Raw genomic sequence first — 243,793 nt, forward strand, 5'->3', positions numbered from 1 at the left:
AGGAAATATCAAAGAAATATCGGATATTTTAAACCTTGTATATATATATATATATGTAATTTGACCCTTAGGGAATTCAGCCATTGATGCCCATTTAGCCAATTTATCCCAAGCTTGTTTCTAAGAGAGCATCCGGACCGCAGTAAGTGCGGATTTCTTTGAGAGCTGTGTCATCCTTGCTCTTCCAATTAGTCTCGTCCTCTGCTTCACCAGGCATCGACTCCACAACATCCCAAACTTTAAGGTCTCTCAAGTAGGTTTGAAGCCGAGAGCTCCATTCTTTATATTTTTCTTTGCCATTAAAAAATTCAGGAACAAGTCCACCATTGCTTGGGACGACACCGTTTTCTATCATACTCATATATGTGGACCAAAGCTTTCCGTCTATATACATGGTGGAGACTTTTAAATGTTTATTTTTTTATTTTTTTATTTTTTGGATTGGATTAGATAAATAATGACCTGTTTGTTTTTAAATGTAAGCAGAGCTTCTTTAAAAGCTGCATCTCTATTTTGGATAATCTTAGCTGCGGTGTAGATAATTGAGTAGTGTAAATAATTGATGAATTTTAAGAATTAGTGGTTAACTATGGGATTGATGGTAGGATTATTTGATTTAGAGTTATTGCTAGAATATGGTAAAATATCTATGAATCAATATCCATAAAATTATGAAATTTTTTTATTATTTAAAATAGTTATTAATTTTATTGATAAATAAATATTTATTTATTTTAAAAGATTTTTATATTAGTTTTGTGCAATAATTTTACTAAATGCATAATATTCATATATATATATATATGTGTGTGTGTGTGTGTGTGTGTGTGTGTGTGTGTGTGTGTGTGTGTGTATTGATCAAGAAAAAGATCAATCAAGCTTGATTAAATTTATAATTATTGGATTGATCATCATTCAATCAATAAATAAAAAAATAATCAATATAGAAATTTCACCATACAGAGAAATCTACAAATGAAAGTAATTCTACAGATAAATATAAATAAAACCATAGTTTAGTTGACTAATTATTTGATTCTCTAGGTATGGAAAAATTGTAAATCTATTGATCAATTATTATTCCAATTTTTATATCCTTTTCTTATATATCTTGAAAAAAGCAAAAAAAATTTAAATGCATATTTTGGAGGGAAAAAGAAAAACTATTCAGTAAAATTTCATTATTATGTATAGTAAATGTTGATATATATTATTTATTTATTACAAATTTAGTTAATTTTTATTTTATATATTCAATAGGTCATAAAGGTTTTTTTAAAAATTATTATCTTATGCATTTAATGAATTTATTTATTTAATATACAGGCATAAATTGAAATCAAATAATTTTATTTATTTAATGAAATTATTTTTTATTAAACATTCATTTATTGGAGTTTTACTGTATTTGATTCTAATTTTATTTTTCTCATGTTGTATGGGTTTGTATCTCTAGATCTTCTTGATGAAAAAATAATAATATTAGAAAATACTATTTGAAATCTTTTCTTTCTATGGCATTAAAGCATTCGATGCTAACGAACAGTCTTGTGCGAATGGAAGGTTGAATTCCCAAGTCCTCATCATGAGTCGAGCTTCTATTCCGAAGTTTTTCTTTGTTAAATCAAAGATTCAAATTTTTTTATTTTTTTTATTTTTTACTTTATCAATGCCTTTTCTGTTTCAATGATGGATAGATATGCAAGAATAATAAAATACTTCAACAAGCATTCAACACATAAGATAAATTCCAATGAAAAAACTAACAAATTAAGAAAGACAATTTCCAATGTCATAATTTTTCACTAATTTTCAAGAATAACTAGAGAAAAATAAATACAAACAAACCAATGGCCAAAACGAATAAGAAACATAATTTATCTCCAATTTATGGAAAAAAAAGTTCAAGGACAAGTCCAATAAAAAAATAGTGATAAATATCCTGTGAAGATCAAGATCAAATTTAAAACGAAATCACGATTAATTGGGATTTATTTTCGTTAAGAACAATGATCTTTTCCGGTTAATGATTAAAATTTTAAGAATTTTAGAAAGAGGGTTTGGAATATTTTTTTATATTTTTTTTTAAGAAACGGAATTATTTGTCAACCACGCATTTTGATTAAATTGATATTCAATTGTAATGTCGTAAAAGGCGTGCTCTAAAATATGCGGACTGACTTTGTTACCTTTTTCTGTAACAGTTCTCTATTATTTATATATATATATATATATATATATATATGTATATATGTATATGTATATGTGCGCCGCTGCACATGGGGCAGCCACAGATGTGATATCTTCTCAAGATTTCACATTGTCACGATCTGTAATATTGATACTGAAATCTGACACTGACACTATTATTTGCGTGGGACAGATGAATTATTAATTGAAAATGTACAATATGTCAAATATACTGCCTACCATTCGTACTGATAACTTATTTTACGGTTCTTTTTTATTTAAAATCAGTGAAAAAAATATCGATGTCGATGAAAATATCGAAAATATAAATTTATAGAAATATCAATGGAAATATCCATAACATTACAGAAACTATAAATTTTTAATTTAAAATATAAATTTTAAAATATAAAATAATTAATATAATAAAATAATATAAAAATTCAATAATTAGAATATCATAATAATAAAATATAATAAAATACTCATCTAATTAAACATATACACTAAAATCTTATATATTATATAAAAAAACTAATAATATTATTTATTTATTTTTAAATAGATAAAATCAAATTTATTAAAAATAAATAAATTAAATTAAATTAAACACTAAGATAAAAAAAATAAAAAAAATAAAAAAATATGTATTAAAATACTACATATAAAAAAATCATGTATTATCTTTTATATAATATAATATTATTATATTATTATTTTATTATAAAATATTATCATATTTTATTTATTTTTTCCTTTTTTTTCCTTCTCTTTTCTTCCCCCCATGTGGAAGAAAGAATTCTATCTTTCCCTTCGTCTTCTTCCTCCCTCTCTTCTCTGCGCCAGATCAGTTAACAACCAAATAAAAAAAAAAAAAAAACAAAATTTTTAATTTCGGCCCTCTCCCTTCTCTTCTCTTCTCTTCTCTTCAAACTTCTTCATTCACGATCGATCTCTTCTCTCTTCTCTTCTCTCTGTGTATCCCCCATCTCTTCCCCCTTTCTTCTCCTGGCCGATTACTACAAACCAAACACAAATCAACACAAATATACCCAACCAGTCCGGCCGACATATCCCAGAAATTTCCACCTTCTTCCGTCAACAACAGGCCGATCTTTCCACCTTATCCACCTAAAATCCGAAATCTTCACCGACAACAGACGATTCCGTCGACTTCCATCGATTTCGGCGACAAGTCGACGACACGCGTGCAAGAAACTTCTTCCCCCCCCCTGTCGGTGTCGGACAGGGTCGACAACGGAAACTGTCGTCGACATTTCCACCGTCTCGACGATTTTTGCTTCCCTGCTTGGAGGCCCTTTTATTTGTTTCATTTTTCTAGTCATACTCCTATTTCCTATGAGACACATGAAATTAGGTGCGTGGCTATTCAAGTGTTCCCCAAGTCGTCAGGTAAAAATTAAAAATAAATAAATAAAAACAAATTAAAATTAATCAAAACATACAAAGTCTTCCCCAAGTCTCAAGTCTCGTACGTTACCAAATAAAAAGTCTCTAGCCTCGAAGCCCTATTTGGAGATTTTTTTTTTTTTTAATGAATCCATTTTTGGAGTCTGAGATATGTTTGATAGAGTTTTTAAAATGTTAGTTTTAATTTTGAAAACAAACCTTTTTAGGATATTTAGATGCGTTACTATAGAAAAAAACGCTTTAAATCATAAAATTAGCTTCTAATCAACCAAAGTGAATTAGCATGGTTCTAAAATGTTGCATCAAGCTTTTAAAGTTCAAAAAGCAGCCTTTGAAATTGTTCCCCCCAAAAAAAAAAAAAAAAAAAAAAAAACACTAATCGTAGCTGCAAATTTAATAATTAAAACCAACTTCTCAAACCGTTTTAAAGAAACCTCATATATTCAAATAATCATCAGTTTCACATGGTTATGATCTGTATCACTAAAATTGATACTGAAATATGATACTGCATGAATTATTACGTGTGGCAAATGAAATTAATTGTAAATGTACAATATGCCAATACTCGTACTGAGAACTTTTTGTCTTCTAGTCGAACTACTATTTCTTCGAGACACATCTGGTGAATGGCTATTCAAGTCTTCCCGGACAGTCCGGTAAAAGAAATAATATTAAAAAAAGAACGAAAATTAATAAAAGCATTGAAAGTCTTCACCAAGTCTCAAGTCTGTTACGCCATGTTTGGATATATATATATATATATATATGCATACACCTTTTATGATAAGGAAATTTTATGTTTTTATCTTCCAACTTTGATTTAAAAAGTATTGTAATTGATCAAAATCATTTATTTCAAATTTAGTAGTCAAGTACTTTTGCAATGCTTTCATTTCATTGGAGAACCACCTATTAAAATCAAATCATCTACAAACACAATTAAACCTGCTACATTTCCTACTTTGTACTTTATAAATAGAATATGATCTAATTATCAGCTTATACCCAAATATCCAAATGTTTTCATTGTCTTCAAGAATATTCTTAATCAAGTTTTTGATGACCATTTTAGCACATATGAAAATTTTTTCAACCTACAAAATTTATCATTATTTGAGGGTTCATATTCACTTTCTGGTGACAAATCCATACAAAATTTTTTTTTTAATATATATATATATATATGCATACACTTTTTATGATAAGGAAATTTTATATTTTCATCTTCCAACCTTGATTCTAAAAAGTATTGTAATTGACCAAAATCATTTATTTCAAATTCAGTAGTCAAATACTTTTGCAATGCTTTCATTTCATTGGAGAATCACCTATTAAAACCAAATCATCTACAAACACAATTAAACCTGCTACATTTCCTACTTTGTACTTTGTAAATAGAATATGATCTAATTACTCAGCTTATACCCAAATACCCAAATGTTTTCATTGTCTTCAAGAATATTCTAAATCAAGTTTTTGATGACCGTTCTAGCTCATATGAAAATTTTTTCAGCCTACAAAATTTATCATTATTTAAGGGTCCATATTCACTTTCTGGTGACAAATTCAAACATATTTTTTTTTAATCCCCATTGAACAAGAAATTTTTAACATCAAACTGTTACAAGGGTCGATCTCAATTAGCTGTTGTAGATATAAGAATTCATATTATATTGATCTTGGCCAACCTCAGTTAACAGTAATTTCAATAAAATCTTCATTATCCAAAATCAATGTAAATACATATATATGTATATATATATATATATATTTTTGGTAGATATGTAAATACATATATTATTATTTATATAAAAATATGTATGCAATATTTCGAAGGTCCTAAATAGCCTGTTTATAGACTGAACTATCTTTCTAAAGGCTGAAATATCTATCAAAAGACTGTAATACATATTCAAAATCTGAAATACTTATTCGAAGATTGAAATATCTGCTTAAAGGTTGAAATACCTGCTCATAGGCTTATCCAGATCTCTATCACTGATATTGTACAAACTTTTTCACTACTAACGAAGTTATACATGCACTTTCAAATCCAGACAAACATTAATTTGAATAAACACAAAACTCATGCAAATAATAATAATAATGATGATAATATAGTAAAATGGTAAATAAAATAACTAAATCCTGATGTTTATGATTACTTAAAAAGAAATATTAATTAAGACAATGAGTAAATCTATAAATATAAGACATTGAAATCATTTACAATGCGTATAAAATATATCAATTAAAATTAAAAATCATCTTATGTACTATATGATAAACAAATACACAGTCTCATAATATCAACTCTCATAATATCAACTGCTTGAAGTTATACTAGTCTCATAATATCAACTCTCATAATATCAACTGCTTGAAGTTATACTGCTACTAATACGGTTAGGGATGATTGCCTATAATGACCATCCTACCTTCTCATAAGCAGTGGAAATATGATAATAAACTACCCTTCTACATAGTTCATATCCAAATACCTATTGATATAATTGGGTCATTTCCATGGTACTGTCAAGTACACTTAATACATAATATATCAAAAATATATTTGATGCATCGTATGATATATCAATGCTACCAAGTAATGCTCTTTTGAACGGCAGAAAGTCTTATATGAAATTGTCCAAACAGCTCGTTTGAGCCAACCACAATATTTCAGAAATCGTGCTAAACAAGGTCTAAAACTCTAAAGAGAGCCCACGACTTGAAACTGATTTTGTTTGTTTTTTACTTGTCTTTTACTGGAAGACTTGAATGATCACTAGCCTAATTCCATGTGTCTCGTAGAAAATTAAAAAAAAGTAGGATGGACTAGAAAACAAGAGACGAATTAAAAGAGCCAAAATAGAGTAGGACCACGACATATAAGTTTTCAATATGAATATTCGGCAGTGTCTTTGACATATTGACATTTACAATTAATTTGATTTGCCCCACCCAAATAGTGCATATGCAATGTCATATTTCATTACCAATTTTGCAGATAAGCATGTGAAACATATGATTTCTTTGAGAATGATTAAGAAGTTGGTTTCATAACTACCCCACCAACAAAAAAAAAAAAAAAAAAAAAAGGAAGAAGAAAAAAAGAAAAAGAAAAAAAGAGAGAGAGAATGAGTAAACTAATGTGATTCTTCAAAAGTTTTGGAGTCAAAACAAAAAAAGGTTGCTTTTAATGACCCGCATATTCAGTTGTTGTAAAGATTATTAAATATTTATTTAAATTTTATATTTAAGCTAGGGACGAAATTTATTGATATGGAGAGCAGTAGCATTCTTCTTCCTCCAAGCTCTGTTTTCAGCTTCTCCTCTGTCACCATCTTCATAATCTTCTGCTTTTGGAGGTTCATCACCACTGGGCTCCACAATAATGTCCCAGTGATCTTCAGCCAACAAATAGGTTTGAATCCTAATACTCCAATCCACATAGTTTTCTTTGTTCAGAACTTCTGGAACAATTCCTCCTATTTTGCTGCTGCTCATGGTATCTGCCTCAAAATACTTCAAATTTTTGCATACACAAAACATATATATATATATATATATATATAAACTTTTAGGCAAACATTTATATTTGTGGAATGAGGCTGTTCTCAATCAGAAAATTTTGTTATAAGTAGTTAAACACATTTGCAGCAAAAATATTTAATAATAATAATAATAATAATAATAATAATAGCTCTCTCAAGCAAGTAAAGTATAGAATATATATTACCAAAAAAAAAAAAAAGAAGAAGCAAGTATAGAAGTAATTTTGCAAAGGGAAAATGACATTTCATGAAAATTCATCATCATCCCTAAAAATCATCACCTATCTCTGAAAATTTGGATAGTTATTGATAAAACTAATTTATAAAAAACCTATTTCACACTTACGAGTTAAAATAAATATTACATTATTACTTTATCATTTACTTTATAATAATGCACATTAAAAAATAGAAACTTATATAATGATAACCAACATAATTAAAAAATAATAAATAAATTATAATTTTTAATTTATATAATTATTTAAAAGATCATAAAAATAAAAGTTTTGATATTTATTTTGAAATTAAACAGTAAAATAGAATTTTCATAAATGAATTCATTTAAAAATTAATTTTAAAGGTTGTAAATGATGATCTTTGATTTTGGAGGTTCATCATGGGACTCCACAATAATGTCCCAAAGATCTTTAGCCAACAAATGGATTTTGAACCCTAACACTCCAATCCACATAGTTTTCTTTGTCAAGACTTCTGGAACAATTCCTCCTTTTTTGCTGCTACCTATGGGATTTGCCTCAAAATTAATACTTTAATTTTTGCATACCAAAACAATTAAAGAAAAATAAAATAAAAACTTTTAGACAAACATCTTTATTTGTGGAATGAGGCTGTTCCCAAACAGAATTTTTTTTTTTTATAAGCGTGAAACATATTTGCAGCAAAATATTTTCCAAATAATAATAATAATAATAATAATAATAATAATAATAATAATAATAATAATAATAGTGCTCAAGCTACTAAAGAATCGAATATGAACACCCCCCCAAAAAAAAAAAAAAAAACAAAAAAAAAAAAAAAAAAAAAAACAGAAGAAGCAAGTATAGGAGTCATTTTTGCAAAGGGAAAACAACGCTTCATGAAAAGTAAGAAGTAATTTTGCAAAGGGAAAATGACGTTTCATGAAAAATCATTAAGAAAATGAGAAGTAAAGTATAGAAGTAATTTTGCAAAGCAAGTAAAGTATAGAATTTTTTTATTTTTTATTTTATTTTATTCTTTTTATGGTTTTTGAATTGGGCTTGGCTGGTCAGTGAAAACCACAATATGATGACAGCTAATAATAATAATAATAATGGAGCGAAAAGAAAAAGGTTAAAAAGTAGAAAAGCTTTTTGTTTTTTTGTTTTTTCTTTTGAAAAAAAAAAAAAAAAAAAGGGTAAAGTTTGGGGTGTAGGATGTGGAACCCTTTTGGATGCCACCAAATAAATTGTACGTGTTTACTGAGACAGATCATTAACCATTTTTAATTCAATGATAACAATTTAAATGTTGTACTAGAAAATTTTTAGTAGTTTTTTTTTTAGTTTACTGTACTAGAAAAATCTTTGACAATGAAAGTGAAATCTATTTTTATATAAATGGTCTTAAGTTTGGTTTTACGCGGCTTAACAAAGTGCATCGATGAGTCTCAAATGTCAAAGAAATTTTTTTTTATTAAATTGTTATTTCACATCTCCATTATTAAGGTGTCTTTTTATTTTTTTTTTCTTTGACTATGGTGTTTTGTTTTGTTTTTTTTTTTTTAATAATTAAAAACTCCGGCTTCTTGATGATCTAAAATCAAATTGATTTTTCCTACCGCTTCTAGATTAACAATTGAATCAATTGTATCTACTAATTCAATTATAGATATTAGTGTTTTGCCTTCTCTAACGATAGGAACTACCCAAAGATAAGCTACTGAAGCCATTGCTCGTGCTAGTTAATCCATGATAAAAGTACGAGTGCTAAAGAATTTGCCGCTAACGCGTTAATGATGCTATCGGTTGCAGACTTATAAATTTTATTGTTTTATAAAACAGATTTTTTGTTTTTATTTTTTTAATTAAAAATTTATTCCTCAAAAGTTTGGGGTCCACCAAAATTTTTACTTTTAGGCAGGAAAAAGTCTAGTCCTTGAAGCCCAACAGGCCTTTAGAGCAGCCCAAGTGATAAAATGAGACAAGAACCATTACGGGTCCATTAGGGGCATTTATGGTACTTGGCATTTATGGTAAGTACTTTCTTTTTTTAACCAAAAAATAAAAATAAAAAGAAAAAGAAAGAAGAGAGAAGAAAAACGATTTAATATTTCTTTCAAAATCACCAAATAGAATCTTACCAATCCAAAAAAAAAAAAAAAAAAAACAAATAAAAGAGGAATCTTATCAAGTGTATGATAGAATCTTACATCATCTTTAAAAAATTGTTATTTCACTTAGTTTATTTTCATCCATTATAAATGTTTTTAAATGAAGCATTATCATATTAATATTAAATAACAAATAACAAATGAGACATAAGAAATAGAATAGAAAATCCAAATCCAGATCCGTAAGTAAGAATCATTTACATCAAGAGGCATTTAACATTACATATATTTGAAGATATTTTAAATTTATAAACCAAATGTTTAGCATCCAATGTCTTGGCATTATTTTAGTTTTCATCGTTTAAGGCTTTATCATTTATAAAGTATTCATAAACGGGTATATCATTTGATAATAAAAATTTGTTTAATAAATTTAATATATATAGCATCACGCTTGTATGATCATATAAGGTGGGCTTAAGAATCTGAATAGTCAACTCATATACATCCATTCTACATGCAGAATTTTGTGAACTTGTGAAACATAAGCATGAAATTGAAATGAATAAATAATCATCGGTTGTTTAGATAAGATTCTGCATTTGGATCAGCTAAGTATGAACTCTTTTTCTTATTTAACAAACGTCAAAAATATAATAAAAAAAATACAAGCACCATATATCTATCTATATAAATATATATATATATATATATAGATACAGTTGGAGCTCAATGAAATGCTTATTTTGGTTCGTAAATTTGTCTTGCTATTCAAATAAGGTCATACACTAATAAGAATAATGCGTTTCAAATAAACTAATTAATATATAGACGTACCCAGTCTTAATATAATTAATAGCCCTCCACCTCATCTACATTATTCGAAACAAAAATTACTTATACGTGAGATACATATGCTTTAAGAAACTTGACATAAAATTCCAAACCAATTTTACTACAGGGAAATTTAAAAAAAAATAAAAAGAAAAGTACATATTTTTATATACATATACCCTATTTTCAAATCCTAGCTTTCTTATCAAAGATTCCTCCTCCATAAGTATACCGCCCAATCTCAACCGGAAGACGAAGTTGAATAATTGCAAATATAGCGCCTGGAAAGAAAGCAAAAACAATGACAGGAAAGAAAATCCATGAACATCTGTCTATAACCACAATATAAAATGTAGCAGAAAGGGCTACCATCATGGAGACAATGGAGACGAAAAGGGTGAAAAGGCCAAACATCAACTTCCTAGGCAAAGATTGAGGGAAATCTTCTTCTGGATATCTAGAGGTATTCCCAAAAACATCAAAACTGAGGTTGTGGAGGTAAAGAGTGATGTGGAATCTGATATTATGAAAGTCAAAAACCATTTGTTGGCTAAGAAAACGGGCGATCCAGAATCCTCATTGCCTCCAGGAACTGTAAAAGCTGCAGCAAACATGACAGTAAATATGAGAGCACCTACTACTGTGCATGAAGTTGCTGTATCTTTCATCCATTTTTCTCCCTCCACCAATTCTTTGTGATTTTGAGTAAATATTTCACTTGGTGTCCTATCTTGATTGTTTTTGTGGTCTAGAGCCCAAAGGGGAACAACTGACTTCACCTCCTATAAAAAAGACAAAAAAAATATGTGGTAAATGCTATCAAATATCAACTAATTAAAGTGATTTTTTTTCTTTTCTTTTCTAATAATAGTAATTATTATTATTAATGTAATGGATTCAAAGAATTGTTTTGGTATTATAGCATGGGATGCAAAGAGCTGCATGCTAATAACTATTACTAATTAATAGGATCATAAAGCAAAAGCAACCCCTGTTTCTTCAGGGAGATATATTTATATATATAAGAAAAATGACATAAAATTCCATATTATACTAAAATAAATGTAATAAAAGATATACAAAAGCTAGGGGAAGAATATTACGTAAAACCATTGTAGTTCTCTTTCCATTTGTAAAGCTGCACCTGGAATTTTATTCAGTTGTGAGCTAGGAGCCAAAGATGCCGCTAAATGTAGCATGTTGTTTTTTTGAATATCTAAAGCAGATGTTGCTGACAATTTTGAATTGGAATTCTAAATAAGTCTAAATATCTTTGGTTGACGAAATTGAATTGCAAGCATGAATATGTTCCTGCATGATTTGTCCAGTATCTCCACCAGCTCTGGATTTGCTTTTAGTATACTTTTAACAAATTCTACATTCCCTCGTTCAACAGCTTGAAACAGAGCGTCATTTATACAAAGTTTCACCATTTGGTCTAAATTCAAATTTTTTGTGACGTCGTACATGCAGTGTACAAGTTCTGAGGTTTGGATACGAACATTTTTCATATCATATACATCCTGGATTCTTGTGTTAATAGTGAAAAACAACTTCACTTATTAATTTTGGAACAATAATTCCTGAGTTTGAATAATTTAATCTTCATTTAATTTCAAAAGAATAGAAAAAGAGAGTTGCATTTTAAATGATTTTTGGCTATTTTGTTTAGGAGTAAAGTCCAAACATCTATATCCTTTGTGAATTTACACTTTGTACAAGTCAAGAGTAGCAAGTCAAGAGTAGAACAGAGACATTAATTATATATATATATATATATATATATATATATATATATATATATATATATATAATTAGCTCAGAAAACAAAATTGGACAAAATTAATGCAACAAATTGTAAATCTTAGACCCAAATTGCAAAATATATTTTTTTGAAAAGGTAGAAAGTGCAAACTCCAAACTAAAAGTGCTCTACTATGAAATGCAATTATATCCCCAGATGTATATAAAGTAGCAAGGAGGAAATAGGCAAACAAAAATAAACTGATTGTTACGTACCCAAGATTTCAAGAAGATATAATGTTTTTCCTCCCAACTTTGGTCAAAGTTTGTGAGGTAAATCCTTCCCAATTGAATAATATATATATATATATATATCAGCAATTCTAATCTTGTGATTTTTATTAGTTTTCATTAATTAAAAACAACTAATTAAAAATATGTAACTTGGTTAAACATAAGTCGATAGGACCCGTCCCGGGAACTCTTTCAGGATTTTCCGGATGGTCCAGTCTAGTGAAGTTCCACTGGACAATCCCTAGAGAATATCTAATGAAACCTCACCTTAAGACATGGACAACCGAACACCAGCATTAACAATAATACCTCAAAATATAAATATAAAAATAAATCCACAACAGCATAAAGTTCACAACCGGCCTATTGTATCATAGGCCATAACTACACCCATAAGTAATATGGTCTCTACTAAGTCCAATATTTAAATCAGAGCATTCCAAGAGTATTAACAAAGTTTAGAAGTATAAATAATAAATAAACGATGTCCGGAAAGATAAAGGTAAGCTAAAGAAAAGATAATACTGCTATTGTCGTGGAAGGAACAAAGTGACAGGCTATGCGCGAGGTAGACTGCTACTAGTCGTCGGAGCCGAGGGGAATGAATTTAAAACGAATAAAATGTGAAATAAAGAAATCCTAGTGAGTGGCAAAGTATAATAGAAAAATAATAATTTACTTCCGCAAAAATCTTTCTCTCAAGACCTCTCGTTCCACTCGTTTGAAAAGTTCCCCGTTTAAAATCGTTTGACAAAACCCAAACTTTTACCCTAAATTAATATCATAAAACCGATGCTCAAAAGTATCAAGTGCACGATCATTGTAATATTATAAAATGTCTTAATCAAGATATAAATATTGAGCATAATATATAATTAATGCAGTTCTACAAAATATTTATCAAAATACAGTAATAATCACAATATTTGAAAATCAACAATGTACTCAGAAAGTATACAATGTACCATTTGATGTACCAAACTGTAAATCGTGAGATACCCCCATCTCATTGTCCGTGGCAATAATATACTGTGGACCGAGCCCAACCTCACGATACCGTGGCAATAATAACCTGTGGGATAAACCCAACCTCATGGTACCGTGGCAATAATAATAAACCATTAGATAAATCCGACCTCACGGTCCGTGGTAATAATATCCTATGGGCTGAACCTAACCTCATGATACCGTGGCAAAAACCCAGCGCGCTGTAATATAATATAATAAAATACTGATCCAAGATATTGGTATTATATGGTACATCAATTTAAAAATAACCGTTACAGTATCCTTAAAATAATCTTGCAAGATCATTTATACTTTTCCTAATCGATACTATATCCTAAATCATAATTTAATATTTAAATTCCACTGCTTATTCAAATATTTCAAAAATCTCAACTCATCATTTTATACAAAAACCAGAAATACCACAGTAGAATATATTCACCATAAACCGATTTTAAGCACCTAAAAATTTATAAAATATTTGAACATGCTTAAAATCATATAATTTTCAATATGCTTTCTCAAATCAATTATTTTCCAAAGTGATTTAAGATCTCAATTCAAATACCAAAATATTTAAATACCACAAGTTCATTCATGAACTCATTAGAATTGCCAAACATTTAAAATATTGACAAAAGTCATATAAAATTATAACACATATATGTAAAAGCATATCCTCATGTATCCATAAAATGAGCATTCAAATCAAACGATAGGTATAATTAAAATACTTAAACCACATATATATTATACTATATACCCAAAATATTTTTAAAATTATAACCACTCACAGTACTGCAGATGCTCACTCCTGCTCCTTTGCAGGATCACCTCCATGCTCAAGTCAAGTGCCTGTTAATATAATAAAATATTCATCAGGCTCCAAAAAACTAAACCAAAGATACTTGTATGACCTAAATATCTTAAAATAATTTATGGTACTATAAAATTCCATAAATTGGATACCGAATAGTCTAATTATATCGCGTACCCTTAGGACCCGATACTTAAAATTGGAAATTTTCACCCGAAGCCTAATATTTCAAAATTAAACCACTTAATGAGTCCTAATAATATCCAATTTCACTAATCCAACTCCAGTTTTAACCAAATTGACCAATTTTGTCCAAACATAGTCCCAACTTATCTGAAAATTAACTAATTGACCCAAAAATGGAAAAATTATCAAACAACCTCTAAAATTCACAAACTTTATATTGACAAAAATGTCATAATTGATAAAAACATGAATAATTAAATTTTAGAGAATATTAGTTTTGAAATAAACAATAAAACAAAATTGAATAAGTTTAATTTTAAATACGATTTTAAAGTGTTTTGGTTTGAAATTCGTATCAAGAAAATAATTTGACACACCACACTATATACCAGTGATGCCGTACGATATCCACCATCCCGAGCACTGTCCAACGGGAGGTTAAAGAGAGAAACTTGTATACGGTCGCTTCGGCGTCCCGATAGCGCCGCTGCTTAAACCGTCATCCCAGCCATGGAGGGGGACGGCTTATGTGCACTATATAAAACTTGTCTTCCCTCGGTCCGATGGCAACTCACGGAAGATATTATAACTTGCGGGCTCATCCACATATACAGTACAGAACATCAGTATTGTATGAGTGCGTCTAAAAACAATTAGTAAATTAATTATTAAAATACCCAGTTTTCCAAAATTCACCATGGGAATTATATCACTTTTCAAATTCACATTCCCACATTTTTCTTTAATATCACCAGCATAAATCCATCGATAATATATAATTTTTCCCATATCATAAAATCCACCAGATAATATTTCAAGTGCATAAATATATATTTTGAAAGCACCATAACTTAGACCAATATTTTTCTTGAAATCTTTAAAATCAAATCATGCCAAAAATAATATTAAAATCACATGAAATTCATATATTCTTAAAATAATGTAAACGCATTTGTTATGCATTATAAAATCAACATCAAACTTAACAATAATTAATTAAAAACCTTAAACCATAATTCCTTTAAAATCCCAAATACATTTTTGGCAACAAAACTATATTAAAACCATCATAAATTGGCATTGTAAAATTAAATGGAAAATCCTTCAAATATCACATGAAAGCATTTCTAGTTACACCATATTCCAACAATAAAATTTAACAATTATTAACAAAATCCCATATCCATGAATAAATAAATATCTAAAGACATAAATATATTTACAGCCATATAAATATACATTTTTTATCGAATCTATAAAATTTCATATTTTCTTTCAAACAATCGTATAATTGAATATAACAAAATTTTCAATAATATATATATATATATATATGTATATTTATATGTACGCTTACACTTATTCATATACGCATACACCTTATTTTAACAATTAAGTAAATATATACACATGCTCAAAAATTCCCAATATATATATATATATATATATACGTGCATACATATCAATCTAATGCACATCAACATTATATACCCACACTTATGCACATGCACATATATATACATGAAACACATTTGATTTTACAAATATACACATACATATGTGTACATAAACAGGTATATACACAATACAACTATATTTTCAACTTTTCATATTTATTATACTAACTTATTCAAAAATGACATCTTTTAAAATACTACACTATAATTTGCAATTAACATATCAATTGAAAGCTAAAGAGGTAAGGAATCCATTACTAACCTTCATTAGCCGCAATGTCGTCGGTGGTGGCCAAATTTTCTGTTGAAAGCCGCTGCCAATCTCACCTTCTTCGTACGCCACAAGCTCGAATCTAGGCAAACGGAGCCCACCATCAGCTTCAGGATGCTCGAATTTGGGGAAAAGGACAGAAAATTTGGCCAAAAATGGCCAAAATCCTGCAAATTGAAATGGAGCTCACCGTCGGCTTTTATGGAGTTTCCAGCGTGTCTCCAGCCGTTCCACTGACGGTGAGCACCACAGCGTTGCCAATGTCATGGGTCGTCGGTTAAACATGGCGGTGAGGCTCAGGCCGGCCGAATTATGGCAATTTCCCAAGACGAGCAACGACAACGCAAGGAGAGAAAGGGAGAGTAACCACGGGGAGGAAGAGAGGGAGAGGAAGAAGAAGCTTTGTGAGAGAGAGGGGGTATTTTCCCACGTGAGGGAGAAGAAAAGAAAAAGAAAAAGAAAAAGAAAAGGAAAGTAAATAAGCAAATATATAAAATAATATTAAAATAATGATATGATATAAAATGATAAAATGATAGTAAGAAAATAATGTAATATTTAATTATTGCTGATATGTGGCATTTTCTTGTCGTGACACATGGCACCCTTTATAATATTACACGTGGTGTTGTTGTTCACGCACACTAATAGATTGATGAATAGTAACAACTGTCTCGGAAAAACTTCACAGGTCCGTAACTTTCAAACCACATGTCCAAATCAGGCGTGCTGCTAGTATACGAACTCGTATCAATGAGTACTTCACAACCATATATGAGTCAAAAATCAATTTTTTTCAAGGATAAAAAGTTAACTCCGACACTCTCGGACAATTCGAACCTCAACTTGTTTTGCTCGTAACTTTCAAACCATAGCTCCATTCTCGAAGTGCTACTAGTCTACGGACTCGGATTGATGTGTAATTTATAATGGTACCTTGGTCAGTGCAAAATTCCCTTTGAAACAAAAAGTCAACATTTTGACCCACTTGGTCAACGATCAAACTTGGTCAACCCACGGTTATTCCAACGTATTTCGGGACGGGGTGTTACAATCTTCCCCCCTTATAAAAATTTTATCCTTGAAATTTCGCACGTTGCTAGAATAGATTGGGTACTGCTCATGCATCTATGCCTCAGGTTCCCATGCTACCTCCTTGATTTGGTAATTTTTGCCACAAGACTTTGACTAGAAGAATTGTCTTATTACATAGTACTCACTCCTCACAATCTAGGATCTGCACTAGTTGTTCCACGTATAATAGGTCCTCTTGCAATTCGATGTTGGGAGTCTCGGGCACTGTTATGGGCTTACTTTGTACTCTCGCAACATCAAAACATGAAACACATTGTGTACTCGAGCTAACTCCTCCAGTAGTGCTAGTCTGTATGCCATCGATCCAATCTTCTCAATCATTTCATAAGGACCTATATAATGAGGGCTTAGCTTCCTTCGTCGACCTAAGAACATGATTCCTTTCCATGGAGACAACTCCCAGAATACTCAGTCTCCGACTTCAATTTCTAGGTCCTTCCTATGCACATCGACGTAGCTTTTTTGTCGACCTGGGCAGCTTTCAACCTCTCTCGGATGACCTTCACCTTATCCGTAGTCATTCGTAGGTATTCACCCCTAATGACATTGTCTACTGCAAAGAGTCTCTCTTCTCCCGCTTCTGCACGGTAAATAAGCAAGGGTTGGAATAGCCTTGAAGGTTTCTGCATTCTTACCTTCACTTGTTGGCAGAATAGGCATTTCGGTATAAAATCCACTACTTCCTTCTTCATATCAATTCACCCATAGTACTTAATGGGTGTTGGTACATCTTCGTACTCCCAGGGTGTGTAACATACTTCGAATATGCACCTCCATTTCTTTAGGGCATACACAATTGCAGCAAGCTTTAAGTCATGCATGGGGTAATTCTGCTCATCTTGATTCAATTCTTTCAAAACATTTGTTGCCACCCCTTGATTTTATATTAATATACATCCCAACCTTTGATGGGATACATCACAATAGACCTCAAACCCTTCATTCCCATCGGATAAAATTAAAATTAAAACACATGCAATTGTCAACCTCTCATTTAAATTCTTGGAAACCTTACTCACACCTCTTCGTCCAACTGAACAAAACTCCTTCCAAGTTAGGTGATGGAGTGATCCTGCTATCTTTGAAAACCCTCTATGAATCGGCGGTAGTATCCAGCTAAGCTAAGGAAATTATGCATTTCTGTTACAATAGTAGGACACTCCCAATTCAATACAACCTTCACCTTCTCAGAATCTATATAATATGTGTTCAATCGACACATTATACCCAAGACACCCTACTTAGTTCAACTAAAACTCACACTTGTCGAATTTGACAGAAAGTTGAAGATGTCTTAAAGCCTGGGGTACTCTCCTTAAATGCTTCACATTCTCTCTTAGGCTCTTAGAATAGACCAACCTATCATCTATGAATATGATGCCGAAGCAATCTTAATACAGACGAAACACCCGAAACAACCGATTCATCAAATCCATATATAAGGGTTTATGTAGTCTACATATATGATGAGGGTTGGCTTAACCAATTTAGCCATCTGTTAAGCTATATGTCATGGTAGTAAGGAAATGGGTTGGTGCCTAAAGCCAATCCAATGGTGAAGTATATCTCTTTTTTTGTTCATTGCCCGGTAACTTGTCGAGGAACATATATTCGAACAGTCTTGCACTACGAGTACGTCTTACAACCCTTCATCATCTACTCAGAGTACTCGATTACAATATCCCATGACTAACTACAACCACATGGTGGTGACTAACCATCTAAGGTACACTACCAAACACTTCCCCAGAGTTCCCAAGCGTATCATTGTGGAAATGTTATGTAAATTAGAATGTTATATGTGAATTCAAATATGTGCACGTATTTTATAATGCGATTTAAATGAGGTTGTGTGCAAGTAAATTTCAAGAAGATTTATGAAAATTTCCAACGTATTTCGAGATGGGGTGTTACAAAAATCCCAAGAGACAAGGAACCCACCAGTATGCTCACCTTGGTTAAAAGTTTCCTTTGATGACCGAAAGACTCGGTTGAAGCTTCGGCTGAAATTCAAGTTGTCGTATCTCTTAAACGGTGAGGCATCTGGGAAAAATAACAATGGGAATGAGTTCAAAGGGGTAAACAATAGTGGAAAAGGTGTATAGGTTGGCCTGAAATGGTCAAAAATCGAGAAAATCTAGCGACCTAAATCGCCGGCCACTGTGGATTTCTTCGACTTGATCTGGGCGTGTCCGGCCGCCTCTCACCGTGAAATTTCACGGATGAGCTTGCCTTCAAGTGACCTTTCTATTTGGCTGGCGCATGTAAGTGGTAGTTGGCAGGAAATGGGCAAAACGGCGGTGACCTAGTTTGACGGTAAATAGGTCGAAATGATCCAATTCAAACCCACTGGTTTGGGGGGAGAATATCTCAGGTTTTGGAGATGAAATGGGTAGTTTAGGCTTTACTTCCTTTTTGGCATGCTTATTGAGGCTTATATAGAGCCTAAGGTCACTAACAGACAAAAACTGGGGACTGGTTTGGACACTGATATAAAACTTATGCTTAAAACTTCTCAAAACCATAACTTTTTATCCATAACTTGAAATTTGACTTGCTTCCAGTCTATGAACTTGTATTGATGAGTTCACAATGGTACCTCAGTCAAACAAAAAATATTGGCTATTGAAAAAGTCAACATGGACCCACATATTATTCACTTGGTCAAACTTAGTCAACTTGGTTAAACTTGTTTACTCATGTGTATTTTTGGTACAGGGTGTTACAACCTACCCCCCTAAAGAAATTTCGTCCATGAAATTCGTACTTTAGTTTTGGAAGAGGTGAGGATACTATCTCCGCATTTGATCATCTCGCTCCCAAGTCGCCTCCTCGACAAGGTGATTTCTCCAAAGAACCTTCACCAAAGATATAGTCTTGTTGTGAAGCCTTTTCTCTTCCCTTCCTAAAATTTGCACTGACTGCTCCTCATAAGACAAGTCATCCCTCAACTCAATCTCTGATGTCTCTAACACATGTGATGGATCTGAGATATACTTACTGAGCATGGAGATGTGAGAAACATCATGAACTCAAGAAAGCTCCTCCGGCAAGTCGATCATGTATGCCATTGAACCTATCCTCTCTACTATCTCATATGGTCCAATGTAGTGAGGACTTAGCTTCCCTCATTTTCTAAAATGTACTACACCTTTCCAAGGAGAGAGCTTTAAGAATACTCAATCACCAATCTCAAAATCGAGATCCTTTCTACGCATGTCCGCATAGCTCTTTTGCCTATCTTGTGCTGCTTTCAACCTAGCCCGTATAATATTGACCTTGTCCACTGTCGCTTGTACCATTTCAGGGCCTAGAAGTTTTCTTTCACCCATTTCATTCCAACATAATGGAGTCCAACATTGTTTCCCATACAATGCCTCATAAGATGACATATCAATACTCGAGTGATAACTATTGTTGTAGGTGAACTCTGCCAAAGGTAGATACTCATTTCAATTTCCTTTGAATTGCAGCATGCATGACCTCAACGTCCTCCAATGTCTGAATAGTCCTCTCAGATTGCCCATCGGTCTGAGGGTGAAAAGCGATACTCAAATTCAACTTGACTCTAAGTTCATTCATTAATCTCTGCCAAAACCTCGAAGTGAACCATGGATTTCTGTCAGATATAATCGATATTGGCACCCCATGCAAGCTCACTATATGATTCATAAAGAGTTCCGCTAACTTCTGAGGAGAAGACCTCTCACGAATGGATAGGAAATGTGGGGACTTGGTGAGTCGATCCATTATCACCCAAATACCATCATGTCTTTGAACTGTAGAGGGAAGCTTGAATACAAAATCCATTGTGATGCGCTCCCATTTCCATTCTGGGATGGGTAAGGGCTGTAGAAGTTTAGAAGCACTTGGATACATACTTAGCAACTTCCCTTTTCATTCTAGCCCACCAATAATACACTTTTAGGGTACGATACATCTTGGTGCTACCAGGGTACATGGCATAAGCAGAACTATGCGCTTCATCTAGTATTTGCCTTTCCAGCTCTTTATTTGCGGGAACACAGAGCCTAGAACTAATCACCAAGGCTCCATCACCTCTAATAGCGAAGTCTGATTGTCCCCCTTCTTCAACTTTCTTTCTCATGCTCATCAAGTAAGGGTCTTCGAGCTGGGCCTCAAGAACATGATCCACAAGTATCGATCATAGTTAGAAGCTAGCAAAAAGTGCTCCAGAATTGCCATCTGCAAATCGACACCTAACTCTCTCAACTCAACCATCAAAGGGAGCTGTATTGTCTCCATATAAGCTAATGAGCCTGTAGACTTCCTACTTAATGCATTGGCTACTACATTTTCCTTGCCTGGATGGTAGTTAATAATGCAATCATAATCCTTGAGGAACTCCATCCATCTCTTTTGCCTTAAGTTTAACTCCTTCTGAGTAAACATATACTTAACACTCTTATGGTCGGTAAAGATCTGACAAGTAGCTCCATACAAGTAATGCCTTAAAGTCTTCAATGCAAAGATCACCGCAGCAAGTTCTAAATTATGAGTCTGATAATTCAACTCGTGCTTCTTCAACTGTCTAGAAGCATAAGTAACAACTCAAAACTTTCCCAAAAATCCATCCCACAAATCAAAAAGAAAGTTTAGAATTAATATCAAATTTTCTCAAACCAAATACCAGTTTCACAAAGTTAAAATTGAGATTGTTCTTGTTGCCTCCAATTACACTCCTATTACTTGTAATTATAAGATCTATTTCCCTTATTAGTTTTCCAAATTTCTTAACCTTGATAGACATATTTCTTTTAACCAAATTCATCAAAGTCATAAAATAAAATTCCTCATACTTATTCCAATAGAGAGCTTTAGATTGCTTATAAAGCCTAAAAGAAATCCTCAAGAATGTCAACACTAAAGAATATGAAACCAAAAGATCAAGTCCAAGTCATCTCGTCATCTCAAATAGCATTCTTAAAGAAACCTCATATTCTTCCAATTTCAAACAAACTCCAAGAATACATACCTCAAGCAATAAAGAAATTTAAATCTTAATTCTAATATCACAACCAAGTACTAAGAACTAGTTACTAGATCCTCAATGTAACACCCCGTCCTGAACCATGTCGGAAATTTTTGCACGTTGACCGATGTTGACCGTTGACCGTTGACCGAAGGGGTCAAAAGTTGACTTTTTGATCCGATTGGAATTCTAGGTTGACTGAGATACCGTTACGAAGTACACATTGGCACGAGTTCGTAGACTGGTAGCACGTTGAAAACGGAGCTACGGTTTGAAAGTTATGAGCAAAACAAGTTGAGGTCCAAACTGTCCAAGGGGTGCCGGAGTTGACTTTTTATTCATGCAAGGTTGAGCTTTGACTCATGCATGGTTGTGAAGTGCTCATCGATACGAGTCCGTAGACTAGCGGCACGTCCGATTTGGACATGTGGTTTGAAAGTTATGGACCTGTAGAGTTTTTCAAATGCTGTATTATTTTAATATTATTTTTAAACGCGTAACGATGTGCCACGTGTGACTTACTGAAGGTGACCATGTGTCACCATGGTGAAATGCCACATGTCAACCATGTGTAAAATCAAATTATTTTTATTATTATTTTAAATAATAATATTTTTATTTAATTAATTTGAATTTATTTGTTTTATTTTCCCTTTTCTTTTTCTTTTTCTTTTTCTTTTTCTCTTTTTCCCACGTGGGAAAACACCATTTCTTTTTTTCTTTTTCTTTTCTTTTTTCCTTTTTTTTCCTTCTTCTTCCCCGAGCACAAAACACGCACAGTTGTTTTTTTTTTCTCCCACCGGCCGTCCCTCTCTCTCTCCTTGCTGCACTTTTTCCGGCCACCCATACAGTACACGCGCCGGCCACTGTCCAAGCCCACCACCTCGCGACCTCAGCCACCAAATTTCCTGGCCTGTCGCCGCCGGACGCGCCCAGATCGGGCCGGTGAAGCCGGCGGCGGCCGGTTATGTTTTTCCGGCAATTCTCGCTGTTTCCGACCAACCCAGCCCGTCCCATATCTCTATCCCATTAGTTTCGACCCCTCTGAGTCCATTTCCGGGGTTAGATTGCCCGAAATCCCCACCGTTTGAAAGATCTCTCAAGATCAAAACCGGCCGAAGCTTCCCGACCAAATTCCGGCCACCTCCGGCGGAATTGGGGTCGATGGAGACCGGATTTGTGATCCTCGTCCCACGAGCTTCGATTCGGTATATTATTCGACCATTTTGGTTAAAGTTTGTGTTTGACCCCCCGGGTACCGGGTATTATTTACCCGAATAAAATATTAATTTATTTGACTGTCTGTGAATTTTGTTCTAGGAGCACTGGTGAGTACATAGAATTGATCCCGTAGTGGATCATGGGTTAATTGCGTGCTCCAGGTGAGTGACCCACATTCAAATTAATTTTGGAAATTTAATTGGTGAATATATTGTGTGTGATTTAAATATTTGGAATTTAATTTCTATGTGCCAAATATTTATTTGATTTATTATGGAATTATTTGTGAATTTATTGGATTTAAGAAAATGGGCATTTTACAAAATTATGCCATGTGAAATTATTTCATGGTTTTGAGGATTTTGAAATTGGTGTGGTTTTAATGGTAAATTGGGCACGATTTGATTTTCAAATATTTCGAGGAAAATATTTGGTTATGTTGGTGATTTCAATTTTTATAAAATATGCCCATGAAATATTATGAGATTTGATTATGATATTTCGAGAAATTATTTATGAAATTGGGAAAATGTGGATATTTGAATTGGTGGATTCGGGAGTTGGTGGATTTGAAAATCATGGAATTTATGGTATTGATTATAAAGAAATTGTGGAGAATTTCCGGGTTCAAGTGGATGGACTATACCCGCTATGATTATGCAAAATGTGAAATTTATTATATAATTTAAATTTGTGAATTTTATGATTTTTAGATGCACCGTGCACGTACTGGTGTTCTGTTTATATGTGATATGGTTAGTGTGCACACGGTTGTGATTAGCGCGCAGGTGGGTGTGAGTAGCGCGCGGTTGTGATTAGCGCGCAGGTGGGTGTGAGTAGCGCGCGGTTGATATTATGAGGTTGTCCTGTGGTTGCCATCGGATGAGGTAGGCCACCTCCCTTGGCCGGGACACCAGGTTAGCAGCGGCGCAGTGGGACGCCACGCGACCGTATGCCGGTTTCTTTCTATAACCTCCTGTCTGGCGATACCTCGGGACGCTGGGTACTGTTGGCGCCACTGGTATATAGTGGGTGCATCAACGATTTTCAGAACTATGTTTTAAAAATAAAATGTTTGGAAACTGTATTGGAATTAAAAATATAATTATTACTGTTCTGGTATTTATTTGATGTCTTGGTTTTCGGGGAATACGAACAAAGGGTTTTGTGAAAATGTTTTAAAAGGGGAACTTTTCCAACTGAGAGAATTGTAAGGGTTTTGAGAGAAATTATTATTTCCAAATAATTATTATCTATCTACTTATTACCGTGGTATTATATTATATAGTAGATAGGGTCACTCATTGAGATGATTAGCATCTCACACTCTTAAATTTCGTTCCTCTAGGTACCAGGTTGTCGGTGTTTACTCGGAACGGACTTGATCTTCCTCGCTGTTTTAGTTCGTGCAGTACCCCATTTCTTCTTTTATTGCAGTTGTAATATTTCTTTCACTCTTGTTGTATTTATTTTGCACTGGATTACTGTATTTATTTTTGAAGTGCTGAAATTTGTGGGACCAATTTGTAGTATTGTGGGAGGAATAAGGGGATGTTTTTAGAAGTGTGTTTTCAGTGCAAGTAATTTTTTGTTAGTCCTACCCTTAGGGGAGGTGCTGCCGGATTTTCCGTTGGAAGGTTCGGTGGTATTTCCCTGGGATCAGGGCTTGTCTAGGGTTCCGGGGAAGGAATTCTGGACGGGACACTCAAACCATAAGGAAACATTCATTACTTTCTTATATTCTAGCTATGCCCCAAAAATCATATTCGTTAGGAGATTAAGTTATCATCAAGAATATCAGCCACCTAAGATCCATAAAACATTGTTGACATAAAACCCTCAATATCCAAGAAAACAAAATTTCAAGACCAAGATCTAAAATCATCACCCAAAAGTAAATGCCACAAAACCAACTTATGAAATTTACCGCTTAGTTATCAGCAAGTTGTCCCACACAAGATCACCAAAATGCATCAACTAAACTTGGTCTATACCAGATTCTAATATTAAGATCTTAATTTCCATGAAACGAAAACAACTACTCTCGAGCATCTGACTAGGTCAAATGAACCCGCTTGTGGAGGTGGAAATTTTCAAGTGACATCCCAAAGGAACTGGAGTCATCCCGACTTGTGCAACATATTCACATAAGACAAAAGCGCATGTGGTCCTTAAGCCAATAAAATATTTTCGTCACTACCAAGCATAGATAATGTATCTGTCATAATATTAGGGTGATTTGTGTCTCTTAACTGATCATAGCATATACTTTGCCTTTGGTAAGTAGTAGTCCTCTCTGACCTCTGCCGCTATTTGTGGTTAACGACCGCTGTCTAGTGTTAGTAAAACCTCATGAAGTCTGGCCTGTTTATCTATCATATACTTTGTATCCTTCAATCAGCTGAAATTGTACACCTACCCTTAAAGCTCTAGCCTAACCATGTTCTCGATAGGGACAATCCCTTTTAAAGAGTTCTGACTGCCTATAATGAAAGCATGATCCATTCCGCTGGCATGGTCTATTATGAAACTTACCACATAAGATATCTCGAACTGCTGATCTCTAAAAATGATCGTTACTGTTATTCACTATCCATTGTCATGAACGCTGAGTGGGTGTCTTAACTTTAACCTCTTAATCCTAACAAAGGTCAGAGGATAAAACTCGGTGTTAAATGTAGTCTTGAACTATGTCCAATTATGACATCTCCTAGTTCTTTCAAATTGTCCACCACTTCTTTATGTTTCCTTCTAGCATAAAACTAGCTAATGAGATCTTGTCCACGTCCAAACATTGCATAGGATCCGTGGAGCCATTACAGTCCACTGCTCCAAGTCTACGAGCCTAATTAATAGAATACCTAGTAAACCCACTCCTCTCGAATGATCGAGCCAGGCGCTCAACAAGATGCTCCTTATAAGTGGACACATTTGCACTTCCAGCTGTAGTATATTGGCAACCACGTCTACCTCCTCGCAACATCAAGAAAAAGTTCTATATGGTAGAATCAGTCAAAATATAATTAACACCAACAAAAGGTAGGTATGGAAGGCAAAATATAGGATGAGTCATATAGCAATACACAACCCCAAGGAATTTAGAACCTAAAGCCATGATACCAAGCTAACAGGATCTGCCCTGATACGAATCTAGGACGACCTGTGCCTAAACCCGTATTATATTAGCCCGGATCTAATTATGTGCAAGTTCTAATGGTTATCTTGACCCCCTAACTAACTTGTGATTAGAAACCTTGGTATATAATGAAGATGCCACAATAGGTGATAGAAGGTCTATTGATAAGTCAAACTAAAACACTCGTTCACTAATGGTGTTTTATGTGTTCAAAGAGAACAAAGAGAATTCAATTTCACAAATAATTTTCTGTAAAATTGGCCACTAAAAGAAAAGAAAACAAATTGATCGAATTTTACACGAATTTCCTAAATTAATTTGTATTAATTAATTCCTTTATTTTGAATAAGGAATTAATTAATTTACAATAAAAAATAATAAAATATTAACTTTCCTTAGTTGATTTGTCCAGCCAATAAATAAATAAAAATAGAACAAAAAGTCAAACGCAAATTAGGTAACGAGTTGACTAGTTTGACAACTAAGCTGACTTATGTTTGATGTCCGAGCTAACTTACCTTATGTGAGCTAATTTATGTCTGATGTCCGAGCTAACTTATGTCTGATGTTCGAGCTAACTTATTTCTGCCTGATGTCCGAACTAAGTTATGTCTGATGTCCGAAGTTCGAAGTCCAATGTTCGATGTATAGGTGTCCAATGTAAAATATTCAATGTATGATGTCTGATGATAGATGTCTGATGTATGGGTGTCCAATGTAAAATGTTCGATGTATGATGTCTGGTGACAACTACTAGGGTCCATATCAACCTTCACCACTTGGATGCTTAAAACAGACCTTGTATCTTTGGGTATGGACAAGCCTTTTTTAGAATGAATTACTCCCTGGATAAAGGCAACAAAGTTGTTCTTAAACCTCTTAGCTTGATCCCTAATGATCGGCCAAGTCTTCATCCGTATCAGGTCAGCAGCCCAGTGGGTTGTCTGTTGTGGGAACACGGATGGATTTCCATCATTCCCCTCCTCTTGAAAAGGATTTATCCTCAAATCAAGATCATCACCTGCAGTAAAATGAGATAATTCAGCAACATTAAATGTGGCACTAACATTGTACTTACCTAGTAAGTAAAGTTTGTCGGCATTTTCATTGATTCACTCTAAAATTTGAAAAAGTCCATCCCCTCGAGGCATAAACTTTGAATTTTGTTGCTCCGGAAACTTTTCCTTTCTTAAGTGCAACCAAATCCGATCTCGTGGGTCAAACACTAACACAACAAAATCTAAAAATAAATGCTCATTATGACAAAAAATTACACTTTTTAAAGTTAGCACATAATCTCTTCCAAATTTTCAAATTGCCACAAAGTAAAGCTCTCAACAATGCAGTTAAAGTTGTAAACAACAAAACATCTTTAAATAAGCATCTTTATAAATTATAACCAGCAATGATTTCTTACACAAGATAGCCTTATTAACATCCCCAAAACTCAAATAAAATTTTTTACTTTTCCTTTCTTTTCTTTCTTTTCCTTTCTTACTCACAGTTTCATTGAATTTTGCATCACTCTCAGCTTTGTTTAAATTTTTCCACTTAACCTGGGTTTTAGAGGATTTACATTCGATAGCAAGCTCACCTTTTCCCTCTTGAATGGATGGTGGAACCGTTGGTGCCATACTAGCCTTCTTTTTTAACCTCGGCTTCTCTACTTTGTTGCATTGGTAGTTGGTCTCTAAAAACCTCCTTTAGGGCCAATGGCTCTAGCTTGACCTTCTTACCTTTAAATCTAAAAATAATACAATTCTCTCAACCATAATGAGTAGCATCTTTATCAAATTGCCATGGTTTACCTAATAGAATATGTCTGGCATGCATAGGCACAACATCACACAACATAACATCCATATATTTATCAATGCTGAATTTTACTTTGGCTTGCTTATTTACTCTCATCTCTCCATTATCATTAAGCCATTGTAATCTATATGGTTCTAGATGTTTAATAGTTTGTAAGCCTAATTTATCAACTACCATACTACTAATTACATTTGTACAACTTCCACAATCAATAATCATACTACAAATCTTACCTTGGATTTTACATCGGGTGTGGAAGATGTTTTCTCTTTGAATTTGATCCTCATCTTTCTATATAGTAAGGACTCTCCTTGAAACTAAGCTCATGTTAGCCCTTGAAGGTTGGAGTGTTTCGGGTTCCTCATGCTCATCCCTTCCAAGTTCTTCATCATCCAATTCGGCCTCTCTCCCACTTTCTTCGCTTTCGGATTCTAGTTCACCATTACCTTTTACCACCATGATCCTCCTATTCGGGCATTGATTGGCAATGTGTCCTTATCCCTGGTACTTAAAACACACAATCTCATGAGTTTTAGAAGGTTTAGAATTAGATTTACCTTCATTTTTGTTTGCTTGGACATATTTGATTCTAGTATCTCTCCTGGTCGATTTGAACTTTCTTCTCCAACTTTCAGCTTTGGGTTGTTTTCAAAGGTAAGATTGTTTCTCTAGCCACTTAGATTTGATTTTCCGCTGTTGGAAACACCTCCAAACCATGAGCTTGTACTCCTGCTCTTGAATTGATGCTCAAGTTTAATAGCCACATACAACATCTCCTCCAATTCCACATATTGTTGCAATTCTAGTTGATTGGCTATCTTATGATTCAACCCACCAAGGAATCTTGCCATGGTTGCTTCTTTATCCTCATTCATGTTTAACCTCATCATAAGCAACTCCATCTGCTTGTAATAATCCTCCACGGACCTACTTCCTTGAGGTAAAGATTGAAGCCTTTGATGCAGCAACCTATGATAGTGTGACGGTACGAATCGCTTCTTCATGGCTCCTTTCATTTGTCGCCATGTAGTGATCAAGTCATCACCAACTCTCCTTCGAGTGTTTTGCTCATTGGTTCACCATTGGAGTGCATAATGAGCAAACTCCATTGCTGCCAACTTCACCTTCTTGGCCTTCGAATAATTATGACAATAAAAAATCATCTCCATTCTCTCCTCCTATTCCAAATATGTCTCCGGATCATTTTTTCCCATGAAAGGTGGAATGTTTACATTGATGTTCCCTAGATCATCATCTTCATTCTTCGTTGGTCTCCCATTGATTGGCCTTTCTTGAGGTTCAAAAATTTCATTAAACCCCTCATCCAAGTCACCTCCAAAGTTACTTCCCCCAAATTCCTCTCTTGGTCGCCCTCGGCCTCCTTAATCTCGACCTCGACCTCTATGAGCATCCAACCTTACATTCGGCCCTCTTTGTGATGTTTCTATCATGTCTATCCTTTGATATATGTTATCAAATTGGGCATTCATCCGCTGCAATTGCTCCAATATAGCCCTCATGTTCGTTTGCTCCCCACTCCCAGTAGTTCGAGAACCACCATGGAATCCTACAGACTCTTTTTCATTAATTCTTAAAGATGGATCTTCTCTTCTCACCCTTGAATCTGCCATGTTAGTATAAATAATGCAAAATAAAATAAATTCTCACCAAATATCACTCCCTCACATGTTTCGCTCAATCAAGGTCTCGACACTCGTATTTTCACACAAGTTTCGGCTTTTCCCTCTTTTAAGCTCACACACTCTTGTATTTTTCCACTCAATAAATTATCTCAAAGTTATAATTAAAACACCCAAAAAACAGCAATTAGATCACAAGTATGTTTTAATTAAACTTATCAACAAAAGAGTAGCAAAAAGTAAGTAATACCAAATGAATTAACAAATCCTAGATTTCGGCTTTTCTAGGTAAAAATAGGGCAAATCAATGAGAAAATTTTGGAATTTTTAAGAACTGGACCAGATGGCAAGAGTTTAAGGATTCAAGAATAAAATTTAGGAAAAAGAATTTCAAACATGAACAAGAATCAAATCGAACAAAATATAGAATAATGTTGGTTGTTATTCTGGTAATTCAAGTTTTGTATCAATTCCTTTATCTAATTTTAATCCAAATAATTTAAGCACCCAAAATCCAAATATCCAACAGCAAAAATAATTCTCCAAAAACTCCAAATATGTAACAAATAGTCAACAATGCAGCAGCTCAAAGAAATTTCCAGCAACACCAAATTCAACAAATCGAATTGTTTTTTTTTTTATTCGGCTTTTCTTCATTTTTTTTTCTTCAACTCACAGAACATTAAACAACTGCAGTAGCAAGAATCAACACCTAAATTGAAATTCCAACACCAAATAATCACCAAACCCGTGACCTCCAACAAAATACAAAAGTGTAGTTTTTTTTTTTTTTAATATCTGTTCAACTTTTTTTTTTTTAGAATATATGAATGCAAATATTGAAGATTAAAACAGCAAAGAAAAATTTACAAAAAAATAAAATTAACAAGAACAATGATAAAAGACAACCAACAAACTAGGAAACAAAAATACGATAAAACTAGGAAATCCTAATTCAACTAGGAATGAATTTTTTTTTTTTTTAATATGCAGAACGTGTATGATGATAGAAGCAACCTTAACCAAATGCTAAAATTGCATAATAACACAAAAACAAATAAAGCAAATAAAAATAAATCAAACCTGAACAAAATTTGGCTCTGATACCAGATGACACGAACCTAGGATGACCTGCGTCTAAACCTGTATTATATTAGTCCGGATCTAATTATATTCAAGTTCTAATAGTCACCTTAACCCCTAACCAACTTGTGATTAGAAACCTTTGTATATAATGAAGACGCCATAATAGGTGATGGAAGGCCTATTGATAAGTCAAACTAAAACACCCATTCACTAATAATGTTTTAGGTTTTCAAAGAGAACAAAGAGAATTCAATCCCACAAATAATTTTCTGTATGAATAAAGTACTGAATGTTATTGATAAAACAAGCCCTTAAATAGGCTAAAAAAGTTACAAAATAAAACCCTAATTAACTAGGTAAAATCGGCCACCAAAAGAAAAGAAAACAAATTGGCTGAATTTTGCACTAATTTCCTAAACTAATTTATATTAGTTAATTCCTTTATTTTGAATAAGGAATTAATTAATTTACAATGAAAAATAATAAAATATTAACTTTTCTTAGTTGATTTGTCCAGCCAATAAATAAATAAAAACAAAATAAAAAGTCAAATGCAAATTAGGTAACAATTTGACTAGTTTGACAACTAAGCTGACTTATGTCTGATGTCTGAGCTAACTTATGTCTGCTTGATGTTTGAGCTAACTTATGTCTGATGTCCGAGCTAACTTATGTTTGCCTGATGTCTGAGCTAACATATGTCTGCTGATGTCCGAAGTAAGTTATGTCTGATGTTCGAAGTTCGAAGTCCGATGTCCGATGTATGGGTGTCCGATGTATGATGTCTAATGATAGATGTCCGATGTATGGGTGTCCATGTAAAATGTCCGATGTATGATATATGGTGACAACTACTAGGGTCCATATCAACTTCCACCACTTGGATGCTTAAAACAGGCCTTGTATCTTTGGGTATGGACAAACCATTTTGAGAATGAATTACTCCCTAGATAAAGGCAGCAAAGTTGTTCTTAAACCTCTTAGCTTGAGCCCTAATGATCAGTCCGGTCTTCATCCGTATCAGGTCAGCAATCTAGTGGGTTATCGGTTGTGCGGGCACATACGGATTCACATCACGCTCTGAAAACCCTCCCAGGATCTCTCGGGTGGCTCCGCCTAGTGAAGTCCCACTGGATAATCCCTAGAGAATATCCAATGGAATGTTACCTTAAAACGTGGACAACTGAACACCAGCATTAACAATAATATCTCAAAATATAAATATAAAAATAAATCCACAACAGCATAAAGTCCACAACCGGGCTATTGTACCACAGGCCATAACTACACCCATAAGTAATATTGTCTCTACTGAGTCCAATATTTAAATCAGAGTATTCTAAGAGTGTTAACAAAGTTTAGAAGTACAAATAATAAATAAACAATGTCCGGAAAGATAAAGGTAAGCTAAAGAAAAGATAATACTACTACTGTTGTGGAAGGAACAAAGTGACAGGCTGTGAGCAAGGTAGACTGCTACTAGCTACCTGAGCCAAGGGGAACAAATTTAAAACAAATAAAATGTGAGATAAAGAAATTTTAGTGAGTGACATTGTATAATAGAAAAATAATAATTTACTTCCGCAAAAATCTTTCTCTCAAGACCTCTCGTTCCACTTGTTTGAAAAATTCCCTGTTTAAAATTGTTTTACAAAATCCAAACTTGTACCCTAAATTAATATCATAAAACCGATGCTCAAAAGTATCAAGTGCACGATCATTGTAATATTATAAAATGTCTTAATCAAGATATAAATATTGAGCATAATACATAATTAATGCAGTTCCACAAAATATTTATGAAAATATAGTAATAATCACAATATTTGAAAATTAACAATGTATCATTTGATGTACCAAATTGTAAACCGTGGGATACCTTCACCTCATGAACCTCAATATCCGAAAGGTATCATGGAAATAGTAAACCGTCGGGACGTACCCAACTTCACGGTCCGTGCCAGTAATATCTTGTGGGCCGAGCCTAACCTCACGGTACCATGGTGATAATAACTAGTGGGATAACCCAACCTCATGGTACCGTAGCAATAATAATAAACTGTCAGATAAATCCGACTTCACGGTCCGTGGCAATAATATCTTGTGAGCTGAGCCCAACCTCACGATACCGTGGCAAAAACCCAGCGCACTGTAATATAATATAATATAATACTGATCCAAGATATTGGCATTACATGGTACATTAATTTAAAAATAACCGATACAGTATCTTTAAAACAATCTTGTCAGATTATTTATATTTTTTCCAATCGATACTGTATCCTAAATCATAATTTAATATTTAAATTCCTCCGCTTATTCAAATATTTCAAAATTTTCAAATCATCATTTCATACGAAAACCAGAAATACCACAGTAGAATATATTCACCATAAACCGATTTTAAGCACCTAAAAATTTATAAAATATTTGAATATGTTTAAAATCATATAATTTTCAATATGCTTTCTCAAATCAATTATTTTCCAAAGTGATTTAAAAACTCAATTCAAATAGCAAAATATTTAAATACCACAAATTCATTCATGAACTCATTAGAATTGCCAACATTTAAAATATTGACAAAAGTCATATAAAATTATAACATATATATGTAAAAGCATATCCTCATACATCCATAAAATGAACATTCAAATCAAATGATAGGTATTATTAAAATACTCAAACCACATATATATTATACTATATACCCAAAACATTTTTAAAATTATAACCATTCACAGTACTGCAGATGCTCACTCCTGCTCCTCTGCAGGATCACCTCCAGGCTCAAGTCGAGTGCCTATAATATAATAAAATATTCCTCAGGCTCCAAATAACTAAACCAAAGATAATTGTATGACTCAAATATCTTAAAATAATTTATGGTACTATAAAATTATATAAATTGGACACCGAATAGTCCAATTATATCGCGTACCCTTAGGATCTGGTACCCAAAATTGGGGATTTTCATCCCGAAGCCTAATCTTTCAAAATTGAACCACTTAATGGGTCCTAATAATATCCAATTTCACTAATCCAACTCTAATTTTATTTAATTTGACCAATTTTGTCCAAACACAATCCCAACTTATTTGAAAATTAACTAATTGACTCAAAAATGGAAAAATTATCAAACGACCTCCAAAATTCACAAACTTTATATTAACGGAAAGCCCAAGAGACAAAGAACCCACCACGATGGCCAAAAGACTCGGTTGAAGCTTCGGTTGAATTTCAAGTCGTTGTATCTCCCAAACGATAAGGAATCTGGGAAAAATAACCACGGGAATGAGTTCAGAGGGGTCAAAAATAGTGGAAAAGATGTATGGGTTGGCCTGAAACGGCCAAAAGTAGAGAAAATCTAGCAACCCACCTCGTCGACCGCCGCGCACTTCGCCTGCCCGATCTTGGTGTGTCCGGCCATCGCTCACCGTGAAATTTCACGGCTAAGCTCACCTTCAAGTGACCTTTCTACTTGGATGGCCCAAGTAGGTGGTGGTTGGCCGGATATGGGCAAAACAACGGTGATCCGGTTCGACAGTAAACGGGTCGAAACGATCCAATTCGAACCCACAGGTCTGGTGGGAGAATATCTCTGGTTTTGGAGATAAAATGGGTATTTTGGGCTTTGCTTCCTATTTGGCATGCTTATTGAGGCTTATATAGAGCCTAAGGTCACTAACAGACAAAAACTGGAGACTGGTTTGGACATTGATATAAAATTTATGCTTAAAACTTATCAGGAACTATAACTTTTTATCCATAATTCGAAATTTGCCGTACCACCAGTCTACGAGCTCGTATCGATGAGATCTACATAATGGTACCTCATTCAAACCAAAAATATTGACTATCAAAAAAGTTAACTTGAACCTATATATTGTTCACTTGGTAAAACTTGGTCAAACTTGTTTAATCATGTGTATTTTTGGTACGGGGTGTTACATAAGAATACCTGACTTGATGGCCAAAGAGGAATCTATACATATGCCTACACAAAAGATATCATAAAGACTCTTAGTCATAATATATATATATATATACAGCTACTTAAATGTTATAATTAAGATTAAAAAAATACAAATTAAGTCAAAAATAAATTCAATCGAGAAGGTAATTAGAAGTATATACTAACAGCGATATGTGCATTTTTGCCAAAATCTGAGCCGACGTCCACTTTCAAAAGCAGAAGGTTGATTTGCCAGTGCATACACCGGAGGAAAGCCATCCTTGTTACGTGTAACGACCAGTTCTTTGCATTTCGACAGGAGATCCAATGCAACATCTAATATGACATACATTATAATATATTCAATCAAATGAAGTTCTGCAGGTCTGTTTTTTTTTTTTTTTTTTAATTTGTTTTTTAATTTTTGGATAACAATTATGAATTCGAATCCTTACATTCCTGATATTAAAAATTAATTAAAAAAATACAAAAATCTCTTAAAACTTAACAAATTATGTTAGTTATTAATTTATTTCCTCAGATAATGAATTAAAACAGCTTCTTTAATGATTTGGATGATTTTCAAAAAAAAAAAAAAAAAAAATCTTTATCAAATAACCATATAACAAAATACCAAACTCCTTATTAAATTCTAAGCAGAAAAAATTTATTTCATATATAAAAATAAAAAAGTTGATACCCAAACTGTGCTCATATATAGCATTGCAAATGATTGTAGCACTAGCTTGGGGATGTTGTTTAGATAATCTGGCGGGGTAATAGTATAAAGGTATCGACCCATTTTCTCATGACCATAGCGGAAGGCGAATGCAGCTGGAAGCATGCCGTAAGTAACTCGTTGTTCTTGTCGACCATGCATTTCGCTACGCTTGGTTTTGCATTACAAGTGATAGTTGCAGCCAAAGCTGTAAAACCATCTTCGTCAGTTAATTGTACTAAATCTTCTTTTCTCATCTTCTGCACCAACAACGTCACAATGCTTAGATGCCCAGCCATGGCTGCAACATGAAGAGTTGTCCTCTCTGTACATGTAATTTTTGCCCCCACTCCATCGGGGTTTGTCTTATTCAAATCGCCTTTCCTTACAGCTTTATATAATTCCTTGTATTGTTCCGTGTCTGTCATTGCGAGAGAGTACTGTTTCTAATTAAAGAGAAATAAATTAATCACGAAATAACCCAAAGTAAAGTTTATTTTTTTAAAAATGCAAAAAATAATAATTTTACTTTTTTCTTTTCATTATTATTATTATTTACATTTTTGCTCCTTTTTCATTTTTTTTATATTTAAACATATATATTATTTATCTTTATATATATATATATATATATAAGTTTTGTCTGTTAAATTATATTTCAGTATACGAAATAACTTAAAAATAAATGAGTAAATTAAGAGGTAAAAAAATAATAATAATAATTTTGCTTTTTTGTTTTCATTAATTTTATTTATATTTCACTGAGAGACAGAGAGAGCAGCGTATATATTGACATTCAGGTTCAGGTTCAGGTTCAGCCAATTTATCCCAAGCTTCTTTGGCGTTGGTGATGCCTTCGATAAGCAAGAAAGCAACAGGACCGCAGGAAATGTGCATTGCATGGAGAGCTGTGGCATTCTTTTTCTGCCAAACCTTGTCGTCCACGGCTTCATTCGACGTCGATTCTATAATATCCCAAACATCTTGTGCCTCCAAGTAGGTTCGAAGCCGAAAGCTCCACTCCTTATAGTTCTTTTTCTTAATAAGAACTTCAGGAACAATTTCAGTACTTAGGACAGCACCGTTTTTGGTACTCATTGATCTCTGATGATCAGGCAATATAATATAAAGGTAATTATAAAATGTTTTAGTGAGACAAAATAATTAATTAAGTTTTCACAGGAAAAATATTAACCCAAAATAATCTAAACAAAAAAATAAAATAAACATACATATAGTGAAAGAGAAAAAAATAATATAGAAGTTCTTACATACAAGGTTGTTGTGGAAATGGAATGATATAAATTGTACCCACTGGATTTAGTGTGTTTTTTATTGACTCTATAACATCCCAAAGATCTTGAGCCATCAAGTAGGTTCGAAGCCGAATGCTCCATTCCTTATAGTTTTCTAAGTTGTTCATAAGAACTTGAGGAACAATTCCACTACTTGGGATTGGGATGACACCCATGTTGGTACTCATAGATCTGATGGATCAACATATAAAGGTGATTATAAACGTTTAGTGAAGACAAATAATTAAGTGTGCACAGAAAATAATAATAATAATAATAACAACTGACCAAAAAAATGGAAACGAAAAAGCAGTGAATAAAGAAAAATTGATATGGAAGTTCTTGTGTGCAAGGTGGTGGCTGCCGGAAAAAGTACCCATTGGATTTAAAATTATGAAAATTGTGTTGATGTGTATTATATATAGAGGGAGGGACCAAAACTTTCACTTTATACATCTAGTTAAGACCTTTTTTTTTCTTTTTTTTTGGGTTAATATATATATATATATATTATTTTCGGATTAGATTGGATAATTAATGACCCTGTTTTTGTTTTAGTTATTTTTTTATGAGGAGTTTTTCAGAAAGCTACAATATCCCTGTTTGGGATAGCTTTTTGTTTTACTTTTACAAAGCTTCCTTAAAGCCTATGTCATACTGGTTTTAGTTAGAAGCTTTTTTTCAGGTGATTTTTTTTTTTTTTTTTTTTGAATGGCTTTAGTCATGGAGCCTTACAATTAAAAACATTTCAGAAAATATGTCAAACATGTTTAAAACTCCAAACAGGGCCTAAGACTTGAAGAAGGCTTTGTCGTTTTTATTAATTTTTCTGTTATGCTTTTTTGGGGACGACTCAGGGAAGACTTGAATGGCCACTGGCCAAATTCCTTGTGTCCCACGGACAAATGTAAGACGACTAGAAAACGAAACGAATTAATTAAATTACAGAACTTAAGTATGAAGTGGGGCCACCAAATAAGCTTTCAGCATGCATGAATATTAGGCAGTGTACTTTTTTTTTATTTTTTTAATGAAATGGGGGCGTGGCGGCAGAATTGCACTTGTTTCTGCGTGGGTTTTGTCTGTAAAAAGCAAAATATGATGACCAAAAATAATAATAATGGTAAAAGAAAAAGAAAAAAAAAGATAAAAACGAGGATTTTTTTTTTTTTTTTTGAAAAAAACATAGAAAGAAAATTTGGAGTGTGGGATGTGGAACCCTTTTAGATGCCACGAATAAATTTTATGCAAGGACTGGAACATATCATTGGACATTTTTCAATGATGACAATTCAAATATAGTACTAGAAATGTTTGGCAATGAAAATGAAATCTAGTTTATAGAGAGAGTTCTATGAATTATTATTTATATAGTATAGAAATTGATATTGTTTAAAATTTAAATGATAGAAATGTATAGTTAATTTTAAAATTATTTTTCAATTTTAATATATAAAATATTATTTTATGATTATTAATTAATTATATATATATTAGTAAGTTTTTTTTTTGAAAAAATTAAATTTTTAATAAAATTTTACTTTTAAAAAATTTTAACAATATTTTGACAAATCTTTCACAAATAGAAGATCATTTAAACAATTTTTTTATTATATCAATTTAATAAGATATTTAGACAAATCTATTGAAAATTTTTAAATATTTATCTATTTTTCTGGTTTGATAAAACAAATTTAACGATATAGACAGCCGTGCTCTAAGATCCCTTTGATGCGTCTTAATAATGTCCATTATTGAGTCTCAATTGTCAGTGTAACTTTCATTTACTAAATTATTTTTTGACATGTCTCACAAAATAAATAAATCATATCTCCATTATTGAAGTGTTTTTTTTTTTTTTTCCTTCTACTAAAATGCTGAATTGTTTTTGTTTTCTTTTAATTATTAAAACTCCGGCTTCTTGATGATCTAAAATCAAATTGATTTTTAAAACATTTTTCAATTTTATTATTTTATGAAGCAGACATTTTTGTTTTTTAATTTCTTTTTACATAAAAAATTATTCTTCCAAAGTTTAGGGCCCAGCCATTGAGAAGCGGAAAAGGCCTATAAGTTGGCCCAAATGATAAAGAGAGACTAGAACTATTACGGGTCCATCTTGGGGGCATTCACATTCTTTCAAATTAGTGATTTATGAGGAATAATTGCCTTCACACATGTTTGAGAATTACCAAGTAGAATTCTACTAGTATTACCAAAAAATGGAATCCTTCTATATGTCCATTCATTGTGCATCTAAACGATAGAATCTCATTTCATATTAAAAAAATTATTTTTTCATTCAATTTATTTTACTTCATTATTAATGTTTTTACAAGATATATTATTATATCAATTATATGGAGATGGAATGAGATATAAAAAAGGGAAAAATAATCCGGATCCAAATCTTAATTTGTTTTTTACATTTAGAGACTTTCATCATTACAATTGATATTATTTTTGGATTTGTTTTACCAAATAAATTACTTAGAATAGTAACGTAAGCTAAAATTTAGCAAGAGTCCAACCAATTACTCATAAGATCATACAAGTCGGACTTAAAAGTCCTAAATACTAAACTCCTATACATCCATTAGACATGCAGTTATGTTATGTGAACTTTTGAAGCATAAACATGAAATTGAAAAGAATAAATAATCCTTGGATGTTTTATAATTAAAATTTTGAAATTAGATCGGCTAAGTAGAAAATCTTTTTTCTAATTTAACAAACATCAAAAATAAAATAAAAATACAAGCATCACACACACACACACACACAGAGTGGGAGCTCTATGAAATGATTACTTTTGTTCTTTGGACATGTTATTCATATACAAGGTTTTTTTTTTTTTTTTTTTGGCTTAAAAAAAAAAAACTAATATATAGTACCACAATCTTAAGCCAAAAAAAAAAAAAAAAAAAAAAAAAAAACTAATATATAGTACCACAATCTTAATATAATAACACTCAATGTCATCTCCATTATTCGAAACAAAAATTACACATGCATGAAATATGCCTTAGGAATTAAACGCAACAAAAACATCCACATACCAATTTTTATTATTACAAAAAAATTGAAAAAGAAAACAAAAAAATAAAAAAAGTATCTTACTTCAAATCCTAACTTTCTTATCGAACATTCCTCGTCCACAAGTAGAACTGAAAATATCAGCCAGAAGAGGAAACTGCAGAAACACAAACAAGGTGACTGGAATGCTAGCAAGGCAAGTGACAGGAATGGAAATCCATGGATAGTTGTCTCCAAACACAATCAGAAGTGTAGCAGAAAAGGCAACCATCATGGAGACAATGGAGAAGAAAAGAGCGAAAAGACCAATCATCAACCTCCTTGGCAAAGATACAAGGAAATCTTCTTGTAAATATCTAGATGTAAGGATTCCCAAAAACATCAAAACTGAAGTAGTGGAGGAAAAGAGTGATAGGGAATCTGATATCATGAAAATCATAAATAATTTTTGTTTCAAAAAAATGGGAAACCCGGAATCCAAGTTTCCTCCAGGAACTGTCGAAGCTGCAGCAAACGTGATGGTAACAATGAGAGCACCTACTGCTGTGTATGATTTTGCTGTATCTTTCATCCATTTTTCTCCCTGAGGCACCAATTCCTTGTGCTCTTGATTAAATATTTCACCTGGTGTCATACCTTGATTGTTTCTGTGGTGTAGAGCCCAAGGGGGAACAATTGACATCACCTCCTATAAAAAACAAATATAAAATGTGGTGATGCTTTTTACCCTAGGAATGAAAGACAATAAAAGATAAGGTATGAAAATTATTTCAGGGTATGAAACATAGCACGTTAATCAAGTAAAATTTACCTTATAATTAATAATTACCTCCTTTTTTGATAATAGTTAATAGTTAATACTTATGTTGGTAGCTAATTAATAAGAAGAGAAAAACAACATAAAATTCCCTATTACTAAAATAAAAGTAAGTAAATATGCATGAAGTATGGGAGAGAGAATATGACCTGAAACCATTGTAATTCATTTTGCAGTTGTAAAGCTGCACCTGGAATACTATTCAATACGTCTGGCGGAGCCAAATATGCCGCCGAATGTAGCATGTTGTTTTTTTGAATATCTAAAGCAGATGTTGCTGATAATTTTGAATTCGAATTGTAAATAAGGCTAAATATTTTTGGTTGACGAAATTGAATTGCAAGCATGAATATGTTCCTGTATGATTGGTCCAGTGTCTCCACCAGATCTGGATTTGCTTTTAGCATACTTTTAACAAATTCTACATTCCCTCGTTCAACGGCTTGAAACAGAGCCTCATTTATACAATGTTCCTCCATCTGGTCTAGATTTAAATCCAAATCTTGTATCATGTTCGCCATGCAGCATATAAATTTTAAGTTTTGGATATGAACCTTTTTCATGTCATATACATCCTTGATTCCTGTGTTAATAGTGAAAAACAACTTTACTTATTAATTCTCGAACAATAATTTCTGAGTTTGAATAATCTATTCTTCACTTAATTTCAAAGGAATAGGAAAAGAAAGATAATTGCATTTTAACAAAAGCTATATATTGATTTAAAATTTGTTGAGCACAAGATTCCAATTTTTTTTAGATGATTTTGGCTATTCTGTTTAGAAGTAAAGTCCAAACATCTATATCCTTCATGAATTTACAATTTGTATAAGTAAAAAATGGAACAGAGACTTTAATTATATATATATATATATATAGTTATCTCATAAAAAATAAAAAAATTTGGACAAAACTAATGCATATATATATGTACCTAAAAAAGGTAGAAAGTGCAAACTCCAAATTAAAAGTGTACTACTATGAAATGCAATTACATCCCTAGGTGTATATAAAGCAGCAAAGAGGAAATGGGCAAACAAAAAATAAACTGAATGTTACATACCTAAGATTTTAAGAAGATATAATATTTTGCATCTCAACTTTGACCAAACTTTGTGTGGTAAATCTTTCCCTGTTGAATATATATATATACATATTAGTAATTATAATCTTGTGATTTTTATCAGTTTTTATTGATTAAAAACAACTAATTAAAGCTGGGTAACTTTACGTATACCTGATTTGATGGGAAAAGTGGAATCTATACGTATACCTACATAAAAGATGTCACAGCAGAGACGTACTCATCATATATATATATATATATAGCTTCTTGATTGTTATAATTAAGAATAAAAAATACAAAGTCGAAAGTAAATTCAATCGAGAAGGAAATTAGAAGTTATATACTAACAGCGATGGAGGCATTCTTGCCAAAATTTGAGCCGACGTCCACTTTTAAAAGCAGAAGGATGATTTGCAAGTGCATACACCAGACGAACGCCATCCTTGTCAGGTGTGACGGCCAGTTCTTTGCATTTCGACAGCAGATCCGATGCAACATCTAGTATGACATACATTATAATATATTCAATCAAATCAAGTTCTGCAGGTCTGGTTATTATTTTTATTTTATATTTTTATAGTAATTGTAAATTTGAATCCTCATATTTCCAATGCTAAAAATTGCTAAAAATTAATAAATAAAAAAATACAAAAATCTCTTAAAACATATTAATTTATTTCCTCATTATTAAAACAGCTTATTTAATGGTTAGGATGATTTATCAAAAAAAAAAAAGAAAAAAAAAAGAAAAAAAAAAAAGCTTTATCAAATAACCATAAAACAAAACAACAAATTCCTTATTAAATTCTAAGCAGAAAAAACTTATTTCATATATAAATATAAAAAAGTTGATACCGAAACTGTGCGCGTATATAGCATTGCAAATGATTGTAGCACTCTCTGGGCGATGTTGCAGTAGATAATCTGGCGGGGTAATAGTGTAAAGGTATCGACCCATTTTCTTATGACAATAGCGGAAGGCTAGTGCAGCCGGAAGCATGCCATAAGCCTTAGTTTTAAGTAATTCCTTGTTCTTGTGGACCATGCATTCCGCTATGCTTTGTTTTGCATTACATGTGATAGCTGCAGCAAGAGCTGTGAAACCATCTTCGTCAGTTAATAGTACTAAATCTTCTTTTGGCATCTTCTGCACCAACATCTTCACAATGCTCAGATGTCCAACCATGGCTGCAACATGAAGAGCTGTCCTCTTTGTACATGTAATGTTTGCGCTTACTGCGTCGGGGTTTTCAGTAATGAACTGGTTTATCTTGCTCAAATCGCCTTTCCTTACAGCTTTATATAATTCCTTGTATTGTTCCGTGCCGTCATTGCGAGAAAGTATTCTTTCTAATTAAAAATAAATAAATTCATTAAGAGATAGCCCAAAGTAAAGTTAATTTTTTTAAAATAAAAAAAAAAATTGCTTTTTCTTTTTATTATTATTAATATTATTATTATTTACATTTTTTCTCCTTTTTTGAATTTTTTTAATCTAAACATATATATATATATATATATAAGTTTTGTCTATTTAATTATATTTTAGTTTAAGAAATAACTTAAAAATAAATGAATAAATTACGAGGTAACTTAAAGTAAAAATAGTTTTTCTTTTTTTTCTTTTTTTATTTATTTATTATTTATTATTATTATTATTATTATTATTATTTTGGTCACTGAGAGAGAGAGAGAGAGAGAGAGTAGCAATCGATTGACCTGCAATTTCAAGTTTTGGTTGAGGTTCAAGTTCAGCCAATTTATCCCAACCACCTTTGGCTTCAGGGATGTATTGGATAGCCGAGAAAGCACGAGGACCGCAGGAAATGTAGATTGCATGGAGAGCTGTGGCATTCTTTCTCTTCCAAGCCATTTCCACCGCAACGTCCCTGACATCAACGAACGTCGGCGTTGGCTCCATAACATCCCAAACATCTTGAGTCATCAAATAAGTTCGAAGCCGAATGCTCCATTCCTTAAGGTTTTCTAAGTTGTTCTTAAGGACTTGAGGAACAATTCCACTACTTGGGATTGGGATGACACCCATGTTGGTACTCATAGATCTGATCGGTCAATAAAGGTAATTATAAACCTTTAGTGAAGACAAATTATTAAGCGTGCACAGAAAAAAATAATAATAACTCACCCAAAAAAATGGAAACAAACAAGCAATGAATAAAGAAAAAATGATATGGAAGTTCTTGTGTGCAAGGTGGCGGCTGCCGTAAAAAGTACCCACTGGATTTAAAGTGTTCTTTTTATGATCGTTGTGTTGATGGTTATTACATATAGAGGGAGAACCAAAACGTTCACTTTACATATCTAGTTAAGATCTTCTTTTTTTTTTTGGTTAATATATATGTGTATATATATATATATATATTATTTTCGGATAAGATTGGATAATTAGTGACCCGGTTTTTGTTTTATTTTGTTTCAGTAATTTTTTTATGAGGAGAGTTATTGTTTAAAGAATAAATTAACTTTATTAGGCTAGGTCTTAATTAGTTAATTTATTAATCTAAAATTACTAAAACATAATATCTAATCAGATTTTATTTGGTTTTTTTCCCTGGAAAAATGTTACATTGGAGCCAGGAACACTGTGCTGACCGAAATCGGGATCTATGATTAGATACTAGAGGTCATGTTAATTAAATTGGTGTTTTTTATTAGAAATCTGAAAAAAATTACTAAACCATATATACATATGTAACACTGAAATAGGCAGCTTATATCTCAGCCAAAAAAAAAAAAAAAAAATGAAAAATGAAAAAATTAGGCAGCTTGTATCGAATAGATAAGTATATATATGTTTAAATGGAAACAAAAATTAATGAAGAATAATGCTGTACATGATTAATTTAAAAATTAAGTTAACAAGCTAATCCTATTAATTAAAAATAAACTTTAATCTGTTATTTATCCCTATGCAGATCTAGAGAATATCGTTTCAGCTGATGAGGTCCTTAAACACGAGCTCTTAAATAAAGCTGTATGGAAGGGTGATTGTCGTGAACAAACTGGATGGTTACTAGGGACCCTGATGTAGTTAGAGTAAGAATTACTTTTTCAAGGAGGACTGCTCTTCATATGGCAGCCATGGCTGGGCATATAAGCATTGTGAAGATATTGGTGCAGAAAATGTCAGAACAAGACTTCGAAATAACAGAAAAAGATGCCATGACAGCTCTTGCTGTAGTTGCTACATGTAACGCAGAACTACGCATAGCGGAATGCATACAAAAGATAAATAAATACCCAAAAAATCGAAACAGAAAATTAGTGCCGAAGAAAAAAAATATAATATGGAAGTTCTTACTTGCCACTTAAGTGATTAAAACGGCACTGTTTTCGGTACTCACAGATCTCTGATCAAAGATAATTATCAACGTTTAGTAGTGTGACAAATTATGCTTGTACACAAGAATGGAAACAAAAAGTAGTGAAAGGAAAATAAAAATAATATGGAAGTTTCCTTACCTAAAAGGTGTTGGAAATGGAATGCTATGCTGCCAGAAAAATCGACCGGTTACATTGAGTGTCTTTTGGGATGAAAGAGTTGTGTTGATGGACATATATGGACCAAAGCTTTCCGTCTATATACATGGTGAAGACTTTTAAATTTTTATTTTTTTATTTTTTGGATTGGATTGGATAAATAATAATTTGTTCGTTTTTGAATGTAAGCAGAGCTTCTTTAACAGCTGCATCTTTGTTTGGGATGACGTTAGCATGAACTAAAAAGCTACATCTCTGTTTGGGATAATCTTAGCTGCGGTGTCAATAATTGAGTAGTGTAAATAATTGATGAATTTAGAGAATTAGTGGTTAACTATGGAGATGGTAGGATTATTTGATTTAGAGTTATTGCTAGAATATGGTAAAATATCTATGAATCAATATCCATAAAATTATGAAAAATTATTTGTTTAAAATAGTTATTAATTTTATTGATAAATTAATATTTATTTATTTAAAAATTAAGATTTTTATATTAGTTTTGTGCAATAATTTTACTAAATAAATAATATATATATATATACATATATATTGATAAAGAAAAAGATCAATCAAGCTTGGTCAAATCTATAATTATTGGATTATCATCATTCCATTAATAAATAAAAAAATAATCAATGTAGAAATTTTACCATATAGAGAAATCTACAAATGAAAGTAATTCTACCGATAAATGTAAATAAAACTGTTGTTTAGTTGGCTAATTACTTGATTCTCTAGGTATGAAAAATTGTAAATCTATTGATCAATTGATATTCCAATTTTCATTTCCTTTTCTTATATATCTTGAAAAATACAAAAAAGTTTAGATGCATATTTTGAAGGAAAAAAAAAAAAAGGCTATTAAGTAAAATTTCATTCTTATGTATAGTAAATGTTTATATATATATATATATTATTTATTTATTACAAGTTTAATTAATTATTAATTTTTTAATAGGTTCTAAATAATATTTTAAAAATTATTATATTATGTGTTTAGCAAATTTATTCATTTAACATGCGGACATAAATTAAAATCGAATAATTTTATTTATTTAACAAGATTATTCTTTATTAAGCATTCACTTATTGAAGTTTTACTGTATTTGATTGTAATTTTATTTTCCTCATGTTGTATAGGTTTGTATCTTTACATCTCGTTGATGAAAAAATAATAATGTTATAAAATACTATTTGAAATCTTTCGTTTCTATATGGTATTCAAGCATTCGATGCTAAAGTACAGTCTTGCACGAATGGAAGTTTGAATTCCAAAGTTCTCATCATGAATCAAGCTTCTATTATGAAGTTTTTTTTTTTTTTAAATCAAAGTTTTAATTTTTTTTATTTTTTTTTTTTATTTTTACTTCATCAATGCCTTCCCTATTTCAATAATGGATATATATGTAAGAGTGGTAAAATACTTCAACAAGCATTCAAACATAAGATGAATTGGAAACGTTGACTACCAATGAAACAAATAACAAACTAAAAAAGATAATTTTCAATGTCATAATTTTTCACTATCATAGATTAAAAAAAAAAAAAACTGTCATAATTTTCAAGAATAACTAGAGAAAAATAAATACAAACAAAACCAATTACCAAAAGAAATAGAAAACATATTTTATCTCAAAACGAAATCACGATTAGTTGGGATGTATTTTTGTTAAAAACTATGACCATTTCACAGTTAATGATTAAAATTTTAAAATTTTAGGAAAAAGGATTTGGGAAAAAAAGTTTTTTTTTTTTTTTTTTTTTGAAGAAACGGAATTATTTGTCAACCGAACTTCTGGATAGTAGACCATATATCTATATATATATATATATATATACACATATGCGGATATGTATATGTCACGGGGCAGCCGCCTGTGATATCTTTTCAAGGTTTCACGTTGTCACGATCTGTAAAATTGATACCGAAGTCTGACACTGACACGCATTATTGATAACTTATTTTACGGCTCTTTTTGACTTGGAAGTCCTTTCATTTGTTTTGTTTTTCTAGTCATACTCCTATTTAAATTAGGTGAGTGGCCATTCAAGTCTTCCCCAAGTCGTCCGGTAAAAATTAAAAATAAATAAATAAATAAAAAGAAATTAAAATTAATAAAAACATACAAAGTCTTCCCCAAGTCTCGTACATTACCAAAAAAATGTCTCTAGCCTCGTAGGCCATGTTTGGAGTTTTTTTTTTTTTTTTTTTTTAATGAATCCATTTCTGGAGTCTTAGACATACATAGCTTTTAAAATGTTAGTTTTAATTTTGAAAACAAACCTTTTTAGGATATTTAGATGTGTTTCTATAGAAAAAAAATGCTTAAAATCTTAAAATTAGCTTCTAATTAACCAAAGTGAATTAGCATGGTTCTAAAATGTCGCATCAAGCTCTTAAAGTTCAAAAAGCAGCCTTTGAAATTGTTCCAAAAGGAAAAAAAAAAAAAAAAAAAAAAACTAATCTTAGCTGCAAATTTAATAATTAAAACCAACTTCCTAAACCTTTTCAATGAAACCTCATGTATTCATATAATCATCTGTTTCATGGTTATGATCTATATATATATATATATATAAATATATTATTTTATTAAATGTCATGATTGGTAAAATTGATACGGAAATATGATACTGCATGCATTAGTAGGGTGTGGCAGATGAAATTAATTGTAAATGTACAATATGTCAAGTACGTATTGGTACGAAGAACTTTTTGTCTTCTAGTCATACTACTATTTCTACGAGCCACATGTAATTAGGTGAATGGCTATTCAAGTCTTCCCGCGTCGTCCGGTAGAAAAAAATAATATTAAAAAAAAGAGGAATGAAAATTAACAAAAGCATGCAAAGTCTTCACCAAGTCTCTAGTCTCATATGCTTACGCCATATTTAGATACGCACTCTCGCGTCATGTAACGTGGTATGTATGATAGAGGTGGTGTGATGCACCGTACAATCCGATTCCTGCGGTGCACCGTCTTTAACATAACTGAACTTTTTTTTGTTTTTGGTTTTTTATTATTATTGTTTTTTTAAGATATAGATAACAGGTGAAACATAGATTTCATTATGAGTCGTCTATTTTTTTTTTTTTAATGATTAATATAATTTTTTTTCAACTTCAAATAACCAATAAAAATATTTAAGCAATATAATTAAGGTGATTTTTTATTTTTTATTTTTTTAGAATAAAGGGAGCAGGCGACACAACACCTTCATTCCGCCCTTTTTTTTTTTTTTTGGGTAATCAATATAATTTTCTTTTAACTTCAAATAACTAATGAAAATATTTAAGCAATATAACTGAGGTATTTTTTTCTTTTTCTTTTTTTAGATAAAGGGAAAAGGCGATGCAACTGCTTTATTACGGGTTGCCTGTTCCTTTTTTTTTTTTTTTTTTTTAATTCATGTATTTTTTTTTTAACTTCAAATAACCAGTGAAAATATTTAAGCAATATAACTGAAGTGATTGTACAATTATCATTTTTTTTCATGTACAGTTTATTCTCTGTTAATTAAACTAATAAATCTCTTAATTTAAATTTTTTTTTTTTAAATAAAGAGAACAGACAACGTATTGTTTTTAAGATAGATCCACCAAATAAAGGAAAAGGTGACACATATTCAACAACTGCGTTCCCTTTTTCTTTACCCATAAAAAAAATAAAATCAGATAGGATCATATTAAGAATTGAACCCAAAACTTCTTATACTTTCAAGGAATCATCACACCAAATAATTTGGATGTATTAATACAATAAGAACTAGTTAATATAATTTTAGACGACGTATTATTTTAATAAAGAGTCGCCAAATAAAGAAAAAGACAATGCATTTTTCACCAACTATGTCACCTTTTTTTTTAATTTTTTAATTATACAAACTCATAAAAAAAAATTAGACAGACTTCTTACACTTTCAAAGAATCACTATACCATGATTAAATGATTTATATGTAGCAATACAATAAAAACTAGTTAATACAATTTTAAACTATGCATTATTTTAACAAAGAATCATCAAATAAAGACAAATGCAACGTTGTTTTTTTTTTTTTTTTTTTTGTTTTGAAGAAACAGAATTATTTGTCAACCGAACTTCTGGATAGGAGACCATATATATATATATATATATATATACGGATATGTATATGTCATGGGGCAGCCGCCTGTGATATCTTTTCAAGGTTTCACCTTGTCACGATCTGTAAAAGTGATACTGAAGTCTGACGCTGACACGCATTATTGATAACTTATTTTACGGCTCTTTTTTACTTGGAAGTCCTTTCATTTGTTTTTTTTTTGGTCATACTCCTATTTAAATTAGGTGAGTGCCTATTCAAGTCTTCCCCAAGTCGTCCTGTAAAAATAAAAAATAAATAAATAAATAAAAAGAAATTAAAATTAATAAAAACATACAAAGTCTTTCCCAAGTCTCGTATATTACCCAAAAAAATGTCTCTAGCCTCGTAGGCCATGTTTGGAGATTCTTTTTTCTTTTTTTTTTTAATGAATCCATTTTCGGAGTCTTAGACATACATAGCTTTTAAAATGTTAGTTTTAATTTTGAAAACAAACCTTTTTAGGATATTTAGATGTGTTTCTATAAAAAAAAATGCTTAAAATCTTAAAATTAGCTTCTAATTAACCAAAGTGAATTAGCATGGTTCTAAAATGTTGCATCAAGCCCCTAAAGTTCAAAAAGCAGCCTTTGAAATTGTTCCAAAAGAAAAAAAAAAAAATAAATAACTAATCTTAATTGCAAATTTAATAATTAAAACCAACTTCTTAAACCTTTTCAAAGAAACCTCATGTATTCATATAATCATCTGTTTCATGGTTATGATCCATATATAGATATATATTTTTATTAAATGTCAGGATCGGTAAAATTGATACAAATTGATATGGAAATATGATACTGCATGCATTAGTACGGTGTGGCAGATGAAATTAATTGTAAATGTACAATATGTCAAGTACGTATTCGTACGGAGAACTTTTTGTCTTCTAGTTTACTACTATTTCTCCGAGACACATGTAATTAGGTGAATGGCTATTCAAGTCTTCCCGGGTCATCCAGCAGAAAAAAATAATATTAAAAACAGGAAATAATATTAAAAAGAGGAATGAAAATTAATAAAAGCATTCAAAGTCTTCGCCAAGTCTCAAGTCTAAAAGCATGCAAAGTCTTCGCCATGCAAAGTCTTCGCCAAGTCTCAAGTCTCTTACGCTTACGCCATGTTTAGATATATATATATATATATATATGTATGTATGTATGTATACACTTTTTATGATGATAAGGAAATTTTATATTTTCATTTTACAACTTTGATTCTAAAAAGTATTTTACGTAAAAATTGAGATCTAACTATACTAATTTAGCGATGCTACAAAACAAAAATGTTTGAAAAAATAAAACTGCGACTATAAAGTTTACGCATCAATAAAAATTCAATAAATATACTACGCGTTCAAAAACTGTCGACGTCAAACGATCACTAAAAACAGCAACATACGACCTTGCCATTCAAAATCGCTGAATATGCAACTGAACAGAATCGCTTTTAATATTTTGCATATATTTTATCCAAAATATATTGTTTAAGTGCTAGATTCATGCAAAATCATTAACCAACCACTTATCTATATTTACATAATAACATAATTTAATTATACGATGTTGTTCAATTATATAATTTTTCATATACAGTTTATTTTCTATTAATTAAACTTGCAAAGCTCTTGTATTTTTTTTTTCCCATTTAGACAAAGATAACTGGCGAAGCAACGGATTCATTCTATGTCACTTGTTCACTTAAATTTCATTTTTTTTTTCAATTTGATTTTTTTTCAACTTTAAATAACGAATTCAAATATTTAAGTAATATAATTGAGATGTTTTTTTGTTTTTTATTTTTAAGATAAGCAAACAAGCGAAGCAACATCTTCATTATGCGTCACCTGTTACCATATATATTTTTTTAATCAATGTGATTTTTTTCAAGTTCAAATAACCAATGAAAATATTTAAGTAAGGATTTTTTTTTTCTTTTAGATAAAGCAAATAGGCTTCTTTATACGTCGCCTGTTAACTTCTTTTTTTTTTTTTTAATCAATGTGATTTTTTTTCAACTTCAAATAACCAGTGAAAATATTTAAGCAAAATAACTGAGGCGGTTGTATAATTATTTTTACAAATCTCTTAAATAGTATTTTTTTTTTTAAAAAAAAAAGATAAAAGGAATAGATGATGCAACTTCTTTATTATACGTCGCCTGTTAATTTTTTTTTTCACAAATCAACCTGATTTTTTTTCAACTTTAAATATCCAGTGAAAATTTTCAAGTAATATAATCGAGATATTTTATTTTTTTTTTAAGATATAGGTAACAGGAGATGCACAGATTTCATTACGCGTCGCCTGTTCCCTTTTTTTTTTTTTTTAAATAATCAATCTGATTTTCTTTCAATCTCAAATAATCAGTGAAAATATTTAAGCAATATAACTGAGGTGTTTTTTTAATTTTATTTTTCTTTAGGATAAAGGGAATTGGTTATTTAAGCAATATAACTTATGTGGTTTTTTTTTTTTTTTTTTTTAGATAAAGGGAACAGGCGATGCAACTGCTTTATTATGGGTCGCCTGTTCCCCCCCCCCCCCCCCCTTTTTTTTTCTCTTTTAATCAATACGATTTTTTTTCAACTTCAAATAACCAGTGAAAATATTTAAACAATATAACTGAGGTGATTGTACAATTTTTTTTTTCATGTACAGTTTATTGTAGTAAATTAAACTTGCAAATCTCTTAAATTGTTTTTTTTTTTTTTAAAGATAAAAGGAACAGGTGACGAATTTTTTTAAGAAAGAGTCGCCTTTTTTCATATACAGTTTATTCTAGTTAATTAAACTTACAAATCTCTTAAATTGTATTTTTTTTTTAACATAAAGGGAATAGGAGACGCATTTTTTTAAGAAAGAGTTACCAAATAGAGGAAAAGACGACATATTTTCAACAAGTGCATCGCCTTTTCCTTTACCCATAAAAAAAATAAAATCAAATAGGACCATGCTAAGAATTGAACCCAGAATCTCTTACACTCTCAAGGAATCACCACACCACCAGACCAAATGATTTGGATGTAATAATACAACAAGAACTAATATATATAGTTTTAGGCGACGCATTATTTTAATAAAGAGCAACAAATAGAGGAAAAAGGCAATGCATTTTTCACCAACTAAGTCGTCTTTTCTTTTTTTTTTTTTCAATTTTTTTATTTACACATGTACAAACCCATAAAATCAAATAAAATCAAATAGACATCTTACACACTCAAGGAATCACCACACCACCAGACTAAATGACATGGATGTAATAATACAATAAGAACTAGTTAATACAGTTTTAGGTGACGCATTGTTTTAACAAAGAGTCGCCAAATAAAGGAAAATGCAATGTATTTTTCACCAACTATGTCGCCTTTTTTTTTTCAATTTTTTTTATTTATACATGGACAAACCCATAAAAAAAAATAAAATCAGATAGAACCATGCCAAAAATTGAACCTTGGACCTCTTATACTCTAAAGGAATCACCACACCATCAGACCAAATGACTTGGATGTAATAATACAATAAGAATTAGTTAATATAGTTTTAGGCGATGCATTTTGCACCAACTGCGTCGCCTTTTCTTTCAGATAAGGTCATGCCAAGAATTGAACCTAGGACCTCTTACACTCTCAATGAATCACCATACCACCAAAGCAAATGATTTAAATGTAATAATACAACAAGAACTAGTTAATATAGTTTTAGGCGACGCATTGTTTTAACAAAGAGTCACCAAATAGAGGAAAAGACGATGCATTTTTCACCAACTGTGTCTCCTTTTTTTTTTTTATGTTTTTATTTACACATGTACAAATCCATAAAAAAAAATAAAATCAGATAGGGCCATGCCAAAAATTGAACCAAGACCTCTTACATTCTCAAGGAATCACCGCACTATCAGACTAAATGATTTGGATGTAATAATACAACAAGAACTAATTAATATAGTTTTAGGCGATGCATCGTTTTAACAAAGAGTCGCTAAATAGAGGAAAAGACGATGCATTTTTCACCAACTGTGTTGCTTTTTTTTTTTTTTTTTAAATTCTTTTATTTACACCAACGCATTTTTTAGATAGGGCCATGCCAAAAATTGAACCTAAGATCTTTTACATTCTTAAGGAATCACCACACCACCAGACCAAATGACTTGGATGTAATAATACAATAAAAGCTAGTTAATATAGTTTTAGACAATGCATTGTTTTAACAAAGAGTCGTCAAATAGAGGAAAAGGTGACGCATTTTCCAACAAATGCATCGCCTTTTCACCTAACCAATTTTTACCTTTTCTTTAATTTGAAAGTTGTTTTTAGTAATTTTTTTAATTTTGAAAATATGCTTTTTTTTTTTAAATTTGTAGATGAGCAATCAAAAAACTAATTAAAGATAAAAAAAAATAAATAAATAAAACATGGAATAGGCGATGCATTTTAATGGAATTGCATCACCTGTTCCTTCAATTTTTTTATTTTATTTAAAAAAAAACAATTTAATAGACTTTCAATTTTTAAAAACAAATAAGCTATCATTGAACACAAACACATGAAAGTTAAGCTCATTTAACATATTTATGTCAGGACCCATCCAAGATCCTTCACCGGAACCCTAGACAAATCCTGATCTCAGGGAAACCCTACCGGACCTTCCAATAGAAAATCCGGCAGAACCTCTCCTAAGGGTTGGACTTACCACAAATTTCCTGCACTGAAACACACTTCTATATATATATATATATATATACCGCCTTATTCCTCCACTTTACTACAATTTAATTCCACAATAAACAGCACTTCCATAAATTAAACAGGGGACTAATGCAGTAATTGATAAAATATGTCCAATACAGTATATAGAGCATCATAAAGTACAATTAAGTATGGAAATTGTACAACAAGGATGAAAGAAATATTACAAAAGAAATAAATGAAAATAAAGAGAACTGTCAGGACCCGTCCAGAATTCCTTCCCCGGAACCCTAGACAAGCCCTGATCCTAGGGAAACCCTACCGAACCCTCCAACGGAAAATCCGGCAGAGCCACCCCTAAGGGATTGACTTACCAAAAATTACCTGCACTGAAAACACACTTCTAAAAACATCCCCTTATTCCTCCCACAATACTACAAATTGTTCCACAAATTTCAGCACTTCCCAAAAACAACAACAGTCCAGTGCATAAAGAACAACTACACGTCCAATACAGTATACAGAGCATTATACAACAAATGTGGAATTTATAAAATGATAGATAAGGAAGCAATACAAGACAGAGAGGAAAAAAGGGAAGAAAAACTTCTTGAACCTTCGGCAACGAACTGAGATGTTGGGCTTGCCCCGGACAATCAACGTCTCCAACCTGGACCTAGGGGAACGGAATTTAAGAGTGTGAGATGCTAATCATCTGAGTGAGTGACCCTATCTACTGTACACCTTTAATATTAATAATATAAAAATAAAAAAATTTAATTAACCAATACCGAACAAATAAATAAATAAATAAATAAATATTTGAAGTAATAATTTCTCTCAAAACCCTCACTATTCACTCCGTTGGAAATGTTCCCATTTTAAAACATTTTCACAAAACCCGATATTCGAACTTCCCAAAAATCAAGGGACCAAATAATTTAACAACAACGAATAAATAAATAAATACCCCAATTATAAATAAACTGCAATAAATTATAATAAATAAATTTAGAACACCTTTGGGGTTTAAAACATTATTTGCAATTTACACCGACCCACCACACCATATACCGGTGATGCCCTCCGATACCCAGCGTCCCGAGCACCGACTGGCGGGGGGTTAAAGAGAGAAACCTGCAACGGCACTTCGGCGTCCCGACAGTACCGCTGCTAAAACCATCAACTCGGCCAAGGAGGGGGGCGGCTGTGCGCAATAACAAACTTGCCTGCCCACTGTCCAATGGCAACTCACGGGTGAAGTAATAACCGCGCGCTAAACCACATAATACCTGCGCGCTACCATGTGTCCATACATCATACACCAGAACACCAATACTGTATGAGTGCGTCTAAAAATAAACATTATTAACCAACCGTACCGTTTTCCAAAATTACCGTGGGAAATACATTAAATTCTCACACTTACCATCCCACATATTTTTATTAAATAAACCGGTACGAAACATTGATAACAACAAACCACAATTTTCTCGAAATACGAGATGCAACCATAAAAATACCGCGGGCATAATTTATAAAATTTAAACAAATATTTTCGTAAAATATTTAACCCAATTATGCCCAAAAAATTAATACTGAAACCACGTACAAATACTACCGAAATACACTTCGCTCATGCACAATAAATTAAACCACAATAAAACCATAATTAAATCACACCACATGAGCATAATTTAAATACCAATTTAAATACCAATTAAACATAATTAATTGCCCAAAATAATTTTTGAAGGTGGGTCACTCACCTGGAGCACGCAATTAACCCATGATCCACTATGGGATCAATTCCACGACTCACCGGTGCTCCTAGAACAAAATTCACAGACAGTCAAATAAATTAATATTTTAATCGGATAAATAATACCCGGTACCCGGGGGGTCAAACACAAATTTTAACCAAAATAGGCGAATGATATACCGAATCGAAGCTTGAGCGACGAGGATTACGAATCCGGTCTCCATCGACCCTAATTCCGCCGGAGGTGGCCGAAATTTGGCGGGAAAGCTTCGGCTGGTTTTCAATTCCTCGTATCCCGCAAACCGCTTCGAATTTTTGAGATTGGAGGCCATTTTTGGACTCAGAGGACCCAAAATAGGGGGAGAGGAGGTTTAATTCGGACTGGGCTGGCCGGAAAACACAAGAAAAGAGGAGAGAGAAATTTTGCCGGCCGGCGGCTTCTCCGGCCCGATCGGCGCGCGTCCGGCGGCCGGTGACCGTGAAAATTGGCGGCTGAGCTCGCCTCCTCCCTCCGCTCGTCACTGGCCGGTGCGTGAGGACTATGGGTGGCCGAAAAAAGTGCAGCAAGGAGAGAGAGAGAGAGACGGTCGATGGGAGAAAAAGCTGTGTGTGTTTTTTGGTGGCTCGGGAAAGAAGAAGGGAGAAAAAAGAAAAAAAAGGAAAAAAAAAAAAGAAAAAGAGAAGAGAAGGAGGTGTTTTCCCACGTGGGGAAAAGAAAAGAAAAAGAAAAAGAAAACAAAAAGGAAAAGAAAAAGAAAAAGAAAAAGGAAAATAAAAAGAATAATTTAAAAATAATCAATTAATATTAATAATAATATTATTATTTAAAATAATAATAAAAATAATTTGATATTTCACATGGTTGACATTTGGCTTCTCAACATGGTGACACATGGTCACCTTCATTAAGTCACACGTGGCACATCGTTATACGTTCAAAAATAATATTAAAATAATACGGTGTTTGAAAAACTCTACAGGTCCATAACTTTCAAACCACATGTCCAAATCGGACGTGCCGCTAGTCTACGGACTCGTATCGATGAGCACTTCACAACCATGCATGAGTCAAAGCTCAACCTTGCATGAATAAAAAGTCAACTCCGGCACCCCTTGGACAGTTTGGACCTCAACTTATTTTGCTCATAACTTTCAAACCGTAGCTCCGTTTTCAACGTGGTACCAGTCTACGAACTCGTGCCAACGTGTACTCCGTAACGGTACCTCAGTCAACCTAGAATTCCAACCAGAACAAAAAGTCAACTTTTGACCCCTTCGGTCAACAGTCAACAGTCAACCTCGGTCAATGTGCAAAAATTTCCGACATGGTTCGGGACGGGATGTTACAGAACTCCTCGAAATACGACGGCAATGTAGATTAAGCTCGCTTCGGACGAATGTCTACCAATCCTTGTACATAGGGGAACAAAATTTAAAAATATAAAATGCTAATCATCTCAGTGAGTGACCCTATCTACTGTACAATTATAATAGTAACGATAATTATAGTACACTTAATTAATTAAGAATAAATAAGTAAATAAATAATAATTAATTGAAAATAATATTTTCTCTCAAAACTCTCACCATTCACTCCGTTGAAAAAGTTCTCCTTTTTAAAACATTTTACAAAACCCACTATTTGTATGCCCCGAAAACCAAGAAAAAAAATTAGTCAATAGTTTTCTAATAAAATACGTTAATTCAAGAATCCAAATTATAATGAAATAAATTGAAATAAAAATAACTTATAACAATTACTAAATAATTACTGCATGTCATAACAATTAATACCGAAATATTAATAAAAATCACATTAAAACAATTCATGAATTAATTAAATAATTTAAATAAATCAATTTATTGAATAATTAAGCAAAGGAAAAATTAAATCAAATTAAAACCTCCATTTGATATAAATAATAAAAACAACATTAAATATATTCTTAATTTAAATACAATTTCAAAATATTTATTTTTGAAATCCATGATCTGAAAACCATTTGATGCACCCACTATATACCAGTAGCGCCAACGGTACCTAGTGTCCCCGAGGCGGAGCCGATACCTCAACCAGTACCTCAACCGGTACCTCAACCACTTTTTAAGCAATTTTGGGATTTTCTCTCCTTAGGATAATTTTAGAATCCATATTTTTCATGTTTTTGCATTCAACACACATTAGGGGACTTGTGGGGCCCAAAAAATTGGTAAAATGTGATTGCCATAGGGTTTTGGTAATTACCGACGAAACCTTCGGTAATTTTTGAATCAAAAACAAATTGAACATTGTCATTTTTTAATGCCGTTTGATCACTTACTTTGTCAGAATTTATGATTAATAATGCTACATTTAGTATGTTATTGGTTGGAACACACATGATTGAAGTTGCCGGATGGAATTGTGGTGAGTCTTTTATGATGCATTGGTTATTACCATTGGGCAGTAATATCATCCATGCAATAGTAAGAAACATACAAACAACTTAACCAAAAACTGAAGATGGAAAGATATGTTATCAAAACAATACGACAGATGAATTTGACAATAAAAGAACACATAAAGCCAACGTCTATTACGCCAAAACACATGTTACGCGGTTGAGCAACTAATTGCATTCCTGACTACATTTCATACACACGCATACCACATAACATGGCCCCATTGTTTGAATATAGCATCATGCGATTGATGGGCCTTCGTTTCAGTGGTGCTGTTGGTTGTTAGTGCTATCAAGAGGTACGGTGGCGAAGCATGATCGGCTACTGTGACCAACCTGTTTGCACCTACCACATCTATATTGATGATGCTCCTTTCCTTGAGATTGAATCCTCTTCTTTCTTGGTCTTCTTGATTGTTTGCCAATTTGAGGTGGAAGTACAACCTGGTTTATGACATCATCTGGAGCATGCCACTGACATTTATCTCCAAGTGGATATATAGTTTCCGAATATGCATCACGGAGTGAGTCAACTGAGTAATGCGCCGAGCAAAGGAAATATGGAGAAATATGTCGATGCTTACATACTGCAATTGCATGGACACAAGGAAATCCATCAATGTCAAATTCCTTGCATGAGCACTTCTTATTTTCTAAGTTAACAACTCCAATGAACATGCCATGGCCAACAACTAGAAACTCATATAAGTTCATTGGCATAACACGTAAGCCTCTGCCATTATTTGAGTGGTCCTGCATGATTTTTTCCAACCAATTAGTAATAGGAGTTTGCATTGCAGCAGCGTTAGTTTGACGTTCATACCACCACCTTTGCAAGACATCACGAATGTGATCTAGTAATGGCAAAACAGGTTTATCCCTAGCATCAATAAGCACAAAGTTCATGCTCTTTGCAATGTTAGTTGTCATTATGTTGTATCTATTGCCCGGACAATGTGATCTAGCCCATTTTGAAGGACATGCATCCTTGAGATATTGTATAGCTTCAATACTAACCCCTTCTAAAAGCTGCATGGCCTTATCAAAATCCTCAACAATATATGCTCTAGCTGCATCATTAAAAGTTGATATAATCGCGTTGACATTACTTTTAAACTTCTTAGCACATAAATTTTTACCAAGATGATATGTGCAGTGGCCATGGTGATTATTAGGGAAAACTGTACGTATTGCTTTTGCAATGCTCTTGTGTCTATCCGATATAAAAGCTATATTCGGATCATCCCCAAACGCTTCTTTAAAGCTCTCAAAAAACCACGTGTAAGCCGCATCCGTCTCCCCAGGGCCTATTCCATAAGCAAGTGGATAAATTTGATTGTTCCCATCCAAACATAATGCAATATATAACAAACCTCTATATCTATTCTTCAGTGTAGTTCCATCGACAGCTACGACTCTCCGCATATGCTGGAACCCTCTAATGCTAGCTCCAAGTGCCATGAAAAAATATAAAAATCTGTTTTGATCATTAGTTTCAATTCGAGTAAATGTGCCCGGATTTTTTCTCTTCAAAACGTGACTCCATAAAGGAAGTTTTGCATATGAATCTTCTAGTGTGCCCCACAAACCTGATAGTGCAACTTCCTTAGCGGCCCATGCTTTGTTGTAGCTTATATTTACTCCATAATTAGAGCGAATGTCATGCACGATATCTCAAGGTTTGTATTGCCTTGAAATCCCATCAAACATTGGCTGGATGATGTCTCCGATAACTGAAATTGTTGCTTGACGATGATCCCTTTTCATGATATTTAAAGAGCAAATATGCTCATCCTTGAAGGCCCTAATCATGAAGGCCTCTGTATTATCACCATGTAGTTTGGTAGCACGCATTCGCCACATGCAATTGTCGTTTGCACATACAACCTCATATCGGACTCTATCCGACTTCTTGACCTTGAATTCAAAATTTATCCCTAGTGCATAAAGACTAATCTTCTTCTGTAGCGCATTCTCACTCGCAAAGATTTGGTTGATTCGAATGATTTCATGGGCATTGACGGATGAGAAGCGATGGTTAACCCTAAGTTCAGCCATGGTTGCGGTAGAATCCTGTCGAATGTCCAAATGGTTTTCGGTACAAGGAGAGGCAAGCACATCATCATTCACATTATCAATTGGACTACTACCATAAGGAGACTCACCATGTCGACTATCACCAGCTGAAAGTCCCAAATGTTGGGTCCAACAAATGTCTCGTAACCCATCTTCACCACGATCAGTGTTGACCTCAACCTCAAATTATTCATCTTGATCATAATCATGTCCATGATATCCATTCATATCATTAATGTCGAAGCACTCATTATCATGATCATGTTCCACAGATTGCACATTGTTTTCACAAATTTGATTTTCGGAGAATCCAGGTTGAGTTTCCGGCACATGAAGTTCGGTCGCTGGGGACTGCATGTCGGCATCAGAGGTACAAGTAGCTGTCTCGGGAACTGCAGATAGTGGGGCAGTAGTCATAAATCCTGAACTTGTAGGTATCCTATTCACAACACATCTAGCAGTATTAATACTCTTTGGAACCTTGGATAACACATCAACAATAAGTGGAGATCTGTCTTGAGGTCTGTGTGAACTATACTCTTCCATAAAACTTTGTAGGTCTTCATCATTTTCCACAACGTACAGCTTACATGACAAACACACATGGTATATGAACTTGAAGATTAATTGATGTTGTGTAGAATCTAAGTTGAGAGCGTTGTAGACAACATCTTCAAGTTCGGCCAACGTACAATTCCTTTTGATACGTATAATCTGCGTTCTTTGACGTTGGTATCTCCAGGTACCTTCAGAACATACACTCCATGTTCCATCGTAGAACAGTAAAACTGAAATTTGTGATGTTGAGCACAAAGAGTTTACCAATTCAAAACATACTAAGTATCTACTTCTACAATCGTAGAATCTTTGCTAGAAGGTTTAACTATAATCCTGAAGCAAAAGTAATGAAAAAATACAAATACATTTTTAGTAAATGAGTACAGAAAATAAGCCAAACAATTATGTTATTAACGCCTAGTAGAATAGCATTTTAAATACAAATACAAATGCATTTTCAGTAAATTAGTAAAGATAAAATACAAATGCATTTTATGTAAATGAGTACAAATGCTGTTTAAATGTTGCATATTAACACCTAGTAGAATAGCTACTCTTGACAGACATAGTGGATCAAGTAGATTAAGATGTCAAATCTGTGGCACATATGCTAAATCATAATATAGTTACATTTAGCATGTCATTCGTTTACAATAACATTAGAGAAGTGGACAAATTCGATTGTCCACTCGGTTTGCTTTTAGAAAATGGAAAAATTAACTATTCCAATGGAACCGCCGTTAAATTTTCCAACAAGCAAGTGTTTCATAATTTTCAAATAGAAATTTCCAAACCATTTATGGATTATTTTACATAAAATAGCACCAACATAGAACTTGCACTTATATATCATGTTAAAGCGTGACAAACAATGAATCCAATGTAAGGAAAAAATGTATACATATATGTACACATATTTATATTTATAACACACCCTGTGAAAGCTGATAGAAGGTACTAGCTGCTGGATAGAGAAGACAAACAAGTTTTCATATTTGGTCAATGTTTTCTCTTTCTGACCATGTAAATGTTATTTTTTTAATACAATATTGACTAATTAAATTCTTATTCTTAGGCTAATATGTATATATTTATTAATTAAATCGATCCATTGAAATATCTAATGCTCTAAATTTGACCTCGATATCATCTTTCTGTGAATTCAAACAAAACATTTTTGATTCATTTTTATAATATTATATTTAATTTTTTTATAGTTTATAATGCGTCCTTTGTTCGTACCAATTCATACTTTTTCCTCACTGCTAGTATTGTGCTAAGGCTAAGTCATTATTTGATTTTGACTTTATCTATCAGCTATACGTAAAGTATATTTTAGGAAATTTTTTTCGTAAAATCAATTAACAAAATTAATATGAAGTATATTGTATTTAATTTTTGGCTTAGTTATTAAGCCATTTATGTTTACTATTGGGAGTTCATGATTTCAAAACATTAAGATGGAAAAAAATTATTATAAATGATAAAAAAAATTATGTAAAGAAGTAGCATAAAGCCAAATTATGTATATATATATATATATATGTATATATATCCACATACCAGGTAATCGTTAACTCTGATCTACAGAAACGTACAATTTAATTACATCCTTTTGAAGTGTATGAGCTCCACAATGAAGATTTTCAGATGATGCAGGAAGAGTGAACTGAACTGAAGAGATTTTGGAATTTTCTGCAATGTTCGTCAATGCAAAGAAAGGCTGAAAGGTACCTAACCAACAAAAGAGAAAGAGAGAGGAAGACACAGTATTCATTTAATGTGGTAGCAGGGACAGTAAGAGAGAGGGATAGAAGTTAATGAGGGTAGATGAGAAATGAGAGATGGTCAAAAAAATTGTTTTAATATTTTCACCTGTATTCGAGACAGTCAATGAGAAATGAGGGTAGAGGAGAAATGGAAAACTGTTATTTTTATTTTACACTTTCATATCCATGTATTTAAACAGTTTACAAAAGCCAGACAATTAATTCCCTCCTAGCAAGTCTCATTTGGACATACTACCATGGAGCCGTTCATGTAAAAGTGATTGATACCATCCATTTAAATTATCATCCTTCTTATTTATTGCTTCTCCACATATCAAATAATATGGAGAATTTAATAATGAAATTGGATCCTTACACATCATTTTGACACGAGAATCATGTACAAAAACTAAAAACAAAATCTGAATTAGCAAGAGGAAATTGTACAAGTGTTTTATGAATAAAAACAAGAGAATATTACAGCTCCTAGAGAATATTACAGCTCCTACAAAAGCCTCTGTTGGTATCAATCCCGAATTGACCCAATGTTTCCCATCAATGTCAAAATCTTGAACACCAACTTTAGTGACACCATTAAAAGCATATGGGGCACCTCCACTAAAACGGAGACAGATTTGATACCTGGATGAAATCAAACGAAATATCTGCAGTTAGTTACAATATTTAGCATACAAGTTTCAAAGAAAATAATTATTGTAAATAATTAAGGAAAATTACTAAAGCATTTTGTTTTAAATCTCAACCTAAAAAAATGACTAACTTTTTTTAATACTTGACAAAAAAGCATCTCTGATTTAATAAAATAAGGGATTCCCTCAAAAAAAATTTAAATAAATATAATGAGAACTGAAGACCTTAGCTGTCCTCATATGCGATAAATGCTATATGCAAACTGTGAAGAGTAGAATTATTGGTCTAGACATCAATAAAGGAAGAAAAATATCATAAAGCGAGTCATTATCAATCTGTCCTGTAAGTAGTAAGTATGCAAGTGGATATGTTGTCCCGAAGATTGAATTGGATAATCAAAATAATTAAGTCTTCCATCTAAATATCCTATTTCCATTCACTGACTTCATATCAGAAATTCTAAGGATATTTCAGAAATCATGAAAGCAACAAAGTATATAAAATGTCTATAAAACAGATGAAATCAGAAATGGAAAGGCTTGAAATTGTCACAGCAATTAAACATCAGCCATGGTAGTCAAGGATCACCTGCTGACAACACGATTAACTGTTGGTTGAACAAATATATGAACCCTGCAGAAAGCAAGTAGCTGTCAATAAGCAAAAAATAATATCTAGTTTACATGAAAAGAATCATGAAAAGGAAACTCCATATGAATGATAAACTTTCTAAGTACCATTTTCCAGGGAATCATGAAAAGGAAACTTCATATGAATGATAAACTTTCTATGTACTTTCATGATTTTCTTCATTTGGAAAATTCTCCTTCCCTGTATCAGACTTCTTATCTGCAGAAACCTATATGAACAACATAAAATAAAAGTGAAAAATATAATGAGCACTGGGAAATAAAAACCACCATAGCTGAATATATTACCCTCGGTAGAAATGGAGGTTTCTGTTAACGTATATAATGTGCAACCATGGAGTTTAAACAGTAAATTTCCCTTATGATTCTCATGTTGATAATGAAGTAAATGCAATAACTGACAGTTTGCATTAAACATTAAGGAAAATAAGAATTATACATGACAACAATAACTGATAACAACGAAAGCAGTTATATTTAATCACCAACAGCAATTATAGTAATAAAATAACTATAACTACAATTATATTAAAACACAAATAAGCGTGCAGACAATTAAATTTAATAAATAAGCAGCATTTAATAATGGAAAACACACAAGACCCAAAAAAATAATAATAATATAAAACACACAATTACCATCTTTAGAATAACCTCCACAGCACCTTTGCCATCACCAAGAGCTCCATCTATTTCATCAATCACCTAGAGAAAAAGTAGTAACTTGTTTCTTCTGCATACATTCTAGAATAAGAAGGGTAACCATAAAAAATAATGCCAACCAAGCACTTTGGCCTCGAGTCAACAGTGACAGAGTTCATCTGCACTACATCAAGAAACTAAACTGTTGTATAAAGTAACCTATAACACAAAGCAATACATTGTAATAGCTAGGGAAAAAAAAAAGAAAAAAAAAACACAAAGTAACTTTATACAAAATTTCCAATCTTGAAAGAATCTAATAGTCAGCAGATAAGAATTAATGCAGATCCATGTAAAAAAAAAAAAAAAAAAAAAAAAAAAGAAGAAGCATATATATACAAATACATACATCAGGGACCAAACCCATGGATTTCATTTGGTCAGAAAAGTAGAAAGCGTCCTGCAAGCAAGAGCTTTTCATGGTTCCAACGATGACAGAATGGAATGTATCCCTAGTTGGCTGTACTCCATCCAGCATCATATCATCATACATATCTCTTAGCAAGAAATGCCTACCACCACCGTTATTAAAAAAAAAAAAAAAGAAAAAAAAAAGAACACAACTTTCACAATTTCTCCCAAAAAAAAAAATTCCAAAACCACAAAAAGAAAATCAAAATTAGAATCTACCTTCTCTGCCAGTGAGAGAACCGATAACAGTGTTATACTTAGAGACACTGCTAGCGTAGTTCCTCCGTCCCACCTCTCGCAGCAATGAATTATGCTGCCCTGAATTATAACAATCTAAAATATATTATTTATTTTAAACAAAAACTATTTCATTATTAGCAAAACGAGTAAGAAAATGTCTGGGGAAAAGCTTAAGAATTTGAAAATGGAGAGGAGAAGATTACCAGTGATTGATCGAATGAGCCTCATGCTTTCCTACTTCACTGTTACCTACCTGTTGCTTCTGCTTCTGCTCTTAGGGCTCTCTAAAACCTGCAGTTTTCTCTCTGAGTCGCCTCTTCACCATCTCCTTCAAAACTCACAGTCTCCAAGCTTACAATCCGGCCGATGCGAAAGGAAACAGAGGGCTCCTAATGGTCTGGATATTGATTATAAGGAGGAGAAAAGTCGGATGAAGAAAGGAAAGAAAAAAACATATAAAAAAAAAAAACATAACGGCATTTTGGAATTATAACAGATTGAAGGGGTAGAACAAAAAAGATATCAAGTGAGGGGGCAAAAATCATTAACCTCGTCCTTATGAGGGTATTGGGCCAAATTCCCCTAAAGCAAAACCTTGAGTTTGGAGTCCAAAATTTGATTTTTTTTTTCTTTTGGTGATCCCAGAACATTGTTCAAATGTGTGTGTGTGTATATGTATATCTATATATATATATATATATATATATATTGCTTAGAATGTCTTATATAATAAAATAAAAATAATAACTTAACTTATAATATTTACAAAACATGAAATATAATAAATGTTTTACAATAAATGGAATAAAATAAAAATAAAAAATTTATAAAATCATATCGAACTACTTAATTGAGTTGGGCTTAAGAACGGAATGATGGGTAATTCAATGGCCAAATTTTAGGCGGCATTTATGATATAAATTTAAAACTCGACCTTAACTCAAAAAGAAATTAGGCTGACTTGGGCTTGAACTGAATTTAGAGGGGGCTTTTTTGGGTAGATTAGTTTGCCCTTTGGACTTTTGAGATTTTTTTTTTTTTAACAAGGATTTTTTGAGTTTTTACTTTTAGATTTTTATTAGCAAGAATACCTATTTAACATTTGATAATATATATATATATATATAGTCTATTTATCATCACTGTGATCTAATAATATGAAACCAAGATCCTTTGTTTATTTGGTTGTTCTTTTTTTATTTTTTAATGTTAGTGTATGCTTAACTTTTAATATTCAACGTAATCTTTCATCTAAGTGTTTTAAAAAAAAAAATACATATACAAATATACACAAAAACAAACAAAGGATTCAAATCCAATAAAACTATACTATGGTCTTTAATCTCAATTATTAAATTTGATAAGTTTAGTTAGTTAAGTCTATACTATGGTCTTTAATCTCTATCCGATATAAAAGCTATATTTGGATCATCCCCAAACGCTTCTTTAAAGCTCTCAAAAAACCACGTGTAAGCCGCATCCGTCTCCCCAAGGCCTATTCCATAAGCAAGTGGATAAATTTGATTGTTCCCATCCAAACATGATGCAATATATAACAAACCTCTATATCTATTCTTCAGTGTAGTTCCATCGATAGCTACGACTCTCTGCATATGCTGAAACCGTCTAATGCTAGCTCCAAGTGCCATGAAAAAATATAAAAATCTATTTTGATCGTCAATTTCAATTCGATAAATGTGCCTGGATTTTTGCTCTTCAAAACATGACTCCATAAAGGAAGTTTTGCATATGAATCTTCTGGCATGCCCCATAAACCTAATAGTGCAACTTCCTTAGCGGCCCATGCTTTGTTGTAACTTATGTTTACTTCGTAATTAGAGCGAATGTCATGCACGATATCTCGAGGTTTGTATTGCCTTCAAATCCCATCAAACGTAGGCTGGATGATGTCTCCGATAACTGAACTTGTTGCTTGACGATGATCCCTTTTCATGATATTTAAAGAGCAAATATGCTCATCCTTGAAGGCCCTAATCATGAAGGCCTCTGTATTATCACCATGTAGTTTGGTAGCACACATTCGCCACATGCAATTGTCGTTTGCACATACAATCTCATATCGGACTCTATCTGACTTTTTGACCTTGAATTCAAAATTTCTCCTTAGTGCATAAAGACTAATCTTCTTTTGTAGCGCATTTTTACTTGCAAAGAGTTGGTTGATTCAAATGATTTCATGGGCATTGACAGATGAGAAGTGATGGTTAACCTAAGTTCAGCCATGGTTGTGGTAGAATCCTGTCAAATGTCCAAATGGTTTTCGGTACAAGGAGAGGCAAGCACATCATCATTCACATTATCAATTGGACTATTACTATAAGGAGACTCACCATGTCGACTATCACCAACTGAAAGTCCCAAATGTTGGGTCCAACAAATGTCACGTAACCCATCTTCACTACGATCAGTGTTGACCTCAACCTTAAATTGTTCATCTTGATCATAATCATGTCCACGATATTCATTCATATCATTATTGTCGAAGCACTCATTATCATGATCATGTTCCATAGATTGCACATTGTTTTCACAAATTTGATTTTCGGAGAATCAAGGTTGAGTTTCCGGCACATGAAGTTCATTCGCTGGGGACTGCATGTCAGCATCAGAGGTACAAGTAGCTGTCTCGGGAACTGCAGATAGAGGGGCAATAGTCATAAATCCTAAACTTATAGGTATCCTATTCACAACATATCCAGCAGTATTAATACTCTGTAGAACCCTGGATAACATATCAACAATAAGTGGAGATATGTCTTAAGGTCTGTGTGAACTATACTCTTCTATAAAACTTTGTACGTTTTCATCATTTTCCACAACGTATGGCTCACATGACAAACACACATGGTATATGAACTTGAAGATTAATTGATGTTGTGTAGAATCTAAGTTGAGAGCGTTGTAGACAACATCTTCAAGTTCTGCCAACGTACAATTCCTTTTGATACGTATAATCTTTGTTCTTTGACGTTGATATCCCCAAGTAACTTCAGAACATACACTCCATGTTCCATCATAGAACAGTAAAACTGAAATTTGTGACATTGAGCACAAAGGGTTTACCAATTCAAAACATAATAAGTATCTACGCGTCACAAGCTTGTGGTAATTCGTGAGGTCGTATGACTAAAAATAATTGCAATCGTAGAATCTTTGCTAGAAGGTTTAACTATAATCCTGAAACAAAAGTAATGAAAAAATACAAATGCATTTTCAGTAAATGAGTACAGAAAATAAGCCAAACAATTATGTTATTAATGCCTAGTGGAATAGCATTTTAAATGCAAATGAGTAGAATACCATTTTAAATACAAATACAAATGCATTTTCAATAGATGAGTAAAGATAAAATACAAATGCATTTTATGTAAATGAGTACAAATGCATTTTAAATGTTGCATATTAACACCTAGTAGAATAGCTACTCTTGACAGACATAGTGGATCAAGTAGATTAAGATGTCAAATTTGTGGCTCATGTGCTAAATCATAACATAACGTTAGCTCGAATGGATGCAATGTTGACAATGTGGTGTTCTGTGGATTATTTTGTTAAACATCATAAATATAGTTATATTTAGCATGTCATTCGTTTACAATAACATTAGAGAAGTGGACAAATTCGATTGTCCAATCGGTTTGCTTTTAGAAAATGGAAAAATTAAATATTCCGATGGAACCGCCGTTAAATTTTCCAACAAGCAAGTGTTTCATAATTACTGATGGACCGTATGTAACAAACAAAGGTTGTAATTTTCAAATGGAAATTTCCGAACCATTTATGGATTGTTTTACATAAAATAACACCAACATAGAACTTGCACTTATATATCATGTCAAAACGTGACAAACAATGAATCCAATATAAGGGAAAAATGTATACATATCTGCGCATATATATATATATATATATGTATATATATACACATACCAAAAAATCTTTAACTCTGATCCGCAGAAACGTACAATTTAATTACACCCTTTTGATGTGTATGGGCTCCACAATGAAGATTTTCAGTCTTGTTGTTATCACAAAAGGTTGGGGGTATGCAGGGAGAGTGAACTAAACTGAAGGTGGTATTGTGTTTTCTGCAATGGTTCGTCAATGCGAAGAAAGGCTGAAAGGTACGTAACCAACAAAAGAGAAAGAGAGAGGAAGACACACAGGATTCATTTAATGTGGTAGTAGGAAGAGTAAGAGAGGGGGATAGAAGTTAATGAGGGTAGATGAGAAATGAGAGATGGTAAAAAAATTTGTTTTAATATTTTCCACTTTATTCAACAATTAATGAGAAATGAGGGTAGATGAGAAATGGGAAACTGTTACATTTATTTTACACTTTCATATCCATTTATTTAAATACTTTCCACAAGTGCACAATTAATTCCCTCTTAACAACTCTCGTTTGGACATACTACCATGGAGCTACATTTTAAAAGTGATTGGAAGAAGCTTGCAAGCTGGGAATAGTCTATAATCTAAAACTAACTACATTTCAATGCATACCATTCAAACAAGTTCTAATGGTCAGAAACTAGAGAGCCAATATTTGAAAACTCAATTACCATCCATTTAAATTATCATCCTTCTTATTTATTGCTTTTCCACATATCAAATAATATGGAGAATTTAATAATGAAATTGGATCCTTACACATCATATTGACACGAGAATCATGTACAAAAACTAAAAACAAAATCTGAATTAGCAAGAGGAAATTGTACAAGTGTTTTATGAATAAAAACTAGAGAATATTACAGCTCCTACAAAAGCCTCTGTTGGTATCAATCCTGAATTGACCCAATCTTCCCCATCAATGTCAAAATCTCGAACACCAACTGGCACCACAATTGGTATAATGCCAAACTTTAGTGACAGCATTAAAAGCATACGGGGCACCTCCACTAAAACAGAGACCGATTTGATACCTGGATGAAATCAAACGAAATATCTGTAGTTAGTTACAATATTTAGCATACAAGTTTCAAAGAAAATAATTAAACACCTAAAGTATCCATAAAGAAGTATAAAGGTTCAAATCTAACAATTGAGGCAATAGCTCATATCCAGTAATATCCCTTGCTCTCTATGAATTGTATAGAACCAAAATCCAATCTCATAGACTGATTTGCTAAAGGATGCCCAAATCTCCAAAACAGCAAAAAAAGGAAGAATGTGAAAATGTTTTCCATCAAATTCTTTGGCTACTTCCTTGTTAACCTCTGCCAACCTTCCAAAGTGCAGCATCAAATTCATCCACTAGTAATCTAACAAGTACAAAACATGTAGCAGAGAATAAACTACACATCACAGATGCAACAAATCAAACAAAACATCAACATGATCAACATTCAACAATGCTTTGGAATGCCAATAACCAAAAATTAATAAAAATAAATAAATAACAAATAGTAGAAGAATAAGAAAAAGCATACCATTACACAACACAACTACAGTAATAAAAAGATAAGCAATGGCACCAAGCAACTAAGTATAGCAAAGACATACATTAAATAAGTATCACATGCAACTACGTAAAGCAATAAATTAAATAACTATCACATGCAAAACCGTGACTAATGAACAGTCGAAGTTTTACCCTTATTTTGCAAGAGCTCATTTGTTCTATCTATGGAGAAACCATAAACATTACTTAAATTTAATAGCATCTAGCTACCATTTTTAGAGCCGTCAAGGAAAAGATTCATACAAATCTAAAAGACCCAAGTATCCATGCAAAACAACGTACACCTAAATGCAGATAAAAAAAATTGCCACTACAGTATGCATCATATTTACAATACCAAATGCAAATTATCAAACACGCAGGAACCTTAAAGGCAACAGATTTTGCATCATAATTAGATGCATAACCATAGGCAACTAACCATCATTACTTAATCAATTTTTCATACCAACCACAAATTTCCAATAAATGGACAAAATTATTCTAAATTTCATAAAATGTTTTAGAGCCTTTAGCATATATGTTGAAACATTCCTTACATAATTGCCAATGAAAAGTTCACGTTAATATTCAATTTCATTTCTGCCTTGTCATTTTCTAAATAGACCTTTCAACAAAATAACTAACAAATCTTGGGTTCTTATTCAACACATATTCCGCTCGTTAGCCTAAAGACATTTAAAAAAAATGATTACATAACCTCCTGCACCTTGATGTCAATGGAATAGGGTAAGGCGTAAGTCTCAATGGCTCCAAAATTGTCCATGACCCTCCAAATAGAAGTTTGAAACATCCATCTTTCAGACTAACTATTCAAAGGGCAACCTTTTCTTTTATGGAGTTGAGGAACCGTATTACAAACCCCCAACTTTAACCAGTTCAGCCATCAAGCTCAATAGGAAAAAAGGAACTCTTGTCCTAATAAAGTTAAAATTACTTTTACATATATATATATATAGATATACATAATGAACAACAGACAACAAACAACAAAAACCAAATGCAACCCCTAAATCATCATAGGAGACGCTTTTGATGAGTGAGAAATAAGAGATACGAGAATCTAAACCTTTTGCTCGTTGGCTTTTCTCCTGAGATAGAAGAAGAACTCCATGTAAAGTAAACAGCAGACCCAATTCCAAAAACTCCAACAGTTTCATTCACATACAATCACGATTTTCTGTTTCCTTCGACATAAAAACAGAGGGAAAACCTTGCAAGACTCTGACTGACAGGCAAACCAATCCAAAGCTTTCGCAATGGAAGGCACAACGACCTTTAGAAATCCTCACAGAATCACATATGAAATGAAAACCAAACAAAACGACATAGCATCAAAACAGCAAAGTGAAACGACATAGTATGTGAAATGAAAATCACATACGGAATTTTCCAGTACCTGAAACCGAAAGAACCCATTGGAGGTAGGAGGATTCAGCTTCAACTTCCCCACAGCATCTTTGATACTCTCTAATCCCTTCTCAAGCGTAAAAGCCGAGGGTAGAGTATGTGTAATGCAAGTCTCCACCACAAAATCCCCGTCCTCCATTCCCGAATCCTTGCCGATTTACATTATCAGACCGTCAAATCACACACCAAACACTACCTAAAACAAAAATTACAAAAGCATAAGGAAAAAAATTACAGAAATAGCAAAAACAAAAAAACATAACCCTAATTTCGATTCCAACTTATCCTAAAAGCAATCAGGAAAAAAAAAAAAAAAAAAAACACCCCACAAATGTTTTAAATAAACCCTTGAAACCACTCAAATCGAAAAGTCAAAGGAAAAATGAAGCAAACAGACCAGGCATTTTATCAGAGAGGCCAAGTGAAACAGCAAGCTTAAGCATCTGCTTCCGCCATGCAGTACCACCCTTGAGCTTCGTATACAAATCCACGTCCTCCTTCTTCACAATACCCTAATTTCGAATTCCAAACCATCAATTTCTTTCTTTGTATGGAATTTTGGTGACCGGAGAGACGAAACGGGGCTGTTTGGCAAAAGGGCAACTAGGTGAAGAAAGCTTGATGGATGAATGAGAAGAGATGAGTCAGCTTTAGGGAAGCATGATGAAGGAGAAGAGAATAGTCGGGTGAAGAAAAGAAAGAAATAACATAAAATAAAAAAAAGTAAAAATATTTAATTTGGATATAAGGGTATTTTGGGATTATTAAAAATTGAAAGGGTAGAAAAAAAAAGATAGCAAATGAAGGAGTAAAAATCGTGAAGCTCATCCCTATGGGGGCATTGGGCCAAATTCCCCTTCATATTATTATCTTTCACTTTCCTTCCTTGTTAGGACATGAGAGAGAGAGAGAGATTATTTTGAAGCCAAAAAAAAAAAAAAAAAGAAGATTATTATGGTATGCCGCTAACCTTCATTGGTTGGCGATTCAGAGCCCACCATAGTTTTGGCTCTGACAAGCTGTGGCTTAAACTTGGAAGCCAAAGTGTCCCAAGAAATTGTGGCAGAAGTGAGATTCTAATCTGGCCAACAACAAATTTGGATGACATGGAGAGCAGCAGCGTTCTTCTTCCTCCAAGCTGCGTAAATTCGGCTTCTCCTCTGTCACCTTTTTTATGATCACCACCATCTTCATGATCTTCTGCTTTTGGAGGTTGATCACTACTCGGCTCCACAATAATGTCCCAAATATGCAAGAAAAAAAAAATGAAAGAGGGACAAAGCATGAGAAAGGAATGTAATTGGAAAGTATTATGGAATCTCATAAATTTTTATGGAGCTCACTCTGTCTCTTTCTCTGTTTACCTCAGAGTTCGACCGCAAACCTTTAACGAAAAGTGATTTGTTCGAGAAACCTCTGGTATCGGAGAGAATGATGAAGAAAAATATAAAATAAAAAATAAAAAGGATATTTTGGTCATCTAAATTTTTATAAGATTATATACAGTTTATTTTTACAGGCTAAAAATAACTTCTTTAATTTTTATGACTTGCAATATTATTCATTTATATATATATATATATATTTTCCCCTTCTTAACTATTAGTACTTATTAAAAATTTAAAAATGGAGAGTTTATCAATAAGTGAATTTTATTAAATAAAAAATGATGTTAATTTTTTTAAATAAAAATGGTTTTTACGGCAAAAATGAAAGGTAATTGTCAGTTATTGTGAGCTATTGGAAACGCGGTGCTTCTTCCCACCAGAAAATTCGATCCCGAACCAAACCAAAACACTTCTAAATCTCTCGCCAACTCTCACAAAAACTAGTAGCAAACTAGAACGTCTCAAGCTTCATCACCATCACTCCTCCACTGCATATGGATACCAAAAAAGTTGATAAGCGAGCTCTTGCAAAGAATCTTGAGATTGAAGAGGTTGAAAATACCCAAGGAAATCCAAGAATGAAAAAATATATGAAAACTCTGTCACTTAAAAAAATAATAAACAGAGCGGAAATTTCTATCAATTTTAATCAAATCAAACACTTACGTCAATTCACCCAAAAAAAAAAAAAAAAAAAAATCCTAATGTTGGATTCATTTCTTTCTCCAAAAATTCTCACCAAACGGCGACTAGAAATAAATAAGTAGATTGAATTCAGGCTCATCAACAAATCACCACACCCCAAGCTTGCCTGCACTGTTTCAATTAAGCATTAGCAGCCCCAGCCCACTCTCTTTATGACCTTTGGAGATCCACCATCACTCGCTGCTATCTTCATCAATGCAACAAATAATTTATTATATCAAATGCTTCCACATATCCTCTCCCTCAAATCTCAAAGTCGTCGCGTTCATCTTCACTGCTAACTTTTTTTTTTTTTTTTTTCCTTCAGCTATCAGAATCTTAACTATCTGATTTTAATTTTTTGGTTTGCTGAAGCTTCAGTTTGCAATTCATGGCGAGCTTGTCGAATTGTCCGTCCCTGAAGCACGGCGTTTATCTATGGTGTCGTCCCTAATTTGCGATTTCTAAATTAAATCTTAATTTGAGATAATTATGAGAGTACTTGAAAACAAATAAAAAGAGACAAATTTCCCCTAAAAATATTGTTTTTAATTGTGCCCCTCTGACCAAGTTTTGTGGATCCGACACTGATTCCACAATTTGGCACCAAAATTTTTCAATTTTAGACTTGCCACCAAGTGCAGAGCAAAGATATATATATTTGATATTGAGGGTGAGGGATTAACCCAACTGCTTTTTATATATATATAATATTGACGATAGAGGATTTCTAATCGAATCATTACTAAAGAAAGCTATCCCCGCAGGGACACCAAAGATGCATTGATAAAAAGCGTCTCATGCATGGAACAATTTAAGATGATAATTATATATTGGTGGTTGATCTTCAGCATTTGAATCTGATCAGGCCTGTAAATAAATAAATCCCCCTTTCTAATTTGCCATTCGTAGAGAAAAAAAAAAAAGAAAAAAAAAAAAAAGCGAATGAAAAGCGTTCATATGTATGTATATTAATATAATCTTAAAAATGTCTTTAGACATTAATTCCACATGAACTTTCAAATAGGCTCGATGTTATGCCCCTTGATCTCCATTATTCGAAAGAACAATTGCATACACATGAGATATTTATTCTTTACGAAACTTAACATGAAAATCCCAAACCAATTTTAATACAGGGACATTGAAAAAAAAAAAAAAAAAAGTAACCTATTTCGAAATCTTAGCTTTCTTATCAAAGATTCCTCCTCCATAAGTAGAACGGAAAATATCAACCAGAAGAGGAGATTGCATAAATACAAATAAAGTGGCTGGAATGCTAGCAAGACAAATAAGAGGAATGAAAATCCATGAATATCTATCCCTCAGCGCAAGGAGAAGCGTAGCACAAAAGGCTACCATCATGGAGACAATGGAGAAAGAGAGAGCGAAAAGACCAAACATCAACTTTCTAGGCAAAGATTTAAGGAAATCTTGTTCTGCATATCTAGAGGTAAGGATTCCCAAAAACATCAACACTGAAGTAGTGGAGGAAAATAGTGATAGGGCATCTGATATTATGAAAATCTCAAATGTTTGTTTATTCAAGAAAATTGGAAACCCGGAATCCTGGTTGTTTCCTCCGGGGACTGTAAAAGCTGCAGCAAACATGATAGTAACAATGAGAGCACCTACCACTGTACATGAAGTTGCTGTATCTTTCATCCATCTTTCTGCCTCAATCAACAAGTTTTTGTGTTCTTCAGTAAATAATTCATCTGGGGTCATATTATTGAACATGTTTTTTTGGTTTAGAGCAAAAGGAGGCAGAATTGACTTCACCTCCTACAGAACACAAATACAAAAATGTGCCAGTGTTATCTATTATGTATAATGTTTTTGGTATGATAATGGATTCAAGGAGATACGATTTGTTAAAACCCTGTTTCGGTATTATGTTTAGATGCACAAAAAGCTTATCGGGAGAGAGTAGACAGTTGACATCAGACTATATCTTGCCAACCCTAGCCGTACTATATAAGTATATGATTTCATTTCTAAAACAAAGCTGTAAAAAGGGCTTTGAATTTTTTTTTTTATTTTCTGATTGTATAGGGCCTTTTTTTAGATTTCTTTTTTTTTTTTTTATAAGGTAGGGTATGCAAATCGTTTTATTAAATAATTTTTTTATGAGTCATTTTTTTTATTAAATAATTAATAATTATTTTGGAATCTGATTAATTAGAAGAGTTATAGTTCAGCATTAATGCTTGATTTTTCGATGTAGTACAAAACTTGAAATTAAAGGGAGACATTACCAAAAAGAAAAATAACGTATAATTTCATGCATACTATACTAAAATGAAAGAAAAAGACATATATAAAAAGCTTTGGGACAGAGAATATATGACCTGAAACCATTGTAATTCACTCTGCATTTGTAAAGCTGCTCCTGGAATACGATTCAGTTGTGGTTTAGGAGCCAACGTTGCTGCAATATGTAGCATGTTATAATGTTGGCGAGTACGAGTAGATATTACTGACGATTTAAATTTAAATTTATAAATAAGGCCAAAAATTTTTGGTTGACGAAATTTAATTGCATGCATAAATATGTTCGCGTCGAAGTCGTCCTGTCCCATCCCCAGCTCTGGTTTTGCGTTTAGCATACTTTTAACAAATTCTACATTCCCTCGTTCGACAGCTACAAACAGAGCTTCAATTACATGAAGTTCTTGCACTTTATTTTTATCCAAATTTTTTATCATTTCGCACATTTGGCTCAGAAGTTCTGAGGTTTGATCATGAACCAATTTCATATCATATAGGCCCTGGATTCCTGTGTTCATAGTGAAAAACAACTTCAGTTATTAAATTCTTAAAGAACATATAAAAGGGATATTTGCATTTTAACACATATATGCCTTTTAATATGGAGTGATTGCATACATTAATTTTCTGTCTTTATTGCTAAAACACATTTAAATTTTCACCATCGATTTACAATTTTGTTATATGATTTTTTTTTTTTTTCATTATTTTGTTTTGGATTTTTTGCTAGAAGTCAAGTCCAAAACGATCATATATAAGCTTTATGAATTTAAAATTTGTGCAAGTCACGTTGATCACTGTTAATTAGCATAAAAAAAAAATCAAATTACATATATAAGAACTTAAATAAATTGTAAATCAAAGGTTCTAGATTCTAATCTTTTAAAAACGAGACAAAAAGTGCAACCATTGCAAATTAAACTACAGAATATTTTTCTTCAAAAAAAAAAAAAGAAAACTAAAGAATATTAAAGTGCAGTTATTCTTTAATAAATAATTGGGAGGAAATAGATAAACAAAATATAAGCTAAATGTGACATACCCAAAATCTTGCGAACATATAATACCAGTCCCTGGATTAATTTTGACCATACTTTGGGAGATGAATCATTTCCTGTTGAATAATTAAAGATTAATTATAATATATATATATACATATATTTATTTTTTTCATAATTTTTTACACATTGATCTGTTTCCTAATTAATGCGATCCTCTTAAAAGAACACACATAACAATGACTACTTAATAACCAGCTATCCAATTCTTACACAACCATTTCAATTTTCATTTGTTTCTCCATTCATTGCCTACACCTTCAGAAATTATTTTTCTTATTTAAATAAAAATATAGTCACCAAGCTCCGTGGTTATGAAACTTGAAAAACTAGCCCAATTAATATATGCAATAAATTATAACTTGAGGGACCTCCATTGTAATGTTTTAAAAATAAAAATTTAAACTGTAACCATGTGACAATTCTACCATGGAGGTGGAACATTACAAATGATATCAAAGTGTACCCGTCCAAAAATGTACCAACGAGAATGTTGAACCCTTAAAGGTGTGGATTGTAACAAACCAGTATAGATGGGTGCGGGCCACAAGCAAGCTATGTGATATCCAATCCTACATTATATAAATATAAATCAGAGGATGGTTCAAATATAATAATAATCACTTTCATATTGCAGCAAGGACAATGGGCCTCAAGACGGGGATTGTGACAACCTGTGTGAATGGATGCGGGACACTGGCAAGCTATCTGGTATCTAATCCCACATCGTCTATGTATAAATCAAGAGATGATTCAAATATAATAATAATCACTGTTATAATAAAAAAATCTTTTTCAAAGCAGTTAGAAACAAGGTTCGAAAGAGCTTTAAAATTAAACACTCTTACGCGAAGGTAATTCTAGGATGGGTATCCCAAAGCGTGATTGTAACAGCCCAGGCCAGCTGCATATGGATATTGTCCGCTTTGGGTCCAGCCCGCACGGTTTTGTCAAAACGCATCCACAAAGAAAAGGTATCCACACATTTATAAGTTATACTTCGTTTCCCTTTCTAACCGATGTTGGACTTCACAGTGATAGATAACCCAAAAAAAAAAAAAATTCATACTGAATATAGTGGTTAAATTAAGGATAATATCGTCAAAAAATGTCAGGTAACAGTAAATGGGTAATAAAAAAACACATAAAAACTAGATACCTAGTACGATGGTTGTACAAAAAAAACCATACAAAAACTACATACTAAACTGAGGACATATCGTATGTTGGGCTAACTAATGTCCAATCCCCATATCAATTACGGTGGTCAAATTGGGAATAATACTGGACAGAGGCAAGTTGTTACAAACTACTTTAAACTATAGACAATATCATCATTATTAGGCAAAATTTTATTTTAGAACTCTTTAATTTTGTCTTAGATTTCTTTTTTTTAGAAAAATTACAATTATCTCTTTTTACTTTTCTATATTTATTAAAACATATGCATTTGTTAGCTTTCACAATTTAATTTTATAATTATAAGTGAAAATTATATTTTTATAGTATTAATTAATCATAAAATATTAATTTTTTACTTCTTTTTGCCCTAACTATTGAAAATGATATATAAAAACTAATAAGTAAATCTATTTTGACGATGATATAAAAAACTAAATAGAAGTAATAATGTTTTCTGAAAATATAGAATTTAAATGTAATTATAGCAAAACTGAAAATTTTTATATGAAATTCCATCTTTATTATTTTTTATGATTATTTTGAAAGGCAGTTTTCATTATTATAATATAAGTCGGTTAAACATTAGACGTATACACGTGTACCTGTGGTCGTGCTCCCTTCACAAGTGACATGGATAGGTAGAGTATTGAATTCCGTACGGATGTTGCGACAGGAAGTAGAACCTATACATATACCTACACAAAAGAAAGTGAGATCCATCATATATAGCTACTTGATATAATTTAGATTATTGCATTAGTGGTCTTGAAACCTCTATTTATACAGTCCTATGACGAAGATGCAATTTCTTTAAAAAACAATAATTAATTTCAAGTTCGAAACCTTTTATATATTTTCCAGATCCAGAAAAAAAAAAACAAAAAAAAAAAAAGAGGCACATCAACTTTTATCTATGTACTTTCACCGATGTATAATAACATTAAAAAAGACAAAGAGAAACAGACAAACAAAAGAAACTTTCACAATTAAAGATTATTCACTTCGCTAGCTCGCCAATATCGTGAACAGTTGTAAACCGAAATATTGTATTTCTTTGAGCAAATTAAAGCGATAAGAATTGAAAAATGACATTTAAAAAAAAAAAAAAAAAAAAAAAAGTGGTGTATGTACTAACAGTTATATAGCCATTGTTGCCAAAATCTGAGCCGACATCCCCGTAGAAAAGCAGAAGGAAGATTTGCCAATGCATGCACGGCCGTTCTGGTACAGCTGTCTGGAGTAGACTCTACAGTAATCGCCAGTTCTTGGTGGCTCGACAGCAGATCCAATGCAACTTCTAATATACATAGCTCAATCAATTCAACAGCATTAATTATTAAATACTCCATTCTGTTGCAAGTTTTTTTTTTTTTTTCTTTTCAAATTCTTTTCTCAAATTTTTTTACTTGGACTTTCCCCACCATCTAGTTATTATTATTTTTTCCCTTAAAAATTGTACCTAGGCAGGCAAGCATCCTCAATGAGCTTTTTATCCATTATAAATTTTTAATTTTAACAAGTTTCAATTCATTTTGTATATTGAGTTTTTAAAATAAAAAATGAATTTAGCTCTTCAAATTTGAAGAGCTAGAAATACTATTTATATTTAATATCATATTAATATTATTTAATATTTATCAAATTTCAAAATCATTATATTATATTAATATATTTTAATTACTATTTATTGTTAAAAAAACAAAAAAAAAATAAACATAACAATAAATATTTATTAAAAAAATAAAAATAAAATAATAATAAAGAATATTATTGGAAGAAATTTTAAAATTATATTATTTAGATTTAAAAATGCTCTCAATTATAAAAGATATTTATATTTTAAGAATTCTTTGGAAATACGGAGTGCAATTTTGGGTTGTACAGGCTGGTCCAAGTTGAAAAGTTTGGACTCGAACGGGTTCAGGCTGGAAAATTTCGGGCTGCAAGGGAATTCGGGCCAGACTACGCCAATGTTTAAATTTAAAGGTCTTCTGTCTGGAACTATAGGTACCTAGTTGGGTTTGAGGTTCAGGTATTGGATTTGGGCTTTGTATATAACGCATAGGTCTGAATGTAGAGTCCAAAATTTGAATTTTTTTTTTTTTTCTCTCTTTTGATAATCCCAAAATTTTGTTCAAATATATATATATATATATATATATATATTGCTTAGAATATCTTTCATAATGAAATAAAAATAATAATTTAACTTATCATATTTTCAATGTAAACAATATGACAAACAATAAATAATACAACATGAAATATAATAAATATTTTACAATAAACGTAATAAAAATAGAAAAAAATTATAAAATTAAATCAAGCTACTTAATTAAGTTGGGCTTCGGATAGCCTGATGAGTAATTCAATGGACAAAATTTGGGCCTCATCTATATTAAAATTTAAAACTCCAGCTTAACCCAAAAACAAATTGAGCTGACTTGGGCTTGAGCTAAATTGAGACAGGGCTTGTTTGTGTAGGTTAGGTTGCCCTTTGCACTTTTGAGTGTTTTTCTTTTTTCTTTTTTTTAGCTTTTAATAGGCAAGAATACCTATTTATCATTTGAAACAATACATATATATATATATATATATATACACACACATACTCTATTTATTATCGTGGTGACCTAATAATATAAAATCAGGATCCTTCGTTTGTTTGTTTGTTTTTTTTTTTTTTTCTTTTTTTTTTTCATGCTAGTGTATGCTTGACTTTCAATTTTTACTATTCATTATCAATTTAATGGATAACATATAATCATTTATTTTTATGGGATTACAATATAATCAATCACCATCGTGTTCGTCTAAGGGTCAAAAAAATAATAATAAAAAGCATACACAAGTATACACAGAAACAAACAAAGGATCCAAGTCCAATAATACTATACTATGGTCCTTAATTTTAATTATTAAATTTGATAAGTTTATTTAGTTGGGGTGGATCTAATAAAATATTATTAATTCGACCAAATAAGAGGTTTATTGTATATATCAATTCCACTCAACCAATAAGTAAAAGCCATTTTTTTTTTTTTTCCAGCAAAAGAAAAGCTTCTAAACAGAGAAAAAAAAGAAAAAAAAAATTTCGGTTATAAAGCTCATACCGATACTTTGCGTACGTATAGCACCGCAAATAATTGTAGGACCGTCTTGGGGATTGGGTAGTAGATAATCTGCACATTTTCGAGCGAAACCCAATAGAGGTATCGACCCAATTCCTTATGATTGTAGCGGAAGGCCATTGGTAAGTATTCGGGCGTTCTTTGTGACCATGCATTCCGCTATGCTTCGTGTTGCATTAGATATAATAGCTACAGCAAGAGCTGTAAAACCATCATCATCAGTTATTTCTAAGTCTTTTGGGAACATAGCCTGCACTAGTAGCTTCACAATGCTCATATGCCCAGCCATGGCTGCCACATGAAGAGCAGTCCTCCGTGAAAATGTAATTCTTGCTCTAGCTACTCCAGGGTTCGTTTCAATTATCTGCTTTGTTGCGTTGTAATCACCATCCTGTACAGCATTATATAAAGGCTCGAGTTGACGTACCCAATCAGTCGAAATTGCATTCTCTGCTCAGAGAATAAAACAAGGTTTACTTTTTTAATTAATGGGAGGTGAGACAATAATTAATTAGCTTGTTAACCAAATTCTAAAATCAGTTATGCACGATTGAAATTTGGAATTCTTTTTTTCTTCTTTTTTTGATATTAAAGATAGAGGATTCAATCTCGAATCATCTTCCAAGAAAATAATGCAGCCACTACTATTCCCCATAGGTTATCTAATAAAATCTGGACCTTAGATGTGCCCTAACTACTTAACAGAAATTGAGCACCAAGATTCATGAACAAGTGGTCATAAATGCATATTACCTTATCTTGTGCTAAGTAAAATTACAGACCATAATAAATGTTTACATAAGTAAGCTCACCATAATCAGGTAAATGTACAATTCCTTATCATTTCACAAAATATATTTACCAATTGATACATATTAAAATGTTATTAATTGGTATATTCATATAATTTAAATATAAAAAAATAAATTTTTAAATAGATAAATAATTTTTTTAAAATAATCAATTAAATACTAAAATATCATTTGTTAAATTAATTTGATAAATGTTTTGGTAAATTTAACAATATTAATTCCATATTACCAAACCTATAGTACCAAATAACACACACACACACACACACACATATATATATATATATATAAATATCATAGTTTTATTAATAAACAGTACAAGTACCATTTGATTGTTATAATTTTATTATTTTAAAAATTAATATAACTTAAATGTACATAAATAAAATTTTAAAAAAATAAATAAAATTAAATATAAACCAATTAAATAATAATATATCATTTTATCACTTACCTTGTAAAATAGTATATTTGGCTCCGTAGCCTTAATGTTCATTAATTTTGTTTCCATTTAAACATATATTTATCTATATATGTTGTCTATTTCGGTGTATAATTTACTAATTTTTACCAAATTTCAAATAAAACAAAAACCAATTTAACATAACCTCTGGTATTTAACCATAGGTCCCGAGTTTGGTTTCGTCTCCCTAATTTAGATATGGCAATGGGCCAGGGTAACCTTCATCTTTGTGGCGATTGAATGCCTCATTCCCATCCCAATTGTTGTGGTTCTCTGACCACTTTAGAGAAGAAATATGAGAAAAAAAATAAAAAGAATTCTATTACTCTCTTGGAAATAAAATACAAAAATACAAAAACTTCTCTCTTGGATTCTCACGTGGAATCTCTCTCTACACTCTCCAATTCTCTCTGGAATTGCTCACTCTTCTCTCAAGCTCTCTCTGGAACTTATTGAGCTTGCTCTCTTGGCTTGTATTTTGCATGGAACGGGAAGGAGCCTATTTATAGGCTTACAAGGCCACAATCTTCAACGGCTTAGCCCACAATTGTTGATTGGTGCAGCAATGGTGTCAACAATGGTGGCTGTCAAAGATGGTGGCTGTGGTTGGTGTGGCTGTGGTTGGTGCGGCTGGACTTCACAATTCTCCCCCTCCAGCCGCATTTAAAAACTGATGGTCATCTGCCATCTATTCCAGCTATGTCTCTGCATAGCTTCAGCTTCTCTTGAGCAACAACTTTTGTTAGCATATCTGCTGGATTCTCTTTTGTGTGGATCTTCATCAGTTTCAGCAACTGTTGATCTATTACTTCGCGTATCCAATGATAGCGGATGTCAATGTGCTTTGTACGGGAATGATACATTGAGTTTTTGCTCAAATCCATGGCACTTTGGTTATCACAATGTATCTTGTAGTCTTCTTGTTTGATGCCCAATTCTGTGAGAAAACGCTTTAACCACAACATTTCCTTACCCGCTTCCGCTGCGGCAATGTACTCTGCTTCAGTAGTGGATAAAGCAACACACTTCTGCAATCTTGACTGCCATGACACAGCTCCCCCTGCAAAAGTGTAGAGATAACCTGATGTAGACTTTCTATTATCAGGGTCTCCGGCCATATCTGCATCTGTATAGCCTTCTAAGATTGGATCACCTCCCCCGTAGCTCAAGCACAGCTTCGATGTACCTTTAAGATACCTGAGAATCCATTTGACTGCTTCCCAGTGTTTCTTTCCAGGATTTGAAAGAAATCTGCTCACAACACCTACTGCGTGAGCAATGTCTGGTCTGGTACACACCATTGCATACATCAGACTTCCTACCGCTGAAGAATATGGTACTGACGCCATCTCCTCTATCTCTTCTTTGGATGAGGGGCACAATCTCTTACTCAACTTGAAATGATTTGCAAGTGGAATGCTGACCGGTTTGGCTTTATCCATGTTGAATCTCTTTATCACCCGTTCAACATACTTCTCTTGAGATAGCCATAACCTTCTATTCTTCCTGTCTCGGATTATTTGCATTCCCAAAATTTGTTGAGCTGATCCTAAGTCTTTCATATCAAAGGACTTAGACAATTCTTTCTTCAGCTGACTAATCTTCATTGCATCTTGTCCAACGATCAACATGTCGTCCACATATAGCAAAAGTGCAATGAAGTTTCCACCTGAAAATTTTTGAATATAAACACACTGGTCTGCTGCAGTCCTTTTATAACCTTGACTCACCATAAACGAGTCAAACTTCTTGTACCATTGTCTTGGTGCTTGCTTGAGGCCATACAAGCTTTTCTTTAGCTTGCATACGAGGTTTTCTTTCCCTGAAACCTCAAATCCTTCTAGCTGCTCCATGTAGATTTCTTCATGTAAATCACCGTGAAGAAATGCTGTCTTCACATCCATCTGTTCAAGCTCTAGGTTTAGACTTGCTACTAAACCAAAAATGACTCGAATTGAAGTCATTTTTACCACTGGTGAAAAAATCTCATCAAAGTCAATTCATTTCTTCTGAAGAAATCATTTGACCACCAATCGGGCTTTGTGTTTCACCACCCTTCCGCTGCCATCTTTCTTGAGCTTGAACACCCATTTATTCTTTAGTGCCTTCTTTCCTGTTGGAAGCTCAACCAACTCATAAGTATGATTTTTCTGCAAGGATTCCATCTCATCTTGCATTGCTTGCAGCCACTTTTCCTTCTCTTGATGAGAAACAGCTTCCTGGAAACTCTCTGGCTCTCCCTCTTCAGTAAGCAGAATATACTCAGATTCTGGAAATCTCTTTGATGGAATTCGGCCTCGCTCAGATCTCTGAACTTGTAAACCACTGGTTTCAGGAGGTGTACCATCATCTGACCGCTGTGATGGCCCTGCAGCTGCTTGAGAGGATTGAGTCTCTCCCTGCTCAATATCCCCTTCTTCCTCCTGGTCTGCTTCTGGTATATCTTCATGCACCTCATTATCCTTCGTGGCTATTTGTGCTGGTGCTGGATTAGGACAAAAATTCTCGGCACTAGAACTACAATTAGGAGACATTCTGGGCTTTTCAATGTCTTCCATTTTCTGGTTTTCATGGAATACTACATCCCTGCTTCTAATAACCTTCTTTGTTTTCGGGTCCCATAACCTGTATCCGAATTCTTCATCTCCATATCCTATAAAGATGCATGGAGTAGATCTTGCATCGAGCTTCTATCTGACCTCCTTGGATACATGTACATAAGCTAAACAACCAAACACTCTTAAATGAGAGTAGGAGGGAATCTTACCCGACCACATTTTCTCCGGAATTTCAAAATTCAACGGTACTGATGGTGATCTGTTGATTAAATAGCAGGCGGCACGAACAGCTTCTCCCCAGAATGGCTTTGGCAGCTTAGCCATACTGATCATACTTCTGACCTTTTCCATAATGGTTCGGTTCATTCTTTCGGCTATTCCATTATGTTGTGGGGTGCGAGGGACCGTCTTCTCATGTCGAATGTCGTGTCTTCTGCAGCAGGCATCGAACTCCTTGGAAGTATACTCGCCTCCATTATCTGAGCGGAGGCATTTCAGCTTCTTTCCTATTTCACGCTCTACCATGGTATGAAACAGTTTGAAGTAATCCAATACCTGGTCCTTTGTTTTCAAGAAATATACCCACACCTTCCGAGAAGCATCATCAATGAAGGTCAGGAAATACTTGTTGCCACCTAATGATTCCACCTCCATGGGACCACAAACATCAGAGTGCACCAGACTAAGCAACTCTGATCTTCTCGATGCAGAGGAACTGAAAGAGACTCTATGTTGCTTACCAAACAAGCAGTGATTACAAGGATCTAGCGCAGCATCCTTGCAAACAGTGATAAGCTTCTTTCTTGCCAAAGTGGACAATCCTTTTTCACTCATGTGACCGAGTCTCTGGTGCCACAGATTTTGAGACGCCTCTCCTTCTGCAATATTGAGGCTGTCTGCACATATCTTCACATGAGTCTTGTACAACGTTCCACAAATATGTCCTCGGGCGACAACTATGGCACCTTTCGTCATTTTCCATGTGCCTTTGCTGAAGTAGTTGTCATAGCCTTGCTTGTCTAAGGCTGCTCCCGAAAGTAGATTAAGCCGAAGGTCTGGAACATGACGGACATCCTTCAAAGTGATTGTACAACCAATATTCGTTTTTATCTGAATATCACCAGTTCCCATAATCTTTGCGAAACTGGAATTTCCCATCTTTACCGTACCAAAGTCTCCTGCTTTGTACGTTTTGAAGAAATCTCTATGTGGAGTGACATGTTAGGATGCTGCAGTATCGACTACCCACTCAACATCTTGGGTTGATATATGAAGGCATGTCTCTTCTTCGGTGGAGCAGAGCGCCACTTCTCCTGTACAAGTGACTAGTGTCTCTCCATCCTTCTTCGGATGATTACCTTGGAGTCTCTGCTCTCTCAACAACTTTCTGCAGTTCTTCTTCATGTGACCCTCCAGGCCACAATGATAGCACTTATACGATGATTTTCTGCCGTCTGTAGATCTGCCTCTACTCTTGCTCCTGCCTCTCCCCCTATCTCGACCACCTCTTTGCTGTCTTCCTCTCTCTGTGACGAGGGCATGTGACTGATCCATGCCAATGTCCTTTCTCCTGGCCTCTTCATTAAATAGGGCATCCTTAACCATAGACAGAGTAAGTTTGCCATTCGGGGCCGAATTGCTGAGAGAGACTACCAATGTCTCCCAACTGTCTGGAAGAGAGCTTAGAAGTAGGAGGACCTGATCCTCATCCCTTAGTTGGTAATCCACAGCAGATAGTTGATTTACCAAGCTCTGGAACTCACTGGTATGCTCGGCTACAGAAGTTCCACTCTGTAATGTTAGATGTACCAATCGCTTAAGCAACAGGGCTTTGTTCCGAGCAGTCTTGGCCTGGTACATGTCCTCCAATTTTGTCCAGAGGGCATATGCATCCGTTTCCTTCGCTACATGATGGAAGACACTGTGGTCGATCCATTGCCTGATCTGACCAATCGTTTTCTTGTTTAATTTCTTCCATTCTGCTACTTTGCTGGGATCGGGGTTTTCTCCTTTAGCTTCTATAGGATCAAACAGATCCTTACAATTGAGGAGATCTTCCATCCGAGGTCTCCAAAGTGTATAATTTGTGGCAGTGAGCTTAACCATAGCTCCCGAAGATGATTCTTCCATTGACATTATGGCTTGACCAAAAATGGAGCTGAATTTGGCAAAACGGAGTTAACCATTGCGTCCGGAACGGCCGAAAATGGTGGACTTGACTCTTCCGGGGTCAAAATATAATTACCAGAAATTTTGGGGCAAAACTGTAATTTCACAAAATATCTGGGTCAACCTGCAACTACAGAAACTATAGGGGTCAATCTGTAATTTCCAATAGTTCAGAGGCTGCACCGTAATTTCAGAAAACTACAGGGGTCAATCTGTAATTTCCAATAATTCAGGGGCTGTTCTGCAAGTTCAGTAAATATAGGGGTCAATCTGTAATTTCCAATACTTCAGGGGCTGTTCCGTAATTTCAGAAAATAGTGATGACGTGGCAGATGGTGCTGACGTGTCAACACGTGGCAGATGACGTGGCTGACGACGTATCGGCTGGCGTGGCAGATGACGTGGCAGGGGTGCGCTGACGTGGCTGCTGACGTGTCTGCTGACGTGGTCGTCTTCAACCTCCAGACGGCGCGTGCGGCGCGTGAACAGTTGCAGAAAAACTTCAGTCGGCGCGTGGAAGGCTCGTTTTCTCTCCGGCGAACTTGTGTTTTCTCCTCTCGTCGGGTACTTTCACCTGGTATTGTCAAATTAATTATTTGAGCAACTTTTCAAAACACCAACTTGAAGAACAGTGGCTCTGTTTCTTCAAATTTTGAACCCAAGCTCTCGACCTGGAGCTCTGATACCACTTGTTGTGGTTCTCTGACCACTTTAGAGAAGAAATATGAGAAGAAAAATAAAAAGAATTCTATTACTCTCTTGGAAATAAAATACAAAAATACAAAAACTTCTCTCTTAGATTCTCACGTGGAATCTCTCTCTACCCTCTCCAATTCTCTCTGGAATTGCTCACTCTTCTCTCAAGCTCTCTCTGGAACTTATTGAGCTTGCTCTCTTGGCTTGTATTTTGCATGGAACGGGAAGGAGCCTATTTATACGCTTACAAGGCCACAATCTTCAACGGCTTAGCCCACAATTGTTGATTAGTGCAGCAATGGTGTCAACAATGGTGGCTGTCAAAGATGGTGGCTGTGGTTGGTGTGGCTGTGGTTGGTGCGGCTGGACTTCACACCAATCCCCTTTAGGAGGAGCAGGATATCCTCGTTCCCATTTTTTTTCCCTTTTAAAATTTTTTATTTTTAATAATAATATTTTTTTAATTATTTTTCTTAAATGTAATTTGAAATTAAAATACCATAAATACATAAATTGCAAATGTAAGAAATAAAATATCAAAATAAAACTATATAAAAAATTTATATATTTAAATAATTGTATAAAATATATAATAAAATAGGATGGGTTGGGACCAGGGACCTTGTTCTTCGGCCCCGTTCCAGGCAATATATTTTGCCTTGTTTTTGCTTTAAGGGACAAATCGCCCTATTAGAGGCAGGGCATTGCGATTGGATTGGACGGACAATTTTTAAACACATATTAAATGTATTATCATATTATACAAGTTAAAAAAAAAAAACAAAAAAACAAAAAAACAAAAAATGTTATTTTGTAAGAAAAAATATTTCCAATTTTTTTTTCCACTTTTGGAACAACATAAAAAAAAATGAGTATAAAAATGACAATTTTACTTTTCTCTTATACTCTTTTAATTATTTATTATTTTGAATATATTAAGTTATTATTATTTTACTAATAATTGTATTTTTATCATGCATATTAAAAATAACTAATATTAATCTATATTTTATATCCATATTTAATAAATTTATGATGTATTTTGAATTTTTTCCATGTTTTTAAATAAATCAAATTATTTAAACACAAACGTATAATATAAATTTTTTTCCTGTTCCTTATTTCATTAATTATGATCTCCAGTTTAAATATATGTGTATATATATATATATATATATATCAAAACATAGTGTTATATGGTTTATATTAATTTGGTCAAATTTCTAATAAACAAAAGACCAATTTAACCTCCTGGGTTCAATCATGCTTACACAATTTTCGTATCTCCAGCTTACCATATGTTGTAAAAGATAATAATAAAATAAAATTTGACAGTATACAAGTTTTTATTAAAAAAGAAAAGAAAAAAAAACCAGTATATACGTTCATATTGATGAAACAACTTAAAAATAAATTAATTAGTTAAGAGATAGCCCAAAGGTAAAGTTTATTTTTTTTAAAAGAATAAGAATAATAATAATAATTTTTCTTTTTTTCTTTTTATTATCAATAATAATTATTATTATTTGGTCATAAGATGAGAGAGTAATGTATATACTGACCTTGAATGGCAGCCTGGATCAGAGGTTCAGGTCCAGCCATAACCATTGATTCTGCCAATTTATCCCAAGCTTCTTTGGCGTTGGTGATGTGCTCGATAAGCGAGACAGCATCAGGACCGCAGGAAATGTGGATTGCATGGAGAGCTGTGGCGTTCTTTCTCTTCCAAGCCATTTCCACCGCAACATCCCAAACATCAACGAAGGTCGGCGTTGGCTCCAAAACATCCCAAACATCTTGAGCCATCAAGTAGGTTCGAAGCCGAATGCTCCATTCCTCATAGTTTTCTTTGTTTATAAGAACTTCAGGAACAATTTGAGTACTTAGGACAGCACCGTTTTTGGTACTCATTGATCTCTGATCATCAGTCAACATATAAACGATTAGTGTGACAAATAATTAAGCTTTTCACTCTAAAAAAGTTAACCCAACAAATCTAAACAAAATGAATAGACAAAAAAAAAAAAAAAAGAAAAAAAAAGAAAAGAAAATGGAAGTTCTTATTTACTTACAAGGTTGTGGCAAATGGAATGATATGCTGCCGAGTAAAGTTCTCACTGGATTTAAGGCGTTCCTTCTTTGGATGTAGAGAGTTTTGGATTTGTCAGTTTGTATATGGAGTTGAGACCTTTTATTCCTTGTTTTTTGTTTTTTGTATTTTTTTATTTTTTTTTAAATTTTTTTTCGCTTGGATTGGATAATTAAAAATTTCTACGTTTGGGTTTATTTCTGCTTTTGCTTTTTCGTTTCCACATATATGATATATAAGAGCTTTTCCAGAAGCTAATAGATATGTTGTTCACTAGTCTTTTTATTATTATTATTATTATTTTAAACCAAAAGCATTTATAAAGGGGAAAATACAATATTTGACTACATTGAACACACACACACACACACACAAAAAAAAAAAAAAAAAAAGAATTAAAATAACAAAAACTTAGGTGTTTTCAAATAAGCGTTTTTAAAGATTGAAAAATACTTTCATATTTTAATTAAAATATTAAATGTAAACAATTTTCCTAATTTAATTTTAAAAATATTGATTACTATTTTTAGTTAGTAATGTTATATATATATTAGAATAACATATATAACATTAAAATATGTTAAATTCTCACCAACTTTATCAATATACAAACACCTCATAATAGATATATTGTTCACTATTATGCATTTATAAAGGGTAAAATAAAATATTCGACAACACTGAACACACACAAAAAAAAAATGAAATTAAAATAACAAAAACTTAGCTGCTTTTAAATAAGTGGTTTTAAAAATGAAAAATATTCCATATTTTAATTAAAATATTAAATGTAAACAATTTTTCTATTTTAATTTTTAAAATATGGATTACTTAGTGATGTTAAATATATTAAAATATATATATTAAATTTATTTATTTAATAATATATATTAAAATATTATTAATTGATATATTTATATAATTTAAATATATATATATATATATATAAATAAATAAATTGTTAAATAAATTAATTAATTAAATATTATTAAATAAATTAATTAAAATTTATTACATTATCTACCAAATAAATATTTTAATAATTTTAATATTATTTAATTTCAGCCCACGCTTAACTACTTACGAAGAAACTACCGGATGGATGCGCTTCCACGTGGCTGATCATAATTTATAAAGAAAAGATTGCTAAAAAACAAAACAAATAAAAATAAAAAAATAGGCCCACAAAAATAACTTTTCCGTGCGAATATTAGATAGTGTATGACATATTGTGCAGAAAAACAATTAATTCCCTCCTCTTTAGGGCTTTTTGTGCTTGTTGCAATGAACTACTACTTGTCCAAAAGAATAAAAAAAAATAATAATAATAATAATTTAATTTGATCTGCCCCACCCAATTAATAATGCATGCAGTTTCGTACATCAGTATGATATATGAATGCGATATATTTGTTTGAGATGGATTAATTGGGTAGTTGGTTTTAATTATTGCAGTTGCAACTAATTAATTTTCTACATCTGTATTGTACATCTGCAATTGCTTTAATCAATGAAAGCGCACTTTTGAAAATACTATTGTATGTATAACTTCTACGTACATACAACTGTAGCAAAAATATTTTGCAGAGAAATATTTTCCAAAATTTATTAGTGTTCAAACAGGTAAGTTAAGAAGTTATTTTGCAGAGAAAAACTTTTCCAAATAATAATAATAATAATTACGAAGTTTCACACATTTTGTAAGAATTGGGCTAGGATTTGAATTGAGAAGCAGACAAATAAATGTAAAGAGAAATTTTATTATTTATTATTATTGATAATGATCATTAATTTAAGTAATAAATTTCAATTAAAATATTTATTTTTATTATTTTTATAATAAATTTTTCAAAATAACTTTTTTAATAATAATCATTTAAATTATTATTTAATATGTAAATTTAGCTAATGAATAGTATTTTTATGTAAAGAGAGTAAGAAGTCTTCTAGAAAGTGAAATATATGGAAAAGGACATGACATGGAGCTTAGCATAATTATATCTGCCTTCGTTGGCTTTTTTTTAGGTAATATCTGCCCTATTTTGAAGAGATGCTTGGATTAGTAATAAAATTCTACATGACAGAATAATATAATACGAATCTATCAAAATTGTTAGGTTTTGCTTTACTTTAATAACGTTGATGGATTTATAATAGCGTCAATATGATAAAGATATATTAATTAATAGGTTGTTAACAACTTGTTAACACATTGCCAAAAATATTTTAATAATATATATAATATTTATTATTTGTTTATATTACATAATATTATTTTCTTATATATGATATTTTAATTCATGTATTTAATATTTAATTATGTAAATATAACTACTTTTATACTACTAGTAATTAAATATAATTTTGATAGTGATTATGTTAATTTTAATATTTTTATTTTATTATAATTAAATAACATATTAATCAAATCATTAACGAATTACATGTTAATTTAATAAAGAAGTTTGTATTTACATGTTCCAACAGGAAAATATATTGCCTGGACATGATTTCTTACTCCTTTTTTTTTTTTTTTTTTTCTTTTCTTTTTTCTCTAATCAAGAATCTTGGACCTACGAGGTTTCTGCTCCAAGAACAGCCAACTGATTCATTGACTTTAAACTATTTTAAATTAATATCCGTTTTAGTTTATACATAAATATTATATTAATGGTTCTTTACTCCGTTTTGCTTTTAATATTAACCAAGAAAGATAAATAATCCATTCTTTGAAGATTTTATTTATTACACAATGAGACCGAAGTGGACATGATGCTAAAGAATTGATAATCTGGGTGTGTAGCAGAGTTTCTTACCCATCCGTGGCAGAAAACTACAAAAGCTTTTTTCTCTTCTTCTTGATGTGGACTCTGTTTTTCTAAGTTGTTTGTTTCTGGGCTCTGTTTTTAAGAGAGGAAGTGTTAAGAAAGAGAGACAAAATACTCATAGAGATATACGAAAGTGATGGCCAATAATTTTTTAAACTCTCAAATTGCTACATTACATAGGTTTGCTTTTTATTTGGTTGTCTTTTTTTTTTTTTTTCCCCATTGAAAAAAAAAATAAAAAAGAAGCAAGGTTTTGTTTTTACTAATAAGAGTATATGAGTCATACATGCTATATATCATAAGCATAGTAAAATTGCAGTTTGAGCCAAAAAAGAAAAAAGAGAAAAAAAAGAAAAAAGGAAAACAGAGTACTAGAAATAGCTATTTAAGGTTCAAACGTTGATAATGAAGTTAAAGATTCCTTATTTCTAAATGGTTGGAACTTAGAGCCATTGAATGTGGTCTGAATCAAAATCAATGTAGCTCAAAATGGCCAAGTGACAGAAAATTAATTTTGTTTGCCATCTTGGTATACTATCTAGATGTAAAAAGCTTTTAACAAATTTCAAGTTTATATCCTCTTCTTGCTGGAATAATTTTTCCATAATATATCTTGAATCTCTCTCTTCCAGCATTTGCAGGTACCTCTTTGTAATCTTCAACTTTGGAAAGACAGATCAAAGGAGTTTGGTTGTTCTAAATCCCCTTCTGCACAGCACAAGCGAATTATAAAGCAAATTAGAAGAATCTACTGGCTCTATTCAAGTATGTAACGCTTCCTTGTCTGGCTTTCACATTACCAAATTTATGAGGTGCTATTAGCAAAAACTGAAGCGAGGTTCAGAAAACTATTTAGTTTAATAATCTATATATTTTCATAATATATATATATATATATATATATCTATATAATTTTGCAATAAAAAAACACCATACTGTGTGCGTCTAATGTCCCACAACATGTTCTAATGTCCCATAACATGTTGCAAGATGTTAGATGTGCATAGGTGCCCTCTATAGCAGAACTGATTAATTTTACTATAGAAAGCACCATATTATGTGCATGGAACATTAGACGCACACAGGTGCTCCCAATATATCTCTTTTTTTTTTTTTCTTTTTTTCTTTTTTTTTTTCTTTTTTTGTTGGCACATTCGTGGAGATTTTCCTACTTAAAAATCAATGAATATAGAATCCAATATGCAATAGTATTAAAAGCATGCAAGTTCATACCTGGAACTATTATAAATCATAACTGGTACTAATAGCCCTTTGATACTTGAATTCAGCACCGTTTGGAGCCTGGAGAGATTTAACACTTGGATTTAAGGAAGCAAATTCAAGAAGCTCAGGATCAGATTCAAAATATTTCATTTCTTTGTCACTCAAAGACACCCAAGCTTCTACTCCATTTTAGTTTATACATAAATAAATAAATACATTTTTAAAAAAATAAATATAAATAAATATAAATTAATAAAATAATAGCATCTTATTTTACTGCCTCACCTCATAAAACAGTATAGTGGATGCTTACTAATTTTAATCAAATTTCAAATAAAACAAAAACAAAATTAATATGACCTCTATTATCTAACCATGGATCCCAAGTTTGGTTCCGTGCCTTTAATTTAGGTATGGCAATGGGCCAAGGTAACCTTCATTTCTGTGGCGATTTGAAGGCCTCATTCCTATCCCAATCCCCTTTAGAAGGATCGGAACTTTTGTCTTATTTTTCCAATCCCGACTTCCGTTTTCCAATGGTATAATATAACATCATCCAGAAAAAAATAATAATAAAAATTATCCAAAAATATATATAAATTAAGTAAAAAAATATTATTTTTTAAAATAAAATAAAATTCTACCACTAAGAAAATAAAATCAGAAAAACCCCATCCATATTTGGCAAAAATTTTCAAAATAAATTAATTAACTAAAAGTAGCCAAATAAAGTTTACTTTAAAAAAAAAAAGATAATTAATACTTTATTCATTTATTTATTTATTTTTTATCATATACTGACCTTGAATGGGAGCCACGGGTTCCACGACCTGAGGTTCAGGTTCAGCCATGGAAGCAAAAAGTAGCGAAGCACAAAATAATATGGAAGCTCTTACGCACAAGGCGGTTGGAAAAAGAATGATGGTGCCGGCCAAAAGAGCCCTCTGGATTTAGAGAGTACCAGTGCTTTTTTGGGATATGCAAGAGTTGCGTTGATACATACATACATGCATACATACATACATATATACATACATACAGTCCGTCTATGGTACGGACGGTACTCATACGAATTATAATATTGATGACGGTTTTTCATAATATTGGTAACTATTTGTTCTTACTTTTGTTTTACATTTTGTTAGGTGTCGGATTGGATAATTAATGATCTTTTTGTCTTATAAGAAGAGTTTTTTAAAAACCATATAGCATTTATAATATCTTTATAGATTGTTAAAGCTGTTTTGTTATATTAGAAAATTAAAAAGTAGTTTGAAAAAAATACTCTATTGGATCTGTCCAAAAACTATATGAAACTAATGTGTCAAAAATTAAAAAAGATAATGTAAAAGTGACTATTTACTTTCTGCTAACTAGAATGACCTAGTAAAAAATTGAAAAAAATCCTTATAATGGATATAATATTTTTTAAATGAAAAAATTATAGATATACATATTAATATTAAATCGAACAATTAAAGATGATTTTTAAATTTTCTATCCACTGATTAAACATATTTTATGCCACATAAATAGTAAATATTGTTAATTTTTATGCTACGTAAAGTACAATTCATAGAATTATTGAATATGCTTTAGTGGACCTGAATTCACTTCCCTAATTTAATTTGTTTTATAAAAAAAAAAATCTGTAAAAATGATCTCATACATGGAAACGAATCTTCCTCCCTAATTTAACAATTGTGCAAAAAAAATAATAATAATAAAAAGCATATATATATATATATAAATATATATCAGTCAAACAGTATAAGAAAACAATTTTATTTTTGCATCCATGATCGCAGCCAAGAGGCCCAAGATCGCAATAGTCATTCTTATTAAGTATTCTCGTTCGATCCTAAATGAGGTGGCAGCCTCAAAAAATAAAAAAAATAAACAATTTTATTTTTCTCGAAAATGGTTTTTAGACATACTCTCATAATTAGTGCGGATGCCATGGATGTTTTTTATGACATAAGTGGAATCCACACAGACACTTCGACAAAGGAAGGACATGTATCGCAGAGTCGCGTCTGGCTCATCATGTGTATATATATATATATATATATATATAATTGTAATTTATATATGATAATATTAATTTAAAATATTTTTTATTTATATTTTTAATATTAAAAATTTAAAAAGAAAAAACAAATTCTTTACCGAAAGTCAATTCAATAGTCTATATAATATTTAAATCACAATAGATTTATTCCAAAAAAATTAAAAATTTAATTCATTTTCTTCTTTAATTTCATTTAGTTTTATATCTTATTAATACTTAGCAATATGATAAGCTATAACCCACTAAATAAAAATTCTACATATGTATATATATTTATATAAGTCAAAAATAAATTCAATTCATAAGGTAATTAGAAGATACTAACAGAGATATAGGCATCGTTGCCAAATTTTGAGCCGACATCCACTTTTAAAAGCACTAGTTCATATACACTGGAGGTCGGTCAAAGATGTCAGGTTTAACGGCCAGTTTTAAGCCAAAAAAAAAAAAAAAAAAAGGGTTTAACGGCCAGTTTCTTGCATTTCGACAGCAGATATCCAAGGAAACATCTAATACACTAAATAATATTTTAGTAAAAATTCAATCAAATCAAGTATGCAGGTCTTTTGTATTTATTAATAATATTATATTACTATAATTTCAAGAATCCTCAAATTTTTTATATTGAAGTATTTTGAAGATGTTAATATATATATATATATATATATATATTAATATTGTTTAAATTTAATTGATATAAATATATTGTAAAATTTTAAATTATTTTATAATGATAATATGCATAAAAACTATATATATGTTTATTTTTTTGAAAGAATTAAAATTTTAAAGAAACTTTTATATTTTAAAATGTTTGACAAATCCTGTAGAAATAGAAGATCACTTTGATTGTGTTTTTTTATTTTTTCATGACTTTTTTTTTTAAAAAATCTAATAATAAACAGAATTATTGAAAATGCTTTTAAAACTTGAAATAAAAATGTTTCATATAACAAATCATATTAGTTATTAATTCATTGATTTTTCTCCAATAATGAATTAAAACAGCTTATTTAATAGTTAGGATAATTTGCCAGAAATCTTTATTAGATAACTTAAAACCCTAAAAAACAAACTTATATATATATATATATATATATATGCGCGTACATATGAAAACTCATGCCGAAACTTTGCATATATATAGCATTGCAAATAATTGTAGTGCCATCTTTGATATTTTCTTGTAGATAATATTCTTGTGGCGTAATAGAATAGAGGTATCGGCTCATTGCTTATTGCCGTACCGGAAGGCCATTGCAGCCGGAAGCATGTGGTTAAGCCTGAATGGTAGATAATCCGATGTTCTTTCCGATCATGCATTCCACTATGCTTAGTTTTGTTTTAATTATTATTGTTATAACGGATTCAAAGAATTGTTGTTGATTGGATTCAACGATATAGTAATTCGTTACACCATTGTTTTGGGTATTTTAACATGGGATGCAAAGAGCTTATTGGCAGAGTATGGAAAATTGGCATCAAACATATGTTTACAGAGAATGCGAACAAATTGAGTAGCATACTCTTGCCAATATTAGTCATATTCTTAGTTTAGGATTTCATTTTTTATATTTTTCCAATTGTACAGGGGTTTGTTCCCCTTATGGAGTTCTTTTGTAGGGTTTTTTTCCTCTTCCATTTGTTTGGAGACTGAGCTTCCGATTAATATCACCCAAAAAAAAAACAAAAAAAAAATTTTCGTAAATCACTTGACTAAATAATTAATGATTATTTTTGGCGGCTAGCTAGTTATAAAAGTTATGGTTTAGCTTGGCTATGTTTTTGTACTGCTAATAAGTGAACTTATTACTAATAGGTCCATAAAGCAGAGGCAACCCCTGTTTCTTTAGGGAGATACATTTATATATATATATATATATAAGAAAAATAACATAAAATTCCAAATTATACTAAAATAAAAGTAATAAAAGATATATGAAAGCTTGGGAGAGAATATTACGTGAAACCATTGTAGTTCTTTTTGCATTTGTAAACCTGCACATGGAATACCATTCAGTTGTGGGTTAGGATCCAAATTTGCTGCCAAATGTAGCATGTTATTTCCTTGAATATCTTAAAGCAGATGTTGCTGATGATTTTGAATTCATATTATAAAATAAGGCTAAATATTTCAGGTTGACGAAATTGAATTGCACGCATAAATATGTTCCTCAATGATCCGTCCAGTGTCTGCACCAGCTCTGATTTGCTTTTAGTATTCTTTTAACAAAAATTCAACATTCCCTATTCAACGGCTTGAAACAGAGCGTCGTTTGCATAAAGTTCCTCCATTTGCTCTGAATTCAAATCTTTTATCTTTTACATGTCGTATACAGCCTTGATTCCTGTGTTAATAGTGAAGAACAACTTCACTTCTTAATTCTTGAACAATAATTCCTGAGTTTGAATAATCTAATCTTCATTTAATTTCAAGAGAATAGAAAAAGAGAGATAATTGCATTTTAAAATAGGCTATATATTGATTTAAAATCTGTTGAGCACAAGATTCCTCTTCTGTGTTGAGATTTTCTCATGTGGGGACATGTTCTGCACCAATATCTTCACATGCTCAGATACCCAGCCATGGCTGCCACATGAAGAGCTGTCCTCTCTAAATATCTAATTCTTGCTCTTACTGCATTGGGATTTCTAGTAATGATCCAGTTTGTTGCACACCAATCACCATTCCTTACAGCTTTATATAAGGCCTCGTTTTGATGGACTTCGCCATCGGTTGAAATATTAATATTCACCGCACAGGAACAAATTAAACAAGTTTTTTTTTTTTTTTTGTTTTTTGATATGAGGGTGAGACAAATAAGCTAATAATATTAATATTAGCTTATATAAAATTCACCAAAAGTTAAAATTAGATATGTATGACTGTAGTCAGGATTTTTCTTGTGCTGATGATTTATAATTATTATTTTTCAGAAATATATAGGGATACCAAGATTCAAACATAAGACCACATTATGATACTTTGTTTAAGTTACTAAAATTGCTGTTTTTACACGATTATAGTCAGTTTACACAAAACTCACACTTGGTCAAACAATTCCAAATTGTTCAGACTCATATTACCAAACAACTTTGAAATGTTCAGCGCACAGAAATCAAATATGACTTTGTGATAATATATGGAAGGAATATGTATGAAATGTTTGGAAAGAAGCAAATATTTTTATTAAAAAGTATAAAAGTGCACATTCCAATAGCTTCTTTTAGAAGAAATGGTAAATTAACATGGTATTGGTGGTATGTTAGGAAAAATGGTGCTTTAGCATTATCTAAATAAAAAATTTGATCTCGTGAAGGAAAAATTTTAATTGCGTAATTAGAAGTTATTACTAATTCTAGAAGATTAAAGTACGTAATAATATAATTCTAGAAGATTAAAGAAGGTCAACTGCGTATCTATGTAAAACTAATGCATATGGTACGTAAAAGTTTATTCCAATTGCTATGTTGGACAAGAATTTAATTTAAAGTTTTTTGCCACGATCATTACTCACAACTTCGTTACCAAATTATAAGAACAAGCATTTCTGATATGATTCTCTCTTGATATTTCAAATAGCTTACGGCAGTCTTGGGTTGGTTTTACGAATCGGATAACTTCTTTTGGGAAAAATAAAAATTAGACCAAAAAGATAAAAGGGAGGCCATTTTTCCACTTTTGAAAAAGTTTCCATTTTTGCGTTTTGGTCTATTCTGATTAATTTTTCCATTTTTCCATTTTTGGCGTCCATTTTTGTTTATAAAATGGTCTAATTTTTTTAAATATATGTTTAAAAAGTTTTATTTTTATTTTTATTTTTTCATTTTTGTTCTAATTTTTATTTTGCTATTTTAGTCTAATTATTTTTTAATTTCGGGTCTAATAAAATTATTTTTATTGGACCAAAAATTCCAATTTTATTTTAATTTTTGTTTTTCATCTCGTTTTAGATTCAAAAATATTTAATTATAATGGTGGATATTTTACTTTAAATAAATTTTCCAAATGAAAAACAGTAAATATAGAACAGAAAAATAACACATTTATTTTTTTTCAAATTTTTTTAAAAAATTTATTTTAAAAAAAAATTATTTTTACCGTTTACTTTCTCATCTAATTTTTATTTTGGTATTTTGGTTATTTTATTTTTATTTGGGCATGAAAAAATATTTTTAAATTTTGGTCTATTAAAATTATTTTTTTTAGATCAAAATTTTCAATTTTATTTTAATTTTTATTTTTTTATCTAATTTTAGATCTAAAAATATTTAATTACGATTGTATATTTTAATTTGAATAAAAAAAATGGACACAATTTTTCAAATAAATAATTATAAATATAAAATGGAAAAATAATGAAAGTATTTTTTTCAATATTTTTTATTCAAAAAAATATTTTTTATTTCTGAAAAATAATTAAAACATAATGTTGACATCAACAACTTTAATTTTTACACCATCATTAAAAATCGGAACAATTCACCTCGATTTTAAAATTTTAAAGCTTAATTCACCAAAATCAAAAGTTCAGAACCAATATTGCATAATATGTAAATTTCAAAATATCAAAATGTAATCTAACTAAAATAATATTATATATAATTTTCATTGCAACAGTTTTAGTTGGTATATGAGGGTAAAAAATTTCTTGATCATTCGGAAAATGATGAAATATTTAAAAGTGTCCTTCCCTAATATGTTTGCCATCAAATAACTACTTAGATCTTTTAACTTGATATGGAACAATCCGATAATTAATAGAAAGTTATCACAACTTAATTTTATGACAAAGTTAATAATTAATTAAATATATATAATTTTGGGAACACCATATTTTCACCCCACTGTTAGGACAACACATAATAGAGACGAGCTTGTTGGTAAGCTAATTAATTAGAACAAAATAGAAGAGGCCAGAAATATAATAATACCGAAATGTGTAAATAATATCTTTAAAATCAAAAAAGAAAAAAAAAATATTTTTTTAAAAAAAAGGAGAAAAATCTTTGGCGGAGGGAAAAAAATAAAATAAAACAGAGATACAAGCATTTTTGTTTTTTTGTTTTTTTTTTTCCATTACGTTACAATGCTAGATACATATTTGAATTTCATATTCTAATAATTCTACTACTATACTATTTCAAAAAGTGTTTTATTGTTTGTTATCAATGATACTTATCACTGGTAGAATCCATACTAATATCATAATAAGTACTAACATCCATACTAATATCATAATAAGTACTAACTAGTTGAATTTAACTTTCTTTTTTAACTTTTTAAACTAAAACCTATTATGAGTTAGTAAATAAACTTTTTCAAATAGCCAATTAAAATACCACATGGGCATATATATATATATATATATATAGAGATTCTATTGATGTTTGGTAACTGTCATTTAATGATAACAAATAATAATTTTTTTAAAAAACTATAAAATAAAAAACATATCAAAAACCAACACACAATTACATGAACTCTACCAAAATCAATATATATATATATATATATAGACTTTTACTTTTCTGACAGACTCAAATGGGCAATAAATATGCAATAATTATTTTCCATAATATTTTGAAATCCCCTCATGAAGAGTAAAAAGGGAACTGAATTCCTTGTTATCCATCGAAGTGTAAGCTACAATATAAAATTCTCTATTCCAATATTTAGTGAGAGGGGGAATATTGATACATCATCCACCGATTTGCTTGTGTACAAAACATTGGCGGTGGATTCTTGCCATGACTTTAACCAATAATGATTGAAATGCATGCATGTATAGATGCTTTCACTTGCAACAATTTGGAAGGCAACCTCATTTTAATTTATTCCATTTTACCACTCTTAGTACTAACCAATTAAAAAGCTAATAAGCATCAAGAACCACAACCTTCCAATGTGAACAAGTTGAGCAATTAGTATCCTCCAGGGAATAATTAGTTTGGTATTTTATATCCTTTCCTTGTACATATAAATGGCCTCGCATAATGAAACAAATAGGAAAAGGTCCTTGGACAAAGGAATATATGACTCTATGGATTTCATTCAAGATAAAATAATAGATATATTTGAAGATTCTAGGCATGGTGCATAGTTAATGGAATAACATTAATCCACTAATTAATGCAACGTTGCGTTTGTATTTTTTAATTTTAAATTTAACTAGCTAGTTACTAATTTTATCTGAAGTATTCTAAATAGATATAAATACATAAAATAAAAGTTATAATTTATATTTCAGCTAAAAAAAAACTATAATATATATATATAATTGGCTTTTGTAAATTGTAATAGCACATTTAATTAATTATAAACTTGTTGATAGTTTAGTGAAAATATTTGAAGGTAAATTTGAGAGGAAAAATGTATACATAGCAATTAGCAAGGTTGTATTAAGAAAAAGTCTGAAAAATTTTGACATTTCAGATTAAAGTTAAAAAATTTATTCATTAAATTATTTGAAAAAAAAAAAGAAAAAAAAAAAAGAAAAGAGAGAAAGAAAGAAAAACAGAAACAAAATATCCTATCACTCACCATAATAAGATGCATCAATTAAAATTCAGAAAACAAAAAGAGAATCAAATAGACTTCAAGTGGGGTAAACTCCTCATATCCTTCCTTATATATAGTGCATGAGCTTGGTACAAACCTACATAGCATAACAATTAAGCTCATAGCTTTGCATATAAGAATTAGGAATTAAGGAGATTGATCGATCAGAAACATGTCGAGGACGTCATCGAGTGCGTCTGGAACCGCGACTTTGCAGGTGACAGATGAAACAGCACCGCCCCGTCTGATTCGTTTAGAAAGGAGGCCAAGTTTTGGAAGGCTGGAAACCATTGAAGAAGAGATCATCAGCTGCGAGGGAAATCGTGGCCTAAATAATCAGTCTGCAGGGTTTGCTGTTTCCAGATCATGCAAAGCTGGTATCAATCCCAAACAAAGTTCTTCACTGCATGTTGCAAGGTAGTCCAATTGCGCAGCCGGATATCCAACAAGATGAAAACCTTGTGTACTTAATTACCTGATTTAAGCACTTTGGAAAAATAAAATGTAGGAATAAATTTTATATATATATCTATATATATATATATATATGTAAAATTTAATTCTGCTGGATCATGTATATTAATTTTATATTGCTTAATTATTACCTTATTACATATAATTCTGAATAAAATATTTTATAAATTATATATAATTAGATGCCAATCAAGCAATATGGAAGTTTCATATGGTTTAATAAAATATAACTGTACATATAGAGAAAGTGAATGTTCGGCAACCAAATGAACTTCAATTATGAATATAATATATGTATGTAGATATTGATAATGCTTTTTTTTTTTCTTTTTCAAATCAATTTGAACATTATTGAAGTTTTGAACTTCAAATTAAATACGTCACCTTTAAAATCATTCTTATGGTAGTGTTTATTCTAATATGGAAATAATACTTAAAAAGAAAAAAGAAGTATATAATAATATATACTTTCAAAGGAATAATTAAAATTAAATGCTATAAAACTAGGAAATCAAAAATTTGCCACGACATGTTTCAAAAAGAGGAAAAGAAAGAAAGAAAGAAAATGATTCGCCACAATAGCCAATAGGTTGACCCAAAATGAAAAAGACCAAATAGTTTGGACTTTGATTTAGGCCACTTTTTAGACCAATACGGATGAGCCTCTTCGTTGTGCATGGGCTTTTAAATTTTTGTGAAGGCTTGGGTTTTAAATTGGTTACAGACAATTTTTTGGACTTCGCTTATTATTTTTTTTTTTCCCTTTTTTTTTTCTATTTTTTTGGGATCACTTGTCTGAATTTAAAAGCACATATTCAATTAAAAATTTAATGGATTTTAAAAAAATTAAAATATTTAATGGAATTTATAAATTTATTTAGAATTCAATAAACTTCATATGAATTTTATCATAACTCTATATGGAGTTTATGAGATTTATATTGTAAACTTTAATAGATTTTGATAGAATTTTAATGATTTTAAATATTTTTATATAATTTATTTTATTATTTTTGTGAATAATATCATTTATTCAATACTATAAGCATAGTTTTTTTTTATTATTTTTATTATACCGTTAGCATTGTTGAACATTTATGATATCGAACAAATTAACAAATAGATAAACAACATATACATAAATATTAAACTTTAATAATATTATCCTTAAAATATTTTTAAAAAAATGAAAAAAAAAACATTTTCAAGATAAATTAAAATAAAATTAAATAAATATATCAAATAGTCTTATATCATCTCTATTATTATTATTATTATTATTATATGCAAAATTTTATTTTTATTTTTTTTAAAAAAAAACCCATTGTTCATTACTTTGATTTCTTGCATTTTGGGCATCCATCCACATATTTGAAGTCATTGTAGTTCTCCATTCATTAGCATTCTCTCGTTGTTGCTTTTGACTTTCAAATAGCTCTTCAAAATTATTTTTTTCAGTTTTTTGTATTAATAACGATGATAGAGATTTATCATTTGGCTTTGTAGGAAACTCATCAAAGTGACATTCCTTGCAAAGAAAATTGTGCAATCCTGCACAAGTTAAAACTAGCTCTGCTTGTGTCTTAAATGGAAATGCAGGTGCAGACTTAAAAATTGTTAATCTAGATTTGAATATACCAAATATCCTCTCAATTACGTTTCTTAAAGAATAGTGATGGAGATTGAACAATTCAGCTACAGTTTCGGACGAACGACCTGGACCAAAAAAATCTTGCAAATGGTATCAAACCCCTAGAAATGGAGTTAAAAATTGTTGACGATTTGGAAATCCACAATCCACCAGAAAATATTTACCTAAAAATATAAGATGTTAATTACTAATTCATAAATATTATTTTTGTAAAAATTAGTACATATTGAAAAATATATATAATAAAAAAATATATACCTTGTGGCACTTTAAGTCCATTTCTCCTTGATAAAACATCATGCAGTAATTTTGAGTCATGAGCCGAACCCTTCCATCCATTAAGCATGTATATGAACTCCAAATCAAAGTTACAAGCTGCTAATACATTTTGTGAAATTTTTTCATGATGATTACGATAGCTACTTACATCACGACCCTTTACTGTTGTTGGTATATGTATGCCATCAATAGCTCCAATACAATACTAAAAAAAATAATAAATTTTATAACTAACATAAAACATAAGATGCTTTGAATAATAATTACAACACTAATAATAACAAAACTATAACAATAATAATAATCATAATAATTATTATTAAAAATATAAATAGGTAAAATATTCATTACTTACCTTGAAGTAAGGGTAAAATCTTCTATGTTCTCTTATTTTACTTAGCACTGTAGATTTTAGAATACCAACAGATTTTTATAAACTTTTAAAAAATCATAATTGAATAACATCATATTTATATAGATTATATAGAATTTTGAATTTAATATCATAATATTTTAATAGATTTCATAGAAATCTTAATTGAATACTAGTGGACTTTTAAAATTCATTAAATTTCTAATTGAATACATATCCTTTACCTATTTAAGCAAACAAGACAATAAGAACTAATTTGACAAAAAAGAAAATTTTGAAAATTTCATCCGTATTTAATAAAATGGTTAATTTTAACCAAAGTTTGAATAAAAACTAATTCGAGAAAAATACAATGAAAATTTGACAAAGTGTGCCCATATTAACGGAAATATTGACAAATTAATTAACCATAGTGTCAAATGAAGAAGTACATTAACTAAGTGTGTTAAATGTTTTGCACCGAGTTATATTTTCTTTTACTTTTTAAGTTATCATCATTCTTTTTTTATTTTGTTTTATATTATTTTTGCTAAACTAAGTATTTTATTTATTTTTTAAACAGAATCAAACAGAGTACTTCTCCTCCTAGTACTTATGGTACTGCAGCTCCCTTCTTGTGTTCTGTACCAAAAACTATACGAGCTTGTACTACATTTTGTTCCCCCAGTTTTAGCAATACATCTGATGAAAAGTCTCGCAACCAAAAACACTTTTTAGTTGACACACGCATTTCACAAACATATACTATTGGTCATATTCGACCGCCCATTATCCAATTATCCAATTATGCTATTCCTCAATCACCCAAAAAAAAAAAAAAACAACTTTTTTTTTTTTTTTGGGTAACCACAAAAATATTTTTTCTATTATCTTCTTTTTTCTTTTTCTGCTTCCAAAATATTTTTGTATTATATAATTACATGAAATATCAGTAAATTTTATGCTGAAATTACCACCTTATCATTTAGTTTAGTCTTTAATATTTTCTAACCACTCGCCAACTACCATATAAACTACCACGCATCATTGAAAATACAGGTAATGATGAGAATAACAATGCTCTATAACATTATTACCAAAAAACATTTCTCTGAAACATCACAAAATAAATTTCACACGCATATATTAGAGGACAACGTCCATATATAGTTTTTGAGGCAAAAATATTATGAGTTTGAGTCTTCCACTCCTAAAATATAATAATAATAATTAGAGGTCAATGCCACTCAATTTATTATTATTATTATTATTTTTATTATTTACTAGAAACACTTTAACTTATATGTGGTAGGGATGCATATATATATATATATATATTGGGGAATAAACTTATCTGTAATATATATTCACAGTGGTTTTGTTAAACTATGTATTGGTTGTACCAAACAAATCTAACCCCATTTAATAATCATATCATATTGGTACCTCCATTTGAAGTTTGGACTATCTCAAATTAAGGTACCAATGAAAAAAGGACAAGACCCTTCTTGCTTTTTTTTTTTTTAAAAAAAAAAAAAAACTAAATTACTATATGATTTGACCATTCGTTTTTCTATTAATTTGTTTTCTTTGACAATGGTCTGTGAAAACCATACCTAATTTTTGTTATTATTATTATTATTATATTATTTTTGTTCATCTTTCTGTAGCTAATTAGACAAGCACTTAAAATCAAATCTAATTGAGCAACAGTTGACGAGGAAATTTTATTTTATTGTTTTATTGATGAAAGAAAGAATTGACATGGAATTAAAGGCCGTAAATGTAAGACAAAATGTAAATTTTAAGATGAATTAAATACAGTTGGCCGGTGGGTCATCTAAATGCAAAATCCAAATAGGTCTGATTCTCAATCTATAGTTTTGTGCTCATATTGTATAATTTAAATTATTTAACCTTTTATTTTGGAAAAAATATAATATAAATATTAATTTTTAAACCATTACACATGTTGCAACTCATCCCTTTTATGTTTTTTTTTTTTTCCAAAACTATTCTATTTTCAATGAGTTTAGTTTCAATTACAAATTAATTATAATAATAATAAAACTTTAAAAAATTGATTTTTTAATGGTCTAATCATTAAAAAAAATCAATTATCACCTGAAGAACAGTGATTGTTCTACATTTCATTCTAAAAAATATATATATATATATATATATATGTTCGGACGAAGAAAAAAGCCAACTGACAGTGATAAGGAGGATAAAATTACAAAAATAGGGCTTGCCACGATTGCTTATACGCAACGTAAATGGGCGTCAAAAATGAATACCTGACTATGACTCCACTAACCCGACCCACCCAAATTCCCTTTTTTTATTTGTTTATTTTTTTATTTATTTATTTTGTTTCTATAAGATGGGCCATCTGGGTTTTCCACTTTCATTTGCAAAATTGCATTTGCGTCCTTGAAACTTGCACCAAAATATTCCAGAGCTTTTTTCTTTCATACCCAAACCCCAAAGCCATGTCTCAGGTCTCTCTCTCTCTCTCTCTCTCTCTCTCTCTCTATAATGATGCAATAATTGCTTTTTCAGTTTTGGGTTTTCTGCTTTTAATTTTTAAACTTGATTTTGGTGTACAATTTTTTGATTTCATATATGAAACTTTGAATCCTTGCTGGTTTCGTTTTCAATTGAATTTTGATCCTTTTTTTTTTTTTTTTTTTTTTTTTTTTTTTTTTTTCCTTCTCATACAATTGGAACCTTTTCCAGGTTAATTTCATCATTTTTAGTGTTTTCATATTTTGGGTTTTTTTTTTTTTAAATTATTATTGTTAATAAAGTCAGGAGGATTTTTTTTTTTTTTTTTTTGGGGGGGGGGAAGGAGGAGCTTTTGGTGAAAACATCTTTGTTTCTATGAAAAGCTGAATTTTGCGTGGTGGGGCTGGTGGCAATTGTTTGGTCGAATATTCTCTTTGTATGCACATGAATTTTGTTTGACCTTTTAGTATCTGAAACAATTTTTCTTCGTTTTGAATTTTAACAATTTCCAGAGTTTTTTAGGAGTTTGTATTTGTTTGGATTTTTAATTTCTATACAACATTCCAAAACAGAGAAAAGAGAAATTTTTTAGTGAATTTTCATGGTTAATTTTTAGCCAAAGAAAACTAAAAGATATGGTGTCAGTTAATTTTTTTAATGTAACTTGTTGGTATTGAAGGCTCTGCATAAAAAATTTGCCGCCTGAGCTTCTAGGATTTGACTTTCTCAAAACTCAACTAAACTGGGTTTCTGGTCTAAAGGTCATGTAATACTTAATGAAAATATGGACAGATTGAAATTGAAATTGTAATTCTTGGAATTCACACCTTAAAGTGTGTGAGAATATTCTTCCTTCTTTTATTTTTTATTTTTTATTTTTTATTTTTTTGAGTTGTTTGATTGTTGCCACTGAATGTAGTAGCTTAAGCTTTAGTCATGTAATTTTGTTATAATTTGGTATATTATCTTTTTCTTGAATATTCTTAATTTGAAATTCGATTTGGTTTGGCTGCAGACTGTTGTCCTCAAGGTTGGTATGTCCTGCCAAGGTTGTGTTGGCGCTGTGAAAAGGGTTCTAGGCAAATTGGAAGGTTGGTTATTGCTGTTGTATTTAGTGCATATCAATTGCATTGCTTGTTTAAACCATAGATAGTACTTGTTTAAAAAAAAAAAAAAAAAAAAATGTTGTGCATATATTTGATGGACTATATCAGTAGCATGTGTGTGGTGCCCTAATGCTTGGGAGTTGCTCTGCTGGTTTCTTATATAGATCTTGTTTCTGTGAATGTCCGTCCATCCGTCCTCTAGGTATATTATCCAAGATTATTTTCCTTGCAATGGCTACATTCATATAAGCTTTTACTCTATTTGAAACCAAATGACATGTTGATTGCAGGCAACACCTTCCATTGACCTGAGAAAGTTTAAAGTTTTGCACCATTTAAAAACTGCTTGTCCCCAATCCTTTGTTTTTTTTTTTCCCACTTGTGGTAAAGCTTGAAATACTTATTTTGCATTGCTTCAATGGTTGGATCATGTTCTTTTGTGATGTATAGTCCTAACCTTGCTTCTGTTGGTTCTTGTTCTTGCGAAATCTCCGTTCTGGTTTGCCAAGTTTGTCTCAATATTTATTTAGAAATTTAAGGTAGACATTCGTTTCTTTCAGTAGCTTACTACAATTTTCAGGTGGAGGAAGGTGGGGGCTGGGTACTGTAAGGGATAGGGACAGGAACTAGCCAACATTTTCTACCACAGCCTTTAGTTATATTATACTGCCCAGATTTTAGATGGTAAAAGGCAACTGTGAATTACATGTCTCATGTTGTGACCAATTGATAGATGGTGGGAATCTTGTTATAACTTGATTTGACAATCAACTTGGGAGGAAGGCAGAACATACAATTAGTTCTCGCGGAATTATGTTAAGATGATAGTTAATGATGTCTTTTGCTCTTGCCATCTTTAGGGGTGGAATCATATGACATTGATTTGAAGGAGCAGAAGGTGACGGTGAAGGGCAACGTGCAGCCTGATACAGTTCTGCAGACAGTTTCAAAAACTGGGAAGAAAACTGCCTTCTGGGAAGCAGAAGCACCTGCTGAACATGAAGCAGCAGCAAAGCCTGCAGAAGCACCTTCCGAACCCGAAGCAGCTGCAAAGACTGCAGAAGCCGTGGCTGCTGCTTAAGGTTTATCCCGTTTGCTATGAGAAGCTGGTCTGTTAATCTATTTTAGATTGGTGAACTAAATACATATATGATTCTGAATGTCTAGTGCCACTGGTTGGTTGTAAACTTGTAACCTACAATAACTCCTCTGGGTTTTGGCATGAGTTTTCTGTATAACAATTTAAATACAAACTGTTTTATTGTGTAATATGTGAACAAAAACACTTCTCCCTTTATTTGAAGGGCAAAAAGAGGGGGACAAAAAAAAAATTGTATGAATAAAATTTATGTTGTTTGGAACTTTTAAATCTGTTGTAGATGAATTTTGGTCTATTCTAGTAATGTCAGGTAATAATATGATTTGGTCAGTAGAAACAGTTCGCAATTTCTAGAGTAATATGATTATTCAAGCGTGGATATTTTCCAAAATGGCTCCAAAATGTGGTCAAGTCCACCACACCTTTAAATATGGCACGATTGCTTTTGAATTAAAATCCCACAAACCATGTTTGGGTTAGAAGACTTTTAAGTAGCAAAGCAAAAATCGTTCTTAAAAATCAAAGCAAACAAACATAATCCAAATGTACCATTAAAGAAAAGAAAATAAGTCTTTAAAAGATATATATTCAAAACTGTAATTAAGAAAAAAAAAAAAAAGATTTGATTTAGAGAGGATAAAAAAAAGTTCTGATTAAGAATGCACATCAAAGACAAAGACGAAACGGGAAGTTTCAGGAGGTAAACATCCATATCTGTATGTATGAGGATCCATATCTGTATGTATGAGGATATGGATTCGAATCATATAGAAGAATTTTTGAATAATTTGTAGATTAGATGATTTGCTTAAAAAAAAAAAAACCACATCAACACTAGTCATAAACAAACCTCAAAACAAAATTTCAAAACAAAAAAAAAAAAAAGAAGATGATTTTATTCTTATAAAGAGACTATGTTGACTAATTTCCCGCCGTTGAAATGGTCTAATAATAATTCAAAGGTGGATTAAAGGTGTGGACTAATGAGAAATTCAAATCAACTACGGAGATAAAATTTGTGTAGATTCTTTTTTTTTTCTTTTTTTTCTTTTTTCCAAAGAAAAAAAATCTGTGTCATTTCAATGGCCAATCCATTGTAAAGATCCTGACTTCGATATGTAAATTTTCTGCTAATAATATATTTTATTCCTATATTTTCTGTAATTGTTTTTTTTTTTTTAAATAATTTTCCTTTTAAATATTTCTTTTCTTCTTAAGCCTGTCCAAAACCTCGTTGAAATATTTGTTCTCTATTATTTACCCTCTCTTAAGAAAAAAAAATAATAAGAATAAGAATAACCGCCGGAAGTCTCAATGAAAAAAGCTGATAAGAAAATCAAAATCTGAGAAAGTGTGTCATTTTAAAACGACAATGTTTTAAAATCAGGGAGTTCATGAAAATGCATAGTGTCACGGTTGAAGCATTTCATCAAACACTTGGTGAGCATTCTCTCCATTTTGGGCCTTCCAATCCATTTTGGGCCTTATAATCCACTTTGGGCCTATTTTGGGCCTTACAATGGGCCAAGCCATGTACATATCCATTCTAGATGTTTCTTTAGATATTTTATGTAAAGTAGGTGGGAGTAGGTGGGAACCATTCTCCACCGTAGGATTAAAGCAATTATAGCCGTAGGATTAAGCTTTGTATGCCTATAAATAGGTGGAGGCCTCATTTGGCCAAACCATCCAAGAAATCTCATCTATACTTGTAAAGCTCTCTTTCAAGTAATATACTTTCATTCTCCCAATCTCTCTTTGTGCTCTAGCTTTCTTTGCTTAGCTTTCTCTTTTAGTGGGCAAAAGGCTTACTTAGTTGCAACAAAGGGTCGGAATAGCAACTAAGGCCGCACGGCTTGAAGGGTAAACAAACAAGTCCGTGACAAGTGGTATCAGAGCCAGGTTAAAGCTAGCATCTAGAGCAACATGTCTTCCTCAGAGGTTGTGATTGAAGAAGCAAGGGGAAGGGAGGTCATCCCCGAAGCTGCAAGGAAGGGACGTGGGCGTTCAAAGTCGAAGGACGTTCTCACCGCCATGGAGACCAAGGTGGTCAAGATGGAGTTGGCCGTTGCCGACATGTTGGAGCGGCTTGATTGTGTGGAGCAAGGCATGGGGGAGCTCGATGGCCGAGTGGAAGGCCAAGTGGGGGAGCTTAGAGGTACCATGCAAGACACCAACGAGGCCAACACCGAGGCATGGCGTCATGAAAGCCAAGCTTTCCAAACAAAGGTAATTGAAACCTTGTCCCTTATGCAAACTAAATTAGATGAGTTTAAGAAGAGTTTAGAGGAGACTCGTGAGGATTGGGCATTATGCAAGAGAGCTGCAACTAGTGGCACGGCCACCACCCAACAAATAGTCTCTACTCCAAGGGTAGATGTTCCCAAGCCCAAGGAGTTTAGTGGGAGAAGGGATGCAAAGGAGTTGGACAACTACATGTGGCACATGGAGCGATACTTCGAGGCCTTGGATTTCCAAGACGAGAAGCAAAAGGTAAACACCGCTACCCTATATCTTACTAATCTTGCTGCGGTGTGGTGGCGTAGAAAGCATGAAGAAATGAAGAGAGGCATATGCGCTATCAATTCTTGGGAAGATTTAAAGAGTGAATTGAAGAAACAATTCTATCCCGAGAATGTGGCGAATGAAGCTAGGAAACGCATGAAGGAGTTGAAGCACCAACGTTCCATCCGTGAATATGTGGAGCAATTCTCCGGGTTAATGCTCCAAATTCCCAACATGAGTGAGGAGGATCTCCTTTTCAACTTCATGGATGGGTTGCAACCGTGGGCATGCCAAGAGCTTCAACGAAGGGGAGTACAAGATATTTCCACTGCCCTCACTACGGCTGAAACGCTTGTCGAATTTAGGCAAGGTGAGTCTTCCAACTCTAAGCCTAAGATTAATTATATTAAAGGTGGGGGAGCCAAATTCCATAAAACTCCCCAAAGTAACGAGTTTCCAAGAAGGCCACCACTACCAACCAAAGATTGGAAGAAAGGAGGTAAGCCCGAATTCAAGCCGAAAGAAAATTGCTTCTTATGTGATGGTCCCCATTGGGCTAGAGATTGTCCAAAGAGGAAGTCCTTAAGTGCCATGCTCGAGGAGAGGGAAACTCACGAGCACACGCAAATGGGTTGTATACAACTCCTCAACTCACTGAAGGCTAGTCCAATCCCAACCAACAATACGAAGAACTCCCTAATGTACGTGGCGGCACGTATCAACGGGAAAGATGCCCAAGTCATGGTAGACACCGGCGCATCTCACAACTTCGTAAGGAAGGAGGAGGCCATGAGGCTTGGCCTCAAACTCGACAAAGGTCAAGGGTGGTTGAAAACGGTGAACGCGGAGGCTAAACCGCTAGATGGCATGGCCCGTAACGTGGAGTTGCACCTTGGCACTTGGCAAGGTAACGTAAACTTCTCCATTGCTCCTATGGATGACTTTGATATTGTACTTGGCATGGAATTTCTTAGGCAATTCAATGTGGTACCACTCCCTCGCTACAACACGGTGTGTATAATGGAGGGAGGCCCTTGCATGATTCCAACCATGCACAAGCCAAGTACTTCCAACCGCCTCTCCACCATGCAATTCAAGAGAGGAGTAAAGAAAGGGGAGCCTACATTCCTTGCTACTCTACGCGAGGAAGAAGAAGTTACTTCCAAGGAGCCACCGAAGGAGGTTAGCCAAGTCCTTGAAGAGTTCAAGGATGTCATGCCACCACAACTACCCAAGAAACTTCCACCAAGGAGGGAGGTGGATCATTGCATCGAGTTGGAGCCCGGTGCAAAACCACCCGCAAAAGCACCATATCGCATGTCTCCACCGGAGCTAGAGGAGCTAAGGAGACAACTTAAGGAGCTTTTGGATGCCGGTTACATTCAACCGTCGAAAGCACCTTATGGAGCACCCGTCTTGTTCCAAAAGAAGCACGATGGTTCGTTAAGGCTATGCATCGACTATAGGGCACTTAACAAGGTTACCATCAAGAACAAGTACCCTATACCGTTGATAGCCGATTTGTTTGATCAACTTGGAGGAGCAAGGTACTTTACCAAACTTGACTTGAGGTCGGGGTACTACCAAGTTAGAATTACGGAGGGGGATGAGCCAAAGACTACGTGTGTTACTCGATATGGAGCATACGAATTCCTCGTCATGCCTTTTGGTCTCACCAACGCACCCGCCACTTTCTGCACTCTCATGAACAAGATCTTCCATCCTTACTTGGACAAATTCGTGGTGGTCTATTTGGATGACATTGTCATCTATAGCAAGACGCTAGAGGAACACATCCACCACCTACGAATTGTGTTCAAGGTTCTAAAGGATAATGAGCTTTACGTGAAGAGAGAGAAGTGCTCGTTTGCAACCAATGAGGTGTACTTCCTCGGCCATAAGATCAAGGATGGCAAGCTGCACATGGATGAAGCCAAAGTGAAAGCCATCCAAGAGTGGGATCCTCCAACCAAGGTGAGTGAGCTGCGATCTTTTCTTGGTCTTGTTAACTATTACAGGAGGTTTATCAAAGGGTATTCTGCCCTAGCCGCACCACTCACCGATCTGCTAAAGAAGAACAAGACATGGAGTTGGTCCACCCAATGCCAACAAGCCTTTGAGAATTTGAAGGAGGCTATTATGAAGGAACCCGTGTTGGCATTGCCCGATTGCTCCAAACCATTCGAGGTGCACACTGATGCTTCCGACTTTGCCATAGGGGGCGTGTTGATGCAAGAAAGGCATCCAATCGCATTTGAAAGCCGCAAGCTCAACGACACGGAGAGGAGGTATACGGTCCAAGAGAAGGAGATGACCGCCATCATCCACTGCTTGCGCACTTGGAGACATTACTTGCTGGGGTCCAAATTCGTGGTAAAGACTGACAACGTGGCCACAAGCTATTTCCAAACTCAAAAGAAGTTAAGCCCCAAGCAAGCTCGTTGGCAAGACTTTCTTGCCGAGTTCGACTACAAGCTCGAATACAAGCCCGGTACAGCCAATGTAGTTGCCGATGCATTAAGTAGGAAAGCCGAACTAGCATCGATAACCAAGTTCCAAGGGGAACTACCCAACCTACTAAAGGAGGGCATGGACCATGATGTTGTGGCCAAGCAACTCCTACAACTTGCCATGGAGGGCAAGACTAAGAGGTTTTGGGTTGAGGACGGCCTTCTCTACACTAAGGGGCATCGCATCTACGTACCAAGGTGGGGCAACCTAAGGAAGAATTTGATCAAGGAATGCCATGACACCAAATGGGCCGGCCACCCAGGGCAAAAGCGTACGAGAGCTTTGTTGGAGACCAACTATTATTGGCCACAAATGCGGGACGATGTCGAAATGTATGTAAAGACCTGCCTTGTTTGTCAACAAGACAAGGTGGAACAGCGACAACCCGCAGGTTTATTGGAGCCACTACCAACTCCGGAGAGACCATGGGAGAGCATCTCCATGGACTTCATCATTAGCTTACCCAAGTCCGAGGGATGTAGCACGATAATCGTCGTAGTTGATCGATTCTCCAAGTATGCTACATTCATTGCCGCGACAAAGGAGTGTCCAGCTGAGGAGACGGCACGGCTATTCTTCAAGCACGTGGTGAAGTATTGGGGACTCCCAAGATCAATTATAAGTGATCGAGACTCAAGGTTCACCGGAAGGTTTTGGACGGAGTTATTCAAGCTCATGGGCTCGGAGTTGCATTTCTCTACAAGCTTCCATCCACAAACAGATGGGCAAACCGAGCGAGCTAATGCGCTATTAGAGCTATATCTACGGCACTTTGTGAGTGCCAATCAACATGATTGGGCAAAGCTGCTAGATGTTGCCCAATTCTCCTACAACTTGCAACGGAGCGAGTCCACCAATCGAAGTCCATTCGAGTTAGCCACGGGGCAACAACCACTCACTCCACAAACACTTGTTACCAAGTATGGAGGAAGGAGTCCTGCCGCATTCAAGATTGCCAAAGGTTGGCATGAACAAGTGGACTTAGCAAGGTCGTATCTTCATAAGGCCACCAAGAAGATGAAGAAGTGGGCGGACGCCAAAAGAAGGCACGTGGAGTATCAAGTGGGAGACTTGGTGTTCATCAAAATCCTTTCATCCCAACACAAGTCTACCCGAGGACTACACAAAGGCCTTGTTCGTCGATACGAGGGACCATTTCCAATCGTCAAGAAGGTGGGCAAGGTATCTTATAAGGTGGAGTTACCTCCTACACTCAAACTTCACCCGGTCTTCCATGTGAGTTGTCTAAAACCATACTACAAGGATGAGGAAGACCAAACAAGAGGGGAGTCCAAGCGAGCACCGATAGGGGTCTACAACACTTATGACAAGGATGTGGAGAGCATCTTAGCTGATCGAGTAGTTCGTGGAAGGGACAACCATCCGAGTCATGAGTACTTGGTGAAATGGAAGGGACTTCCCGATAGCGAAGCAAGTTGGGAACCTGCTATCGCACTTTGGCAATTTGACGATCATATCAAGAGGTTCCATGAAGCAAGCTCGACGAGGACGTCGACGGCATAGGTGGGGGAGAATGTCACGGTTGAAGCATTTCATCAAACACTTGGTGAGCATTCTCTCCATTTTGGGCCTTCCAATCCATTTTGGGCCTTATAATCCACTTTGGGCCTATTTTGGGCCTTACAATGGGCCAAGCCATGTACATATCCATTCTAGATGTTTCTTTAGATATTTTATGTAAAGTAGGTGGGAGTAGGTGGGAACCATTCTCCACCGTAGGATTAAAGCAATTATAGCCGTAGGATTAAGCTTTGTATGCCTATAAATAGGTGGAGGCCTCATTTGGCCAAACCATCCAAGAAATCTCATCTATACTTGTAAAGCTCTCTTTCAAGTAATATACTTTCATTCTCCCAATCTCTCTTTGTGCTCTAGCTTTCTTTGCTTAGCTTTCTCTTTTAGTGGGCAAAAGGCTTACTTAGTTGCAACAAAGGGTCGGAATAGCAACTAAGGCCGCACGGCTTGAAGGGTAAACAAACAAGTCCGTGACAATAGGAACCCTTTTGCCCCCCTGTTCTCCCATTGCTTTCCACCAACTTCAACATGTCTTTCTCTGCACTTCTGCGGGTTCTTGGGGACTCCCGATGCATTCCTAGAGGTAGAGTTGTCCATGGGAAAATTATCACATCTGGGTTCTGTCCAGATGTGTATACAAACAACCATTTACTCTCTATGTACACTAAATTCAAACGTATGGTTGACGCGCGCAACTTGTTTGAGATAATGCCTGAAAGGAATTTCGTTTCCTGGACTGCTTTGATCTCTGGGTATTCTCAGATGGGTATGGCCGAAGAAGCTCTGGAGTGCTTCAGATTGATGGTTAATGATGGTTTTAGTCCTAATGATTATACGTATGTTGGTGCTATTTCTGCTTGTGCTCGCACTGGCAATGCAAGATATGGTAAGGCAATTCATGGAAGGATTTATAGGATGGAGAAAGAGTTGGGCAGCCTTGTTAATAACAGCTTGGTTAATATGTATGGGAAATGTGGTTTATTGAGCTCGGCTGGACTAGTATTTGATGCAAATTTGGAGCCTGATTCAGTCTCTTGGACTTCACTTCTTTCCTGTTATTGTCATTGTGGGAAAACTGAGGAAGCTCTAAAGATTTTCTTGCGGTCACTGAAAGCTGGAGTGGCCGTTAATGAGTTTTCTTGTGCAACTGTGTTGTCTGCTTGTGCTGCACTTGAAAATTTGTTGGTTGGGATGCAAACACATCCTCTCATCATCAAGTGTGGACTTGCACTAGACAAGTTCGTTCGTACTGGGCTGGTCGACTTTTATGCAAAATGTGGAGAATTGGAGTTAGCTCATCAGGCATTTTTGGAGGTAGACCAGCCAGAATTGCCGATATGGACTGCATTAGTAGGAGGGTTTGTTCAACAAGGAAAGGGAAGAGATGCCATCGATCTATTCCACAGGTTGTATTATTCAGGTCTCAAACCTAATGAAAGGACATTCTCATCAGTGCTCGGAGCATTTGCTGATGAAAAGGATATAGCCGTTGGAAAAAGACTTCATTCTTTAATCATTAAAATGGGATTTAGTTCTTTTATATTTGTTGTAAATGCAATTCTGGATTTTTACTCAAAATGTGGGCTTCTTGAAGACACCCTAGAAATATTTAAGCAAATGGATGAACATAACGTCATCTCATGGAATTCTCTGATTTCTGGGTTTGTAAGTTCAGGTCAATATGGAGAAGCCATTGATCTTCTGAAGGATATGTTATGTAAAGGGTTTGATCCCAATCTTTTCACTTATTCCATAATTTTGAGTATTTGCAGTAATGTCCCAGCCATTGGGTGGGGTAAGGAGGTTCACTGCCGCATCATAAAACCTGGTTTTGGTTCCAATTTCGTTGTTGGGGCCTCTCTTGTTGATATGTATGCTAAATGTGGAAAACTGGGTGAAGCTAAAAAGGTTTTTGATGATCTAACTTCAAAGAACTTGGTTTGTTGGAACACTATACTTGTGGGATATGCTCAACATGGTTTTGGAAAAGAAGCTTTAGAGATCTATAGCATAATGCAGAGAAATGGGCTTAAACCTAATGATGTTACATTACTTGGTGTATTGTCTGCCTGTGGACATGTGGGACTTGTAGAGGAGGGATGGAGCTACTTTAATTCCATGACCAAAGAGCATGGTATTACCCCTAAGACAGAGCATGTAGCTTCAATGGTCAGCCTTTTTGCTCGTAAAGGACAAACCAACAGAGCTTATGAGTTTATAAGGAGTTCAACTATAAAGCCTGATAAGGTAGTTTGGCGATGTCTGTTGTCAGGGTGCCAAGCGCACAAGGATATAGCTTTGGCAAGATATGCTGCTGGAAAAATTCTGAGCATTGACCCAGAAGATATTTCTGCTCATATCATATTGTCCAATATATATGCAGGGGCCAAAATGTGGAATGAACTAGCACAGATTAGGAAAATAACAAAGGAGAAGGCATTGAAGAAAGACACGGGATGTAGCTGGACTGAATTAAAGAACAAGATACATTACTTTTCTGCAAGCCATTACAATCAATTTGAACAAAATAATTTATACAAGATTTTAGATAGGTTGACATCCCATTTGTTTGATGCAGGATATATTCCTAATTTTATTTTCTTGCTCGACTCTGAGGAACAAGCGAGCAAGGGATGTTAGAAAGAATAAATAGTTGAACATAAAGTAATGGTTTTCCCTGATGAATGAAATTCACATTACATGATTAGTACTGGTCATTTTACATCTAAGCAGATTAATCACATGATTGATCTGTGGCTGAGAACATTAGCAATTGGTCAAGATAATGTAGAAAGGAAGACGTCTCAATGTCTACATGTATAAATGAAATAAAAATGTAACAAGTTTTGCTGGCTTTGTACAGAAGATAATCCAGTTATCTCACATGATCATGCAAAAAAATGTAAGTGATGCAGGATGTGAGGGAATTTCAGAGTCTGGTCCTCCAAGGGATGCTATTGGTGAGAGGTTAACAAACTCAGTGCTTGTACCCTCAACTTCGCAGGGTAGTCAGCAACACACCCAATTCTTGGGCCTGCTCCTGTTGACCATTTCAAAGATATTTGATGCCCTAATTGGTAGGAAGTTGCTTTGTTCTTCAAATTGATCCTCTGTAATATCTCTCTTTTGGGAAGATTTGTTCTTGGGCTCTGGAGACCGTGCGATAAGGTTCTTCTAAAACTAGGATCATGAAGTGCAGTTGGTTCAAAAGCTGTTGTTTGTTCAAATGTACTTTCTTCTTGAGCAGTAGTGCTAATATCATTGTTCTCACAATCTTCCATGGTTGAAATTATCTGGATAAAATAGTCAAATCTCAGAGGAAGTTAAGAAATGAGCACAGATGGAAAATGGTCACAGACATCATGTTTTGACCCTTCTTTCCTAATATTTTTGTCTTTCTACTAAGCTAGTTCTTCCAATATTCTTTCAACTGGATGTATTATTGTAATTATGGTGCTGTAGTAGGCTGCTAGTTCATTTTAGAAAAGTGAAATTCAGATATAAGATGTCTACCTGAACTTCATCAAGACTGACTCCATTCTCCCCAAGGAAGGTGAGGAAGCTGCCAAGGTTCTCATCAGTTGGGCGGTAATGTCCACTGAATGCTGATACAGACTGGAAGTCAAATACATAAGATTCAGATGTAATAGATCTAGGCTTTTCAGTTTGACACTCGATTTATCTTGGCACCCTTTCTTTTTTTTCTTTTTTTTTTTTGTTAAAAAAAGAAATTTCCCACAACTTATTTTATTTTACTTGCAACCAGAGTTACTTTGCTATCCTGTTTTAAACGGTTTAAAATTCACATACAATGTGTATTACCTTTTCACAAGATGCATTTTTCTCTTTGCACAAATATACTTGCTACTGCTTATAGGTGCATGTTAATTTATGCCTTGCCAACACAGTTGGGTCAACTACTTAATGCCAGATATACTACAGATCTTATATGCCAATAGTTTTGAGGATAGAACACAAAATTACCTTGGCTTCTGAGCATGTGATCTTTTATATTTTGGTTTGGGTCAACCTAGAAGCATTTACAGACCGTGAACTATCTAATCTCTATCAAAAAGCGCTTGTAAATTTTATATAACAGCTTGTAAGCTGAACTTCAACCTTCCTAATTCCAAGTAATTTGAAACAGTGAACAAGCTCTTGCATTAAGAAACATGCATCATCATAAATGACACATTAACCCTTCATTATACTAATAGTTGATATAAATCTGCTCATTTTCTCTATGATTTAGCTTGATGGAATTAAATTTTAGAGGGTTCAAAAGTGCGCTTACTAGTTTTAGCCACTATGAGAGAGAGAGAAAGAAAGAGATGTTTAGATTTTTGTTTATAGTTATCAAAAAGAGAACCAATGCACTCTAGAGGTGGATGGCAGCTTTGCGACTTTCAGGTATCAGAAATTCTTACTCAACTTTAAATTCCTTGTTTATATGGGATAAGGTTTTATAGTTTTTCTTATATAGCAATTTTTTTTTTACTTTGGAATTTAGGTTTAGCTAAAATCTTAGTTTCTTATCTCTGTGTCAGAAATGCGTATTGTGTAAAGATTCTAGTAAACTGCCATCTAGATGCACTATACCTTGAGCCTTCCGCATTGTGCCTCAAGTCTTCCAGCAGCCAAGGTAGCTCCTCCTGCAAGGAAGCTGGAATGATGAAATGATCCCTTCTTTTTCTGGTAAAAAGAATGCAGATAAAGCATGAGTCTTCTGGAATAGAAAAAAAAAATGCCAAATAAATTACATGACTTCTCAGTTCTTACCTCACCAATGTAAATTTTTCTAGAGGTACTCATTATGAAAATCCATTTCGAGCTTTGCACTCCTTGCTTGGTATCAAGGAGATTGCCTGTTTTTTTGTGCATCAGCGTTCCTTCAGCAATGTTATATTCATAGCATTCTCTCTCTTGCTTATTTCATGAAACATGATCATGAAGGGCATAACATAAATTAGGATATCTGAGTACGAGCTGAAAGGGCTGTCAGTCATGATGCAAAATGATCTAGTAGAATAGTGCAAATATAGGTGTACTAGGTTGTATTTAAAATGCATATGCATCACGAGGACATGTGGTCCAATGGTTGTGTTGCCTACGTGTTAAAAATACAGTGAGCCTTGTGTCTCTACTCTTAACCAATGCTGTCAGTACACTGATTAACAATTTAACTATTCAAACTGGATTACTCGATGCCACTAGATTGTTTCTGGTTGTTCCAACCTCTTACAGTTGGATTGATTATGATGTGGAATTTCAATCTTAAATTTGATGAGGGGGAGTTTGGTACCGGTCCGAGATATTTAATGCATTCTTGTTGCAGCCTTGATCTTGGGCAATCTGTGAGATTAATGTCTTTTCCATCTCCAATATCTAGCCTGCATAAGGCAAATACATCAACTTTAGCAACAAATTATATTGATTACTGTGGTTCAAAATTAACATGCCAAGGTAATTTTTTGGTGAAAAACTTGCTAAGGTAATTGTAAATTCTATATGTAGAATCTTGTAACCTTTTGCCGGAAGTCTTTGGATAGACACATTGTTTTAATGTACGCTGAAGTCAGTTAATGTTGTACATTATTCCTCCTCATTAAGTTTCTTTCAATATGAATAGGGTTCTTTAATCTACCTAAAAGGAAGAATACATGGAAATAAAAGATGCACTGGACGAGGCATAATTGTTTGGCAGGTACGTAATAAAACATGTATCGAACAAAGATCATAGTAGGGCAGATTTGTTTACAAGCTTTTTCCATTTTGGTTATGCTTCTTTTGACATAATAGTACTCTATTTTCTTATGTCAATATGATAGGAGGTGAATCAGATGCGACGGATTGCTCTCATTCTAAACAGACTTGCAGAATTTAATGCTGGACTTGGTTTTCTACTCCCAAGGACTTTCCAAGTAAGGAGATTTTCGATTGCATGCAATAACTCAAATCAGAGATGTACCTGGATGATTGTGGTGACGGGTGAGCTCTACTGAAGACCAACTCTAGTAAAATTCCCTATCTGCTATAGGTAGGGCATATTTAATTTTTTCTGAAGAGATAATCAAGGCATATTTGCTTGTGTAATTAGTCATAGCAGTTGCTAAATCCAGACTGTATGTATGATATTCACATGGTCTGTGTTTTTATTCACTCAAAGGCCAGAATTTCAAAATAGCAAAACATTTTTTTAGCATCAGCTTAAACCATATCAAATATAATGTTCATAAGCCAAAGCATAAACCTGTCTTTCTCAGTACATAAACTGAAATTTCTATAGAGGAACTGTATAGGCGCTAAATGAACTTATGTTTCATGGAAAATTGAGCAAGTCAAATCAAAACTTAACATAATAAATATTGAAAAGGAAGGCAATGAACATGGAAGACACAAAAGGGCCCATTGTTGAAAGTGAAAGAGGAAAGAAAAACATAACATGTAGAAAAACTTGAGCATATACCAGTAGAAAAATGGCTGCTCTGCATCCCCGCTACGCCACTCTTCATAGTAAAAGTTGAGATTATGACCATAGCGATGTCTTGGATCAATCTGCAACACATCGTTATTATCAAAATAGGTAAATCAATAATGGTATTAGAAGAAGAAGGGAAAAAAAAAAAAAAAAACAAAAACACAGTTTGTTGCTCAAATTGACAAAACCTACAGCTTCAATCCAATATTGGAAAGCCAATTTTTTTGCCTTGGAATCCTTGCATAAACCCTTCCCAACCTGCCCAAAAACAAAAAAAGAAAACAACATATAAAAAACTCTTGCAGCATACTAAATTTCTACCTGAGGTTTTTGTGTTAAGTGGATACATAAGAAACAACATGCCTTTGAAGCAATCAGGCTGATCCGGCTCCACCTTGAAGCAACTGTTTCAGATTTATGATAATCAAAGAATGAAATAGTGCTGTGATTCAGTCTTGCATAATCTATAGCTTGCCACCTGATCCATACATCAAATCAATCCCAACATTTTTCAGACAACTTACAAATATGTATATATGTATGTTATATGGAAGATATGATGATGATGGGGGCAGTAACCATAGCTCTTCAGCAACCACAGCTGAATCCGCTAGCCTACGTCTGGTACGATAACTCCTGTAAACTTTCTGCAACTTCACAGCAGCCGTTATTTCATCTCTGTCAATTCTACAATGAGAATCCATCACCATTGATCCAAATCATGTAGAAAATCTCAGGGTTCATTAGAGGAAATGACTTCAAAGAGTTTAATATGCAGTGAAAGATCTGAATTTGAATCCCTTATTTTCAGAAAAATAAATAAATAAAACAATTCATAATACATTTTTCATTGAATTTTGAATTTGCACCCTATTCTTTTTATTATTATTATTATTATTTCTCTAATTGATCTCCTCAAGATCCTTGCCAGGACATCCTAATAGCAAAAACCATTGTTTTCTCTCTTAATAATCCCAAGTTCAAATCCGATAGCCCCGATATAGTTTAAAAAGAAAAAATAAAATAAAATATATATATATATATATATATGTATATATCCTAAAAAATTTACCATAAACTTAAGCAACAAAGAGCTTAAAATTGGCACTGCCTTAATCCTTCCGATCAGCATAACTTCCGTACATGCTTATGGGGTCATTTTGTTGTTGCTGAAGAAACTTCTACAACTTGGGAATGATCTTTTGACTGAAAATAGAATTAGCAGATTAATATTTTGTTTATCTATTTCAACTTGAACTTGAAAGTATTGGATTTTGGTTGCTTCTTTGCTTCTCATAACTTGTAAGATTTCTATCATTAAACGTTCCTTTTCCTGAACAAATTACATTCCATGGTCATTCAAAATCTGAATCAAACAAAAAGTATTTTGATCCATGAAAGCAAAATAACAATTAGTGTCCAGGTAATGAAATCAACCTCAGCTCTTAATGGCTCTTATAACCTAATTATATGAACACTTGGTTCTTAGTTTGATTTAGTTCTCTAATTTAATTATGCTTCCAAAATGCAGCATCCTTTCTAGGAAATTTGTTCACAAAGCACAACACTTTCCAACACGAGTTGAAGTCATTTTTTCAAATATATATATATATTTATATATATAAAATACAAACTTCATCAATGTCCTTTTGGAAACAACCCAGATAACAATGATCTCTAGTGTTTAACCGATCAGGCATGTGGCTAAAGAATCCTTCTCGAACCTGATTTAATATGTGTCCAAAAAATGAGAACTTCATCAACCAGAAGAAAAGTCCAAAATAACATCCGGACCTGCCTCATCCTTACTTGCCGAGTCCCAGAAGAAAGAAGGTGGTAAAACAGGATGCATTTCTGCAAACATGCAATTCCTTTATAACCAAAAAAAAAAAAAAACAAGGTTTCATAATTATTTAAGTCCCTAAACACCATAAAGAAGAAGATTAGTTCTGAACTCCAAACAGAAATTGACTAAGACAAGCTTCTATAAGCTATTATTAGGTCAGCCAATCTTCCTCACATTGCACTATTCCATAGCAAGCTGCTCTTAATGTATCACAGTCCTTCCAGTTCGAGAGTGATGATTCTCCTCTCCAGCTGCCCCATGAAAAAACCCAACAGAAAAGAGTTTAGGAAGATCAAGCACACTCAAATTAGGGAATGGCACTAGCTGAAACTCCAAATCACCTGTCAACAATTATTTAACAAAATGCACACAACCATATGGACACTCATTTGTTCTAACTCCTACTTCTTTTTTTATTTTATTTCTATCATTAGGTTTACAAGAACCTAGGACCTCACATGTGGAGGAGTGTGACCAGGACACTGCCACTAGGCTATCCCTACAGGGATGTTCTAACTTCCACTTGTTTAAGAACAATATATGAAATTTGCAGAAAACTCTTTTTATTTAATTGTTAGGAATATAAATTACTATTATGGTTTATGGGTGTTTGTGCCTTTCAACTAACAGACATGAGCCAACAAGGTGATAAACCGTTTCAAACATACTGCATATAAATATACATTTATACACACACTCACAGATACACATATACCTACGACTATACAAGATGAGTTTCTAGTTAAACTAATGCAGTATAAGAAAGAGGTGGGCAAACATGACAAGATCAATCATAATAAAAGACTGATCAAATTTCTCTCTAACACCACAATAACCTAATTCTATACAAGACTATGTTGTTCTAGGCTCCATGCAATCACATATGAACCATGGAGTTTCCATTAAACTTTGACTTGAACTATCTGCATGGTTTACATGCTAGTTTGATTCCGTACAGTACCTCGCATGCAGCCAAAGATGTTATAAGTTTGTTAAGAAAGGAGTAAGCTTATCTATATACCTTAACTCATAAGCAATAGGAGGATAAAGAAAAGTTCCTGGAGGACTGAATTCGTAATTTTACCTGACAAATTGTATCAAATTTATCTTGCAGAATGAAGAATTCATGTTTTACTCGGTTCAATGCCAAGAAGCACCTAAGAGGGGAAACCATAAAAGATTGTTAAAATTCATAGACAATTGCAGAAGAAAATATTAATCTGATACATAAACCAAATTGACTACACTAAAGCAACAATATATTAGAACTTCCATAGCATAAAACTAAATTATAGCAAGATGGATTTTATTTGTCTGGTCAAAGTCAAACAGGGGAATAGCAGAGGAGTCCTTCCACAAATAAGAAGAATAAAAAGGACCTGACATAGAATTGCAGGATTATTTACTTCTGCTAGTCAAATTCAAACCCAAATATTCCTAGATCTCGAAAATAATATGCTAGTCAGAGAATAGATATTATAAATATTATAAGTTTCTTAGAAAATTATGGAAACAAATTGTGAATTGGAAACATATGGAAACAAATTGTGAATTGGAAACATAGTTTAGCGGAAGCAATCCAATAGATTATACAAAGTACATCAAAATGCAAGTGAACTTTCCAATAAATTCTCTTTTTATCCCAAATTATTTGGTTATCTCCTTGTTTCACTTCATCATCCTCGTTCATAATACATGATCACCGTAGTGATGGATGTTAATTTACACGGCATCCAAACCAAATTCATTAAGGCAAGTGTATGCAATTTTGACTAATAAAATAATATACTTACGCTTCTTTGGATTGGTCATAGATAGCTCGCTGAAGATCACAACATGCAAGCGCCATGCGATGTATGCCAATGCTGGAATACCAAATTCAGCAAAACAAGTGATCTCAAAGTTCACTCTCGTGTTGCAATAAATAATAAGCATAAAATTATTTACAAGCTAAGTAAAATAATTAAGCAATCTTGATAACATGTGATAATTTTAAAACACACTAGCTAGTTGAAATGAAAGGTTTAGTCATGATTTGACAATGCATACATCAATGACTAGATGAAAAGTTTCATCTTCCTGTAACTGCTCAATGTCTGGTGTGCATACATTGAATAAAAGAGACAAATAATCAAATGACTACCCCCTTAACTTGATGCCTGTACATGACACGTGTGTACAAAATGCAATGATCACATAGAAGCTACAAATTCCTCAACAAGCAAAGTTTGATACACATATGACTTGAGTAAATGCAGTTATAGTTTTTAGAATTTATGTCGGTATGTAACACATGGGTGCATAATGCATTGATCACATAGAAACTTTAAAACCATCAACAAGCAAATTTGATACACATATGACTTAAGTAAATGCAGTTATGGTTAAAATTATGTCGGTATATGGCACATGAGTACAAAATGCCATAATCACATAGCATCTTAAAACTTCCTTAACAAGAAAATTTGAAACACATATGACCTAGAGTAAATGCAGTTATAGTTCAAATTTGTCGGTACGTGACACATGAGCACAAAACGCGATGATAACATAGAATCTTTAAAATTCATGAACAAGAAAATTTGATACATGTATGACTCGAGTAAATGCAGTTATAGCTCTTAAAATTAGTGCTTGGCAAAACAAAAAACGGTTCAACTACCATGACGAACTCCCTTTAATTTTGATACAACTTTCTTCCATCTCATCATAATTCACAACAGGTCGGTCCCTGCAAAAAGGAGGTTAAAATAATCAGCCAAACATTTCTAAAATGGAAACCAGAAATATCAACAAGCCACATTGAAAAATTCATAAAGAAAAAAATATTTAGACTTGGAAACTGTACATTTCTTGAGTCAAAGTTCTTAAGGTAGATTGGGTCTCAGTACGGAAGGTGGAAATGAGCTCCACAAAAGAGTAAGGACCATTCACATCCTTCAGTGAACGAGCCGTGATGAAAAATTTGTTCAACAAGCCCTGCATCAACAATTTGAACGACCAACATCTATATCACAATGAAACCTTTTATATGATCTAGTCTGAACATAAATATTTAATTACAAGCCTAGTTTTCTAATACTAAAAGAATGAATCAAGATTTTTTTCATCCCATATCAAAATGTGGACTTGCTTTATACATAGATAAAGTCATAAAAAAGGAAAATTTTATGAAATTGAAAAAGGAAAAATCCTGTAAATAAGAGAAACCCAAGATTATAAATGTTTACATTGTTAAGAAAGAACTACATACAAACCCATGTAAGAAAATACTCCAAAATTTCTTACCTTCATTTATAACCATCAGCAATAAAATTCAATCGAGCATAAAAAATTTTCTAAACAGACACACAAGTTTTTCCATATTAATAGGAAAAACCAAACAACAATGTTGTAAATAAATTTTATAAACGACCAAAAAAAAATAAAAATGAAATGGGTATAAAGAGGGTGTACTTCCTGTTCGAAGGAATGGATAGTTTGAAGAAGCTGCCGGTTCAAAGCCTCCTTATCAGCCATTGATCACAGAAAGAAAGCCCCAGAAAATGTGAGAGAGATTTTGCGATGGGAATACAAAGTATTTGCAAATGGGGTTGAGTGGAGGGGCCTATACATACATATATATATATATATATATATACATAACTACATATTTACATATAAAAATTCTATGTTTGGATTTGCATGAGGAGTAGATAAACATGAATTCAAACCCAGAAAAACCATTTTTGGTGTGTAGACGAAAAGCCGAATGCAAACCAACCTTAAGCAAGCAAAACGGTTGGTTTCTTGTCTCAGTCACTAACGGCGAAGTGCCACACTGCCAGTGCAATCCAGCACTCTCTGTTTCTGTGCTTGGCTGTTACACTTACTTTTTTTTTTTTTTTTGGGGGGAACAAATTTGTTTTTTCTAATTTTCTGTTTCAATGCCCTAAATTTTTTATTTTTTATTTTTTTGCAAAAATAATAGAGTTTAAGAACTAAATTTAGCATAACAAAAGTTATACATTAATATTTTATTGATTTATTTGTTATTATGATTTATAATTTAAATATACGTAAATATAAATAAATTAAATATTAACATGTAGTTTTTAATATATATTTTATTTTATTTATTTAATATTTCTAGCATTATTTTAAATAATAATTTTTTTTCCTTAAAAATATTCTTCTTTTCTTTTTATATATATTTTTAACTGCGTATTTGGATTTTTTTTTTTGTTTTTTTTTTTTTTTGGCAAATACTACTGCTTATATGGAGTTGGAGCGAGATTTATAAGGCTTGCGTTAGTCTTACCCTATATGGTATGTAAAAATGAATATGCTACCTTCTTTAAATGGCCCCTACTTGGAAATTAGGGCTTTAACATGATTAAAGCATTTGTGAGATTTCACTGGTACATGATTTTTATTATTGACTTCAAAAATAAAAATAAAAAATAAAAAAAACACTTGGTTTTGATTTATCAGTGGCAGCAGGGCAACACGGAGTTGAGATGGTCTTCTCGTACTCTCTCACTTTTTTCTTTCGCATTCTTTTGGAGCCAGATTGGGTGAGAATCATAATTTTTTTTATATTAAAGTTTTGTTACTTGTATCATTGATGATGATATTTTATTATTTATTATATTAATAATAAACATTAATATTTTATCATCAGCAATTATAAATAGCATTTTTCATTTTTATCATACAAATATATTTTTAAAATAAATTATATTTTTAGCGTATTGTATTAATTTATAAAATAAAATAAATCCTTTTTTATCAACAATTTTAAGTAAATTTTTACTAAATACTACTTTGTCTTTCTAAATTATCACACACACACACACACACATATATATATATATATATATATATATATATATATATATATACACAGAGCCAGATCAAATAATATCCTTAATATGAAGATTAATATAAGATTCTTTATACACACATATATATAGCAAGATTGAATAACATCCTTAATATGAAGATTAATATAATATTCTATTTTTTGATGTTTAGATCATATCAAAGATTGAGATTTAAAATTTTATTTGTTAATCATCAAGATCTGAAAGAGTTTATTTTTTTCTAAATAAAATTTTAATATATTACTAAATGCATATTTAATTATTTTTAAATTTTAAATATTAATTTTTAATATGATTCAATGGCCATTAAAGATAGATCTTAATTTAATAAAATAAAATGAACCATTTTTTAAAATGACTTTATATATATATATATATATATTTCAACATATAAATTTGATGAAAGTAACCCTATAAAATTTGTATGAGCTTTCTTATAAACCTTTTTATATTATTTCTATTTCAGTTTTCCAAATTTATTCAAGAAAAAAAGTTATATGATTGAACTAAACTTATGCCAATGAAAGAACACTATTTTCTTTCTTTTTTTTGTTTTTTTTTTCTTCTTTTTCGTTTGTTAAATGCCAATGTAAGAACACTTGAGTCTTTACTTTGATTTTCTTTTATAAGCTAGCATGCAACTACTAATCATTTCCACTCTCACATATTTTTTTGGCTCATTGCATAATGCCAATTTACTTTAATCCTTCCTTTTTAAGGCTTAATGTTCAAGTACGAGCAAGCCTAAAAACCAATAGGTACTTGAGTTCAAGTGACTCAGACTCAATCAATACCATTTTGACTCACAACAAGACAGAATTTAAACCCACCCCCCCAAACAAAAAAAAGAAGGGATCGAGAGTTAAAGACTAAATAAATAAATAATAATAATAAAAAGTTAATGAAATAATATCCAATCCAAGCTCCAATGTAATTAATGTTTAAGTAAACATTAATGACCATCATTTTATGTGTGAATGAATTAAACCTATACGTGGCATTTTCTCATAACTCAATAACATAGCTAACTTTTCCAGACAATAATTCTAAACTTCAATCATCTCTCATACATTGAAAAAAAAAATGAAAATGAAAAAAAAAAAAAAAAAAAAAAACTATACATCACAATTAAAAATAATTATTTTTACACACTTGATAACTTAAGTTGAAAAATCGTATATAAGAGGTATGTTTGGTCGTGAATTTAACCAAAAAAATAAAAATAAAAAACAATGCCCAATCAAGCACCATCCATTTTTTTTAAATTCATGACCAAACATAACTAAACCTTTTTTTTTTTTTTTTTTTTAAACTAGTAATACTCTACTGAATTGTCCATTCCTTTATCTGGTCGAACAAAGTCCTTATAAGTGACTGGCCGAGGAATATAGGGTGGTTTGGTGCATCTTAACAATGCCCAATTAACCCCATCAAAAAATGGATGGTGCTTGATTGCGCTTGCACCTATAGTGGACCCCAATCTCCTTGATGGTTCCTTGATTAACAGCTGTGCGATCAAATCCTTGGCGGGCCCAGGCACCGTTGGATCCTTTGGGAATTCAAGTGCTCTAGCCACAATATTTGCCAAGGTCAATTCATGGTCAATTCCTTTAAAGGGCGTTACTCCATAGAACAATTCAAATATAAATATTCCTAATGTCCACCAGTCCACCGCATTACCGTGCCCTTCACCTGATACGATCTCAGGTGCCAAATACTCGTGGGTCCCTACGAATGACATTGATCGAACGTTGATCGGTTCGGCTACAATATCAACGGTTCCAGTTCGGTTTGGTTTTCTCTTGCGTTTTCGTTTAGGATGGAAACAAGATACTGCAGGGACTATACAGTTCGGTATAATGCATGATGATGTGGCGAATGATGATTGGTCAATAGGATAATCATTTGATGTATCTGCATTCGATGAGTCCTGATCGGAAATTAGCTGAGCCGTTGATGTTGAATTGTCATCTTTTAGAGAGAGATCAAAATCGGTTAGCATGATATGACCGTCCGATCTTACTAAAACGTTTTCAGGCTTGAGATCACGGTATACGATTCCCATCATGTGTAGGTACTCCAGAGCAACTACCACTTCTGATGCAAAGAATCTTCAAAATAATCAAAAACCAACCAAACTTGGTCAAATAATATTAATAATAATTAACCAAATTGAAATTTTTCTTTCAAATCTAAAAAGAAAAAATAATATCAAAAAATAATTTAAAAGAAATATAAAAAGCAATATCAAATCCTATATGCAAAAGACTTGTACTGCTACTAATATGACAATAATAAATTGATCCTATTTAAATTATTTTTTCTTTTCAAAATTAAAAATCTGTATGAAAATATAAATTCATAGAGATAACCAATTTAAACAACATAAATACGTAGGATCCATCAGTAGTTAAAAATAGAATTTTTGAATGCAATGATGTTAAAGAATGTTGAGGTACAACACAACAAAAGGTGGACCATCTACATGAGAAAAAAAGATGTGGAACCCACATTTTATTTTTTTGGTAATAGGCATGGAAAGAAGTATAATTGGAGAGGGGGAAAAAAAAAAAAAAAAGAAAAAAAAAGAACAGAATGACTAAGATTTTGCACGAGAGGGTCCACCGAGTTAAAGTGCACAAAAATCAAGTTGACCAGTTGATCTTCTGAAAATATGCTAGCTTCATCAATTTTGAAAGCAATATATATATATATATATATATATTTGTGTGTTTGTTTCATCAGTTTGACAGCTGACAATTGTTTCAATTACATGGAAAAATTAAGGAAAAAAAATCTAAAAATCCATAGAGGGAAATATTTGAATCATTTTATACTAGAAAGGAACGCAAAATATTTTCCTTCTCTGCCAAACAAATTGTCTGTATGTAGCTGATTTTTCTGTCCTAATTAAGCAATCAACATTTTGAAGATTCAGTATATTAGGTAGTTTAATCAATTAATTAGTTATCATTGATAGTATTTCACAAAATATTTTTCAAAATATTTGGAAAGAAAACAATGAGAGAGCAACTAAAAAGGCATACATTATGCAAAAGGGCAAAAAACAAATAATAATAATAATAATAATGAATAAGAAGAATCCATATGAATAATGATCCAATGCACGAGAGACCCACCAAAAGCATTGTTGGCTCACTATCAAATACATATGCAGACACAAATTTAAGCCAAGGAGCCCACATGCCAAAAATAACAAATCACAATCAAAATAAAGTATGGACCCAGATTATCATTATTCATCATGGAAAATTTTAAAAATAAATAAATAAATAACATTGAAGGTTTTTTTATTTTTAATTTTTTAATTTTTATGAATAAGTAATAATATTGAAGTTGGAAAAAAAAAAAAAAACATGCATGTGATAAAACAGTACGCACCGGACGGCAGCTTCATTGAACCGTTTATCCGGTTGCCGTTGACGGAGAACATGGAGGTCACCGCCGGGACAGAACTCGGTCAACAAACAAGACCACCGTGTGGACTCCAACGAGGCATAGAGGGTGGGCAAAAAGGGGTGGTCCAACATTTCCAATATTTCCTTCTCTATCCTGGCCCTACTCACTTTATTCCTACTCTCCAACTCCTTTTTGTCCATCACTTTGGCAGCGAACATGCAACCGATTTCTCCCTTCAACTCCACAAGGAACACGCTCCCGATGTCGCCCGCCCCAAGGCGATGCATAAACCGGAGGTCGCCGAGCCCCAACGCCGCCTCCTTGCCGGACTTCTTCACGCGTTGGATTGCGCTCCAACACGGATCGCTTGTCGGTGCATGGTGCTTGCTTGACGACGAGATGAGGTTAGAAGAAGCTTCTGACCCCGAACTCGTCGTCCTATCCGTTGCGACGGTAGTGGTGGCGGTGGCGGTGGCGGTGGTAGTGGTGGTTGAGTTGCAATTCACATTGTCGAAATCGTCGGCGAGCTCGTCGACGGAAGATTTCATGGTGGTTTAGATCCTCGTGGATGAAAAAACAACCATGAAAAAAAAAAAAAAAATAGTGGAAGGAGGAATGGAGGTGAGAAAACAATTGGCAGTGAAGGTGGAGGTTTAAAAAAGGTGAGACTTTTGCGAGATGGAAGGGTATGGGCCGGCTATATGAGAATGGGCCATTTGGATGGCTTTTCTTTAACATGGGCCCACTTGTGGACCCAATAGCTTTATTACAACATTTCCAGCTTTAAATCCCATTTATTGTATTTTTATAAACCTTTATATATTTATTTATTTATTATTTTTCCTTCTTATATATATTTGCTTTGTATTACATTCTTTTCTAAGAGAGAAAGTAAGTTGGGATTAAAAAAAGGAAACAAGATAATATGATTGAGATATATTATCACTTTTGTGTTTAAATGGGATCCAGCCAAAATAATGCCTTATTTAGTTAGGTTTTAATCGCTCTTTATTACCAAGTCTTATTGGCTTTAAGGACATGGCTAGTCAACATAATAGTACTGTTTCTGCATATGAGAGAAAAGGGACAATAATTATGGAATAATAGCAAGTTTAGGCTTTAGACATTTGTTTGATCCTATATATATATACATATATTTATATATTTATGTCAGCTATATTGTGAACAAAGCTAATCTTTCAACAGCAAGAGTGTGGTTTATATCGATCTTTTACCATCAAAGAAAGGCTACGCCTACCCCATATATATATATATATATAATATGTACAAATTCACTGTAACAAAATTATTTAAATGTATATGAAGTAATTATCTCCTATGTAATTTTATTTTTTTTTGGGTAAAACATCTTCTAAGCAAGTTGCTAGATTTATGTTGAGCAGTAATGATCTGGCATCCTTTTTTAAAGTTATTTTTATCTTTTTTTACCTTATTTGCTGAGCCAAAAGGTAGCTATAAACATATTCTTGAATATGGATTAAAAGGCCAACAAATAGAGGTTAAAAATAGAGTGCTTGGAGATCATTTATCTATGTATATTTGTGTCATATATGAATAACCTTAGAAATATAGATACAATTTTCTGTTTGTATATGTCAATTTGACATATTTGTTTTATTCTTGATTGTTTTTCCTTGACTTATAATTTTTGTACTAATTCATCTATTTTTTCCACTTATCCTAATGAATAAGGATAATGACACATTATTATATACATAATTAAAGCTTATTAATATACTAACGAAATGGAATTTAAAAAGAAAAGGAATATACTTAACTTATTAATAATTTATCATTAACCTTTTAAAGAAACAATGAAAGCACTTACTGTATTTCTTTTCGGTGAAAAAAAAAATTTGAATGCACTTATATTATATCATAGTAAATCTTGTATACTATTGCATAAATCTTTTATCATTAACTAATTTTAACAAATATTTATATGTAAATAAAATTGCATATATTTGCGTTTATTACAATTTACGTGGTGTATAAATAACACTTTTTTTTTTTTTGAGTAAAATAAAAAAGATTAAAAGGTAGAAGTTGGCATACTTTTGCAACCTTGAATGATATATATTTACGTGGTAATGCACACATTCATTAAACAATTTGTGTACATCTATGTTTAGTGTTCCACAGATAATGGCTAGGTTCTGGCTGAAAATAGGTACAATAAACAAATACACTAATCAATTAATTTTCAAATATAATTATAACAAATGATGTAAACTAAATTTGTATTTAATACATCACAGCATGCATTAGCTAGCTAACACATCACTATCAATAGTATTTACCCAACCCAAAAAAAAAAACAAAAAAAAAAAATACAATCACTATCACCTGTGTGATGAATAAAATTTCGGTTTAGTGAACGAGTTTTAGAACCGTAATTTATTTAATTATAAGTTTCGTCAATAATAATTTTTGAAAAGCGGATCGGAACCAGACATGCATACCAATATGCAATCTATATTTCTTACTGTATATGTACGTAACTTTTGTTGGAAAAGAGTGAAACTAAAAAAGAGAAAAAATAAAATTCAATTGTACCATAAAAGCCACGCCTAATTATACTTCTAAGCTAAAAAAAAAAAAAAAAAGGTAAATTATTTAGTCAATAAACTGTCGGATTCTGGCAATAATATTATGTACTAGTTGGAAGTATAATACTGTCTCTATATAATTATATTACACTTTTGAGTCAGTATAAACTTTTCAATCTTATTTGTCCCCTCTCTTGTCATGATCATATAAACTTAATTTTCAACAAGCAACAATGAATATATAGTACTCTGTTAAGTCTGTGTTGATTAATATCGTTGGTCAAAATTACCATATAAAGTGATAATTAAGAGTGATTTTAACATGTGTAATAATAAAAAAAACCAATACTCGAGTAATTTTAACATGTGAAAGATTTTAATTGATCATACAAATACTCCAGTAATAATAAGATAACCACAGTTTTTGTTGGTTTTTTTTTTTTTTTTTTGACATAAAGAAAATGAAAATCATTGTTTGATCACGTACTAATTAATGAAAGGATTTATCCCAAATTTGTGCTACAAAATGAATGAAATGCAAAGTGCATCATTAAGGTTATGTCAAAATGCCCAGGAAAAGTTACATCTTCATAAATTTATATTATGATTTTACTATTTTCATTGTAGTAGAATAGTTTAACAATATATTGTTAAAAGAAAGTTATATAATACTAAAATATAAAACTCATATTTTTTTGTATTCATTTTACGAAATATATGGTTTGATAAAATTGTTTTACAAAAACTGAACTGACACTAATGCATCTTTTGCTATTAGTAACTTAGTTACTAATGGACCTCTTAAAATCCTGATTTTAAAGCTTAGCTACTAATGGACCTCTTAAAATCCTGATTTTAAAGCTTTGTTTAGGGTAGTTATTACTTATACTTCTTCAAAAGAGTGTTCTAAAAAGTTATAATTTAATCATTTTAGTTAGAAACCATTTCAATGATTTGAAATACAGAAAACTGTTCAAAGCTCAAAATTTAAATATTCTTTGAACAGTCTTCGAAAAAAAACAAAAGAACTTTTAAAAACTCATACAAGACAAGATCTAAGTTCTCAATTAATGGAAGCTTCACCATGAAAAAAGCATTGCCAAAAGCCAATATCAATAATTTTACATTCACATCTATACTAATCATGACCGTCCATCAATTTTTTTTATAGTTTTATTTTTTATCTTTTTCACTTGTCAGGCGCAATATCAATATCAATATCTTGATTGTCCGTCAAACATAGAGAATCAATTCCAATTCCAAGGATGAAACCTTGAAGAAGACAAGAAGAGGTTCCTTATGTTTCGGAGAGCTTTTTACCCCTGGTGTTTTACTGCGCTGCTTGTTCCATATATCTATAAATATTTTCCTCTATTACACAACTTCCATGACTTTTTCAATTAATACTTTTTCGTTTAATTTCCATGTTTATTTGGAAGTTTTTTCTCCATAAAATATAATATAATTAGTATAATTTTTTTTTTTTTGGGGAAAACATATATATAATTTGCTGCAAAGTATTTTTGATAAACAAAATTTTCGATCATTCCAGATATATATATATATATATATATATATGGTTTTAACTTCTTTTATGTTTCTATTTTTTCGGGTACAACTTTTTGCAAAAATATACGTGTGCTTTTCTCTCTCTCTCTATATATATAGTTGATCTTTTTTGTGTATGTGATTTTTTTTTTTTTTTTTTTGGGGATATTTTGTGTCTGTGATTAAATATATTAATAAATTTGGAGTAAGTTACATGACAATGAGTGGCATAAAAAGGTTCTTAATATAGAAAACTATATGGATTGGAGTTTTCGATCTCAAATCTATTTGATGGCTAAAGATCTTTGGGACATTGTGGAGGAGGAGCCCATTGACATTGAAGAAGAATGCCATTGCTGTCCATGCCATCCATATTTCTTGTGGATCAGATTCTTTCTCTGCGATTAAAGTTATCGGTTCGGCCAAAATTGCTTGGGAGACTTTGGCTTCAAAGTTCAGGCAACAGCCGCCCACGGTTGGTGAAGGTTAGCGTAAGCTAATTGCAAATGAATGAAGGAAAATTTCCCTCAGATTTGCTATAATTACACCTTTTTTTGTTAATGTTTTTAAAAATTTATCACTAACTTTTCTGAATGTTTTGAAAATTTATCACAGTTAGTTAGGGTTATTAAATTTGATAGCCGGCAAAATTAATGTACAATAGTTTTTACACATGCTACTTAGGATTCATCACCACTTCCTCTCGCTTTGAAAGAAGAGTACTATCATATGTAAATTATAATTAATATGAACTAGAGAGGAAAACTCAAATCATGTACAGTTATTGGTAAACCGTGATTTTGCATATATGTGTGTGTGTATATATATATGTATATCATTGAAATATTGTTGCTGGCTTCTTTTTTTTTTTTTTTTTTCATTGTTTACCTGTTTTATATTTATTAAAATGATTCCTTTATTTAAAAAAAAAAAAAAAAAGTAGTTTGCGCTTGGTCTTAGGCCCATGTAGACAATTCTTTCTCCCGAAAATATTAAAACTTTCACTTATCCTTTGAATTATTTTTTTTCTTATCATTTCAATTCTATCCAAGAAAATATAGTTCTATTGAGAAAATTGTTTTTTTTTTTATTATTCTATTTTCGTATATATAAGACTAGTTTAATTTCCAAAATTTTATAGGAACTTTTTTCGCCTTAAACTGTTTTATTGGATTTTTGTAAATCATATATATATGGCTAGTTTTCCAAAATTTTATAGGATTTTATTTAAATTCTTTTGTAGTGAATATTTCAAGGGATTACTTTCATCTAAATGAGGCATTTTACAATATTGTATGGAATGGTGATTGGCATGCAGCAAATGAGTTCATTAGAACCAAAACTTACATGTACAGGGAGGACAACTCTTCATGTTGCAGCCATTGCAGGGCATATAAGAATTGTGGGGACATTGCTGAATAAAATGTCAGCAAAAAGACTTAGAAATGCAAGACACTGAAGGGTTTTACAGCTCTTGCAATAGCTGTTGCTTACAACGCAAGCAACCGAATAATTGAACGCATGGTTTGAAAAAACACCAATATACTTTGGCATCCATGTTCATAGGTACAGATGCTTCCTGCTACATTGGCTTTTCAATATGGTCGTTACGATATTGGCTGATATATTTATGTAGTTACGCGGCTCGAATGTCTAGTATTGCGGCAGAATGGCTGTGACAGTGCTGCCCTCATTTCCAATGCTATATATGCACGAAGTTCCGGTAAGAGTTTTTGTTAATATTGATTTACACTTTAGGTAGTATCGAATTAATTTTCTAAGTTTTATATACCAATAAGTTACCAACTAGTGCCATATTAACGAAGTAATTAGTATCTATATATTAGTTAATAGACTTTAATTTTGGTCCAGATTATTTTTGTTCTTGATAGATGTATATATATATCCAGCTCGTGCCATCGACAAACCATCGGGTACGTTGAGACTTTATTCACCAAAATAATAATAATAATAAGATTATAAAAAAATAATTAAAAAGTTTCGGTGGTTTATATTATATTTTAGTTTATATTAATTACTCAACCAATAAAATATAATCACATTATTTATCATATTAGTTGTTAAACAAATTACTCCTATAATATATTTCTAATCTCCTCACCTCCAATATATTTATATATATATATATATATATAAATTAATAAATAAAAAAGGAATAGATTACTAATTAATTTTTAATACTATTCGACAGAGAAGGATTTGCATCACAAAGTGTGGTCGCTTTAAGGACTTGCATAAAATTTTCTTAAAATGTCAGATGTGTTATATATTCTATCTTTATTTTTATTTTTACCTACTTTCTTTTGACTCATTTTTGTTTTCTTTTGAAACCAATAGCTTAAAAAAAATTTCTTTGTTACCAAACACAGGGACTACGTTATACACGATATGAAATTGATCCATCTTCAAACCTTGCAACTTCTACAAACCATGTGTGAAATGACAAAAACTTTGGATGCATACCAAATGAAAGCTTGTTCTATATGCTATTCACTCTGTCGAGTTATTGATCAAGGGAATGTCGAATTCATCAAATTTTTATCGAAAGCAAATCCAGAGCTGCTGGAAACAAGTGATCAACTAAATAGGAACGTTTTTATGCGAGCAATCCAGCATCGCCGAGCAAATGTTTTTAACTACATACACAGAATTGAATTGAAATTACCAGCGGCAACTCTGATCGATAAGCATGGAAACAATATGTTGCATTTGGCAGCAATGTTGGCACCTTACCCACAAATTTCAGGAGCAACTTTACAAATGCAGAGGGACTTAAGAGTGGTTTAAGGTCATTTTTCTCTAATCAGCATACTCTCTTATTCTTCTCATTAAGTTTATTTTAGTAGTATGAAACACTTGTATGGTTTATTTCTGTAAAAAGTATATTCAAACTTCTTCTTGCTCCAATTGCTCTTCTTCATCTGGCTAAATCTGCACATATTTTCGGAAACTATAATGGTCAAATTTTATGAAAATTATTCACCAAAAATCGCCTCATTTATTTATTTATTTATTCTTTTGGTACGAATAAAAATATAGGTGGTGAAGTCGATTGCAACTCCTTGGATTCTAGACCACACAAACTCCGAAACTATGACAGACGCCCAAGTAAATACCAAAGACCACCATAAATTGTTGAAAGAAGGAGAAAAAAGTATGAAAGAGACAGCAACTTCATGTACGGTAGTAGGTGCTCTCATTGTTACAATCATATTTGCATCATTTACAGTTCCTGGAGTTTCAATGAAAATTCTGGTCTTACTATTTTTTGAATAAAAAGTCGTTCCTGCTTTTCATAGTATCTGATGCCATTTCGCTCTTTTCATCCTGAACTTCAGTTTTGATGTTTTTAGAGATCCTTACCTCAAGATATGCAGAAGAGGACTTCCTAAAATCTTTGCCTAAGAAGATGATAGATGGTCGTTCCACATCTTTTTCTCCATTGTAACCATGATGATTGCTTTTTCTGCTACACTTCTGATTGTGCTTCAAGACAAATATTCATGGATTTTCATTCCTGTCATTTTGCTTGCTACCATTCCAATCAGTTTATTTGTACAGAAGCAATTTCCTCTTCTAGTTGAGATTTTCATTTCTACATATGGAAAAGGCATCTTTGATAGGAATGTTGAGATTTGGAAACAGGAAAATGTACATATCATATATGTGTACTTTTGTTCCAGTAATTTCCATACTGTAACCAAAATATTGGTATATAGACATCTTTTTATTTTGTTTCCTGGAGCATATAACATTTTCTATAAAAACAAAGATAATGAATTTCTGAAACCATATCATACTGTAATTTTATTTATCTAATATAGAATTTTACAGAGTTCATGTCAAGGACACCTGAAAAAAAGTGCTCTCTAGGCTACAAATTTAGATTGAGAAGTATAGTTACAATATAATTTATAATACATGAGCAAGCCTGTTAACATATCAGCCTACCCATCCACAATAATGTAAAAAAGAATATTTATATATAAAATATGGTACAGTTGGTAAATTTTCTAAGTATGACCATTTATACATATAAAGTGGTATAATAAATCAGGGAAACTCACCGGATCATATATGCATGTTTCCCATATAAAGAGTTCCACAGCCAGCTAAAAGAGTGGTTGCAGAAAACTCAAACAATGTAGGTTTGCTTCGAATTCTTCCGACCATGTTTTCTTCTTGGGTTGGCACTGATCATGCAAGAGAAAGCATTGACAAGGTCAGAGTCCTCTTCAGTAACCAATATCTTGGCTTTACTAGGGTCAGAAAGCAAGAGCTTAGCCACAAGGTATCCTGCAATTGACCAGGTTTGGAACAAGCGTGATTGTTTTCCGATGAACCTTGCCCTCTTGGTATCGTAATATTCAGGCCACTTATCTTGTGCTATCCGTTTCTCAGCAACTTCAACAGCTTTTACAGCAATTTCAGGTCTATTCATCTTTATGCATGCTACTGTCAGCTGTATAAGGCATCTTAAATGTGTCATAACATAGTTGCCATTGGTATATCCACTTGCTAATACTTAAACCACTAAATTCAGGATCCAGGTTAATCATGCATGAGTTTTTCGGACTTTTAAAACAGATACGAGAGGTATATTAACATGACAAAATAGCACGATAACTAACCTGCCATAGCAGAGTCGGCCAGGAACCTGCATTGTGATAGGACCAAGGGCTGCATGAGAAACAATAAAATGTTACATAAACAAAATGGTAAAACAGAAGAAGATCAAGAATATTATTACTAAGTTCAAACATATTACGTGTTCTTAGGATCACTGCCTGTTATAATCTGCCACTCCTGACCTTCTAGAGCAGGATAACAAATCTTAAATGGCATGTCTGCAACCAAATCAGCCCATTTGGCTTCAACAAGATCCAAAATAGCATGTGATTGATCTTGCGTAGCAAGACTACTAACTACTGACCACAAGTTTCCTAAAGAAAAGAATCGGAAATCCATATGAGCTGGTTGCAAATTTCCAATCAGATAGCCTCCTTTATGTGGCATCCATTCTACCAACCAAGGAGATATTTGGTCAGGGTAAATGTTGAACTTGTTAACTGCATCATATGAATATTCTTCAGTTTTATACCGGTAGATCTCATTCAATTTTCTCATGTCAACCCAATAATACTCTCTGATATGAAATGACAGAGCTACCAGACGATTGTTCAGCGCTCGGATAAGGTCAGCTGATCCATCCTCTGGAGCAAGCATCTCACGTGCACAAAGCAATGCTGAATAAAAAAGTGCCTGCAAGAACCAAATAGATATGATACCTGCTTCTAGCAATTTAACCAAAAGTGAGGGCAATTAAACAGAGAAAACCACATGCATATAAATGTTTAAATTACCAGCCAACCTAAATTTTTGCTTTTCCTGTCTGATAAATGTTGAGACTGCAAGACTAGGTACATGAACTACTACCAAACTAGAATCTGATGAGCCATAATGGCCAGGCTTATTCTTGTCATCCCTCACATAGACAAAAACTATTTCAAGCATCCCCAAATAGTTTATTCACCATACTTTAACCATTGCAATTGGTTATCTACTCAAATTCATAATAATTCGTACTATTTCCTTTCTAATAATTTTTACTCTTTGATGATTAGGAACCAGATTCATTTTTTTACCTGGATTTCCAGAGGGTGTCCATGAATACCCATACGGCGATCAATCATGCAAGAACCATCAGTTACCAGCAATGTGGGGAACATATCAAAACCATCAGCAAGACATAACCTTAAAATCATCTTAATTCCTGTTTGCACATCAACTCTCTCTTGAACTGAGAGATCCCCAGTGCATTTTCCATATGCACGCAACAAGATAATCCACCATAATCCTAAGAATTTCACAAGAAGATGAATAAATATTCAGCAACACTAGGAGTGGCATTGCAAAAATAACTTCAACTTCAAAAAATGCTTGAAGGACCTGTTAATGTTTTTACCAGAATCAACTGGAGCAACACGGCCAATTGCTGCCTCCCCAAAGTCTGGATCTAATGCCTCTTCTGTTGCAGAATCATCACCATCTAAAGGAACTGTGCGGACCTTAAAGCTAGCAGGCATCAATCCTTGACCAGGACTGTGACAGTCCATTGTTTTCTCCCAGCTCTGCAGTGAGAAAGTCAATTATGCTAAGTAAAGCAATGTCAAATGAGCAGATATATGGAGATATATGAACACATTAAAACAGGCACTGCATGCAAACATTTTAAATATACAGTTTAACAAAAGGAAATAAGGATAGAGAATTTAACAGTAAATTTCATAAACGTCCACTTGATGAACTTACAATAAAAAATTCAGCAGTATAAAACAGACAGAATATGTCCATACAATCACATAAAACTTCACCAATAAAGTAAAGTATGATAAAAATGAATGCATCATATTGTCGTGTGGAAATAAGGTAAAAACAAATAAGTAGAGAACTTTAAACAGGACAAGAAAAGAAATGCAAATGATAGATCTAAAAAATCAAAAGCTCAGTATTGATCAGACTAGTAACATACCTGCAATTGTAGTGTATGCAGGATAAAATTCCGAACAATGTCATACTCCCCCTTCAACAGGAAAGCTATACCGGAAGGTATGAAGTCACGAATAAAAACCTGATCATAATTCAACACATTGGAACTGGTTGGATCCTTTGCCGCAATGGTTCCAATAGGACTTCCACAATAATAAACTACAGACTCCCGTAGTAAATCCCATGCTTCATCCTCAATGGAGTTGAGGCTAATCTTGTGAAACGCATCTCTAAGTGCCCCATTTTCCCCGCTAGATGTCGAACCCTCCTTTTCTTGTTGTAATTGTTGAACATCCTGAAACTCAAGAACATCTGGTCCATTCACCACACCATTGATCGGATTAAATTTTTGTGCAGTATCTACAAACCATGTTCCGTTTACACCTTCTGTAGTTATCCCACTTGCACTTTCAGACTGTTGACACCTGCAACTCTGAAGCCATGAACTCTTCGTATTGTGAAATAAACCACTCCCTATCCCTTGAAATGGATAGGTTGCATTACAGGTTTGCCGCATACTTGAACAACCCAATAGTTGCATGTATCTTGAGACCCTTTTCTTTAGACATTTTGCATGGTATGGGGAAGAGTATATAGTATCAGACTTGCCTGAACATGAGTAACTTATAAAATGGCCGGGTACAGTCCCGGAGAAAACTTGCAGAAGCGCTTCAGAAGGACCCATTAACAAGAATTGAAGCTAAACAAATGCAATTTAATCTTCCAATCAATCAATGGAACATATCTAATAGCCACCAAAAACCTATAGAAAACAGCTTAAGTCAGAGATTTCCAAAAACAATGCATAAGAGTCCCTTTGGCAAGGAGAGAGCAAGACAGAGAACAAAACTAAACCAAGAAGTATGCAAGTCTATCTCTATATTGCCTTATCATCGAATTGGTTTACATGAAAATGAAATAAAAATGAAAATTATAAACCCAAAAGATTTTAAAAAATGGTAAAAATGTTTCCTTTCCTTTACTCTTTATTTTTCTAAGGAATCAAAAGGGGGTTATTCATTCAATCTGTCAGAATTGAGCATGATAAAGGGTATTTTAATCAAGTGAAAAACAAAAATACCAGCAATAAGTTACTGGACAAAACACCACAAATTAGAAAATAAGGAAACTATTCAGGAACATGAATACAAAAATCCACATTGCACAGCAAAAACAAACTAATCCGTGTGAAACCCATGAAAAAATAAATTAAAAAAATAAAAACAAAGAAATAAAGAAATTAAGCATGGCAGTATTAACTATTAAGCAATTGACAAATAACAAACCCAGAAATAATCCACGATAAAGAAAGAAAAGCAGACGATAATAATTATACCCAAAAAAAAAAAAAATCGAAAGCCAAAATTATCAAACATAGCCCCAAAAAAATAAATAAATAAATTGAACTTTAAACGAGAAATGACTTACCAAAGTGCGAAAATAATTGGTAATTTTTCAGGGTACCAAGAAAAAAGAAAAAATGAAAAATCAGAGAGAGAAGGCAGCAGCATAAGCGAGAGGACTTTGTCGTAAGCAAGACGAAACGAGAAAAGTCACGAAATCAATATAACGTCCACAAAATTGGAAAATTTTAAAAAGATCCACAGAGCCCCCTTTCTTTTTCTTTTTTCTTTTTGATTTTGTAGATAGCTGCATCGAAACGTATCCCACTTTGTCATCACAATCAACATTCTTGCTTAGCTTTTTCGCTTTTTCCATGTCCGTTTGTGGTTCAAAATTTTTTTCTTTTTTTTTTTATTATTTGTTTTTGGATTTTGTTTATTTTATTTTATGAGGTATGTGTTTTTTTTTTTTTCTTTTTTTATTTAATTTTTTAAAATTTAAAATTCATTTACGTGTACCTTTTATAGTTTTTTAGTCAGATCCACAAACGACCTTTTCATAACTAGGATTAACCTTTTTCTAATGACAAATCACAAAGCTTACGTAGAAAACTTTTGCTATTAAAGCTTTTCATTGGAATTATATCCAGGTGTCTATATATATATATATATATATATGCATTAAAGTCTTGGCATATTCTAATTTTCTTTAACTGATATGAAAAATAAATTATATCTATAACTTATTTTTGAATTATTCTCTCGACTTGACATAGTTTTTTTTTTTTTAAATGAGATTTTTAGTTTATATTAGGGATATTCATTGGTTCGGAGTACAAAAAATTTGATCAACTGATAAAATTGATCAACTCAATTCAATTTAATTTAATTTGTTTAGATAAATTTTTTTTTAGTGTAATTGAATTAGATCCATTTTAAAAATAAAAAACAACTATCGATATGGTTTGATTCAGTTTTTTATGTAAAAAAACTAAACTAATTAATAATATATAATAAATTATATATATTTTAATTTTATATTATTATCTCCAATTTTATTGATCGGTTATATAATTGTAATACGCTATATAAAGATTTAACTTATTATTAAACTTTAACTTAATTGTTTTTTTCGTTTTAATATTTATGAATTTTTCGTTTTAATACAATATACAAAGCTAGTTTTTTTCAGATAGTCTATTCATTTAAAAAAATATTAAGTAATTTATATGATGGAAAAGCTTAAAAGCCAAAGTTGCCGTTCAAAATTTAAAATAAAAAAACTCAAAAGTTAAAAAAAAAAAAAAGCTTAAAATTGATCATCCAAGCTTATTATCAATTAGATTAATTTGAATTGAATTTCATTAGATGATTTGTTTTGAATTAAAAATATTAAACTATTTATTAATTGAATTGAATTGGATACAAATTAGATCGGCATTCCTAGTTTATATACACTTTCAATTACTTCAAATGGTTTAAACTTTATTATAGATTGTGAGAGTATTCCAAAATTTTCTTTATTTTATTTGTGTCATATCATTGTGAAAACATCCTAAAAGAATTTTTTTTTTGTGCCGTAATATTGTGAGAGTATTCTAAAAAATTCCTTATTTGTGTCATACTCTCTATTTTAAAAAGTTAAATTAAAAATATAGCTCCAATGAGCTTTTTCAATTGATTTTTCTTTTGACTTTTCAAAGTTAAATTTATTATACTTTAATATTATTTTATTTTATTTTAATATATTACAAGTTCCCATAGCATTATTATAATATTTTTTAAAATCACAATAAAAAAGAAATAATAATAATAATAATAAGAGAAAATATAAATAAAGCAATAAATGATTATACATAAAGAGTATAAGCAAAGATATTGTTGGAGGATCTATTAAAATTTAACTCTCTATTTTAAAAGAAGTTTTTTTATCGTGGAAAAATGCTTTCTATTTCAAATAATTTCTTAGAAATGCTGCATTTATTATAAAAATCTGAAAATGTAAAAGTATAAATATCTTTTATTTTCTAATAGAAATAGGAGATTATAATTGGGTGTAAAAAAAAAAATAATAATTTTACCACTAAATTACTCAAATAAATTACAGATGGTTTCTTGGAGTACAATAGTGTCAAAATGATTTTTTGTTTAAAAAATTGTACACTAAATTGTGATATGCGTTTGCAGCTCCTTTGATCTTATTTCCTCAAATGGTTTCTTACTCTTTGACCGTATTATAATTTTCATTTGATGTGCCATTTTAAAGGTCATCAATTAAAAAAAATCAAAAAACGAACCAACAAACAAACAAAAAAAGCAAAAAACAAAAAACAAAAAAAACAAAATTTTATATTTACAATAATTTTATTTCTTTTTTGTGAGGCAATTTTTTAGATAAAAACAAGCATGCCTCACTATGTTGGTCTATTTTCAAAAAAATGATAAAATTTACAAACTTGAGCACAATTTTTGAATATGCAAATTTTTAAATCTAAAGTACATGAGATATGTCTCAACTATTTTAGGTCTTTATTAACTCCACTTGATTCATGAGATAGTCTTCTCCCTTTAGAAGTAGTCTTGCACTTACAAATGATGAAACATAAGGCATAGTACCTTACTCTCTTTGTATGAAAATTTGTCAAAGTTATTAATGATGTGTTACCATCTTATTGGCTGAAATATCTTTTTTAAAAACATTAATAATAATAATAATAAAACAAAGTGTTTAAAATCGATAAATAAAATCAAATATAAATTAATTAAATATTGTCATTTTAATCGGTAATAAAAATTTGATAAACAAGTTATTATCGCATTGTATCATACTATTGGTACGGTGGTTGTACATAAATTTTTGCCCCTAAAGAATTCCGGCCGTCATAAAACCCAGTCAAACCACAAATGGTGTTTTTTTATATTAAGAAGTTACAAGCATTTCACCTAATTCCCAAAAAATGACATGCATACCATATTAGCTAGCTTCAATATATATATATATATATATGGTCATAAATTTAAACATTAATGGAGAGAAAAACAATAATAGAAGTATTCAACAAGAAATTAATTCATAAAGACCAACATGCATGGTGGGTACCCAATTAATCCTCTAGTAAAATTTTTATTTTATTTTTTTTTCCCTGAAAGAGCTCTAATATCAAAAATGGAACCGGAATATTTTTTCATATAAACTTTGCCCAGCTTCAAAATACTTCTCTTGGTCTTCTCCTTTTTTACATTTTAACTTTCTAGTTATCATAAAAAATTTAACAATTGTAGTTAGAAAAATACACAAACCAAAGAGACCCAAAATAATCAAAATCATCTCTGTTTTGAGAAACAGAAAAGCCAGAGAATTCAAGATATTACCAGTGCAATATATACATATCTGTATATAAGACACATTCAAAATGGCTAGCTTTTGTCTCTAAGTGATCAAGTCCTTGAAGATATATATACATAAATATATATATATACAATGAAAATGGATGAGATTTCGTCGAAGATCGTTGTCATCCGTGATGCATTTTTAGGCTTGTTGGAGGACATAACAAGCCAGCAGGAACAGCAGCAGATTGTGTTGGTATGGAAGAAGACGAGAGCGCCATTGCTGATCATAATTGATCCGGTGATGAAGGTGTTAGTGGTAGTTTGCTTGGGCATGTGTGTGATGCTTTTCATTGAAAAGGTTCATATGAGCTTTGCCTTGGTTTTCATCAAGTTGTGGACGCCAAAACAGGAGAAATATTACAAATGGGAGGCCATGAAAGAGGAGGATTTTGAGCTTGGGAATTTGGCTTACCCCATGGTTCTAGTACAGATCCCATTGTACAATGAAAAAGAGGTACTTTATAGATCCTTATTTTCTTCGAAGAAAGAAAATATTATATACATGACCCTTTTTTAGCTTTTTTGCTTCTGTTTTGTTACCTTTTTTGTTTTGTTTTTTGTTATGGTGCACAAGCAGGTTTATCAGCTTTCGATTGGAGCTGCTTGTGGGCTTTCATGGCCATCTGATAGGATCATAATTCAAGTGCTTGATGATTCAACAGAACCAGAAATCAAGGTATTCAATAATTAAACCCATTAAAAATATTAATACAATGTGCTTCTCCTGCTTAAAAGCCAAAACTTTTGCTGTAAATTTCTCTGCCTTTTTCGAGTTTTTGGCAGGAAGAGTTTTCCTTCAAAGGTATTTTACTTTCAACCATGATATACATTTCATAAAATAATATACATTTCTTACTTTTAAAACTAAAAAAATACATAGATCATGTAAATAATATTCAAGTATAACTAATTAGATTTTGAATTGGTTTTGGGGGATAAAAAAACTTCAGGAAATGGTGGACGTAGAATGTGAAAGATGGTCAAGCAAAGGAATAAACATAAAATATGAGATGAGAAACAACAGAGATGGGTATAAAGCTGGGGCTCTGAAGGAAGGCATGAAGCACAGCTATGTCCAACACTGTGACTATGTTGCCATATTTGATGCTGATTTCCAGCCAGAACCTGACTTTCTCTCTCGAACCATTCCTTTTCTCATCCACAACCCGGATTTAGCTCTAGTCCAAGCTCGCTGGAAATTCGGTATTCTTCATTCACCAAAGTTACCATATATTTGGTCTTGAACACTAAATATATAGGGATCCAAAGCCTCATGAAGGTGTCCCCTTTTTTCATTTTTTTTTTTTTTTTGGGTGTTTGAAATTTGTAGTAAATGCCAAAGAATGCTTAATGACAAGGATGCAAGAGATGTCACTAAATTACCATTTTAAAGTGGAGCAAGTAGTGGGCTCTTCAACATATGCCTTCTTTGGTTTCAATGGTAATTAAACAATATCCATGATCAAGACCTTATTAATAACCTTTATAAATAACAAAATATTCGTTCATTTTTCCATATGCAATCCCAAAAACATCGACGATATTGGCAGAGCAGGCACTGCTGGAGTATGGAGAATTTCAGCCATCAATGAGGCTGGAGGATGGAACGACCGCACAACAGTTGAGGATATGGATTTAGCTGTCCGAGCTACTCTCAAGGGCTGGAAGTTTTTATATCTTTCTGACATCAAGGTGAAAGAATAGCTCATAAACTCAAACCTTAGGTAAAGTTGCATAACAGCAACTTATATTAATATTCTTTGAAATAGCTCTCACCACAGCTGTTTTAAATAGAGAAAACTTTAGATCACAAGTTAAATGAAAAAAGTTGATTATTCCTTGCCTAGACTCTGTCCAAAGTATAAGAACTTTTGCCATTCAGGATTTGTTATAGTTGCTATATTACATTTCAGGTGAAAAATGAATTGCCTAGCACTTTTAATGCTTACCGTTATCAGCAGCATCGATGGGCTTGTGGCCCTGCAAATCTTTTCAAGAAGATGTTCATGGAGATTGTAAGAAACAAGGTATTACATATATACACTTAATCTCTATCCTTGTAGTTTTATGCTACCATTTATAATATTGCTTAACAAACTCAGCCTTAACATTTCAAGTGTTCTTCCATAATCATTTTTTTTTTTTTTCCGCTTATACTTCTATAATATGTTGCAGAAAGTTTCCCTGTTGAAGAAGTTTCATCTGATTTACAATTTCTTCTTTGTTCGGAAGATTATAGCACATATTGTCACATTTTTCTTTTATTGTGTGGTACTACCTGCAACTGCTTTGGTTCCTGAAGTTGAAGTTCCCAAGTGGGGCTCTCTATATATCCCTTCTATCATTACTCTCCTCATTGCAGTTGGAACTCTTAGGTATCTCTCCCTCCCTTAATGCCACGTTTGTTTGTCCTTTTAATATAAATCTTAAAGAACTACTAGCTCTGCACCTGAAGAAAGTTAGTCGCTGGTTTAAAACTGCCAATTTATGTAATCTATATCAAGTGTGAGTGTAATAGCAAGGAGGAAGATGATGACTTTTGAAATGAATGGGGTCTAGTTGAATTTGAGCCGGACTTTTAATGGAGGGCATGAATGATTTAACTCGTACGTTTACCATGCAGATCAATCCATTTGTCGATATTTTGGATGCTTTTTGAGAATGTCATGTCCTTGCACCGGGCTAAAGCAGTTTTAATAGGTCTACTAGAGATAGGAAGAGTAAATGAATGGGTTGTGACAGAGAAATTGGGAGATGCTTCTCTCAAGACAAATGCAGGTGCAGAAGCTTCTAGGGTACCTAATAAGAGGAATGTAGGAGAAAGGTATATATACTTCTTTTTACATCTGAATTCATGTTATATATATATATATATATATATATGTATGTATGAGAAAATGAAATTGATATCAATTTTCATATAGCATTTGATCTTCAGTTTGAAAGGACCAGTCCTCTCAATAGTGTTTTAGGTGCTAGGAAAATGATAACAAAATAGTTCTTAAGCTAATGATTTACATAATAGGGTAATAAATCTTATTTGAATGATGATGTTTTGAGACAAAAAAATGTAAATTATTTGTCGGTTTAGAAAATTAGGTTATACTTGCAGCAATCACAGAGTCTATGAGGTTGTATATCAAGTATGGAAATATTCAATACAGATGGAGCTTACTAGTTTGTCTTGTGGTTGCGAATAAGCAGATTGAATTTGCTTGAGCTCATTGTTGGGGGCTACATCTTCTTCTGTGGATGCTATGATCTTGCCTTTGGGAAGAGCCACTACTTCATATTCCTTTTCCTCCAATCCATTGCCTTCTTCGTAGCCGGGTTTGGATATGTCGGCAAATTTGTTCCAGACGTTTTGCCATAGTTCAGTAGGAAAAAAGGTGAGAAAATAGGAAGATGATATGATAGGATGAAACTAAAATATATTTCATTTCCTTTTATTGGTATATGATGGAAAAAGAAAACGAAAAGATGCAGAATTTCAATTGCAAAATTATTATCCTAACCGTTGGTATCATTTACAAATAATCGTTTTTGCTACAAATTTAGGAAGTTGCATTTACACGCCACAAAAGGTTCCATCTATTCCATTTTGACTTGTTCAGTTGACAAAACTATTCTAGCTTGAAGCAATCTATTTGAATATCGGTTGGCCAATTTAGTTAAAAATCAAAAAGAAAAATGAAAAAATCAATTAAACTGTAATTGATATTTACCCAAAATCGATTAAACTGTAATTGATATTTTCCCTACTTTACATTTATTATTTCTTTTAAATGCTTTTTTTTTTACTTAAAAATGGATTCCACAAAATAAATTACCAAATTTCCAAAATGATTTCAATGTTTATAATACTCTGGTTAAATTATATGCTAAGAAACCTCATCGCTAAGAAGAAGCTCCACAACAGCTCTGGGTAGACGCATAGAAGAAAAAGGAAAAAGAAGCAAAACTATAACCACATTCAAAGACAGCTTGCGTGCGCGTAGCAGGAAACAGAAAAAGAATGACAGAAAATTTATATTGTGGAATATGACATAACCATTCTACAAAACCATTACTTTCTTCTAAGATGGAGCTGGGAAAGCTTTTATGGGTACACCAGTATGCTACATGCTACTACATATACATATTATGTCTAGTATGGTCATTGTAAAATGACAACTGATCTGCCGGATTTCCAAAGTGCCTACTAGAATGGTGTCTTGAAAATACTCCGTTCGGGGGTATCTGTGGCATTAGCTCGGGAAAAGTAGGATAAGAGGGATATGTGGGGTAGTTATTATTATACCTGTTGAATGAAGAGAGGCCCGTATCCAAGTAAGGATCAAAAGATGAATTCAAAGTAGAAGAAACTCTTAAATCAGACTCTACAGAATGGCTGCGGAGAAAGCGATCACTAGTGGAGAAAGTACTGGATCTGGTCTCCATGTAAGGGGCATTGATAAATTGATCAGTCACAGTAACCGCAAGCCCCTTATCAGGATAAAACTTTGATAAAGGTATCTGAGACCCTCGACCAAGCAAGTTGGTCCGGGCAGTGGCTTCTTCAACTGCAAAATCAGTTGGTAGTCTGAAAAGCCCAGCACACCCAATAGGAACCTCCATTCTGTCCCCAGCTCCTGTAGCAGGAACAGAAGGTGCAATAGCTTTATCAATTGATGTTCCTTCTGCCAGTTGCAATCCATTCATCTTTTGCTGTAGTGATAACTTTGCATTTTTAAGGGCATCCAGCACACCTCCCAGTGCATGAGGTGGGTTGTGAGGCACCAACGCATAGAGGTCATTTCGTCTCCCTGAACCATCTTCTCTGTGGAAACTGCTACCTGCATCGGATGAAGAAGCATCTGGTGACTGGTTACCAAGTTGGCCATGCAAAAGTCGGTCATGATGTGCACTTTCTGGAGGTTGATGATCTTGGTTTTCCTTTATTTCTTGACTTTGCTTTTCCTTTGCTGTAGGGAATACAAATTCCTGAGTTTGAAACTTGGAATCAACTGTATTGCTACTTGTCTGATTCTTGTCTCCCATGACATGTGAAGATGGTAGAATCCCATTTGGCTTTGCAAATTCTTGAGCTTGAAATTTGGCATCACTAGTGGTACTAGACGACCGATCCTTTGCACCTCCCAAATTAATGTGTGAAGGTGGTAGAAAACCATTGGACTTTGGTTCAGACAATTCCTTGGATATCAGAACATCAATTTCCTTTGACTTCACCTCTTCGGCTTTTGTATCACCTAACTCAACAGGATATGGTAATTGTGCCTTCACCTCATCTCTTTCTTCAGTGATGTCTGAGTGGCTCCCAGGGTCAAATGAATGCTGTATCACCCAATAATGGAGCCGCTAAGATTTAAAAAATAAAAAATAAAACAAAAACAAAATAAAAAGAGCTGAAAACTCAATTTGATCCCAAATGTAAGGTAATGAAGCTTGTCATGAAACAATACCATTTCTTCCAACCCAAAAAAACAAAAAGGTGCCAAAAGCACACATCAGAACATAGTCTTCCCTTTCTTTTTAAGGCCAAAAACCACAATAATCCAACCAATCAGCAACAACAGGATTTATGATACACCCAAAGTAGTCCAATATCTCTCAACAATCTAAAACACATCAAAAGCTAAAAGTGATCAACATATTCACAGGCTTTTGGACACACAATAAAACATAAGGGGGGAGATATCTGTCCGCTTATTCGGGTGTGATTGATTATTTACACATTCCTTACAGCACAAAGTTTGCAACAACGGTGGGTTGCTTACAGCACAAAAACAAAAAAGGGTTTAGATCTGAGAATGGTGCTGTGAGAGAACTGAGATAGTTCTTGTTTATGACTTAAGAGTACCTTCACAATGGAAGCCTCAGAGAAGTACTCCACAAGGACAAGTATAGTAGATTGGGTGTGGGACCTGATGGAAAAGGGAGAACTCGTTGAAGCTGTAGATTTGAGGTTGGATGAAGAGTTGAATTGGAGAAGATATAGAGAATGCTATAGTGCACTGAAACCATGTCAAGAGGCCAATTGTGAGGAAAGCTAAGGTCTTGAAATATAATTCTACCACTTTATTGATAGGCTTATCAAAGGATCCCCCTCAAAAGACCCTAAAAGGGTAAAAGACAAATTCATGTACCATGCTGCAGAATTCAAGGATATATCACAGATAAGTTAATAAACTAGGGATGTTGTGAAGCAAAATATTTAAATTCAATTATCTAAACAAATTACGGTGAAACATACCATTGTGCTGGCATTATTTTCTCTAAACTTCTCTTCCCACTCTCTTTGAGCCTTTTCCATCTCTTCATATCGACCAATGAGTTGTGCCTGGTGCTCCAGTGCTTTTTCCATGTCTCTATCTCGTCCATGGCCATTGCTATCAAGGCCATCATCAGGTGTCCTTTGATTTGCTATGCTCCCTGAAAGTGAACCCTCCACTGGTACTTCTGGGATTTCAGAACTTTCTCTCAGAACCTCTGGCCCATGATCTAAGGAATTTTGAACACTCTCTCTAGAGGCAGAAACTCCAGTTTCTGAAGAATGGAATTTAGGATGTTCAGCTTTGAACTCTTCATCTACTGTTCTGGAAAGACAAATAAAACCATTAAAATGTTTGCAACATAATAAATCGAGATGAGGCGACAACAAGAACAGAAATGCACTTCATACTTCTTGGAGAACTTCCATGATGAAAGAAATTTGTTAACGAATTACCTTCCACTCAAAGTATGCCTCCAATTCTTGTTATTAATGTTATAGTCACCCCCCCACCCCCACCCCCACCCCCACCCCCCTTCTTCTCTCTCTCTCTCTCTCTCTCTCTCTTTCTCTCTCTCTCTTGAAACCCACCCACCCAAAATCACCAACAAAATAAAAGTAAAAAATGTATAATACATCTTCTGTTGTTTCAACAGGGTTATTAACAAAATGCAGGTGATGGTAATGATATTCCCAAAGGTCAGATGCTAATTCAATGCAAGTTGTGGCTAATGAAATTTCCAAATTCCTACTCTTTTGCACACACATGTATGCACACAATAAATTCCAAAACCTACACAAGGAACATTAAAGGCATATGTATTTGTGTATATTGTGTGCAAGAATGTCTATGTGTGTTGGTGGGGGGAACAGAACAAGCATTTCAACGCTACCCACAACCACACACAGAGAGGGATGAAGATAGAAATAACTAACCTGTTGTCTCTGCGTCTTATCTTGCGGCAAGATGTACCAAGCCGATGTTTTGGAGAAGAGCAAATGTATGCAAATGCATTCCGTCTTCTCATGGATGGATCCTTGTATTTTTCACGAGAACGTTGAGAATCATTGCGGCCTTTCCAAGACAAGCTTCTACCAGTTACTGGAGAAGAATCAAGGTCAGAACCTGAAAATTCCTCCAATTCACTTCTTCTTTTAGTAAAGACAGGGCTCTCCTCTTCATTTGTGAAATTATAACCCACCTGGGATTCCTGGTGGGTTTCCTGATCAGAGCTTGAATCAAATGCCTCTGAAGTGTCACTTATTCCCTGGCTCTCCAAAATGGCTAGAACATCCACTGTAGCTTTCTCAGCCATCTTTCTCTGTTGAGAAACAATTTTAAGTTGTTCCTCTAGTTCTTCTACCTGATTTGAATGAAAAAACCAACATTTTTAGAGAACAAATTAGATTGCCTAAGAGAGAATCAAATTTCTAGAAAGAAATATATAAAATAGAGGGAAACTCCAAAAACTTTCCCAGAATGATATTTGACATACTCTTTTTGCTAATTCATCAGCTCTCTGTCTGGCACTTCTCGAAACAGACCTTTCAGAAAGCAACCGGGCTCTGAGGAATTCAATAGTCATTGCAGAATCCTCTATGCTAGAATTATTCCTGTTTCATACACCAACTTCATCAATAAAAAACAAAAGGAAAAACTTTCAACAGGTTGACAGCCATTTGTGTCTAAATGCCCATTCATGCTGCATGAAAGGTATGTATCATTGCTGCACGTTAATGGCTTAAAAAGAAACGAAAATAACAATTCACGTTTTAAAGCCAGCTACATATTTCAAGTACCAGGGCATCATTTGTTTCTATGGAATTTATTCAAGATATCTCCTATAAATATATTTTTTAAAAAAAAATGAATTCTTTCGACTTGGAGTACATAAATCAAATGTAGAAATGTATTAAGGAAAACCTTCAAACAAGCAAACAACTAGTAATTGAGAAAAAGAATATTCTATCATGAATGTAGAAAAGAAAACATGTTTGTCAAATGGTAAAAGTAAATATCTAATTCACCCTTTCAGAAGAAATTTGTTTCTAGCAGCACGACCTGAGAAATTCCCAAGAAATCATACTTTATGTAACTTTGAGAAAAGGATTTAACAAGCAATACTTATTACATATTTAACCAATCATCTTTCGTCAAGCAAAGTACAAATTATTACCATATTCTGTCATATGAGTTGAGGAATCCTATTAAAAGCCAACTCAGAAAAACAATAATAATAACAATTGAATCTTAAATAGCAGTTGTGATCTTGGACTGAATTTAAAAAGACTTGGCTTAAATGACTATGTTCAAGTTATAATCAGGGCTAATCCCCAAATTACAAAAATATTAAGCCAAATCCAAACTAAAAGTTTCATTTCCAGTTTCAAACCTAAAACAATACAACCCCAAGGTTTCATGAATATGTAGAATGCATGTTTAATCATCAATTAACTCTTAAGGTGACAAAATATAATATATTTAGGGGAGGGTGGGAAAGAAAACACTTTCAATAAGATGCACTAACCTAGGCTGGTTTGCATCAGAAAAACATTTAATTGTGCACTAACCTAGGCCGGTTATAATTCAGACTAATCCCCAAATTGTGCACTCTAAGACTAATCACCCATAGTTACCCAAAAAGCATTTAATTGCACAAATAATTAAAACCATAATACTACAAAGATAATTAAACTTCTCTCCAGCTTTTCATTCAAACCAAACAAAAAGTAAGCAATAGAATATAGAGGTGAGAGAGAGAGAGAGAGAGAGAGAGAGAGAGATCCATATGAGCTAAAAAAGCACTTAAAAATTAAAAAGCCCAACTAAAAAGCAACAAATTAAAACAAACAAAAAACTAACAAAAGATTATCCTCCTCACCTCTGATCTAGCATATCCTGATTGGGATTAGGCATTATGAAAATCAGAAACTAAAAAAAAAACTCCAACTTTGAAAAAAAAAAAAAAAAAAAAAAAACTACTGCAAACAACAAGAAAATCGCAGAACCCCAAACTTCGATTACAGTGATCACGGCATGAAAACACGAAATTGAGCAGAACCCAGATTTGAAATCGACATGGAAAACAAAAAGAAAAAAGAAATAAATAGAAATTGGAAGAAGAAAATTGAAACACTCTCAAAAGAAATGAATCATGAACCCTAAAAAAAGGAGGACTTGCTTTCAGTGTCGAAAAAAGAAAGAAAAGGGTCCGTTGGGAACAAGCAGAGGAAGCTTCTTTATTTTTTTTAGCGACCATGTGAAACATCGATGGGTCATCTTACACACAAAACTACCCATTAATCTTTAACATTCTCAGGGTCCGATTCGGACATTGAAATCATTTTCTTTATCTTTTTCACTTTCTTATTTATTTATTTATTTCCTTTTTTTTTGTGTTCGCGTGCTACGTAAGCATAGATATTATAGCTTTGTAATAATTGTTGCTTTAAGAGTTTTATAGTTTGACATATAATGATTGTTCAATGTTCGCTAATCATATTTATTTACTGTCTTAATGTTTTTTATATTTAATTATTTTATTTACTGTTTATTTGATAATGATTTTGAAATAAAAGTGGCTAAAACATATAATGGCTTTTTAAAAATGGTAAAAGTGATATTTGTTGTATTTGGCTCGAGAAAATGACTAATGACCTCCTTAAATTGTCTCATAACTTTTTTCTTTTTTTCCTTTTTTTTTTTTTTTGGGGGTAAGCAATTCATCCCTTTTCTTCATTAGAAAATTTTATTGGCAAATTTAATTGCTAATAAATTATATTTTAAATCAAAAAATTTTCCTATTTAAAAACAATTATTTATTTAGGTATTTCATTGCGACCCCTTTTTTTTTTTTTTGAAGAAACATTTCCTTATGAGATTTTTTTCAACTATTGTCCTATTAAATATAATGCATTTCATAAGCAACGGAAACCAGAATATCATTCACATAATAAAAAAAATAGAAGATAAAAAAAGAGTTTACTCAACAAAAGCTACATTAAAAAGAAGAAGTAACACCTGAAACAAATTCCATAAATTTTTTCATTGCTTTCTTAACACTCATGGGACTTCATTTGACAATAAAAAAATAAAAATAAAAATAAAAATCCCAAAATGATGATTTTTTTCATATGTAACAAAAGATAACTTTCTTTTTCTTTTTCTTTTTTTTTTGGGTAAATACACAAAAGATAACCCTACCAAAAGTTGATGTGGTACTTGTCTTCTCCCACTATCTTGTGCCAAAGAAAGACAACTGCAATAGTTATCACACATAGCACCACCAAAGAGCATGTCAAAAAACAAAACATCAAGCAGCTGTCCTTATCTCTGTGCCTTTCACCCAAATTGTTCAACACTTTAATAGTTATTTGCATTCTTCCACATTTGTAAACTGGTGACCCAAACCCCAATGACAAAGTAGATAATTTTTTTGCCTGCATTTCATTTTTGGTACAGAAAATTACATATATATTTTGTTACATTCATTCAAAACTAGAGAAACTATATACATAAATACCACAGCAAAAAAATTACATACCCAGAACCTTGCAAGGCCAAAAGAACTGCTTTTAGAATTTGAATTTGAACATGACGTTTCCGTTTGAGCTTTCTCATGACCACATTTGTAAAACACCATTTTATTTCCTTTTGCTGTAGGGGATGATTGAGTTGGTGCCATCTAAATCAAATTTGAAAATTGATTTGGCAGAGTTATTAATTAAAAATAAATAAAAATAACTAAAAAGTACTATATATTAAAGAAGGGTAAAGAAAATTTTGGAGAAAAAAATGACTCTAATTGGTTTTGGATATATGTTAAATTAGAAAAGCAGCACATTTAAATAATGCTATAGATCTCTTTACCATTGTATCTTCTGACGATTGGTTGCAGACTAAACAGGTGTAGTGACTCCAAGTGGATGCCTAGTAGGATGCAATACAAAGAGGATTATTAGCTTCAGTTACTTTTTTTTCAAGCAAGAGAAAAATATATGAAGATTGAAAAAATTAAAATAAAAAGGGTAAATTAGAAAATTCCTTCTTCAAGTTTTCCTCAAATTTTAATATCCTTATTGAAATTTTAATTATAATTTTATGACTATATATGTCACTCCTTAACAATGACATAATTTCAAATTATCCCCTCTTCATTTACTTTTTCTTTTTCTTTTTCTTTTTTTTTGATAGAATTTAACAACATTATTCACGTAGCCTATATATATAATTAAGCTTTTTTTGTAGAGGATGTAATTTGAAATCATATCAAAGAACAATATTGGGAACATTGCTATAATTAAAACTTTAGGATGAAATAAATTAAAACTTGGGGCAAACTTGATGAGAGGTAGTTTTATATCTATTTAAGAAAAAGTAATGTGGGATTGGAGTAGAAAAAAAGAGTGCAAGAGAAATATAAAACACCCTTAAGCAAGCTGAATGTATAAAATGGCCACAAGGAAGAGCTTTAATAACTGCACTTGAAGTGAATAGGTACTCATTGCACACAGGACAATATGCTTCTAAACATTTCTCTCTGCACTTGTGTTTCACGAAATTCATGGACAAACAACAATTGCATGACATGCAATGGAAATAGTCAATTCCAAGGCCCCTCCCAATTCTGCATAGGTTGCAAAATGAGCAATGATATATACCCCTGATCCACATAAAAAATAAAAATAAAAAATTATTTGATGTCAATTTCAAAGATTAAAAAAAAAAAAATGTCCACAGTTTAAGCATAACTATTATTATATATACTCATACTGACAAATAAAAAAATTATGTTCAATGCAAGGTTATTTTTTACTTTGGTGGGTTACAAAGAAGAGAAACTTGGATTTTATGGAATTTAGTTTTTCTTCCTTTTTTTTTTTTTCTTTTTTTATCTTTAGGTATTGTAAGAGTTTTTAGGAAATCGTTCTCATTAGTACTACTTTTTGGTTATAGTAACGGAAAAATACAAACTGAAATGTAGTTAAACATATGTAAAATAATTTTCATAGCCAGTGAATTTAAAAAATCATATCTATTTCGATAGGGCCACATTTTCCCGACTTTTTCCTATATATTTCTTCTGAACCACATTTACTACATACAAAAAAATTTATGTGTAAACCCTAAAATTTTGCACCTTTCCAAAAATCTGACATTCACACCAACTGCAAAAAATTTTTCTTTTTATCTTTTCTTAAGAAACTTTTCATCGATATGAAAATATATATCCTTATAATAACTCAAGTCCTTGTTCAAATTAAATTTAAGTACCAAAAACATTAAGGTAAAATCTATTATAGTTTACCCCCATAGGGACAATGACCTTTCTCAAACAAATAATTTTGAGTTGAAATCTTCCATCAAATTAATCATTAAATAATTTCTAAAAAAAAAAAAAATCTTAGTCCTATTCAACTTTTGAAATAGAAAGCAATACAATTTTATTTTACGTTTTAATTGAATGGTTAAAATGGTGAAATGCATAGAATGCTTAATTTAGAAATATTGGCTAATTCATCTCTATGATATTTGATGAAAGTCAATAAAGAAATGGTAATTATTATAACCTGAGAATGCGGACAACCACCTCATCGTAGAGATCATATCCGCTTTTGCGTTATATTGATATTATCTAGAAAACAATGTAATATGATATAAGATTTTTAGTCCCAGACTTAGATAATGTTTTGGCTGTTTAAAATCTTATAATTTCCTAATCATGACCACAAAAATAAAAATTAAAAAAAGAATAACATAGTTCCTTCCAAAAAAAAATTTCTAAAAGACAACAATTTCTCATGACTTCAGTTAGATATCTCATATGGTTTGTGGCGATGGACATATTTTTATGATTTCCTTATAATTTCACAATCAGACAGTCGGGTAGATAGGGAAAGATCTAATTGGAAAAGCAAAAATTACAATAGTATTTTAATGAGTAATTTAGTAATTAATTTTGTACCTTTCATCATCAAAAAGTTTGCAAATATTGCAAAAGTAACTTGCCATTGGAAATCTATTGCAAGAAGGTGTCATGCATATTGGCCCAATTGGTTGAATGTTTAAGCATCTCATGCACATCATTTCCGATGTTGTTTTCCTGCAATTATCCATGCATTCATGAAAAACGTTACATCATATATATATATATATATATATATGAAACAACCCATCCTAATTACGTACCCCAAAGAAAAAGAAACTCATTTCTACTCTTATAAGTTATATTTATACACAAATCTACAGAAATTATTTACTAGAATAGACAAGTTATATCAGTTCGCTCAACATCCTATTGTTGATAATAATAGATCATAATGGCATTCAATATAAATTGTCTGATAAAACCTAATAGATAATTTCTATGATACAGAAGAAATGAATTTTACCAGTCCATTAAGTGGTCACTAACAGTGTCATGGCAAAACCTGCATGTAAAGAGGTTACCACAACAGGAAGCAAGAAGTTTGCAGTTTCTTTTATAGTGCTCACATCCCAACACCTTTTTCCCAACATCTCTAAATGATGCTGACTTTCCAGCCATTGTTTCACCCTTATAACGTTTTTCTCTACTTTCTTCAGCCTTTCTTTGTTCACCAGCAGCTATCCAGTGTCTAAAATAAAGAATTACACCATTTAAAGGATCATTGTGTAAGTAGAAAATTGGAAAGAATTAATTTGAAGAATTAAGATCCTAGGACTTTCTTACAGAATATAATTATATATAATTGGACTGACCTACTCATATGATACTTTAACATTCCTGCCTTTCTTTTTCGATTGGAATTTGGATCAAGATAAACTTTCATGTTTTCCAACTTTAGCTCGTCTTGATTCAGATGGAAAATATCCTTCTTAATAGGCTTCAATACATTATCACTCTGGTCCATGCTTCCATGAAATTGAACTCCTGAAATTGAAAATAATAATAATAATAATATCAAAAAATTATAAGTTTTACAAAAGTCCTTGATCTGCATAACAAATGGTCATGAAACTTTATTTTGTATGCAAACCTTCTGTGGAAACATTTGTTTTCGATATTTTTTGCTGCAACATAGATTTCGAAGTTCCTTTCCAGCATTCGTTTAGCCATTCATCGAACATTGTATTTTTTGTCACCTTTTTCAATGTGTTCATCATTTTAGTTTGTTCATCCTCACTAAGTGCAGAAAATACCCATGTTAAAAATAATTGAAGCACTTCAGCACTTGTTGTTCCCAATACGAAGCCAAGCATTTTATATTGCTCCTCCACAGAGAAATGTGTACCAAACAATGGCCAGAGCTCCATTTCTTCCCTCAACATATGCCGATCCACCATTATCCTTATTGACTTGCACATTACTTTGAGCTTGGAAGCTAGCTCACTGAATTCAGTAACCAAATCACCAACATTTGTACTCGTACTTGAGTACGTTCCCATATCAGAATTCATCATAGTTCCATGAACCCTTGAAAGCTCGGAAAGAACAGTCGAAATATCTTGAAACATTCTTTCTTCTTCCTCATGATCTAGGACGTAAGAGGAACTCACATTATGAAATACTTGTTTGGATTCCAATGCTGGATATAATATGTTATCCTCAGCATTGCTATGATTTCTGTATAAAACCCATGACAGATAAAATCTTCCAATGAATTGCTGAAGAAAAGTCTCATCACCATCAGTACCAATCTTTCCAGATTCAATATCTATGTATTCCATGTCTCGGCGTATGGCTTTGTGGAAAATATATATAACGTCGATTGGTTGCTCCACCGAACCACAAAGACTACAATTGAAAGATGTTGTCGTTATTGCAGAACAAGAAGTGGAACTGAGATCGTCCTTGTTATTGATATTGTCATTGTTTAGTATTCGAAAACCTGAACCACCTGACTCTGTCTTCAGAGGTTTCACAGCATTGGTATTTAAGATTTCTCGAGCAGACAATGCAGAAGAAGATGCATAGAATGATTTGGGAGAAAAATCATCCACAAGATGAGCTGAGCTATTGATAGGACTGAAACCAGTTTCACATGAAGATTGACATACACTCTGCAGGTTACCATCATTGCTAGCCCAATCACTGAAGAGAGTTACTAGAGCTATATCTCGAGCTGGAGCTGAAGCAAAAAGTTTTTACAATGAGAAAGTATATGAGTAAATTTGTGAATACTATACAAATATTCATGAAAGATCGAAGAGATCAAACCTGCCAATTTCAAATTGTTGAGCATTTTCAGAGATTGTTCGTGATTCAAAGTTCGTACCAACCACGGTAAGACACGTTCGATCAATTTCAAAGGCATCAGACAAAAACTTTGATATAAAAGTTCAAGTTGTCTTTTTGCATCGAAGAGTTTTCGAGAAAGTGGAAGAACCTGGACATGAACAGAGACATAGGGATATTAAATCACAATAATTCATGCATTAGAAGTACATGTTATGATGTATCTCCACCTTTGCTCACTGCCAAAATAATTAATTAATAATAATATTAAAAAAAAATTACTTGGACAAGGAAAGTTAACCTGATCTTCTTCAATGTGGAAGTGCATATTTATGGTATGCATTATTTTATCAGCATGAGTGCATAATTTTGAGTAAAATTCAGTTGAGGAAGCAACAGAGACTTCTCTTGCACTTTGAAACAAATGCATAAACTCCATGAATTGAGTTTCTTCTTCATGAGCATGCTCATTGAAAAATGAAGCTTCTCCATATACTGCAGGAAGTATGACTTTGTCCTCAGCAATACTGCAAAACCGGATAATTAGAAATATTATTCAAAAATAAAGAAAAGGCCAAGTTTTAATTAAAATCATTTGCTAGTAACAATATTAGAATATAATTAAATACCAGAAGCTACAAGAGTGTGAAAAAAAAAAAAAAAAAACCATAATATGTAAGAAATACCTGTGAAAGATGCAAATTTCAGATATAAATTGCATACTCTTACTGAAAGCCGATCGCTCAGAAAAATTTCCAGAAATATAGAGCCTTTTGGCCTTCTCAAACATATCATTCAACTCTCTTTTAATAGCAATATGCCAGAGCAATATATCATCTATTGGATTTGATTTATTTAGTTCATTTCCAGAGTTTGCATTCTCCATTTGATGAGTCACTGAGCAATGATCACAAGTATGATCTATCCCATTAGTCCAATTAAAAATAGCCTTCAATTAAAAAGAAAAAAAACTGGATTAGGTATTTGAATATTGGTAAAAGAAAGATTAACTCAAAAAATTCCCTTTTGATGATAAATTTGGTACTTTACTTGTTGGAAAAGTTTTTGATGTGGTAAAATTTGGCTTAAGCACTTGCAGAGATCCTGATATTCATCGGTTGAAATAGAGGTTGGCAGCCATGAAAGGAGCTTAGAAAGAACAAATGTTGGAATGCTGCATAGAAACTGACAGATCAACGATGCCTGATCTTCGAACGAGAACTTTTCATTCATTAAGGGAAATACCTGATATGATTAAAGATTAATGTATTTTAGAGCAATTAAAATAAAACAGATTCAAAAAACTGACACATCAAAGGATAGTGTATATATGTATACACAATGGAACAAGGATCCAAAAAGAGAACAGGTATAGAACAGTTCCATTGTTGTCAAATTTTAATTTTTGAAACATAAACTATATTTTGTGATTATCCAATAATATATACAATCTGGAATAATATATGATCGTTATCTATATTTGCACTCAACCCCAATTAATTAAGTTAAGGACTGCATAATCACCACATTATTTTATAAAGACCCATCCTGCATGTTAACCAATAGTCCAATGGACACATAGACAATACACAAGCATACGTACAAAAAAATGAGTCATAATTGGTTACCAAATATATATTAATTGCTTAAAAGAATATGGCGGTTACCAAACTGTGCAACTCCATTAACATAATATATTATTTGCTTAATTAATTAAAAGAATCAGGTGTATCACCAACTCCAATGACCTATATGCATATATATTTATCAATAATTCTAGATTCAGCCACTGATTTATTAAATTTGTGGACCAAAAATGATGTAGTAATATTTAATTAGTTTATTTTTTTAATATATTTTTCTTTTTAAAGATTTATTCATTCATTTTTAGATTAGATGAATCTGTCAACCAATAATATCTTAACACAGTATCATTTGATAAATAAATTTAATAAATATTTTGATACGTATAGGGTCACTATGCATTTATAGACAATGTACATGATTTTGTTATATAAGATAGAATCCATCAAGTTGATTTTACCGGTTGAAAATTTGAACAGAGTTAGAAAAATGCAAATAATACTCTACCTGCTCTTCTTCGTTGGCCATGTTTTTGCTAACCAATAATCTAAGAACTCCAAAAAAGGTCTCCAGCTCCCTCTGGAGACTCCCCTGCTTATTATGAATGATGATAGAATTGAGCTGCTCGAATAGTTTATCAAAAACATTTTTTTCTCCTTTGTGTTGAATGGAATATGTTTGTGCTATACCTTTGACACGTGTATCTAGAGCTGCAAATATCACCTGCATTGTACCAATAATAATTTCAAAAAACTTAATTATAGTTTAATATGGTATCATAGTCTAATAATTTCAAAATTTTAATTATAGTTTAACATGGTATCATAGTCTAAAATCTCGATGAATTCTAGAATTACTCTATACCTCATCTTTGGCACTCAATTGGTGCTTATAGATCGATCCAAGAAAACAAAATCGCTCGAACAAGAGCCCAATATTGTCATGTTCACCAGAGGCATATGCCCTTGCCCATTGATGAAGTCCATCAAGCTCATTCCTAATTGCTTTGTGGAAGACATAGAGAAACAAAATTGGAGACTTTTGTTCGGACAATGAAGCAACTCCTTCCCTACTTTTCAACCCCATTAAAGGCATATATCTCTCTCTTTTCTCTATGGAAGTTTCATGCAACTTTTTAAGATCTAACTAGTCCTTTTCTTCGAATTGGCTGTGATGCTAAAGTTGGGGAGGTCCATATATATATATATACAGTTTGACATGTACTTCTGCCAAGCCATGGAATATCGTCTAAAATGGCTGCGATATAAGTATAATATAATGGTGTCTGTTTCATGCTTATCCTTGAACAAAATTATAATTGAGAAATAAATAAATAATTTCTTTAAGAAACGTGTGCATGATGACATTCGGGCTTATGCTAAAACATATAGGTGCATGATTCTTGCCATATATTGCCAGCAGTGATGGATGAGCTACAATATGGTACGTAAGTCATTGCAGGTGTTTTCTGGCATTGGTATTTGTGTGTCTGTATGTGTGTATTATGTGTGCATTGCGTGCATGATTCTTGCCGCGGCAGCTGATGTTTTCTAGGGATGCTCTTCTTTTTATTGATATATATATATATATATATATAACGAAACCACTAAGAAAGAAACTGGTCAGAAAGTTTTAGGAAACCAGAAACAATAGCTAACTTACTGCTAATCTAGAAACAAAAACATTTGGAGGAATATACTCCACACCATGCATTTCTTCAGGAAGCAAAATTAAAACGAGGTACATTTGGAGGTACATATGAAGGTAAATGCTTCTGATGAAAGTTCCAACAGGCAAGTTGAATGTACGTATATGTACACACACAAGTATAATCAATCAAAACTACGGGTGCAAGGATATTAACTTATAATATTATGTGTCAAATGTTTATTTGAATTTAATTTCCCACATTAATTTGAATATATTTTGTTATGTATATAATGTGCAAACACCAATTTTGTCATATTCCTTGTCTAACAAGAAATGGTAAAGTTGTAAATGTCACAACGATGAGATATATAGAAGATGCAATAGATATGAATACACAATGAAAAGGATACTTTACTATTAAGAAATCAAAAGGAACCCCGTCTTCCAGAATTAATAAAGAACTCAAGATTGAACCAAATCTTCTCAAGTAGGCTTTGAGCCAAAGATCAATTAGTTAACGGCCGACTGCTCTCTACCACTGAGCTATATATTAAGAAACAACAAAAAACTAGATGTGATAAAGTTGAACTATCATGTTCTCATCCCATAATCAATATAAGCTCGAAGATTAATCCTTTGTGAGTGATACAGATAAGAAAAATGTTTTGTATCCATGACTGCTACTATATCATATGCTAGGATCGTATCCCAGGCCGAGAAAGCCATTCATATGACATTTTGTTAGGTGCGGAGTTTTACTTTTTAAATCCATTATATTCTATGGAACAACTTGTAATCTTTATTACTTGAGCAATGCATTAATTAAGGTATAGAATATTGTAACATCCCGTCCCAAATTATACCCGAATTTTTGCACATTGATCGAGTTTGACTAACTTTGACTGAGAGGGTCCAACTTTGATTTTTTGATTCGGATAAAATTCCAGGTTGACTGAGGCATCGTTGTGAAGTACACATCGACATGAGTCCGTAGACTAGTAGCACGTCGAAAACAGATATACGGTTTAAAAGTTATGAGCAAAACAAATTGAGGTTCAAACTATCCGAAGGTGCCAGAGTTGATTTTTTATTCCTATAGAATTGAGCTTTGATTCATATATGATTGTGAAGTACTCATCGATACGAGATCGTAGGCTAGTGGCACGTCTAATTTGGATATGTGGTTTGAAAGTTACGAATTCAAAAAGTTTCTCCAAGATAGTGGTTACTATTTATTAATCTGTGTGTATGTAAACAGTATCACCACATGTCAAGTTTTCAGCCAATCTCATGAGTGCACAGTGGCACCCATGGGTGGAATTTTAATTGGCCAAAATGGGTGGTGGGGCATAGGAGGGAGGAAAGCGAAAGAGGCGAGAGAGTTAGGTAAGAGAAACCACCACCATCCAACCGCCGTCCGACCACCAAAACAGTACATGCTCCGGACCATCTTCAAGCCCACCTGAAAACTGCCAACACCCAAAATTTCACGGCCAACCGACTGCCGACGTGTCAGGATCGGGGCGATTTTCGGCAGCGGTGCCACTACCTTCCACCATAGATTCCTCCCAAACCAGACCTCTGTTTGCCTCACCGCCTGTCCTGTTGGATTACCCATCACCAGATCAACCTCCCCATCAATTTTCGCAACCAATGGCCGCCGGACATCCCGCCGGCGGTGGCAGAATCTAGTGACCATGGCGGCTCGCAGAAAACTCATCTCCGGTGAGTTTCCAACTACACCTCCTACCATTCCCTACTAATTTTGACCCCCTGAATCCAAATCCGGTGTCCACTTTCCTCAATTCTTAACGAATTGTGAGAATCGAGGGCCTAAAATCTGAGAGTTTTCCGGCGAGATTTCGGCCACCACGGATCCGATCTCCGAAAAGTAAGACCAGATCCGTAATCCTCGATTCGATATATCATTCATGAATTTTGGTTGTCGTTTGTGTTTGCTCCCGGTACCCATTTGGGAGTTACCCGATTAAAATATTAATATAATTAATTTTGTGTATTATGGATATTTTAGGTGCACGTGTGGGTATTCTGCAGAGGATCTCGATTGATACTCGTGTTTGAGGTTAGTGACCCATCTTCAAAATTATTTTGGTATGTTAAAATATATATGTTTTGTATTAATTGGTTATTTGAAGAATATGTTTTATGGGTTGAATATTTAGTAAATTTATATTTCAAATTTTGATGCCAAAATTGAAGGAATTATAATTATTTGTGCATCAAGAAATATTTTGATTTTAAAAATTTTATTGATATGGGATTTTGTTAATAATTGTTAAATTTTATTGTTGGAATATGGTGTAATTAGAAATGCTTTCATTTGAATTTTAATACACGTTTAATATTTGAAGGATTTTCCATTTAATTTTACAATGCCAATTTATAATGGTTTTAATAGATGTGTTGTGGTCAAAAATGTATTTGAGATTTGAAAGGAATTATAGTTTAAGGTTTTTAATAAATTATTGTTGAGTTTGATGTTGATTTTATGATGCATAATAAATGCGTTTACATGATTTTAAGGATATATGAATTTCATGTGGTTTTAATATTATTTTTGGCATAATTTGATTTTAAAGATTTCAAGAAAAATATTGGTTTAAGTTATGGTGCTCTCAAACTATATATTTATGCACTTGAAATATTATCTAGTTGATTTTATGACATGGAAAAAATTATATATTATCGATGGATTTATGCTGGTGATATTTAAGAAAAATGTGGGATTGTGAATTTGAAAAATGGTATAATTCCCACGGTGAATTTTTGGAAAACTTGGTATTTTCATAATAAATTTAGTAATTAATTTTAAACGCACTCATACAGTACTGGTGTTCTGTACTGTATATGTGGATAAGCGCACAGGTTGTAATGTCTCTCTTGAGTTGCCATCGGACCGAGGGTAGACAAGTTTAATATTGGCCATAGCCACCCCCCTCCATGGTCGAGATGACGGTTTAAGCAGTGGCGCTGTTGGGACGCCGAAACAACCGTACGCAAGTTTCTCTCTTTAACCTTCTGTCAGATGATACTCGGGATGCTGGGTATCGTAGAACATCACTGATATATAGTGTAGTGTATTAAATATTTTTCAGATATAAATTTCAAATCCCAAAATTTTAAAGTTGTATTTAAATTATATGTATTTAATTTGTTTTATCACCTATTTCCAATTAGTATTTTCTAAAATGTCTTTATTCATATTTTATGTCAATTATTTTAAATCAATGTTTTTAAAATGCATCTTGCCATATTTTTATTATATAGATTGATTGAATATTTCAAAATGAATTTTATAATATTTTTTCCACTTATTTTATATGGTTTGTTTGTAATTATTTAAATTCTGTTATTGACTCTGTTTATATTGAATTATTAAATCAAATTTTATGAATTATATATTAAATTTCACTTTTATGTTACATTTCTTTAATGCAAGTATTTTAAATTTATTTTATTATATTTTATTCGTATTTGGATTATTTAATTATTTATTTAATTAATTATTCATTTATTTTTAGAGCATAAAATATTGGATTTTGTGAAAATATTTTAAAAGGGGAACCTTTCCAACGAAGTGAATGGTGAGGGTTTTAAGGGAAAATATTATTTTCAATTAATTATATCTATTTGTTCATTTATTCTTAATTAATCAAGTGTACTATGATTATTATTACTATTATAATTGTATAATAGATAGGGTCACTCACTGAGATGATTAACACATATTTTGAAATCCGTTCCCCTAGGTACAAGGATTGGTAGACGTTCGTCCGGTGCGAGCTTGACATTCGTTGCTGTCGTGTTTCAAGGAGTTCTCTTTCTTTTCATTTATTTCTATTTGTAATATTTTTTTCCATCCTTTATTGTATAACTTTCATATTGAATCATATCGTGGTAAGGCTCTGTATACTGTCTTGGATGTTTATTATTAATTATACACTGCTTTCTTGTTATTCATTTGAAGTGCTGTAAATTTGTGAAATTAAATTGTAATAAGATGGGAGGAATAAGGTAATGTATATAAAAGTGTATTTTCAGTGCAGGAAATTTGTGGTAAGTCCAACCCTTAAGGAAGGTTCTGTCGGATTTTCCATTGGAGGATCTGGTAGGGTTTTTCTGTGATCAAAGCTTGTCTATGGTTCTGAAGAAGGATTTTAGACGAGATCCTAACAATATAGCTCATTGAGAGGCTGAAACTAGATCATCAACCTAATATCTACGGGGAAAATTGGGTCCACGGTGAAATATGAAATATATATATATATATATATATATATATATATATATATATATATATATACATATATATATGTAATCAGTTACAGGGAAAATTGGGTCCATTGCGAAATATGAAATATATATTTATATATACAATCAGTTTCAAATAAAATTCATTTTATTTTATCAAATTAGTATATATTTTTAATGACAATTACATTACATTAAATGTTAGGATTTAAAATTTAAAAAGTGATCAAATATAGATTTAATAACATACTAAAATCTTATTTAATAAAAATAAATCATGTCAAAACTCGATAATTAATAAATATAATTTTAAATCTCAATCTTCTAATCATCTAGGGATCTTATTTGAGTTTGGCTAATATATATAAAGTAAGACTCACATTGGAAGTATTTAATAGTTTTAATATCAAATTTTTCTTTCAGCAATTGAATTACATTAAAATTTAAGATTTAAAATTTAAAAATAATAAAATATGAAAGTAGCATACTAAAATTCTATTTAAAAAATAAATTTATCTGGATACGATAATTAACAAGTGTAATTTTAATATCAATCTTTGATACAATTCAAAAATTAAAAAAGAAAGTTTTAGATTTTTTATTTTTATTTTTTTTACTATTATATGTAATGTAATATGATAAATTGGATGACATCTTAGATACGACAGTTTGTTAATTTTTATAGTTCTAATGCGTTTGGAACGTCATGATCAAAATTTAATTAATGAATTTTGTTAGTATTTTTGGGGATGATTTTGACAATGAAAAGTTAAAAAATATATTAAAAGATAGTGGCATTGGGGATGGTAGCGTGGCATTGGGGTTGGTAACGTGGCATCGGTTCATGTTTGACTATAAACTCCCACGCGTTTCTTAATATAATTAATTACTAAAAATTAAAGGTTTTTATCAAAAAAATAAAAATTAAAAGGTAATAAGGCAATAAACTAATTTTTTTAGATCATTGCAAATAAATTAATTAAGATAAAAAAAATAGATCACTGGAAATAAATTAATTAAGATGAAAAAATATGAGTTAAAATTATAATGCTACTGCAAAAATAAAAAACAAATGTGAATGAATGGCCAACATTTTATGGGAGTTGAAGAATTCAATTTGAGCTGGGATGGGACAGCTGTTTGGGTTGGGGAACAAATCAAGGCCGTTGACGTGGTATGGCCGGAGGATATGCTGGTATGCGACTTTGAGGAAGTGGACTGGCTGGGTGAATAGGATAGGGGTCTGGGCTAAGGCCAAGGTTAAGAACATGATTTTCAATCATGTTAAATATCCAGCATCGTTAAAATTTGACATGATCTTGATTAGATTTTTCCTTATATATAGATTGAGGAGGAGAATTTTATAACTAGGCTTGAAACCCAAAACCTGGATCTTGATTATATCAAATTGGTAAGTTGAGTAACTTGTTAGTTACATTTATTATTTGTGAAATATATTTATTTTTAGTGGCCATAAAAGTATAAAAATATTTAAATTCCATGTTTATGTTTTGGGATAGTGATTTTTTTTTTTTTTTTGTCTACAATAATCTTTAAATTACCAAATTGTGATAAATATATGTACCATTGCATCTTAATATATATCATATGAGTAATGATATTTTGGATTAGATAATTATCGCAACCTAAAATATCAAATGTTACAGTGAGCTATATATTAGAGGTAAATGTTCAATAATAATATAGATATTAAAATATTTATTAAATTTATTTACCAAATGATAGGTGTTAAAATATTATTAATTTATATATTCATATAATTTAAATATAAATAAGTGAACTTTGTAAATTCAAAAAATAAAATGTTACTACATTATCTGTCATACTATTTGATAAATAAATTTAATAAATATTTTAGTAATTCTAAAATATTGGTATTTTTTATATTTTGCCAATCTAAAAAAAATAGAAATGAACAACCTTGTCAATCTAGAAGAAATAGAAACAAACAATAATAGTCTTAATCTACAAGATTTATAGAAATGAATAACATAAAATTTTATTGATCCAGAAAAAGGATGTTTTAAAGCATTCTACCATGTAAAATTAGAACATAAAATAGTATCTGTTATTGGTCCAGAAAAAGGATGTTTTAAAGCATTCTACTATGGAGAGTTAGAACATAAAATAGTATCTGTTAATTTGTAACTTGATAACTCATTCTAATTCTAGGTGGAGGCTTGTATGAATCCATGAACTCAAAAGATTATTGCATCCCATTTAATGTGTTGATTGGTAGGAAGAGAAACTCTTGAAAATTTTTTGTTTAAAAGATGGGTACCAGGTTATGGAAAATGAAGAAAAGGGGTGAATCATTTTTTCACGGCTAGCATACCATTCATTAAGGCTATAAAATACCCATACAATCATTCTTTAAAATGTGTGACTCACCATTTTGGAGCTTTCCAAAAAATGAACCCTCAACTAAAATTATACCTAAGAGTAGCAACTTTATTGCATTCTCTATAAATGCATGTCTGTTATAGAGTAATTGCATTTGATACTGTATACAAACTATAAGCAACGGTATACCAATAAATAAATAAATAAATAATCTGTTGCACCTTTTTAAAATTTATAAATGATCTAAATCATATTTTCTAGAAACTAGTGATGTAAAAACTAATCCTATATATCATCTAGAAAATGAGTACTAGTCTATCATCTAGAAAATACTAGTATACATAAATGCCTACGCGTAGCTTAATTGTGTGCAATGACCAAGTCGTTTTGCTTAATTGAAGATGCTGTAGCTTGATAGATAATTAAGTATTCAACAAGTAATTTCCAAGTGTTTCATGTATCTACACGGCACATATGCCTCTCCTCGTTTTAAAACCTAAGTATTAATTTTATTCATCATCAAGCAAACTCAAACTTCCTCGCACTAGATCAATCTCTTATATTTTTCATATTTTTCTCAAGCAAATTCATGGAAAAGCCAGAAGGGTACCCAGAAGTTGCCACAGAAAACGCTTCTATATCAAACTATGGGAATTCTTCTCCATTTTGGGTTATGGAAGATGATGATGATCTTTCACTACTAGAAAGCGGGTTGTTCAAAACATATCATATTGATGATGAAATGGGTGACAATGACTATGAATCCAAGATTAGAAAACTAGTTGATCCAAGACTGCTGGCTCTGGTAGAATTCTTTAGAGAACTCTATTTTCGTAAAAGGGATTTGTTCAAGAGAATTTTTCCGGGGTTCCAAGACGAATTCCGGGAATTGTTAAAGAAATTATCCCGCCTGAAATCGGATCGAACCAAAGCTATGCAAAGGAGCTTAAGCCTTGGTTCTCCAAGAAAACCTAAAGCAGTTCAATCAACATTGAGGTTGGAGAGGTTCAAGGTACGGACTATTACTTTGGATGGTGGTGATGATCAGCAAGGTGACATGGGTATTAATAGTACTACTACAAAATCGCAAGGTTCAAAATGAACAACTGGGGAAAGCAGGAAGGTCCAAATTGAAGGATTAGAAACGTATATATGCAGTTAAATTAGGTCTTGGAGACCATTTAATTTGTTTTAGGGAAATTCATAATAATGGATTGCTCTGTCAAAGAAAAATAATCGAGTTTGTAAAGTAGAAAATTTGTGCGTCCGGATGTTTAGTGGAATAGCAATATTAGAAAAAAAGTAAAATTATTTGTTATATTGTATTTGTTTATCCGTGTACATAAATTATAATAATCTTCTAAGTAATTCTGAACTTAGAAATTTTTTTTTTAATAGTTCTTTTTGCAATGTAAAAAAAAAAAAAATACATATATATATATACACAGTTTCATAGACGCTTGAATGAACAAAATACCTATAGTTAATTTTTTTTTATTTTTAAAATTTGTATATTCGTCTTCCTAATCCTCTTAAACTAGTAGACCATATTGGCATTGAAGGAACATCAGCTACATGCAAGGGGCGAACATTAAACCTCTTTTGGTTTTTTTTATTTCTCAAACAATTTAAATTTTTTGTGTAACAATTCCTAGATTTTGAGGATTTTGTGGATTATCAAGAGATGGCTATGGGAAGAAAATCAATCTTAAAATGTGCAAACAATTGAACTAACAACGTCACTATATGAACCTATGCACATATCTGCGAAATCGAAGACTTGCAAGAGTCACAAGTGAGATATATATTATAAACGGAAGCAATCAAAATATAGGAATAGTAGACAACTTTTATAGGTTTATACTTTTATAGCCGTTTGAAGCAATTTTGAAGAATAAAAAAGGTAAGATGTTTTGAACACAATTGAAGCTGCAGTCAATGCTTCTCTGCTTTAACATCAAACCCTGAATTTTAAGGTTAAGGGCATGGTTTGTAAAGCTCCAATGGCGAGAAGGCTTGAGGGAGCCATCAAATTTAATAAAGATGTTATAGGAATTTGAAAATTATGGAACCATATAAAGTTTTTTTTACAGTGCGATAAGTATTTCTTCTTCTTTTTTTAATGAAAATTTGAATTTAGATTTTAAAAACCTTTTTTCAAAATTAGGAATAATTATGAGAATCAGCCCTGTGTAATCTGGGCAATGTTTTGATCCTTAACTTTTTGTAAGAAAAAAATTACAAAAATCATTTATAAGGACATAAACTTTTGTTTATGCTTTAAGCCCCATAAACTTTTTCTTAATTTTTTTTTTTTTTTTCCCCTTCATCTATAGCACAATGGCAAACTAGCATTAAATATAAACAAGAATTATATATATTTCCAATATAATTACGAAATAATTCAAGGGAAATTTGCTTAAAAAATAAAAGACAAACTGAAATACGAATTACGAATTTTTTATTTTTTTATTTTAAATATTGGAGATTGGTATTCAAAGACTTTTACACACCAGAGAATGCTAAATTTATCCTAAAATTTTCTTCTTCTGTTATTTTTTCTTTTATGGTAAAACCCACAATTTCATAAATATTAATCCCAACTACACCACCTTTTTTCTTTTAACTTTTTGTGGAAGCCTGAGTGACAATCCCAAACACTTAATATTTTGAACCTAAATTTCTATTAAAAAAAAAGAATAATAATAATAATAACGCATTTTAGAAAATAATAGAAATATTCATTCGAATCATTGTAATATTTTATCGGTAAATATTAAAAAAAAAAAATCAGAGTAATGTAATGTATTAATATATTAAATAGAAATGAGATTCCATTCTCTGGGTGGTGGTTTTAGTCAACACCTTGATGTTTGGGGATCCAAGCTTAATCCACAGTTACACACACCCGGGATTTTGGATCTCAATTCCCCACCTTAAAACTCCGCTTTCTCTTTCCCCTTTCTTTCTCTTTCTTTACAAAAACACAAAAGGGGCCTCACTTCCCAATCCTTCCATGGCTTCCACTTTCTCTGGGTTTGTCTTCCTTCCCTCTTCAACAATGAAACAATCTCTTCCTTCTTCACCTACACGCATAGAAAAAGCAATGCAATTTTTCTGAATAAATCAAAGAAGAAAATATAAAATAAAAATTATTATTATAAAAAAAAAAAAAAAAAATCCTCTTTGGCCCTTCCATGACAAGTGGCAATCATCCAGTGCATAACCAGCTTCAGCTCTTCTGCTACACCTGGCAGCATACCAAATCACAAGGTGTTTTGTTTTGTTCTCATTGGCGTTCTGATTTGTGGGATTGAGAAACCCAAGAAAAACAGTGAAATGGGACACTGAGAATTGTTGGTATTTTTTTTTTTTTTTTTAAAAGAAGAAAATTTGTTTTTTTTTCTTTTTGTAGTGTTTTTGATTTCTGGGTATTTTTGCAAAGAAAATTCGGTACAATGATATCGTCGGGGATTAATCTGGTGATGACGGTTATTGGGTTTGCCGTGAGCACCATGTTCATCTTCTTCGTGTGCACCAGGCTAGTATGTGCACGGATTCAGCTGAATGCCACGAGGCGATCTTTCCCCATTGCTTCTAGATCCGATCTCCGTATTGTAAGCTTCCCTTTTTTTTTCGCTTTTGGCAACCCCTTTTCAATCCTTATTTATTCGTTAATTTGTTGATTATCACTCTCTTTTTTTTTTCTTTTTTCTTTTTTTTTAAATTTACTTCATGGAGAGCTTAATTTAGATAAGTTAACATCTGGGCATTTTTCATATTGTTTTTCTAGAGATGCAAACTATTGGTTTAGTGAATGTAAATAGTTGTGCTGCAACTCAGATCTTATTACACTTTTTTTTCCGGCACTTTTTTTTTTTATTTGAGTATTTTTGTTGTCTAATGTATTTTGGAAAAGTTGTAAGTTATCATTTTGTACACTATAGTCCATATATATATATATATATTTTTTTTTTTTTTTTCTTTTTTCATGCTGGGTTTTCCTCCTTCTGTCTGTGTACGAGTGTGTATGTTTGTGTTTGTTTTTCACATTGGTCAACGTTGAAAACTATGCTACATTTCCATTCTATATACATATATATATATATATATATTTGATGTTGGGTATCTGTTTTGTCTTGGTATATCTCAATTGTATTTCAGTGTTATCAGATAAGTGCAGATGATTGACAGTTATTCTTTCTTTTATAGCATGATAATATGTGTGCGTACCCTTGAGGAATACTTCTAGTTGACTTCAATAATTAAGGTTTTCATTCTTCACTGTAACAGCTAGAAAGGGGGTTACATGGCCTTGAACCTGTAGTTATAGCCACATTTCCAACAAAGAAGTACAGTGATGCATTCTTCTCAGCTACAGAAGATGCTCAGTACGTACCTTTTCCATTGTTGTCTTCCTTCTCATATTAAAAACTTTCCTTTTCTCCCGTCCTTTTTGTCTTTTTATTTGTATTCTTTTCTAGATATTTTAGTCATAATGATCATTGTAGCTATACATGCACTTATACTAGGATTTGTATGTCTCTGCTAAATATTTGCGATTATTTCTGATGTTAGTGATGGTTTACTTCAAATCAGATAGAACACGCTGTTATCATATAGTTTATCGTTTGCAACCTTTTGATTGCATAATTTCCATGGTGAGAGTGCGGAGTCAGAACAATGGAACTATTCCGACTAAAATCAATGAGAATTATCTTCTTATGGTTTTTAATTTAACTTTTTTTTGGTTGAACTTGGAAACTAAAATAGAAGTGCAACTTGCACTAAAGTGGAACAAGACTGTATTTTGACTAAACTCTTACATGGTGAGCATGTGTGGGTCTTGAATTAAATGATCAATATGTTTGAAAAAAATTCTTATTGAGGTTGAAAATTGTTTGGCCTCAAGGCAGTTGCCCTTGGTAGTGATTGCTGGAATAATTGCAAATTAATTTCACATTTTCTGTAAAGTGTAAATGAATGATAGATTGTATATTTGAAAGCTAATTTGGAATGATCTGAACAAAATCTGGAGACAGAGTTGCTTCTAAGTACCCACTCCGTGACACTTGACAGCATTTATATTTTCAAGGATCTAAGCTGCTATCCGAATAATGATAAATTAGCAAAGAGAATTAACAAGAAATATAATGGAGGAGGTGATATTCTAAATTGTCTCAGTTATCAGCCTCGTTTTCTTACTCTCTGTCTCTCTCTCAAGTTCAGTTCTTAGAAAGAAGTTTTCTGTTTGACAATGCAAATTTTTCTATCCTTTTGTTGGGGTTGGGTGGAGGATCACTTGTTTGCAAAATTTTGTGTAAAATTTTCCCTGAATACTCATTATCTACATACAAAGTTTAATGGTGCCTAAAATCTGTAAGCAGATTTTTTTTTTCATGGAGGAATTATAATCATGCAGACAAATACCGTTTGTGAACTTCAAATGAATTAAGAAGTTCTATAGTCTCCATCTGCATCCTCAACTGTAATGAATTAAATAGGAGGTTCATTTGGATCAGTGATCCATATAGATTCATGTATTAATGTGTGTGTGTGTGTGTAAGCGAGTTTAGCTTTGGCTTCCCTTCTGGGGATAGCCTAGTGGCAACATCCACTATTGCCCCCATGGTTTGGTTGTAAAATTGTAGTTTTTCATGTATCGTTTATAGAGGATGGATGAAGTTTTTTGAGGTCTCATAGCCCAATCAAGTAATTGACTTGGTACTCTTAATAGGGTAGAGTTTCAAACTAAACTGGTGGTCAAGCTACTCCCCTGTCAAGTAATTGGCCTGCTACTTTACTTGGGTGGAGTTGCATATCCAATTTGGCAGTTGAACTATTCAACTGTGTTTCTGTTGGCGGTTCACTGTACGTGGGTCAAGTAGCAAGCTACTTGACCTCAGTGAAATTCTTGGTTTACTACTTAGCTGGGATCGAGAAGCAAGTCAGATTGTTGGTTTGCTTTTAAATATTTTCCCAAATGCTTCATGATTTGTTGGTCATCTATTATTTAGTCAATACTTTAATACAATTTATAACTAATATTTTGTTAATCAGTAGTTGAACAAAAAATGTATATTCTTAAATACTGTGTTCATAAATAGTTGAAATAAAAAAATAAAAAATAAAAATTATATATGAGTTTTGATGATAACATGTCAAAAAAATTCATATTTTAAAGGTTTGTCAATTAATACCATTTTGATTCCAGTTCATGAAGAAGTAATACCTTAATGGAAACTAGTTTCATTCCCATCCATTTCCTTATAGTTTAGTAAACATCTAAATAGAAATAAATATGATGGCCAATCACATCTATCCAGAAATAGATATGCTTGACGCTCATAAATAATCTCTTCATTGGCAGGGACCCTGTGTTTCAGAAATTCCACACTATTTAGGATTGTTATGCTTTTATGTGTTTGGTGTAATCAACTTGTTACCTTTTGCCTCTGTATTTACTACATTTAGATTCAGAATTCTGTGGTACTCCTCTCTTGTCCGAAGATTCAATGGTTTTTTTATTTCGTCATGGATTTCATTTGCATATTTGAAGAGCAAATTATATTTGGATTTCTCAGTGTTTATACTTTTTATCTTGTTTTAACTTATCTGGAAATAGAAAGTATTGAGGCTTTTGTCAATTAAAGTTTCTCTTTGCAGCATGTATCAAGTTTAACATCCAGATATGAGGTTTATAATGAGGAACAACTGTGTCTACATTTTTCCATTTTTCCATTTTTCCATTTTTTTTTTTTTGGGTTCAAATCTGTGTTCTGTTTTAAACATATGTTGAAGATATTCAACTGTAATCTGCACCGGGGAAAGTTCTGGGTAGATAAAGCCTATCGTTGTATGTCAAATTGTGTAACTTAAACTTTTAGTGTTGCTCTAGCACCTAGCAACTGAATATCTGCATTAAACCTTCAATGGATCTATCTACTTTCGTTGTTCATTCAATTTTACGGGGTTCTTTAAATGTTGAAGAATTTTTAATCCTTCGATGTCAATTTTTCTTTATTTTGAATATTCAAATTACATTGCAACAAGCTCTGTTGCTCTATCTATTCTGCATACAAAGATCTTCACAATGTGTTAGGTTCGACTGAATAAAATATATTTAATAGATCTTGGTTCCTATAAAGCATATTCAGGCCCTGTTAGGCCTAGCTTCTACTTTTGCTTTTGCTTCTACTTTTGCTTTTGCTTCTACTTTTACTTATCTAAAAGTGCTTCCTGAAAAGGCCACTCTTCGTGGGCTTTGGTTAAAAGTGCTTTTGGAGACCAGAAGCATTTCCTGAAAATTATCCAAACACTTCCAAAAGTAGCTCTTGAGGCTCAAAAACTGCTCTAGCTTCCTAAAACCCCTTCCAAACAGGGCCCCAATCATTTTTCTTCCACCAACCTAAAAATCTTTGTTTTTAATAATATTAAAAAAAAAAATTTTAAAAAATAAAGAAATAAAAATTGAAGGAAGTCATCAGATTTAATGGTTTTGGAGTTGTCAACATGATTTTTCATGTATGGGTTTTGATTTGTTAGCATGATTCTGCATATGTGGGTTTCGATTCATCAACATGATTCTTCATATCTGGATTTTGATTTATCCACATGATTCTGCAGATTTCTCTTAATTATCTTCTAACGAATTGTGTTCTTCTACATGTGGCAGATGCAGATTTCTCTTAATTATCTTCTAATGAATTGTGTTTTTTTCCATGTGGCAGATGCACTGTTTGCCTTGTTGAGTACCATAATGAAGATGTACTACGAATCCTCCCTTATTGCGGACATTCATTCCATGTAACCTGCATAGACATATGGCTGCATCAGCATTCCACATGTCCTGTATGTCGAATATCACTTCGTGAGTTTTCTGATAGAAAACGCTTCATGCAACCATTGTTCAGTACAGCTAGTCGATCTGAATATGCAACAGAATCCTTCAATTCCCATTCATGTCAGTATCTCTTGACTAGCCATGGATCAAGAAACCTTGAAAGCCACCAGACTGATCCAATTCAAGAGGACAATTTAGCAAATGAGGGTGATAGAATAGAGACTGGAGAGAAGATCTCCTCTATAACCCAGGGTAATCAAAACCGTAAGGAAATGGCAAAAAAGCATGTAGAAAGCCCATCAAATGCCTGAATTCAATCATTCTTGGAACCTAAACAGCATCAAGGGTAGTTGGTCAAAGACTCGAATGCGCTTGTCCTAGAAGTTTGTTGCTGTAACTATGTCCCAGGAAGTTGATTTTTGCTTACTGTATATATGGCAAAGAGTTTATTTTTCTCTTTTTCTCCCAATTGTTTTGTTCTTCCGGTCTAACAGTGGCTGGCATTGGGCAGTTTTGTTAGATCAGTGGTAGAATTAGATTTAGATGAAAAATTGCTGGAGTTGGTAGTTCTCATCACTCTTTCCTGACCACTCTCGGCTCCCATTTGAACTAGCATATCTGTGTATAAACGCACAGGTCTCTCTTGCATGTGTACAATAATGCCATATCTACCATCCAGATTTGGTTTGCCGGTGGCTGTCTTGCATCTTTAGATTCTCTTTTCTTCTGTCTATAGCAGTGGGAATGATGGTTCCGTTTGCGGTGTTCGCCTTAGAGATATGATTGGGACTTTCCCCTAACTATTATGCTCAAAGTAAGAAACTAAATTGGATGAGAAATTTGAGACATTGTATAAATTTTTGTTCCACAATCATTTCACGGATATACAAAACCTATAAAGCTGTTGAAGCTACATGCCGGACTATTTTCTATTTTAATCCCACTTATCTACAATCTAATTTAGGCTTTGTCGATGACTATCTCAGTTATGGCTCATTGAATGGTTTAGTAGCTACTTTTTCAGGTTAAAAACAGAAACAGAAATTGAAAAGGTAGATTATGAATCCAAGTTTCAATATTTTGTTCCTTGTCATCTAAACTTCTAATATATATGTATACTCTCCACGGTAATAGAGAGATACGACCATTTTACTTCAATTTTGATAAATTCATGCTGCTTTTTAAGCAAATTGATAAAAACCCAATTTTTAAACTCGAGCAAAAAGAAAAGAAAGATTGAATTTTGAGGTAATCAAAGAGAGAAATACTAATTTTCTATTTCACCAGCTTTGCAGCATGATTCACACACCCACCCCTTACCAGCTCTCACCATCTCAACGCTGGTCGAATCAGTCACACCTATGGGTGTCTTCTACCACCCCAAATGGTGTAGTTGGATAGTATTGGTTGTACCAAATGGTCTCAGCCTTTTATAGACCTAAGACTGTTCAGATAGACTAGAGATTTGATTTTGGCTTCTTTCTTTTATATTAGTCATTTTCGGAAAGATATTGAATGCGATATTTTCCTTTTGTCCCTTTGCAGTATAAGTTGCATGGCCCTTCCTGGTATATTGCAGTCAAAGTTAAAATTAAAATGGGTTTCTATGGCACAAAATTCACACATTTCTACTTTTATTAAGATAATAAAACCGTGGTTAAGCTAAGTTAAGACCGCCTCAAAAATGGGTTATATGTGAAAAAAAAAAAAAAAAAAAAAAAAAAAAAAAAGGAGTTTATAATACATCCAGAGTTACCCGTTTGTAAAAACTAAATCAAAATAAAAATAGATATTTTTGTCAGGCTATGTTTAGTAATTTTTGTCAAAATGATATTTTAAATTCAAAGTAAAAAGTTAGTAGCATTAAATACAATTTGAGCTAGTACCCTAGGGAGTGGAAAATCTGATATTTGGTGTGTAAGACAAACTGCCGACGAAGACTTTTGGTTATCTGCTCAAAAAATCCGTACATCAGTATTCGGCAGAGAATTTGACAACGAAAATTTGCAGTATATTTTTTCTTCTTTACTCTCCGCGCGCGCGCGCGCGCGCGTGTGTGTGTGTGTGTCTGTGAAAATACTTCGTGGAACTTTAAAAGCTTTTCAGTTTTTTTCTCACCACTCATATTTCATGATGGGAAAATAAATTTTTTTTTATTTACTCTCAGTTATTGTTTGAGTACAAAGGTGTCAGTGTATGGTTATTTTTTATCATCCATGTATATCATCTCCAACATTTACATTTGAAAAATATTAAAGTTAAAAAAACAAAAAAATTTAAAATTTAGTTTTTTAAGGATTAATTTTGTTTTTTAGTTTACTTGTTGAATAATAAAAAAATTAAAATTTATGAATAATTAAATTTTAATTTATATAATAAATTAAATATAAATATATATTTTAAAAAAATTTTAAAATTATTTTTTTAAAATTTTTAAAATAACATGTATATAGATAGAAATAATTTTTCTATTTATATTTTTATATTAGTGAAAATTTAATTTTCCGGATACATATTTATCTATTTTAAAATAAATATCCAAACAAAAAAAATTTTACTTTTCCAAAAAAATTAATTTCCAACTAACTTTACGTTTATCCAAACATACCACTAGAAGAATTACCATTTATCATTGTCATTATCTGAAATTATTACTAATATATTAAACAATAATTGATTATATTTAAATTAATTATAATTTTAAAAAAAATTAAATTCTTACACAGAAAAATATATTATTAATTAATAATTCATATATATATATATATATATACACATACTCACACGTTCTATTATGTTCATTAATAATGATAAATATTATTTTTTATAATAAAATAAAATTAACTTAGCTGATAAATTTTTTATATTTAAGATCAAGAGATCATAGATTTTTATTAAATTGTTCACCATAAATGAGTGAGATAAAATATTATATTCCTATGAATCTTCTATCTCTTTTTTGATGTCTCTATCCATGGTCAACCATTTATGTACGATGGCAACTAATTTAAAAACATTAATAAGTAAATAAATAAAAACTAGGCAAAAAATAATGATAATAACAACTTATTATTAAACATTAATAATATTATGCATATATTAATACGTTGCACATTTCTTTACAAATAAATATTTTTTTTGAAAGATACAAATAAATAAATTTGGTGCTGAATAAAAAGTATTTTTTTTTTCTTCCAAGAATAAGAAGTAAATATTAGTTGTACAAGATTGTCGTTTATTTGAACATTACATGAATTAAGGAGACTTTTTCAACAATGCCAAATATTATGAGTATGTTTTTGTTCTAGCTGTTTGGGTTTGTAAAGAAAAAGGTGCAGTGTAGGTCCACTCTATTTATGGACTATGAGTTGGTGGTTGTTTGTCTATCAAGAAAATCAAAAGGTAGCCAAATTAAATCCACTCTTTCAAAGTTGTCCTCTTTATCCCAAAATCCGTTTCTAGTTAAATAAAATTTAATAAATTTAAAATAATTCGTAGATATTAAAACATTTGAACAATTATAATAAAATTTTATAGATTTGATATATGATTTAGAAAATTTTAATGAAATATTTAAAATTAATGTTAGATTTAAAATTTTCATTTTGTTCGTAAGTTTATTTTTAAAATTATTTTAAATCTATTGAAAATTTATTATCTATAAAAATATTTAAAATTAATAACTTTTTAAATATTTTTAAATTTTAAAAGATTTCTATAAAGTTGTAATTGAATATATCTTAATTTTAATAGATTTTTATAAAATTTATTAAAATATAAATTGAATATATATTGATTTATATGAACTTTTTTAAAATTTGAATCAAATAGTTATATATTTTTAAATTATTTTAAAATCTTTAGACTCTAAATGAAATATATTCTCTATTTTCTTACGGAAATTTTTTTATTAATTAATAGAAGTTTTTAATTTGTCTCTTAAAATTATCCCATGTAGTTTAGAATTGTTCGTTTTAAAAAACAATAAAACAATTTTTCAGCACAAGACTGAATAAGGGCTTAATTTTGTTTTTAATAAAATTCCAACAATTGCATAAAATGTTAAATGCCAAATTGGATTTTAAGGGCCCTTTAACGAAATGTAACCAAAAAAAAATAAAAAAAGTACAAAAATACAAAAATTTTATAAATTTGAGACAAAAGTACACCTCAGCGTATTAAGCATACTGTCCTTCCAATTATATATATATATATATATAATAAAAAATGAAAAAAAAAAAAGGAAAATTCAAAAGACAAAAACAACAAGCACAACCTCCATTTTTAAACATATGGATGTCAACAACCTTTTGTTTTTTTTTCCCCCCTTCTTTTTGATAGAGTTTTGGACAACTGCTCTACTTGCCATGTAATCATCGTCAATCAAGCCCTCTCAATTTCAACACCAACTCACCACCTCGTATTCCCATCATGCAGTCATAATCCTAGAAAACACTTTAATTCTTTCTTTATCATAGCTGTAAGCATTTCAAAAATAGTCCAGCGGCAAAATTGTTGTTTTTACAATTATAAATTCGAGTTCAGATCTATTATTTCTATATTCAAAATAATTTATTATTATTATTTGCATTATAGAAGTATTGGAATTGGTTTTATGAGTACACATAGTATTTAGAGAAAGATGCTGTACATTGTTTGTAAAACTTGAAATGAGGTTGTGCAGTTCATATAAAATGTATGAGAGAGACCTGTACAGGGACCAACTTATGGTTATTATCCAACCGAAAAAGAAAAAAAAGACCAATTATGGTATAAAAACTCAAACAAGGGTTTTTTTCCGCAAGAAAACAAGGGTATTCATGAGTTGTGAAATATGGTTAGATATCATGTAGTCCCCAGCCGTCCAAATGATAATGACGAATTAATTAATCGCTTTGACTCTAAGCATATCAAAATATTATACATATATATATATATATATATATATATATATATATATATATATATTCTAAACCAATAGATAGTTATGATAAATAATTAATATTAGAGTTTAACAGATTTAAAAGAATTTGTAAATTTTAAAAGATTGGAAAAATTATTATGAAATTTTATACACTTGACATATAATTTAAAAAATTTAAAGAAATTTTTAAAATTAATGTTAGATTTCATATTAGCATTTTTTATTGTAATTTTATAATTTTTTAAATCCATTAAAAATTTATCATTTTTACAAATCTTTAAAGTTAATGATGTTTTCAATATTCCTAAATTTTAAACGATTTTTATAAAGTTGTAATTAAATATATTTGAATGTTAATAAATTTTTATAAAATCAATTAAAATTTAAATTAAATATACATTAATTTATATAAATTATTTTAAAATATAAATAAAATATTTATATACTTTTAAACTATTTTAAAATTTTTATATTTTAAATTGAATATACCATTTATTTTTTTAATGTAATTGAATGTGACTGAGTAAGGGCTTAATTTTGTTTTTGATAAAATTCGAACAATTACATGAAATGTTATATGCCAAATTGGACTTTAGGGGCCCTTTGACGAAATGTGAACAAAAAAATTACGAAAAGTTATAAATTTTAGACAAAAGTACACCTCAGTGTACTAAACATATTGACCTTCCAAATAAAGAAAGAAAAAAAAAAAAAAAAGCAAAAACAAACAGCTCAACCGCCATTATTAATCATCTGGATGTCAACATCCTCTTTTTTTCGTTTTCCTTTTTTTTTTTTTTTTTTTTTTTTTTGGGATAGAATTTTAGCTCTACTTGGCCTCGTAATCATCATCATTCAAGCCCTCCCCCAACTCAGGACCTCGCATTCCTAGCATGCAGTCGTCATAGAAAACACTTAAATTCTTTCTTTATCATAGCTGTAAGCATTTCAAAAATAGTCCAGCAACAGTATTGGAATTGTTTTATGAGTATACATAGTATTTAGGGAAAGATGTTGTACATTTTTTTGTAAAAGGTTATGTAGTTCATATAAAATGTATGAAGGAAATGCTTCTTTCTTTTTTAACCAATTTAATTTTCTACCCATAATAAAAAAAGGAAAGGGAGGAAAAGGAAAATTATTTAATGATATTTCAAACATATTTTTGTAAACCATACAAACTGTATTAATTAAATTTTTTCATTTTTATTTCATTTTATCTAATTTTCATCAAAATTCATTCAAATAATAATTATTTTTAAAGAGACTTTATAGTTGTAATATCAAAATAACTCTATACAGTTTCAAAATTATTAAATATACTAAAATATATTTTTTTATTTTTTTAAATATTAATTATTAAATTTTTTTATATTGTATTTTTTGAATTTATGCATCTTCCATCGGATGGCAATTTGCCCCGCACGGTCCGATACCCGCGGTGCACCGCCCCTAATGGGGTGGTTTTTTCCCGAAAATTCGGGGATGCGGGATGAGCTCGGAGAAAATGCCTAAAAATCGAATCGGGGATGGGGAATAATAACCCCGTCCTGAACCTGCCCCGATATATATATATATATATATATTTATTTATTATTTTTTTTTACAAAATTTCATTTATGTAAAATCATTTTTTTCTTTTCTTTTCATTTATTTTTTTAAATATGTATTTTATTATAATTTTAAATTTGTTCCTTGATGTATTTTATTATATTTTTATTGTATTGTAGTCATTTTCTTTATATTTTAATCATAAAATAATTTTTTTATATAAATTTCTAAAAAAAAAATCAATTAAAAAACAAAATAGGAAAAACCGTCCTGCCCCATCTTCGCATCGCAAAATCTCCGATCCCGTCCCGCATCTAAAGAAATAGAAAAAATCACGGAGATAGGATGTAAAATTTCCCATGAAAACGGAGATGAAATTTTAAAAACTGATCCCGTCCTGTCCCGTTGACATCGTTATAAGAAAGTTAGCAGACCCCTCACACTACAAAAAATAAATAAGTAAATCATTTTTTTTTTCTCTCTTAATTGATTTATATATTATTTTGTACTACAAATATCATCTACCGTTTGAAGAGGGTTACTGATAGTACTGAAAAACTGGACACCGATTGGAAAACTTTTGCTAATTTAACCATGGAAATGTTCTTTATAGTTCAAAAAAACTATGGAAATGATACCTATCGCGTCATGCCACAAGTGGTGCTAACAGTCTCTTTGCTTTAATGGCAGAAAGTTTTTTAAAAAATATTTTATTTTTTTATTTTTTTTTGAACTATAAAGAATATTTCCTTGGTTACAGGATCAACAAGCACCAGATCAAACCATAAGGCAACACTGAAAGCGCAGTTACCCAAAAAAATAAGCTATAAAGAATATTTAGGCAAAATAATATTTTTTGATATTTAAAATTTATATGAGTAGAAAGAGTCCTAGAATTGTGAAACAAATCTATTTTTTTTTATAAAACTATTGTTTTGTTTTATTTTCTTTTTCTTTCCTCATTAAACTTTTTTTTTTTTTCTTTCTCTTATTTGTTCCAAACACAATATAATTGAATAATATTTTATTTACTTTTCAAAGTCTAGATAGTACTACTACTGGGTGGGTTGGATGTCAGTTGAACCCCTTCTCATTTATGGTGCGCACACATGCCTCCAAAAAAAAAAAAAAGGAAACTAATAAATTAGCGGTTTCATTAATTTCCGAAACTGTCGCCAGTTCATAACTACATATATATATATATATATGGTTGGACAGAAATGTCACCCATGTCTCGTGAATTTACGAGCTTCATATATGTTTTGTTTATGTAAAATTAACCAACATTCATTTGTTATTTACCCAAAAAAAAATCATTTGTTACTAAAAATGAAAGCAAAAGAGCAAATATTTAACAACGAAGTTAAAAATAGCATAGTACCACATTTTATTTTTATGTAACTTTTGCGATTGAGTTGTCACTCCTATAGTAAAGTGGATTTAAAGAAGTTCAATGACCTTAAAAAAAAAAAAAAAAAAAAAGAGAGAGAAAAGAAAAGAAAAGAAAAATCCAATATCAAATTGAATTTTTTTTTTTTCCTTACAACCATTTTTCTAATTAATTAATTATTAAGGAAATTCAACATTATCTTTCTAAGCATTTGCCAATCCAGAAGAATCTTAGAAAGCACTTGAACAAACATTTTCAATTCATAACATTTCCAATTCAGAGCACAAGCCAAAAGATCAATAAACCCTCCCAAAAAAAAAAAAAAAAGGAAACAAAGCTAATATACATAACGCAAACGAAAATACATATATATATATATATATTATAAAATAGTAAAATTACTATATTATGTGTAATTAATTATTATGTGTTGCAGCAAAACAGCCCAGTCACCTGACAAAGACTATACGACCCTGCGTTTGACGGTGGCTCTGAGAGGATCTTTCATAACCACCGTGAATTCCAATTTCCCGGAAAAATCCAACTTCTTTTCGGGCGGGTGTGGACTCCATTGAAACTCCTGCACCATTCTCGCCAAGAACAGGTAGACATGCACCGTGGCCATATTCAAACCGGGGCAGATCCTCCTTCCAACACCAAACGGCATCATTTTGACCCCCTTCACCCCAGTTATATCCGCGTCTTCCCTCCCTGAAACGAACCGTTCCGGGTCGAACTTTTCCGGGTCGGACCACAGCTTCGGATCCTCCGAGATGCCGGGGAGGAAGATTTCGACGTTGGCGTCGGTCGGGATGTCGTACCCACCCAGAGTCGCCGGTTCGGTGACGGCGTGCGTCAGCGAGAAGTACGTAGGAGGGTGTTTCCTTAGTAGCTCTTTGGTGACGGCTTGTAGGTACGGCATCTTCTCGACGTCGTTCTCGTCGATTTTCCGATCTCCGACGGTGGATTTGATCTCTTCATAGAGCTTTTCTTGGACGTCGGGGTTAGCGATTAACTGGGCCATCCCCCATTCGATCGCCGTTCCGGTGGTATCGGTCCCGCCGTTGATAAATTCCGAGCAAAGCGTCACCAATTCATGGTTCATAGGCGAAGATTTTCTCCCTTCGACTTTCAGATCGAACAGGGTGTCGAGGTAGGAAAACGACGTCGCTTTGTTATCGGATCCGGGCTTTTCCAAAGCTCTTTTACGCCTCTCGATGAATGGGGTCATATAATCGATTTGCATTTTTCTCACTTCGAGTACTCGTTTTCTTTGCTTGGAGAAAAAGGGGCTCAGAATTGGAAGATAATCGTCCATTCTCGGATCTAAGGTAATCAGGACGGTTTTCATTACCTGATCCATTTTCTCTACGGATTCCTCATCCATTTCGATTCCGAAGCACATTACCAATAGTATGTAAAAAGCTGCAAACCTTGCATTTTTCAGCACCCAAACGACGCCTTCATTACTCTCTGCTTCTGCTTCCAGTCTATCAATGAGTTTATCCATGGCGTTTTCTCTGACATCGCGGAATTCCTTTAGCCTACTCGAGCTGAGCATGTTCTGTACCATGTTCCTCCTAAGGGACCTCCAACAGGGACCGTAAATGGCAGCATTCACGGTGAACTTGTTGCAGCTGAAGATTGTTCTGGTTGGATTCTCTCTGGGTCGAGAAGCGAACAGAGCACCCTTTTCAATTAAAGCCTCATGAACAAGGTTCGCACCGCTTATTATAATCAAGGTTCTGCTACCCATTTTCAGTGTGAAAATGGGTCCGTATTTGACTTTGAGCTCTTCAACATATTGAAGGAATGGTTTCCCAGATCGAGCAAATTGGAAAAGGTTTCCAACAATTGGCCAGCCAGGAGGACCAGGAGGCAGATTGCGACGCTTGGATTTAGTTTTCTTGCTCAGCAAGAAAACCAAACCGGAGAGGAAGAAAGCTAAGATGGTGAAGAATATATGATAATAAGGAGAAAGAGAAGAAGGATAGGAGAAAAGGGAAGAAGCCATTGATGGGGATATATTTGGAGGAGAGAGACCAATTGGAGAGAGGGTTGAGAAAATGAACTAAAGAAGGAAGGTGCCAGAGAAAGGTATATGAAGGGAAAAGAGCATGAAATTGCAGGTGGGGTTAATTAAAGCTCTTTCAAAGTTTGCTTACCAGAAAAATTAGAAGTGGGTGTAGATAGTTAAATGCTAAAGCTTGGAACTTGTAGAAAAACCAGTGGGAAAGTAGAGGAAAAAAGAGAGAGAGAGAGAGAGAGAGAGAGTGAGAGAGAGAGAAAGAAAAAGAGAGTGTGGAAAAAGGAATGGGACAAGTTAAGCGGCTGTGACAGGTACGTATGCCTTTATTGCATGCAACTACTACTGGAACCTTAAATGAAAGGAAATATAGTGGAAAAATACAGAACCCTAGAAATTAGGTGTGGCTCAAAATTTAAAGAAGGAAATAATCAATATATATATATATATATACGTGTGTGTATTGGGTGATAAAAGAAGTTTCTGTAGACAGTTGAATTTTGTATATACAAGGATTTTGACTGTCGGTGACTTTTTTCCACCTTATTTTAAAAATTTATGTTAAAAATAGTCATTTGTTTAACTTGGTATTTTGGTTTGAAAACATGCTTCCAATTAAAAAAAAAAAAAAAACACATACGGAAACAATAATTTTCTACCAGGGTATTGTGGTTCACTTATTTGGGACGCCTGACTGACGCCTAATTAATTACATATAATTTATTATATCTAATTAGTAGAGTAGGACATCCAACATTGGCTCGGTAACTTTTCCTTGCAAAATGAAAAAGTCCTACCAACATTAGCTCGGTTTGCAAATGAAAAAGTCATACCAACATTAGCTCGGTAACTTTTCCTTGCAAAATGAAAAGTTTATTTGTACACAATAAGCATGGAAATGAATTGTCATTGTAGAAAGCGACCTTTACCATGCCCCCCAGCAGCAATCAGGGGTTTTCACAGACCGTCTCTCAGTGGGTAGAGCTGTTGCCGGGTTTGTGAAAACGGTGAGCTCAAACAAATAAACAGCATTATTTGAAATATAATATTATTATTCGAGAACAAGCTCTATTGTATTGATTACAGATTAGTTAAGCTACTGATTTTCACACACACACACATAACCACAAAAAAGAAAAAAGAAAAAAAAAGAGGTACTTGAATATATATATATATATATATATATATTATCAGGGACTAAATTAGGGTTTGAATCAAATGCAAATAATTTATATCTATCCATATTTTGCAAATGATAAATAACGTTCAACACTGTAGACACAGTGCATATATACATTGTTTTTTTTTAATTATTATTTTTTATCTTACTATTTGTTATTAATAATAATAATTATCAATTTATGTGATAAATTATTTGATAAATTATAATTAGATCATTTAATTCTATTATTTTTTATACAAAAATTTTAAAAATAAAATCCTTTAATGAGAACTATTTAAATTAATAATAACAAACAATATATATATATATATGTATATATATTTTTATAAATGGAGTGATGAGATTCAAACTTCAGATATTATTCAAGGAAATTATAACTTTTATCATTGGGTTGACTTGCACGCCGCATTTTTGGTTTGGTTTGTTGAGAATGTGCATGTCTTATGAAACCGTTTTTAAGGTGCCAATTACTTTAAAATGAATTGCACGGTACATTTTTGGTTTGTTGAGAATATGCATATACTATTAAACCATGTTTAAGGTGCCAATTACTTTAAAATGAATTCAAATAAAGATTCCTAGTTTAACCCTATTTTTTCCTTTTGATATATAACTACATGACTTGAATAAGCAGAAAAAATAAAATTAAAAAATGGCTTTTTATGAATGCCTAATGGGCCCAAATAAAGTAAAATAATAGGGCCCAAAAGTTGGCTGAATTTGTTGGTGTCATTACATTTCAAGAGAAAACCTGTTGTTGTACTCCAGGCCTATAAGTAAGTTGGCCCAATGAAGAAATAATAGTCCAAACACATCTCTACAAAACCAGAGTCAAAAAATAAAAATAAAAAAAATTAATAATAATAAATGATAAAATTGTTTTTTTTTTTTTTGGGTGAAAACAATCAAATTGGTTGGAAGGTAAGAGCAATGCTGCAGGTATTAAATTTGTTTATCAAATGAATCCTATAAAATTAATCCAACAAAATAATGCCAAGTTATTTGGATCCAAAATTTGGTTAACAAATTTAATCAATCTATTTTTTGTGTAAATTAATAAATCTAAAATTACTGTTATACAAAAAGGGAAATATGTATATTACATTATTGGATAATGCAACGCTCTAACGAGACAGAACGATGGCCTAAGGTTTTAACGTTAAACATTAACTACTTATCTAGTTGGTGATTCGGGGTTCAACACCTCAACATGTTAATACTATTAAATATTGGTGAGTACTCCACCGCTGTAGCTATGTCAAAACCATACTAAGGCACTTTATCAACACATTACTCATGCATCTAAAACAGGTACTTTTGTTCATTTTTGATTTATCAAATATGAGCGGCTTATAGAGCATACAAATCCCAACATAAACACATCCTATCCAAGTTCTTAATGTGGTTCAGTTGTGATGGCTACTAATACTTACAAAGTAGAAAAATGTGTGTAAATTGAAAGTTTTCCAAAACAGACATTAATTAACCAAAATTCCTTTCATTTATTCGATAAGAATGATAAGAGATTCAATAAAATATTTCGGATAAATATATATATATATATAAATATGTATATTTTTTTTATCAAAACAAAGTACATGGGAATTAAACTCTATACAACTTTTAGTTAGGGATAAAAAAAATCCTATACAACTGATGCCAATGTACGCACGAGCAAATGATAATACCAAAGGATAATAATCCTCACTAGTTATGAGCGTCATCACGTCCCAAGCATTGCTCTGTGGTTGCTAATAACTAATAAGGAGACTGTTCCTAATAATTAGGTTTTTTATTCAAATCTTTGTTTAGCAATGGATAAATGTTGGATTTGAATGTAATTAATTAACCAAATTAAAAATATTTTCTAAATTATCGCAAAATAAAATCTATTAGCTAGATTACAATGGTAAAATTGTAATTAAAAATATATATCAAAGCTAATCCCTTAAAAAATTAAAAAATGACATCTACTTAAAAATAATTCCTTTTTTTGGAACTTTCCTAAAAAATTGAAAATTAGTGTATTCCTCTTGCGAAGTTTTTTTTCTCATACAAGATGAAAAAGCTGAACTTTCCCCAAAAACAAAAAAAAAGTTTCAGAAGTGAATCATGTGGAGTTTATATGCAAAATAACTTTTTTTTTTTTTTTCTCTCTATGTTTTTGGTATAACATGAATATATATACATATATTTTTTTCGACAAACGGGTTAAAAAATATTTTTGAGAAAGCAACTTTTATAGAGGTAAACAATTAAAAATATGTATGAGATAATTTTTTTCTTTTCTGAAACGAAACAATATATTGTTTTTTTTTAATTTACAATTTTTGTCAATGTTTACACAGAGAAAAAAAAAAAAAAGAAGTTAAGTCAGACACATATTATTTATGCATGAATTCTAGTTATTAGTGGATTAATTTTGTTAAACTACATATATATATATAGATATGGAGAATGCAAATCTGGCATGATTGCTATAGTTTTGAAATATGGAAAAAAAATCAGGAAGATTTTGGTAATTTCATAGAAAACTAAAATATTAGTTCCACGTGTTAGGACAAGACAGTGGTTTGACAGAAATTCCGTGAACTGGCTTCAAAAGAAGCGGCAAAGTGTCGAACAGTGGGAAGAGCAAAAGGCGGTAAACATATCCCATCCAAAAAAATTGTTCTTTCCAATTCCAGAAATCCTCCCCAATTTTCCTACAAATACCATCTCTCTCTCTCTCTCTCTCTCTCTCTCTCTCTCACATAGTCTGAGAGAGCCTTCTTCTTCTCCTAACGATTGTTTCTCCAGAATGTATCCAATGGATACGATCGGTATGTGGTTTTCCTTTTTTTTTTTTTTTTTTCCCAGATATATATGATTCTATAAATGGATATGTGTTTTTTAAGATTTCAGGCTTTTAGTAAACCACTAAGAATTCTCAAACCCTAGCTTTTTGCTTTTGACTGTTTTTGAGCTCGCATTTGGTTTTGTTTTCCGCATCTTCTCTGTAACCAAACACTCATTTAGTTTAGTGTTTGCTTTTTCTCTCATTCACTGATTTTGCCGTGTGATTTCATTGTAATCTATTTAACTGATGTTAAATAAGATCGCCTTATTGCGCTAATATCTTTTTAGGTTTTCTAGTCCAGAATCAGCGAGATTTTTTTTTTTTTTTTAAATTTTCAAACATATACATACATATATATGTGTGTGTGTGTGTGTATATATATATATATATTTATATTTGGTGAATTATTTTGGATAGCTTGTGATGATGCTCTTGAATGATCTTGTTTGATTAACATTGTGAGATTGCTAATGGATTATGGCTACTGTTCATTGTTCTTATTTGATCGTTTATGTTAAATTCTTCTTTAATGTGGTGGAAAATTATGTAGTATGCATTTACTTACTGTTTAGGTTTTAGTTATTTACAACATGTTGAATGCTCATCTAACAACGCAAAATGCGTATTTATGTTGTATTTGTGCATGTATGGCAATATTTATGGAAATATTTACTATAACATGCTACTTTGTCAATGAAATGTGAATATAAATTTTCTTCTTTGGTTTGCTAGCCGACCGAGTACCTTCGGGATAAAGCTTTAGTTGAGTTAAGTTTTGTTTTAGATTACTAGCAAATACAGAAAGTGGGAACATAGATACTATATTATTCAAAACCTTGTTTTTTAAGAATTTCAAGAAAATTAAAGGAAAGTTCTATCCAATCTTACCTTTTAAGTAATCTGGCACCTGAATTTGTTTCCATTAGGAGCAGGCATTAACCCTGGACTTTTAAACCATCTAAATTATTTTGGTTTTGTTTTTTCATGAATTTAATAAACAAAAGTCCACAAAACGTCTTCAACTTTCCTTGGCTGAGAATAGCTCTATGTGGAGGCTAAAAATTCTTATATTGCTAAAAGGATGGTACAACTGCAGCAAAGTTGATACTCAGTCACATTTATTCGAAATTTTGGATAGTGTTGAAACTTAGATACAAAAACTACTTAGCAAGAAAATTCACCTGTAAAAACATTAAAAGACACACCAAGTCCAAAGCTCTGTTGATAATGAAATGTATGGGTTTTTCATATTGAAATATATTGTCGTACCTGAAGCCATTCAAATATATATGTACTATGTCTAATCCAACAATGATGGGGAGAGGTCCACTGGCTTAAACATCTTCTTTTGTGAAGGGACTGGTTGGAGAATCTTAATAAAGTGACTCGTTAAATTTCTTAATACCTAAAGTGACTTTTAGAAGCAAGTTTATTCTTTCCATATGAACAAATTTCCTGTCTAATTTTAATATGAAGTTCTCAACTATGCTGAATGATATGTTTAGTGTAATCAAAGGGACTAGAAAGGCATGGTGAAGGAGCAAAGTCATTGGGCTAGTCCAGTGAAAATTATGAAAGTTCTCGAAGAATTTCTTATTATTTAATCTATGATTGACTTATAAGCAAGTTCCATAATTAACAACATCAAAGCCCTTGAACATGGTGCCTTTCCCTTTTCCTTAGCCTTTACACGTGTCACAATATGAAGGGTTTACTTACTAGTTGGCTAAGAGAGAACTAGCATTAGAACTTACTGCCAATTTTTGTGGGTTTGGTAGTTTATGGAGGAGTTATTCAATGACAAATGAAGTTGTGTATCATTGAATCAACAAGGATGTCTTGATGGTTGAGTTTTGGTGTCATGGATGCCTTTGCTTGACAATGTTCCCCTTAGTGGTCTAGAAGGAGGCACAAAGTTGTGAGTTGGGATTGCATTCATAGGGGTTGATAGAGGGGTATGTTTTGATTTTCAAGTGTCTTTTATTAGAATATAGGACATTTGCTGCATCAGTAGTGGTGCATATGATTGCGTTCATTCATGCAATGGATCTGCTGTGTAACTAAATTGTAGAATGCTATGAACCAAAAAAAAAAAAAAAAAAAAAAAGAAAATAAAAAGAAAATAAAAAAAGTACATACATTATTATGAGAAGAACATGGAAGACAAATGGATAGTAATCATACCAAGGTTTCAATAATCATCATCATCATTATTATTATTAATATTTTGTGGTGATGCAGAACAAGATACCAATAGATATGAAACTATATAATAGCATCATAGATGAAAACTATTCTTAATGCTGGAAATTTGGAGCAAAAATAGTGAAAGGGAATAAAAAACAATAGTAAAGGATATGAGTATCAACTTAGAACTGAGAAGTCTAGCTCTCAGGAGGATTTCATGGTTAGAAGAGTTCAAATTGAGGACTTCAAGTCATTTTGAAAGAGAATCTATGTGTACAACCTCAATTATTGATTTGATGAAGGCTTAGTCAAGTTAATAAGAAACAATGACTCATTGCAAAAACAAGTAAGTAACGCTTTCTAGATAAGTGTCTTACGTATAAGAATATCCTCAACAAGTAGTTTGAATATTAATCTGTGGTCTCCTTCTCTATTTGGTTTAAACAATCATCATTTTTTGAGGCAATAATTATGCAGTTTACCTTTACAATTTTGAATGTTTGGCTTTTCTTTCAATTGACTTGTATTTAGTATTGACAATGGGATTTGGGTATCATTGATTCATGAATTTATTTTGTGTACTTGTTGAGTGTCTTTAGATATTGTTAGCTCAGGTGGCATCAATAATTATATGGAGTGATCCTAGGGTGCTTCTTTTGATATGATTCTCTGTGGATAAATATGGCCTCATATATTGTTATTATTATTATTATTTTTTTTTTTTTGCCTTTTTAACTTTTATTATTATTAATTTTTTATTAGAAGAAACCAAAGATATTTTTTTGAAGTTGATAGGAAAATCAATGGGGTAATTGATCATTTCCAGTGATGGAAACTAACTGATACTTGATTAAAAAATGCTTGTTGCTAAATTGAGTGAAATTAATGAGTAAAATGATACTAGGGGATTCTTTTGATATGATTTTCTGTGCATAAATATGGCCTCACTAGTTACTTTTTTGCCTTTTTGTTTTTGATAAGAAAACAAAGATATTGTTTAGAAGTTGATAAGAAAATTCAATGGGGTTAAGCTTTTATCATTTCCAATGATGGAAGCTAATCGATACTTGATTAAAAAATGCTTATTGCTAAATTTTGTGAAATTAATGAGCAAAAGATACCAGGGGTTTCCTTTCATATGATTCTATGTGCTTAAATATGGTCTCATTTATTTTATTTTTTTGCCTTTTTGTTTTTTGGATAAGAAGAAGATATTGTTTTTAAGTTGATAGGAAAAGACAATGTGGTTAGCTTTGATCATTTCCAATGATGGAAACTAATTGATACTTGATTAAAAAATACTTGTTGTTAAATTGAGTGAAATTGACGAGTGAAATGATTAGGTGTTTAAATATCCTAGATGCCTCATAGGAATGCATTGCTTAAATACTTATTTATTAATATTTAGTAATGACAAGTCAAAGATACATTTCTTAAAGCTAGACACACCTTTATGGAGTAATGCGGTTGGCGATGCCTCATAGGAATGCATTGCTTAAATACTTATTTATTAATATTTAGTAATGACAAGTCAAAGATACATTTCTTAAAGCTAGACACTCCTTTATGGAGTAATGCAGTTGGTGACGCCAAAAAATGAAAAGTGAATAATAAAAAAGGTTGCTTACAGATGATGGATATAATGTTGATAAATATGTCTACAAGAACTTAAATTACTTGTATTTTTAATCATATCAAATATTTTGATGAAGGAAGAATCTAAATATATTTATCTCATGAAACTAGTGAAGTTTTTTGACATCAAACAATGTTTGGTGCAGTACAATACTTAGCTTACAATGGCCAAAAGAGAAGATTATTTTGAATCAATAATTTGAAGTTCCAAAAATGCCAAAACAAGAATGCACATGGTGTCACAAAGTGATAGTGAGGACTAATTCTATGAGGATTCAAATAAGTTCCTACCATAAACTCAGTATTGAAGATTCACAACAACACTTCAAAACTTCATGCAAAGGAACATGGAGCTCCATGGAGGTGACATATCCTCAACTTAATTACGCCTGGAATACAAAAGCCGCTTTGATCTCTAGCCTAAACTAAAGAATGCCGGTCGACTACAAAAAGAGTTGTAAGTATTATTTGATGATAGTATATACATCATTAAAGAGTTGACGTTAAAGCATACTTTGGATATGGTTATTGAATTTTATTGATTTGTTTTCACAACATGGATATTGATGTTGGCTCTTCTAAGTCCAACTGATGATATCAAAAGCCAGGTTGATAATATGAAGGTGGCCCATTGTGAATTGTAATGAAATATTACATATGCTATTGTTAATTATTACTTGGCTACATATCTCTTTAATAATTGTATTATTGTAGAAATCTGGAGGAGTTTCTATATACCCCATGCAAATTATTAACTAGAAAATAATTATGAAATTGAAATTTCCATTAGTTTATGTTACTTTTAGGGTTTTATTTTGGTATTTCATCTTATTGTCTGCGTAGGATTTCTCTATATAAGTTGATGTTGGGTTGTGAAGAATATTAAATGTCTATAACATGTATATGGGAATGAAATATATCAAGGGTAAACAACACTTTATGAACTTTTATGAGCTATAAAACCCTCACACCTTGTTGAATATTGTTTCTTAATCACTTTATTCCAATATTACAATTTTATTGAAAAATTTTGTGAAATTAGTCATATGGACCTCATGTAATGAAGTTTGAAAACTTATTATATTTATTTCATTCTTGAGCAGTTTATGGCAAATTTTGCTAAATTCATTTGACAAAATTGCACGGTTGAATTGAACTGCCATAAAACAATGGTTTAGAGGACCATGTGAGGTTTCTTGTAGTTTGGGGAACGAAATGCAAAACATGTGTTACTTCAAATTTAGAAAGTGTTTATTCATATTTTAATTATTAAAAGGCCGAGCGCATATCTTATGAAGGGTGAGGAAAGAGATATAAGTCTTCAACTCTAGCTTGGCAAGTCTGTCTAGTGTGTGTGCCCGTCATATCAATTGGCCTATTAGCTTGCTGGAATGCATCTTCAAGGCAAAACCTGTGCGCTAGTAAACCCTACCTAGGATTGAAATTGTACAAAATTTGGAGTCAATTTCTCCTTAGGATGGTACGTAGTTGCTTATTATTTCAGGATCTAAATACTTTTTAGTAATGCTATTCTTCTTGGTTTTTAATTTACTTTTAGGCGCATGAATCATTTAATATTTCAAATGTTTGTTTCATTCCAATATTTCTTGTAAGGCTTATTCTTGTACATTGCATCTCTTATTAGAGTTGTTTGGTGATTACTTTTAGTTGTGGATACTAATTGATTACATTGATATTGCATTTTGTTGGTATGCTTGAAATGAATCTAATGGTTGAAGATGTTAACATTTTCATTCTGTTACTTATTTTTTTGAAGTCGTCCTAGTTTAAGTTTAAGTTTTTGTTTTGTTTTGATTTTTCTGTTTTTTTAATGTTACTATGCCCTCAGGTTGCAGTATGATTATTGTTCTTTTAGAGTCATTATAATTTACAATTTAGAAATTTTGATATGGAAGTCTGTTGACGTATGTATATGATATCTCTTTTTTTTTTTTTTTTTTTTTTTTTTTTTTTTTTAAATTGATTTTATATTTTTGTACAGGGTATGGTTTTATCACTTTCTTCTAGGTTACCAGATCCTATAAAAATGTGTAATGAAGTAATTTTCATTGAAGTTAATTTTCATCCATTGGTGCAAGCCCAATAAATGGGTTTGATGTATGTTTTCTAGAATTTTTGTTGTGTGCCAGTTAATGAAATCAATCTCTAAGTTCATATGAAGTAATTTCTCACTGATAATGAATGAACCTGGCAAACTCAGTTGTTTTTATTTTAGTTTATTTATTTATTTATTTTTCTCTATTTGGGAGAGTGACAACGCTAGTTTATGAAGAATTGCTCTGTTTTGAGCTTTGACTTAAAAAAAGAAAAAAAAAAAATAGTTGTTAAATTTGTTGTGCAGGTACTTCCCACACTTATGGGATCTCGCATTCCTTTCTATATTGATTCTTGCTCCCTTGCTGAGATATGAATGCATCTCATGTTAGAGGAAGAATAATTGAATGTACAACAATGTGTTAGTCAATAATCTTCTTCTCCTACTGTCAGTGATCTTTGCTTTTTCTCTGCTGGTAATCTTCTGTCTCATGGTCTGTTTTGTCTCCCCTAATCATTTTTTGTCTTGCCCAACTTACTTGCGGCAAAATGCAATCTGGCAATTAAGGGCCGTGGTGCCCTTGTTTTTCGGTCAAATCCTCTCACACAAACGAATCCTGCAAATAATTTTTTAATCAGTTGAGATTTAAAAATTGGTGGATGATAATCATGATACTATAGAGGAATAAGAGGTCTCTTTTTTCTTTTTTTGGGCTAGCAACCATAATTTTAATGAGTATATATGATCTATGCATCGTTTTAATGGATGAGAAACTGAGAAAGATATAGATGCAAAAATTAATACTTTCTAGTTTCTATATACCATGCATCTAATAAGGTTTGTTTGGGAAAATATAAGAAACTACAGAACAAGTCAACAAAGTATTTCATACCTTTCCAGAAGCAGTATTGAATTCCCTCTGTTGATAAGCCTGGTAGACAGGAATACATTGTTAGTAATTTTTGCCTTTTCAGTTGGGATAATTTTATGCTGTAAATGCTTTTCGTTTTTGTTCACCTTTGAATATTGATGTCACTGAGGTTCCAAAGTATACTATACGTCTAGGTAAATTCCATATCCATTCTCTGGGAACATCAATTGGATTATCACTAGAATCATGATCTGCAAACACCTGCATAGTGATGGAAATTTCTTTACAATTGGTGGGGAAGGTTTGTTGCAGGTTAACCTGAACAATGAAGGAAGAAATTTTGACCCAAGCTATGTTGAACGATGCCTCGTTTCTTGAGTTTCTTTGAATGGTAGAGCATGAACTGAAACTGAATTTTACTAGAGCTTTAACAAATGGGATTACGTTTGGCTTGAGAAGGTTGTCAACTCTACTCAGTTTGGCTAGGTTCTTGCATGCCAGCTCAAGCTCCAGGCTGTGTGCCTTTAGTTGAGGCAATGCTTTTGCAGAATTTCTAGTTTTTGTCAAACATAATGGAATTGTTTTTCATAGATAATATACATACTTGTATGCTGACAATACCTTCAATGAATTTTGAATAGTGCTAAGGAGGTTTTAGCCAGTATCAAATGGAAATGAACTAGTTTAAATATAGCTGTCATTTGTGTCTAGCTCAAATAGTAAGGAGTGGTTTAGTTTGGAATCCACCACCATTTGCACATGTCTTTTCTTGATAGGCTACTATTGGTTATTCTTAGGAAGTAGAATGAGCAGGTTGTGTTAGGCAAGCCTTACCTCGTTAACTTGAAAGTATGTTCCATTTAGTGGAAAGCTTCCTCTCATTGCTGTTCTACAAGGTATCTGCAACAAGTTGATGTAACCTTCAGTAAGCGCTGAAAGCAATCTACCCTTTCTGTTACTTTCAGAATCACTTTGAATATGTCATCAATATTGATTTTCCTCACCAAAATTGTCCCTCTGACTGTTTGTGAATTTGCTTCTCTGATACTGTTACATGAAAAGCATGTCTTCTCATTGCATAGTTTGTTTGGCTCTTGGGAGGAACACCTTCTTTCTGGTGGTTGAATTGAATTTGCAGTTTCACCTATTTCAAATATTGATAAATTAATTTGCACAAAGTATAACATTTTGCCTCACATATTTAATAGGAATTTAATGAGAAGTGAATCCTTTATCTATATTATCTTCACTTCTATTGTTTGTACACTGTATCATCAAATTGCAATTTATGATCTCAACCATGTGCTCATATTTGGAAGTTTCTTTTCTCTAATTAGTTTCAAGATTATGTAAACCATTTCAATACAAACATAATTTCATGCATGCATACCTGGTGTCCATATAGCAAGATGATACAAACATAATTTCATGCATGCATACCTGGTGTCCATATAGCAAGAAGGTATGGGCTTGGATCATCATGTTCTCGTCTGTCCAGCTGTTAAGTTGAATGTTAATTGAGAATATGGATGGCTGATATTGGTGAATACATAGTTCCATGTGTAGAAAGAAATTAACTTACCTTTTCCAAGAGAGGGTGTGAATCTGGAAGCTCATATCTGCATAATATGAGGACATCAGATGTTATATGGTGCATGTTTTCATCTTTTTCTTCTTCTTTTTATTTTTTATTTTTATTTTTTGTGGCTTATTTTTCTTTTTTTGTTTTTTTTTTTTCTGATTGATTTTAGCTAATTGGTTTGCTAGGCTAAGAGTTCTGTATCATATACTTCAAGTTGAATAGGAGTGATTTCAGTTAGCTTTAACTTATTTCTATCTCAAACTAGATTTAGTTCATAAGCTTCAATTTTGCATTCACTAACTTGGAATAATTTAGTTGTGTGTATGAAATAAAGATCTTACTAATAATGGATGATACTTACACATGGTGCTCTGTTCGTAGTCGACTGACATTTTTTAGTTTTGGTGTAGGGATAGAAGCCACTTCTGTATTCAACGCAACTAAAGCCTTGGACATGTCACCTTCTTGGAGCTCCATGTGTGTCTGCATGAAGTCTTGAAGTTTTATTGTGAACTCTTCCATGTTGAGTTTTATGGTAGGGATCTCGTCTGGATCCTCATTGAATAAGTCCTCAATATCACTTTGTGATACTTCTGTGCATTCTGGTTCTGGCGTTGCTGGAACTTCAATTATTGGTTCACACTTGCTAATTTCAGAGTCAGCTTCTTCAAGCAATTTATTCTCTGGTGGGGGTAGTGGTGAAATATTGATGCCTAGAGCAGGGTTTTTCTCTTCTAGAGTGGGAGCAATGGAACTTACAATACTCTTCTCCTCTGGTCCTGGTAAGGCTAGTCTTGCACTGCATAAAACATGTTTGATCTTAGTCTTATTATTAAATTGTCATTATGCATGTAAGTAGATAAATTAAGCTAAGATGAATTATAATTCTTTCTTCTTGCTCTCATTGCATAGGAAACATGTTGGATGTTTTTTCTCTTGATTTGCAATTTAGCTTATGGTTCTAAATGTGAAGTGGAAGATTGAAAAGCAAATTTTATATAACTCTTATGGATGATTCAAATATCCTTTTGGCCATTTGGTCTGCTGCAAAGTTCATCATTCATAAATCTGTTGCTTAAGATATTGAATTACAATATTAATTTGAAATGTTTCTTCTCTACCTCTTTAATCGTATCAAACAATTAGTGAACTATTAGTAGTGCTTATTTATTTATTTATTTATTTTTATCAACCTGTGTGTCTCTCTAAATTATTTGCTGATCTAAAGTTTTTGCAGACTTTTTAAATTTGAATTTACCAGGCTTGAATCCCATTCTTAAAAAAATCAAATACATGCTTGATGCTTCAGTGTTTCCAATACATGCTTCAATGTTGGTTATGGTGCATGGTGGTGCCATGTGTAGTAATTGCAGACATTAGAATTTAAACCTTGCAAAAGCACTAGCAAAGTGTCTGCAGTCTCCTCTCATTGGACATGCATTACAATTTGGTTTTTGTTTTGTGCAGAAAACCTGAATGTATAACGGAAAATGAGGTTAACTGGTTTAAATTATTCATCTGAAGGAAACAGCATATGCAAAAATGGCAGACGACTTACCTTTCCAAATGTAATCATTTGGTAGTGTAGCTCATATCTGTAGTCAAGTTGTTCAAATCAGTAACAATGTCAATGGAGTAAATTGAAGAAAATAAAAAGATAATAATAATAACACTTTCAGTGCAAATTTTACAGGTAAAAATTTGGGGTTAAGTTTGGAAACAAATGCTTTAAGGAGCTATGGAGTTACAGTGTTCGTTGATCAAGCTTGCATAATCTTGGCCAAAGATACTTTTGAACTGACTCCAGTACTGGATACCTACAAAGGATTGTGATTAATTACCATGATTACTAATGGAAATATTAAGCTTTGTAATTTGCATTTGATACATACAGTTCCAGAAGGTGCAATTGAAGTGTCTCAGGTAGAGGCTGGAGGGGCACCCATCCAAGTCGTACTACTATTCTTCCAACATTTGTGTCAACCTTTATAAAAGTGGTAACATGATGTATATGTAAGATGCTTTGTCAACGTCTTATAATATAATAAGGAGCTGTATAAAACTTACTGGAAAAGCAAGATGGTGAAGTGTCAAAAGTCGCACACACTCCACACTTTTCAACCCCAATCCTCGAATACTTAATAAGTAGTCCCTACAACAGTATTATATATATATATATACACATATAAAATCAGATGCAGTTCATTACTTGGTCGCTTTAAATATTCTTGTCACTGGCATATGGGTCCTGAAGAATCTAATGTATTTTAAATGACTTACTTTGCTTGATCTGGGGGAACATCTCTTAACCATTCAAGATCAGTGCTTCCATGTTCTCTGACCAGTCGGTTTAGGAATTCCTGCAACATTGAGTGATCATTATTATACTTGAGGGTGTTCTATATTCTATAATGCCGCTATAATGAAAGCTTTGGAGTTGAGAATCTTCAAGTGTGCATGAAGAGAGGGAAAACCTTGATTCTTTCTGCTAGCATGTTGTTCATTCCTCGTTCTCTAATCGCTTCAGCAATTTCCTCGACGTTAGCAAGTCTAACAGCTTCATAGTCTATTGAGTCCATTGCATCTTTTCTTCTCTCTTTTCTCCTACCATTGGTCTCCACCCCCTTTCTTAAATTGTCCCAGTCAACTGCATTTATTTTCACATTTGTAGCATTTCCTTTTTCTGCTTTTGAAAGTTTTGTGTTTGTCTCATTTTTAGCATGATTAGATGTACAGATTTGCTCCTTAAAATTTTGCTCAACTGATTTCGTCTCTTTATGTATTTTTGTATTCACTGCAGGGTTACTCTCTACAAGATCAGAAACTTTTTCTGCGACCTTACTGACATTTGGGACATGCTTGTTGGTTGCATCCTGTGTCTTGATGAGTGCTTCGGTAAGTTTTATGGTCTCTATAGCAGATGTACTTTCCAAGTGTAAGGTATTATCCCTCTTACATTGATAACTTTTGCAAGATGGTTGACTTTGTCCAGTTTGAGCAATGCTTTCTTTCTGTGCTGAGTGATTGCCAAATGATGCATTTAGGTTTGTTGCTGAATATTTTTGAGGCCTCCATAGTCCATTCTGTTGCACTAAGGAATTTCCAGAGATATCTGCTAATTCTTCAATTCTCTTTCCCTTATCAAATCTGGATGCAGTTGAAGGCCAAGAAGATATGCTTTCTTCACTGAGAGCTTCAAGGCACACTTCTGGTGCTTTAGAATTTGAGGTCATATGCAACGCATTCTTTCTAGGAGCAGCAGCCGGCCATTCCATGCATGCATTGTGAGGATTAATTTGATAAGCAATGGAGGGATTTGAACTTTGAGGTTGGGTAATCACTGATCCTGCATTGAGCTGGCCATGTTCAATTATCCCATACTTCAGTTCCTTGTTCAAAACTGAACTTCCAGTTACATAACTGTCAAATTCCTGGAACATGTTCTCCATCCATAGTGTTGAAGTTGGAACTTGAATGTTGCTGGATCCACATCCTGTACTTTGACTTGCCTCTGAGTTGGAGCCTGAGCTGGATCTGCTGCCTACAAGGCCTTGAGTGATTGAGGAGTCAAAAGACTCTTGGGATGAGATGAACTCTTCCTCCAATCTCCAAATTGTCCTAGACGTCTCACTTCTGCATTTATGCTCTCCAGATTCATGGAGTGTGGGAGAGCTTTGCTTATAAATTGGTTGGCGTGGTACTCCATGCCATACAGTAGTATCTTCTGGATTTATTATGGAGATTTCTGGCTCATTATTTGCCGTGTTTGGCCCAACCTTGTCTTGTGTTTTGTTGCTTGTTGACTTAAGAGGAAATCGTGCTGCCAGAGACATGAAGGCAGAGCTGCGGTGAAAAGAAATAAAGGTGTTAAAGTTAAGTCTATTTTAGAATATGATTTGGTAACATTATTATTTTAAAATCTTGAGTTTACCTTGATACATGGTCTGTAACATTCTGAGTAAGGAAAACTCCAATCACTGAGTCAACAACAGATCCTTTCCATCGAGAGAAACGTCTATCTCCTGCAAGTAGTAATATCATATTATTGGCTGATATGCATATCGATCAATGGCTGACTACTTGAAGATAATTATATAGCTTTTGCTTGTTTTTCTGCTCTTGGTATCTACTAGTAAGATACACAGGTTTCCTTTGGCTACTTGTGGGAATTATGGTTTTGGACTCTAATTTTAACATTGAAATTTTAACAAAAGTTTCTGGTTTGTCTAATTTGAAGTTTTGTAATTTCGTTAATTGTATATTTATACAATTTAACTTAATTGACTTTGCATTTTTTTCAGATTTGAAGGGGTACCACCGGACCATCACGTTTAATTATTAGTGCATTCTTATCCTAATGGGAAGTATATTTTTCTGCTAGTGTGCACTCACCTATGGTTCAATATTTACCCCCTGAATAAAACATACCTACTATATCGCCTACTGATTTGCCACCTGGTTTGTTAACTTGCCAAAAATAACTAAAATTGTTGCTAAAATAAAGAGACTGGCAGGTGTTGTGCAACCTTGCACATGTTTATGCCCTTTTGTAATTTATCTGTTTGTTTATTTATTTATTTGCCACTTCTAATATAGCTTTGTGATTTCAGCTAAATAGTACCTTCAGTTTTAGACTATTATTCTGTTAGTCATATTCATAGTTTTTTTTTTTTTTTTTTTTTTTTTTCCTATGTAAAACTTGATTATTAATTAAGCTTTTAAGTTGTCTGGAATTTAAGAGCATGTTGTAACGATAAGTGCTTGTTTAAAAGTGTTATTTTACTGAATAGGTGAAGATGGCCATCTTGATAGTATGACATTTGAATGTAATGGACTTCATAGTAATAAGATTTGAGATTCAAAATTCAAAGTAATGTACCTTGAACAAGATGCATTTGAGCAATGAAAGAATCAACACGTCCACGAAAGACTTTCCTTTCATTTTCCCACCATATCTCCTTCTCTTTATTTGTTTCTTCCAGGCCTTCATCTCCTTCCTTACCCATCAAAAGTTTCCAAACCCTGTCTGTTTCAGGGTCAAGGTCCACTTTAGGTCTAGGTTTGTGTTTCTTCATATCATATGGAACAACTGCACCATCGCCCTTGTATGGCACAATTGCATTCGGTTCTTGCATATGTAATCCCTTTCTGCTTTCATCAAGAGTGAGGCCATTAAATTGATTTATTATGTCATCTATTGATACATGATGCTTTTTCTTTCGGCCTGCACCAAATATTGAGAGACAGATACCATTGTAGCAGTGACAATAATGTATTAGGTTATTGAGTGAATATCTTGAGATGTTCAATTCAAGTAATTTTTGATGTTATAAGTACCTCTTCTTTTTGTTGTAGATGGCTGATATTCACAGAAAATATTGTCTTCTTGCAGCTCTTTCTCCGTACAAGATAAAACTGATTTCAGAGGACTGGTTCCCCCTGCCTGCTTCTTTGCCAACATATTGATACTGAGAGTTTGGAACAGATGTTTATTTCCTGGTCCTGGGGATTCTGCGGGAGGAGATGGTGGGAGATGTTTGCAGTTCTCAATTGTGGTTTCGGTGGAAAAGCTGTGAACTCGACTCAATTTATTTGTAGATTCCATCCTATTATTGTGAATATGTTGTTGGGATGATAGTTGCTGCTTAAGTAAATTGTGCTCCAAACCAATGGAGTGAAAGGATCTGCCACCAGTAAGATTTTCAACACCTATGTTATTTATCTTTGAATTTGGCACATCAGAGTTCATGTTTGACATAAGACCCTTTGGATTGACATCATTTGCTCTTGGTGTTCCAACTTTACTCCAATCTTCTGCTTCTGCTGTGCTAGAAGGCATTTTATAGATGTTTGTGTAGTCATTCCCGATTTTCATTTTCTTTTGATGTTGTGAAAATCCTGTGCTTGGAATATAGCCATTTCTGTGACATTCATCTATCTGAAAGACCTCTTTGCACATTGCTGAACCCATCAGATTGGTGGTATAGTGCTGTAACTTTTCAATTGTATGCCAATGTTTTCTTTTCGATCCCCTTTCTTCACTAGACTTGGGCAGAAACTTTTCTACAGATTGAATGCTGCTTGGCCTGATCAATTTATCATTCTCAAGATTTTCACAATCAGCTTTTCCTTGGAATCCATCTTGACTCTTCCCTTCTGCATGTATATGTTGTTGCATGGGAGTATGTTGGTTTCCACTCATGTTCTGGTCTAGATTAGTATTTCCCTTTTCTTTATGGCTTCTGATGATGAAGAAATCTTTCATTTGCCTGTCTTTTGTTGTGACTGGTGGGGCAGCAAAAACTGTTTGCGTGTATGGCAGAGCATTGTAGTCATTCGGCCTTTGATACACTGAAGGGTTAGCATTGGTTGCCTGTCCTGGTTTCTCATTTTCTACAATCAGTCTCTCGTGTGGTCCACCCTGTACAGCCGACATGCAAACATGTTTAGTTCCACTACATAGTTCCCTAGCTTGAGAATCTGAAGTAACACATGGACCCCTCTTCTTTGTCTCTTGCAGCTCCTCTGGCTGAGCAACTGTTTCCCCAAGATTTTCATCTCTGTCCTTGTCCAAATCAAAATTTAAGACTTTCCTGCATGTTTTAGTGGCTGTTCTGGGATGTGGACCTATAGTTTCCATTGTAATTTCTGCATGTTGAGCTGTGGAGCCTTTCAGGGGTTTCTTCCGGACATATTTTCTCTTACCTGGATTGCTCTCCTTAAACTCTGTATTTTTGGGAACTGCAGGCTTCGGGTTCCTTTTGGGCTTGCTTTCTTTAATCACCTTGGGTCTGTGTTTTCTTCTTCTGGGTGGTTTCTGCTGTGGTGTTGTATTCGGGTCAATGTATTCACCACTCTGCTTATCAGAATCTTTATTTTCCTTGTATGGCGTAGAAATGGTTGCACATGACATGTCTACAATGTTTTGCAGTTGACCTTCACCCCAGTGTTGTTGAATTTTGGCCTCTCCATTATATGCAACTAAATTGTCCTGCCAGTTTTTTTCCCACCTTTGCCTCTCCTCTATTCTGGAGTTCAGTGTTGAAGAATGCTGGTTGTTATCTGATTTCCTAGCCTGATCCGGTGTTACTGGTATAAATTGAAGCAAGTTGTTGATACTTGGGAGAGCGTCAGCTTCTATTCTTGGTGGTGAGTTCAGATTATAGCTATGCTGGGAGGATACAGGTAAACCATCTGCAGAGAAAAGTAGTTATTCTTTGTTCATCTATAAACTGTTGAGCAAAAGAATAATGTTTCTTAATATCACATGAACCGGTCTTCTCCAGGGAATAAAGATTTGCTATCTTTTCACATTGCAAAAAAATATGGCAATCCTATACGAGGTATAATAATTTCATCCCACGTCATTCTTAAGAAGTTCCTATACAATTAGAACATCTCTGCATTGCTTGTTACTCTTGTAACCAATTAGTATCTAACTAAATAAAATTAAAGGTAATAGATAGATGGATGCTAAATGGAGGCTCCTAAGTTTAGTTTATATTTTAACTGCAAAAGATATTTGAAAAACTTATTGTAGACAGATCATTGCAGAAGAAGTATTTTGCCTAAAACTTTAATGGATACAAACACACACACACACACACACACACACACACACACACACACACACGAGGTTCTTTGATGAAAATAAAGATGCTAACAATTTCCGGAGTGCATTAACAAAATTCCCATGATGAAGTGAATTCATAAATAATTATCTTATAACCAATGTGGTATTGACACTGTACACAAAATTCCCATGCTTTATTGGAATTTTTCCATCATGGGAATGCAGCAATACAAATTGGTCTTTTTTTTTGGCAGTATGTGAATTGATTCAAAAACTTCAAAATACTTACAATGGGGTATCTGAGAAACGTTGCAGCCTCTATCCACTGGATTTGAACCCAAGGAGTAATTTTGGTTGCTGAGCAACAGATTACTCAAGTTGGGACCCCTCCAACTGTTCTCGACTTGAGAATGCATTTTTGGAATCACAGGTTGCTCTATCACACTATTCACCAGGGTGGTTGAAGCTGGATGGTTATTCTGATCACCAAGTGAGAAACCACTGGAGTGGTAATATTCCCGGATGTTGATATCTTGAGAATGCAACTTTGGCAATGGTGGTCCTTGAGCTGCCATGCCTATGCCTCTAAAAAGATTGCTGTTTGCATATGAAACAAAATCAGCATTCTCCAGTAGGATCTGTTCCATAAAGGGATCATTATTCCAACTTGTGCTGCCATTTTGAGAGGACTGTGTATAAGAACCCACATTGTGATTAACTTGATTTTTCTGACTTGTACTTGCCCCATATCCATAGTAACCGGCATTTCCATCCACATTCGAAATTGTATTGAGATTTTGGTAGATGGTATTGTAATTAGGCATCTCTGGTATGTATCCTGATGAAATCGCAGCATGTTCTGGCCATTCTGCTTTACCCGTTTGGTTCCCTTGATGGGATTTTGCCAGGATAGGCTTCTCAGGTGTTACAGGTATCCATGAATCCTTTAACCGAAATTCTTTATTCTCCGCCATTGAAAATTCCCTTCCAAAGTTCATCCTTGAATCTTAGCAATTTCACAAACTAAATCAATCACTCTTTTCCTTCTTTGTCTTCTATTTACTTCTCCACCATTCTAATCTGCCCTCTGGTGGCTAATTCTACCGCAAATTGTCAGAATCACCCCTTTTTCCCCGAAAACCCAGCTTCTCCCTAGTCCCATTGCCTGAACCAGCTTCACCAAAACCCCCAAAGACATTTAATCCTTGTATGAATTCCAAATTGAAAAGAAAATCTTTCAAATTTTTTAGTCTCATATAGGATAAAACAGCAGCAATAAAACTATGTTATCAATGCCGGAAAATCATTTCCCATATATTTCTCAACAGCTAATATACACCCATATATACATATATATATATATATATATATGTTTTAATTTCTTGAAAGGAATTATTAAATGGAAAGCAGAAATATCAATGGGAAAGAGTATAAAACCAGAAACATTTTGAATAATTGAGAATTAACAGCTCATGTATAAGAGTAAATTGGCCTTTGATTCATTTGCAATTTAAACGGCTAGAATTTACAGACTTAAAAAGAAAAAAACAAAAAAAATCTCGAAAGAATCTTGTTTTGGTTGGAAAGAATGTAACAGGCAGCTAAATGAATGGCTATTTGGTGAATATGAATGAAAATCATGAAAACAATACATGAAATGAGAGAATGTATTTGGATTCAGGTCAGCTCACCGATCTGCTGCTCACTCAGAAAACCGGACTTGGGTCGTCTCAGAGGTTAGTCAGTCCACCGATAAAAACATAGAGAGAGAGAGAGAGAGAGAGAAGAGAGAGAGAGAGAAAAAGGATTTCAACAGATAGAATAGACTTCTTATACGTATAGATATAAAATATATATATCTATATATACACACATAAGAAAATCGTGGTCTTCACTTCAGGGCACTTCTTGCAGTTATAACAGGAGCACATCCCCTTTGATTTAATGACTTTTTAAAGCTCAGAATCTACTTTTAATTTGATGTTTTCCTCGAGAATCAGCAAAAGTGCAAATTTGCACCGCTGCATGGTTTTCGGCCGGTAGAGTTATGATTTTATATTTCACTTTCTAATTTGTCTTAGCAATGGCGCTAGCGGCATCAAATTGAGTTGTCAGATTTAATAAGTTAGATGTCTGTCTAAAGACAATTTATAGATAAAATTATTGTTTTTTCATGTAATAATTTTGAATTAAAAATTTTCCACCTTGATATAATGGGAAAAAGTAATAAATAAGTTAAATATTAAAGAATAGTTAAGTTAAATATTTTTTTGGGACAGTTTATACGATAAGGATTAAAAGTATTAACCGCATATTCTAAGTTGGATCAAATGTGGAGTTGATAAATCTTTTTCCCCGATTAAATATATGTCTACCAAAAAAAAAAAAAAAAAAAAACTGTATGCTTTTGGTAATATGTTGGTTTTTTGTTTTTTACTTAATTGTATGTAACTCATTTATAGCAGATATTTATTAGTAATAATTAAAATTTATTAGGCATGTTAAATAATTATAAAATAAAAAAATAAAAAAATACAATTTGAAAATTATACGTAAGTTGGTATTTATTTTTTTTTCTCTTTTAATTTTATATTTAATTGAAATATTTAACAAACTCTAACTACCATTAACTAATATTAATAAATATCTAAAATATTACATGCAATTTAAGTAAAAAATAAAAAATAAAAACAAACACATTACCAAATGACATTAATTATTGTTAAAGGATTACTAAAATTATGTTTACTTAAAGGATTTCCACTAAAATTATGTTTTTCTTTTTATAATACATGTAGGTAGTTTTAATTATGTATTTTACTAAAATTTTGAATAATACATTATTATTATTAAGTAACTAAAGCGACAAACATAAAACTACAGAATTTATCCTTTTAAATTGCAATATAATTAATTTGAGGTTTGCATTTTTAAATTTGATTGCAAATAGAAAAAAGAAAAGTTTGTTATTTGATTAATGACCACTAGTTCACAAAAGTTTCGATGTTTACATTTTGGGAATGCAAGGTGCCATTGATTTTCTAATTTATAATTTAGGTTTTTATTTTTTGTTTTATTATTATTATTATTATTTAAAAAGTGAAAGTTAATTGAAGGGTATTTTGGTTATTTAGAAATAAAAAAAGAAAAAAAAAGAAAAAAAGAGGTGCCCTTAATTCAAAAAGATTGAAGTGGTTGAATAAAGTTTTGAGAAAGTAGAAAAATGTTTCGGTCAACAAGTAACATCCATATGTCCCTGTCTCTTTACACAACCAATTGAGAAGCGCGTACGAAAAACCTGTACGTAGCGTATACATTTAATAAATAATAATAGTAAATGAAAATGGGTAAAAGGAACGGTCAGCTTGAAAACTAAAATTTTTGTGCATATTAATTTTAATTTTAATTTCTCTGTTTTTCACAACCAAGAAAAGAAAAAGTACTTTATTTAAAAAGGTATTATTGTAAATTTGGCAGTGTCACAAATTATTAAGTAAAAAAAAATTTTCAATTTTCAGTTTCCATATGAAACTCACAAAAATTTTGTGTTGTTTGAGCGTGTAACACATGATTTAGCCGCCTCAGCGTGGATCTTGCCACGTGATTGTGCGTAAAGAGCCAAACTGACCGAGCTTCCAAAGTGCGTGCCACTGACAGACCCAGCGAATCCACTCTCTAAGGAAAAAATAATAATAAAAAAATCATATACGACAAAAATATATATATATATTTATCACTTGTGTCAATTATAATTAATAAACTATATATCTGACAACTTAATAAATAAATTTTATAGAACAAACCTTTTTCATATAGATTTTTAGTTTTGAACAAAATCAGAGTTAATAATTGTAAAATCAACGGGGAATTTTAATAATACAGTCTGTTTATAATGTGAACGGTTTTTATGCGGACCATAATATTGATGATGATTTTTTATAGTATTGATGACAATTTTTTAAGAAACCATCGTTAATACTATAAAAAATCATCACTAATACTACGATCCTTATACGGACCGTCTTCACCATAGAATTTCCATTCAATAATAAAGATAAAGAATAAATATTATTGATCTTCCTATTTAAACATTTCGATTCTACCATTAACCTTCCTTTATTACAATCACATATAGATTTAGTAAAATTGTTTTTCGTCACTTATCTTCTCTGACGATTAAAGAATATAATCGACACTTTACATTTAGAAAAAAAAAAAAAAAAAGAAATAGAATCATTGGGACGCATACATGACTTGCAGAGATTATTATTGTAGGGTCAAAGTTTCAACATTTTCATACTTCTTTAGAATAATTAATAAAGATTTATAACTAACATAAATTTACATTTATTTTAAAATCAATATCTAAATAATATAAATGAGCAAATTTTCTTGGATACAATCTTTTAATTTTCTATGTAATAATTTCTCTTAAAAACTTGTTTTAGTCGAAACTACAACAACAAATATTATTAATAGTATTTTATAAACAATTTATATATTGAAAATTTTTAAAGTAAAAATTTAATATTTTTTTATTTAAAATTGGCATATAATATCTAAATGTTATTAAAAATTATTTATCAACGACTTAATATTTTTTAAATAATTTATTATGTATTCAATATAAGGTAAATAATACTTACTTTAAAGTGCTTTTGGGCTTAAGTATTGTCAAGCCATCGAGAACGTATCCCAGCGTATCTTCCGGATACGAAAAGGATCTTATACTCATTTATAACATAATTTTTTTTTTCTCTACATAAAAACAAAATAATATTTATGTTATATAAGTATAACAGTTGGATTTTTGTAACGTTAAGCTACGTTGCTTTCTAGAGCCTCGTAGACTGACATACTATGGGCAGTAATAGTTTCGACTTTGGACACATCTAATTTTAAATTGCTCGACCCTTGCAAACTCATTTCACGTTTAAATCTTGGCTAGTGCATTGGACTTAGGCACGTCTCCAATAAACTTGATAAGCAGTCTCTTAAATGAATTATTATAATTTGAATAAAATGTATAGGGATTATATTATTTTGCATAATTTTGATCATATCTACATTCTTTGTATAATGGAAACATAGTTCCTATTTTATATCGGATTTTATTGATATAATAATTGTTAAAAGTTGTCATTATCTAATTAGAAGTGTAATTTTAAATTATTAATTATTAACACTTAGTTAGAATGTTCTACAATTTTTTTTATTATATGAGAAAAAACTCAATTAATAAGACCTAATAGTCAATTTGATTCTTCTTCTATCCGGGATTCATATTTATTTAAAAGTAATAGCATACTAAACTAGCTCTTGAACTACTCAATTTATATTTTTAGTAGAAAAAGAATAGTTAAATTTGATCAGCTTGTATTTCCTCGAAAATAAGAATAGTTAAATCTACTAAGGGATAATAGCGATGTTTAATACCTTCAACAAGAAAGAAAAGTGATCTTAACACATTTCTACTTTATATTAGAAATATGTTTAGAACAAATCATTTTTATATAGTTTTGAAACGGTGAGAATTTTATGAGGAATTTATGGAAAGGAACATGCCAAGTGAGTTGCCATATAATTTTTTTTTTAATCAATCTTAAAAAAATTGAACCAAAATAAATAATAATTAATATTGGATCCCAAACATATTTTATAGGATGATCCTTCCCCATTTTGGTTTTATTCTTAAAAAATAAAGGTTATTTGCAATTTGATGCCCTGACTTTTAGAGTTTTATAATATAGATTTTTAATTTTTTAAAATAATAATTTAAACTTTTTTAAGTTTGTTGCATATTTATTCTACTTTAATTTTGACCAAATAAATTGGTAAAGTTCTGCTAGAAACTTGCATACTAATTTATAAGGAAGTGAAACAGGGTGTTGATAAATGAGAGGAAAGCAAAATTATTACAATTTTATTTTGTTAGAGTTGAGGATTAGATCAATATATAACAAATTTAAACATTGAAGACCTAATTACTATTTTTGAAAGTTGAAGGCTTATATTATAAAACACTACAAATTAAAAATACATAAAGGCAATTAATCCAAAAATCAAATAATATTAAATAATGTATCATTGGTTAGGTGACATAGATTAAGGGTCCATTTGGTATAGTTGTTGAAAGTAGAACTCTAGTATGTAGAGTTTTGTATAATAGATTTTTTTGAAAAAGAACTTTTATTAAAAAAATGAATAAGTGCTTGGTTGTAAATAATAAGGCTGCATTAAATGTCTAATGAATTTCTATATAAACTAAAACAACTACATTAAATGTTTATTGAGCTTCCATATAAATTAAAAAAAAGAATTTTTTTAAAAAAATATAAAATTTGAATTTCTTTAAAATGGCTTAAAAAATTATTATTATTATTATTTTTTATCAACAAGTGCTTGTTGACTTTTATCAAATACCTTTACTTTTTAACAAGAGAACTTTGACCTTCAAGTAGAACTTGTGGCTTAAAAAAATTCTGCCAAACAGATACTAACACATAGAAATTCTTATACCAAGTACCAAATCTATATATATATATATATATCAAATCTATATATGTAATCTATATTTTGCTCTGTGTGTGTGTGTGATTTTGCTAAAAGTTGGTGACCAAGTGTAGGATAGACATTTGTTTTTGTGTGTGATTTTGCTAAAAGTTGGTGACCAAGTGTAGGCGTCCAATGTCTATCCTTAGAATGTTGATCAAGGAAAAGAAAAACAACAATTTGAAAAAAACTATTCCATATTTATTTGGTTAAATTGAAAATTTGTCTGATATATATAAGAAATTAAAAATTTAAAGGTTTAAATAGTTTTTTTTTTTTTAAATTTGAAAATATAAATTATAAAGTTTTAAAAATTGAGAATTATAAAATACAATTAATTCAAAAATAATATTATCTATTTTTTTTTTGAGTAATTATATGAGATCATAAGTTATTAAAATGTAAAATTTTAAAATAAAAGTACTAAAATATGTATATTAATTAAAATATATATATTTAATATTTGATTGGATCCGATGATGAGTAATCAAATTAGAAAAGTAAATAAGTCGAGGAGTTTGAAAAGCTTCAAAGTCCAATGATAGTGATATGGCATAAGAATGAGATGGGAATTGAAGCATAAAAATAAATAGAAGGAAAAAGAATGAAATAGAAAACCAATGAGAAAAAAGCACTGAAAATGGGCATATAAAACAACAACCAAAAATTGATGTACGAGTTTCCTAAAAGCGTGCAAACTCCACCAACCTTGTGAAACAATGAGTTGGGCTGGCACGTCTGCGTTCGCAGATTTACTTCCTAACATTTCAGCCACAGCATCACTGATTCTGATAGTACTCAAATGGCATAATTTAATATCTTAAGGGTGATCATTGAATTACATTTTGCAAAATTACCCACATTCGTTTCCTAATGCTGGATTTTTGTTTAGTTTTAGTTTTTTTAATTTAATTCTCTGCAATTTATTTATTTCAAATATTTATTAGTATTTATTAATGGTCTTCATAATCCATTGCACATGAAAATTAATTATAAATTTTAAAAAAAAAAAAGATAACAAAAACCAAAAACAAAAAACCAAAGTGTTTGGTGGTAACGTGATCTCTTTTTAATTTTAGTTTTTTAATTTTTTTATACTTAAATTTATGTAGTTTATCTACTTCAAATGTTAGTTAATTATCATTATAATTTGTTAGATATTTTAAAAATATATATATATATATATATATATATATCTAATCTTGTTAATTTGGTGTCTATATAATTTTTCTTCCTTTCTTTTGATAGTTAATTTAAATACCTAATAAATTTTAAATAATTAGGTAGAAAAAATAAAATAAAATAAACATAAATTAAAAACTAATCATGTCAAGTAATGGTATTCCCAGTATAATTTCAAATTGTATTAAATTTGAAGTTTATATTTTTTTCTTTTCAAGTTTCTACTTGATTGAGATTCTTAATAAACATCAATAAATATGAAAACTAGATATAATTAAGTAGAAAAACTCAAAAACAAAGTATGAACGTTTTATCAAAATGACATAATTTGTCTTTTATCAAAAAAGAAAAAAGAAAGAAAAAGACATAAATTGTCAACGAAAATATAAAATTATTTTAACATTGGAGTGTGGGAATTTGAGATCTGGGACTTATTAATTGTCTGAAAAAAAGAATAATGATAATAATGTTATACGAATATATATATATATATATATATATACATATCATTGAACCACTTAAGTTAAAGATGCTGTGTAGTATTAGCACACCCATTGAAAGGAATATTATGTAAGACAAAAAGAAGATAAGGACTACCAAGTGTTATCAAGTTATGTGAGGCACGTAAAGAATACTGCTAAATTCCATCTTCGAAAATAACAAGTATTCAAAATATTTACCAAAAAGAAACAAAATTATTTTCTTAGGTGTAGTTGTATATGTTTCATAATTTCTTTTAATGAATGATATTGGTATAAACCAAATGAAAGAATTTATTATCTAATGAAAAAAACAAAAAAAAAAAAAAACAAAAAAAAGAAGAAGAAGAAGAAGAAGACAATATATAAATGAATATTTTATTTACGATTTGTTTAAGTTTTTATTAACATTATTTATTATCCCTTAGATATTTAAGGGATTTTTTTCTATTTGTTTTCTAAGCCAAGGTAAGGTACCTTTCATGCATTTTTTCTTCGTCTTGCTCTCTTGCACGCCTTTCTTTATTTCTTTATTTATTTTTAATTTTATTGCTTATTTTCTTTTCTTTACTTCAAATTAAAATTAAGATAAACTAGTAATGATCTTCTAACTTAGCTCAAGAGGGACAATTTTAGAAGGAACTTTTTTGCTAATTTTGCACAATTTAGTGCTTCTTTTTTTTTTTTTTTTAAGTATTATAATAACTGACTCTTAAATATGGTTTTATTTTTTTTTTCTTTTAAATGTGAAAAGTTGTACTTTGAGCATTGAAATGAAAAGTCAAATTAGTTTTAGTCACAAGTAAAAAACTTGTTCCCAAAATTGCTAAATATAAAATTGGGTTTACTTGTTAGGGATTACAGCTACACTGCTTATAAAATTTAGGTTGTTTTGATGTAAAAAAAGAATTTAGAAACTAATTGAAATGAGAAATCTACTAAAATACATAGAGTTTTAAGCACCAAAAAATAAATAAAAAAAAACTAGTATAAAAATGTTTTAACAACATTACAGATCACACTTTAGGAATAATCGCATAAAAAAAAAGAAGAAGTTTGAACTGTTAACTAAATGAACTATATGTTAAAATAAATAACATCAAAGAATTCTATAAATCATATGATAATCAGTAATTTGAAAAACTACAGCATATGAAATTGACTAGATATTAGATACCAAGAAATTTCTTGTTTTGGCTACCAAAAAAAATAAATTAGAATGAAAAAAATAATAAAATAATGTAATGAAAGGTCATGCCTTGCACCATTGTTTTGACAATGGTCATTATTGACCACAAATTCATACCAAATATGTCTTCTTGTTATTATGATCGAGTTTTAGTTTTCAAAATTGATAATCAATAGATTTTGATCCTTTTTTTTTTTTTTTTAAATCTCTCAAATGGTCTTGTTCCATATTCAAGACAATTTTTTTGAAATTCTAAATTATTATTTTACTGCCAAATATTGATGAATATATAATCATTTTTTTTTTACCAATGTATTTACCATGTATGTGGATTTGGCATTAAAATGTTCCAACTACCACATTGATACGATAAACAAAGCTAATAAAAGTTTTAATGGACACGTGCTTCAGGTGCTATATTACTTATTTTATTTTATTAAAAATAAAATTGACAAAAATATTTTTTTTATGAAATAATAAAAAAGGTATTAAAAAATAAATAAAAAAATAAAATCAATGATTTTTTTTTTTTTGGTGAATAGAAAAAAAAATGATGATCATTTATTAACTAGTTGCTATGAATAAAATTTAAAGTTGGTAAAGGAAAAGAAAGCCAGAAAAAAAAAAAAAAAAAAGGTTGGGAAAGGAAAATGATCAGACTCCACTTACAAAATTTCAATTCCAGTTTAATAGGAGTTTCACCGAAACTCCAATACACCTTTCCTCACCTTATCATAGCCCTCTAGAATACCACAAAAATTTTCCAATTTTCCAGACAAACACGTGACCCAACTAATTAATCACCGAACACGTGCAGCAAACATTCTCAACCATGACCATTTTAACCTCCGCTATAAAGTATTAAAAAAGCCAAACAGACAAGGCCATTTTCGTCAGTTCAACGAAGAATTCAAAACAGCAACGAGGGTAAAAAAGTAAAAAAAAGATGGGAAAACTCTCGAATCTTTATCAATACCCCAAAAAAAATTATATTCTAAAAGCATATACCCGATTTTCTTATTACCAAAAATAAAAAAATAAATAAATAATTAGACCTTTTTTTTTTCTTGTGGACCCCACAGAGCCTCTCTCCCTCTTCCCTAAAACGCTTCGCCGTCACAGGGAAGCAAAGCAAAAAGGAAAACTATTTTTTTTTTCAGTGATAAATGGGCGCGTAGGATAAAGCTCCAGCGTACGATAGCCACAGACTAAAACGATTATCGCACCCGGTGATGCTCGGTGTACTTTGCGCACGCCCCAAGCCTTGGATCCTCACCTCCTTATCTTCCTTCGTACACGGCTCGGCCGGTCACCACCACCACCACCACCATAGTAGTAGTAGTCGCCTCCTCCACGCGCCAATCCAATCCGCCGACTTTGCCGGTGGCTACGCGCGCCTCACCCGTCCACGCCACCATTCCAGTGCTTGTCAGCTTGGCGGCGCCGGTGGCGCCGCCGCCACTGCTGCTTCGATATGGCATGCCATATTACCGGCGGCCGGACGGCGGTGCGATGTTAGGCGCCCGGGCGTTCAGTTCGAGCTGAAAGGTGAGGGGTCGTGGAACGCCGCGTGGGATGCGAGACCCGCACGTTGGCTTCACAGGCCGGACTCGGCCTGGCTTCTGTTTGGAGTCTGCGCTTGCCTCGCACCGGTTGTCGACTTGCTCGACGCGAATTCCGAGCCGGTCGTTTCGGACGACAAGGCCAACGTCGTCGTTCCTGATGAAGTTGTCGAAAGCTCCTCTGGTTACAGGGTTACAGGTCATTTTACACTAAGCTCCGCAAATTTATATATAATATGCTTTTTTCTAAGAAATTCCTTGTTATGCTTTTTCGTTTTCTTCGTTTTTTTTTTTTTTTCTTATAAAAATATCAAAATTTATTTAGAATAGTATGTTTTTCTGATCATCAAAACCTGTTTATGAAATCTGATAATATGTGTATCTAGGTGTTTTGAGAATATATATATATATATATAGGTGCATAGGTTTGATTGTGTATTGGTTTGGTATATTTTTAAGATGGTTACCATATCTTATTTTTGGAGGAGAATAAATCTCTATCATGCATACAAATTTTAAAAATAATATTTGCTTTTGAAACCAACTTTTTTTTTTTGGGTAATTAAAATTGTTTCTAAGTTTTTGGTTGTAATAAGTTACACGGTACACAACTACACATATTTTGGGTATAATTTCAATATTGAAATACACTGAGGAGCTACTATTGCATTTAATATAGTTTGAAGCGAATGGTAATAATAAATTTGGGATGCTTATTTGTGCTTCTTCTTTATTGGTCATGGCTTTTGTTTTTGCTCAAGTTTTGTCTCTGTGTTTTCTTACAAAATACAGCAGAGAGAGATGAGGAATTCAAGTTTTCTTCTTTTTTTTTTTTTTTTAGTTAATTTTTGGAGTGCTGCAATTTTTAAAGTTTGTTTTGGTTGAAATTATGTGGGAGAATTATTTTCAAAGTGCAAATTATAAGATATGAAGTGGAAAAAACAAAACAGGGGTGGCAGCTGATGGTCGATGCCTATTCAGAGCAATAGCTCATGTGGCTTGCTTAAGGAATGGGAAAGAAGCTCCTGATGAGAATCGACAGAGACAACTTGCTGATGAATTAAGAGCTCAAGTAATTTCTTTCATTTATATATATATATATATATATTATATTCATACACCCCTATCATTTATAATTCCTGTTTCGAACTCTAAAATTTTTACTATTACAATAAATTCTCAATCATTATTTAAATTGACTATGGGGTGTGTGTAGGTTGTAGATGAGCTTTTAAAGAGGCGGGAGGAAAGCGAGTGGTAAGCTTTCTGATTGTTGGGGATTGTGAATGAAGAATTTGGTTTTATTCATGTGCAGAAACTGAGCCATTTTCGTATGATATGTTTAGGTACATTGAAGGGGATTTTGATGCTTATATTAAGAGAATTCAAGAACCTTATGTTTGGGGTGGAGAACCTGAGTTGATCATGGCGTCTCATGTTCTGAAGTGAGTTCTAGACTTTTCTTTTATAGTGTCTCTTGGAAATTTCATTAACATTATGGTCTAATTGTGCATACTCTGGGGACGAATTTGTTCGGTAAATGTTTCCTAATTTGTTAGGATTATAGGATCATATTTTTTTATCTAATCCTGATGTTGAACTCTTTAAGTTGTAGGTGGCTTACTTTCCTTGAATTGTATTGAATTAAATTTCCACATTAATTGCCATCAGCATCGTAGGAACCAATACTATTATACTGGTTGCTGAGTTCCATTACTCTTATTAATTTGATCATCTGCCTCAGATTTATTTCTGATGCCATCCGTTTTGCAATGCAGGACACCGATATCGGTCTTCATGAGAGATAGAACAGGTGGTTTGGTAAACATAGCAAAGTATGGTGAAGAGTATCGAAAGGTTGAAGAGGATCCAATTAATCTTCTCTTTTATGGGTATGGTCACTATGACATCTTGGAGACTTTCCCGAACCAGAGTTGCCAGAAACTAAACTAAACATGTAGAAGTTGGATATGGTCTATAGAAACATCATTTGCCCTACATTCAAATAAATTGGAATAACTGTTGAAAGAGCATGGCTGATTTTTACATAATGGAAGAAATTCACCGTGAACTAAAATCACTCGTTCATTGGTTTGCTGCGGTGAGCTAAATTCAAGCATAAGCTTGTTCAATTTTTGTAGGTTAATTAATTTTCTTTTACAGAATTTTGATATACACATTGGAATTCAATAAAATTATTTTCTGGGTTGTTTTGTTATTTCTTGTTTTTCAAGTTATTCATGAAAAAATGGATGTTCTTTATATGAACTTGCTAAACATTATGTATTACTATTCCCCCCCAAAAAAAAAAAAAAACAAAAAAAGAAGTCATTTTGCATTACTTTTCTGGTTGATGCTACGTTCTGTTATGTGATGTAAACCTCCCTCTTTTCTTCTATTGAATTGTAAGACAGTAGAAGGAATAATGTAAAATCATACAATTGCTTCCTCTGTGCTCTTTGGTTGGTAACAAAGTAATCTTGTAACACTTTTTTTATATTGCTTGGTAAACATTATAAGGTATCCTGCTTTTAACAAAGCACAAAAAAATAAACAAAATAAAACATATTTCCAAATTTTTTCTTCTGACAGCTAAAGGTTTTAGAATGTGGGTACTTTTCTCTTTGGAGTGGAGTCACTTTTACTGTTAATAGTCACTTTTACTGTTAATAGTATCCAACTTTTTTACCAGATTATCCATTCTTTACCGAGGAACTTGCCTGTAGTGAAGCACCAACTCTTTAAAGTACCTACTTTTTTCCACCTTGATGCCTTGGCCATGTGTTTTTGTACCCTATTTGTTTTGTCCCTTTGTTTATTCTGAATACAACTCTCTGAAATGTGTATTCTTATGAGAGGTTAAATTTTTTCCGATAATGGTTTAAAACAATATCTGTGGGGCCGCATCCTTAAAATTTGTTGTTTTGCTGAGAAACAAAAATATATCAACGACAATAATCACAAGAGAAACAAAAAAATTATCAGAACACTCCAGGATTAGTGTTGGCCATTGAATTGAAAGGAAAAGGAATATCACAAAAGTCTAATTGGTCCTGCAAGAAGAAGAACACCACATCCCCAACAACACAAAAGGAGTGCAACTTCATTGGCGATCTACAAATCTACTTGATGAAACAAGGGCTAAATTTATTGTTTGTTTGGACAATGATTTCGAGTTTGGATCCTTATACCCTAGAATAAGAAAAAGTTAAGCTTCAATTTTCCAACAAAAATCAGATAAGTTTCACTTAGCACAATAAAAGTTAAACAAATAAAGTGAAAGATAAGGTGTTCAGAGAGAGTAATTTTCAGTCTTTTGTTTCAATTCAAATACTTTGTTCAAAGCAACCCATTATGGAGAAAACTGGCAATGGGTCTAAAAAGTGTTGTTTCTCTCTCTCTCTCTCTCTCTCTCTCTCTCTCTATTCTCTGTATGAATGCATAATCCATTGGAAAACTAACGATTTTTTTTTTTTTTCTTCCCATTAAATTTTCCTTTACTCCAACAACAGAACCTATATAGCATTAGGCTTTGCCCATTGATTGATATACCCAAAGAAAGGAGAAAATCTCGGATGACACAATAGTAAAGCTCAGTATTATATATGATACAATTTTCATGATTTTCTATTTTATTAATTTATTAATCATTAACTATCTAGACATTTGGTATTCATAATTTGAACAAATTTGATGCCCTAAATTGTTTTTGTATAACAATAATACTACAGTGACTAATTTGTTTACTAAATTTGTCTAATATCAGTTAATAACGTGATAATATTTAATTAATTTATTTATCTATTCGAAAATTCATTTATTTATGTTTATGTTAATGAATATATTAATCCATAATATATTGATAAATTACAATACCACATTATCTCATAAATGTTTTTGATAAACAATTTGGCTCCTATAACACTTATAAGATAACGCTTATAAGGAAGAGTTCAACTGGCCAGCTCCATAACGTTTGAAGATGAAGAGATTTTAGTAGCTTTATTAAATATCCAGAGCCTTTTGGGTTTCTAACCGTTTCTAACTTTCATATACAATTCAAGATCAAATTATACTAATTATAACTTTTAATAAGGTTTTGGATGGAGTTTGAGAAAATCAACACAGAACAGAGAGGCGAAAAGGTGAGAGAAATCTGGTTGGCACATTTTTTCATTTTTCAAAAACAAGAACACTAGAAAGGTACAAATGCACAAACTTGTTTCACCAATTGATAATAATAAATGTTGTGATAATTTTTTATTGGTTTGCATTTGATTTTACTTACCAATTTAAGGATTCACTTATCTTATATTAAATTCTCAACAACAAAAATTACAAATTACTTTCTGACTCATTTTTAATTTTACAAAAAAAGAAAAAAAAAAAAAAAAAAAAGAGGTACTTAGCTAGTAAACCCAGCAATTTTCAAGGGTGCCTTGGTTTTTTAAGTTCATTTACTTTAACCTGCTTCACGTTACCGATGTTAGGTTTTGTAAACCAAGTTGTGTACAAGAACTGCTTGTGAGGCCCTACGTGGTTGCATATTAGTCTCAGCTTCTGCCTCTCCCTCATCCATCTCAGCACTATTTTCATGTGCCTTTTGCTTGTCAATCCTCTCAAACCAACTTCCTGCAAAATCATTCACACAAGTATCAGCTAGTACCACATAATTTTATACCAATCAATCTCATATCTTCCTTCAAAATATATAATTTAAACTAATAATGTCCCCGCAAACACAAAATTTAGTACAATAGAGCTTAAAATGGAGAATGGAAAATCATAACAATTTTTAAAGATAAAGAGAAAAGCAAAGGTTTAAAACACAAAGTCGATGTTCAGACTCGATGCGAAATTTCAATGTGCAGTTTAATTCCCAAAAAAAAAAAAAAAAAAAAAAGCATAGCAAATGTAGTATGTGAACAACTATAACTTTTTCTCATGCTGTAATGAAATGCCATAAGCAATTTAATGCAACAAAGAAGATGTGTTCTGCTTGATGAAGTCCAACAACTCAATTATCCAAGTCTAGGAAGATGCAAAAGCTAAAATCCCTATACCAAAAATCCTTTTTGAATCTAATAATTCTAACATATTGCCACACCTAAGGTGAACAGATGATGACCAGACCAACCTCAAAAGGTGCCTCAGCTCAGAAGTCATAAATATAGAAAACCTAAAATAGTTTAATTTGTTTAGTAACATTAGAGATTGGAAGCCAAGGAGTGAAGCAAATACCTTAACATGATCCCAGGTTTCTGCAATGGTTAGAGGACCATGCTCCTTCACAATATCAAAAATAGCCCGAGTGATGGTCTGGGTCTGCTCAGGTGGGGTTTTCAGCTCTATAGGCTTCATGGCTGGCTTTGGTTTCTTTGCACAGTACCTTATCATAGTTGCAAACATGATTACACTTTTTGTTTCCCCAAAATGTCATGTAATGCTTTTTTGACTTCACCGCAAAGGTACAAATAAACCTAAATAAAGGCAACAAAAAACTCAAATAAATTAGAAATCTCAAATGCTCATAAGTTTTTGACTAAGAAAAAAACAACCAAATAACCAAATTTTTGTGTTAATGTGAGTGAGAGAACAATTGATAGAGAGGGACAGAAATACTATCAAGATTAACTTCGTCTTATAATTGTTTATGTGGTTGATTATTGTCTTAACAGTATCCATATAAAAACTAAACCCAATCTATAAGTAATCACAGAGACATAGTTTAAGATTACAAGGTTTGAATGGTTTTAAAGTTACAATTCAAGTTTATACTATAATCTAAAACAACTAGAAACTGCATCCGAAACAACTGATGGCAGGCAGCCAATTGACATAAAAACAGAGCTATAGGAAAACAGGAAATATTCAACTGAGATGATCCTAATCCAAAATGGTGTTCACATAAACGTTGACAAACTTACGGTGAGATCCAATGGATCCAACAAAAATATCAATGACCACTTATCTTCGAATCATAAAACTATGAGCATTTATTTGATAAAAAAATAAATAATGATAATAATAGCAATCATTGAAAGCTATAATATTTCCCAAAAAAAAAAAAATGAATTTCCACAATAATTATTTACAGAACTCTTATAATAAGATCAAAACTGTAAGGAGAGCTTCTAAACCAGGAAAAAAAAAGAAAAAAAAAAAAAAAGGAGGAATTAAAACAATACCTTCATTAAAATTTGAAAGTAAGAAATACAAGAAAAGAAATATCTAAAAACAAGCATCACCAATCTCCCATGTGAAAAAGTCAGAATACCACAAGCCTTTGATGATCTATAGTACCGGTTTGGTAATTTGAAAGTCACCATGAGAAACTGAATGTAGTATAAAATATCACTCATGAAAACAACACAAGAAGCTCAAAATTAATCATGGAAATGCAACAACAAACATTACACCACCAGTAAACGCTCATGAAAACAGTCCTCACTTCTTTTCAGAATATCCATATTATATGGACTTCACAGTAGCAAAATGCCAAAATGTAAATCTAATCCAACCCAGTTCATGTTTTTCTGCATATTATGAAAGTATATCATAAGAATTGACATTCACCAAAAAATAAAAATAAATAAATAAATAACTATAAGAATTGACAATTATTATTATTATTATTTTTTTTTACTAAGCTCTCAAAATGTTGTTGGAAAACGATAATTTTTTTTTGAAAAAAAATATATCAAGAATCAAAGATTAAAAGAAACAAAAAATAAAAAATAAAAATAGAAAGATATTATGATTATCAATATGTGAAAATAACTTTTTTTAAACGAAAGAAACAAGAGAGAAAAAAAATCTTAACCTTTAAAATTATGGCCCCAAAAGCTATTCGCCTCAATAAAAATGGCGAACTCTGAATGCCCAAACGCCAAAAAGTGTTATATAGGATTAATTACATACGGGTTGGGTTTTTTAGTAGCGAGAAAATTGAGTGAGAGAAAGAGAGAGCCAACAGTGCAGGAAAAACTGAACAAGGGTTGAAGACGAAGCAGAGAGAAAGAGAGAAAGAGAGACAGATAGAGAGAGAGAGAGAGAGAGAATAAATAAACTACTGTAATTTATGTTGCAATGGGCTTAAGGTGTGGACTCCAGCTGAACGGGGCTTAGCATCGTTATGGGCTTTTGCATTAGATTAGGGAATAAATTCTATTTGTACTCGAGGTTAACTTTATACAGTCTCCGCTTAAATATTAATTTTACCAAAATGCCATCCGCCTCTATCTTCTTCTCTTTTTATTTTAACTTTTTTAACCTCTTCAGCAATGCCGGTTAGCAGCACCGGCTGCGGAAGAATGTGCTTTAATATTATCAAAAATTACATTATAATTGCTTATTTTGTTAGATATATATAAATATAACTCATTTGTATAGTTAATGGGATTAGTTTATTTATTGAATCAGTAGGATTTTTGGACATATATTTTCTGTAATATTCCGGTTGACCTATTAGATCGAAGGAATAACTATCTTTATAAACCTATTTGATTTATTCATATTAATAATAATAATAATAATAATATTATTATTATTATTAAATTATTATTTTAGTATACATTAAAATAAATGGATAAGTCATATAATTTGTATATAACTTTAATATTTAAAAAAAAAAAAAGGCAAAGGTTTTATTGTTAGTGCAAGTGAGAAAAATATACATCATATTTGTATTACAGTTTTGATAGACCATCCAGATTAGTTAAAAAAGAGTTAAAGAGTAATATGTTCATTATAGGTACTGTTATTAGATGTTTTTATTTTGCAGATTGCAGATTTAGTTTATCAATAAATGTATTTGCAAGTTAAAACTTTTACAATTAATTGTTAATAGCAAATGGAATTTAATTATGTACGTTTATGTTTATGATACTGTGTTTATTTTATTTACATAAACATATTAGACATCCAACATAAATTGGGAGAGCACATTTTTATATGTTACCAACCCAAAAGTCCTGTAACATATATGTTATAAGTGCTTAGTCACGGATTCACAGAGAAGACTATAGAAAGAATGAGAGAGAGCGAATTTTGTTTTTTGTTTTTTTGGGGGAGGGGGGCTAATGATCGAGTAAAATTTTGTTGATTGGGTGATTGTGGAAGTTTAAAGTTTGTTTTGGTAGGAATATATTATACATTTGTTGTTGGAGACAATAAGATCTATGCTAATGTAGCTAGCAGATGTTTCACATTTATATTATCCTGTTTTATCCTTTCAAAATTACCCCTTTGCACTTGGACTTGTTTTATTATTGTTATTAATATTTGTTTTTATTTATCTACAATTGTATTGGTTTTACAAAATTTCTAATTTAGGTTTATTATTAAAATTATGGAATTTTGATTTAAAGGCAATGTTGCTTACCATTGGCATTAAATGGAAGCAAAAGAGGAAATGCACAAAGTTTTTTTTCTTTGTTTCTTTTTTTGCTGTCCATACTCAAATTTAATTTAATTTTTGTTTCATATACTACTAAAATAAAAGTATTTTACTCTAAATTAAAAAATAAACAAAACTAAGCATATAATATACTTTTTCTACGCCCTGAGCTGAAAATCTTAAAATGAAAGAGAAGCCATCTCTTATTGCGAAAGAAACAAAGTCAACAGTTTTGGTAGCTTAAAGCTTCCTCATTATCAAGTCCACTCCATGTTCAGGCTCAATGATGACCTTCAGAATAGGTGAATGCCTATACTTGGGTGACAAAGAAAATGAGAAATTGGATAATATTAGAGAAAGCAGGATTCTAAGCTCAGCCATCGCAAAGTGTTGTCCCAAACATATACGAGCACCAGCACCAAATGGCATATACACATGGGGATGCTTGCATGAGCCACTAATGCCATTTGCAAACCTCTCAGGCTTAAAAACATGAGCATCTGGTCCCCAAATTTCTTGGTCATAGTGTAATGTTAGGAACAATGTCCAAACATTAAGCCCTTTTGGAATCTTAATGTTCCCAAATTTTAGGTCTTCTAAGGCCTCCCTCGACAGTAGGGGTCCCGGAGGGTACAAACGCAAAGACTCATAGATTACCATAGTCAACTGCATGCAAAAGTACAAGGTGGTTAGACTCTTAAGATTTAGTTTTTTTGCCAATCACTAAACTTATCCCACATTATTTGATAAACAAATTTGATAGCTCTAACAGTATTGTTATAAAGACTTTAAAAATACCAGCACACTCATATGCTTGAAAGGCAAAATTGAAAAACCAAGGAAATTAAAGAGAGTTAATTATGAGTTCCTAAACTTACAACTTTCATCTTGCGAATCATGTCGGCATCAGGCATTTGTCCCTGACAAATATCTTGAACTTCCTCTCGTACTCTACTTTGCCATTCTGGGTTGATGGCCAACAACATTAAAGTCCACATTGCGGATGCAGCGGTTGTCTCATAACCTGCCACATATATATTCCTACAATTGTCCACAATATAACGATCCGCTGCAGCTTGGTCTAACCCAATATTTTTAGCACCTTCAGAGATTAGTTGCAGTATATCCTTTTGATTTCCTACTTGTTTTTTTTCTTTCACAACTTTGAGAACCAATGCTCGAATCTCCTTTTCTAACCTTGTTGATTCTCTATTGTCCTTTGTAGGAACATATCTGCATGTATAAATTATGCATAATTGATCATTTAGTATAACAAATTGACATATAATTATAGTGCCAAAAGACAATCAATAAAAATTAACTAGCATTTTATTTCAAAACATATAAGATTAATTTCAACAACTAATTGTTTGATACAAATATTTATCAAGCATTGCTATTTGACATTATTGGTGATGATGGACCACTGTCAACATGGTAATTGCTAACTGACAATATTTGATAATATATAAAATTTTAATTTTAAAACTCTAATTTAAAAAAATGAAACTTTTATGGACTGCTTTTTAAATTGTCAAATACCATATGACTTCTATTCGTGATGGTTTTGCGATCACAAATAATGTTATTCTATTTTATTTGGATAATATATACTATATAGTAATAAAGTTAAAGGAGTGGAATTTCTCACTTCATGATAGGGAATAATGCATTGATTGTGCCAATCTTAGAAGTAATATCTCCAAGAACTTTAAGCTTTGAGAAAATCTCTTCTCCAGCAGAGTAATTGCTCCCAAAACAAAGTCTTGAAATTACGTCTCTGGCGAATTTTGTGGTATGATGCTCAACGTTAATATCAGCAACTCCACCATTTTTTTCAATCTCAGCAGCTAATAAATTCACTACTATGCTTGCCGACTCAACCATCAACTTTGTCATACCCTTTAACCATAATACACAAATAGGAATAATAACAATATTAATTCCAAATAAATAAATAAAAAAGAAGAAGATAAATTAACATATAACCTACCCTATATTTACTACTATCCACATCCATCAAAATATATATATATATATATATATATTTTCTCATAGAAATAAAATAAAATATTATTTGGGTTCCTGAATAGGTACATGAAATGGGTGTAGAATTTATTTTAAATTTGTCAAAAAATAATAAATTTGATGGATATGTATATACCTTGACCTTCTCGTTAAAAAATTCAGGAGCAAGGATTTTTCTTTGTTGAGACCATTCAGATCCATTGGCGTTGACAACACCTCGGCCGAGCAAAGGATCAAACAGTTTCTGTGGGAAGGATGGCTTTCCAAAGCCCAAGGAAGTGCATAAAGTGATTTCCTTTACGATTTCTGGATCATTTATGTGCACAAATTCCATGTTGCCTATTGAGAACATGAATGTTGGACCTGCATACATTATATGGACAATTATCATTCCATGTATTTTAGGCTAGGTAGACTCATCTAATAACTTTAAAAAGGTTTTTTCTTTTTATTTTTCTTTTTCCTTTTTTTTTTCTTTTTTGTTTTGGTGATTTGGGCAATTTTCTGAGGAAGTAGATTTTGCTGAAACCAAAAGCAACCAAATCTAATATTTTGGTACGGTGGTAACCTAGCTTTTTTAAAAAAAAATTTTTTTTCCGTTTTCAATTTTTTTTAATATTTACTTTTTCGAATATAAGATTGTTGACATTTTCTTCGCATAATAGCTTAAGACATCCTGCACTACTTCCATGCTAATAAAAAAGTAAAGCATACCATAAAATATAAAATTAAAAACAATTTCAAACTGTTTTCTAAAGCCTATAACTAAATTAATTGCAAAAAATAAAAAAATTGAAAACCAAAACACACTCTTTAATATAAAATAAAGCAATCATATACAATATAATAATAAATTAAAAACTTGCCATATTGTTTAGTCCATGGAGGGAAAGTAGGAAAAACAATAGCAGGAACATTGTGTACAATCCCTTTCTCTCCAGGAGGTGGCTTTTGGAGTTTAGCTTGTGCTTTATTCATATCACCCAAATTACCAAGCAAAAAAGTTGTTGGAGGGCCTTTTATGCCTTGTTTTTTCATTATTTCTCTCAGTCTTCTGGGCTTCACAAACAGAGCATTACACACTCTTACCACCAAGCTCAAAACCCACAACAACAAAACTGTCACTACTATTTTTGAAGGCTCAAGCTCTGGAACCTCCATGGCTAATACTGTGTCTGTTTTTGGGTTTTGCGTTTCTCAACTCTCTCTCTGTTTATGTAGAACCGGATTGAGGACCCAAAGTCAGATTTTAGATCTGAGATCATAATAAAAAATATCTTTGGGTTTTGCTCTTCCTAACATCTTCTCTCTCAATTTATTTTTGAAATTTTTTTAAGCAAGCAGCCTGTGTGTGCTCGGGATCGAGTCTTTGGGTTGGGGGGGAGCCTGGGGGCCCAGCCACACTACCCGGAAAAAAAATAATAATAATAATTAAAAACTTTCACTATTGTCAATTATAAAAAAGGCTTTTATTTTATTTATTTATTTATTTTTAGTGATATATTCGTCTGGCTGCTAGCTAGTGTAAGTTACCAAGGATTTTCGTATTTAATTATAAAATCCATTTGTTTCTTTCTGACTAGTCTGGTCCGATGGGGTATATTATATTTTTCCAAAAACTGGACAATGCTCAACCATGCATATGTGTGCATCGATTGCCAACAATAAGACAATATATAAAACAATTCACCAAAAAAATAAGACAATATAAAATAAATACAATTAAGAAAACCTTCAAAAAAAAAAAAAAAAAAAAAAAAGAGGGTGGGGGAGCCTGGGGGCCCAGTCACACTACCCAAGGATTATCGTATTTAATTATAAAATCCATTTGTTTCTTTCTGACTAGTCTGGTACCATGGGGTATATTATTTTTTTCCAAAAATGTACAATGCTCAATCATGCATATGTGTGCATTGATTGCCAACAATAAGATAATATATAAAACAATTCACCAAAAAAATAAGACAATATAAAATAAATACAATTAAGAAAACCTTAAAAAAAAAAAAAAAAAAAAGAAAAGGAGGAGAGATGCGTGTCTATGTATAACAATATAATTTTTACATTAGTTTTTACCAAAAAAATATTTATATAATTTTAATTAAATAATATAATTATACAAAAATATTCTTTTATCATTTTGGATGCAGTGATGGACAAAATCCAATCTAAATCATTTAAACTAACAAATTCAATTTATTTTTAATAATTTGAATTTAATTTTTATATAAATTAGATTGAATTGAATTTAAAATATCATAAATTATTTGATTGAAAATAAAAGTCAGTCTAATTCAATCCATTAATCTAATACAACCAAACCTAAATAATATATTATATAATTAAAAAATTATATATTTTCTATTTTTTTCATTTTTAATATTAATTTTGAATATTTTTTTAATATATCCACAATTTTCAAATAATATAATGATTATTAATGTTTGCTACTTCGCAAAATACATGATTTGTATCAGTTGATATATTTTCTTTTTTACTTTGCATTGAAGAGTATTTTTTCTTTTAATATTAATGATAACTGCTAAATATTATAGATTGTAATTTTATATTTTATTCTATGTTGAATTATTTTAATTGTATTTTATATTTAGATAACTATAATTTATTTTTTATATTTTATATTTAGAAGATTTTTAATTTATATTATATATTTATAGACTACTACATTTCAAACTAATTAATCAATCTAAACAAAACAAAATCATTTATAATTTGATTTGAAACTCAATTCATATCCATCCCTAATCGAACGTGGTATATTTTGGCATAGGCTTTCAAAATATTTCAACCATAAATTAAAAAGGCTATCAATCACCGTGTCATGTACAATGTTGTGTAATAAAATATTTTCACATAATTATATATTATTAATTTTTTTATCAAAAGAAAAACCTTGATGAGTGAGTGATGCAAAATTGTTTTGATTCCGTTCGACATGACCACGTGAGTTGTTTGTATAAAATTGGTGTTCGTGGTAAGCATGCATCCCAAACCCCAAAAACAAAAAAAAAAAAAAAAAAAGTAGCTCCACCTTTACTCTTGCCTGCATGTGAGAACTGACAACCATTGATGGCAATTAAGTAGATTTGACAATTTGTCATTTCCCAACAAAAAAAAAATATATATATATATATATATGGAAATGAGGAATATTAAATTTAAATTCTACTAAGTTTTTTGTTGAGATGTTATTACGGCATAGTTTTGTTATTTATTTATTTTGATTCGGCTTTATAAAATATAATTAACATGAGGTTGCATGCATAACGTGTATAATTTATTTTAAGGAAATAATGTTTGAAAAACACAACCACGTGTAGCACTGGCAATATTATTAATAACAAAAATCTGTCAAACAATGGACAAATTTTAATGAATTTGCTTTTTCTTTTTTTTTTTCTTTTTTTATAAAAACTTCATTTAAATTATTAAATTATTTTCATGCCATTCTTTTCAGACTATTTGTGTAATATATATATAAAATGTAGATCACAGAGATCTGTTTTTCTTTTTCTATTTTTTTTTTGTCTAAAAAATTATTACACTATGGATCTAATAAACAGATCAACGAAAGACTTTATGGGATTGAAAAATTCTATTTCTTACCTAGTTGAAACAATCACAAAACCATGAGAGACTTCGTTTTAAAGCCAAAAAAATCACTATGAATCAACAATGAGTTATATATATATATATATATTAAATTTGTGAATTATTTTTAGGAAAATGTCTGATAAATGTTTCTTAAAAAAATTAAACGTGGAAAGAAGAAAAAATCCCATACATTTGATAAGATTTATAAGCAGAAAAAAACAACAAAATGTGTTTGGGGTGGTTGAAGAATTGATGAATAATAATTGCTATGTGTTGGAAGCAGTACTACGAAAATGAAAGGCTGGACCATCGAATTTATGACAAGCAAATTTATTGCCACAGCTACCTCCCTGACCACTTGCTAATAACTACAACGTTGACATGTGTGCCTCTGCCACCTGGACAGACTTGGCAATAAATTTGCCCTTGTGCTCATAGAAGTTCTTCCCCACTTCCCACAGCCCCGGCCTGTGGACGCTGGGTCGAGTCTTAGGGCCGGTCGGGAATGCCTGGGGGCATAGCCAAAAAAATATATATATAATTCAAATATATATATATATATATATATATATAATTTTTTTTTTTCATCTGTTGGAAAAATATTCGCGACATAAGATTAAAAAATGATAAAATATCAAAGTTCTAATAGTGTCACGCTGATTGAAAACGAGAACTTTAGGGCCTGTTTGGCCAGCTGTTTTCAGAACAGTTTTTTGTTCTTGAAAACAGAAATTTATTTCCAAAACAATTTTATACTTGTTTGGCCATTTGTTTCTAAAAACAAGTTCTGAAAACAAGTTAAAAAAAAAAACAAAATTGGGAAAACATCAAAAAGATGTTTCCACCTGTTCTTTCACCTTGGCCTCTCTTGTCTCTCACCTTCGTCGCTCGACCAGCCCCTTCACTGGCTTGCGAAACGTTCACCGCTCGTCGACCCACGCACACCAGCTAATCTTCATCGAACAGATCTCGAATAGTCAGCCGTGCCTTCAACAAAAAAAGATCTCTGCTGAAGTTCACCGATCTCTGCTGAAGTTCACCGATCAGGTTTCCTCTCTTCTCAAATCTTTCAATACTGGTTGGATTCTCTGTTGATAAATTGTGTTTGTAATTGTTTTAGATTTGGGTTTAATTGCTTATTATTGATTATGAATTTTTCTTGGGTTTAATTGCTCATACCAATTCCACGATATGGCAAAAAAAATTCAGTCGGGACAATAATGATCCAATTCCATCAAAGAAATTAAATTAGGAAGTTCTGAATAATAATTGCTATTAGTTAATAATACAGCTATTTCACTTCACCCACCTCTTTTACGATAGCGGTTTTTGGTAAAACTCTCTTTTTCTCATGGAGATGTTGATGATGATGATGAAGAGGTTGGCTCAGTTTCTGGTTCTGGACTTATGAAGAGCAGAGTCTTTTAGAAATATATGCAGGAGGAGTAAAGCTAGTTTCCAGCTCTTCTCCATTTTTGTAGTAGAGGACACCCAAGATGATTATTTGATGGATCCTTTTGTAAGGTTGTCCAAATACGGCTGCAGCATTAAAGAGAGTGAAAAAAAAAATTGGTAGGGTTAATTAGTCCTTCAATAAGTCCTGACTGAATTTTTTTTGCCATATTGAATTTCCCTTTTCTATGCCTTTGCTTTTTTGGTGATCTGGGTAAAAAGCTATACATAAGTGTGTGGGTATTTTCTTTTTTTGCTGTGAGACAAGGACGCCTAAAGCTTTGGGTCTGCAACACTCTTCCACTTAGTTAAAGTAGTGAACCAAAATACAGGACCAGTTGATAATTAAATCTTAATAGTTTCTTTTAACAAATTAATTTTCTTTACAATCAATTTATATATAAACTGGCAGGCTGCTCTGCTCATAAAGAAGAAATGACTTACCACTAGGAGCAAAAGAACTATCCCAAATGCTGGGAGTCCTCCCATCTTCGTTTGCTGCTCCTTCCACCTTCCATGGAATAATATCTTTAACATAAACATCATTAATTACTTCTATGGCTTCTTGCATGTATGTATTTATATATATATATATATAGTCCAGCTCTTATCATGAGATTTTTTAAAAAAAAAATGCATATATTTAAAATGATATATATGAGAAAGCTGATTAGCTGAGGTTCCAGCGCCAAAGAGAAAGCCAGTAGGGAAATCTTGTCTGCTAAAAGCCTCAACCGCTAAGACCCCAACGCTGGTATTTAGCACAAAAACAGCAACAAACAGACTCTCGACATTTTTCTTTCTGCCGATCACTACTAATTATGATTTAGAGAGAGAGAGAGAGAGAGAGTTTTTTGATCGAACTGTGATAAATACACATCGAATACACAGTCAATATAGTCAATAGTGATTTATCTTTTCAAGCTGCATAATTATTTCCTTCTCTCTCACCACTGGAAAAGATGTCGATAATTTTAAATGATTCTTATTATTATTTTGTTTTTTGTTCTACAAAAGTTATTCGGATTGTTGTTTGTTTGGCTGCTTGGAATAGACAAATCATTATCTTTATGGTCCTACCTACCTACACACGCATTGAATTTTCCTTTTCATGGGGATAATTATGGATTATTCTCTTTAATTTTTTTACAGATTTGTTATAAGTGCAAGTGTGGCCTAATAGAGAGACATGTGGACACCTTTTATGTTTACATGAAACCGTGTACACATACATACATATACAAACAAAAGAAAAAAAGATAAAGGATGGGATGTTTTGACATGTGTATGTATATATATATATATATATATGCATGGAGCCAAGAAAAATTTTGTGTGGCTAAATAAAAGACATGTGGATACCTTTTCACATGTTTATATATATATAAAAAAAAAAAGAAAACAAAGCATATGGAACCGTGTGCTTTTATGGATTTTGTCCAAGTTCTACATGTATATATATATATCTATATAGAGATGGAAATTACATGTATATAAATATATATGTAGGTGGAAATTTCTTTTGGTGGGTTTCTTTAGATATATATATATATATATATATATTATTATTTGGATGAAATATATATATATATATATATTATTCACGTTGATTATTTTTCTTGCCTTTTCATTGATTGTTTTATCTTTGTGTCAGCATGAAATTTGTCTCTCTCACTTTCTATGATGATTCCCTTCGTTGAAACTTTTAAATTCCTAGAAATGTTGATGATGATTGCTTCAATTCTGCTGTTTGTTTTTTCTGTAGTATATTTGTGCGATGTCAACTATGGAAAATGATGGTGGTGATGATTCAACTCTATGGCTTGTTGTTATAGTTATAGCTTGTTGTACACTACATAATTTCATTCGAAAGTCGGCACAAAATGATGTTATGTTTACACAATGGGAAGAAGAAGAACAAGAGATTGAAGATGAAGAAGCTAGTACAAGTGGATCAAACAATAGTATAGATTTGTCAGACGAAGCAGCAACAGCTATGGCAGCTTATCGCAATCAGCTTTCACAAGTAATGTGGCATGACTATGTTATTCATATGTAAAATTAGTAATTTAATGGATATTTATAGTTGGAGATTTTATATTAGACTTATAAAATTTAATTTCCTATTAGCAACAATTATTTTATTATATACTATCAACTATGTTTTATTATATAATAATAGACAAAAAAATTCAATGGAAAAAAAAAGTTTTATTAGATTTCAATATATATTTTATATTATATATGTATATAATTCATTAATATGGAAATGAATTAATATTATGTAAATATATATAAATATATTATAGCTACATATATTATATATAAGGTTCTTTGTATGAAAGAAAAATAAATAAAAACCTTGTATGTAACCCAAAAAAAATAAATAAATAAAAATAAAAACAAAAAACTGTTTAAAAACATGTAACCAAACATATTTTCTGTTTTTTGATATTGAAAACTGTTTTCAAAAATCAATGGCCAAACGCTCTTTGTTTTCATAAAACAAGAGAAAACAGTTTTCTGTTTTCATTTCTAAAAACAATGTTTCAAAAACAGAAAACAGAAAACAGAAAACAGTTTTTTTGGATTGTGTTTTTTTCTCTTGGTTTTTCTTATATTGCTGCTTGGAGAAAAAAGGTAGAAAATAAATTGAAACTTAATTGACTACTGATTTGAATTTTGCTTGCAGTCTTTTTTGATTTTAACATTTGCTTTACCAACACGACCAAATGTTCTTCCTGTCCGACTTAAGTGAAAATGTCCTCAATTGAAGTGGATTTAATTATTTCAAATTATTAAATTATATAATCACAATAAATATGTATATTAAACACATGTAATTTAATGGAAATCAATTTCTTATTATAATTTTCTAATAAATTTTTTATAAAATTATTCTTCAATTCATTTTAAAATATCTTAATAGTTTAAATAATTTAAATAATATATTAAACTATAAATAAAATTCATTTAAATTCAAAAATAATTTTACATCATCATTCAATTCAAAACTTTGAAAGTTAGACAATAATAATAAAAAATCCACATATCGGAGAATTATCCAATTCAATGGCTTTAAGAAATAATCGTTTTACTCTTTTTTTTTTTTTTTTGGGATAAATTTATCATTTCACTTTCCTACCTACCACAGAAAGATGAGAGAGACTTGATATGCTACACTTATCGTTCACGTGCCTTGTACCAATGAGTTGGAACCAGCTCATAAGCATATATTGGGATGTTAACCATCAGGGCTGCCACATGATCTCGTACCAATGAGACAGTCACTCAGACTCTAGTGGTTCAAAAAATAAAATAAAATCATATCTTAGAAATTAAAATCGTTCATTTGCCTTAGTTCAATATCTTGGAGACTTAACAACTCATTCTTCGAGCAAAAAAAAAAAAAAAAAAAAAAAAAAAAAGAAAAAACGAGACTTGGCAACTCATATTATGTGAAGTGAACCAGCTACTTGTGGGGTTATTAAATGTTCCATTGCCTATAGATTGTGTTTCAATGTAGTGCATAGGTGAGATTAGGCACAACTTAGCTAGACCACTCAGTAAAACTTAGTGGAACCACTAAAAGTAGTATTAGAGTCATAGTAAGTCCAAAAATAATATATGGTTGAACTGTATATATTAAAAGTAGTATTAAAGTATATGGATATGTTACATTATATATCAAGGAAGAATCATTTTCAGCAAGCCAAGAAGATCATGAAGGCAAACTTAATTTTCTAGTTTAAAGGAATTAACAGAGGTTCTTTAGCTTTAAAATATTTTAGACTTTTGAAGTGAGATACAATTGAAAGTGATCCTATAGGTTTTTTTCATTTTCTTTTTCATTTTTAATATGGTTGAGATTCAAATTGACTTTCTTCATACTCATTGGTACGTAAATAATTAATCTTAAATTTAAATGATATTCATTATAAACTTTATAGTTAACAATTTTATACAAATTTGAAAATTAAGAACTTAACTTTCAAATCATAAAATGATATATTTTTTTTTTTAAATCTTGCAAATAAAATATTTTTTAAGATTTTTAAAAAATAAAAATAAAAATAACTAATTAATGCATATTTAACAACAAATTAAGTATTTTTAATATTATAAAATTTATATAATTATAAAAATATCAAAATTTTAATGGATCTAATAGATTTACCGTGCATTATCATATTTTATCCGTTAAAACTCATTAACTAAAATATTTTAATAATTTTTTTTATGAAATTATTCTTCAATTCATTTTGAAATATTTTAATAGTTTAAATAACTTAAATGATGTATTAAACTTTAGACAAAATTTAGTTAAACGCAAAAATAATTTTACATCAGCACTCAATTCAAAACTTTAAAAATGAGACACTAATAAAGAAAATGATCCACATATTGGAGAATAATCCAATTCAATGGTTTTAAGTAATCAACGTTTCACTTTTTTTTTCTTTTTTTTTTTAAAGATAAATTCATCATTTTATTTTCTAAGTTGAGAATAAGCCAATTTTTTTTAACTATAGAAGTTTTATAAAATTTGAAAGTTCAAATTTAACTTAACTTTCAAATAATAAAATGATATTTTTTTTTTTATAAAAAAAATCTTGCAAATAGACTT

At 31.9% G+C, this 243,793-nt stretch overlaps 21 protein-coding genes and 5 long non-coding RNA genes across 46 annotated transcripts; 9 read left to right on the forward strand and 17 right to left on the reverse strand.

Annotated features, from left to right (window-relative positions):
• Positions 1–10,515: 10,515 nt before the first annotated feature.
• Positions 10,516–17,860, reverse strand: LOC112490878 (uncharacterized). Its single transcript, XM_060819802.1, has 4 exons — positions 17,836–17,860; positions 16,097–16,272; positions 10,870–11,111; positions 10,516–10,813 (listed from the first exon to the last, which is right to left on the reverse strand). The coding sequence occupies exons 1-4, from the start codon at positions 17,858–17,860 to the stop codon at positions 10,516–10,518; spliced, it is 741 nt and encodes a 246-aa protein (XP_060675785.1).
• A 2,132-nt stretch (positions 17,861–19,992) lies between these two features.
• Positions 19,993–20,532, reverse strand: LOC132805049 (uncharacterized). Its single transcript, XM_060819803.1, has 2 exons — positions 20,388–20,532; positions 19,993–20,186 (listed from the first exon to the last, which is right to left on the reverse strand). The coding sequence occupies exons 1-2, from the start codon at positions 20,530–20,532 to the stop codon at positions 19,993–19,995; spliced, it is 339 nt and encodes a 112-aa protein (XP_060675786.1).
• A 19,648-nt stretch (positions 20,533–40,180) lies between these two features.
• LOC125421521 (uncharacterized) lies at positions 40,181–44,025 on the reverse strand. The gene is made up of 7 exons (XM_048470715.2): positions 43,698–44,025; positions 42,834–43,328; positions 42,327–42,476; positions 42,150–42,185; positions 41,062–41,495; positions 40,566–40,783; positions 40,181–40,451 (listed from the first exon to the last, which is right to left on the reverse strand). The coding sequence occupies exons 1-7, from the start codon at positions 44,023–44,025 to the stop codon at positions 40,181–40,183; spliced, it is 1,932 nt and encodes a 643-aa protein (XP_048326672.2).
• A 31,522-nt stretch (positions 44,026–75,547) lies between these two features.
• LOC107433568 (ankyrin repeat-containing protein ITN1) lies at positions 75,548–80,382 on the reverse strand. The gene is made up of 5 exons (XM_060819804.1): positions 80,169–80,382; positions 79,636–79,728; positions 77,134–77,301; positions 76,874–77,001; positions 75,548–76,307 (listed from the first exon to the last, which is right to left on the reverse strand). The coding sequence occupies exons 1-5, from the start codon at positions 80,380–80,382 to the stop codon at positions 75,693–75,695; spliced, it is 1,218 nt and encodes a 405-aa protein (XP_060675787.1). The 3' UTR covers positions 75,548–75,692.
• Positions 80,383–82,151: 1,769 nt separating this feature from the next.
• On the reverse strand, positions 82,152–91,115 carry LOC125421520 (uncharacterized). Of its 2 annotated transcripts, XM_060820014.1 has the most exons (3): positions 90,935–91,115; positions 90,425–90,779; positions 82,152–82,614 (listed from the first exon to the last, which is right to left on the reverse strand). In XM_060820014.1, exons 2-3 carry the CDS (start codon positions 90,771–90,773, stop codon positions 82,262–82,264), a joined length of 702 nt encoding a protein of 233 aa, XP_060675997.1. In that variant the 5' UTR covers positions 90,774–90,779; positions 90,935–91,115; the 3' UTR covers positions 82,152–82,261. The 2 variants fall into 2 exon arrangements, with proteins under 2 accessions (XP_060675997.1, XP_060675996.1); XM_060820013.1 differs by lacking the exon at positions 90,935–91,115 and having other exon boundaries at positions 90,425–90,820.
• A 3,016-nt stretch (positions 91,116–94,131) lies between these two features.
• On the reverse strand, positions 94,132–95,989 carry LOC125421454 (uncharacterized). The gene is made up of 2 exons (XR_009640480.1): positions 95,013–95,989; positions 94,132–94,487 (listed from the first exon to the last, which is right to left on the reverse strand). It is a non-coding gene; the product is annotated as an uncharacterized LOC125421454 (long non-coding RNA).
• A 12,749-nt stretch (positions 95,990–108,738) lies between these two features.
• On the forward strand, positions 108,739–111,375 carry LOC107406656 (copper transport protein ATX1). Its single transcript, XM_048469862.2, has 3 exons — positions 108,739–108,893; positions 109,916–109,991; positions 110,867–111,375. Exons 1-3 carry the CDS (start codon positions 108,885–108,887, stop codon positions 111,085–111,087), a joined length of 306 nt encoding a protein of 101 aa, XP_048325819.1. The 5' UTR covers positions 108,739–108,884; the 3' UTR covers positions 111,088–111,375.
• A 6,810-nt stretch (positions 111,376–118,185) lies between these two features.
• On the forward strand, positions 118,186–120,297 carry LOC107413188 (pentatricopeptide repeat-containing protein At3g53360, mitochondrial). The gene has a single exon (XM_048470717.2). It carries the CDS (start codon positions 118,186–118,188, stop codon positions 120,295–120,297), a length of 2,112 nt encoding a protein of 703 aa, XP_048326674.2.
• Positions 120,298–120,611: 314 nt separating this feature from the next.
• On the reverse strand, positions 120,612–124,989 carry LOC107413187 (IQ domain-containing protein IQM3). Of its 3 annotated transcripts, none has more exons than XM_016021067.4 (9): positions 124,715–124,949; positions 124,499–124,613; positions 124,328–124,393; positions 124,124–124,212; positions 122,960–123,047; positions 122,437–122,583; positions 122,257–122,349; positions 121,171–121,272; positions 120,612–120,950 (listed from the first exon to the last, which is right to left on the reverse strand). In XM_016021067.4, the coding sequence occupies exons 1-9, from the start codon at positions 124,843–124,845 to the stop codon at positions 120,612–120,614; spliced, it is 1,170 nt and encodes a 389-aa protein (XP_015876553.2). In that variant the 5' UTR covers positions 124,846–124,949. The 3 variants fall into 3 exon arrangements, with proteins under 3 accessions (XP_015876553.2, XP_024927393.2, XP_060676087.1); XM_025071625.3 differs by having other exon boundaries at positions 120,813–120,950; positions 122,257–122,309; positions 124,715–124,989; XM_060820104.1 differs by having other exon boundaries at positions 120,813–120,950; positions 121,171–121,262; positions 124,715–124,987.
• A 723-nt stretch (positions 124,990–125,712) lies between these two features.
• On the reverse strand, positions 125,713–129,566 carry LOC107413186 (histidine-containing phosphotransfer protein 5). The gene is made up of 7 exons (XM_025071305.3): positions 129,438–129,566; positions 128,830–128,960; positions 128,644–128,712; positions 127,775–127,846; positions 127,066–127,138; positions 126,156–126,232; positions 125,713–125,989 (listed from the first exon to the last, which is right to left on the reverse strand). Exons 1-6 carry the CDS (start codon positions 129,498–129,500, stop codon positions 126,191–126,193), a joined length of 450 nt encoding a protein of 149 aa, XP_024927073.1. The 5' UTR covers positions 129,501–129,566; the 3' UTR covers positions 125,713–125,989; positions 126,156–126,190.
• Positions 129,567–131,974: 2,408 nt separating this feature from the next.
• LOC112491063 (serine/threonine-protein kinase D6PKL1) lies at positions 131,975–135,057 on the reverse strand. The gene is made up of 2 exons (XM_025072091.3): positions 134,249–135,057; positions 131,975–132,957 (listed from the first exon to the last, which is right to left on the reverse strand). The coding sequence occupies exons 1-2, from the start codon at positions 134,812–134,814 to the stop codon at positions 132,159–132,161; spliced, it is 1,365 nt and encodes a 454-aa protein (XP_024927859.3). The 5' UTR covers positions 134,815–135,057; the 3' UTR covers positions 131,975–132,158.
• A 5,926-nt stretch (positions 135,058–140,983) lies between these two features.
• LOC107413194 (neutral/alkaline invertase 3, chloroplastic) lies at positions 140,984–146,623 on the reverse strand. Of its 6 annotated transcripts, XR_007239613.2 has the most exons (9): positions 146,383–146,623; positions 144,938–145,717; positions 144,371–144,536; positions 144,051–144,262; positions 143,174–143,667; positions 143,037–143,085; positions 142,473–142,867; positions 141,769–142,000; positions 140,984–141,637 (listed from the first exon to the last, which is right to left on the reverse strand). XR_007239613.2 is itself a non-coding variant. In XM_016021079.4 (7 exons), exons 2-7 carry the CDS (start codon positions 145,637–145,639, stop codon positions 142,541–142,543), a joined length of 1,950 nt encoding a protein of 649 aa, XP_015876565.3. In that variant the 5' UTR covers positions 145,640–145,717; positions 146,383–146,622; the 3' UTR covers positions 142,186–142,540. The 6 variants fall into 6 exon arrangements, 1 of the variants encoding a protein (XP_015876565.3); XR_007239612.2 differs by having other exon boundaries at positions 140,984–141,891; XR_007239611.2 differs by having other exon boundaries at positions 140,984–141,922.
• Positions 146,624–149,460: 2,837 nt separating this feature from the next.
• Positions 149,461–153,553, forward strand: LOC107413190 (glucomannan 4-beta-mannosyltransferase 9). The gene is made up of 9 exons (XM_016021075.4): positions 149,461–150,144; positions 150,268–150,366; positions 150,641–150,893; positions 151,021–151,131; positions 151,246–151,382; positions 151,604–151,717; positions 151,866–152,065; positions 152,314–152,514; positions 152,895–153,553. The coding sequence occupies exons 1-9, from the start codon at positions 149,779–149,781 to the stop codon at positions 153,061–153,063; spliced, it is 1,650 nt and encodes a 549-aa protein (XP_015876561.4). The 5' UTR covers positions 149,461–149,778; the 3' UTR covers positions 153,064–153,553.
• Positions 153,554–153,692: 139 nt separating this feature from the next.
• LOC107413193 (uncharacterized) lies at positions 153,693–159,369 on the reverse strand. Of its 3 annotated transcripts, none has more exons than XM_025071628.3 (5): positions 158,844–159,369; positions 157,458–157,575; positions 156,898–157,325; positions 155,944–156,286; positions 153,693–155,048 (listed from the first exon to the last, which is right to left on the reverse strand). In XM_025071628.3, the coding sequence occupies exons 1-5, from the start codon at positions 158,876–158,878 to the stop codon at positions 153,819–153,821; spliced, it is 2,154 nt and encodes a 717-aa protein (XP_024927396.3). In that variant the 5' UTR covers positions 158,879–159,369; the 3' UTR covers positions 153,693–153,818. The 3 variants fall into 3 exon arrangements, with proteins under 3 accessions (XP_024927396.3, XP_024927397.3, XP_015876563.3); XM_025071629.3 differs by having other exon boundaries at positions 159,144–159,368; XM_016021077.4 differs by having other exon boundaries at positions 153,693–155,024; positions 158,844–159,366.
• Positions 159,370–160,116: 747 nt separating this feature from the next.
• LOC107413185 (zinc finger protein BRUTUS) lies at positions 160,117–167,920 on the reverse strand. 3 transcript variants are annotated; one of them, XM_060819949.1, is made up of 14 exons: positions 167,628–167,920; positions 167,271–167,486; positions 166,230–166,424; positions 165,866–166,128; positions 165,481–165,706; positions 165,162–165,330; positions 163,981–165,072; positions 163,703–163,874; positions 163,354–163,578; positions 162,927–163,064; positions 161,390–161,588; positions 160,832–160,891; positions 160,506–160,646; positions 160,117–160,401 (listed from the first exon to the last, which is right to left on the reverse strand). In XM_060819949.1, exons 1-14 carry the CDS (start codon positions 167,856–167,858, stop codon positions 160,162–160,164), a joined length of 3,567 nt encoding a protein of 1,188 aa, XP_060675932.1. In that variant the 5' UTR covers positions 167,859–167,920; the 3' UTR covers positions 160,117–160,161. The 3 variants fall into 3 exon arrangements, 2 of the variants coding, with proteins under 2 accessions (XP_060675932.1, XP_060675931.1); XM_060819948.1 differs by having other exon boundaries at positions 160,119–160,401; positions 161,390–161,624; XR_009640481.1 differs by lacking the exons at positions 160,117–160,401; positions 160,506–160,646; positions 160,832–160,891 and adding an exon at positions 162,532–162,596 and having other exon boundaries at positions 161,487–161,624.
• A 7,594-nt stretch (positions 167,921–175,514) lies between these two features.
• LOC107413184 (uncharacterized) lies at positions 175,515–176,495 on the forward strand. The gene has a single exon (XM_016021065.4). The coding sequence runs from the start codon at positions 175,639–175,641 to the stop codon at positions 176,149–176,151; it is 513 nt and encodes a 170-aa protein (XP_015876551.1). The 5' UTR covers positions 175,515–175,638; the 3' UTR covers positions 176,152–176,495.
• A 1,378-nt stretch (positions 176,496–177,873) lies between these two features.
• Positions 177,874–183,740, forward strand: LOC107413189 (RING-H2 finger protein ATL38). 4 transcript variants are annotated; one of them, XM_016021073.4, is made up of 4 exons: positions 177,874–178,409; positions 178,495–178,666; positions 179,343–179,440; positions 182,780–183,740. In XM_016021073.4, exons 2-4 carry the CDS (start codon positions 178,508–178,510, stop codon positions 183,201–183,203), a joined length of 681 nt encoding a protein of 226 aa, XP_015876559.2. In that variant the 5' UTR covers positions 177,874–178,409; positions 178,495–178,507; the 3' UTR covers positions 183,204–183,740. The 4 variants fall into 4 exon arrangements, with proteins under 4 accessions (XP_015876559.2, XP_015876556.2, XP_015876555.2 ...); XM_016021070.4 differs by having other exon boundaries at positions 177,874–178,405; XM_016021069.4 differs by having other exon boundaries at positions 177,875–178,322; positions 178,465–178,666.
• Positions 183,741–190,860: 7,120 nt separating this feature from the next.
• On the reverse strand, positions 190,861–193,008 carry LOC107413183 (cytochrome P450 77A3). Its single transcript, XM_016021063.4, has one exon. The coding sequence runs from the start codon at positions 192,769–192,771 to the stop codon at positions 191,221–191,223; it is 1,551 nt and encodes a 516-aa protein (XP_015876549.3). The 5' UTR covers positions 192,772–193,008; the 3' UTR covers positions 190,861–191,220.
• A 3,603-nt stretch (positions 193,009–196,611) lies between these two features.
• On the forward strand, positions 196,612–205,692 carry LOC132799365 (uncharacterized). 2 transcript variants are annotated; one of them, XR_009640416.1, is made up of 3 exons: positions 196,612–196,788; positions 200,774–201,084; positions 202,630–202,808. It is a non-coding gene; the product is annotated as an uncharacterized LOC132799365 (long non-coding RNA). The 2 variants fall into 2 exon arrangements; XR_009640415.1 differs by lacking the exon at positions 202,630–202,808 and adding an exon at positions 205,547–205,692 and having other exon boundaries at positions 196,613–196,788.
• LOC107413191 (transcriptional activator DEMETER) lies at positions 202,831–214,829 on the reverse strand. Of its 4 annotated transcripts, none has more exons than XM_048470295.2 (20): positions 214,401–214,829; positions 212,999–213,874; positions 210,474–212,330; positions 210,016–210,360; positions 209,068–209,158; positions 207,611–208,979; positions 207,417–207,496; positions 207,204–207,288; positions 207,029–207,120; positions 206,885–206,953; positions 206,695–206,731; positions 206,526–206,608; positions 205,498–205,935; positions 205,137–205,173; positions 204,995–205,052; positions 204,559–204,698; positions 204,389–204,454; positions 203,701–203,815; positions 203,576–203,614; positions 202,831–203,299 (listed from the first exon to the last, which is right to left on the reverse strand). In XM_048470295.2, the coding sequence occupies exons 2-20, from the start codon at positions 213,705–213,707 to the stop codon at positions 203,193–203,195; spliced, it is 5,817 nt and encodes a 1,938-aa protein (XP_048326252.2). In that variant the 5' UTR covers positions 213,708–213,874; positions 214,401–214,829; the 3' UTR covers positions 202,831–203,192. The 4 variants fall into 4 exon arrangements, with proteins under 4 accessions (XP_048326252.2, XP_048326251.2, XP_048326250.2 ...); XM_048470294.2 differs by having other exon boundaries at positions 212,999–213,883; XM_048470293.2 differs by having other exon boundaries at positions 212,999–213,913.
• Positions 205,779–206,969, forward strand: LOC112491121 (uncharacterized). Its single transcript, XR_009640417.1, has 3 exons — positions 205,779–205,918; positions 206,604–206,704; positions 206,830–206,969. It is a non-coding gene; the product is annotated as an uncharacterized LOC112491121 (long non-coding RNA).
• Positions 214,830–223,150: 8,321 nt separating the features above from the next.
• LOC107413195 (uncharacterized) lies at positions 223,151–225,891 on the forward strand. The gene is made up of 5 exons (XM_016021081.4): positions 223,151–223,872; positions 224,624–224,745; positions 224,890–224,930; positions 225,020–225,118; positions 225,452–225,891. The coding sequence occupies exons 1-5, from the start codon at positions 223,344–223,346 to the stop codon at positions 225,624–225,626; spliced, it is 966 nt and encodes a 321-aa protein (XP_015876567.2). The 5' UTR covers positions 223,151–223,343; the 3' UTR covers positions 225,627–225,891.
• A 2,017-nt stretch (positions 225,892–227,908) lies between these two features.
• Positions 227,909–230,718, reverse strand: LOC107413182 (uncharacterized). 2 transcript variants are annotated; one of them, XM_025071425.3, is made up of 4 exons: positions 230,497–230,718; positions 230,125–230,209; positions 228,915–229,153; positions 227,909–228,305 (listed from the first exon to the last, which is right to left on the reverse strand). In XM_025071425.3, the coding sequence occupies exons 3-4, from the start codon at positions 229,080–229,082 to the stop codon at positions 228,102–228,104; spliced, it is 372 nt and encodes a 123-aa protein (XP_024927193.2). In that variant the 5' UTR covers positions 229,083–229,153; positions 230,125–230,209; positions 230,497–230,718; the 3' UTR covers positions 227,909–228,101. The 2 variants fall into 2 exon arrangements, with proteins under 2 accessions (XP_024927193.2, XP_024927192.2); XM_025071424.3 differs by lacking the exon at positions 230,125–230,209 and having other exon boundaries at positions 230,497–230,716.
• Positions 230,719–232,250: 1,532 nt separating this feature from the next.
• On the reverse strand, positions 232,251–235,479 carry LOC107413181 (cytochrome P450 714B3). Its single transcript, XM_016021061.4, has 5 exons — positions 234,966–235,479; positions 234,236–234,462; positions 233,723–233,973; positions 232,950–233,304; positions 232,251–232,737 (listed from the first exon to the last, which is right to left on the reverse strand). Exons 1-5 carry the CDS (start codon positions 235,258–235,260, stop codon positions 232,312–232,314), a joined length of 1,554 nt encoding a protein of 517 aa, XP_015876547.4. The 5' UTR covers positions 235,261–235,479; the 3' UTR covers positions 232,251–232,311.
• Positions 235,480–237,402: 1,923 nt separating this feature from the next.
• On the forward strand, positions 237,403–241,302 carry LOC125421693 (uncharacterized). The gene is made up of 2 exons (XR_007240004.2): positions 237,403–238,761; positions 240,932–241,302. It is a non-coding gene; the product is annotated as an uncharacterized LOC125421693 (long non-coding RNA).
• LOC112490915 (uncharacterized) lies at positions 238,331–240,678 on the reverse strand. Its single transcript, XR_003055114.3, has 3 exons — positions 239,611–240,678; positions 239,024–239,253; positions 238,331–238,802 (listed from the first exon to the last, which is right to left on the reverse strand). It is a non-coding gene; the product is annotated as an uncharacterized LOC112490915 (long non-coding RNA).
• Positions 241,303–243,793: the final 2,491 nt, after the last annotated feature.

This window comes from Ziziphus jujuba, chromosome 8 (genome assembly GCF_031755915.1).
Source record: "Ziziphus jujuba cultivar Dongzao chromosome 8, ASM3175591v1".
Classification (NCBI taxonomy): Eukaryota; Viridiplantae; Streptophyta; class Magnoliopsida; order Rosales; family Rhamnaceae; genus Ziziphus; species Ziziphus jujuba.

What these genes read in the sequence shown, in the direction of transcription:
- LOC112490878 (XM_060819802.1), bottom strand. Translation starts at nt 17,860, where the DNA reads ATGCCTATTCTGCCAACAAGTGAAG. An exon ending in TATTCTGCCAACAAGTGAAG is followed by an intron (nt 16,273 to 17,835) that starts GTAAGAATGCAG and finishes TTCAATTTGCAG; the next exon opens with GATTTTGGCCATTTTTGGCC. An exon ending in GTTTTCTTAGCCAACAAATG is followed by an intron (nt 10,814 to 10,869) that starts GTTTTTGACTTT and finishes CCACAACCTCAG; the next exon opens with TTTTGATGTTTTTGGGAATA.
- LOC132805049 (XM_060819803.1), bottom strand. Translation starts at nt 20,532, where the DNA reads ATGGGTGAAAGAAAACTTCTAGGCCCTGAAATGGTACAAGCGACAGTG. An exon ending in GGATCTCGATTTTGAGATTG is followed by an intron (nt 20,187 to 20,387) that starts GTGATTGAGTAT and finishes AGTATATCTCAG; the next exon opens with ATCCATCACATGTGTTAGAG.
- LOC125421521 (XM_048470715.2), bottom strand. Translation starts at nt 44,025, where the DNA reads ATGGGTGTCATCCCAATCCCAAGTAGTGGAATTGTTCCTCAAGTCCTT. An exon ending in TATATACGCGCACAGTTTCG is followed by an intron (nt 42,477 to 42,833) that starts GTATCAACTTTT and finishes ATGTCATACTAG; the next exon opens with ATGTTGCATCGGATCTGCTG. An exon ending in GGAGGAAACTTGGATTCCGG is followed by an intron (nt 40,452 to 40,565) that starts GTTTCCCATTTT and finishes CCTTACATCTAG; the next exon opens with ATATTTACAAGAAGATTTCC.
- LOC107433568 (XM_060819804.1), bottom strand. Translation starts at nt 80,382, where the DNA reads ATGGAGTATTTAATAATTAATGCTGTTGAATTGATTGAGCTATGTATA. An exon ending in TGAAGGGAGCACGACCACAG is followed by an intron (nt 77,302 to 79,635) that starts GTACACGTGTAT and finishes CTATGAACACAG; the next exon opens with GAATCCAGGGCCTATATGAT. An exon ending in GTGAATTACAATGGTTTCAG is followed by an intron (nt 76,308 to 76,873) that starts GTCATATATTCT and finishes TGTGTTCTGTAG; the next exon opens with GAGGTGAAGTCAATTCTGCC.
- LOC125421520 (XM_060820013.1), bottom strand. Translation starts at nt 90,797, where the DNA reads ATGTTGACTGATGATCAGAGATCAATGAGTACCAAAAACGGTGCTGTC. An exon ending in GATCCAGGCTGCCATTCAAG is followed by an intron (nt 82,615 to 90,424) that starts GTCAGTATATAC and finishes TTCTCTGAGCAG; the next exon opens with AGAATGCAATTTCGACTGAT.
- LOC107406656 (XM_048469862.2), top strand. An exon ending in GGTTCTAGGCAAATTGGAAG is followed by an intron (nt 109,992 to 110,866) that starts GTTGGTTATTGC and finishes TGCCATCTTTAG; the next exon opens with GGGTGGAATCATATGACATT.
- LOC107413188 (XM_048470717.2), top strand. Translation starts at nt 118,186, where the DNA reads ATGTCTTTCTCTGCACTTCTGCGGGTTCTTGGGGACTCCCGATGCATT.
- LOC107413187 (XM_016021067.4), bottom strand. Translation starts at nt 124,845, where the DNA reads ATGGTGATGGATTCTCATTGTAGAATTGACAGAGATGAAATAACGGCT. An exon ending in TCCAATATTGGATTGAAGCT is followed by an intron (nt 124,213 to 124,327) that starts GTAGGTTTTGTC and finishes GATGTGTTGCAG; the next exon opens with ATTGATCCAAGACATCGCTA. An exon ending in GAGCAGCCATTTTTCTACTG is followed by an intron (nt 123,048 to 124,123) that starts GTATATGCTCAA and finishes TGCCTTATGCAG; the next exon opens with GCTAGATATTGGAGATGGAA.
- LOC107413186 (XM_025071305.3), bottom strand. Translation starts at nt 129,500, where the DNA reads ATGGCTGATAAGGAGGCTTTGAACCGGCAGCTTCTTCAAACTATCCAT. An exon ending in AGAACTTTGACTCAAGAAAT is followed by an intron (nt 128,713 to 128,829) that starts GTACAGTTTCCA and finishes TCCTTTTTGCAG; the next exon opens with GGACCGACCTGTTGTGAATT. An exon ending in AATTTGATACAATTTGTCAG is followed by an intron (nt 126,233 to 127,065) that starts GTAAAATTACGA and finishes TTCATGGGGCAG; the next exon opens with CTGGAGAGGAGAATCATCAC.
- LOC112491063 (XM_025072091.3), bottom strand. Translation starts at nt 134,814, where the DNA reads ATGAAATCTTCCGTCGACGAGCTCGCCGACGATTTCGACAATGTGAAT. An exon ending in TTCAATGAAGCTGCCGTCCG is followed by an intron (nt 132,958 to 134,248) that starts GTGCGTACTGTT and finishes ATTATTTTGAAG; the next exon opens with ATTCTTTGCATCAGAAGTGG.
- LOC107413194 (XM_016021079.4), bottom strand. Translation starts at nt 145,639, where the DNA reads ATGGGTCCTTCTGAAGCGCTTCTGCAAGTTTTCTCCGGGACTGTACCC. An exon ending in TGTTGCTCCAGTTGATTCTG is followed by an intron (nt 144,263 to 144,370) that starts GTAAAAACATTA and finishes TGAAATTCTTAG; the next exon opens with GATTATGGTGGATTATCTTG. An exon ending in GGCAGTGATCCTAAGAACAC is followed by an intron (nt 143,086 to 143,173) that starts GTAATATGTTTG and finishes TTTCTCATGCAG; the next exon opens with CCCTTGGTCCTATCACAATG.
- LOC107413190 (XM_016021075.4), top strand. Translation starts at nt 149,779, where the DNA reads ATGAAAATGGATGAGATTTCGTCGAAGATCGTTGTCATCCGTGATGCA. An exon ending in CAACAGAACCAGAAATCAAG is followed by an intron (nt 150,367 to 150,640) that starts GTATTCAATAAT and finishes AAAAAACTTCAG; the next exon opens with GAAATGGTGGACGTAGAATG. An exon ending in TATATCTTTCTGACATCAAG is followed by an intron (nt 151,383 to 151,603) that starts GTGAAAGAATAG and finishes ATTACATTTCAG; the next exon opens with GTGAAAAATGAATTGCCTAG.
- LOC107413193 (XM_025071628.3), bottom strand. Translation starts at nt 158,878, where the DNA reads ATGCCTAATCCCAATCAGGATATGCTAGATCAGAG. An exon ending in CAGGATATGCTAGATCAGAG is followed by an intron (nt 157,576 to 158,843) that starts GTGAGGAGGATA and finishes TGTATGAAACAG; the next exon opens with GAATAATTCTAGCATAGAGG. An exon ending in ATAAGACGCAGAGACAACAG is followed by an intron (nt 156,287 to 156,897) that starts GTTAGTTATTTC and finishes TTGTCTTTCCAG; the next exon opens with AACAGTAGATGAAGAGTTCA.
- LOC107413185 (XM_060819948.1), bottom strand. Translation starts at nt 167,858, where the DNA reads ATGCCTTTAATGGGGTTGAAAAGTAGGGAAGGAGTTGCTTCATTGTCC. An exon ending in AAACTTTTTGATGATGAAAG is followed by an intron (nt 161,625 to 162,926) that starts GTACAAAATTAA and finishes TATGTGGATCAG; the next exon opens with GGGTATATATCATTGCTCAT. An exon ending in TACATTCAGCTTGCTTAAGG is followed by an intron (nt 160,892 to 161,389) that starts GTGTTTTATATT and finishes GCATCCTACTAG; the next exon opens with GCATCCACTTGGAGTCACTA.
- LOC107413184 (XM_016021065.4), top strand. Translation starts at nt 175,639, where the DNA reads ATGGAAAAGCCAGAAGGGTACCCAGAAGTTGCCACAGAAAACGCTTCT.
- LOC107413189 (XM_016021073.4), top strand. Translation starts at nt 178,508, where the DNA reads ATGATATCGTCGGGGATTAATCTGGTGATGACGGTTATTGGGTTTGCC. An exon ending in CTAGATCCGATCTCCGTATT is followed by an intron (nt 178,667 to 179,342) that starts GTAAGCTTCCCT and finishes TCACTGTAACAG; the next exon opens with CTAGAAAGGGGGTTACATGG. An exon ending in TCAGCTACAGAAGATGCTCA is followed by an intron (nt 179,441 to 182,779) that starts GTACGTACCTTT and finishes TCCATGTGGCAG; the next exon opens with ATGCACTGTTTGCCTTGTTG.
- LOC107413183 (XM_016021063.4), bottom strand. Translation starts at nt 192,771, where the DNA reads ATGGCTTCTTCCCTTTTCTCCTATCCTTCTTCTCTTTCTCCTTATTAT.
- LOC107413191 (XM_048470295.2), bottom strand. Translation starts at nt 213,707, where the DNA reads ATGAACTTTGGAAGGGAATTTTCAATGGCGGAGAATAAAGAATTTCGG. An exon ending in TTTGCTAGTGCTTTTGCAAG is followed by an intron (nt 205,936 to 206,525) that starts GTTTAAATTCTA and finishes TGTTTTATGCAG; the next exon opens with TGCAAGACTAGCCTTACCAG. An exon ending in TCTTGCTATATGGACACCAG is followed by an intron (nt 204,699 to 204,994) that starts GTATGCATGCAT and finishes TATTTGAAATAG; the next exon opens with GTGAAACTGCAAATTCAATT.
- LOC107413195 (XM_016021081.4), top strand. Translation starts at nt 223,344, where the DNA reads ATGCTCGGTGTACTTTGCGCACGCCCCAAGCCTTGGATCCTCACCTCC. An exon ending in CTCTGGTTACAGGGTTACAG is followed by an intron (nt 223,873 to 224,623) that starts GTCATTTTACAC and finishes AAAACAAAACAG; the next exon opens with GGGTGGCAGCTGATGGTCGA. An exon ending in AGGCGGGAGGAAAGCGAGTG is followed by an intron (nt 224,931 to 225,019) that starts GTAAGCTTTCTG and finishes TGATATGTTTAG; the next exon opens with GTACATTGAAGGGGATTTTG.
- LOC107413182 (XM_025071425.3), bottom strand. Translation starts at nt 229,082, where the DNA reads ATGTTTGCAACTATGATAAGGTACTGTGCAAAGAAACCAAAGCCAGCC. An exon ending in AAACCTGGGATCATGTTAAG is followed by an intron (nt 228,306 to 228,914) that starts GTATTTGCTTCA and finishes ATGATTTTGCAG; the next exon opens with GAAGTTGGTTTGAGAGGATT.
- LOC107413181 (XM_016021061.4), bottom strand. Translation starts at nt 235,260, where the DNA reads ATGGAGGTTCCAGAGCTTGAGCCTTCAAAAATAGTAGTGACAGTTTTG. An exon ending in TTTTTAACGAGAAGGTCAAG is followed by an intron (nt 233,974 to 234,235) that starts GTATATACATAT and finishes TTATGGTTAAAG; the next exon opens with GGTATGACAAAGTTGATGGT. An exon ending in GCATTATTCCCTATCATGAA is followed by an intron (nt 233,305 to 233,722) that starts GTGAGAAATTCC and finishes TTATACATGCAG; the next exon opens with ATATGTTCCTACAAAGGACA.